The 288,358-nt window shown below is 37.1% G+C and overlaps 23 protein-coding genes, 2 long non-coding RNA genes and 6 pseudogenes across 31 annotated transcripts; 15 read left to right on the forward strand and 16 right to left on the reverse strand.

Annotated features, from left to right (window-relative positions):
* Positions 1–4,991: 4,991 nt before the first annotated feature.
* LOC141598616 (equilibrative nucleotide transporter 1-like) lies at positions 4,992–8,242 on the reverse strand. The gene is made up of 2 exons (XM_074418319.1): positions 7,022–8,242; positions 4,992–5,968 (listed from the first exon to the last, which is right to left on the reverse strand). Exons 1-2 carry the CDS (start codon positions 7,527–7,529, stop codon positions 5,250–5,252), a joined length of 1,227 nt encoding a protein of 408 aa, XP_074274420.1. The 5' UTR covers positions 7,530–8,242; the 3' UTR covers positions 4,992–5,249.
* LOC141598615 (equilibrative nucleotide transporter 1-like) lies at positions 5,882–10,989 on the reverse strand. Its single transcript, XM_074418318.1, has 3 exons — positions 10,119–10,989; positions 8,269–9,144; positions 5,882–5,968 (listed from the first exon to the last, which is right to left on the reverse strand). The coding sequence occupies exons 1-2, from the start codon at positions 10,630–10,632 to the stop codon at positions 8,429–8,431; spliced, it is 1,230 nt and encodes a 409-aa protein (XP_074274419.1). The 5' UTR covers positions 10,633–10,989; the 3' UTR covers positions 5,882–5,968; positions 8,269–8,428.
* LOC141598614 (equilibrative nucleotide transporter 1-like) lies at positions 9,085–15,653 on the reverse strand. The gene is made up of 3 exons (XM_074418316.1): positions 14,996–15,653; positions 11,029–11,911; positions 9,085–9,144 (listed from the first exon to the last, which is right to left on the reverse strand). Exons 1-2 carry the CDS (start codon positions 15,507–15,509, stop codon positions 11,196–11,198), a joined length of 1,230 nt encoding a protein of 409 aa, XP_074274417.1. The 5' UTR covers positions 15,510–15,653; the 3' UTR covers positions 9,085–9,144; positions 11,029–11,195.
* Positions 15,654–17,378: 1,725 nt separating this feature from the next.
* LOC141598613 (RNA-binding motif protein 25) lies at positions 17,379–25,363 on the reverse strand. Of its 2 annotated transcripts, XM_074418315.1 has the most exons (8): positions 22,824–22,878; positions 22,553–22,731; positions 21,810–22,048; positions 21,313–21,465; positions 19,751–20,183; positions 18,968–19,642; positions 17,998–18,515; positions 17,379–17,877 (listed from the first exon to the last, which is right to left on the reverse strand). In XM_074418315.1, the coding sequence occupies exons 2-8, from the start codon at positions 22,650–22,652 to the stop codon at positions 17,626–17,628; spliced, it is 2,370 nt and encodes a 789-aa protein (XP_074274416.1). In that variant the 5' UTR covers positions 22,653–22,731; positions 22,824–22,878; the 3' UTR covers positions 17,379–17,625. The 2 variants fall into 2 exon arrangements, with proteins under 2 accessions (XP_074274416.1, XP_074274415.1); XM_074418314.1 differs by lacking the exons at positions 22,553–22,731; positions 22,824–22,878 and adding an exon at positions 24,495–25,363.
* A 727-nt stretch (positions 25,364–26,090) lies between these two features.
* On the reverse strand, positions 26,091–42,292 carry LOC141598617 (uncharacterized). Of its 2 annotated transcripts, XM_074418321.1 has the most exons (27): positions 42,034–42,292; positions 41,741–41,823; positions 39,806–39,908; positions 39,599–39,696; positions 39,318–39,448; positions 39,106–39,214; positions 36,901–37,092; positions 36,685–36,821; positions 36,188–36,419; positions 31,332–31,369; positions 31,220–31,242; positions 30,433–30,539; positions 30,181–30,232; positions 29,996–30,083; positions 29,595–29,685; positions 29,356–29,394; positions 29,164–29,231; positions 28,986–29,048; positions 28,495–28,550; positions 28,336–28,409; positions 28,096–28,188; positions 27,898–27,999; positions 27,738–27,818; positions 27,577–27,668; positions 27,429–27,444; positions 26,814–26,924; positions 26,091–26,571 (listed from the first exon to the last, which is right to left on the reverse strand). In XM_074418321.1, the coding sequence occupies exons 1-27, from the start codon at positions 42,227–42,229 to the stop codon at positions 26,449–26,451; spliced, it is 2,598 nt and encodes an 865-aa protein (XP_074274422.1). In that variant the 5' UTR covers positions 42,230–42,292; the 3' UTR covers positions 26,091–26,448. The 2 variants fall into 2 exon arrangements, with proteins under 2 accessions (XP_074274422.1, XP_074274421.1); XM_074418320.1 differs by lacking the exons at positions 36,188–36,419; positions 36,685–36,821; positions 36,901–37,092; ... (4 more) ...; positions 41,741–41,823; positions 42,034–42,292 and adding an exon at positions 32,519–32,823.
* A 773-nt stretch (positions 42,293–43,065) lies between these two features.
* LOC141598619 (uncharacterized protein At4g28440-like) lies at positions 43,066–46,135 on the reverse strand. The gene is made up of 3 exons (XM_074418322.1): positions 45,900–46,135; positions 43,976–44,209; positions 43,066–43,521 (listed from the first exon to the last, which is right to left on the reverse strand). The coding sequence occupies exons 2-3, from the start codon at positions 44,196–44,198 to the stop codon at positions 43,331–43,333; spliced, it is 414 nt and encodes a 137-aa protein (XP_074274423.1). The 5' UTR covers positions 44,199–44,209; positions 45,900–46,135; the 3' UTR covers positions 43,066–43,330.
* Positions 46,136–51,996: 5,861 nt separating this feature from the next.
* LOC141599819 (pantoate--beta-alanine ligase-like) lies at positions 51,997–52,771 on the forward strand (annotated as a pseudogene).
* Positions 52,772–57,531: 4,760 nt separating this feature from the next.
* LOC141598618 (pantoate--beta-alanine ligase-like) lies at positions 57,532–60,660 on the reverse strand (annotated as a pseudogene).
* Positions 60,661–66,633: 5,973 nt separating this feature from the next.
* Positions 66,634–67,556, forward strand: LOC141599825 (pantoate--beta-alanine ligase-like; annotated as a pseudogene).
* A 3,683-nt stretch (positions 67,557–71,239) lies between these two features.
* LOC141599849 (putative F-box protein At5g55150) lies at positions 71,240–71,866 on the forward strand. The gene has a single exon (XM_074419977.1). It carries the CDS (start codon positions 71,240–71,242, stop codon positions 71,864–71,866), a length of 627 nt encoding a protein of 208 aa, XP_074276078.1.
* A 593-nt stretch (positions 71,867–72,459) lies between these two features.
* On the reverse strand, positions 72,460–73,991 carry LOC141602325 (pantoate--beta-alanine ligase-like; annotated as a pseudogene).
* Positions 73,992–80,015: 6,024 nt separating this feature from the next.
* On the forward strand, positions 80,016–83,918 carry LOC141602326 (uncharacterized). 2 transcript variants are annotated; one of them, XR_012524408.1, is made up of 3 exons: positions 80,016–80,114; positions 81,149–81,374; positions 81,689–83,918. It is a non-coding gene; the product is annotated as an uncharacterized LOC141602326 (long non-coding RNA). The 2 variants fall into 2 exon arrangements; XR_012524409.1 differs by having other exon boundaries at positions 81,692–83,918.
* Positions 83,919–100,070: 16,152 nt separating this feature from the next.
* On the forward strand, positions 100,071–100,933 carry LOC141599851 (putative F-box protein At5g55150). Its single transcript, XM_074419980.1, has 2 exons — positions 100,071–100,290; positions 100,389–100,933. The coding sequence occupies exons 1-2, from the start codon at positions 100,071–100,073 to the stop codon at positions 100,931–100,933; spliced, it is 765 nt and encodes a 254-aa protein (XP_074276081.1).
* Positions 100,934–108,900: 7,967 nt separating this feature from the next.
* On the forward strand, positions 108,901–109,527 carry LOC141599872 (putative F-box protein At5g55150). Its single transcript, XM_074419998.1, has one exon. The coding sequence runs from the start codon at positions 108,901–108,903 to the stop codon at positions 109,525–109,527; it is 627 nt and encodes a 208-aa protein (XP_074276099.1).
* A 361-nt stretch (positions 109,528–109,888) lies between these two features.
* Positions 109,889–111,540, reverse strand: LOC141598622 (pantoate--beta-alanine ligase-like). The gene is made up of 4 exons (XM_074418324.1): positions 110,842–111,540; positions 110,552–110,664; positions 110,338–110,469; positions 109,889–110,236 (listed from the first exon to the last, which is right to left on the reverse strand). Exons 1-4 carry the CDS (start codon positions 111,410–111,412, stop codon positions 110,120–110,122), a joined length of 933 nt encoding a protein of 310 aa, XP_074274425.1. The 5' UTR covers positions 111,413–111,540; the 3' UTR covers positions 109,889–110,119.
* Positions 111,541–111,681: 141 nt separating this feature from the next.
* LOC141598624 (2-oxoadipate dioxygenase/decarboxylase, chloroplastic/amyloplastic-like) lies at positions 111,682–115,109 on the forward strand. 2 transcript variants are annotated; one of them, XR_012523604.1, is made up of 10 exons: positions 111,682–111,915; positions 112,548–112,646; positions 112,767–112,958; positions 113,039–113,165; positions 113,398–113,443; positions 113,639–113,761; positions 113,955–114,076; positions 114,582–114,682; positions 114,779–114,874; positions 114,980–115,109. XR_012523604.1 is itself a non-coding variant. In XM_074418325.1 (4 exons), exons 1-4 carry the CDS (start codon positions 113,070–113,072, stop codon positions 114,066–114,068), a joined length of 384 nt encoding a protein of 127 aa, XP_074274426.1. In that variant the 5' UTR covers positions 112,988–113,069; the 3' UTR covers positions 114,069–114,071. The 2 variants fall into 2 exon arrangements, 1 of the variants encoding a protein (XP_074274426.1); XM_074418325.1 differs by lacking the exons at positions 111,682–111,915; positions 112,548–112,646; positions 112,767–112,958; ... (1 more) ...; positions 114,779–114,874; positions 114,980–115,109 and having other exon boundaries at positions 112,988–113,165; positions 113,639–113,766; positions 113,955–114,071.
* A 62-nt stretch (positions 115,110–115,171) lies between these two features.
* On the forward strand, positions 115,172–123,624 carry LOC141598623 (branched-chain-amino-acid aminotransferase-like protein 1; annotated as a pseudogene).
* A 4,945-nt stretch (positions 123,625–128,569) lies between these two features.
* Positions 128,570–131,875, reverse strand: LOC141602327 (uncharacterized). The gene is made up of 4 exons (XR_012524410.1): positions 131,760–131,875; positions 131,593–131,660; positions 130,355–130,441; positions 128,570–128,850 (listed from the first exon to the last, which is right to left on the reverse strand). It is a non-coding gene; the product is annotated as an uncharacterized LOC141602327 (long non-coding RNA).
* Positions 131,876–147,513: 15,638 nt separating this feature from the next.
* LOC141598620 (uncharacterized) lies at positions 147,514–148,665 on the reverse strand. The gene has a single exon (XM_074418323.1). The coding sequence runs from the start codon at positions 148,494–148,496 to the stop codon at positions 147,780–147,782; it is 717 nt and encodes a 238-aa protein (XP_074274424.1). The 5' UTR covers positions 148,497–148,665; the 3' UTR covers positions 147,514–147,779.
* A 3,159-nt stretch (positions 148,666–151,824) lies between these two features.
* LOC141598625 (putative nucleoredoxin 1) lies at positions 151,825–156,258 on the forward strand. The gene is made up of 4 exons (XM_074418327.1): positions 151,825–152,119; positions 153,803–154,282; positions 154,745–155,227; positions 155,378–156,258. The coding sequence occupies exons 1-4, from the start codon at positions 152,021–152,023 to the stop codon at positions 156,029–156,031; spliced, it is 1,716 nt and encodes a 571-aa protein (XP_074274428.1). The 5' UTR covers positions 151,825–152,020; the 3' UTR covers positions 156,032–156,258.
* Positions 156,259–160,009: 3,751 nt separating this feature from the next.
* On the forward strand, positions 160,010–162,152 carry LOC141598629 (putative nucleoredoxin 1). Its single transcript, XM_074418330.1, has 2 exons — positions 160,010–160,176; positions 161,417–162,152. Exons 1-2 carry the CDS (start codon positions 160,078–160,080, stop codon positions 161,813–161,815), a joined length of 498 nt encoding a protein of 165 aa, XP_074274431.1. The 5' UTR covers positions 160,010–160,077; the 3' UTR covers positions 161,816–162,152.
* A 2,694-nt stretch (positions 162,153–164,846) lies between these two features.
* On the forward strand, positions 164,847–167,449 carry LOC141598627 (putative nucleoredoxin 1-2). The gene is made up of 2 exons (XM_074418328.1): positions 164,847–165,068; positions 166,573–167,449. The coding sequence occupies exons 1-2, from the start codon at positions 164,970–164,972 to the stop codon at positions 167,227–167,229; spliced, it is 756 nt and encodes a 251-aa protein (XP_074274429.1). The 5' UTR covers positions 164,847–164,969; the 3' UTR covers positions 167,230–167,449.
* A 13,048-nt stretch (positions 167,450–180,497) lies between these two features.
* LOC141598626 (pantoate--beta-alanine ligase-like) lies at positions 180,498–181,938 on the reverse strand (annotated as a pseudogene).
* A 207-nt stretch (positions 181,939–182,145) lies between these two features.
* Positions 182,146–192,221, forward strand: LOC141598630 (putative nucleoredoxin 1). Its single transcript, XM_074418331.1, has 5 exons — positions 182,146–182,424; positions 184,302–184,776; positions 185,809–185,813; positions 190,681–191,163; positions 191,314–192,221. Exons 1-5 carry the CDS (start codon positions 182,326–182,328, stop codon positions 191,968–191,970), a joined length of 1,719 nt encoding a protein of 572 aa, XP_074274432.1. The 5' UTR covers positions 182,146–182,325; the 3' UTR covers positions 191,971–192,221.
* A 3,250-nt stretch (positions 192,222–195,471) lies between these two features.
* On the forward strand, positions 195,472–197,953 carry LOC141598628 (putative nucleoredoxin 1-2). The gene is made up of 2 exons (XM_074418329.1): positions 195,472–195,585; positions 197,062–197,953. Exons 1-2 carry the CDS (start codon positions 195,487–195,489, stop codon positions 197,713–197,715), a joined length of 753 nt encoding a protein of 250 aa, XP_074274430.1. The 5' UTR covers positions 195,472–195,486; the 3' UTR covers positions 197,716–197,953.
* A 623-nt stretch (positions 197,954–198,576) lies between these two features.
* On the reverse strand, positions 198,577–207,010 carry LOC141598631 (pantothenate kinase 1). Of its 2 annotated transcripts, none has more exons than XM_074418333.1 (10): positions 206,701–207,010; positions 205,012–205,221; positions 204,010–204,056; positions 203,108–203,224; positions 202,192–202,311; positions 201,941–202,035; positions 201,534–201,627; positions 200,412–200,543; positions 200,037–200,149; positions 198,577–199,107 (listed from the first exon to the last, which is right to left on the reverse strand). In XM_074418333.1, the coding sequence occupies exons 1-10, from the start codon at positions 206,819–206,821 to the stop codon at positions 198,870–198,872; spliced, it is 1,287 nt and encodes a 428-aa protein (XP_074274434.1). In that variant the 5' UTR covers positions 206,822–207,010; the 3' UTR covers positions 198,577–198,869. The 2 variants fall into 2 exon arrangements, with proteins under 2 accessions (XP_074274434.1, XP_074274435.1); XM_074418334.1 differs by lacking the exon at positions 206,701–207,010 and adding an exon at positions 205,593–205,750.
* Positions 207,011–227,641: 20,631 nt separating this feature from the next.
* Positions 227,642–242,246, forward strand: LOC141598632 (type 2 DNA topoisomerase 6 subunit B-like). The gene is made up of 14 exons (XM_074418335.1): positions 227,642–227,773; positions 227,933–228,041; positions 229,102–229,185; positions 229,285–229,311; positions 230,174–230,282; positions 230,375–230,450; positions 230,653–230,673; positions 231,195–231,388; positions 231,521–231,665; positions 232,707–232,897; positions 233,032–233,161; positions 233,636–233,979; positions 234,733–234,822; positions 241,842–242,246. Exons 1-12 carry the CDS (start codon positions 227,738–227,740, stop codon positions 233,945–233,947), a joined length of 1,434 nt encoding a protein of 477 aa, XP_074274436.1. The 5' UTR covers positions 227,642–227,737; the 3' UTR covers positions 233,948–233,979; positions 234,733–234,822; positions 241,842–242,246.
* On the reverse strand, positions 240,820–243,540 carry LOC141598633 (galactinol synthase 1). The gene is made up of 4 exons (XM_074418336.1): positions 243,191–243,540; positions 241,846–242,169; positions 241,386–241,520; positions 240,820–241,178 (listed from the first exon to the last, which is right to left on the reverse strand). The coding sequence occupies exons 1-4, from the start codon at positions 243,503–243,505 to the stop codon at positions 240,975–240,977; spliced, it is 978 nt and encodes a 325-aa protein (XP_074274437.1). The 5' UTR covers positions 243,506–243,540; the 3' UTR covers positions 240,820–240,974.
* A 1,887-nt stretch (positions 243,541–245,427) lies between these two features.
* LOC141598634 (ADP-ribosylation factor 2) lies at positions 245,428–250,164 on the reverse strand. The gene is made up of 7 exons (XM_074418337.1): positions 249,974–250,164; positions 248,225–248,397; positions 247,478–247,548; positions 247,121–247,240; positions 246,779–246,897; positions 246,609–246,690; positions 245,428–245,659 (listed from the first exon to the last, which is right to left on the reverse strand). Exons 2-7 carry the CDS (start codon positions 248,370–248,372, stop codon positions 245,654–245,656), a joined length of 546 nt encoding a protein of 181 aa, XP_074274438.1. The 5' UTR covers positions 248,373–248,397; positions 249,974–250,164; the 3' UTR covers positions 245,428–245,653.
* Positions 250,165–250,685: 521 nt separating this feature from the next.
* LOC141598635 (polygalacturonase At1g48100) lies at positions 250,686–254,374 on the reverse strand. 2 transcript variants are annotated; one of them, XM_074418339.1, is made up of 7 exons: positions 253,951–254,374; positions 253,174–253,305; positions 252,690–252,917; positions 252,553–252,594; positions 252,083–252,290; positions 251,737–251,927; positions 250,686–251,310 (listed from the first exon to the last, which is right to left on the reverse strand). In XM_074418339.1, the coding sequence occupies exons 1-7, from the start codon at positions 254,269–254,271 to the stop codon at positions 250,918–250,920; spliced, it is 1,515 nt and encodes a 504-aa protein (XP_074274440.1). In that variant the 5' UTR covers positions 254,272–254,374; the 3' UTR covers positions 250,686–250,917. The 2 variants fall into 2 exon arrangements, with proteins under 2 accessions (XP_074274440.1, XP_074274439.1); XM_074418338.1 differs by having other exon boundaries at positions 252,553–252,597.
* A 24,527-nt stretch (positions 254,375–278,901) lies between these two features.
* On the forward strand, positions 278,902–280,384 carry LOC141598636 (uncharacterized). Its single transcript, XM_074418340.1, has 4 exons — positions 278,902–279,174; positions 279,424–279,529; positions 279,857–279,934; positions 280,135–280,384. The coding sequence occupies exons 1-4, from the start codon at positions 279,094–279,096 to the stop codon at positions 280,179–280,181; spliced, it is 312 nt and encodes a 103-aa protein (XP_074274441.1). The 5' UTR covers positions 278,902–279,093; the 3' UTR covers positions 280,182–280,384.
* The last annotated feature ends 7,974 nt before the right edge of the window (positions 280,385–288,358 follow it).

The following is a 288,358-nucleotide window of genomic DNA, read 5'->3' on the forward strand; positions in this document are numbered from 1 at the left end:
GTGTGGCTACTTTATCTGACCCGTGAAACCATCGGTATGATTTATGGACATTTTTTTTCCGGGACCTTGAAATCCCAAAAACCGTGTATTATAAACTTAAACTTAAGCCGTTTAGGAGGTCGTATCGCGCGGGTCCTGTTTCTTTTCCTGCCAATTTTTCTACCATGTGTCGGTTCATGAGTTACTGTATTCGATTTTCAGCCCTCAATAAGAAGTATTCATCTATTTTTAAGGTGTACCTAATCTTCACCCGAGACTCGTTTATCGAGTAGTGGAACTCTTAAATGTGTTCTGTTTCTTCTCAACATTGGTGTGGCTACTTTATCTGACCTCTGAAACCATCGGTATGATTTGTGGACATTTTTGTTCCGGAACCCTTAAATCCCGAAAACCGTGTATTATTAATTACACTTAAATTTGAGCCGTTTTGGAGGTCGTACTGGGTCCTATTTCATTTCCTGCCAGTTTTTCTACAACGTGTCAAGTGTCGGTTCATGATTTACTGTATTCGATTTGTAGCCTAAATAAGAAGTATTCATGTATTTTTAAGGTGTACATAGTTTTCATCCGAGATCGTTTATCGCGTAACGGCACTCTCAATTGTCCTCTGTTGGTTCTCAAAGTTTGTCTGGCTACTTTATCTGAGCCGTGAAACCATCGGTATGATTTACGGACGTTTTTGTTCCGGGACACTGAAATCTCGAAAACCGTGTATTTTTTATACACTTAAATTTGACTTGTTTGCAAGTTCGTAGAAGGTGATGTTTATTTCCCTCCGTGTTTTTCTACCACGTGTCACGGGTCGGTCATGAGTTACTGTATTCGATTTTCAGCCCTTGATAGGCTATCGCACAACTATACAAAGATAATATTTATACCCTAGACAACAATGAATGTAGTACTTAGGGGTTGAACCCAAAGGGGACGGGAGTTATTAATTAATTGTTATGGAGCGAAGTTTATCTTGAGTCGTTGCGGTTGATTGATTGATTATGCAAATAAAATGAAAACAACAATAAAAAGAAATTGTCTAGGGAGGTCGGGTCACACATGCTAATTACGTAAATGTTTATGTCAAGTTAGGAAGTTGATTTTGCGGTAAATGTTTAGGCTTAGAGATACCCACCTTACGGCATTAGTATCAACCATAGACCGGGTCCTAGAGAAACTCTCGTCCATGACTAGGTCGTCCTACTACACATGCTTAGTCTAATTCAATTCCGTGCCTCTCGACTTTAGAACGAATAAACAAATTTAATCGATGAATAAGGCCTTTAAACATAGATTAAACATTATGGTGCAAACATGTGATAGAAACAATTATACAATATTAACTTATCCTTATTTTGACATTTACAAATTACTTAATCATGCATGACTTCCTTTATTCCCTAGACAAAGGTAAATTATTTTAACATTGTGAAAATATAAACTAAACTAATGTTAAATGGAATGATAAATAACATAATTAAAATAAAGATAAAATTACCTTGAATGAAAATAGAAGAACAATTGCAAATGGAAATAATTTGGAATAAATTTTGAACTTGATAATAGAAATGTTGTAACAAACTAATACAAGCTAAACTAAACTAAACTAAACTTCTAATATTTAGAGAGAATTTTGGAATAAAAATATATGTGAATGGTGGTAAAAAGGTGAAGTCTACATCCTTTATATAGGAAATGAGGGAGTAAACTTTGTAGAGGAATCCAAAATGGCATCCTAAGCACACTCTTAATTTTCCTTTCAATTCTTGGTTTAATGCTCAAGGAATCCAAAGTTGGTGCTTAATGCCTTGTTTATGAGTGTGATTAAGAGCATTAAGGAGGGCATCTTAAGCATTTTGGCATCCTAAGCTCTTCTTTAGCATCCAAATTTTCCACCACGTTTTGGACTTGAATTCTTGGGCTTTGACTTTCACATTGACTTTGCTTGCATTTTCATTTTGATCCAACACTTTCTTCATGTACTTCCAACACTTAGTCCAATCTTACTCTCATACTTAGCCTTGCTTCTAGTGTTAGCCCATTTTGTAGTAGTTTAGCTCATTTAGCTCATTTTCCTACAAAACACACTTGAACACACAATTGCACTAGAAACATAATATTAGCTTAAAAACACTTTGATAAGTGCTAAATGATATGTAAAATCAAACTAATATAAGGGGTTAAAATGTATAAAATATGCACTTATCAGCCCTCAATAAGTAATATTAATCTAATTTTAAAGTGTACCTAATTTTCATCCGAGACTCCTTTATCGCGTACTGGCACCTTCAATTATCCTCTGTTGCTTCTCAAAAGTGTGGTTACTTTATCTAACCCGTGAAACCATCGGTATGATTTGTGGACATTTTTGTTCCGAGACTCTGAAATCCCGAAAACCGTGTATTATACACTTAAATTTGAGCCGTTTAGGAGGTCGTACCGGATCCTTTTTCTTTTCCTGCCAGTTTTCTACCACGTGTCAGGGGTCGGTTCATGGACTATTGTATTCAATTTTCAGCCCTAAATAAGGTATTCATTTATTTTTAAGGTGTACCTAATTTTCACCCGAGACTCATTTATCACGTACCAGCACTCTCAAATGTTCTCTGTTGCTTCTCAAAATTGGTGTGGCTACTTTATGCGAGCCATGAAACAATCGGGATGATTTATAGACATTTTTGATCTGGGACCCTGAAATCTAGAAAATCGTTTTTTATCCTCTCCCATCAAAACCAAAGGTAACACTTGCTTTTTGGCACTATTCACAGTCGTCGTACTGGGTCATATTTCTTTTCCTCCCAATATTTCTAGTACGTGTCAGGGATCGGTTCATGATTTACTATATTCAATTTTCAACCCTAAATAAGAACTAGGGTTTTTTTGATAACTGCTACCACAAGTAAACCACTTTTTTGGAACTGCTACCATAATCCTTGGTTCGGTTAAAAACCAATACCAATTAGCACCGAAGCCCAATTTTTGACTTGAAAAGACAAAAATACCCCTTCTTTAACCTTCCCCCTTTCTTACCCAGTCATAAAACACAAGTTTCAATCTAACTATTCAATTTCATCACTAATACTCTATCAAATTCCTTCATTCAAAATAAAATTCTCTTGTCATTCTCTTAATCATTTGAAGATTTCACCTACAATACCCAGATTATTTCATCTACCCATCTTTGAATCCTCATCCCTTTGTTTACCCACCGAACTAAAAACCAATCAACTTACCTTTTTTTCAATTAATTTGGGGAAATCCAAATCTAACCTGATTAAGCTTCACAAATTTGACAAATATCATATTATATAGGAGTACCTAGATTAGTAATTGTATTTGTTAAATGCTCCATTTATTTTTGTTCATCATATTCCATTGGAGTACCTTCTTCTTCAACATCAACAATGTAATTATATTTTTTTTTGCCACTCTAATTGTTCTTCAATCTTCATCATACCAACTAAATTAACTACACCATATTTAGTTGCCTTGTAATTTCTCTCTGAACATGAATCCTTCAACATAGCTACAAAGATCTGGAAAAAAACCCAGATTTTTGTCGAATAAGACATGAATGGTAACCCTAATTTGAAAACATTAAAAGTTACCACAAATTGAAGTGAAAGGTTAAGAACTTACCCCATGAAATAGATTAAAGGAGAGAGAATGAGAATTGATTAAATGAGATAGAAAAAACAAAGATGAAGATAAAAGAAAGATTAATGGAGTAGAAGATAAAAGAAGAATTGTAAGGAGGAGGGAAAGGGTAAAATAGGAAAGGAAATATGACTTAATCTAAGGATTGTAATGAATGGCTGAGATTCATTCATTTTGCCTCGTTTGTTTAATGAATTGGTATTGAATTTTAACCAAACCAAGGACTATGGTAGCAGTTTTCAAACTTTTTTTTTACCTTGGTAGTAGTTCTCAAAAAGCGCTTTACTTAAGGTAGCAGTTCTCAAAAATCCCTAAGAACTATTCATCTATTTTTAAAAGTATACCTAATTTCGTCTGAACCTCGTTTATGACGTACCGGAACCTCCAAATGTTTTCTGTTGTGTCTCAAAATTTGCATGGCTACTTTATCTGGCCCATGAAACCATCCGATTTATGAACTTTTGTTTTCCCGAACCCTGAAATCTCGAAAACCGTATATTATACACTTAAATTTGAGTCAATTCGGAGGTCGTACCGTGTAATGTTTCTTTCGCTCCCAATTTTTATACCACGTGTCAGGGGTCGCTTCATGAGTTGCTGTATTCGATTTTCTGTCTTTAATAAGAAATATTCATCTATTTTTTTAGGTGTATCTAATTTTCGTCTCAGACTCGTTTATCGTGTATCGACACTCTCAAATAGTCAAATGTCCTCTATTGCTTCCCAGAATTGGTGTGGCTAGTTTATCTGACCTAAGAAACCATCTATATGAATTACGGACATTTTTGTTCTGGGACCCTGAAATCACGAAAACCGTGTATATACACTTAAATTTGAGCCGTTTAGGAGGTCGTCCCGGGTCCTGTTTCTTTTCCTGCCAGTTTTTCTACCACGTGTCAGGGGTTGGTTCATGAGTTACTGTATTCGATTTTTAGCCCTAAATAAGAAGTATTCATCTATTTTTAAGGTGTACCTAAATTTCATCCGAGACTCGTTTATCGCATGGCGGCACCCTCAAATGTATGAAGCTCTGATACCGACTCACGTGAACTAAACTCTCACGCTCGTATTTATTAAACTACTAACTACTGAAATCGATAAATAACTACTCGACTCCATATTATGAGCCAGACTCGTGTTAATCTCATATGAGACGGTATCATGATGAGCATTTTTGGCTAGCTTGTTACGGCAGACGGCAGACGGCAGACTAATGAAAAAAGTTCAGGGAGGGCATAAGGACAATACAGGAATCTACTGAGCCCCGGAACATACCACCAGGCACCAAATTAATCGAGCTGGACACAAAAGAAAGGGTATTTTAGGAATATTTGACCGTAAACCGAGTGGCAAAGTATAGTGTAGTCTTGCATAAATGGGAACATTCAGAAATTCAGAATATTACAAGACCATTATAATTTCAAAGAACTGTACTTTACAAAGCTTTACACTGTTACAACTTACACATTACATTCCTGAATCCCAGTTTTAAGATCAGGTATACATCCAAGTTTGAGATTCATCTGTCGTCTTTTAAACTTCACGACAGTTAACGAGAATCCCAAAAACAATGAAATTAAGAATGATTGGTTCATTTGATCTCAGATTACCCAGAACCAGGATACAATTGAGCCAGAAGCCAAGCCGAGAATCAAGAACAGGACCATCAATGTTGCTGTTGTTTCTGCATGCTGAACTTGTACAGTTTTGGGAGCCAAGATAAACAATACGCTCGTAAAATAGCCATTGGTGAGCCCCAACAGACACGTCAGCAACACTACAGGGATCTCAGTTCGGAAAAAGAGGGGGCCATGCAAGCAGCCCAAATATAGAGGGTAAAATAGTAATCTAACAAAACAGGCAATGATGGACGCATTTGCATTCTCGAAAAGGTATATGGAAGTAAAACACTTGCCAACTAAATCGAAAACATTGTAGCTAGTAATCAGGAGAATGGGATACCAATCCCTTAGAACCGTGGAATGGACATCTTCGGTGATGAAACCTGGGAATATAGACAGAGTAACGACGTAGATGATTACTATTCCGGCCCCATACCATTTAATTTCTCCCATAAGTTTCCAAACCGGACCTGATAAAGAACCTTCTTTTTCTTGATTTCCGTCGTTTACAGCTTGTATCTTGAGATCATTATAGTACTTCATGACAGGAAGCTTATGCGCGATATTATGGAATACAAGACATACAACCATCAGTACAATTCCGACTATGAAGTACAGAAGCGCACTATTCCTCAAACCATGGGCATCTTGGGGATAAACAGCTTTCGTAAATATCCTTAGGAAAGAAACGAGGACACCTGCAGTGAAATAAAATGCAATTTACTTCAACTACGGTTCCTAGAACAAACAATGCTCAGCTTGAGGCATAGCTAACACAATTTTGAAAAAAAAAAACACATAATCCACGACAATTATGACAATCATGCCAAAAAAAAACACATAATCTCGGTTTAAAACTTGATCCCAAAATTGTATGAGTTGGCCTAATCTATAAATGTGTACACACAGCTCACAAGATGTGACTGAAACATAGAAGCACTGGCTAAATCGACTCATTGCGACAATCAGCAAAGCAGAACCTAAACTACACAAACATTGAATTCCTAATAATGTAGCTTCTTATCCGAAAACAGAAAACATCATTCTTCACCACAGAAGTATTTTTCTTTCAAACCTGAATCCTAAATCTTCAATAAGAAATCAATCCATAATATTCAATTTTCTACTAAAACACTTGCAACCCAAAAATAAAAACCTTTATCGCAAAACGAGAAGTTACCACAATCCCTCCTCACTTCCTCAATGGCTATTGTGAATTGCAAGCCATGAAAATCAGATGTACACAGTCTTATCCTACCCCTACCCTTACTGTTATGAATCCGCTTAATTAGAACGTCATTTTACTTCATTCCATCATAATACAAAATCAAATCAAGAGGTCAACCCTAAAACAAATACCAAGGAAAGTCAAAGGAGAGAAAACCCACAAATTCAAGGGCTCCCGCAAATTGCAGAACACACAACTGACACAAGTCAAATGTACCTAGCCTTACCCTTACGGCCTTACCCCAACCCCTGCGAAGTCGTTGAATTATCAGTCATTTCGATTTATTCCATCACAATCTAAAATTTCAAACATTAATCCATTATCTTAAACTCTCCCACAAATAGGTCAAATATACCCTTTCAATCTCAATCATTTGTTTACCAACGTTATTCACAAGACAGAGGGAGTACACAAGTGGTCCCATGCTTGTAGAAGTCAAACATTTTAATTTATTCCATCATAATTCAGAACCAAACAAAATACGAGTCCAACTCCAAAAAAAAGTCAAAGGAGAGAGAAAAACCCGAAGCAGCAGTGCCAACAAAAACAGCCTGCATATACCTATTAGGCAATTCCCCAGCGGATCCAATCAAACTCCCTTGAACAAGCGCATTGGCCAAACCCGCCAAACACACCGCTGCAACCGTCACACCAAACCCACTTTCTCCATCCAGGCCCACCAGGTCCAAGGCCGGGACCACAACCAGGCTGACAACAAACAGGCCCAGGCCCACATTAATCCGAAAATGGGACCCGGACTTTTTCCCGTAAAAAATGATTAGTAGTAGGGAAAATAATCCGGTTAAGATACAAGCGACGGAGAAGACGCGGTCAACGCTGTGAGAAGGGTAAAGGTAAGAGAAGTAGTCAACGGCGGTGATGAATGCGTTCCATGGAAGAAGGTAGCCTGTTCCCAAGGTGAAGTGGATTAGGTAGGATAAGTGGTATTTGTCTTTTGGTGGTTTTGTTATTGTGGTGGTTTTTGGTAGGAGAAGGTGTGTTGGATTGGTGGTTTCATCAGTTGTGTCCATTTTTGGAAGTACTGTTACTGGTTGGAAATGGGAATGATGATCTAATAGACTATTATTACTTGTAGAGTTATAGTTAAGACTTAAGGGTGATTATGAGACGACACAGCTCTCGAACAACTCGAGTTCAGCTTGATCAAAGCTCGGTTAAAGTTCGGCTTGTGCCAGCTCAGTTCGAGAACTTAACGAACCAAGCCGAGCTAATATTTAGCTCGGCTCGAACTCGTGTAATTAGATAAAATCTTACTCTTATTTTACTATTAAAATATATAAATATTAATACTAATGTCGTCATTTCTCATAGTCATACACTCATACCCTAATTATTTCACTTTCTGACGTCATCATTCAAAATTCTACAATGCATCTGCTTACATCCATCCCGGGATATACCCTCTGCAGCTCTGCTGCATAGATAGAGTTAGACAGAAAAGAAAGCACATTTAAGGAATAATCCACATGTTTTAATCATTTGTTTACCTTTAATCTTCTCGTAAAGAATAAAAAGGGTAAACAAATGAATAAGACGGAGTGAATATTTGACTGTAAATCCGGTGACAAGTACATATCACCAGGGGCGATACGCCAATACCCGTTGCCAAAAGTAAATTCATTAGGGCTTCGGATACCGCAAATTTGGGATCCTGATAGTGTAGTCTTGCATGAATGGAACATTCAGAAATTCAGAATAAACATTCAGAATATTACAAGATCATTAGAATTTCAAAGAACTGTACCGTACCTTTCAAAGCTAACACATTACATTCCTGCATCTCTGTTTTAGGATCGGGTATACATCCAAGTTTGAGATCCACCCATCGTCTTTTAAGCTTCAGGAGAGAATCTCGAAAACAATGAAATTAAGAATGACCAGATATTCCAAAGGGTTGGTTCATTTGATCTCAGATTACCCAGAACCAGGATACAATCGAGCCAATAGCCAAACCGAGAATCAAGAACAACACCATCAACGTTGCTGTTGTTTCTGCATGCTGAACTTGTACAGTTTTGGGAGCCAAGATAAACAATACGCTCATAAAATAGCCATTGGTGACCCCCAACAGAGATGTCAGCAACATTACAGGGATCTCTGTTCGGAAAAATAAGGGACCATGCAAGCAGCCCAAATATAGAGGGTAAAATAGTAATCTAACGAAACAGGCAATGATGGAAGCATTTGCATTCTCGAGGAGATATATGGAAGTAAAACACTTGCCAAGTAAATCGGAAACATTGAAGCCAGTAATGAGGAGAATGGGATACCAATCCCTTAAAACCGTGGAATGGACATCTTCGGTGATGAAACCTGGGAATACAGATAGAGTCATGACGTAAATGATTACTATTCCGGCTCCATACCATTTAATTTCTCCCATAAGTTTCCATATGGGACCTGATAAAGAACCTTTTTCTTGTTTTTCGTCGTTTATAGCTTGTAGCTTGAGATCATTATAGTACTTCATGACAGGAAGCCTATGCGCGACATTATGGAATACAAGACATACAACCATAAGCACAATTCCGACTATGAAGTACAGGATCGCACTATTTCTCAAACCATGGGCATCTTGGGGATAAACAGCTTTCGTAAATATCCTTAGGAAAGAAACTAGGACACCTGCAGTAAGATAATATGCAACTTATTTCGACTGCTATTCCAAAGAACAAACAGTGCAAATTAGGTCAATGATCTTAGGCAATGCATAATCTATTTTCCGGAGTTTTCCAGCTTAAATAATTTATCCCTGAAAAAAAAGTATTTTAGTTTAGCTGATGATGCTAAAAGATCAATCACAAAACAAAACCTAAACTACACAGCCATTGAATTCCTAATAATGTAGCTTCTAACCCGAAAACAGGAATCGACAAAATTAAAATCAATCCAAAACTCAATCACTGCCAAATTAAATATGACTTGTTACTCCTAGTCTCCTACTATAAACTTCAATCCAAAGATCAATCACAAAACACCACCACCATCAACATCTATGTTACCCCCAATGCCTAAACTGGCAATGGAGGTCAAATGTACACAACCCCTGCCTCGAGCCCTAGTCCCCAACCCCTACAGGCCTACATACGTGAAGTCCTTCTGTCACCAAGTCATTTTGATCTCTTCCGTCCTAATCCCAAAAAAAATAACAAATGACAAACTCAGCCAAAAACAAATAACCCAAAAAAGTCAAAGGAAAGAGGAAAACGAGTAATTCAAGGGCTCCCGCAAATCCAGGACACACAACCCCTATCTCTGTCAAGTCGTCGATTTATCAAATCACTTGGATATATTCCACCAAAATCCAAAATTTCAACATCATTACCCCCAAGTCTTAACGGCTCCCACAAATTACAGCAGAAATAAATCAAATAGGAGTATAATATGTCCGTCTCAATCATTTGTTTACCTATTTTATTCTCCGCCGGCTTGTCCGGGGTATTTTAATTAAATCAAAGGTTAACAAATTATTGAGACGGAGGAAGTATACAACTGGTCCCCCTACCGCAACAAATAATTTAACTAGCTCAATATTTAAATATATTCCATCATAATCCAGAACCAAATTAGGAGGAAAAAAAGTCAAAGGAGAGAGAGACCAGAAGCAGCACTGCCAGCAATAACAGCCTGCATATACTTATCAGGCAATTCCCCAGCGGATCCATACAAACTCCCTTGTGCCAGCGCATCCGCCACACCCGCCAAACACACCGCCGCAACTGTCACACCAAACCCACTTTCCCCACCAACCCCGCCCACTAACTCCAATCCCGGGACCACAACCAAACTGACAACAAACAGGCCCGACCCTAAATTAATCCTAAAATGGGCCCCAGACTTTTTCGAGTAAAAAATGATGAGTAGTAGGGAAAGTAATTGGGGCAACACATACGCGACAGAGAAGATGCGATCGACTCTGTGAGAAGGGTAAAGGTAAGAGAAGTAGTCGACTGCAGTGATGAATGCGTTCCATGGGAGAAGGTAGCCTGCACCTAAAGTGAAGTGTATAAGGTAGGATAAGTGGTAGGTGTCTTTTGGTGGCGGTTTTGTTATTGTGGTGGTTGTTGGGAGAAGGAGGTGTGTTAATGTGGTGGTTTCGTCGGTTGTGCCCATTTTTTTGGTAATATTATTGGTTGGATATGGAAATGATGGCAATATCTGTTACTTGCAGAGTTGTAGGTGTTGTTGAGTTTTGTAATTATTTACATTAATTATGGGGTGGTATCAATGAGACAAGTTGGATATGGTTATCTTTGGCTTCATGTAGTCCACACAAATAGAGCTGGAAAAATATCTGACTGTAAATCGAGTGTCAAAGTACACATCACCGGCGGCAATAAGAGTTGCCAAAAGTAAATTCGGGAGGGGTTCAGATAACCTAAATTTGGGATCTTGTGGTCGTGGAATACGATTACAAGAGTAAGAAGATAGTGTAGTCTTGCATAAATGGAACATTCAGAAATTCAGAATATTACAAGATCATTAGAATTTCAAAGAACTGTACCGTACCTTACAAAGCTTTACACATTACATTCCTGAGTCCCTGTTTTAGGATCAGGTATACAATCAAGTTTGAGATCCACCCATCTTCTCTTAAGCTTCACGACGGAGTTAAGGAGAATCCCAAAAACAATGAAGGAATGACCAGATGGTCCAAAGGGTTGGATAATTTGATCTCAGATTACCCAGAACCAGGATACAATCGAGCCAGAAGCCAAGCCGAGAATCAAGAACAGCACCATCAATGTTGCTGTTGTTTCTGCATGCTGAACTTGTACAGTTTTGGGAGCCAAGATAAATAATACGCTCGTAAAATAGCCATTGGTGAGCCCCAACAGACACGTCAGCAACACTACAGGGATCTCAGTTCGGAAAAATAGGGGACCATGCAAGCAGCCCAAGTATAGAGGGTAAAATAGTAATCTAACAAAACAGGCAATGATGGACGCATTTGCATTCTCGAAAAGATATATGGAAGTAAAGGACTTGCCAACTAAATCGAAAACATTGTAGCTAGTAATCAGGAGAATGGGATACCAATCCCTGAGAACCGTGGAATGGACGTCTTCGGTGATGAAACCTGGGAATATAGACAGAGTAACGACGTAGATGATTACTATTCCGGCCCCGTACCATTTAATTTCTCCCATAAGTTTCCAAATCGGACCTGATAAAGAACCTTTTTCTTGTTTTCCGTCGTTTATAGCTTGTACCTTGAGATCATTATAGTACTTCATGACAGGAAGTCTATGTGCGACATTATGGAATACAAGACATACAACCATCAGCACAATTCCGACTATGAAGTACAGAATCGCACTATTCCTCAAACCATGGGCATCTTGGGGATAAACAGCTTTCGTAAATATCCTTAGGAAAGAAACGAGGACACCTGCAGCGAAATAAAATGCAACTTACTTCAACTACAATTCCAAAGGACAAACAGTGCTCAGTTTGAGGCAAGGCTAACATAATGTGGAAAAAAACAGGTAATCCTAAATGATAATTATGTTAATCAGTCAATGCTCTTAGGCAATGCATAATCTAAGTTGCCCATGTTTGTTTTCCACATACGGAACTTAGACCAAAAGAAAAGCCAGAAAAGGTGCTCTCACTAAAATGTACCTTCTGTAACTGAGTTGAAACCATAATTTCCACTGTTTTGTTTGGCGTGTTAAGACTTTAATGGGGATGAGGGTGTTGGTCTCTACGTGGGTGACGGTCATTTTAGAGCTTTAGTTATATGTGTTTATTGGAGTGTTATGCCTCGATTGGTGTTAAACTCTGGTATTCTTTGCAGTTACGGATCTGAGGAATCATAATTTGTCTCTACCCTGTCTGCTAGCCTATATATAATAGTCATTCGTAACCCCTCCAGCTTTCATCATTAAATAACAAAACTACTGATCTCTAAAACGCATGACAGTATTTACACAAAGCATACCAGTAGTACTTTCTGAGTCCCAAACTCCCCTAACCATTAAACAATTTCCTAAACCAACATAAAAATGCTATGATCCTGATATTCATTCATGGTTTAATTTCGGTTTAAAACTTCATCCCAGAATCGCACGTGTCAGCGACTCCCCCTAATCTCGAGCATTGCACCATAAATGTGTACACTTCACAGTTCACAAGATGTCACTCAAACATATCTAGAAACACTAGCTACATTGCCTCATAACGACAATCAGCAAAGAAGCAAAACCTAAACAACGCAAACATTGAATTCCTTATAATGTAGTTTTTGATCCTAAAACAGGAATCATCATTGTTTACCACAAAAACATTTTCTTTCATACCTGAATCCTAAATCCCTCAAATTCAATTTGCTACTAAAACACTTCCAATCCAAAAAATAGAAACCTTAATCCGAAACAACTTACCACAATCCCTCACTTCCTCAGGGCTCTCGTAAATTGCAATCCAGGTAAATTGAAATCAAATGTACACTGTCTTCCCCTACCCTTAACCCTATGAATCCGCTCAATTAGCAAGTCATTTTGATTATTCCATCATGATAAAAAACCAAATCATGAAGACAGCCCTAAAACAAATAACCAAAGAAGGTCGAAGGAGGGTGAAAAACCACTAACTCAAGGGCTCTCGCAGTCGCAGATTGCGGAACACCTAAATCAAATGTAACCAGTCTTACCCTAGTCCCCTACCCCTACCAATGTGAAGCCCTTTGGTTACCGAGTCATTTTGATTTATTCCATAATAATATCAAAACAAACTCCAAGGTCAAACCGAAAACAACTAACAAAAAAGTCAAAGGAGAGAGGAAAACAACTAACTCAAGGGCTCCCGCAAATTGGAGGTGTATCCAGGCTTACCCTACCCTATGAAGTCGTAGAATAATCAAGTTGCTTCGCTTTATTGCATCGTGATCCCAAAATTTCAACCGCATTACCTAAATGCCACGAAGACTCCCACAAATAACAGCAGAATTAGGTCAAATATACTCTTTGTAAGGGGTTTAATCAAAGCTAAACAAATTATTGAGACGGACGGAATATACAAATGGTCCCCTAAAACAACAAATAATTTATTTAGTGAGATATTTTGATTTATTCCATCATAATACATAACCAAACAAATTCCAAATTCAACTCTACAATAAAAATCAAAGGAAAGAGCAAGACCAGAAGCAGCACTGCCAGCAACAACAGCCTGCATATACCTATCAGGCAATTCCCCAGCGGATCCATACAAACTCCCTTCTACCAGCGCATCTGCCGCACCCACCAAACACACCGCCGCACCCGTCACACCAAACCCACTTTCCCCACCAACCAGACCCACTAACTCCAATCCCGGGACCACAATCAAACTGACAACAAACAGGCCCGACCCCAAATTAATCCTAAAATGGGCCCCAGACTTTTTCAGGTAAAAAATGATGAATAGTAGGGAAAGTAATTCGGTTAACATATGCGTGGTGGAGAAGATGCGATCGACACTGTGAGAAGGGTAAAGGTAAGAGAAGTAGTCCACAGCAGTGATGAATGCGTTCCATGGGAGAACGTAGCCTGCACCTAAAGTGAAGTGTACAAGGTAGGATAAGCGGTAGGTGTCTTTTGGTGACGGTTTTGTTGTTGTGGTTGTGGTTGGGAGAAGGTGTGTTAGTGTGGTGGTTTCAATGGTTGAGCCCATTTATTTGGTGATATTATTGGCTAAAAAAGGAAATGATTGAAATATCTGTTACTTGCCAAATATTATCAAAACAAGACAATGCATTCAATCCACACATCCTCTATGTGTCACCAAAACAACATCATTACCACATTCCTCACTTCCTCAAGAGCTCCCGTAAACTGCAAGCGAGTAAAATCATATGTACACGGTCTTACCCTACCCCTTTCCCTAGCCTTACCCTTGTCCCTTACCCTTACCCTTACCCTTACCCCTCTGAATCCGCTCAATTAACAAGTCATTTTAATCTATTCCATCAAACACAAAACCAACACCGGAGGTCAACCCTAAACCAAATGACTCAAAAAAAAGTCAAAGGAAAGAGAAAAATCACTAACTCAAGGGCTCCCGCAAATTGCAGAACACACAAGTCAAATGTACCCCGCCTTACCCTACCCCTACCTCGGCATACTCACTTCGATTTATTCCATCATAATCCCAAAATTTCAACAACATTACCTCATTGTCGAGTCAAATATACTATTTCCGTCTCAGTCATTTATCTTTGTAAGAATACTTTAATCAAACGTAAACAAATGATGGAGACAAAGGGATTCATAAGTCATTTCACTACCTCTATAAGTCGTTAAACTACCGAGACATTTTGATTTATTCTATCATAATTGAGAACCAAACAAATTACGAGTCCAACTCCAAAATAAAAGTCATTTATCTAAGACCCATTTTGATTTATTCCATCATAATCATAACCAAACAAATTACGACTTACGAATCCAATTTAAAAAAAAAAAAAAAAAAGTCAAAGGAGAGAGAAGAAAACCAGAAGCAGCAGTGCCAGCAACAACAGCCTGCATATACCTATCAGGCAATTCCCCAGCAGATCCAATCAAACTCCCTTGAACAAGCGCGTCCGCCACACCCGCCAAACAAACCGCCGCAACCGTCACACCAAACCCACTTTCCTCACCTAACCCCACCAACTCCAACCCCGGGACCACAACCAAACATACAACAAACATACCCAAACCCAAATTAATCCGAAAGTGGGCCCCAGACTTTTTCGGATAAAAAATAATTACTAGTAGGGAGAGTAATCCGGTTAACATATAGGCGACGGAGAAAACTCGATCGACACTGTAAGAAGGGTAAAGGTAAGAGAAGTAATCGACGGCGGTGATGAATGCGTTCCATGGAAGAAGGTAACCTGCACCTAAGGTGAAGTGGATGAGGTATGATAAGTGGTATTTGTCTTTTGGTGGTGGTTTTGTTGTTGCGGTTGTTGTTGGGAGAAGAAGTTGTGTTGGTGTTGTGGATTCGTCAATGGTGGTTCCCATTTATTGGAGGTATTATTGGTTGTAATTTTTGGAGGTATTATTGGTTGCAAATGGAAATAATGATAGAATTATAGGAGGAGTATCTATTACTTGTAGTTGTAGAGTTGTGGGGTGTGTTGGGTTGTTATTTACGTTTTGTGGTGCTCGATACGGAATCTTGAAGACTAAAGAAGGGAATAGTTGAGTTCAGGTAAGCAGGGCCCAGGGGTGTTCGATTGTCCTGTATAGTGTATACGGTATACCTGGTAAACGGGTCAATTGGATCGGACCAGGTCGGTTTAATTTGGGTTTGAATTGCTCGGGTTTGCAAGAATTTGGGCCGGATTGGTTCGGTCATTTCAGATTGGTTGTTTTCTAGTTATTTCTGGATAACAATTAGTTTCCGATTATAAACATTCGAGTCGCATTAAATAAGTTTGGGTCAATACGAGATTCAGGTCAGATTCAAATCCGCAGTTCGGATCGAGTTTGGGTCTAGTTATTCAGGTCGGGTTAGCCTTATGATGGTGTCTTGGATGAGACTGGACCAACAACTGATCTTGGATTGGATTGGATTGGATTAAGACAAAAAGATGGGATGGTAGATCTTTACTGAAAATATGGGTGAAATAGACCTGATGGACAAAATTGAGTTTTATTATGCAAATTTGCGGAACGAACAATAGCCAGTGTGATTCATGTGAATTCCAATTCATGTGAGAACTTCCACTTACCTCGAGGGTTAGGAAGGTAACTTTGTAGTTTGTACATTTTTTTTTTTTTTTTTTGACAACAGTAGTTTGTACATTAGGTAGAAACTAGAGTGAGTTTTACTGGCCATGAATTCAGAAGAGTGTCCAATATATGAAAATTCCATCAATAATTGCATGAACAATTTATATTTCATATTAATAATGACAAAACAAAGAAAGGCAAAATCATTCATCATCCATCAATCTCAATCATCAATCATCAATCATCAATCAATTTAATAAAATTAAATTACCTCGTGAAATAAAATTTAAAATAGTAAATTTGTTTTATCAAGTGTAATCCATGATAATCGTATCATATCATGGAGTCAAGATCCTCTCCATTTCTTAAAAAGAAATGGAGAGGCCATTTCCTATCAACGGACCGGATTTCATCTTGTTAATATCGAACGGTTCATGATTTATGCAAGAAAATAAAGGTTTAATAAGGTGTAGAGGGGAAAATATTATTAAATGGGTTTGTGAGAGGAAATGGAGAGGATCTTAATTGCATATCATGTACCTCATTTTTTCAACACAGTCCGCGACGCAAGACCGAATTATTTGCTGGCCACATGTTAGATCATATGACATACCACATTTGAATCACCTCACATAACAGACAGAGATGCAGGAAACGTCAAAAACAAAACAACGTACTCATATTGCTTCATGCTTTGCTAAATATACCAAAATAAAACAATGCACACACACACACTATGCTTCGCCAAATATTCAAATTGCTGTAAGCAAACTAGTTGCAAACATCCGCGACCATTTCCCTGGAACAGATAGTTGTAGTACAACCAGTGTATGAAACAATCCGTCCAGAGGAATGCTACCAATCTTCTCTTTCCATCCTTCTCCGAGTTTCTACTCTCACAACTGATTAAAATAATATTTAGTTTTATTGGGATAATGTCAACTAATAAGAGACTGAAATATATGTTTGTTTAATGGTATATTAGAGGAGACGGTAGAAAAGAAGATCCAAAAGAGGAGGCCGGTAGCATTCCTCCTCCATCATGGCGCCGTTTTCTTCACTTATCAAAACATGCGAACAAAATTTTGAAAATTGTGAAAATAAATGAAGAAATGGGAAGAATAATAAATGCAACCATTAATGATTCTAAGGTTATTGAAATGAAGATATTTTGATTGAAGCCAAATGAAACAAAAAAAATACAATACGAATTATACGATTCATAAAATTTGATTTCAATTTACTAATTAAAAAAATTGAAAAATGCAAAAGTAAGACTTACTTGAAAAACTAAACAAGTTAAACTCCATAACTTGGACATCAGATTCCCTAAACTTTGTTCGGCTTTTGGCAGGGAGTTTACATTACCCGCAAGAATCATAGCAGTACAGGAGCGCGCTTATTAGGCTCCGGGTCTTGCGACCAAACCTGTTTCGACCCGTTTGACTTCAAAAATGAGCATTCTCCACATCTTCAGCACAAACATTTCCGCTTCCTCGTCTAATATTTGCTGAAGCAAATCCAGCATTTTCTCGGCTTTAACATGTTCTCGTAATTTATCAACTATGAACTCCACCAATGTGGTTTCTTCCTCCCCCAAGAACTCCGTAATTTTCTTGGAAATCCAGGGTCTCATTCTCTCATGCAGCCGATTCTGAAAGTGTATCAATCAAAACTCATTATTTTTATCTGGATTATGCTTCTAAGAACAAATTCGGGCACCTATTTTCTAGTGGAACAAAAATCATGCTCACTTTAAAAGAAGTAAACTTACCTCGTCATACACGGTCCAGTTGATGTCATAAGAGAATAAGTCATCTTTTGTTTTGGGGATCATATCGATCAATTGTTTTGCATCCAAAATCCTAGGAGCTCGAGGAGCATCATCAGCATCACGGTCACGGTCACGGTCCCGATCTCGCTCACGATGGCCTGACCTATCATGAGAACGCCGACTTCTTTCCTTTTCTACATCAGACTTGGTTTCTTTAGGATTGGCACGCTTGCCAGATTCGGAAGCTGGTGCTTGCCCCTCATCATTTGTGTTCGCAGCTTGTGTATCAGCCTCAGTTGAGTAATCAATTGGGACCAAAGGCCTCATTTTCTTGTCCTTCTGTGCATCCTCGTCCTCTTCTTCGTGGAAAACAGATGGTACAGTTGTTCGCTTCCCAGACTGCACTATACCAAATCCTAGCTTTTTAGTCGGGGCATTACTACCTCCCTTCATATCAACGGCTGAATCAGATGTCGTCATTGGCTCTTCAGTTGTACCATTTTCTAGAACGACATCACCTGTCACAAGAAAGAGAGAACATAAACACCACCAAGTGAAGGAATTTAACATTTGTCTGGATACAACTTGAAAAGAATTTTGACTTGACATATATGAAAAATGAATCCATTCATTTCCTTCCCTATTGTGCCCTCCAAAACTCCAACCCAGTTTTACTATAAAAACAAGGGAATCGGCTCGTACATTTCCCACCCCTTCCTTTTTATCGAAACCTGGCCTAACCCTTTGTTTGGATACACACTGAGGGGAAAAGAGGAGGAGGAGAAGGCAAGGAAAGGGGAGGTTAACCATTTTCATTAAAACCTTTGTTGTATAAGAAAGATTTTAGCTTCGCCTACAGGGAAAAAACCCCTTTGCTACTTCTTTAACAGAAAACAAGCCCGTCCAACTCCCCCCATCCTCCATCCAAATTCCAAACTAGACCTTAACAAACAAATAAAGATAAACTTACCAGCATTACTAGCAATAGCAGGATCAACAAGCTGAGGCTGATCCTCTTCCATATCATCTTTAGTTTCATCTGGAACAGCTTCTACCAACATAGGTGTCGCCTCATCTCCATTGGCCACAGGAACAGAAGGTGGCTCCAATGCTCGTTTCTCTTCTTCCATCTGCTGCTCGGCCTGCTCCTCCTCAGCTCTTTTCTTGGCCTCAGCAATTTCTTCTTCTTCTTTAAGTTTGTCTGCCAAATCTTCTTCTTTTTCCCTTCGTCGCCGCCTCCTTTTCTCCTCTATTTCGGATTTACGTCTCCTCTTTCTGGAATCATCATCACTTTCATCCTCTTGATCCTCAATCAACCGCCTACGTTCACGTTCTCGTTCTTTCTCTTTCTCCCTCTCGTATTTACGTTTGTATTCTCTATCTTTTTCTCTAGTCTCCCATTCCTTAACTCGTTCCTTGTAAAACCGCTCAGCCTTTTGAACTTCGATCTCTCTGTCTCTTTCTCTTCTTTGTCGGTCTCGTTCACGCTCTCTTTCTAATCTATCAAGCTCTCTCTCCTTATCTCGCCTATCACGGTCTCTTTCTCTATCTCTGCCTCGATTCTCATTCCTTCTCCTATCAGGTGAAACTGTTCCAGCTCTTGCAGATTTGGCCTCACTTGTCGTTTCATCCTCATTCTTTACATCTACAGTTATGTTGAATAGGTGAGAATAGTTGAGAGATGCTAAACATAGACATACGAGAGAAAACTAACACAATATATTATATTAGTAAAATCTATTTCAGAACTAACCATTTTTGACAGTGTCGATATCTGAATCTTTGTCCCCTGATTTTGAAGGCACTTCCATGTTGGAGTTACCTGTAGCTTCGGGCACTCTTGGAGGCGGTGGAGGTAGAGGCTTATTTTTAATGCGTTCTTCTATCATGTTTGTGAGCTTCTCTGAAGCCTCTTGGTCAGTATTACGGTCCTCATCAGTGACCAGGCCTAAGGTGGCCATATCTTTTTCTTTGTTTTCAGTTTCTTCGGCTTCTTTAGTTGGCTCTTCTTCAGCAGGTTTCTCGGATTCTTTTTTATCTTCACCTTCATCCTTTTGAACTTCTGATGCACTTTCCCCCTCTTTCTTGGCTTCTTCTGCAGCAATCTCATTTTGCTTCTTCAATTCCTCTTTCTTTTTCGTGACATAACGCTCCAAATAATCTCTTGTTGCTTGATTAACATTCAACTACACAAACGAGAATTCACATGGAAAATCAGCAACCACAGCAACAAAGACCGTAAAGATCTAACAGCACTAAATGGGTACCTAGCACCTAATGGCCGTAAAATGGTCACACTCACTACCAATGTACAAAGAGTCTGTAAAACGCACAAAAAGTCGACTGACTGATAAAAATAAGAGCAACTCTTAATAAGGTCACTACCAATGCACATTCACAAATGGTGTATATATTTATTTATTGTGCAAAAAGTGAGGACATAGACTAACATCCAAAAATAAAAGAGCCTACACATTTGGACGGTGTTTATATTACATCCCAGCCGGATACATAACATATGGGACTACCTAGTACCGTGACCATGACCGGCATTGACCGCAACTACGGCTGCATTTTTTGTCCCATTATATACTTACTATGAAACATGTTGGTTAAAGAGTTCAGGAGAGTGTTGCAATTTTCGCTGCTGCTGCTTGAATAGTATGCAACATTGTGAACAACTCAGTAAAATGTAACTCCCCAATGATAGAACATTCATTATCATTAGATCAGCGCCTATAGAGTCTCCCGCTCAAAGCGAACGTATTCAAAAAGCATCTACGACTTTAGCGATAAAAGCGCCCAGTGTCAAGGCATATTGATTTAATTGTATCACAAATCACAAATCCAAAAGAATGACGGACTCAGAAAAACCATAAATTTCAAAATCAGTGTAGTTGTAGAATTTTGTGTGTTATAAGAAAATTGCATGCACATGACAAATAGACAGCCCACGCATTCACGCAACCTTTTTAGGCTTCTATAATACTTCAATTACCAAGGACAACCTTCAGATTCATTATATACTGAAACAACCCATACAAGTAGCGATAAACATCTACAAGGCACCTAGTCAAGCAAGAAAATCTACCAAAATAACGTATATTGAAATCTGAATAAGCTAGATACAGTTCTATGGTCCTCGGGCTACTGGTGAGCCTATTTTAGTTCGGCATGTAAGATTAGTAAAACAAAAATGAGCACAAATAAAATTGCCAATAACAGAAATTATACTTGAACTTTTGTGTACGACGGCTATGACCTATACAAGGCAGAAATTCATTTAATTATGTTATGTACCAGAGGAAAACATACCACTAGTTCTTCCCCATCAACACTGCGTTTACTAAGCAAGCGTAAAGCACGAAGAACCCCCTCAGCAGATTCAAATTCGCAAAAACCGAATTTTTTAGGTGTACCATCAGACGGATCTTGTGCACGTTTCCAGCTTTTTATTGGTCCACATAGCTGAGCAGGAAAAAAAACAACGTATCAGCAGAGACGTTCAAGACTTTTAACTTGAAAAGAAGAGGAAGAGAGGAAAAGGAATACTATCTCCCACCCAAATCTTTTGTCCCCATTAAACTTTGGTGGTCAACCATTGTAAACTTCGGCTACTAATTTCTTCAAATATATTTAAAATTTGACAAGTTTGATTTAATAAAACAACTATGTTCATATGATTAAAAAGTTTTAAGACTTGTAAGACAACATCGTTTGACCACCACAAATCAACGAGGAGAATAATAGGAATGAAGGGGCTATAAGACTCCACAAAAATACGAACAAATACACTCATGCTTCGAACTTACTTCCAAGAGGGAACGAATAAAGTCATTCTCTACAGACGGAGCTATCTTCCCAACATAAACAGTTGTTTGAGGTTTCTCCACTGGGATAATGATTGGGATAATTGGCCTGATGATGGCAGGAGGCCTGATTATTAAAGGTGGTCGAGGGAACGGGGAAACCAAGCCTGGTACACCTCCTGGTCCTGGGCGTGGAAGAAACGCAGGCCGAGCAATAGGTGGAAAAGGATAGCGAACGGCTCCTGCATTATCACAAAGCAACATCTATGCAAACATATCAGAAATGGTTCATAAATAATTAAAAGGACAAATAGTTGTAGCTCATATCATTTTTAACAAGGGAACATGGCAAAAAAAAAAACTTTAGAAGCGTTGTTACCAAACATGACAAGCATAATGTCAGCAAATCAGGGCAACTAAGACCAGCTGAGTATACCTGATGAAGAATAAGCAACATAATACAAGGTCTATTATCAACAAGTAATCAAGTATGCTCACCTTGAATATCCAGCTGCAGAAGCAATAGCCTTAACAAGATTCCATGCATTCACTAAAAAAATTTCTAACAAGTATAAAGAAAATTTCACCACCCCAATACACCGAGAAATATTGATAGCATAGAAAATCCATTGTTGTGAATGTAAACTGTATTTACCGAATATGAATTGCAGAAAATAACAAAAAGCACAGACTGAGGAACAAACTGGGATGTAAAAGCAAGGTGGCAAATGAAGGGATAATGATACCTCGCCATACAAGGGCGCCAAAGAACTCGGTTGGCCTTATGATCTGCTGCAACCAACTCAAGGACCCAACAAGGAAAGAAATGCTTAAACTATCACACATTCCCTACTGAATCGACATGACAGCACAGCCATTATAAATCACAATAATGGAGCAGTGGAATACTGCTGGATTTAGCAATCTGAAACGTAGTCTTAAAATAAGATTTTGTTGATATAGTCTCTAAACTTACAAATGTAAACTGACAAGTAAGCTCTGGATATGTGCGCATACCAAACAGGAGTTGGAGTAGTCTCTAAACAATTGCAATAGGATGCCTTCACACCATTTTCACCGAATTCAATCAAGACACTGTAGGAGAAAACACCCCATTAAGTGTTACCCCGTTATCTAGTCAATATCAACTTTTTCAGTATTTTTCTCCCATCTTCCATCAACCAAACTCTTCCCAGACATGAGCTACAGAATCTTAACTAAACTTAAATGTTAGCTTTATGTTTTATGTTTTTCGAAAGTTACCTCATCTCTGAGTATTTGGAGACATACATTACAAGACACTCATCGTATTCGGTCATATGTCCTACATTTTATGGTAGCTCACGCCCGGTCACCGGTGATATAAATTAATATTCTATCAACTGAAACTGATGCAAGAATAGTGTGCGAAAAACACCATCCAATAACTAATCACAACAGTAAACATGGTTACCAAAAATAGAAGCCAACCTCACTTTGGATCCCACAAAAGCGGAAGCTTTTATAATGGAACCACCCAGTTTGAAACCCTCATTAACAGAGCATATAGATTTCCCTACAACTTAACTCCCCATTTTTTATGCACGGGATTCCCTATAGAAATGAGGATGCAGGGAAATGTTTTTAAAACACAAACTTAATTATATTAGGATTTTGGTTTGTTAGTATAAGCAGACATCTCAAACATAAGACTTTAATCGTCAAACACCATACAATAAGCTTATTGTATAATACGAGCCTCCATAACTATCTGCCTATCTCTATCCAAGTGTTGGACACGCGATACGACAGGCAACCAAAGTGAAGTGTCGTCGTGTCCGAGTAACAAAGCAAATCACTAGACTCGATCATAAAGCATTCTCATAAAGAAAGATTTGAATTTCCTAATATGGACCTACACTAGGTCGACGTGTCAAATGAATGGCAAGTCACATGTCCAAATAATATATGTTCGAAAAGCATTTGTTATCTATCCCAATATAAAAAACCTATGTAGAAGTGAAAATAAACCCTTTTGTTTTTCATTTTTCCTTTTCTATTTTTTTTCACATTTTGAGGTGTGCGTTCATCCATAAACAGTTCTAAAGGATGATTCATGTCGGCCAACCGCAAATCATTTTGGGATTAAGGCTTTGATGTTGTTGTAGAAGTGAAAATAAAGTCAACATATGACTTCAACTCATCCAAACCCTACTCATTCGAAGAAAGGTCATTCGACGACAAATGAAGGAATTGAATCTTAACAGAGCATAACCACACCATATATCGAGTCAAAACACGACCTTGGCACCATTACTGTGTTGAAAATTGAAACCCTACAACTAACTTTATCTAATCCAAAACCTTCCAAGAAACCGACAAGAAGCGAATACAAATCCATAATAAAGACAGGCAGATGGACTGCAAACAGAGGGAAAGGGAATAAGGCATGAATTCCTAGTAAAATGACTTCAATTATCATTCGCACCACAATTACGCCTCCAAACGGCCTAAATCCCAATGCTTTTAGGTATCGAAAATCAGCATTATATACTAACAGATCCGGCATCACATGAAAACAGCAAACATCCACTACCAAACTAACAATCAAGCATAAACAATCATCAAACAATAGAATATAAATATACAATACCAAAATATAATTAAAAAGAAAAAAAATGATAAAAGAGAGTGAAAGAGAGAACCCACCGTTAGGAGGCATAGTACCGGGAGGCATATAACCATTAGGCATCGGCATATAAGGCGGTGGCGGTCGCATCACCTGTTGCTGCCCCGGGTAAACTAACTGCTGTGGCTGCCCGGGATATCCAGGTTGTTGTAATTGTTGTTGCTGCGGCGGCTGCCCAGGATATCCTTGTTGCTGTTGTTGTTGCTGTTGCGGGGGCTGCCCCGGGTAGCCTTGTTGTTGTTGTTGCGGGGGCTGCCCGGGGTATCCTTGTTGTTGTGGAGGCTGCCCCGGGTATCCTTGTTGTTGCGGTGGTGGTTGCCCCGGGTATCCAGACTGTTGGGGCGGGGGCTGCCCGGGGTATCCGGGTAGTTGTTGAGGGGGTTGACCGGGATTGACGCCGGGAGGAGGGAGAGGAGTGAATTGAGGGGCGGGACGGAAAGATGGGGCGGCGGCGAAAGGGTTTATTGGAATTGGCTGCGGTTGTTGTTGCGGTGGTGGTTGGGTTTGTGGTGGTGGTGTGGAATTAGGGTTAGGGTTTAGGGGGGATTGTAGTTGAGGAGGAGGGGGAGGGGGAGTGGAGGAAGGAGGGGGTTGGTCGGCGGCGGTAGGAAGAGAGGTGGGATTGACGGGTTGGGGATCTGGTGGTGGAGGAGTGACCGGAGTTGGTGAAGGTGATGCCATCTTTATCTTTCTCTCTTGTGTTGTTGGAGGGAGAGAAGAAGAGAATAAGAGGATTTAGGAAGAACAAGAAGAGCGAGATGTGTTTTGGTTTTTTAATGGGGCTGGTCTGGTGGTTTTAAGGTTATTATCAAGGGATTTTTCGGCGGTGGACGTAATTCTTGTTTCGGACTAGGTGACTACTGACTAGCTGATGATGCGATTTGGTGTATGAAACTCGAATCACAAAATCTCATTAAAAACGGGCACAATCCGTCACAAGCTGAAGATGGATAGTGTTCCTCTCATTATATGCAAATGACACTATTTATGGGGTGCTCCATTTTCCCCCACTTGCCCTCCCACTTGCCTTATTATGAGAAGGGCACTATCCGTCTTCAGCTTGTGACGGATAGTGCCCGTCACAAGCAAGACCAACTGAACTCGAATTTACTCTACAGTCTACACGTTACTTTTTTGGTAAGTCTCTTAGGTGACGTTTCACAAGCTCTCTCAATTGCTTTTCCACCTGTTCTCCCACTTGTATTATGTGAAAGGTCACAAATATGTGACGAAAAGTCCGTCACAAATGAGAATTTATGTTACTTTTTAGTAATTTCTTCCCATACTATTTTTAAATGCTGAGAGAAAATTACTAGACTACATGATTATATACTTCAAAATTCGTCTCTACTATTCGGTATTACTTCAAAAAAAAACTTAAGATCTACAGTAATATTAAAGTTGACAAGTTTTATCATAAGACCGTCTTTGTATGAAATGTTGGAAAGTAACAATATTATATTCTCACCGAGCTACCATAGAATGTGTAACTACAGATTTAAAACTAGACGATTTATGAGGTAACAATGATGGTCAACCTTGTGGACTTGTGGTCCCACGTTGCTAGTAGTGTCTTCAGTTTCTTGCCCAGAAAATAAGCGCACAAATGCAAAGAATTGAACAACACAACATTAAGAGATCCAATAACCGAAAATTCTCAAGAAAGATCAGAGTAAAGATCACTGAGTTTACAGAAGAATTCATACACCAGCAGGCAGCAGCTAGTTTCAATATCAGCACCTTAATTGTTGTGTAAATTGCCAGCACTTAAAGAAGCAAAATTTGGCAGTTAAGCCACCAATGAAAAGCGCAGGCTGTTATGATTTACAAGTACGTAACTTGCGTGCAAAATGGTTTAGCCATCTCCTGAATACGTTGGTCAGGGTATCACAGTATGAGCTACAAAATATGTGCGTACATCTTAAGGTAGGTCAGCCATGTACAGTTGCAATCCTTTGTACAAGTCGACGATGATTATGGATCACTGTATTTCATCATTTTCTGTCGCTTGTTCTTCTCTGGTGTTGCATGTACCTGAACCTTCTTCCAGAACTCCTTTTCCTGAAAATTCTCAAATGCTTTCGAGACCGCCGACACCTGCACATATGATACCAAATATACAATTAGTACCCCAAGAGACATTACTCGTCCTAGTATAGTGCCAGACCAACCAAATGCGACTAAATCCTCACCCACATATTCACTAGCCCGATAAAAATAACCATTTCATCTCAGTCAATCTCATTATATATATGTGATTATTTTAATACATCATTGATTCATTGGTAGTATCATAGAAAGTGGCAAAGAGAGCGAGTAAGATCATTTGATTCACACACCAGTTCAGGCTTCTTAGCATACACTCGTACTATCCTGTCCTGACAGCATCCAGGCAGCAGGTGGCTGATGCGATCATCCTCTATAGCTTCGCTTACAGTGCTGTCATAGTTCTGCCATACAATAAAAAGAGTGCTAGATGATTTGAACATGCCCAATACTTTCGAAAACTGAACAAAATGGATAAAAAATTATATGCTCACTGACAGATAAATGTACTAGGACACAGTATCTCCTGACACTTAAAAGTTGAAAGTAAACTTTTTTGTACATTTTATCCAAATTTTGTCTAATGATGGCTTTAATATTTTTAATGGGGGATCGGAAAGGCGAATGGTCCGCCACTAGTTTCTAAAGCTAGTAAGTTGTTCCGTATAACAACTCGTATTAGAATTTTGCAATCTCAATAGCTCATGGTCAAATCACATATTCACATGTCAGGTATCATACTGGCAAATGACCATGCTTTTACAAAAATCGTGTGAAAAGGTAGTTTAAACTTTAAGGTTCATTAATGATGTCAACTGAAAATTAAAGGCCGAAGTAGAAGACAGGTACATTCCAATATATTCAGTATAATCAGATTAGCTAAATACTAAGGAATTGAATATTCATACCTGAAAGAATCGGATGCTGCATAGGCAAAAACAGAAGACATAAGTATCCATACAAACAGGTTCATACATAGGCAACTGTTAAGACAAACACGGGCATTATCTGACGACCAGTAACATACTGTTAAATGCGATCAGATATACGTCGTACCTTTTGAGAGGGTTATTCCTCCCTTGTGTGAGATCAATCTTGATATTGCTCACAGCTATGTCTTCTTCATTCAGAGAAATTCCACCAGAATCCTAACCACAAACTATTAGAACACACAAAATTATTATATCAGAGTAACAGTAAAGGCTTCCTCTAAGTACCTGAGAGCAAATGATCTGTTGAGGAGTCACGTTCTTGAAGTGTTCAAGTCGCTCTTTTGGGACAGTAAACTCATTGCAAAACTATATGAAGGAAACAGAAGCACTGTTAGACAACTACAAGATCACCTAACATAAGACAAATGTTCATCAGAAACATCACCTGATATAGATCTCTTCTTCTGATTCGTAGAATCAAATCTCTAGCTTCTTTGAGCTCAGGGTGAGCATCAGTTTCAATCCTCTTCAGAATAGTGTCATCCAGCTAGGAATATGAAGTGGCAAACTTAATCAGAATTTTGGGTCCAAAATTATACAAAGGGGACGATAAACGCTCTTGCTAATGTTAAGATCATAGTACCTTCCAGAATTCTGCAGGATCATTAACCGCTGAAGAAATTTGAAGATGATTATTTGCTTTCAACAATGCATCAACAACCATGAGCTCTATTGCCTGAAATGTTTTCCAATGTAGTATTGAAGTAATCGAATTTTGTCAACGTCACACTATACTATTTTAAGTAGTATTGAAGTGGTGGAAAAATTACAGTAAAAACTAGAAAAAATTAGGCAAGAGATTCAAGCGTTAATAATCAATCACCTTTACTTTTGCATGTGTGTAGACAGTTCGATGGAGATCAGCACGGCTAAGAAACAGCTTGTGTATTGTAAGATCTGGCACATTTGGGAAATAACAACTTGAGTATAAAATTACAAGGACTGCAGACTCCGAACATTATTTAATTTAACTCATACTAACATTCTTTGGTACGGTAACAGATCTCATCATCCATGACTCGTACTGTTTGCAGTAACCTGCAAGTGAGGGGAGACAGCATTCAATGTCGGGAGTCAGGACATTTTCCACTAAAGTGGGTATTTGATTTTTATATGTCAGGACTAACATCTTACCATTTGCAATAGACCAAAGAATCGCTAACTTTGGAGTACAATTGGGGCGGGGGAGTAAAATGACTCTAAGTTGGGTGCCGCTTCTTAGTCTGTACTCTGTAAATCAACCAACTCTGGAAGATATCTCTATTATGGGTCATTTGGAAATAACCTTAAGTCTCAATATACGTTTAGCACCACCCCCTCTTCCATCCTACCATTGGCACGAGCCTTTAAGTCATTGGAGTAGTTGTTGTTGACATCTATAATGACTAAGGCCTTTGAATTATGACGCTCCACACCTCCACTGGTTAGTGACTACTGACTAAGTATGTAGCAGAAGACGGATGTAATACATACCTCTCAAACTGGAAGCTGCAGCCAAGGCCACAAGCTCGAGAATCACGGACAATATAGTCAAACCTGGGAGATAACAGAAATTGAAGGATATTTAATGCCCTAAGACAAGTCAGGATTGACTAATCTGTCTTCAAACTACAAAAATAAAGAGCAGTGTAGCAACAAGAACAAGAATTACTTGTCAACATCAATCCCGTTTCGACCATTGGCGACAATATCATACAAGAACCGCTTCTCCTTCAAGCTCTACATGACAAAAGCACGCAAGCACAAAAAAAGTGAGTTCCGAAGATGTGTCAATCATCCTACATAGGTACAAGAGCAGCAAAGAAATTCTCAGAAAGTCATCTGATAGAAGCCGATTACTTACATCCCTTGAGGCATGTGCAGTGCTGGCAACTACCATTTCCTATAAACAAAAAGCCATTCAGGGATACTAATCAGAATTACTATAAAATACCCGCTGTATAAAAGCTAAGAGCCTAAGATTCAGTCATTAAAACATCGATTGGCCAGAGGAAGCAGTTCCAACTTCCAACCACTGAAAACTTGAGTGATTTAGTTTGCATAAGCATTTAAGCAGTAGAGCGAAGTTAACAATTCATGTACCTTCACTTTCTTCTGCATTGAGTCATCAATCTCTATGTGATGCTCGTCAACAATGTAATCAATCAAGCGGATTGACATGTCTTCATGAGACCTTCAAAGTGCCAAGCAAATTTTCAATAACACGGTAGTTTTTAAAACTTATTTTCAATTAATCATCTACGAAAAAAAGTTCACTGAAGGAAACAGATTAATAGGAGAAAAAACATATGGTTGTGTAGCCATGATAAGCCAATCAACAACGCTTAGCAGCATTATGAATGTTAAATACAATTCCCGAGTCATTTAATGGAGATAATAAACCACAAAAGCTGCATGTAGTTTGAAGCACATTTGTTTTGACTGAATAAGTGAGAAAAGTTCTTCATGTGTTAATGCTAATGTTTTCAAATAATACTCCGTACCATTCTGAGGACCCTTGAAGAACCTTGGGAAGGAACCCGCTCTCAAACATGTGGCTGAATGGACCATGACCAACATCATGGAGTAGTCCTTAAAAGTCAACATTCATAAACATATTACAGTGAGATAATGTATCAAAACTGCATCAAGAAAGCTGTCAACGTGACATATGAATATTGGTATTTACCAGCAAGTTTCACTGTCTGCACATCAAAGACATCAATGTCGAGTTCTGGGCCCTGTAAAAGAGAGTTTTAATAAGACATAATATTCCCCAGATATTAGACATATTCCAATCACATCATAAAATCCTAACCATTCCTTTATTAAGCTTATCATTTAACTATTCACTTATCATATCTTTACAGATTAATTTATTCATTAATTTTATCCGAATCCACTGCAAAATGAGAACGAGAAACCTCAACAGATGTCCTACTTGGTATCTTTTGAGTTGCTTGACCATTTCTTCAGCAAGATGATACACACCAAGAGAGTGCTCAAACCGAGAATGTACTGCTCCTGGGTAAACCATATGTGTCACACCTGAAAATTTCATTGTTAGTAGAGCAGCCACATGTCTCCACTTAAATACAGCAGTAAGAAATCCGCAATAAACCCTACAAAAAAAGGCCACCAAAGAAGGAACAGAAACTGACGGAATCAATCCATGATTCCACCAGACATGGGAACATTCCTAGTGCTTTATCAATTAAACAACAAAGCCTTACTTCCAAAATGTTTGCAGTTGGAAGTCCTATATCAATACTGACGACATTCTTCTACTTGCAAAAATGACTGGGCACAACATTTTCTTATAACTACTGGCCATAATAAAAACTGAGCTGATATTATAATGTAAAAGTACAAAAAGAAGTTAAAGAATGACTTAGCGAAACATTTTCTTGCTTGGTCAATAGAAGAAAACAATTATTACATAAATGGACATGATCTAGAAGAAAATTGAAGGAACTAGATACGGAGTAATATTTAAATGACAAAGCCAGCTCAGTTTAGGAAACAAGTGAACACTACAGTCACATGGTAGCATGTGCCACAATTAAACAGCAGACCAGCAAACACTTGCATACTAAACAATCTTCAAATGATACGCAAAAAACTGATGCACTTTTAATATGAGTTCGATAAAAAACGTGGACATAACAAAGGCATCAAATAACAGCTGTAAAATGTTGCCGTAGATGTGTAGAAAACAAATGACTCACCAAGCTGCTTAAGCTCACGAAGCCTGCCAAGCAAAAAGGATAAATTCAGAAGGAATTAGTTAAAATGAGACGGACATAAACGAGCGCAACAGAACAGAGAAATGTCACGTACCTTTGGAATTGCTCAGTGTCTATGAACTGCAAAGCAAGCTGAAAACCAGACATAAACCTTGTTATAACACAATGAATGTATACTGCGGCAGAAATATCGTTTAAAGAGCTTCAACATTGATGACTGATTTTAAGCCGTAGAATCAACTCAAGTTTCAATTCTAAACACATTACCATACAAGAAACCAATACTTACTCTAGCTATTAAGTAATCTTACTGCAACATTTAGTTAATCAGCTTTTAGAGAGAAAGGTCTTAACATCAATATACTATCAATACTACAACGACTTGACCTTCATGAAACAGAAAGGAATTCTAGCTCAGATTACGTCGTTTAGATTAATCAATGACGATATAAGCTTGTCACAGACGAAAAAATGTAAAACGCTACATGCTTGATAAGATGTTCATAAAGAAAATTACCTACTACAACAAACTAACAAACAATCAAATAGCTTCAAAAACCGAAACACTACTCCCAAAATAACAGCCAGAAACAAAATTACCTAATTAATGACCTAAAGTTGACCTAAAACTCTAATTTGAAGTAACTTTTTTCTAAAATCAGACAATTAATCGATATACTTCGCTGTCTCTCCTCTCCTCAGGTTACAAAAACCTACAAATAATGTATTTCAAGGATCAAATTACATCAAAAACGCGCAAAATCACATAAACAGCGAAGAAGAGCTAAAATTTGCGATTACATTTACAGTTAATATACTCTACTAAAGAAGACGGGCGGAATTACGAAACGCCTAAAATTTGCGATTACATTTACAATTATTATACTCTACAAAAGAAGATATACTAAGTTACGAAACGGCTAAACTCCGCAAAAATTGACGAAATTAACAGAATAAAGTTAACGCGTTAATTTATTAACACTTCATAATTCCGATAATTCCTCAATAATACAGCGAAGAGGAAGAACACGTTCATCCGGAACAATTAGTTCAAACTTCATCAAATTAACGAGAAAAAATAATCTAAAAACAAATAATTCACATCAAAAACACTAAAATTAACTTAAAAATTACAAATGAGCTAATTAAAACAGAGTATACAATAAATTAAAGAAAATTAACTATCTAGAACAATTAATTACTGTAACGCAACAAGAACTAAGCAAATTAATTACGAAACCGTAAAATTAAATAATATCGAAGTTGAATAACGAGTTAAACCTGGTCAAGAGGAATGAAGCCATGAACATTATCCTTAACAAGCTTAGAAGAAAGTCTGAAGTCTGCGAAACCGCGAGTTTCCGATATCGACATTGCTCCGTCTCCCATTTTTCGCTCCGTAAGAATGTAGAGAGAGAAACTGAAAGCGAGAGAGAATTTAGTTGAGTTTGAGTTGAGGAGACTAGAGAGAGAAAGTGTTACGAAACTGAAAGGTGAAATCGTGCAAGAAATGTGGAGATTGTTTTTGTTTATCTATCTAAAGCCGCCAAAAAGAAGAAAAAATGGAAAGAGAGTGAAAAATATGTTTCTTGGAAATAAACCTTAATTTTTCATGAACCGATTGAATTATCTTGAAATGATTTAATGATTATCGTTTTATAAAAATAATATTTTAATGAATGAAAATAGAAAATGTATTAATTAAAATATAAAAGTACGAGTATTAGATAAGAAATAAAGATAAATAAATGGAGAGGTTTTAAATTGGAAAATATGGATTAGTTTTGGGCTTTTGGCGAATCTCAAAAAGTTTCTTACCAAGATTCCGATGAAAATATTAAGCTTTTCTCATCACGGAATATGTTTTATTAGGTGTTTGGTAACCTCTGAAGTCGGAACCTTGTTGGAGGCAAAAAGTCTTAATGGAGACGAGCTAGTAATATCGTAAAAATAGAAAACACCGAATTTGATAGTAACTATAACCTTCTAAATTTTTGTTGTTTATCGTCGAGACTCGAGAGTAAGAGCATCCACATTGAAGAGGATGGACCATCCTCTTAGCACCCTCTCTCATCTAAGAGGATGTCCTCTTCAATGTGGAAGCATGGTTACATGTCCTCTTAGAAGGAGGAAGAGGAACACTTCCTCTATTTTTAGAGGATATGCAATCTTGGCCCTTGTCTTGCTACTATCCAATATCTAGCATGTGGCATACATTTACTTCTTTTTTTATTTTTTGGGTATAAAAAATTTGTGAGAGTAGAGGTAAGAGGATCCTCTTTGATGTGGAGTTTTTTTAAGAAGATTAAAATGAAGAGGATGAAGATAGTGGAATATGGGTGAAATTGAGGTGTCAAAATTAGAGAAGGAAAGAGAAAAAATAAGAGGATAATATCATCCTCTTGGATGTGGATGCTCTAAGCAGTCCTGCTAACCCCTCAAATATGAATCCGACAATACAAATTCTTACACCTAAAACAAGTGAAGTATAAATAAAGATTAACAAAAAGGGTTATTTATTTAACCAAAGTGGTTTGAGGGTAGTAAAGCGCGGGAGTGCCTCAAAGCGTTGTAAAATGGCAACGAATTGAGAGGTCTCGGGTTCAACTCCCTACACGGAAGTGTTGCCGCATCCACCTACCGTCAAGGGAAACCTTGATGACTTACCTGGTCCCCGAGTTTGCGCGGTATCCGGATGTTCCCTTCGATAACAAAAAAAAAGGTTTATTTAAGCATGTGAGAACATATTTGACTTGTATTCATCTTATTGATCCAAAAATGGTGGTACAGAAAAGGGGGCGTTGTTTATACGTACGGCATGTGGACTGTGGAGTAGAGAAGTGGAAGAGTCTCGTTCAGGAATAAAGGAATGGAATAATATGTTGGACAAATGAATAAATACTTTAATAATAACTGTTAAAAGTAGAATTAATAAGGAGTTAAATTACGTTAAGGATGCGTATTAATGGGAAACCAGCATAAATGCACTCAACCTTTTTGTGGATGGCATATTCGGGGTTTGGACAGTTTTGTCTGTTTGTTGAATGCTTATTAACGATTTCTTCGTTTTTTACGTGTGTGTGTTTTTTTGTTCTATGTAGTTCGGATTTGAGTCCGGTTGGATTATTAGAATGGTAAGGTTCGATCTCATGAGTTATAGGAGTGCTACATTATCAAGATTCCAATTAGAGTAAATTATTTGTTCTATTTTCGTATCTTATTTTGTACCTTATTACCTATTTTTGTGACCTATCATTTTTAATTATATATGATAAATATTCATATTACGCTCCCTCACTCAAATGTCCGTTGGGCTTGAAGAGTGGTTGCCAGGATTTGAACCCGTGACTTTCGGTCACACTGGCTCTGATACCATGATAGATGAACCAACTCAACCAAAACCTTAAGGTTATGGTTGAGGCCCAACTATTATAAATATTCCTATTAATATAAAATTACGTAAATCATAATGATTGAATGATAAAAAAAAAAAAAAAAAAAAAAATGAAGATGGCGAAACACGAAGGCAGGATGAAGAATTCGCTCTCGTACATGAGACTTTATTAGAGGTAGTATTAAATTAACCACTTAGCATGAAAGGATATCTTGCGGAGTTGCGGTCACAAATGAAATTTTGTATTTCTCCGTATAAAATAGATTTATTTCTCTTCAATATACTCAATACATTGTAAAGAATAGTCACTATTTAAATCTAATATACCGAAGAAAAAATATTAATTACAGAGATAAAAGAGAAAATTAAAAAGAAAAACATGAATATTTATTTATCAAAGTCTACCTTTTAATTCTAAAATACATTCGACCATATGTATTTGCACAAAATCTCATTGAAGACGGCGATATCCGTCACAAACTTGTGACGGATACCGTTTCCTTTCACAAAATACCCATGAGAGGTGAGTGGGGAAGCATATGGGGGTGCCCCACCTTATCCCCTCTCCCTTTTTGTGAAAGGTCTTCAGCGACGCTTTGATGTATTTGTATACAAATTATAGAATAAGATCGTTTACCGTGTGACGGTCTTGCGTGGGTTAAAGTTACTGGAACACTTTGTGCTAGCCCAATAGCAGTTTATTAAGCTTTCACATCAAATCAGTTGAGTTTTGATACACGCAACAAGTCTAGAATCGTCTGACAACAGGAACAAATAAAAAGTTGGCTTTTTACCATTTAATCAATCACTACTGAGACTGATGCGACTCTAACCATTGTTCACCCACAACTTTTCTTGTACTACAATACAGCAACAAATTGAACACAGGCGATATCGGTCACAAGTTTGTGACGGATACCGTTTCCTCTCACAAAATCCTTACGTACTTTTTATAGTTTTTTTAATCCGCTCCTTAATACCCGTATAAAAAGCAAATATGCGAAATGGAGTTGAATGGAGGAAGTACAATACAGGGTGCTTCCCTATTAAGAAATGGTCTTAAATATGCCAGAAAACCTGCTTGTGACGATCAGAAGCTTGTATTCCATGTCTCCATAACGACCATAACATCTTACAACTCATTTTCCTTTTTGACATTTTAAAATAAGGTGCGAGTCCTCGCAATTGTTTGACCGTCACAAGTAAGAACGTATTATATGGGATGTGAGAAACAAGAAACAAGACGAGCAAGGACATGTGAAAGCGTGATTAAATATCGAAAAATTTCGAGGGAGTGGAGCGACAGACTAACAGACGCGTTTTGCCAGTAGTGTTGTGTGTACGGTACTAGGGTGTACCCTAAAGTAATCGACGGTCATGCTCTTGTGATCGAAGCCTACCAGCATACGGAGTAAATGATACTAGTGTCACATTGTACTTACATATGAGACCGATCCCTCGGTGCAAAAAATACAGTTTACACACAAGTAGAATAGCATGATCCGTCAGGCATTCAATACTTTCTCGAACTGAGAAGGAACTCGAAACAATGGAACAGACAAGTCTCCGAGGTTTCCAAGTTGCCCACATGCAGCCATTTGATCATCACCCCGACTAGGCCGTAGAAGGACTGTGCAGCCTCCGGCAGCCAGAACATTTCGGAACTCGATCATCTTCTCGTCAGTTGTCGGCTTGAAGAATGACCCGCTATGAGGATTAAAGGAGATGAGATTGATCTTGCATGGAATGTCTTCAACAAGATCAATGAGTCGCTTGGCATCCTCCATGCTGAAATACCCGCAACAGGAATAAGTCGATTTAATGGATAGATACCAGATAACACTTTGAAAAGACCAGATATTTAATTAAAGGCAAAAACGGGTTGTATAAGTTAAACCTGTCGGATCATCTATCCTGGCACGTTAAAGGTCGCGGACACGTAAATCCTAACCCATCACCCGAAATTAGCAGCAATGTTACGGTTACGGTTACAAGTGAGCATACAAGAACTATATACGAAAGTAATGCTCGATATTGAACCAATGGATCTAACCTGTCATTGACCCCTGCAAGCATTACATATTCGAACAGAACTTTGTAATTATGTCTATGACGCAATTCGTCTCTCAGCGTTCCAAGCAGTACATCCAAGTTATACTTCCGATTAATTGGCATGATCCAATTTCGCACCTGAAATATTGGTTCATGGATTGTTAAGTTCTTCCATTAATAGAGTTCACTGACTAGGTTGCATTTTGCAGAAAAGTACCTCATCAGTTGTTGCATTCAGACTAACAGCAATAGAACACTTTGATTCTCGGAGGAAACGTTTCAACTGAGGGACAAGCCCACTTGTCGAAACTGTAACCTTTCGAGGGCTGAAATAAAGGCCCTGCTCATCCACCAATACGTCTGCAGCTCTCAGTACATTATCGATATTCTGAAGTGGTTCTCCCATTCCCTACAAAATCGAAAGATAATAGAATGTTGAGTCTGAAACGAACAGAACATTATGCAAGCCAAGGAAGGGAATGACCCTATGTACTTACATTATCCCATAATGAGTATCATGCAAGCAAACAACTTAAATTGATTGAATAGCTAGGAGGACAGCGTAGCTCAACTAGCAATATCTAAAGATAATTGTTAGTCATGAATGATCCATGTACATCTTCTACCCCAAAATCATTGAGTTGCTAGTGAATATTCCCTCCGTCCCGGTCAATTGTTGTCCTTTGGTTTTGGCACAAAGACCAAGGAAAGAGAAATGAGCCAATTACTAAGTGACAAGTGGAACAAATTGAGTGTAAATGATCAAATTGTTCATTAAATTCATTCTTAAAAAAATAGGGGATATTCTCATATGTACCCTTCTGTTTTTACGTTTTCTCACATATACCCCTGCTTTTCTTTTATCCCCACTTATACCCTTGTGCTTTCTCACGTGTCCCAAAGGTAACCTTACAATTCTTTTCCGTCACATATACCGTTAACACCAAACCACCTTCATCTCTTACCATCACCCTCCCCAAACTTTTCGATCAAAAAAAAAATCACCCTCCCCAATAATTCATCTCCTTTCTTCAACCATTAAATCATTTCCTATATCAATCACTTAAATCAACCCCAATTCCTAAACTCTGGCACCAACATATTGTTCCATTTCCACCATTAAACCACCCCCCACTAATATAGCAATCTCTTCATCATCACCATTTTCGACATAATTTTAAACCTTCAAACACCACAAGCTAGCTACAACCAAATTTGTTCAGCCGTGCTAGCTCCTTCTACAGCAGCTTAATTTGACTTGATGATGTCGACAATCCATTATTAAAGAGGATTTTACACTGTGGTCGGCTACGAATGTGGTGGAATCTGTGCTTGATTTTCGACATCATCTCTGGTGGTTATTGTGGTTTGAACTTGGAGTTTTATTATGATGGTGTATGAAATGGCAGGAGGTAAGGGCGTACTAGGTTTTAAATGGTTGTAGTAGGAAGTACTTGGGTTGTTTGAGGGTCGAGTTTGTGGGTTGTTTTCGTCTGGTTTAGGTTGTTGATGATGTCGGAGCTATCGATGTTGTGTTTTCTTTAATGCCGCAATTGGTTGAAGGTGGAGTGATAAGTGGCTATGGTTGATTAAACGGTTGGTGTTGTACTGTTGTGCCATGGTGAAGCGTAAGACAGAGAGCTTAAAGAAGGTAATTTGGGTTGTTTATGGGATAATCATGGTGGTGAGATTTAACTAACGGTATATGTGACGGAAAACAATTGTAAGGTTACCTTTGGGACAAGTGAGAAAGTACAGGGGTATAAGTGAGGATAAAAGAAAAGCAAGGGTATATGTGAGAAAACCTAAAACCAGAAGGGTACACATGAGAAAATCCCAAAAAATAGAGAGGACAACAACTCACTGAGACACCCCAATATGGAAAAGGACAACAAATGAGCGGGACAGAGGGAGTAATATCCAAAGTTAATTGTTAGACATAATACACAACGAAATAAGCGAGCCTAACATCAACCAAACAATATGCTGTGGAACAAAAAGTTACAGAACAACATTAACCAGTTGCCTCAACAGCTCCTATATATAGTGAGGTAAGCGGGAGCAGTTATAAGCAGTCTTACTGCTCTGTCAAAAATAAAAAAGTTGTTACAGAATACAGAAAACCCATAATAAAATTGTGTTGAAAAATTGATCTATAATCTGCTATACTCCAGATATATGAAGCACAAAGAAGTTAGTGACTAATTTTACTTCAGTTCACTATATTTCAAACCAAAAAATAGCAAGTCTTAACCAAAGTTACACAAGCAAGTATACAGGGATAACGACAATGAATCCAAAGCGTATGATCTTCCATTACCATACTCTCAGACTCGAACTACACTAGTGTAAGTATAATTTCACGAAATGGGCTTCGAAATTTAACCTGCTATTCCATCTTCATTTCAAATCAACCACTTACCATAAAAACAACGTTTGTTATTGATCCGACTTCATTTGTGAACAATCGTCGAGCAAATACGGCCTGTTCTACTATTTCAGCTGAAGTTAAGTTTCTTTTTAGTCCCATTCTGCAGTAAAGATCAGGAAAAGTGATTTGAGACAATAATCAATAGCAAAATCTAATCTTAACGAAACACTTGACTAGAAACACAGCGTATTGTATTCGCTTGCCTGCCGGTGTAGCAAAATTGACAATTCATGGCACAGCCTACTTGACTAGAAACGCAGACGGTATTTCTTCCCCGGTCACAGGGAATAATAACCGTTTCAATCACCAGTCCATCCTCCAATGTAAATAAAATCTGCAAGCTCCTGCAAGTTTCGGGATCAAGGAGAATACTTTCACGTAATGCAAAACTAAAAAGACAAGAAAGTCAAAAGTGTGATCTTAGAAGGGAAATACCAAAGGGCTGAAGTCAAACCCTAATGGAGGAGAAAGTAATTATTTTTACCTTTCTAGTTCCATCGGAAGCAGTTCGAACGTCTTTCAGGGACAATGCCCTAAATTCTGCGTGTTCACTTAACATTTTCCGCAAATCCTTGTTTAAACCTAAAAAGGAGGTGAATTCATTAAAGCGAAGGTTGAATATTTATAAAGGAAGGAGTACATTGTCCATAAATGAAGGGTTTTACGCAGCTATAGAGTACTCAGTAACAACCTTCCAAATCATCACAGCAATGCGCCCAAATGTTGTTGCCATATAGACGTTTCCAGAGCATCATGGCCTGTCCAGGCCTAAACCCATGTGATTGAACCCAATTCTGTTCAAAGCAGATATCAACATAAGAAACTACCCAACCAGTTATTAGTGATCGAGTCCTCTGCATCTTATGTATTCCTCAATCCTCATATAATTATAGAGTTAATGTGTTGATCTAACTTGTAAGATCGCCTCATATAAAATATTGAGGGTTGGAACTTCGGAGATTTAAAATTCAACTTACAACAGTGGCCTATCCTACTTTAATGACCAAGACTCCAAACACCATATCATATCGAATTGACATATAATTGGCAGTTGGCATAACCACATATGAATTATCGGGTCTATAGAGTAAAGACAGCTATAATTTTGGACAAATGGTGTTTTATATGGCTAAATGCTGCTAATCAGAAACTGTTTTCATAAAGACCCCATACCAAAAAGATACAGTAGTGACAATGAATATAAAAATGATCCCACATTCGCGAATTCTTAGCTCCAGCAGTGGAAGAACTTTAAGCATGTTTCAAGCAATCAGTCAGCATAATGAAATGAACTATAATTAAATACTCTGTAATTGATAACCACTTTAAAGATTAAAATGCCCAGCAAATGAATTCTAAGAAAAAAAAAAGTAAATTACTTGCTAACATCATCCATTCTTTGGTACGGGATTATGATGAAATATAGCAAAATGACTAACTAAACAGGTTGCCCTTCTTTTTATTACGAACTATGGGTGTGTTTGGATTGAGTGATTTGGAGAGAAAAGAAAGGGAGGGAGGGTAGGGGATTTAAAATCCCTTGTTTGGATAGCAAATAAGGGTGGAGGGAATTGAGGGGGAGAGATTTGGAGGAATCCAATTTCCCTCCTCCAAACCTAATCAAAATCTCTCCACAATAAATAAGATTTGGAGTGAAATTGTATCCAAACACCCACACCCCATTCCCCCTCCCCTTCCCTTCTCTCCCTTTCCCTTTCCTCTTTCCCCCTCCCCTCCCCTTCCCTCCACTTTTGCTATCCAAACACACTCAGGGTGTGTTTGGATTGAAGGAATTGGAGGTAAAAGAAAGGGAAGGAGAGTTGGGGATTTAATATCCCTTGTTTGGATAGCAAATAAGGGGGAAAGAAAATGGAGGGAGAGGGATATGGTGGGATCTATTTTCCCTCCTCTAAGCCTAATCAAAATCTCTGCACAATAGGCAAGATTTGAAGGAAAATTGTATCCAAACAACCACACTCCATTCCCCCTCCCCTTCCCTTCTCTCCCTTTCCCTTCTCTCCTTCCCCCTCCCCTCCCCTTCCTTTCCCTCCATTTTTGCTATCCAAACACTCCCTCAGACACAATTCATCTTGGGTCATCCGGAAACACCCTCTTTGTGTTGCTAGCACAAGATTAAGTGTTTGGATAGGAAAAAAAGGAGGGAAAGGGAGGGGAAGGAAGGGAGGGGAGAATGGAGGAGGTGATTTTCCCTCCAAATCTTGCCTATGTTGGCGGGAAAATAATTTGCCTTATAGGAGGAAAATAGAGGGATTCATTTTCTCTCCCCTCCAAATCCTTCTACCTTCATTTTGCTAACCAAACAAAGGATTTTTCATCCTTCCAATTCCCTCCCCTCCCTTTCTTTCCAAATCCCTCAATACAAACACACCCTAAGATTGCGTACAACCGACCCCATTAGCCCACAGTTTGCGGGAGCTCGAAAGGCACTGGGGTAATGTTGATGTTGTTGTACTTACTATGTCATAAGTTAATCATTATCCACACTATTACAACCAAATTCAGCTAACAAAATTACAAATAATTATAGTAACTAAACTATACAATCATTAATTTTTCAATAACTAAAAACATAATCATTATTAATTGCAAAAAATAAAAAACATACTTCAAGCTCAGAATATCTCATTCCTTTAATCAAAGTCTTTGCTTGAACATCTCCAATTGACTGAGTTTCATCCTCAGCAACTCCTGCAAAACCCATTAATTTACTTCATTCAACAAATCACTAAAACCAACCTCAAAATCATAAATAAGTACAAAATCTCAAAAGGGTATTCATAAAACAGTTAAGACAGATAAATTAGACAAATTTTTTGACCCGTTTTAAGTTAAGACTGATATGCCCGTATTAAACAAGAATTTGTATTCTATAAAATGTGTGGTAAAAGAAGAAAGTACCAGGGGTAAGTGGAAGAGAAGGTGAAAAGGCAGTAGTAGAAAAAGTGAGAGGTCGTTGATGGGGTAAAAACAATGATAACGATGGTGATGATGATGGAGTTTTAATGGTGGAGATTAATTTGGGAGGATGGATGAATGGTGGTAAGGTATGAATTCCAGTTACTATACGCTTCATCACTATGCTGCTTCTTTCCATCTTTTTTGAGAGGTGTAAATCAGATGCAGGGTTTTATCTCGAGAAATTGTGGCCTAGTTGGCTAGTTTGGTTGGTCTCGCTTAAGATGGTTGTATTGTGAAACCTGAAACGAAGTCTAATCATGGTGTTTACCGATTGACTGGGTAAATGAGTCGTTCGGGTTGGATTTGAGTCAACTAATATCTGGTCTTTTTAAGGTCGGGTCGCTTTGGGTCTTAACGGGTCATTTCGGGTGGATCACTTCGAGTCGTATCACTTCGGTCGGTCACTTTCAAGTCGAGTTTATCAGGTCACAATTTTCGGGTCTCGTGTCAGCCTTATCGAGTCCAGTTATTTGGATCCAGTCAGTTTTGTCATGGCTACTTACCGATAAGGCTGACGTATAGCTAATTAGTTACAGCCTGATTAATCAGAAAATGACTCGTACAAGGGTCTTACATAAGAATTGTGATCCCTAACATATTCATTAGGCATTAGTGCAAATGAGGAGTGAGTTGGGGATCTTCTTTTCGGATCGCCGGGCAGACAAATGGGGTAATTTTGGATTTTTTGTCCAAATTTAATTTGGACTAGGTGAGTTAAATTGTGCATATTTGTTGCTTGCGTTCTTGCCTTGGTGTAGGCAAGGGTTTCGCATCACGATTCAGCAAAAATATCAAACCGTGACATCTGTTCAGTTTTGCAAAGACTTGCATTCCAAAACGCGGTAGAAACTAAGGGTTACCGAGGGCTAGGTCTTGAAATTAAGTTCCGTCTCATAATTGTACTGTTTCATTTGGGGCGCCGCCAGGTGGGCTGAGAATCCGGAAATGGCAAAGAACTTGTTATGCAGGGAGTACGAAACAGCATATCTGTATATGTCGCAAAAACAATAACCAGAAAATATTTCGGAATTCTTACATGCCTCGAAAAAAAGACGAATCCAAGATACTTTACTCGAATCATAACACTTTAACTATTGCATAAACTAAAGCCAAGATATCTTTCACCAAGGTAAAACTAACAAGTAACAACTCAAACATCAGCCCAAGACACAAAATACATAATCTAGCTAATGCTTGACTTCTAATTTATTTCAACTTGGAAGATGGCAAGTTTTTTTTAACCTTCGACTACATTAACGAGCTCAAACTCGATCAGTGACAAGTTGTTATCTTCCTTGACTGTGAAGTCTGTGGAATCCGCTTCTTCAATACGGCCCCATTTATCAACTGCAAGCCTCATTGATCCCTTGAACATGTCGATCTTCGCATTTCGTAGCGTTACCGTAGTGCCGGCTTTCATCTTGTCCACTGTATATTGAAAACAGAACATTGGTCAGTCAATGAGTCCTGCTTTCACATTTTTAGTGAGCAGACAAAGGTTAAATGGGGCCAATTGACTAAAGCTATAGACCGTTGACACTTGATTTTAAGCATAAAACACGAGGATTTTTCAAAATGTAGCCGAGAACGAGACTTGGGTACATATTTGTTGGATTCCTTTAATGGAATCTGAGTAGCATAGCCTGCAGGAAAGACACTTGATGGAATACAAAAAAAAAAAAAAAAAAAAACGACGCATTCACGTGCTGGTCTAGCATTAAAGACCTACTCCGCATGTTCCTAGACTCCTCAATTTTGAGGCCGTACCAGCATCCAACACAACAATATGAATGTACAGACCACTAAAACATATAAGAAAATTACGGTCTTATAAGAGTAACCTGTAGTCCAAACAAATGACATGCTTAGATAAATGCTTTACCTTGATCATTACGAGCAGTGAAGACTATTATCCCCGTCTCATCCCCGACCAAACATTCAGCAATTCTTGATTGGCGAGCTTGAGACGCATCAGGGCGGCCTCTCTGCATAATTAACTTGGAGTTCACGATCTTGACGGTGAGGTTGTGGCCACTAGTACCAGGCCTTAGCTGTTCAACCTTAGTAAACACTGGCTTCCTCATTTCTGGTTTTGACTCGGCCATCTCGTAAATACCTTTATAAAGAAAAAGACCAAATACAGAATTTTAGGCGTGTGAAAAGAGAGGATTAAAAGACATAATATTCTCCGAATACGAAATCATCATACACTCCACGGAATCAAATATAAAAGTACAAAAACCTCGTGTATCCATGGTAATACATATTAACTACAACACCGCATCAGCACCGAGTTAGCAAGGTCCTAAAGGTTCCTATGACCCATTTTTTAGCACTATCAGAAGAATTTAGAGCAGTGTAAACCGAACATGTATGCGTTATAGCACACCAAAAAAAGGATCAGGCCTCAATAAACAAACACAACATCAAGTCACATGCTTAGATATAAGCTTACCAATCGAACAAGCCAAAAAGACAAAACAGATTTTAATATAGTTGCAAGCTTGTGAAATCGCTGACTAACATATATAACAATCTGAAAATGGCACTGCCTCGACTTCACAAACGACAGAAATCGGCTAAGACAAACAACCATACAAGACATAAAAAGTACAAGATAGTTACTTTGAATCTATGTTACTCCGAAACCGACACTACACTTAACTGCCGTGTCACGTGTCAGACACGTGTCGGTGTCCGACACGATACAACACTTCGACACTTCAATTTAGACCACAAAACAAGAAAATTCACCCCAAACAGCCGTGTCCGTCACGGTGACACGTGTCTGTCTGTCTGAGTAACACAACTTTGAATCACAACCAACACAAGTTTCATACTTTCATAGCAAAAGAGTCGCAAATTATAAGTACAAGATAGTCTCTTTGAATCATAACCGACACAAGTTACATACTTTCACAACAAACGGGTCACAAATTATAAGTACAAAATAGTCGCTTTGAAACACGGGTTCCATACTTTCATAGCAAAAGAGTTACGAAGGATAAGTACAAGATAGTCGCTTTGAATCACAACCAACACACATTTCATATCACTACAACAAATGGGTCACGAATGATAAGTACATCCTTTGATCCAATCATTTGTTTACCTTTTGTATTCCTTGTGAGGAGTATTTTTATCAAAGGTAAACAAATGAATCACAACTAACACACGTTTCATATCACTACAGCAAACGGGTCACAAATGATAAGTACATCCTTTAATCCAATCATTTGTTTACCTTTTGTATTCTTTGTGAGGAGTCTTTTAATCAAAGGTAAACAAATGAACGGGATGGAGGGTGTATAAGATAGTCGCTTTGAATCACAACCAACATAAGTTTCATACTTTCATAGCAAACCCGGGTCACAAATGATAAGTACAAGATAGTCGCTCGAATCATAACCCACCATAGTTACATAGCAAACAGATAATTCCTATACCAAAACAAATCTACAGCAAAATTACAACTAATGCAATAAATAGTAATACTTCAAATAACATCTGATTCTATTCTAGATCAAAAGGCGTGATAAGATATTGATGTATATACATTTTAAAATTATTTAGATCGGTTGTGAGTATCGTCTTAACTTAAGACCGTCATAAACAAGAATTTATGTACTTCATATTCCATTGAAAATCAAACACAATCAACAAAACAAAAAACATGGGCAATCATAATTCTCAATCTTAAACAAAACCCAAATACTTAAACTTAATTTCACACTGATTGAAATGATAATGATGATTAACAAACTGAATAAAAAGAGAAAAAAGGAGAAGAGAAATCTGGCACAAACCTGGGATTTGGCAGTAAGGGAAAAGGGTAAAGCGGTTCGATGAGATCTATGAGGAAGAGAAAGTGTATGTTTATGTTTGGTGTTGAAACTTGAAAAGTCAGCCGTTTTGAGTAGAAGTAGGTCCCAGATTTTAGATTTTCGGGTCGGATTAGAATTCGGAATTGGGTTGGATATTCGATTCGTGCTGCTCTAGCCTTGAGTTGGAGACCATGTATGTTTTTTTTTTTTTAACTCTCTATTAATAATGCAATTTCCTAATTTATATAGTCTTTTGGAGTAATAAATTTGTGTGATATTCTTCTAAATTTTTTTATTATGTTATTTTTAACTAGTGTAGCTCCGTGCTATAAAGACGATTTTTCTAGATGGAAATGTAAGAAAAATTAACAATTAAACTATTGGTATTTTTCTATTTTTAATTATACAAATATTTTTTATTGTGTACAAAATCGAATATCATTAAAATGAATTAGGGAGTAGTTAAGTAGAGAAATATACTAAGTACTGTAAGTAGTAGTTAGCGACGTAGGCGGAAAAAGTTTGAGATTTGTTTTTTTTTTTTAGTGAAAAAGGGATGTCAAGTGATTCTCTAAAATAATAATTATTGCATTATTGAAAAATTTAACAACTTTTAATTTATAATTTAATACTAACTTTATTTATTTTTAATGAAAAAAATAATAATTATGAATTTAATAAAAAGATTAGAGTTATAATTATTAAAACATATTTATTGAAAAGATAATTTTATGATACATATTTCCTAATTTAGGTAGATGCTTTTTGGAGGGAAAATTAAGAGAATTTTTATTCTCTTAGTAGTAGGGGGGATGGTAAATATGATATACTAGTTTAGAACCCGTGCAAAGTTGCACGGACATGTACAAATGGTATATATAAATAACTTTCAAATTTTAGTTATAAAAATGTATTGATTTGAATGTACAACATCTTATATGAATGATCTTTAATACATGAAATACACTAAAATTTGGGAGAGGCATTCATTCATAAGTTATTGAGAGACGACTCTTCCGTACCCTTTCATTTGTATTTTGTGACCCATTTGTTATTGGTCGCTACATAATAATTTTGTAACTATTTACATAATAAATGTACCCATTTTATCTTTGATCTTGATTTGTACCTATTTTATTATCTTTAGTACAACTTTTTCTTAAAATTGAAATAATCTTTTAATAAATTTATCAAGAGACCCTCCCTCATGAGACCTACTCATTGTTTGTTTCAGATTGCAGTCAGTTAGTGATGATAAGTATGCACTCTACTACGGGTCAAGCGGAAAATTGATAGACTGATGACTTTAGAAGCAATTAAGCTCGATGATGACTGATAGTTATACTCCATAATCTTGTGACAAATTTCGTTATAAACCCGTCGTGTACAATCTGCACACACACAAGAAAAAAAAACATCATTATCTAATCTTAAACATAATTTAATTGCCACGGTGCTAAACATAAGTAGTTAATCGTTCGAACTCGGATTTCTTAAACTTTACCAGTATACTTTTGTTAAGCGATCACCTCTATATGAAAGTACATAATTTTTTTTCAAAGGGAATGCAAAATAGAAAATATAAGTGATGGGGATATTCTGACAGACCGACCACCAAGTCAACATATTTAACAAGGTCAAAGATATCCACAAAGAAGTCAACAACTTAGACAAATTTAGCCGATGCGAAATTTCGGCTGTCGACTGGTCTCGGCATGGCAACCTCCAAATGGGCACATATCCGCGTACTCATATCCAAGACCCTCGCCGCCATAGGTCCATCTACCGAGGGTAGAACGGTCTTTTCACCGCTAGCCACTTGGCCACTACGTGACAAAAGGTGAAAGTCTATAAATACTCCTCAACCTTCATCGAGGAAAGGATCCACAAAAAACCTAAGAATCACTATTCATCCAGTATAATCTTCCTTATCTCTCTACAATATACATTTAGCCAAGTAACAACAACTTGTCCTTTAAGTTTACTCGACTTCAAATCGAGTGAGTTCGCTCGGTCCCAAAGCCGAGCCCTCGATCCTATTCATCGTTTCAGGAGACCGAAAGGAGGATTCAAGCGAGGACGTCATTCTACAAACACGGGTGGTACCAAGTAATCGCTCGAATTACACCCGGAACAGACGGCGCCGTCTGTGGGAAAAACGCTACTAGAAGCTAGTCACATTCATTCCCAAAAAAAAAAAACACAAAAAACCCACCCAAAAAGCTAAGAAGATGTCGAAACAGCAAGAGGTATTCGTGACCGACGAAACCGCACTCTACCAAGATGATACTTTCAACAATTCTCGAGTCGTGCGACTCCACCCACGAGTAATCCAACCGGAATTTGGGATGCCGATAATACCGAGACACCCACGCCGCCAACCAGGTCACCATCATGGGACATGTGGTTGACGTAGCAAAACCGAAAATGCTCCTGACCTAATGGTAATACGCCCGCTCACACCGTCACGCCGACAAGAGCGGCGAAACCGTCCCAGAAACCAGGGGCTTCAAAATGTGACTCCGAGAAATTTGAACGAGCACTAGGAGAAACCGACCCGACCAAGACGTTGGGGGGAGCCCAAAGTGGGCGCGGTAGACCTAAGTCCTTCCCGCACTCATGGGAGGATAGCGTCCCGCCGCACGAACGAGGCTTACCCCAAAGGAGCCGAGGAGTCCGACTCAAAGAGTCGGAGAAGAAGCCCGAGTCGAAGAAGGAGTCCTTCCCGCTACGAGGGGAGGAGCCGGACTAGGAATGCGAGGAGCCGATCGCCGCGTATCGTTCGACACACGGTCGGACACCCCTCAACGCCTACGTCCCTAGAAGTCCAGTGCCAACTAAGCTCAAATTGCCACCCATATCATACAAAGGAGATAGTGATCCAACCGACCACGCCGAGGCTTTCGAGTCTTACATGTCGGTATGGGAGCGTACCGATGAGGTCTGGTGCCGAGTTTTCCCAACAACTTTGCATGGGATGGCTCAAAATTGGTACAAGGGGCTTCCCGACGGCTCGGTATACTATTACGCCGACCTAAGGGACGCCTTTCTAGCCCAAAGATTCTTGCAATAAGAGGAGGGCCGTGAGACGTCGGACCTCCTAACTATCAAGCGAGAGGGGGCGAGTCTCTACGAAGCTATGTGAAAAGGTTCGACGGAAAGGTCCAGCAGATTCGAGAAATTAATCCCGAATCGGCGGCCTTCGCGGCGATGAAAGGCCTCCCAAGGGGAGACTTAAAGAATGAGCTCATCAAGTGCGGGCCTCGGCTTGACGCCGTTAGGAAGATGGCCGACTGTGCCATCAAGGTAGAGAATATCACAAGACTGGGTAGGCCCAGCGAGGCCGGCACTCGAAAAAGAAGAGCGCCGGAGGACAACCCGGATGAAAGACGTCGTGACAACAATGGGTCACGATCCGATGAAAGACGCTGTGACGATAATAGGTCACGGCCGATAAATCGCCAGAAACAGACTCGACGGCGCCGGGTGGAGTTCGGGAACGTACCACCGTAGGCGGTATAATGATAAAACCCCTCTCGTCGTATCGCCGCCGAGGTCTTCGCCCGAGCAAAACGAGGGCCGGAAGTGGGAAAGGCCCCCAAGCCGGGCGGAGACGGTGACACGAGCCAAGATCGTGAGTACCACGCCCACACCGGCCACCTTATCGACAACTCCGCATCGAAGAATGCCATTTAAGAGCGATTCGGAAGGGGAGCCTCGCAAGTACGTTGCCAAAGGCCAAAAGACGACGCCGATAAACGGTTCAGATAAGAAATCCGTCTTCGAACGGATAGGAGTGATCCATGTTGTCATCGGGGGCAACGAGAACGGAGGGTCCGCTCATGGGCACAAACGGCACCTGAACGAGCTATATCAGGCCATCAACTTTGTGCCCAACACAGCGATCCCCGCTTCCAACATCCCCGATATGACTATCGGAAGGAAGGACTACGAAGGAATCATCGCACCTCACAGCGACCCACTTGTAGTCAATTTGGACATATCCAACCACTTGGTCAAGAGGTGCCTGATTGACACAGGCGCCTACACGAACATCATGTTCAGTGAGTGCTTCCTCAGCCTCGGTCTGAAAGCCAAAGACTTAAGCCCCTAGTACATAGTACATAAGTTATGAGGGTAATTTGCTACATCCCCGAATAAATATCACACGCTATACATAAAAAAAAATTAAAAATTACATAAAATTTTATTCACATCATTTTGAACAAATATTGATTGATTTGGAACCTAACGTATTGTGAAATGATATAATTTGAGAACTTAATGTTGATTGTTGCATTATTCGAATAAATTTTATTTTAATTAATATGATATTTGAATTAGTCACAAAATAATTTATAAAACGTTGATCAGCATAATAAATTATCACTTATTAGTTTTAGTTAAAATTGTATGTATTTTATTTTAAAATATTGAAAATAAACCTAAAAAAATTAAATTTGAGAAAAAATAGTTTATTTTTATTTATAAGTAAAAATATTAAAGGTCATATATAAATTATGTTATTTTTCTTCAATTATAATAACTAAATTTTAAAACAAATAGCGCGTAAGCGCGGGATACTATCTAGTTTTATCCTTAAAATTAAGGGGTTTTCTAAGGCTTTGTTCTTTTGAACTTAAACCCTCCTAACTGAAATGAGCTAAACTGAATGGATCTGAACTGAACTGAAGTAAAGAGTTACTATTTGTGAAGAGAAAAGCTCCACCGAATCGAATGAAGTTCAATCAATAAAGTCAACTTAATCGAAATGTCCAAAAAAGGGTTTAAGGCACACATTGAGGGTCGATTTTCATCGACGGTGTTTTAGTAACTATCAACGACGTTTTCCATCCAAAAGACGATAATGCCCTTTGCACATTAACACTACTTTCTCTTTCAAAACATCTCTCTCAAATTCTAGTAAAAACCAATTAAATTTAAAAAAAAACAACATAAATTAGCATGACGGAACCCGAATTACCGGTGACGTAAAAAAAAAAAAAATGTTAGAATTAACCCACATCGACTAGAAAACTTAAAAAATTTAAGAAATCGGCAAATAAAGGCAATAAACACGGTTTTAAAAAAAAAATTGACCGAACCACGAACGAAATGTTGAATTTCAACATTTGTCCATGGTGCAAACCTTGCGTTTTAGCGTTTGCAATGGAGTGAATGTTGAATTTCAACTTTCGACCATGAACCAACCATAAAACCCTATGTTCAACCATGGAGGAAAGTTGTTCAACTTTCGACCATGGCATCAACATTGAATCCCAATTCCCAACGTTTGCACCATGGATGAAAGTTGAATTTCAACTTTCGTCCATGGTGTTTTTCCGCTTCCCCAATTCGACTTAATTCGACACAACCACAAAATCGACACAAAATTCACCCTATTTCGCCTACAACACCACAATTACAAACAATAATGAAATAAAAAATATACAAACTAATTAACAAAAAAAAAACTAAACCTAATTTAAAAACTAATTCAACTAAATTGGATAAAACCTAAAACAAACAATTAATTCAATGTTGGTGGCGGCGTGGTAGTCGGCTAGGTGGTGGTGGCGGTGGAAGTTGGGTGAATTTTGGAGGATTTTGAATTAGAGAGGAAAGAGTGAGATGTGGAGGGCAGTATCGTCTTTTACACTAAAAACATTAACGACAGCTTGTGACCTCTCACAAAAAAGGAGAGGGGATAAGGTGGGGCACCCCCATGTGCTTCCCAGTCACCTCTCAATGGACATTTTGTTAGAGAAAACGGTATCCGTCACAAGCTTGTGACGGATATCGCCCGTCTTCAATAAGCTTGTGACGGATATCGCCCGTCTTCAATAAGATTTTGTGTTGTGGTAATTGGCTGATAAAACCTCAACCTAATTGACTATCCCAAATTAGCAAAATGGCACCACAATATCAGTCTCTGCATTCAGCTGCCACCAACCCACCATATCTTCTCAAAATTAGAAAATGAATCCAATTCAAAAGAACATTAAAGTATGTCGCTCCTTTTTCTCATATTCCTTATTTTTGCATTCACCTACTCCATCCCAATCCTCCACCCATTTCTTCAAAGATCAAATCTTTTCCTTCAATTATTTCCTTAAATTGAAAAAAAAAATCAAAACCCAGATACCCAAATCACCATAAAGCTTAGAACTTTGTTCAACAATGGCAGCACCTCAAGAACCCTTAATAATAAGGGATAAACAAGAGATGAGAAAATGGTCAAGATCAATGAAAATCAAGGGCAAAACAATAGGTTTAGTACCAACAATGGGGTTTCTTCACAAGGGTCATATTTCTTTAATAAACGAAGCACATAAACATGCCGAATTAATTGTAGTATCAATCTATGTAAACCCAGGTCAGTTTACAACATCTGAGGATATTTCAACATACCCATCTGATTTTAATGGTGATTTGAAGAAATTAAAGTGTGTTAATGGTGGTGTTGATGTTGTTTTCAATCCTTATAATTTGTATGATTATGGAAATGGTGGAAAAAGAGAGAAAGTTGAAGGGAATGTTGTGGTGTCATGTGTGGAGGAAAGTGGAGGTGGACATGAAACTTGGGTTAGAGTTGAGAATTTGGAGAAAGGTTTGTGTGGGAAAAGTAGGCCTTTGTTTTTTAGAGGTGTTGCTATCATTGTTAGTAAGTCGTTTAACATTGTGGAACCCGATGTTCTTTGTTTTTGGTAAGAAGGATTATCAACAATGGAGGATCATTTCTAGGATGGTACGTATAATGACTCTTTCTTTTTTGTCCGTCTTGATCATTTGTTTGCCTATTATATTCAAAGTAAAGAGCCTTAAAAGGTATTTAATCATAGGTAACCAAATGATTGAGATAGAGGGAGTATTAATTATGGCTTTCTTTTTGTTTTGCCACTTTTTTCATCAAAGTTGTTCAATACAGTCCGTGACCTGACTTTTCTCGTAAAGTAATTGGGTCTGAGATAATGCGTGAAGATGATGGATTAGCAATGAGTTCTCGCAATGTCTATCTTTCCAAAGAGGATAGGCAAAAGGTTAACACTTAACCTTTATGTTTTTCAATATCCTTTCCTAATTCATCTCGGATTTGTCATATCTTCGCTTTTTGCATCGCAGGCTTTGTCTATTAGTAGATCTCTCTCCAAAGCAAAACACGCCGTGGAAGAAGGGATAATCAATTGCAAACAATTGGGGAGTCGCTTATCCGGGCATTAGAGGAAGTCGGTGGAAATGTCGATTATGCAGAGGTATTCTATTTTTTTCTAATATGCAATTCAAGGGGTTATATTAATTTCGAATCTGCTTTTTTTTTTTTTTTTTTTTTTTTTTTTGTAATGTGAATAATTTCGGAAGCAGATTGTGGACCAACATACCCTAGAAGTAGTTGAAGAGGTCAAGAACCCTATTGTTGTGTTTTGTGTTGCGGCTTGGTTTGGAAAGGCGAGATTGCTTGACAACATAGAAATCAATGTGTAGAACTAGGGCCGATTTTTCCGAATTGTATCAAAATTGCCAAGAATTAAACTCATTTATCACAAGAGGTACTTCACCTTTCATTCTATGCTTTTTTTCATGCCCAACTTTAAGGAATCGTAAGAAAGCGTAACAAATTTATACTTTGAATAGCTTGATTACAATGTCAATGTCGGAAATCGCTTTCTCTCGCTTTGGTTTTCTTGCGATTGAAATGAGATGTCTTTGTTTGTCTTTTGTAGTTTGTATGTTCACATCTTACCAAAACTATACACGCTTTTAAGCATGGGATCATTTAGATTTTGCCATAAATTATTATATGGAACTTTGTTTTGATTCATTTGTTAAGATGCTCATAACATAACCAGTTTGACAAAAATTACTGGAGAAAAACAAAACAAGGAACAAGCGAAAATTCGAATCAGATGTCTAAGAAGTAAGAAACATTATAAAAGAACTCAAATTTTGAATGATGATTATCTGGGCAAATAATTGGAAATAGTCTAATTAGGGGATTCTACCCATGAGGTAACGTAGATTTGCTAAGACACGAGGACCCCCGATAAAATTCTTCGATTTTCTGATCTAAGCTTAAATCTAGACAACCATGTCGCACCTTTTTATTTTATCGGAAGTGAGATAGTTGATTTCATAGTTATCAGTGTAGTAGATACAATTAGGCTTACAAATAGGAGGAGACGCCTCCACGGAGAAGGACGAGTTATGACCAAGGAAAAGTGCCCTATTTCCCAAACTCTTCTTTTCTCGTGGCCTCTCCTCCGTATCAACGTCTATCTCACACACCGTGAAGCAACCAAGCTCTAATGTATAAAGGCGTCATAATCTTCTAGCTCCCGCAAAACCAAAGAAAGAACACTCCGTTTGATTCTACCAAGTAAGACAAGTCCGGGGATGTGCACCGAAACTCTAAATCGCCACAAGCCTTGGCCTCACGGGAGGACTTGAATTCCCCATCGCTATAATTTTGCCATGTTGCTCCACGGCATAGAATTCTCCCTTGTAAAAAGTGATGTCAAAGAATATTGAATTATGTGTGTTGAAAGGGTCCATTCTTTATCCCCGCTTTTCCAAAAAAGCCAAATCGTGATTAACCTAAAATATCATGGCCAAAGACGTAGTCCGTATTAATTGATGGGTTTTCCGACAACACAAATTTATCATACATAAACAGGTATGATTCGCTATGCAAAGGCCACGAATACGATCTCATCGTCACGATATGGTTCGGGAATGCAGGGGGTTGAATAACTAGCTTAGTAATCGGGTTCACTAAGGTAATGTTCAAGCCTATTTGGGTGACGTAAATAAGCTAACCACGTGAAGAGTAGTACCTCCAATCACCCAAAGACGTCCACGTCTTTCTCCTAAGGGGAACAATAAACTCGGGCTCATGTTGTCGGGGTTGTCCTCCGCCCACCGTATGGTTGATGGCGTAGGCGGCTAACCGGCGTAACCATACGGTTGTAGAGGTCAGAAACCGACGTCTTGATGTGCACGGAGGTTCTGCAAGTAATAGCCATGGAATTTGGATTGATGACATTGATCTTTTTGATGATTTAGGACAATCTCAACGTTCGTGTTCCTCCCGTTTCGATCATGGGGGTATGATAGAATAATAGTAAATATGTAATTATTTACTAAATTATTTGTTGCTATATTTAAGTTATTGTATTCCTTGTATGTAGCAATTAGTCGACAATTAGTTCCTAATTGATAGCTTAGACTTTTGTATATATAGTCTTAACCTAATCAATAGAAAGGCAACGATTATCCTCTTTCAATATCAAATGGGAACAATATAGTGACCGGGAGGGAGTAGTAATTATTATAATTTCAAAGATGGCCCACCACTATGTCAATTAATCTCGGGAAAACTTTGAGAGTTTCTTATTCTTTTAGTTTAGTGGGGATTTACGAAGTCGGCCTCTAAATGATCCGATGCTTAAAAACACGTGTATAGTTTCGGTCACAAATTCGCAATAAAACAAAGCAGAGGAAGTATACTTTTTTTAGTATTGAATAAATTGGCCTGTTAGGTGCTATGCACCCACCGGATATACCATGTCATCGTACACCCTATCCAATGAGTATTGGAATTGAATAAATTCTCCATAAAAAGAGAACATAATCTTAATAAATTGGCAAAGTTAGGTGCTATACACCTATGTACCATGTCATCGTACATCCTATCCAATGAGAATATTAGAAATTGAATAAATTCTCCATGAATAAGAGAACATAATCTTAAACCCATAAATAAAAACAAAGGCATCTCATTGATTAGGGTGTATGAGATTCTTGTACATCCTAGTGGACCTTATTTTTCATGCGGTTATAGTGATGGAACTATTGGAATTTGGATTTCCATTAGTCGGTTTTTATTGATTGTGAAAACGGGTCGAATAATCATGGTGACTCGAGAAAATTATTAATGAGATTTATCTTTCATTATAAAAGGGTATATTGTGAAACTTATTATTCATAAGACCCAAGTCCCAAATTTCCTAGTTATACAAAAATACACCATCTTTTAGGAAATTTTTTATACACCTAAATACCTAAGAATTTTTCATACAACACCTACCAAAATTCATCAAATACTTGCACAATCATCTACGTACGTAATATTTCAAAATCCTAATATCCAACACCAATCATATCATATGGCTAACTGGAGTGATTTACCATTAGACATATGGAAGAAGATTGCCGAGTCAATCGAATTTCATGAAGATTTTAATGTATGTGTAGTGATTGGAAAAAAGCCATGAAAATTGCAAAAAAATCAATGTCATCAATCCAAACTCCATGGCTATTACTTGCAGAACCTCCGTGCACATCAAGACGTCGGTTTTACATCCTCTACAACCGTATGGTTCTGCCAGTTGAGCTGCCTACGCCATCAACCATACCTGGTGGGCCGGAGGACAACCCCGACAACATGAGCCTGAGTTTATTGTTCCCACCGGAGAAAGACGTGGACGTGCTGGGTGATTGGAGGTACTACTCTTCACGTGGTTAGCTTATTTACGTCACCCAAATAGGCTTGAACATTACCTTAGTGAACCCGATTACTAAGCTAGTTATTCAACCCCCTGCATTCCCGAACCATATCGTGACGATGAGATCGTATTCGTGGCCTTTGCATAGCGAATCATACCTGTTTATGTATGATAAATTTGTGTTGTCGGAAAACCCATCAACTAATACGGACTACGTGCTGGCCATGATATTTCCGGCTAATCACGATTTGGCTTTTTGGAAAAGCGGGGATAAAGAATGGACCCTGCTCAACACACATAATTCAATATTCTTTGACATCACTTTTTACAAGGGAGAATTCTATGCCGTGGAGCAACATGGCAAAATTATAGCGATGGGGAATTCAAGTCCTCCGTGAAGGCCAAGGCTTGTGGCGATTTAGAGTTTCGGTGCACATCCCTGGACTTGTCTTACTTGGTAGAATCAAACGGAGTGTTGCTGCCCGGTTTTGCGGGAGCTAGAAGATTATGACGCCTATACATTAGAGCTTGGTTGCTTCACAAATGTGTGAGATAGACGTTGATACTGGAGAGGCCACGAAAAGAAGAGTTTGGGAAATAGGGCACTTTTCCTTGGTCATAACTCGTCCTTCTCCGTGGAGGCGTCTCCTCCTATTTGTAAGCCTAATTGTATCTACTACACTGATAACTATGAAATCAACTATCTCACTTCCGATAAAATAAAAAGGTGCGACATGGTTGTCTAGATTTAAGCTTAGATCGTAAAATCGAAGAATTTTATCAGGGTCCCTCGTGTCTTAGCAAATCTACGTTACCTCTATGGGTAGAATCCCCTAATTAGACTATTTCCAATTATTTGCCCAGATAATCATCATTCAAAATTTGAGTTCTTTTATAATGTTTCTTACTTCTTAGACATACTGATTCTCAATTTCTCGCTTGTTCCTTGTTTTGTTTTTCTCATAAATTTTTGTCAAACTCAAGTTATGTTATGAGCATCTTAACAAATGAATCAAAACAAAGTTCCATATAATAATTTATGGCAAAATCTAAATGATCCCATGCTTAAAAGCGTGTATAGTTTTGGTAAGATGTGAACATACAAACTACAAAAGACAAACAAGACATCTCATTTCAATCGCAAGAAAACCAAAGCAGAAAGCGCCCGACATTGACATTGTAATCTGAAGCTATTCAAAGTATAAATTTGTTACGCTTTCTTACGATTCCTTAAAGTTGGGCATGAAAAAAAGCATAGAGCAAAGAAAGTACCTCTTGTGATAAATGAGTTTAATTCTTGGCAATTTTGATACAATTCCAGGAAAAATCACCTAGTTCTACACATTGATTTCTATGTTGTCAAGCAATCTCGCCTTTCCAAACCAAGCCGCAACACAAAACACAACCGGGTTCTTGACCTCTTCAACTACTTCTAGGGTATGTTGGTCCACAATCTGCTTCCGAAATTATTCACATTACAAAAAAAAAAAAAAAAAAAAAAAGCAGATCAAATTAATATAACCCCTTGAATTGCATATTAGAAAAAAATAGAATACCTCCGCATAATCGACATTTCCACCACTTCCTCTAATGCCTGGATAAGCGACTCCAAATCGTTTGCAATTGATTATCCCTTCTTCCACGGCGTGTTTTGCTTTGGAGAGAGATCTACTAATAGACAAAGCCTGCGATGCAAAAAGCGAAGATATGACAAATCCGAGATGAATTAGGAAAGGATATTGAAAAACATAAAGGTTAAGTGTTAACCTTTTGCCTATCCTCTTTGGAAAGATAGACATTGCGAGAACTCATTGCTAATCCATCATCTTCACGCATTATCTCAGACCCAATTACTTTAACAGAAAAGTCCAGGTCCGTGACCTGTATTGAACAACTTTGATGAAAAAAGTGGCAAAACAAAAAGAAAGCCATAATTAATACTCCCTCTATCTCAATCATTTGGTTACCTATGATTAAATACCTTTTAAGGCTCTTACACCAATATAATAGGCAAACAAATGATCAAGACGGACAAACAAAGAAAGAGTCTCATTATACGTACCATCCTAGAAATGATCCTCCATTGTTGATAATCCTTCTTACCAAAAACAAAGAACATCGGGTTCCACAATGTTAAACAACTTACTAACAACAAAAGCAACACCTCTAAAAAACAAAGGCCTACTTTTCCCACACAAACCTTTCTCCAAATTCTCAACTCTAACCCAAGTTTCATGTCCACCTCCACTTTCCTCCACACATGACACCACAACATTCCCTTCAACTTTCTCTCTTTTTCCACCATTTCCATAATCATACAAATTATAAGGATTGAAAACAACATCAACACCACCATTAACACACTTTAATTTCTTCAAATCACCATTAAAATCAGATGGGTATGTTGAAATATCCTCAGATGTTGTAAACTGACCTGGGTTTACATAGATTGATACTACAATTAATTCGGCATGTTTATGTGCTTCGTTTATTAAAGAAATATGACCCTTGTGAAGAAACCCCATTGTTGGTACTAAACCTATTGTTTTGCCCTTGATTTTCATTGATCTTGACCATTTTCTCATCTCTTGTTTATCCCTTATTATTAAGGGTTCTTGAGGTGCTGCCATTGTTGAACAAAGTTCGAAGCAAGGTCCTAAAGGTTCCTATGACCCATTTTTTAGCACTATCAGAAGAATTTAGAGCAGTGTAAACCGAACATGTATGCGTTATAGCACACCAAAAAAAGGATCAGGCCTCAATAAACAAACACAACATCAAGTCACATGCTTAGATATAAGCTTACCAATCGAACAAGCCAAAAAGACAAAACAGATTTTAATATAGTTGCAAGCTTGTGTGAAATCGCTGACTAACATATATAACAATCTGAAAATGGCACTGCCTCGACTTCACAAACGACAGAAATCGGCTAAGACAAACAACCATACAAGACATAAAAAGTACAAGATAGTTACTTTGAATCTATGTTACTCAAAACCGACACTACACTTAACTGCCGTGTCACGTGTCAGACACGTGTCGGTGTCCGACACGATACAACACTTCGACACTTCAATTTAGACCACAAAACAAGAAAATTCACCCCAAACAACCGTGTCCGTCACGGTGACACGTGTCTGTCATGTCTAGTAACACAACTTTGAATCACAACCAACACAAGTTTCATACTTTCATAGCAAAAGAGTCGCAAATTATAAGTACAAGATAGTCTCTTTGAATCATAACCGACACAAGTTACATACTTTCACAACAAACGGGTCACAAATTATAAGTACAAAATAGTCGCTTTGAAACACGGGTTCCATACTTTCATAGCAAAAGAGTTACGAAGGATAAGTACAAGATAGTCGCTTTGAATCACAACCAACACACATTTCATATCACTACAACAAATGGGTCACGAATGATAAGTACATCCTTTGATCCAATCATTTGTTTACCTTTTGTATTCCTTGTGAGGAGTATTTTTATCAAAGGTAAACAAATGAATCACAACTAACACACGTTTCATATCACTACAGCAAACGGGTCACAAATGATAAGTACATCCTTTAATCCAATCATTTGTTTACCTTTTGTATTCTTTGTGAGGAGTCTTTTAATCAAAGGTAAACAAATGAACGGGATGGAGGGTGTATAAGATAGTCGCTTTGAATCACAACCAACATAAGTTTCATACTTTCATAGCAAACCCGGGTCACAAATGATAAGTACAAGATAGTCGCTCGAATCATAACCCACCATAGTTACATAGCAAACAGATAATTCCTATACCAAAACAAATCTACAGCAAAATTACAACTAATGCAATAAATAGTAATACTTCAAATAACATCTGATTCTATTCTAGATCAAAAGGCGTGATAAGATATTGATGTATATACATTTTAAAATTATTTAGATCGGTTGTGAGTATCGTCTTAACTTAAGACCGTCATAAACAAGAATTTATGTACTTCATATTCCATTGAAAATCAAACACAATCAACAAAACAAAAAACATGGGCAATCATAATTCTCAATCTTAAACAAAACCCAAATACTTAAACTTAATTTCACACTGATTGAAATGATAATGATGATTAACAAACTGAATAAAAAGAGAAAAAAGGAGAAGAGAAATCTGGCACAAACCTGGGATTTGGCAGTAAGGGAAAAGGGTAAAGCGGTTCGATGAGATCTATGAGGAAGAGAAAGTGTATGTTTATGTTTGGTGTTGAAACTTGAAAAGTCAGCCGTTTTGAGTAGAAGTAGGTCCCAGATTTTAGATTTTCGGGTCGGATTAGAATTCGGAATTGGGTTGGATATTCGATTCGTGCTGCTCTAGCCTTGAGTTGGAGACCATGTATGTTTTTTTTTTTTTAACTCTCTATTAATAATGCAATTTCCTAATTTATATAGTCTTTTGGAGTAATAAATTTGTGTGATATTCTTCTAAATTTTTTTATTATGTTATTTTTAACTAGTGTAGCTCCCGTGCTATAGCACGATTTTTCTAGATGGAAATGTAAGAAAAATTAACAATTAAACTATTGGTATTTTTCTATTTTTAATTATACAGCATATTTTTATTGTGTACAAAATCAGAATATCATTAAAATGAATTAGGGGAGTAGTTAAGTAGAGAAATATACTAAGTACTGTAAGTAGTAGTTAGCGACGTAGGCGGAAAAAGTTTGAGATTTGTTTTTTTTTTTTTAGTGAAAAAGGGATGTCAAGTGATTCTCTAAAATAATAATTATTGCATTATTGAAAAATTTAACAACTTTTAATTTATAATTTAATACTAACTTTATTTATTTTTAATGAAAAAAATAATAATTATGAATTTAATAAAAAGATTAGAGTTATAATTATTAAAACATATTTATTGAAAAGATAATTTTATGATACATATTTCCTAATTTAGGTAGATGCTTTTTGGAGGGAAAATTAAGAGAATTTTTATTCTCTTAGTAGTAGGGGGGATGGTAAATATGATATACTAGTTTAGAACCCGTGCAAAGTTGCACGGACATGTACAAATGGTATATATAAATAACTTTCAAATTTTAGTTATAAAAATGTATTGATTTGAATGTACAACATCTTATATGAATGATCTTTAATACATGAAATACACTAAAATTTGGGAGAGACGGTCATTCAATAAGTTATTGAGAGACGACTCTTCCGTACCCTTTCATTTGTATTTTGTGACCCATTTGTTATTGGTCGCTACATAATAATTTTGTAACTATTTACATAATAAATGTACCCATTTTATCTTTGATCTTGATTTGTACCTATTTTATTATCTTTAGTACAACTTTTTCTTAAAATTGAAATAATCTTTTAATAAATTTATCAAGAGACCCTCCCTCATGAGACCTACTCATTGTTTGTTTCAGATTGCAGTCTGTTAGTGATGATAAGTATGCACTCTACTACGGGTCAAGCGGAAAATTGATAGACTGATGACTTTAGAAGCAATTAAGCTCAGACAGATGACTGATAGTTATACTCCATAATCTTGTGACAAATTTCGTTATAAACCCGTCGTGTACAATCTGCACACACACAAGAAAAAAAACATCATTATCTAATCTTAAACATAATTTAATTGCCACGGTGCTAAACATAAGTAGTTAATCGTTCGAACTCGGATTTCTTAAACTTTACCAGTATACTTTTGTTAAGCGATCACCTCTATATGAAAGTACATAATTTTTTTTCAAAGGGAATGCAAAATAGAAAATATAAGTGATGGGGCATATTCTGCACCGCTGACCAAGTCAACATATTTAACAAGGTCAAAGATATCCACAGCAAGTCAACAACTTAGACAAATGGCCGATGCGGCCCATCGGCACTGTCACTGGTCTCGGCATGGCAACCCTCCACCGGGGCACATATCCGCGTACTCATATCCAAGACCCCTCGGCCTCGCCATAGGTCCATCGGCCGAGGGTAGAACGGTCTTTTCACCTGCTAGCCACTTGGCCACTACGTGACAAAAGGTGAAAGTCTATAAATACTCCTCAACCTTCATTGAGGAAAGGATCCACAAAAAAACCTAAGAATCACTATTCATCTGGTATAATCTTCCTTATCTCTCTACAATATACATTTAGCCAAGTAACAACAACTTGTCCTTTAAGTTTACTGACTTCAGCGTCGGAGTGAGTTCGCTCGGTCCAAAGCCGAGCCCTCAGTCTATTCATCGTTTCAGGAGACCGAAAGGAGGATTCAAGCGAGGACGTCATTCTACAAACACGGGTGGTACCAAGTAACTGCTCTGGAATTACACCCGGAACAGACGGCGCCGTCTGTGGGAAAAACGCTACTAGAAGCTAGTCACATTCATTCCCAAAAAAAAAAAAACACAAAAAACCTACCCAAAAAGCTAAGAAGATGTCGAAACAGCAAGAGGTATTCGTGACCGACGAAACCGCACTCTACCAAGATGATACTTTCAACAATTCTGGAGTCGTGCAGCCCTCCACCGGCGGAGTAATCCAACCGGAATTTGGGATGCCGATAATACCAGACACCCACGCCACCAACCAGGTCACCATCATGGGACATGTGGTTGACGTAGCAAAACTGAAAATGCTCCTGGACCTAATTGGTAATACGCCTGCTCACACTGTCACGCCGACAAGAGCGGCGAAAACCGTCCAGGAAACCAGGGCCCGAAATGTGACTCCGAGAAATTTGAACGGAGCACTAGGAGAAACTGACCCAGTCAAGACGTTGGGGGAGCCCAAAGTGGGCGCGGTAGACCTTAGTCCTTCCCGCGCTCATGGGAGGATAGCGTCCCCGCTGCACGAACGAGGCTTACCCCAAAGGAGCCAGAGGAGTCCGACTCAGCAGAGTCGGAGAAGAAGCCCGAGTCGAAGAAGGAGTCCTTCCCGCTACGAGGGGAGGAGCCGGACTAGGAATGCGAGGAGCCGATCGCCGCGTATCGTTCGACACACGGTCAGACAGCCCCTCAACGCCTACGTCCTAGAAGTCCAGGTGCCAACTAAGCTCAAATTGCCACCCATATCATACAAAGGAGATAGTGATCCAACCGACCACGCCGAGGCTTTCGAGTCTTACATGTCGGTATGGGAGCAGCCCGATGAGGTCTGGTGCCGAGTTTTCCCAACAACTTTGCATGGGATGGCTCAAAATTGGTACAAGGGGCTTCCCGACGGCTCGGTATACTATTACGCCGACCTAAGGGACGCCTTTCTAGCCCAGTACTCTTGCAATAAGAGGAGGGCCGTGGAGACGTCGGACCTCCTAACTATCAAGCAGGAGGGGGCGAGTCTCTACGAAGCTATGTGAAAAGGTTCGACGGAAAGGTCCAGCAGATTCGAGAAATTAATCCCGAACTGGCGGCCTTCGCGCTGATGAAAGGCCTCCCAAGGGGAGACTTAAAGAATGAGCTCATCAAGTGCGGAGGCCTGGGCTTGGACGCCGCTAGGAAGATGGCCGACCAGGCCATCAAGGTAGAGGACTATCACAAGACTGGGTAGGCCCCGGCGAGGCCGGGCACTCGAAAAAGAGAGCGCGGAGGACAACCCGGATGAAAGACGTCGTGACAACAATGGGTCACGATCCGATGAAAGACGCCGTGACGATAATAGGTCACGGCCTGATAAATCTGCCAGGAAACAGGACTCGACGGGCGCCGGGTGGAGTTCGGGAACGTACCACCAGAGGCGGTATAATGATAAAACCCCTCTCGTCGTATCAGCCGCCGAGGTCTTCGCCGTGAGCAAAAACGAGGGCCGAAGTGGGAAAGGCCCCCCCAAGCCGAAGGAGAGGTGACACGAGCCAAGATCGTGAGTACCACGGCCACACCGGTCACCTTATCGACAACTCCGATCGAAGAATGCCATTGAAGAGCTGATCCGGAAGGGGAGCCTCGGCAAGTACGTTGCCAAAGGCCAAAAGACCGACGCCGGTTCGGATAAGAAATCCGTCTTCGAACGGATAGGAGTGATCCATGTTGTCATCGGGGCAACGAGAACGGAGGGTCCGCTCATGGGCACAAACGGCACCTGAACGAGCTATATCGGGCCATCAACTTTGTGCCCAACACAAATGATCCCCGCTTCCAACATCCCCGATATGACTATCGGAAGGAAGGACTACGAAGGAATCATCGCACCTCAAATGACCCACTTGTAGTCAATTTGGACATATCCAACCACTTGGTCAAGAGGTGCCGATTGACACGGCGCCTACACGAACATCATGTTCAGTGAGTGCTTCCTCAGCCTCGGTCTGAAAGCCAAAGACTTAAGCCCCTAGTACATAGTACATAAGTTATGAGGGTAATTTGCTACATCCCCGAATAAATATCACACGCTATACATAAAAAAAAATTAAAAATTACATAAAATTTTATTCACATCATTTTGAACAAATATTGATTGATTTGGAACCTAACGTATTGTGAAATGATATAATTTGAGAACTTAATGTTGATTGTTGCATTATTCGAATAAATTTTATTTTAATTAATATGATATTTGAATTAGTCACAAAATAATTTATAAAACGTTGATCAGCATAATAAATTATCACTTATTAGTTTTAGTTAAAATTGTATGTATTTTATTTTAAAATATTGAAAATAAACCTAAAAAAATTAAATTTGAGAAAAAATAGTTTATTTTTATTTATAAGTAAAAATATTAAAGGTCATATATAAATTATGTTATTTTTCTTCAATTATAATAACTAAATTTTAAAACAGGCCGCGCGAAGCGCGGGATACTATCTAGTTTTATCCTTAAAATTAAGGGGTTTTCTAAGGCTTTGTTCTTTTGAACTTAAACCCTCCTAACTGAAATGAGCTAAACTGAATGGATCTGAACTGAACTGAAGTAAAGAGTTACTATTCGTGAAGAGAAAAGCTCCACCGAATCAATGAAGTCGAAATTTGAATAAAGTCGAACTTAATCGAAATGTCCAAAAAAAGGGTTTAAGGCACACATTGAGGGCTGATTTTCATCGACGGTGTTTTAGTAACTATCAACGACGTTTTCCATCCAAAAGACGATAATGCCCTTTGCACATTAACACTACTTTCTCTTTCAAAACATCTCTCTCAAATTCTAGTAAAAACCAATTAAATTTAAAAAAAAACAACATAAATTAGCATGACGGAACCCGAATTACCGGTACGTAAAAAAAAAAAATGTTAGAATTAACCCACATCGACTAGAAAACTTAAAAAATTTAAGAAATCGGCAAATAAATGCAATAAACACGGTTTAAAAAAAAATTGACCGAACCACGAACGAAATGTTGAATTTCAACATTTGTCCATGGTGCAAACCTTGCGTTTTAGCGTTTGCAATGGAGTGAATGTTGAATTTCAACTTTCGACCATGAACCAACCATAAAACCCTATGTTCAACCATGGAGGAAAGTTGTTCAACTTTCGACCATGGCATCAACATTGAATCCCAATTCCCAACGTTTGCACCATGGATGAAAGTTGAATTTCAACTTTCGTCCATGGTGTTTTTCCGCTTCCCCAATTCGACTTAATTCGACACAACCACAAAATCGACACAAAATTCACCCTATTTCGCCTACAACACCACAATTACAAACAATAATGAAATAAAAAATATACAAACTAATTAACAAAAAAAAACTAAACCTAATTTAAAAACTAATTCAACTAAATTGGATAAAACCTAAAACAAACAATTAATTCAATGTTGGTGGCGGCGTGGTAGTCGGCTAGGTGGTGGTGGCGGTGGAAGTTGGGTGAATTTTGGAGGATTTTGAATTAGAGAGGAAAGAGTGAGATGTGGAGGGCAGTATCGTCTTTTACACTAAAAACATTAACGACAGCTTGTGACCTCTCACAAAAAAGGAGAGGGGATAAGGTGGGGCACCCCCATGTGCTTCCCAGTCACCTCTCAATGGACATTTTGTTAGAGAAAACGGTATCCGTCACAAGCTTGTGACGGATATCGCCCGTCTTCAATAAGCTTGTGACGGATATCGCCCGTCTTCAATAAGATTTTGTGTTGTGGTAATTGGCTGATAAAACCTCAACCTAATTGACTATCCCAAATTAGCAAAATGGCACCACAATATCGCCGTCTAGATTCAAATTTGCCACCAACCCACCATATCTTCTCAAAATTAGAAAATGAATCCAATTCAAAAGAACATTAAAGTATGTCGCTCCTTTTTCTCATATTCCTTATTTTTGCATTCACCTACTCCATCCCAATCCTCCACCCATTATTTCTTCAAAGATCAAATCTTTTCCTTCAATTATTTCCTTAAATTGAAAAAAAAAATCAAAACCCAGATACCCAAATCACCATAAAGCTTAGAACTTTGTTCAACAATGGCAGCACCTCAAGAACCCTTAATAATAAGGGATAAACAAGAGATGAGAAAATGGTCAAGATCAATGAAAATCAAGGGCAAAACAATAGGTTTAGTACCAACAATGGGGTTTCTTCACAAGGGTCATATTTCTTTAATAAACGAAGCACATAAACATGCCGAATTAATTGTAGTATCAATCTATGTAAACCCAGTGCCGCTTTACAACATCCGAGGATATTTCAACATACCCATCTGATTTTAATGGTGATTTGAAGAAATTAAAGTGTGTTAATGGTGGTGTTGATGTTGTTTTCAATCCTTATAATTTGTATGATTATGGAAATGGTGGAAAAAGAGAGAAAGTTGAAGGGAATGTTGTGGTGTCATGTGTGGAGGAAAGTGGAGGTGGACATGAAACTTGGGTTAGAGTTGAGAATTTGGAGAAAGGTTTGTGTGGGAAAAGTAGGCCTTTGTTTTTTAGAGGTGTTGCTACTCGTTGTTAGTAAGTCGCTTAACATTGTGGAACCCGATGTTGCTTGTTTTTGGTAAGAAGGATTATCAACAATGGAGGATCATTTCTAGGATGGTACGTATAACGAGACTCTTTCTTTGTTTGTCCGTCTTGATCATTTGTTTGCCTATTATATTCAGTGTAAGAGCCTTAAAAGGTATTTAATCATAGGTAACCAAATGATTGAGATAGAGGGAGTATTAATTATGGCTTTCTTTTTGTTTTGCCACTTTTTTCATCAAAGTTGTTCAATACAGTCCGTGACTGACTTTTCTCTGTTAAAGTAATTGGGTCTGAGATAATGCGTGAAGATGATGGATTAGCAATGAGTTCTCGCAATGTCTATCTTTCCAAAGAGGATAGGCAAAAGGTTAACACTTAACCTTTATGTTTTTCAATATCCTTTCCTAATTCATCTCGGATTTGTCATATCTTCGCTTTTTGCATCGCAGGCTTTGTCTATTAGTAGATCTCTCTCCAAAGCAAAACACGCCGTGGAAGAAGGGATAATCAATTGCAAACAGATTGCGGAGTCGCTTATCCAGGCATTAGAGGAAGTCGGTGGAAATGTCGATTATGCGAGGTATTCTATTTTTTTCTAATATGCAATTCAAGGGTTATATTAATTTCACCGCTTTTTTTTTTTTTTTTTTTTTTTTTAATGTGAATAATTTCGGAAGCAGATTGTGGACCAACATACCCTAGAAGTAGTTGAAGAGGTCAAGAAACCGGTTGTGTTTTGTGTTGCGGCTTGGTTTGGAAAGGCGAGATTGCTTGACAACATAGAAATCAATGTGTAGAACTAGGGCTGATTTTTCCGAATTGTATCAAAATTGCCAAGAATTAAACTCATTTATCACAAGAGGTACTTCATCACTGCTTGCTCTATGCTTTTTTCATGCCCAACTTTAAGGAATCGTAAGAAAGCGTAACAAATTTATACTTTGAATAGCTTCAGATTACAATGTCAATGTCTTAAATCGCTTTCTCTCGCTTTGGTTTTCTTGCGATTGAAATGAGATGTCTTTGTTTGTCTTTTGTAGTTTGTATGTTCACATCTTACCAAAACTATACACGCTTTTAAGCATGGGATCATTTAGATTTTGCCATAAATTATTATATGGAACTTTGTTTTGATTCATTTGTTAAGATGCTCATAACATAACCAGTTTGACAAAAATTACTGCAGAAAAACAAAACAAGGAACAAGCGTAAATTCCAGAATCAGTATGTCTAAGAAGTAAGAAACATTATAAAAGAACTCAAATTTTGAATGATGATTATCTGGGCAAATAATTGGAAATAGTCTAATTAGGGGATTCTACCCATAGAGGTAACGTAGATTTGCTAAGACACGAGGGACCCTGATAAAATTCTTCGATTTTCTGATCTAAGCTTAAATCTAGACAACCATGTCGCACCTTTTTATTTTATCGGAAGTGAGATAGTTGATTTCATAGTTATCAGTGTAGTAGATACAATTAGGCTTACAAATAGGAGGAGACGCCTCCACGGAGAAGGACGAGTTATGACCAAGGAAAAGTGCCCTATTTCCCAAACTCTTCTTTTCTGTGGCCTCTCCGGTATCAACGTCTATCTCACACACTGTGAAGCAACCAAGCTCTAATGTATAGGCGTCATAATCTTCTAGCTCCCGCAAAACCAGCAAAGAACACTGTTTGATTCTACCAAGTAAGACAAGTCCGGGGATGTGCACTTTGAAACTCTAAATCTGCCACAAGCCTTGGCCTTGCCGGAGGACTTGAATTCCCCATCGCTATAATTTTGCCATGTTGCTCCACGGCATAGAATTCTCCCTTGTAAAAAGTGATGTCAAAGAATATTGAATTATGTGTGTTGAGCAGGGTCCATTCTTTATCCCCGCTTTTCCAAAAAGCCAAATCGTGATTAGCCGGAAATATCATGGCCAGCACGTAGTCCGTATTAGTTGATGGGTTTTCCGACAACACAAATTTATCATACATAAACAGGTATGATTCGCTATGCAAAGGCCACGAATACGATCTCATCGTCACGATATGGTTCGGGAATGCAGGGGGTTGAATAACTAGCTTAGTAATCGGGTTCACTAAGGTAATGTTCAAGCCTATTTGGGTGACGTAAATAAGCTAACCACGTGAAGAGTAGTACCTCCAATCACCCAGCACGTCCACGTCTTTCTCCGGTGGGAACAATAAACTCAGGCTCATGTTGTCGGGGTTGTCCTCCGGCCCACCAGGTATGGTTGATGGCGTAGGCAACTCAACTGGCAGAACCATACGGTTGTAGAGGCTGTAAAACCGACGTCTTGATGTGCACGGAGGTTCTGCAAGTAATAGCCATGGAATTTGGATTGATGACATTGATCTTTTTGATGATTTCCGGGACAATCTCAACGTTCGTGTTCCTCCCGTTTCGACTGCGGGGGTATGATAGAATAATAGTAAATATGTAATTATTTACTAAATTATTTGTTGCTATATTTAAGTTATTGTATTCCTTGTATGTAGCAATTAGTCAGCAATTAGTTCCTAATTGATAGCTTAGACTTTTGTATATATAGTCTTAACCTAATCAATAGAAAGGCAACGATTATCCTCTTTCAATATCAAATGGGAACAATATAGTGACTGGGAGGGAGTAGTAATTATTATAATTTCAGCATGGCCCACCACTATGTCAATTAACTGGGCGGGAAAACTTTGAGAGTTTCTTATTCTTTTAGTTTAGTGGGGATTTACGAAGTCGGCCTCTAAATGATCTGATGCTTAAAAACACGTGTATAGTTTCGGTCACAAATTCGCAATAAAACAAAGCAGAGGAAGTATACTGTTTAGTATTGAATAAATTGGCCTGTTAGGTGCTATGCACCCACCGGATATACCATGTCATCGTACACCCTATCCAATGAGTATTGGAATTGAATAAATTCTCCATAAAAAAGAGAACATAATCTTAATAAATTGGCAGGTTAGGTGCTATACACCGGGTGTACCATGTCATCGTACATCCTATCCAATGAGAATATTAGAAATTGAATAAATTCTCCATGAATAAGAGAACATAATCTTAAACCCATAAATAAAAACAAAGGCATCTCATTGATTAGGGTGTATGAGATTCTTGTACATCCGGTGGACCTTATTTTTCATGCAGTTATAGCTGATGGAACTATTGGAATTTGGATTTCCATTAGTCGGTTTTTATTGATTGTGAAAACGGGTCGAATAATCATGGTGACTCGAGAAAATTATTAATGAGATTTATCTTTCATTATAAAAGGGTATATTGTGAAACTTATTATTCATAAGACCCAAGTCCCAAATTTCCTAGTTATACAAAATACACCATCTTTTAGGAAATTTTTTATACACCGGGTGTACCTAAGAATTTTTCATACAACACCTACCAAAATTCATCAAATACTTGCACAATCATCTACGTACGTAATATTTCAAAATCCTAATATCCAACACCAATCATATCATATGGCTAATCGGAGTGATTTACCATTAGACATATGGAAGAAGATTGCCGAGTCAATCGAATTTCATGAAGATTTTAATGTATGTGTAGTGATTGGAAAAAAGCCATGAAAATTGCAAAAAGATCAATGTCATCAATCCAAACTCCATGGCTATTACTTGCAGAACCTCCGTGCACATCAAGACGCTCGGTTTACACCTCTACAACCGTATGGTTCTCGCCGGTTGAGCCGCCTTACGCCATCAACCATACCTGGTGGGCCGGAGGACAACCCCGACAACATGAGCCTGAGTTTATTGTTCCCACCGGAGAAAGACGTGGACGTGCTGGGTGATTGGAGGTACTACTCTTCACGTGGTTAGCTTATTTACGTCACCCAAATAGGCTTGAACATTACCTTAGTGAACCCGATTACTAAGCAAGTTATTCAACCCCCTGCCTTCCCGAACCATATCGTGACGATGAGATCGTATTCGTGGCCTTTGCATAGCGAATCATACCTGTTTATGTATGATAAATTTGTGTTGTCGGAAAACCCATCAACTAATACGGACTACGTGCTGGCCATGATATTTCCGGCTAATCACGATTTGGCTTTTTGGAAAAGCGGGGATAAAGAATGGACCCTGCTCAACACACATAATTCAATATTCTTTGACATCACTTTTTACAAGGGAGAATTCTATGCCGTGGAGCAACATGGCAAAATTATAGCGATGGGGAATTCAAGTCCTCCGGCAAGGCCAAGGCTTGTAGCAGATTTAGAGTTTCAGTGCACATCCCCAGACTTGTCTTACTTGGTAGAATCAAACGGAGTGTTGCTGCTGGTTTTGCGGGAGCTAGAAGATTATGACGCCTATACATTAGAGCTTGGTTGCTTCACAGTGTGTGAGATAGACGTTGATACCGGAGAGGCCACAGAAAAGAAGAGTTTGGGAAATAGGGCACTTTTCCTTGGTCATAACTCGTCCTTCTCCGTGGAGGCGTCTCCTCCTATTTGTAAGCCTAATTGTATCTACTACACTGATAACTATGAAATCAACTATCTCACTTCCGATAAAATAAAAAGGTGCGACATGGTTGTCTAGATTTAAGCTTAGATCAGAAAATCGAAGAATTTTATCAGGGTCCCTCGTGTCTTAGCAAATCTACGTTACCTCTATGGGTAGAATCCCCTAATTAGACTATTTCCAATTATTTGCCCAGATAATCATCATTCAAAATTTGAGTTCTTTTATAATGTTTCTTACTTCTTAGACATACAGATTCTGAATTTCTGCTTGTTCCTTGTTTTGTTTTTCTGCAGTAATTTTTGTCAAACTGGTTATGTTATGAGCATCTTAACAAATGAATCAAAACAAAGTTCCATATAATAATTTATGGCAAAATCTAAATGATCCCATGCTTAAAAGCGTGTATAGTTTTGGTAAGATGTGAACATACAAACTACAAAAGACAAACAAGACATCTCATTTCAATCGCAAGAAAACCAAAGCGAGAGAAAGGCTTAGACATTGACATTGTAATCTGAAGCTATTCAAAGTATAAATTTGTTACGCTTTCTTACGATTCCTTAAAGTTGGGCATGAAAAAAAGCATAGAGCAAAGCGAAGAAGTACCTCTTGTGATAAATGAGTTTAATTCTTGGCAATTTTGATACAATTCCGAAAAATCACCTAGTTCTACACATTGATTTCTATGTTGTCAAGCAATCTCGCCTTTCCAAACCAAGCCGCAACACAAAACACAACCGGGTTCTTGACCTCTTCAACTACTTCTAGGGTATGTTGGTCCACAATCTGCTTCCGAAATTATTCACATTACAAAAAAAAAAAAAAAAAAAAAAAGCAGACTGAAATTAATATAACCCCTTGAATTGCATATTAGAAAAAAATAGAATACCTCTGCATAATCGACATTTCCACCACTTCCTCTAATGCCTGGATAAGCGACTCCCGCAATCGGTTTGCAATTGATTATCCCTTCTTCCACGGCGTGTTTTGCTTTGGAGAGAGATCTACTAATAGACAAAGCCTGCGATGCAAAAAGCGAAGATATGACAAATCCGAGATGAATTAGGAAAGGATATTGAAAAACATAAAGGTTAAGTGTTAACCTTTTGCCTATCCTCTTTGGAAAGATAGACATTGCGAGAACTCATTGCTAATCCATCATCTTCACGCATTATCTCGGACCCAATTACTTTAACAAAAGTCCAGTCACGGACTGTATTGAACAACTTTGATGAAAAAAGTGGCAAAACAAAAAGAAAGCCATAATTAATACTCCCTCTATCTCAATCATTTGGTTACCTATGATTAAATACCTTTTAAGGCTCTTACACTTAATATAATAGGCAAACAAATGATCAAGACGGAAAAACAAAGAAAGAGTCTCGTTATACGTGCCATCCTAGAAATGATCCTCCATTGTTGATAATCCTTCTTACCAAAAACAAAGAACATCGGGTTCCACAATGTTAAACAACTTACTAACAACAAAAGAGTAACAACACCTCTAAAAAACAAAGGCCTACTTTTCCCACACAAACCTTTCTCCAAATTCTCAACTCTAACCCAAGTTTCATGTCCACCTCCACTTTCCTCCACACATGACACCACAACATTCCCTTCAACTTTCTCTCTTTTTCCACCATTTCCATAATCATACAAATTATAAGGATTGAAAACAACATCAACACCACCATTAACACACTTTAATTTCTTCAAATCACCATTAAAATCAGATGGGTATGTTGAAATATCCTCGGATGTTGTAAACGACCTGGTTTACATAGATTGATACTACAATTAATTCGGCATGTTTATGTGCTTCGTTTATTAAAGAAATATGACCCTTGTGAAGAAACCCCATTGTTGGTACTAAACCTATTGTTTTGCCCTTGATTTTCATTGATCTTGACCATTTTCTCATCTCTTGTTTATCCCTTATTATTAAGGGTTCTTGAGGTGCTGCCATTGTTGAACAAAGTTCTAAGCTTTATGGTGATTTGGGTATCTGGGTTTTGATTTTTTTTTTCAATTTAAGGAAATAATTGAAGGAAAAGATTTGATCTTTGAAGAAATAATGGGTGGAGGATTGGGATGGAGTAGGTGAATGCAAAAATAAGGAATATGAGAAAAAGGAGCGACATACTTTAATGTTCTTTTGAATTGGATTCATTTTCTAATTTTGAGAAGATATGGTGGGTTGGTGGCAGCTGAATGCAGAGACTGATATTGCGGTGCCATTTTGCTAATTTGGGATAGTCAATTAGGTTGAGGTTTTATCAGCCAATTACCACAACACAAAATCTTATTGAAGACGGGCGATATCCGTCACAAGTTTATTGAAGACGGGCGATATCCGTCACAAATTGTGACGGATACCGTTTTCTCTAACAAAATGTCCATTGAGAGGTGACTGGGAAGCACATGGGGGTGCCCCACCTTATCCCCTCTCCTTTTTTGTGAGAGGTCACAAGCTGTCGTTAATGTTTTTAGTGTAAAAGACAATACTGCCCTCCACATCTCACTCTTTCCTCTCTAATTCAAAATCCTCCAAAATTCACCCAACTTCCACCGCCACCACCACCTAGCCGACTACCACGCCGCCACCAACATTGAATTAATTGTTTGTTTTAGGTTTTATCCAATTTAGTTGAATTAGTTTTTAAATTAGGTTTAGTTTTTTTTTGTTAATTAGTTTGTATATTTTTTATTTCATTATTGTTTGTAATTGTGGTGTTGTAGGCGAAATAGGGTGAATTTTGTGTCGATTTTGTGGTTGTGTCGAATTAAGTCGAATTGGGGAAGCGGAAAAACACCATGGACGAAAGTTGAAATTCAACTTTCATCCATGGTGCAAACGTTGGGAATTGGGATTCAATGTTGATGCCATGGTCGAAAGTTGAACAACTTTCCTCCATGGTTGAACATAGGGTTTTATGGTTGGTTCATGGTCGAAAGTTGAAATTCAACATTCACTCCATTGCAAACGCTAAAACGCAAGGTTTGCACCATGGACAAATGTTGAAATTCAACATTTCGTTCGTGGTTCGGTCAATTTTTTTTTAAACCGTGTTTATTGCATTTATTTGCCGATTTCTTAAATTTTTTAAGTTTTCTAGTCGATGTGGGTTAATTCTAACATTTTTTTTTTACGTACCGGTAATTCGGGTTCCGTCATGCTAATTTATGTTGTTTTTTTTAAAATTTAATTGGTTTTTACTAGAATTTGAGAGAGATGTTTTGAAAGAGAAAGTAGTGTTAATGTGCAAAGGGCATTATCGTCTTTTGGATGGAAAACGTCGTTGATAGTTACTAAAACACCGTCGATGAAAATCAGCCCTCAATGTGTGCCTTAAACCCTTTTTTGGACATTTCGGTTAAGTTCAGCTTTATTCAGTTCAGCTTCATTCAGTTCAGTGGAGCTTTTCTCTTCACAAATAGTAACTCTTTACTTCAGTTCAGTTCAGATCCATTCAGTTTAGCTCATTTCAGTTAGGAGGGTTTAAGTTCAAAAGAACAAAGCCTTAGAAAACCCCTTAATTTTAAGGATAAAACTAGATAGTATCCCGCGCTTTTGCTTTAAAATTTAGTTATTATAATTGAAGAAAAATAACATAATTTATATATGACCTTTAATATTTTTACTTATAAATAAAAATAAACTAATTTTTCTCAAATTTAATTTGTTTAGGTTTATTTTCAATATTTTAAAATAAAAAACATACAATTTTAACTAAAACTAATAAGTGATAATTTATTATGCTGATCAACGTTTTATAAATTATTTTGTGACTAATTCAAATATCATATTAATTAAAATAAAATTTATTCGAATAATGCAACAATCAACATTAAGTTCTCAAATTATATCATTTCACAATACGTTAGGTTCCAAATCAATCAATATTTGTTCAAAATGATGTGAATAAAATTTTATGTAATTTTTAATTTTTTTTTATGTATAGCGTGTGATATTTATTCGGGGATGTAGCAAATTACCCTCATAACTTAGCGTGTGATATTTCGTTTTAAACCCGTGAAATTCACGGGCCTGTTTTAAAATTTTAAAATCGAGACATTTGAATCATATTTAAGATATAATAGTTTATTTTACTTCGTGCATATTTAATTATTTAATAGAACTAATTCACTATCATAGATTGTGGCCCTTTTATAAATCACTAAAACTTAGGAGAGACGGTTTCTCACTAAGTTATTGAGATTTCAGAGACCAATCTTTCGTACCCTTTTATTTGTATTTCATACCCTTTTTATTGTTGATCGTGACATAGTAATTTCGTACCTATTTACATAATAAATGTAAAGTGTGTATTTATAAATAGAATTCATATTAAATGTAAAGTGTGTATTGAAGTAATCTTTACACCTTAACATAAAAGTCACCAAGCTATTGCACTGTTCATTTAAACAGTATAAAACGCACTATTGGGCGTCGTTTTGGCGTTGGACTTTTCTTGAGGTTGGGCCTTGGTTTAACGCTGCATCTCACTTTGGGCCTTCATTTGTCATCCTCAATTATATTCGTTTCCTCTCACTTCATCTTTTGTTCTCAAACCGATCATGCCCCTCAAGCTTTCACCCATATCAAGATCGACGATCGCCATTGATGGCACACCTATTACTTCCTTCCTTCCTTAACAAACCCTTATATGTGAATCAATCTCTGGAAGCCTCTGAGGTTTTAGAAGCGACGGGATTTGATTCAAGCCATGATCAACAACATTAATTTGAGGGCAAGGCGACAGCGAAGAATTGCTTATCTCGTGGCGCCACTATCAAGATATTCCATAGGTGTTACACTTGAAGGTATCATATCTATATTAACTCAAAATTACGACATTACCTTCACTTGTCCTCCTATTTTTTCACTTTTCCATACAAATATTGATTTGATTCATATCTCAAATGCTTCTCCTTTGATTAAAGTGTGGATTGTTGTCTTTAACTTGATTGACCCATTTTTGTTTGTTTGAGGTCTTGTTTTTCGGATTTTATTTCGACTTGTTGTTCAAATGAAGTGGGTATCATCTTAGTTTTCTGGTAATTAAACCTTCAATGTTTGAGTTTAATTAAGATCGGTTATGTTTATTTGTATATGGTCACAATGTGAAGATGTTAAGAGGGGAAAAGAGTAATGAACTATTTCAATACCATTGTCTGTTGTTTCTGTTGGTAATTAAATCCAAATTGAATGGTGGATTGCAGAAACCCGAATAAAAAACAAAGACAAATTTACAGATAAGCTATCAACTATCTTTCGCAGGTTTCCTATAATTTAGGTGATCCTCCTTTCAATAACTTAATCTGGATAATTTAATTTAGCTTTTTTTGGGCGTGTTGACCACCTATTGTGTTCAAAACTTGCCATTTTGCCACCTGTTATGTAGTTTTAAGCAACTGCGTCACAAGTTCAAAACAACTTGTAAATAACATCTTTGTAGAATTGAATTGTTGATGGAGATGTCTTGAGATCAGATTTTTATCATATAATGTAAATAAATAAACGGTGACGAAGTGAGATAAATCAGAGTTGAATAGATTAGAGTCACAAGTAGAGAATGGTTGAGGTTCTTCGGCCTACCTTTCTTTGATCCGTAAACTCAAACTTAGGTGTTAGGTTAAGGTTTTAAAGCATGATTTGCTCTACTCTTGGGGATGAAGGTAATATACTTGAATCATTTTGGCAAACACTCACTTATTACCTCCGTTACTTGTTTTCCACCTCCTACCTCAATTATTTTCCCCTCCTTAAAACTTCCTGGATCACATATGCAATCTCTTTTCACCTTTATCTCCACTTTCATCCGCTAATCAGAAAATCAGATCTCTAATTTTCAATGCAACAATTTACACCATAAGCATATGTACAGTGGAATTAACCTTTTACTCATGTTTGTTTTTATCGTTTCTTAGGGCTTCGGATAATCATCTGCACTTTGGGGTTTTCAATCTTTCCTATTCAATCATCAACAGTCTTGGCCTCTACTTTTCAGCAAGTTGGATCGATATATAGTGGATTGAGATTAAGATTAGGGTTTTTATGGGTTTGTTTGATTTTGCCTGCTAAGATCATTTTAGTAATTTCGGAAGACTGTCTTGTCATATGTCACCCGTTTGGGGTAAATTATTTCTCTCAAACAAGAGTGCATATCTGAACTTATGTCCTATATTTTGCTATTTCTGTGTGTTGATAGAAAAAATTATGTTACCACACATGGTCATGAGGTCTTTTATGTCGAGCGAAGCGTTCCCAGATTGTCTTTATGAGCGTGAAGTTTGGGAGAATGTTGTCGAAGCTGAAGCGGGGGCACAATAGTTGGTTTCTCCCAGTTTGTCAAGGTAAATATCACTTTAAATTGGTCATCATCTCTTTTTTATACAATAGCAATTAAGACTAAGTTCTAAATAATTTGGGTTCGTGTAAAATGAATCTTTGTTTGGAACCGTGAATAAGAAGTAATGCCCTAAAAACAATTACACTTAAAAAAATGGAAACAATAATGAAATTGGTTAAGACTTAAGATAGACAAATATAAAGAGTGACCAGAACAGAAAAAAAATGATGAAAGTATAAATGTGTCAAAACTATTTGAACGATAATTATTCTGAGAACCTAATGAGAAAGCTATTTCCTCATATTAGTGAAAAGTAACTTTCATTTGCACTTTTTGCCAGGAAAAAGATGCAAATATGAAGTGTTTTAATTTCCAGATTCACTCGCTTGTTCAATTGAGTTATAAGGGGGGTGATGTATACAAATTAGGAGGCTGAAGGAAAGAGGCTAAGAAATCCCTTAGACTCTATAACCGAAGGGACTGGTCTTGACAGTTTAACCCAGAATTTCGTGATAACCAAGCTACACAGGTGCTCTCCGAGGAATAAACAAGGAAGCTGTTGAAGTGTTGAGATGTGGAGGTTAGTACTTGGCTTATTACATTAATTATTTCTAATTATGCAGAATTCCCCCAGCAATAGTTTACGCATCTTCATTTTTTACCGTCTGATCCAGTTGTTTTCGTGTCTTTTAGACATGTATAAGGTGGCAGAGTGAATTTTTGGACTCTCTAGAACTCACTTACATGTGCTTAAATTTAAAAACTGATTCATAAGGAATGTAAACTATTGTCTTGGTCATAGAGAGTAATAAGTATTCTTCTTAGTTCCTTTATGCCTAAGAATTACCTCTTCCGTTTTTGAACCTTTACTTTTGCTAGGCATCTTTTGAAGAGGGATGTGTTTTTCTTATGTGCCTCTTCATCATTTAATTGTGTAGGAGCTGCGAGGGTGGCTTCAAAGCCCTTGTTTTGGGCCATACAATTGTGACAATTTTATATGCAACAATGTAATAAGACACCTTAGCATATTTTACAAAACCGAGTAGAGGGAGGAGAAGGGACAGAGAAAAGAAGGGAAGGGACACAAAAAGGAAAGGAGGAAAAGGGATGAAGGAGTGTGGAAGGGAAAGATAAGGAGGAGGAGAAGGACGAAGAGGGGAGAATGAGAATGCTGAGAATCCCAATGTAGTATTCGACTCAGTCATATGATCATATCAGAAACGTGACCGTGTAGCCAAAGGTGTATAAGTCACTTTCTCCATTTTAAGTTTATAGTATGGATTATCAGATCAAAAAAAGAGGCAGAGGGAGAAGGAGATGACGAGGGAGGGAGGGATGGAGGAAGATGACTTTAACATTTTTTTTTCTTATCGTCGTAGAAAATTCCTCTTGTAATGGCTAGGTGACGTCATGCTGCCTCAATGGGGAAACAAGGAAATGAATTAGAAGTGCGGCACGGAATTGTTCAATCTCTATTGATTTTAATAATCATTATGCTATCTCATATTGTAGCTGTATGTACTCATGTGTGACGTCTTGACGAGGTACTTGTTATTTTAAGGTGATTGGAGTAGTGTAGGTCTATAGGGCTTTAGTATTTTACACGTCCAAAAAATGAAATTTCTATCATGTTATCTTCTTGTTTTTATTATATTGTAGATAATCATTTATATTTAAGCGAACTGGAGGAATTGGGTTTTTTATGTTTTAAATCGAGTCGGATTATTATTGAGAAGTTCTGTCTTGAAATTACTGTCTTTGTTTAATTTGATAGCTACTCCTTCTAGCATAAATTTGTTTGGCTTGTTTTAGGTTTTAAAAGATGCACTGAATTATTTTTGCTTGTCAATTTAATGATGTTCAAACATGGCAGGTTCAAAATATGGAGAATTCGATATTCAAACATAGCAGGTAGAAAAGCAAGGGGGTGTTTTCGCATGGTTTTACAAAATTCAAATGAACCAAGGCAGGTATAATAAATTTCTACAGTATGATGTATCTTTTTTCCATGGTAGTCTAAGGCACAATAGAAGCTGATGTTGTGTAATGTGTGGATTACATCACTGAGCATCGTACGCAACAAACATTAATACTGTGATGTGGGAACTTCATAAGCATGGTCTTCACACTTCAATAATGATTTCAGCAATTCTTTGAATTGTCTTTGTTTAATCCTCAGTAGCAATGAGTTAACATTAATCCTAGCTTGCTACGAGGCCTTTATAATCATCAGAATAAGACAGTTTAAGGTATTTGTAAAAGGACATATGATGATTACGATTGAAATAGTAATAAAGGAACAAAAAATATATAATGATCTATGCCATTTGTTTTTGGTTTTGAAATGTATTTTAAAGTTGAGACCAAAATCGTATTTCCTGAGTTAGACGAAAGGGATTCGGATGTACGCAGCCTGAACCTTTAAAGTTTTTGAAAAAGAACATGTGATAAATAAGCCCTCTTGTAGTTTGCTCATGTTATCATATTCACAAAGAAAGAAAAGGTAATAATTCTCTATGCCATTTCTTTTTGCTTTGAAATTGAATATTTAAAAGTTGGTGATGAAATTTGTATTTTCAGAGTTAGTTGTATGGGATTCTGATGTACGTGGCCTTCCCCTTCGAGGTGTTTGGAAAAAAAAATGTGACGACTATGATTGAATTGGTAATAAATAGAAAAAAAAAGATATAATGATCTATGCTATTTTGTTTTTGGCTCTGAAAGTATTATAAAGTTGGCAGCATATATACAAATTTAGAAATATTCCTTAAGAGCTCACACCAATAAGTGCATTGTTATAAGTCAAAAGTGTTGCAGGGGTTCTGATCTATGTTATTCTTCATGTAATTTCAGTTTTGATGGTTCATGCCATGTCCTTTTGATGTTTTTCATTGAAGTTGTGATGTTCTTTGGATTATACCGTGTGGTTGTAAACTAGCGCCATTGTTAACGAGTGTATTTGGATGTGCATCAGTATGAACTAATTTCTCGTATTTAATTGCAGGGGCACTCGAGAAAGCATGCCTTCCAGCTTGATTAGAGACTCGGAAGCCATTGCAACTCCCGGCTCAACTACACTGCGTACATGCTCAGGCGTGATGTGTCTGTCGTATGCAAAGCGCAAATCCAACAACTCCGGAGATGGAAGAGTTCTTTGCTGGCTTCGACCTTCAACAGCAAGAATAGTTTTGATGGAACTTTCGGTAAAAAAAAGGGGGAAACATAATCAGGTGTTCATCTAATTTCCATTGGTTTACATTCGATTTCTGTCTATTGGTTTACATTTAACTTCTGGTTTAAAGTATTTCTTACTCGAGTTTGGATAAATTCCTGGAATCAAATTGGGTTTAGATTTGATTAGCCATAAATATGTAGTTCTAAGCAAACAGCAATATAGGTGCATGGTTTCTAATTTTGGTTAGCCAAAAATGTAATTTTCTTAGTACAGCTGCGTTTGGATGCAATCATAAATCATAATGACAGACTTCAATTTGAGTGTAGTTGAACTAACTGAACACTAATGACATGGTTTCTAATTTTAAAGCAGACCAAAACCCTCCGTTAAACACAGTGGCACCAATCACCGCAGTCAACAGTGAGTGGATTCCCGAAGAATGAAGGACCTCGTGGCAGCGGTCATGAGATGACGGCGTCGGTTCCCGGGACGGAAACGTACATAGATATATCAGATATATCCAAATACCATAGTATGCTTTCTATTTATTGGCAGACATACAGTTGTTTGGTGACTGGGTTTATGGTGTCGCCATGGGCTCCTGACATGACAAGGTATGTCTTTGGTTGATTAAGTTAAGCAACTCCTAATGCATCTGCTTTTTATAGCGTTCTCACTGACGCCATATGGTATTTTGGTCAAGTAAATATGACTCCCTTTACTTTCAGTTGTTTCCGTTGACTTTAATAATGAAAAGTGGAGAAAGTAATGCATATTTTTGCACACGATATTTGGGTTGATAGATCTTCATTATTATAGACTATACTCAATTTCATTTTCTTTTCGTAGCATTTTCAGAATTTGAGTTGGCAGAAAATTATGAATTGTTAACTAAGTTTTACTCTACTTTGTGATGCATGCTTAAACTGAATAGGGGAGCTCAGCTGGTAGTATCTGAAGGAAAGAATAGAATGCGTGAGAAAATATGTGGTCCACATCTTCCTCTGATTTGCGCTTGATGTCAGTTGGGGCTGTTGGCCTGCTGGGTCCATTGTCCATGATTGGTTGCTTAACACCTGCTCTATCGTCTTAGAAGGTGGTCATGATGGCTGCCTAAGTTAATGAGGTACCTAGACTACCTACACTTGACAGAACTTTCAGGCCTCCTAATATTTGGTGGTAAGCATAAAAAGTTCCCTTTGTATTGTGTGATTGTGTTAGACCTGTCAGTATTTTAACTGGAAAGGGATAATATAGATGAGTAATAGGGATACCATCAGCGAAGATGGCTTTTTGACACACCTCAAAATTTAAACGGTTCGTGTAGTTTTATTGTATTTTACATTTTTTATTTTATCCTTTGTGAGGGGTGTTTTAATTAAAGGTAAATAAATGATTGGGACGGAGGTCGTACGTATCTTTAAATTGTTCAGATTATGTTTAGTCAATTTTGAGATAATTTTATAAAGGTAAAATGTTCTGCTGGGTTATTGCCATTTTCAGAATTGTGCAGTAGTAATGTCGCTTTATATTTAATATCCCGATTGCCTATTTAGGAGGCAGCTGCCGTTGCCCCTCTTCGACCACTGGCTTTTCTAAAGTTCAAGGTTTTTGATGATCCGATGATTTCGGCTGCTGATAAAGTTACTATTCATTGAGGTTTTTGCATTTATGGATGATGGATTATGTAACTTAATTGGGAGTAGGATTTGGTGTTTTTTTTTAATCAAGTTTGAATCTTTAGATTTGGTCAGTTAATATTCTAATTTTGAAGTTTCTCTTTATCCAGTCACCATATACCAGCAGTCTAGCATAACATTAGTTACACATTATATCAATAGTTACACATCGTATGCTTCTGATATATCTTTTGTTGAATAGGATCTGAAATTTGAACCCCAAACATATGGCGTCTAAAGCGGACAGAGTTGGATCGTCAGGGCCTCTCAAAAATACCCTTAGTAGAAGAATTTGATGTTCCTAAAATCAGTTACCGGCAGTGCCCTTTAAGTGTAGTTCTATCGGAAGTGTTGAATACACCCCATCAGCTTTCACGGCATGGATGTCGATTCAACACCACAACAGTCTCCAAAGTTCTACCTATATGGTTGCTGATATAGCTCCAAATTTTATCGAGGCAAAGCAAAGCCTAGCCTTGCTGAGAAGGCTATACAATATTTAACCCATCTACAACATTGAAGTTATTGATGCAAACAATGATCCTAAGAAAAACGAGTCTGATGCAATATTGTGTGACTATAATCTGAAGAAGTGTCTGAGCTTGGAAAGAAACATGCCAACTAAGGCCATGTAATTGCACCACGTTTGAAATTTAATTAGCTTGGGCTACTTATCGTGTGTAATCATCGATATCTAGATCGTGCCTCTTTTATAACTACGTAAGCTGGATTTTGTGAATTGTGGTTAATTTTATGAAAACCCTCTTTATAACTTTGTAAGAATTATGGATTTATGGTATCTTAATTATTCGTACTTTTGTTAATTTAATAATTATTCACTATTTAAGTTCTCAAATCCGAAATCAATTATATCGGTTTTTATATCTTGGGGTATCGCACGCACCGCGTGCGATACAACAACTAGTGCCTTATAAATATCATTAGCACGAATCCACTCACTTTTAACTATAAAGAAGAAAAATATTCATATTCATATAAGGAGTTTAGTTTGATTCATGATCAATGTAAAAACTATATACTCTGTATTTAACTCTTATATACTTATATTAAAGTTCTAGCTTGAACATCTTATTTTAATTTGAAGCTCGAAAATTTTTTTTTTTTGAAAGTTGAGTTAAAAGCTTCAGATTTATTTCATTTGCTATATGAGAGTACATGCATAATGATAAACTTAACTTACCGAGTAATACTAAACTACTAATATTGTAAAACTCGTAACTAATAGAATACGAAGTAAGTAATAACTACTCTAATAAGAAAAAAAAAGGAAAAAAGAAGTACAATAGCAAATAGTAGCAAAATAGCTATCACTCACTCAACACAAATTGGTAAATAATAAAAAAGATGGAGCTTTTCACAGTTCACACCCGTCCTTCAACCATCTCTAATAAAGTAATAATGGACAAATAAACTCACACTCTCACAGGCTCACAGCTCCGTACCCCGTCATCTATTATCTTGAATTTTTATTTTCAAAACTTCTATTAGAATAGCTCAACGATAGTACCGTCTCTTTCCCTAAATTTTCATTACAGATATAGGAATAAATTCATTTTACCTTCTTCTCCAAAGTTGGGTGACGGTAATTTCTCTTTCTCCAATTTTAAATTCAGAAAACCTGGTTATATCTACATCGGATAAATTGTCATTTACGACGAATATTAGCAAATGCAAGTCCCACCGATTATCAACTATGGCGCATGATTGTTGCTCCATTGATCGCTCCTAGTAATGGTACCTTGATTTTCATTTTGCTCCCCGCTATAGTGATTATAATATAGTGATTATAATATAGTGATTAGGGTAATTTAAATGGTTTTCTACAGTGCATTATTTGGAAACAAATAGGACGTAAATCTCTCTTCTATATCTATCTTTATCTTTATAATATGGAAAAGGATAATCCGAAAATCACGTTACCTGATTTATACATTAGAAGAATAAAACATAAAAATTACGTTTCTATATTGAAGTCAAATATTTAAGATTCTCTACCCACTTACTTGTTTATGGTTAGCTAAAGTTTAGGAATTTTCCATGATTTTCGCAACAATTAAGTCTCAAAATTGCAACATTCTTGACCAATATATATCCCGTATTCCTTCATATGCCGTTAATTTTTTTTTTTTTTTTTTTTTTTTTTTTTTTTTTTTTTTGTCAAAGTTTGTAGTGTCTCTAATTTACTGCCATATCAGATTGTGAAAAAAAGTTGAGATGCCAAGTCAGCGATTTGGCTTTTGCATTAGAGAAATATATGATATATGATGATAGGGTTTTTATTAGGATCATTAGAGTGCTATATATATGGTCTTCTTGTAATCGTTATGGACACTACTCAATAATACAACTATCGTTTATGAACATCTCCCCCTCCTTGTGAAACTTATCACAATTTGCTTAGGATTGGATCGGGTTAGATTTATAAGCTCTAATTTTAAGTACTCTAGTGAATAATGTTGTTTCTTATCAAATAATGTTGCTTCTTATTGACAACCCCACATTTCATTCTCATGAAACCCGTATTTTGACTCTTAACCACCCCAGAACGTTTGTATACTACAAGCACAAGCATAATATACTCTCGTATGACGAGCATTTATAATTAGCACCTACCAAATTATATTATGTATAAGATAAGATGGAAAGATTCAGAACAATACGGAAAGAGGTAATAATTAGGTCACTCGGATTGATATAGGTCAGGTCAAAACGGGTTGGGTCTTATCCGGTTCGGGTAATGTCGAGTCAGTGACGAGTTCGGTTCAGCTCATGTCGGGTCATCTTCGGGTAGGGTCATCATGTGGCAAGTCGGGTTGGATCATTAGCGGGTCAATGTCGGGTCAGGTTATCAACATATATTTTATCTTATATATTTAGGTTTAGACGGTAAAATTGGGAAGGCATAATGCCACAACAAAATTACTAATGCCAGCCGTTTTTTGTGAGACGGTAACATTCTCTTAGATTTGCCTTGTATTGGTGTGACATTAACAAAAAGGATTGTGGCATTATCGATCCCCTAATTTTATGTTTAAATAATTGGTAGGTATATTAATTGTAGTATTAAGTGAAAATAATTAAGATAAATGTCAATTTGGTATTGTTTAAACCATTATTAAGTTAGTTCATTATCTGATCATCTATCGGGTTGAGAAAATATTGGGTGATAAGTCAGGTGGGGTTGGAAAAAATAAGGTTGTTATCGGTTATCGGGTCGGGTGAGTTTGGTTTCGGTTCACCCAATTTTCGAGTTGTATCAGATCGGGTTTCAGGCGGGTCAGATTCCTCAAATCGGTCAACTTTAATTTTACCAGTTCTAAATACGAGTCACCGTCTAAATCAAAGCGGGTGTAATCACTCTAGTGTGAGCTAGGTAGCACCAAAACGGACACGGACACGGACACGACACGGACACGTGATACGGCATCCCATGAAATTTAGGATACGGGGCACGCTATTTAAATTTAATAAAAAAACATATTTTATGGTTATAAATAAGTATGATTTTATTTTTGTAATGTATTTGATTCTAAATTTAATGTATTTGATACTAAATTTAGGTAACTGAAGGTAAAATTTAACCTTAACTATAACTAATTCTCATTTTTCACCCAAATCAATCTCTGTTGACAATTTATTAGTCGTCTAACCTATAACATTTTTAGTCGTGTGTCCGACGAGTGTCGAGTGTCCGAGTGTCCGACACGGTGCCTGACACGGGACGGCTAGTTAGGAGGAGTGTCCGTGCTACCTAGAGTGTGAGTTGTGGTCCAACATATAGCATAGCTAGTTAAAAGCATCTTTTATACATAATTATACGCACACTAAAACTTGGGAGAGACGGTCTCTCACTAAGTTATTGAGAGACCAATTTTTCGTACCCTTTTATTTGTATTTCGTATCCCTTTTATTGTTGATCGTGACATAGTAATTTCGTACCTATTTACATAATAAATGTACCTACTCTTATACGCAATACTTAAGGAGGAAAAAAATGTGATCATGGAGAAATATTAATCAACAGAATTTAAAATTCTACCATGCAAAGTATCATGTCTTTATCATACTTTATTATCAAGATATGAAACTTCTTAAATGAATAATTATTAACCCATCTGACATTAAAATTCAAAACACATTTCCTTTGAAAACATTTTGAAATAGATGGTGATGTATGATAACAACTCTTCTTAAATTCACTTCTTGTCAAAATTACATTTATATCAAACAGAGTTTTGGGAAAGCCCAAAACTCGACCGAACTGGTATTCACTCGACCCGAATCGTACCCGATTCGAAATAACACAAATCGATTAAAGTGGCTAACCGAAATGAGCCCAATCAAAATAGATCTAAAACCGAAGTTATGGTCAACCTGATTTAAAAAAAAAAACGTGATTTACCCGATCCGAAACTGAATCAAATAACCAGTTGATCATGTCTAATTCACTGCTAGATCGTAAGACACAAGCTACTTTGAGTCAGTTTCCATTAAAACGCACTGACAACTACGAGTAACAATTAATTAAATTTTACCCCTTCTGCAATTTTGCATAGACGCATAGTAGAAGTGTAGAACCAAGGAAAACGACTAGCATTAAGTAAATGTGTAATAGGCAATTTTTCTACAAACGAGGTGACTCTTTTCTTTACTAAGCAGAGCTCTAGGATGTGCATATGCGTTGTTATAGCAATCAATATATTTAGGGAAGATTATTCATCTAGTGGAAGTACTACTTGTAAATTATTCTAATTTGTATATATTTTTTAAAACCAAACTCGTGTTCAGAGAGAGCTAGTATGTGGAGTATTTAGTTTAAAACTCACATGTTTGTGAGTGTGTGCAAATTACTCTCAAGTTTTAATATGTGCAAATTAATGTCATATGTTTTGCTAAATGTGCAAATAGACCCGAATACGATATTCCAACGACCTTTCACCGGGAAACTACCAAATCCCATGCCGGAAAAATTATGAAAATCCAATTATCGGAAAACATAATTATTTCGTGAAGGTTCAGATGGTGATATCTTTCATTTCGTTGGGCAGTATTCACACAATAACCGAGCTTAAACGTAATATGTGATATCTCAATTGCAGTTATAACGCACTGCAATTAGAGCTGGCAAGTCTGACCCGACCCGAACCCGAGCAAACCCGACCCGACCCGAACCCGAAAATATTGTGACCCGAAACTGACCCGACCCGACCCGATGACGACCCGTAACCCGACACGACCCGATTATCTGTGACCCGACCCAGACCCGACCCGATATTGACCCTGCGGGTTAATATCCGTATACTACCCTTAAATTGTAGGACTATAACGTAAATTTAAACATGCAATTTATAGTCATAAAACGATAAAAACAATAGAAACGATAAGGAATTAAAATTCAACCTCGGGTCCTTTAAATGCGGCGTAAAAGAACAAATCTAAGCGATTTCCTCCTAATCGTTGCACCCAAGACTTTGTCCGAGATATGCCCTTGTGCTAGAACAGTGTTCTCCGATTGCCTTGCAATATAGGGAGAACTGTTGTGAGTTTTGTCGAGATGTGAGATCTCGGTTTCTACAGAGAAGAATACTCTTTCGAAACCCTAATTTTCTCTCAAATGATGATTAGGTTTAACAGAAGGAGGAGGTCTCCTTTTGTTCTCCTATTCGGCCGAGAACCGTGACCCACACAGGGAAGTGGGCTTCCACTTCCTCTTGGTTTTAACTCGAGGTCCGGTTCGTTAATTACTAAAATGTATATGACGGGTTTGTATTATAAATCATGTTATCGGTTATCGGAAATTAAGGCATCGCTAATAATACGGGTTAGTTTGAATTATTAATACGTGTCCGACAAAACGATTGTATAATTATTTTAATATACATTTAATTAAATATAAATCACGTATATTTAATTTCACGAATTAATCAAGTTAATTCGCCTTAGCTCATGATATTTAATCCGTATTAAATATAATATCTCAACATCACGTATTTGACTAATTACTTAGTCAAATAACTCGGACTAACTGGTTAGTCAATTTTGGCATCTACATGACAGTATTTTCATACCGTCACATCTCTCGAACGTATCCTATAGGTGTGACTTTTAGGGACCAGTTGATCACCGCCATCCGTATGACAATAACGTCAAACTTATCTAGCAAGCCAACCGTTATTGATAAACGTGGATCAACGGATAATAATACCAAAGTATGCCCTTTGATCCTTTTAGAGGTTTATAAGTCCTTGCACTAATCACAAGACACCAACCCCAACAAGCTCCCACTTGTCCGCACAAGTGTATGTGCAATGACGTTATCCGCACTAACTGGAGGACACAAGCTTCAACAAACTCCCACTTGTCCGAACAAGTGTAGGTGCGATAACCGATTCTCATATTCATTTAAAATTTCTCCCACTCAATGTAAAACAATTTGCGGATCTGGATCCACAAAGGTCGTATTTTACAATCGATCCGTATCTAGAGTGGTTTCCCCGACTAGAGAGTAACTTAACCGATAAAACGAATCCGTATCCGAGCATGGCCATGCATTTCGATTCTGACTCCTCGAGTGGCCCCGAGAAATATCGAGTACCTGATAAAGGCTGAATATTTCCTTCAACTCGACTCTTCCGATCTAAGCACGAATGAAATGACCTAAAAAAAATCTACTTGGCCCCCTGTTACGGATGACCGTGAGAAAGAAACCAAAGTCACCCAAAATCTGCCGTAGTCTCAAGAGACAATCGATAGTCAAAAGAATCGACTCTTAGGATCACCATGGAAGTCCTATCCACGACCCGGCAACGAATGTTATAAAACATTTAGGACTCCACGTCGATGTCACAATTGTGTCCTACGAAATATCCGTATAAATCGCCTCTCGTGATTGGTCACCAACCTGTTGACTTATGGCTCGTTGAACCCACCATCAACCAACGTCACAGAATAATTTCCGAGTTATCACTCATGTGGGCAATTAAGGACTAACAAGATATGATGTTTGTTCAGTTCACTTTGTGGTGTTCAAAATTGTCGTACAATTCCACATGAAAAACAAAATATGTATATATAAAATATCAAAACGATGATGTCGTATAGAGTACAAAAGAGGATGAATCTGATCCATAAAAGAGTACTACAACTCAGGAACACGTTTGATTCCCATGGAATTAACGTGCCCTTCATGCTTATCTTGTCGTAATGCTTTAGTGAGAGGATCTCGCTATGTTATCATCTCAGAGCAATCTTTTCTATCACTACTTCCTTTTGCTCCACGTAATCCCGGATTAGATGAGCTTTCCGTTGTACATGTCTAGATTTGTTGCTAGACTTTGGCTCCTTAGCTTGGAAGATGGCACCACTATTGTCGCAATAGATGGTGATCGGGTCATTCGAACTAGGCACTACAGAGAGCCCATGTAAGAATTGACGATCCATATCGCTTCCTTTGTTGCTTCGACGGCATAGTACTCGGACTCAATCGTAGAATCTGCTGTAACAGTTTGTTTCGAACTCTTCCAAATCGCAGCACCATTAAGAGTAAAAACGAATCCAGACCGAGATTTCGAGTCATCTCGATCCGTTTGGAAGCTAGCATCTGCGAATCGGTTGCGCATAGCTTTTGAGAGCCTCCATAAGTCAATGCCCAATCTTTAGTCCTCCGGAGGTACTTAAGAATGTTCTTGACAGCCAACCAATGTGTTTCACCTGGTTCTTTGTTGGAATCGACTTGTCATACTCAATGCATATGCCACGTCTGGACGTGTGCATATCATGGCATACATGATTGATCCTATAGCCGAAGCATAAGGAATCCGTGTCATGCGCTCTTTCTCTTCCGGTGTCTCCGGTGCCTCGAGACTTGCTCAAATGCACCCCTGGAGCCATAGGAAGGAACCCCTTCTTGGAGTTAGTCATACTGAATCTCTCTAGGACTTTGTCTATGTAAGACTCCCGATCGAGAGATAACATCCGTCGTGATCTATCTCGATAGATACGGATGCCTAGAATTCTCTCGTGCCTCTCCCGCATCTTTCATCCGGAAATGGTTCTTCAACCATACTTTCACCGGTTAAGAGAGGTATGTCATTCCCAATCGTGAGTATGTCGTCAACATACAATATTAGGAAGACAATCTTGCTCCCACTCGACTTGATATATAGACATGGTTCCTCGACCGATCGAGTAAATCCATTGTCTTTTATCACTTGGTCGAAGCGATGATTCCAACTCCTTGATGCTTGCTTAAGTCCATAAATGGAACGCTTAAGCTTGCACACTTTCTTAGGATGTACTGGATCGATGAAACCTTCGGGTTGTACCATGTACAACTCTTCCTCCAAAAAGCCGTTTAAGAAGGCGGTTTTCACATCCATTTGCCAGATTTCATAGTCATGAAAAGCGGCAATCGCTAAGATAATCCGAATGGAACGCAAAGATAACTACGGGTGCAAAAATCTCATCGTAGTGCAAACCTGGCACTTGGGTGAAACCTTTAGCAACTAGTCGTGCTTTGTAGATATCTTGCGACCTTCCAGAATGCTTTATTTTGTAAAGCCATTTGCATTGAAGGGGACGAACCTTAGCAGGTAAGTCAACAAGATCCCACACGTTGTTCTCATACATGGAGTCCATTTCGGATTGCATGGCCTCAAGCCATAGCTTTGAGTCAGAACTTGTCATGGCACCTTTATAGGTTGCGGGTTCACTACTCGTTAAGAGTAGAATGTCATCTATGTCATGTTCCTCGACCATACCAATGTATCTGTCCGGAGGAATAGAGACTCTTCCCGACCTCCTAGGTTCCTCAGGAATATTCACCGCAGCCGGGATTGAAGGAATTGGTTCCTCCAATGGTTGCTCGGTGTTTGGTTCTGGAATCTCCGACAGGTCGAAGGTTCTATCACTCTTTGCATTCTCGAGAAATTCCTTCTCTAAGAATGTCGCACTAGCCGCAACAAAAACACGTTGTTCGGTTGGCGAATAAAAGTAATGACCACGTGATCCTTTAGGATAACCTATAAAGTATGTCTTGACCGATCGCGGGCCGAGCTTATCCTCGTGTCTCCACTTGACATAAGCCTCGCAGCCCCAAACCCGTATAAAGGACAAGTTAGGGACCGTTCCCTTCCATAGTTCATATGGAGTCTTGTCAACAGCTTTAGACGGACTTCGGTTAAGTATTAGAGTGGCTGACATAAGAGCATAACCCCACAATGAATCAGGTAAAACCGTGTGACTCATCATGGATCGAACCATATCAAGTAAAGTTCGATTTCTCCGTTCGGACACACCGTTCAGCTGAGGTGTTCCAGGTGGAGTCAACTGTAGGGCAATCCCACAGTCCTTTAGGTGTTGATCAAACTCGTGAGAAAGATACTCGCCACCACGATCTGAACGCAGTGTTTTAATCTTTCTACCTAATAGGTTCTGCACCCTATTCTGGTATTCCTTAAATTTCTCAAAGGATTCACTTTTGTGCTTCATTAAGTAGACATAGCCATATCTACTCAAATCGTCCGTGAAAGTGATGAAATACCTATAGCCTTCTCGTGCGGTGATTGACATAGGACCACATACATCCGTGTGTATGAGCCCTAATAGGTCAGCAGCGCGCATTCCAACACCTTTGAAGGAAATCCGAGTCATCTTACCGATGAGACATGATTCACACGTGCCAAATGATTGAAAATCAAAGGCCGAGATAGCTCCATGTTTGATGAGTCAATTTTTTCGCGTTTCTCATTAATGTGTCCCATACGGCGATTACCATAGATACGTTTGATCTTTGTCACCAACCTTTAACTTTTTATTCATTACGTGTAATATTTCATTGGTCTGATCTAAAACATAAATTCCATTCATGGAAACCGCTATGTAAATCATATCGTGTAATGAGAAAATGCAAGCATTATTTTCTATTACAAATGAAAAACCAAGTTTATCAAGCGCAGAAACAAAAATAATGTTTTTAGAAAGACTGGGTACATAATAGCAATCATATAATGATAACTCAAATCCGCTAGGAAGCTGGATCACATATGTCCCCTTGAGATGGCAACTACTCTTGCTCCATTCCCAACACGCAGTCCACCTCACCCTTTACGAGGGGTTCGATGTTTCGGAGCCCCCGCACATGATTACACAGATGAGAACCACAACCAGTATCAAGTACCCAAGTTCCGTATCTTGCGTGGTTAATCTCAATCATATGAATAAAAGTAGAAGAGAGAGAAGACATACCAACAGGTTTAACACGACCCGCCTTTAAGTCCTCATGATAAACAGGACATGTGCGTCTCCAATGCCCGGTCTTGTGGCAATGATGGCATTCCATGTTTTCACTCTTGCTCTTTGTCATGCCCGATGAGTTACTCGCCTCACCAGGACCACTCTTCCCCGAACCCGACTTCTTAAACTTCGCCTTACCTCATCGTTAGGTTTGCTCACGAGCTTTGCCCTTACCTTTCCCTTTGTTTGACACAACGAGAACATCCTGTTTCGAGCTCCCACTACACTTCATGTCCTTCTCGGTCTGTACGAGGAGGGAGTGCCATTCATGGGGAGTTTTCTTCAAATCATTCATATAGTAATTCGCTCTGAATTGCGAATAACCATCGTGGAGTGAGTGAAGAATACGGTCGATAACAATATTCTCGCCGATGTTACGCTTAAAGGTCTCCGGTTTCTCGACATTCTCAATCATGCTGAGAATGTGTGGGCTAACCGGTTGGCCCTTCTCGAGTCTCGCATCAAAGAAGCGAGTGGTATGCTCATAGGTCACGATTCTCGGTGCTTTCGAGAATTCCTTAGTGAGCGTGGTGAAAATCTTGTTTGCACCTTGGGCTATGAAGCGTTTATGCAAATTGGGTTCCATTGCAAAAATAAGTACGTTCTTTACCGCACTGACTTCTAAAGCGAAATCGTTATACTTGTTGATTTCGTTAATTCCAAATGTGGGACCTGGGTTTAACGGCATGGGCTCAAGCAGATATCTCGAGCTTTCCGTCGAGCGGCAAGATTCCGTAATCTTTGCCTCCCGATCCGCGAAGTTGGATCCGTCATTCTTGATCCGAGTGGACTGATTCATCGACTCATGAAGATCCTAAGCCCGGACTCACGGTCCAATGTGGCACTTGGCATTGGGTTATCACTTGAACCACCATTTGTTGTTTAGCGATTTAAAACGTGATCTACACTGAAAAGAAAGAAAAACAAAACGAAATAAGCAACTCATCGAGGTGATTTAAGTCTATTTTAAAATTCATTTTAAACATGTAGACTCTCGCACTTGCATAATTGATCTCCCTCAAGAATGATACAAGTGATCCCAAGACTCAATTTCAGTAAATTGATAAGCCAACTGTTTAGCTAATTCTTTCGTAAGAACTCTTGGTCGATAGATTTCCGTAAATCCTATCTATAGTCCACCATGATCACGGGATCGTACGAGTGACCATAGTGTTGAGATAAAATAGGTCAATCGGTTCCAACTTACCCGACGTAGAAGGGGTCATAGTATGCCTACCGACGAAGAAGGGACTCATTGGAGTTTGACCTATAAAGACCGTTCTCAATTTTGGTTTATACGAGGAAGATCCCATCAATCAAAATTATAATTCATTTTAAGTGAACGAATAACTAGCGTCTGTCGTGAATGAATTTATTTGGATGATGGCTTAAAACGTGTGACATGAGAATGTCAATGAAAACTAACTCGTGACCTCTATATGTGTCAGTTTTCATGCAATAATTAGGTGGTTTGGTTTTTTTAGGCGGAAAATGATGCAAATTATCGTTGCGAAAAATAAATAAAGGAATGCAAAAACGTAAATAAAATTCCTAGTGTGGCCTATCCTAGTAAAAGAACATAATACAACTTTGGAATCCACCGTTGGACCCGAAAAGCTTGTCTTGATGTTCCATCTTGATCCAAGTAGCGGGAGTGAGCATCCGGTCTCCATCTTTGGTCTTCTCAAAAATTACAATTTAAAATTACAAATATAAACCTATTTACATTCTAATTAAAACTGTAATTACAAGTGAAAAATCCAAAACGGAGATACAAGATCTCAAAATACAACCAAGACCGTGTTCCATCATTACGGTAACACGTTCTACTAAGGCCACACTAAGTTACAATCGCTTGTAAAATTAAATACGTAATAAAAGGCATTCATGGCATTCAACAATTAACGATAAATAAATATGCATCAACTAAAAACAAATTTATTCGTGACATAATTCCGTAATTATGTTAAATTTATCCAAACCACCTTTTAATGATTAAAATTCGTGCGATAAAACCGCTTTTATCATTTAATTTTAATCTATTATAATCCGTTAAATTAAATACAATTTAAAATAACTTAAAGGTACGTGTGTGAACCGTTTCACAATCATAGCGAGTGTACTATATTCGGATATAGTACATATTTAAGCCAAAAGAAAATTTAAATCAAAAGAAACAAATTTTCAAAGCTATTAAAGACGAAATCCCTCGATCCAGGAACATAAGTGCTCGATCGAGGATTAGGGGCTTCGATCGATCAACTCGCAAGTCGATCGAGAGGTATGCTAATCAGGAGGTGCTCGATCGACTAAACCGGTGGTCGATCGAGTACCAGATCAAAAACTACTCGATCGAGTACGAGGACAACTCGATCGAGCAGCAGGGTTTAGAAATGGGGTCGATCGAGTACAACAGGGACTCGATCGAGAAAAGGTTTTTGACACAGGGTCGATCGAGTACAACAGGGACTCGATCGAGCAAAAACAAGCAGAAAAAACACTCGATCGATTGAAACTTTATTCGATCAAGTACAAAAATTTCTGAAAAATCCCAAACCCTCGTGAAAACTGATTTTCGAGACAAAATCAATTGAAATTTCGATCAAAACGCATCAAAACAAATTTGATAATTGACAAAACATGACATATTGTTATAATCTCCGTATAAAACAACAATATGCAAAAACCAAATCGAAAAAGCATGAAATTACCGTGTAATACATGACACGGTTTAAAAAAAATTTCTGCCGTGTATACATGGCACGGAATTCGAAGCACAAAACATCGTATCAAAAACGTTTTATGAAAAACACATATATAAAATTTACGTGGCCTCGCTCTGATACCACTTGCGGGTTAATATCCGTATACTACCCTTAAATTGTAGGACTATAACGTAAATTTAAACATGCAATTTATAGTCATAAAACGATAAAAACAATAGAAACGATAAGGAATTAAAATTCAACCTCGGGTCCTTTAAATGCGGCGTAAAGAACAGAAATCTAAGCAGATTTCCTCCTAATCGTTGCACCCAAGACTTTGTCCGAGATATGCCCTTGTGCTAGAACAGTGTTCTCCGATTGCCTTGCAATATAGGGAGAACTGTTGTGAGTTTTGTCGAGATGTGAGATCTCGGTTTCTACAGAGAAGAATACTCTTTCGAAACCCTAATTTTCTCTCAAATGATGATTAGGTTTAACAGAAGGAGGAGGTCTCCTTTTGTTCTCCTATTCGGCCGAGAACCGTGACCCACACAGGGAAGTGGGCTTCCACTTCCTCTTGGTTTTAACTCGAGGTCCGGTTCGTTAATTACTAAAATGTATATGACGGGTTTGTATTATAAATCATTATCGGTTATCGGAAATTAAGGCATCGCTAATAATACGGGTTAGCTGAATTATTAATACGTGTCCGACAAAACAGTATTGTATAATTATTTTAATATACATTTAATTAAATATAAATCACGTATATTTAATTTCACGAATTAACTGGTTAATTCGCCTTAGCTCATGATATTTAATCCGTATTAAATATAATATCTCAACATCACGTATTTGACTAATTACTTAGTCAAATAACTCGGACTAACTGGTTAGTCAATTTTGGCATCTACATGACAGTATTTTCATACCGTCACATCTCTCGAACGTATCCTATAGGTGTGACTTTTAGGGACCAGTTGATCACCGCCATCTGTATGACAATAACGTCAAACTTATCTAGCAAGCCAACCGTTATTGATAAACGTGGATCAACTGATAATAATACCAAAGTATGCCCTTTGATCCTTTTAGAGGTTTATAAGTCCTTGCACTAACTGTTAAGGACACCAACCCCAACAGACCCGACCCGATATTGACCCGATTAAATTGATGACTCGACAATTATTAAGCTTAATTTTGATCAAAATGAAAGTGATTTTGTGTTTAGATTGATATGTTTGACTCAGTAATGGATTAATTAAACCAAATAATAGGTTAAAAACTAAATTTAATGGTAAAAAATTATAGTAATGCGATTAAGTTACCGGACCCGATAATGACCCGACCCAAACCCGACCCGACCCGATACACCAGTTGACCCGAATGACCCGACCCGATAACGACCCGACCCGACTCGACCCGAAAGGGTATGCTGACCCGATATGACCCGAACCCGATATGACCCGACCCGACGTGACCCGACCCAAACCCGACCCGACTGACCCGATTGCCACCTCTAACTGCAATCACTGTGTTACTTGACTTATCCATGAGATGTACTTCGTATCCAATATCGTCGAATACTCGAATGGGAAGAAGTACTTGATTATTTCCCTTCTATGATGGTGCAACTAAACTATAGCTGATAAGCAACTATTATTCAGATCGTTTAAACATTAACATTCTTAAATAAACATGAAAACTGCGTGTTAGTTCAAATAATCAAATGTATACAACTTATAGACGATATTTTGGTCAAAATTTTTAAATTGCTATTTTTCCCAATAAAATCCTCCACGAAACAAATGGAAATATCACCTCAAGTTTTCAAACTTCATTGTAAAGGGGTGAGCACTCCTGCTATAACTCCTTTAGTACTCCACCATTTTTGTGATTATGGTTACGTTTAGAAAGATACACTATCACATTATAGAAATGGCAACCGGTGATTTGGGTCATATATATTAGGAAGTAAGACTCATACCAAGTTTTGGTAAAACAAAACAATTATGTTGGATCAATTTCACATCAGAACACTTTCAGGCGATTTAAATGGAGCTCTCGAGTCTCGAGCCCAATAAGAGAAGAGAGAAACTTTTTATGGCTTATCTACACAAGAGAATTGTCTCCACTTATGCCTAGATAAAACTTATAAATTGACTCCTCCAATGTGTGCTTTTTACCTTGAAAATGACTACAATTCACTCATGCAAAACAACCCTACAATTCTCCCTTATGCATTCCTCTCCCCTCTATAATTTATCACCTAATAATGCCTAGTTGTTTTCAAGTCTTTTTTTTTGGTGCAATGTTGTTTGAGTATTAGCATTACTATTTTCAATGGCCTCATAAAAAATTGCAATCTTACCATCTTAGTGTAAGATCGCACTTGTTTTCAATTGTCAAACTTCGAAACTTGTAGCAATTGTATTACTTCCTCCACTTTTTTATATATGACGTTTTGCATTTACGAGGTAAACCTTTGACTTTAATATTTAAAAAATATATTTGTTCAAAAAATCTAAAAATGGTACCATTAAATTCCTTACGAAAAACTCTTTCATATGAGTATACATATCATAATATTTAGTCTTATATTTTAAGAGATATTGAAGAGAGAAGGGAGTATCTCGAAATGTGAGAAAGTCATATATAAAAAAATAGAGGGAGTATGTTTTAAGTGCATCACAGATAATGTGTTAAGAGCAAAAGTGAGATATGTAATCTCAACTGTGTTAATAGAGAAATCAGAAATTTTGAAGCCAATAGTAGGCTACAGCTCGCAAATCATCTACAACTTGATCAGCACTAAGTTTATTTTTTGTCAGATCATCATTTTTGGCTAATTGAGCAACGGTCGATCGCAACTCATAAATCATCTCGAGTCTATTTCCAATAAAACAAAACAATTAAGTTGGATCAAGTTCAGTTCACAACATCTTCATGCGACTTGAATTGGACTTTTGAATTCAAAAAGAGGACAAACAATTTCAGGGCCAATTTGCACAAGAGTGTCGTCTACAGAGTAGCAAATTTTAAGCAATCCGACTAATACATTACAGTATTAGCTTTAATTCACCTTGTGTTTTTATAAAACGATATGACCAAAAATTTGGATTTAATATTTTCCATGATCATTTTTGGGTAAATGGGTTTTAGACGAGAGATTAGGTTGAGTTGGACGAGAGTACTTCGCTATCACTCTAACAAGTGAATTCAAATAGCAAATTTCAAATTACATGAGATTATATACAGCCTTATTTTAGTTTTGGAGTAGTTCATATTATTTGTGCTGGAGTTTCTTTTAAACAATTCACTAAGGGCTTAATGCAACTGTGATTAAAAGGTGGAGAAAAAAGAACATACATCTGATGTACTCCCTCATATTTACTTGTTTTTGAACATATGTGTATTTTTTCTGAGTTTATGACTCAAACTTTACTTGTTTTTGAGTATTTGTGTTTTTTTTTCTGAGTTTATTATAACTATTATCCTAGTCAAGAAAACAAACTTTCATACCACACCCTTTTATATCGCATTATAGAAGCGGCAATTGTCAGAAGATATTACGGTATATTGTATATATCGTAATCGGAATAATATTATTAATATGGAAATAAGCTATATTTATGCTAATAATATTAGAACATATATATGATACGATTATCATGTTTAGATCTTTAGACTAGCATAAATGCGAATATGCGATATGATTTTAATTGTTTGAGACACGAGCAATAATAATACAACGTTTTTTTCTAACATGTAAAAAACCGATTACTAATTAATGAATTTACCTTTCTCTTAAAAAAAAAGAATTATAAAGAAGAAAAGATAATTTTGGTAATCAAAGGTGCACGCAGTGTCGCTAACTTATCTCCCTGTGTATTTAGGTGAAATTGTAAAATTTGTAATAATGATTAAAAGATTACGTTTCCAAAATCGAATTCAGTCGATAACCATATTGAATAAATTTTCCAAAACATTCAACGTATGAACTGTTTAAATACGCCATTGTTGACTATTAATTTGCTTGAACAATCAATCAATATGGCTAACTGGAGTGAACTAATACCATTGGACATATGGAAGAAGATTGCCGAGTCGATACAATTTCATGAAGATTTTAATGTATTTGGGAGAGTGTGTAGTGATTGGAGAAAAGCCATGAAAATTGCAAACAGATCGAAGTCATCAATCCAAACTCCATGGCTATTACTTGCAGAACCTCCATGCACATCGACACGTCGGTTTTACAGCCTCTACAACCGTAAGGTTCTGCCGATTGAGCGCCTAAGCCATCAACCACATCCGGTCGGGCCGAGGACGACACTGACAACATGACCCTGAGTCTCTTGTTTCCACCAGACAAAGACGAGGACGGACTGGGTGATTGGAGGTACTACTCTTCACGTGGTTGGCTTATTTCCGTCACCCAATTAGGCTTGAACATTACCCTAGTGAACCCGATTACTAAGCAAGTTGTTCAACCCCCGCCCTTCCCGGATCATATCTTTGGAAGTAGAACGAGATCATGGCAATGGCAACCTAATTCATACCTGTTTATGTATGATAAATTTGTGTTGTCAGAAGACCCATCAACTACTAAAGACTACGTGCTTGCCATGAAATTCTCGGCCAGCGTTGATTTGGCTTTCTGGAAAAGCGGGGATAAACAATGGAACATGCTCAACACACATTCATCGTCATTTCTCGGACATCACTTTTCACAAAGGAGAATTCTATGCCGTGGAGCAATTTGGAAAAATTATAGCCGTCGGAAACTCAAGTCCCCCATCAACGCCAAGGCTCGTGGCAAATTTAATGTTCCAATGCACGTCCCCTCACTTGTCTTACTTGGTAGAATCAGCCGGAACATTGCTGCTGATATTTCGGGAATTAGAAGATCTTGAAAACAAAACATTGGAGCTAAAGTGGTTCAAAGTGTGGGAGATAAATGTTGATACCGGGGAGGCCAAAGAAACAACGAGTTTGGGAAATAGAGCAGTTTTCCTTGGTCATAACTCGTCCTTCTCTGTCGAAGCGTGTCCTCCTATTTGTAGGCCTAATTGTATCTACTACACTGATAACTATGATCACAACTACCGCTTCTCCAATACCATAAATAGGTGCGACATGGGTGTCTATGATATAAGCTTAGATCGTAAAATCGAAGAATTTTATCAAGGTCCCTCGTGTCTTAGAAAATCTACCTTACCACTATGGGTAGAATCCCCTAATTAGACTATTCAAACATGAGTTCGTTTATAATACAGATTCTGAGTTCCTGCTTGACCCTTTATTTTTCTAAAATCCCGAGTAATTTTTTTTCATACTAATTTTGTTATATGAGGATATATGAACAAAGGAATCAAAACAAAGTTGTACGAGTATTTAAGAACTAGTTGAGATCCCGTGCTAAAGCATGGCATTTGAGAGCTAAAGCAAGGTACTTGTGAGCTTGACTTATATAGCGGGAATTTAAGATATTTATATAAATGAGTTGTACTTGTAATAAGTTTTAATGTACTGGTTATAATGTTAGTGATATTTTCAAAAAAAAAAGTGTACCATTTAAAAGACTTCTAGATTAAATTATTTTTGTGCTTATTAATTTTAATTATTAAAAATAATGAAAGCCGACTATTATTCAAAAACATAATCTAATATAAGGTCATCACTACTTATAAGGGATATAAGCATTGAGTTAAAAAAGAAATGTAAGTATATTGTAATGCGGAAAATTTCTGGTATTACGTAAACACCACATCACTATAATGACGCGGTGTTACAAACCAATAAAAAATGGCTCAAATTGCCATCCTAAAATATAGTAGCAAAGTCAACCGCATTTTAAGAAAGAAATAAATCCAGCACATTAAATGTGATTCTATATACTCAGCATGTGTACTGTATATTACGTACAATATCAAAATTATATACTCCCTCCTATTCTGCCTATAGTTCTCCTTTCATTATAATACTCCTCACATATATTAGAGAAAGGGGAACTATAGGCAGAATTGGAGGGAGTATGTAGTATATTGTAATATGATTCTATAAATTATATTAATAATTATTTGTAATTTTTTTCAATTTTTTTTTGAAGAAGTTATTTGTTGATGTATAATTTATATACTCAGCATAGAATAAAAATTGTATAGAATATTCATTCTTTTTCTAGACTAGCCTGTCTAATAGCTTTAAGCCCTACCCAGGAAAGAGTATCCCGTTCGGGTGCTTGCTTTCCATAAATTCTGGTGCTTGCTTTCTCTCAATTTCCTTGCTTGCTTTCAATTTCCTTGCTTGCTTTCTAGGGTGGTTACCCTGTTCCATTTCTAGCTGTGTTCCATACAATACAATCAATACAATCTATACTAACCAATTTGATAGTCTTAAGAAAATATAGTCATCTAATTCTGACAGTCTGGGATCTCAGTAGTTGGGTTAGCCCAACCTTTCGTTTGAAACCCACTTTCTTTTATTAGTCAATTATTAATCAATCAATTGATCCACTTTATTTTGTACCCAATTACAATGTAGTGTAGAAGATTGTATAGAATAACATGGGATCCCACTTCATTTTGTTAGTTAATTATACACCCTCCCAGTCACTATAATGTTCCCTCTTTTCCGAAACGGATTATTCAACTAATTTTCTCCTTTCTATTTTTAAAAACTTTTACTCTTATTTTATTCATTCCTCTCTCCTATCACCAAACCTCACACAACTTTTTTACTCCTATTTTATTACTTTCCTTTATGTTTTGGCTTCACAATTCTTTATTTAACTACTAATCATTCATCCCTCTCTCCTATCACCAACCCACACAACTCTTTTACTCTTATTTTAATATTTTTCCTTAAGTATTGTGCTCAAGTTATTGTGTTCCTTGTATGTAGCAATTAGTCAGCAATTAGTTCCTAATTGATAGCTTAGACTTTTGTATATATAGTCTTAACCTAATCAATAGAAAGGCAACGATTATCCTCTTTCATGGTATCAGCCTTCTAGATCTTGCTTCCGCTCAATTTCTTCTTCTCTCATCAATCGTTCAAACCCGACCTCACGTCACTCAAATGGCCCCCGATGGAAAGAGTACTTTTCATCCTGCTCTTGCCGTCAACAACATCACCAACCATATTCCGATCAAACTTGGAATGGATAATGACCAATATCCTTTATGGGTGGCGTTGTTTACGAATCACGCGAAGTCAAATCGTGTGCTTCATCATATTATCCAGCCGAAGTCAGGCGCCCCCAAAGCCCCTTCGACGGATGACGAGAAAGATCTATGGGAAACCCTAGACGCGACGGTCCTCCAGTGGATTTATTCCACTGTCACTACTGAACTCCTCGAGACTATTATTGAGGCTGAATCCACGGCTATGGAAGCGTGGAATCGCCTTGCTAATATTTTCCAGGACAACAAAAATTCTCGAGCCGTGACACTCGAACAGGAATTCTCGCATATTAACATGGGCGACTTTTCCTCGGCTTCAGCGTACTGTCAACGCTTGAAGTCCTTGGCAGATCAGTTAAAAAATGTTGGATCTCCGGTCTCCAATAGCCGCTTGGTTCTACAACTCGTTTCTGGTCTCACCGAGGCATATCGACACGTAGGCACTCTCATACGCCAACGTGACCCTTTGCCCGAATTCTACAGTGCTAGGTCGATGCTAACGCTTGAAGAAGCCTGTCTTGCGAAACAGGCTGCTTCCAACTCCACGGCTCTCTATGCTCGGGGTAATGGTGATAGCGATTATGGGCGATCGAATTCTAAGCATGGTGGAAATCAGCAAGGGAAAGGGAACAAGGGTGGAAAGAAGAAGGGACAAGGTAAAGGTGGTAATGGGAAAGGAAACAAGACGACACAAAGTGGTGCTTAGTCGGGCTCTGCTGCGTCTGTTCCTGCTGCCGCTGGATGGACTGGTGCATATGGACCATGGCAGTGGCCTCCCTCCTCTTGGGGCTACCCACCGTGTCCATATCCATCGAGCCCATGGGTTCGTAATTTTGGACGCCCGTCTTCACAGGGTGTACTTGGACCCCGTCCTGCTCAAGGTTATACTGCTGATGGTAATGTTCCTACGCAAACAGATATTGAGGCTGCAATGATGACATTGGGATTCACTCCACCCGAACCATGGGTTATGGATACTGGAGCAACTTCTCACATGACATCGGATCAAGGTAAACTCACGTCTTTTGTTAATACGAGCATTAATAATGGTATCATTGTCGGTAATGGACACTCCATTCCAATTAAAGGTTTCGGTAATACCCATCTACCCGAACCCAATCCCCCCTTAGCCCTTAATAACGTCCTGTATTCCCCCACCCTAGTCAAAAATTTAATTTCAGTACGGAAATTTACCCGTGATAACTCGGTCACTGTTGAATTTGATCCATTTGGCTTTTGTGTGAAGGATATGCGGACGGGAACTCGTCTAATGAGGTGTAATAGTCGAGGCAACCTCTATCCAGTGTCAGCCGATTCCACGTCCCATTTTGCTGCCTTAGCGTCTTCTTTATGGCACAACCGTCTCGGTCAGCCTGGAGCTCCTGTTTTTTCGTCTATTCGTCAAAATAAATTAATTGATTGTTCTCCAAACAATAGCAATTCTGTTTGTCAGTCGTGTCCTTTGGGAAAGCATGTTCGGTTACCTTTTGTTGCTTCTCAAACTAGAACTTTTATGCCATTTGATATATTACATTGCGATCTTTGGACGTCCCCTGTTCTTAGCTCGTCGGGTCATAAATATTATTTGTTAATTTTGGATGATTATTGCAATTATTTATGGACATTTCCAATAGCTCATAAAAATGATGTTAATTCCATATTAATACAATTTCATTCACAAATACAAACACAATTTGAGCGTAAAATTAAATCGATACAATGTGATAACGGAACGGAGTTTATTAATAATATTTTTCGAAAATTTTGTCCTGAGCAAGGGCTGGTTTTTCGCCTCTCTTGTCCTCACACATCTTCTCAAAACGGCAAAGCCGAAAGAAAAATTCGTTCCGTTAACAATGTTGTTCGAACCATTCTGTTTCACGCGTCTATCCCGGTCAAACATTGGCATCATGTTTTAGCCATGGCAACCTACCTCATGAACATCATCCCAAGCAAACCTCTAGCATACAAAATTCTCACCCAAATTCTATATAATAGGATTCCCACATATGGTCATCTTCGAGTTTTCGGTTGCTTATGTTTTCCGCTTGTTCCGTCAACACAAATTCATAAACTCCAACCACGAACTCTTCCTTGTGTCTTTCTTGGTTACCCATCAAATCATCGCGGTTATAAGTGTCTCGATATGTCCACAAATAAAATCATTATTAGTCGACATGTTATCTTTGATGAAACGGTCTTCCCTTTCGCTAAAGTTCATTGTCCCGACGCTAATACTTACAGATGCTTTGATGACGAGTTGTCTCCGTATGTCCTTCGACATTTGACCTCAACCAACCAACCCACTGACCCAAACCACCCGCCCTCTCCCACAATAGCCCAGCCCACGACAGACGTTGCCCAACCCGCTACAACGTCTGCCCAGCCTACGGTTTCCCCTGCCACAGCGTCAACCCAGCCCATGACCCCTGTCTCCAGCCCTGAAACCGTCCATGTTGTGTCCCCTGACCCTACCATTGTGGTCCAACCCGCACCCGCTCCTCGAGCCACTACGGCCCAGCCTACGGTCAAAGCTACTACTCGAGCTGACCACGGCATTTACAAACCAAACCCCAAATATTTTAAATCCAACGACGACAAAAATTTGAGTCACACCACTGTCATTTCCCCTGTTCCCCGTAACCCAGTGACAGCCCTTTGTGACCCTAATTGGAAATCGGCAATGGACGATGAATTTAATGCTCTTATTTCTAATAAAACGTGGGTTTTGGTTCCGCGTCCTTCTCATGCTAATATTATCCGTTCCATGTGGATTTTTCGTCACAAATTTAACTCTGATGGTTCTTTTGAAAGGTATAAAGCTCGTCTTGTAGGTGATGGCAAACTCAACAAGTTGGAGTTGATTGCGGTGAAACATTTAGCCCAGTTGTGAAACCGGCTACAATTCGCACTGTATTATGTCTTGCTCTTTCCAAGTGTTGGCCGATTAATCAACTTGACGTCAAAAATGCTTTTCTACATGGAAATCTTAATGAAACGGTTTATATGTATCAATCGGTTGGCTATCGGGATAAAAGTCGGCCTGATCATGTGTGCTTACTTCAAAAGTCGCTTTATGGTCTCAAACAAGCACCTCGTGCTTGGTATACTCGGTTTGCGGATTACATTGCTAAAATCGGGTTCACACATAGCAAGGTCGATCACTCATTATTTATTTTTCGGCAAGGTACCTTTATTGCTTATCTACTTTTATATGTCGATGATATTATTTTGACTTGCTCGTCCGAAGCTCTTCGTGCATCTATTATGAGTAATCTGCATCGGGAATTTGCTATGAAAGATCTTGGTCCACTAAGTTATTTTTTGGGTGTTTCGGTCCAACGACATGGTGATAGTATGTTCCTTTCGCAAAAGAAGTATGCCGACGAGATTGTTGAAAAAGCTGGTATGTCCTCTTGTAAACCCGCTGCCACACCCGTTGATACTAAACCAAAGCTCAGTGCGAATGCTGCGTCGACTCCCTTTCATGATCCGACACTCTATCGTAGCTTAGCCGGTGCACTCCGGTACCTTATGTTCACTCGACCCGATATATCTTACGCCGTCCAGCAAGTATGTCTTTTCATGCATAATCCTATGGACGCACATATGAATGCACTCAAACGAGTGGTTCGTTTCATTCGTAGGACAGCTGATCACGGCCTATGGCTTCATAAGTCTCCCCCGTCTCGGTTAATAGCCTATACGGACGCCGACTGGGGAGGCTGTCCAGATACACGTCGGTCTACGTCCGGGTACTGCGTTTTTCTCGGAGACAACCTTATTTCTTGGGCCTCGAAAAGGCAGCCCACTCTCTCGCGCTCTAGTGCAGAAGCGGAGTATCGAGGTGTTGCTAATGTTGTGGCCGAATCTTGTTGGCTTTGAAATCTGTTGGTCGAACTTCATGTACCTATGCCCAAAGCGACGTTTGGTTTATTGTGATAATGTCAGTGCCATTTACTTGTCGGGTAATCCGGTTCAGCATCAACGGACTAAGCATATTGAAATGGACATTCATTTCGTCCGTGAAAAAGTTAAACGCGGAGAAGTTCGTGTTCGACATATCCCGTCTCGCCATCAGATTGCAGATATATTTACTAAAGGTCTTCCCTTGGTACTCTTTGATGATTTCCGGGACAATCTCAACGTTCGTGTTCCTCCCGTTTCGACTGCGGGGGTATGATAGAATAATAGTAAATATGTAATTATTTACTAAATTATTTGTTGCTATATTTAAGTTATTGTATTCCTTGTATGTAGCAATTAGTCAGCAATTAGTTCCTAATTGATAGCTTAGACTTTTGTATATATAGTCTTAACCTAATCAATAGAAAGGCAACGATTATCCTCTTTCAATATCAAATGGGAACAATATAGTGACTGGGAGGGAGTAGTAATTATTATAATTTCAGCATGGCCCACCACTATGTCAATTAACTGGGCAGGAAAACTTTGAGAGTTTCTTATTCTTTTAGTTTAGTGGGGATTTACGAAGTCGGCCTCTAAATGATCTGATGCTTAAAAACACGTGTATAGTTTCGGTCACAAATTCGCAATAAAACAAAGCGAGGAAGTATCTTTGTTTAGTATTGAATAAATTGGCCTGTTAGGTGCTATGCACCCACCGGATATACCATGTCATCGTACACCCTATCCAATGAGTATTGGAATTGAATAAATTCTCCATAAAAAAGAGAACATAATCTTAATAAATTGGCAGGTTAGGTGTTATACACCGGGTGTACCATGTCATCGTACATCCTATCCAATGAGAATATTAGAAATTGAATAAATTCTCCATGAATAAGAGAACATAATCTTAAACCCATAAATAAAAACAAAGGCATCTCATTGATTAGGGTGTATGAGATTCTTGTACATCCGGTGGACCTTATTTTTCATGCAGTTATAGCTGATGAAACTATTGGAATTTGGATTTCCATTAGTCGGTTTTTATTGATTGTGAAAACGGGTCGAATAATCATGGTGACTCGAGAAAATTATTAATGAGATTTATCTTTCATTATAAAAGGGTATATTGTGAAACTTATTATTCATAAGACCCAAGTCCCAAATTTCCTAGTTATACAAAATACACCATCTTTTAGGAAAGTTTTTATACACCGGGTGTACCTAAGAATTTTTCATACAACACCTACCAAAATTCATCAAATACTTGCACAATCATCTACGTACGTAATATTTCAAAATCCTAATATCCAACACCAATCATATCATATGGCTAACTGGAGTGATTTACCATTAGACATATGGAAGAAGATTGCCGAGTCAATCGAATTTCATGAAGATTTTAATGTATGTGTAGTGATTGGAAAAAAGCCATGAAAATTGCAAAAAGATCAATGTCATCAATCCAAACTCCATGGCTATTACTTGCAGAACCTCCGTGCACATCAAGACGTCGGTTTTACAGCCTCTACAACCGTATGGTTCTGCCAGTTGAGCTGCCTACGCCATCAACCATACCTGGTGGGCCGGAGGACAACCCCGACAACATGAGCCTGAGTTTATTGTTCCCACCGGAGAAAGACGTGGACGTGCTGGGTGATTGGAGGTACTACTCTTCACGTGGTTAGCTTATTTACGTCACCCAAATAGGCTTGAACATTACCTTAGTGAACCCGATTACTAAGCAAGTTATTCAACCCCCTGCCTTCCCGAACCATATCGTGACGATGAGATCGTATTCGTGGCCTTTGCATAGCGAATCATACCTGTTTATGTATGATAAATTTGTGTTGTCGGAAAACCCATCAACTAATACGGACTACGTGCTGGCCATGATATTTCCGGCTAATCACGATTTGGCTTTTTGGAAAAGCGGGGATAAAGAATGGACCCTGCTCAACACACATAATTCAATATTCTTTGACATCACTTTTTACAAGGGAGAATTCTATGCCGTGGAGCAACATGGCAAAATTATAGCGATGGGGAATTCAAGTCCTCCGGCAAGGCCAAGGCTTGTGGCAGATTTAGAGTTTCAGTGCACATCCCCAGACTTGTCTTACTTGGTAGAATCAAACGGAGTGTTGTTGCTGGTTTTGCGGGAGCTAGAAGATTATGACGCCTATACATTAGAGCTTGGTTGCTTCACAGTGTGTGAGATAGACGTTGATACCGGAGAGGCCACAGAAAAGAAGAGTTTGGGAAATAGGGCACTTTTCCTTGGTCATAACTCGTCCTTCTCCGTGGAGGCGTCTCCTCCTATTTGTAAGCCTAATTGTATCTACTACACTGATAACTATGAAATCAACTATCTCATTTCCGATAAAATAAAAAGGTGCGACATGGTTGTCTAGATTTAAGCTTAGATCAGAAAATCGAAGAATTTTATCAGGGTCCCTCGTGTCTTAGCAAATCTACGTTACCTCTATGGGTAGAATCCCCTAATTAGACTATTTCCAATTATTTGCCCAGATAATCATCATTCAAAATTTGAGTTCTTTTATAATGTTTCTTACTTCTTAGACATACAGTTTCAATTTCTCGCTTGTTCCTTGTTTTGTTTTTCTGCAGTAATTTTTGTCAAACTGGTTATGTTATGAGCATCTTAACAAATGAATCAAAACAAAGTTCCATATAATAATTTATGGCAAAATCTAAATGATCCCATGCTTAAAAGCGTGTATAGTTTTGGTAAGATGTGAACATACAAACTACAAAAGACAAACAGCACATCTCATTTCAATCGCAAGAAAACCAAAGCGAAAGCGATTTCCGACATTGACATTGTAATCTGAAGCTATTCAAAGTATAAATTTGTTACGCTTTCTTACGATTCCTTAAAGTTGGGCATGAAAAAAAGCATAGAGCAGCAGTGAAGTACCTCTTGTGATAAATGAGTTTAATTCTTGGCAATTTTGATACAATTCCAGAAAAATCACCCTAGTTCTACACATTGATTTCTATGTTGTCAAGCAATCTCGCCTTTCCAAACCAAGCCGCAACACAAAACACAACCGGGTTCTTGACCTCTTCAACTACTTCTAGGGTATGTTGGTCCACAATCTGCTTCCAAATTATTCACATTACAAAAAAAAAAAAAAAAAAAAAAAAAAGATCAAATTAATATAACCCCTTGAATTGCATATTAGAAAAAAATAGAATACCTCTGCATAATCGACATTTCCACCAGCTTCCTCTAATGCCTGGATAAGCGACTCCCGCAACTGTTTGCAATTGATTATCCCTTCTTCCACGGCGTGTTTTGCTTTGGAGAGAGATCTACTAATAGACAAAGCCTGCGATGCAAAAAGCGAAGATATGACAAATCCGAGATGAATTTGGAAAGGATATTGAAAAACATAAAGGTTAAGTGTTAACCTTTTGCCTATCCTCTTTGGAAAGATAGACATTGCGAGAACTCATTGCTAATCCATCATCTTCACGCATTATCTCGGACCCAATTACTTTAACGAAAAAAGTCCGGTCACGGACTGTATTGAACAACTTTGATGAAAAAAGTGGCAAAACAAAAAGAAAGCCATAATTAATACTCCCTCTATCTCAATCATTTGGTTACCTATGATTAAATACCTTTTAAGGCTCTTACACTGAATATAATAGGCAAACAAATGATCAAGACGGAAAAACAAAGAAAGAGTCTCGTATACGTACCATCCTAGAAATGATCCTCCATTGTTGATAATCCTTCTTACCAAAAACAGCAACATCAGGTTCCACAATGTTAAACAGCTTACTAACAACAGTAGCAACACCTCTAAAAAACAAAGGCCTACTTTTCCCACACAAACCTTTCTCCAAATTCTCAACTCTAACCCAAGTTTCATGTCCACCTCCACTTTCCTCCACACATGACACCACAACATTCCCTTCAACTTTCTCTCTTTTTCCACCATTTCCATAATCATACAAATTATAAGGATTGAAAACAACATCAACACCACCATTAACACACTTTAATTTCTTCAAATCACCATTAAAATCAGATGGGTATGTTGAAATATCCTCAGATGTTGTAAACTGACCTGGGTTTACATAGATTGATACTACAATTAATTCGGCATGTTTATGTGCTTCGTTTATTAAAGAAATATGACCCTTGTGAAGAAACCCCATTGTTGGTACTAAACCTATTGTTTTGCCCTTGATTTTCATTGATCTTGACCATTTTCTCATCTCTTGTTTATCCCTTATTATTAAGGGTTCTTGAGGTGCTGCCATTGTTGAACAAAGTTCTAAGCTTTATGGTGATTTGGGTATCTGGGTTTTGATTTTTTTTTTCAATTTAAGGAAATAATTGAAGGAAAAGATTTGATCTTTGAAGAAATAATGGGTGGAGGATTGGGATGGAGTAGGTGAATGCAAAAATAAGGAATCCCTAACCTTTAAAAAGAACAGTCTGGCCTCAAGTGCATCCTCCACCGTTGGATCCTTCTTCAAGATCTCGTCCCTCCATTTATCCTAAAATCACAGCCACAATCTCACCTTTTCCCTCAGCCATTTCACTCCACCACTTATTCTCATCCCTCTCTTGTTTCTCTCACTGCGATTGAGTTCCGTCGGCAAAACCTAGGTATGGGCTGTTGATCTGAATTTCTATTCGCTTTTGATGATTTCAAAGCTATTTCGTTCCGTTCTCGTTTCACTGCCTTGATTGATGGAACTTCGACCCTAGCTTTCACGGGTTTGGATTTTGCGTTTCGAGGTGGTTTGGTTTTGCTCAGGTAATATTCTCGACATCCAGTTTTGAACTAATTTTCGTAATTGATGGTTGGAAATCCGAGAATTTGATACTAAACTTAGCAGTGTTGTTCTTGTATATAAGGTGCTCGACGAAATGTCTCATTGAAATCGCTTTCTTTTTTCGCATGATTTTATATTTGCCCTTAGTGTAACTTAATTTCTCCGCTCACTTGAATTCACTTCGTTTGCTTTTGGACCAATGTTTTAAGTGAACAAATAATTTAGAGAAGAGTATTGCCCGCACTCGCATTGGAGTGCTTTGTGGGTTAAATTGCCGAAAGTGAACTGTAGTGAATTAATTTGAACGCACAGGCAAATGGAGTGAATCCAAATGAATAGAGGAAGTGGTTATCTTTTATAGCCAGTGGGGTAGACACTTGTTTTATGGAAATGTTGAGCATGTGTACAATTTATATTCCCTCCGTCATAATCATTTGTTTATCTATTATATTATTTGTGAGAGGTATTTAATCAAAGGTAAACAAATGATTGCGACAAAGGGAGTAAGTATTATTGGTTTGAGTTCGATTTTGGTTTAGTGGGATTTTATATGTTTTCGGAATGTTTTATTTTAGTTGAATTTGTCTGATGATACTTATCTTTGGATTTGTAGCATTATGGAAAAGAGATAATAGCGAAACAGCTTGAAGTTGATCAGGAACACCCAGATGTGCATAACTTGTTTCTAGCTGTCTACAAGAACTTTGTTGAGGTATTTGTACCTCGCATATGGGGAAGGAGGGGTTGACTTGTGCCTGTGAGTGGTGAGATGCTGAGTGGATAACTTTATACTGCTAAATTCGTATTCACAATTTGGCCATTGTGGCGGCAGGCAGTTGATGCTGCAGACAACGGAATCAACCAATACAATTCAGATCTCTTGCCAAAATACATAATCAATACGTACTTATCATCTAGAGTGGGAAGACTAAATCTTAATTGGACAGATCCTGATCAATCATCTGAACGAGAAAATGACGCCTTTCAGAAGGCCATAACTTTGACCGGAACCGAGTTTTTGGAGGTGAGTTCGAGAACTGATTAATTAAATGACTTTCTCATTTTGCCAATATCCTTTCTACTATATGGTTAGTAGTATCATAGGCTTTTTCCTTTCCCTAACTAATTTATAACGATGAGAAATTCTGTTATGGAGTGTCTCGCAGCAAGGCATGATGTCGATTCCAGTGGACAAATCATGGTCCTCAAGAAATCTTGTCCTTTAAGTGAGGTCGTTCAGTGTCCCATTATATTTTAAAGATATTATTATACAGAACTACACCCCTACTTTCTGTTAAGCAATAAAACTGGACAATAAAAGTCCGTGCCTGAGGGCCTCAATTGCTGTAAGGTGCATCTGTCAATTTATGGACTCACTGTGCAGTAAAGTGTTAGACCCTTGCACTGAAGTACAATCTTATATATTTGTGAGATTCTAATTTTTGTTTTGCATTTTGTAACAGTGGAAGCTTCATATATTTGAGTTTGAGGAGGAAATGAAGGTCCAAGGTAATATGCAATGTTATCGTTGAGATCTGTACTGGTAGATTTCTTGTGATGTGTGCATTCTAACCCTTATTTACGGTTAACTCATCATGAAAATCGTGTCGAGAATTGCACCAAGTGACTACTGCACAATAAAATGAGGTGTTGCCAATTTAATAATTGAGTTGCTCTTTTTAATCATAATATTATCTTCTGCAGTTCGCAAAGTGAGAATGGGACTGGATCCACCAACTGGTTGGAGTTTTACATCCTTAAATCTCAAGGGTCCTTTGCCAAGGGTGTTCATTTCTGAGCTCATTGAAGACCAGATGAGTTCAGAAGGTCAGGTGAATTTTTGGCTTTGTTAAGAATATTCGTAATTTTATTGTAATTGGTACTGTTGGACTACTGAGAAACACGCTGTAGGGATACCTCATGGCTGAGATATCTGATCTGTCAATTTTTTTGTTGCGACAAACCACTACCTGCTACTTTTAAATATGTTTTTCTTACTGTTTTCCGTATGTAAACACAGGACATAATCTGGAAGCACGCTGAAATGTCGAGTCAAGGAAACAAGTATGGAGCTCTTGCCAGTACACCCGAGCTATTAACAAGGGAGAAACCCTTGCATTCAGAATTTCAGTGACAGGCCAGGTAATAACAACAGTATTATTGCAGGATGTTGTGCGGCTTGATCTTAGCATGTAGTAAGGGCATAGATGGTAGTGCGGGGAAGGTTGGTGAGAGGTAAATAGATGTTTAATGTTACGTTTAGGGTTAATTAAGATAATAAGCTCATTTATGAAATATAAGTTGGGTTAAGAGGACGACACAATTTCCCGATAAGGAAGGTGAGAACAACAATGTGAAATGTCTCTCATCTATGCAGACTCGGTACACACAGGATGAGAGAATAGGAATTTAGTCTGAATCATGAGAGAAATAATGAAGTCATTTAGAGATGATGTTCTGGATCTATTTACATATGCTTTCTTGCTTGTCGTGTTTAATTCTTTCCCTTTTACTTGTGGTGACTTTAGTTTTATTGTTTCCATTACCGCTTATCTTTTGCACCTTCTCTTCCTCTAAGCGACTGCTCAAAGGCTATCTGGCAGCCCTTCTAAACTTAATTTATGACAATTTTTTATTTACCTTTCAGGTATCTAGGCTGCCTACTAACCAGCTTCCAGCATCTCCACGCATTTCCTGGGTTTGTATTTACTAACCCTGAATGCTGCACATGGCACAGCAGACCTAGAGGTTACTACCGATTCTTGTTGCTGTTCGCCATCTATTTACGTATGTTTTCTTGCTTATCGTATTATAACACTTCGCTTTTACTTGTGGTGTCTTAAGTTTGCTGCCAGTATGCACTCATTGGATACGTGGACAGGGCCATGGGTAGTGCTGTGGGTCAGGGCCTTGGGGATGGAATTTATGCGCCACGTTCAGGTTTCTGCTGATTCTCGTTGCTATTCTTAATCTGTTGACAAATGTTAGCTTGCTTGTAGTATTTAATTAAACCCACCTGGGCTGACTTGTGGTTCTTCATTATAGGTCTTCCTATCCGGAAATGGTCTCTCTGTGTTGCTAACACATGAGTAAGTCAGCATAAATTTGAGTCTCCAACCCTCCCTTTCCCTTTCATATGCGGCAACCTTCGAGGCATTGGAGTAACATCGTCGTTGTTTCTGTTGCAATTGTTGTCACCGTTCATTAGTATTCATGATTTTAGGCAAAGAAATAATGCCCTCATAATAGTAGTCTACTTTTGGTCTCAGCACATGGCTAAACAACGCCTTCCTGGCTTGTCAAGCGAATTGGAGGAGAGGGGAAAGCACATCATAGTGATACGAAATCCACTGGACATTCTGGTAAGTATGCTCCTAAGAGTCGTAAACTTCTGGATTTTGGTTAGTCGTTAGGTCTTTTAATAATTCATATATCTAATAAAATTATCAGTGAGGACCATGTGAAGTGGACAAAATATTCTGATGAAGAAATCAAATCCTTATAATCATATTATCTGTTTTTTGAACTTGTTTGCTAGCCATCATTCAATGAGGTTGCGCCCCCGACTTTTCTCGAGGTTGGTTTAGCTACATTGGTCACCATATACAGTGAGCTACATGATCTGGGAAATCCACCAGCGATCGTTGATGCTGGAGAACTTCAACGAGATCCACAGGTTAAGGCAAACTTCTACATCAGTTTTTATCTTGAGATGTTTGTTGAATGTGAATTTGTGGGTTCACTTTTTTTCGGTGCTTAGCTAGCTAAATTGTAAGATACGGGAAATACAAACATGTTCCAATGTGAAGTTTGTACTGGCTTCCTTGACATTTCACAGCGTCTATACATTCAATGGGATATGGGATATCAGTTGTCTGCAAGTCATGTTATCTTTTACCAGTTTCTTGTTTCCATTAGTAATTAAATTGCTGATATGGCCTGGACCATGCATAGTGAAAAGTGTTTTTTGTTCTATCGATCCTGTTTTTGTGTTTACCGTAACTAGAACTCTATGCTGCAAATTTGTGTATTTTTCTTGTTTTTAGTAATTTTTACGCACGAAGACTGATAAATATTTCTTCTTTCCGTTGTGTGGTTGTAGGGAACTTTACATGGTCTTTGTGAGGATCTGAATACCCCCTTCCAGCCTGCTATGCTCAAGTAAGGAATTTGCACGAATAACATTGCTTTCTCTGTTCACAACTTCTCAACACTGTGATAATTTATGAAGAATGAAAGATCATTCCATCATTGTGTAATGCATGGATACATTTATCTCTTTCGGCATTGTGTATGTTTTTGTTTGTCATGCATGCCTAATAAAACTGATAAGATATAGACGGAATTTGGTATTGAAGATTCAGTCTGTGCTTAAGAGTCATTGATACTCAGCTTAATACATCTGGCTTATTAGCCTGACTGCCACAAGGGACTGAGTAATTAACTAATAAGTGTTACTTGGCCACTTAAATGCTCTTGGCTGCATTTTCGCAGAGTTCCTTAAAATAAAACTCCCTCCGTCCCAATCATTTGTTTACTGTTTTTATTCTTTGTGAGGGGTATTTTAATCAAAGGTAAATAAATGATTGGGACAAAGGAAGTAGTTTTCAATTGACTCAGAAGTCCAGTTGCAGCTATAGTTAAGATTTTAAATGTATTTCTTCTTCTGCAGATGGGAAGCTGGTCCAGAACCCATAGATGGGTGTATGGGCTCCATGGTGGTATGGAAGTGTCCATAAATCAACAGGTTTTAAAACAGAACTCAAATATCCCAAGGTTTGGTCTTCTGTTTTCTTTCAGTTTGTGTTTAATTCATTGATACTAATCTTAACAATTGGGTATGATGAGTAGGTGCTTCCTTATGGGAAGGTTCACGCTGTATCATTCAAAAAATATTTTTTACTTTTTAAGTTGTTCACGCTATATCTTGGTAACTGTCTTCTACTGTAAAAAAAATGATTATAATAAAATTTCAAGAATATATTTGGGCTATATGCCTATATCCCCCATGTGGCTGAATGTTAAAATGCTATTGAATTAGTGCGTTCTGATTCGTGTTTTCCTTTAACTGTGGCAATGGTTTGATTTTCAGTGCCTTTTCCTTTTGATAATTCTATTCTATTTTCATGTCTCAGCCCTTTCCACCTTCGTACTATGACTTGTTGGAACAATGTTTACCATTTTATGCCTTTCTTAAGCGTCGTGTTCAACGATCATTTTCTCCTTTGAGTCCATGCTTACCCTCTCCCGGTCTTTCTGTGCCAGCAAATGAGAAGTTGCTTGCATGGGTAGGGGATGCGATTTTACCGCGTGAAAGTGCAAAGGTAACTACAATATTGAGAAGCTATATATCTGGGGTTCTTTTACTTTGTTTCTTATTTTTGTTGAGAGTGTCTTGATTTATTTTTCTTATATTGGTTATTGCTTATGCACTAACCACATGAATCTTTGTTGCCTTTTTTTTGTACTGGTGCCCGTTCAAGGTTTCAGTTTTTGATTCAGTGGTACAAGGGGGTGATTCAGTCTGGGTAGGACTCAGAATCTACAAAGGAAAAATATTTAAGCTTGAGGAGCATCTGGACAGGTCAGTGAAAATTGGAGCCAAATACAATTTTCGTTGGCTCTTGATTATGTTGTGTAGTAATAAAATAAAAGGGCTCACTAAATTGATTGTGCTTTTTTTGGGTCAACTAGCAGCAGTCATTCTGTGCAATGTTCAACGCAATTTACATTATGGGTCATCCTGAAACAACATGCTCTAGATGTTATTACATTGTTAAAACTGCGTACATCCAACCCCCTCATTATCTTGTCGTTCGTGGGTAGCACTTGCGACAATGGTGTAATGTTGTAGTTTCTTCCTGTGACGGCTTTTTAAGTGAGAGATCTCTATTTTTTAAAGTCTAAATAAAAGAGTTTCTTGTGAATGACGTGATCATGATTGGCACGCATTATTTCTAACTCAATATGGGTTGTAAACTTGTAATGTTGATACCTTATTTTGGACCAAATATGGCTTCTGCTAATTATTTGATTTAGCAAAAGCTTTGGCGTTCAACGATATTCCAACTCGCAAGGAAGTGATTATGGCTGTATATTGAATGATTTTCACCTACAGAGCCATATTATTAGCTCTTACATATACATATCCTCAATGCAGGGTGAAGGAAGCTATAGTTACCACTCTAATAAGGAATGACATGTTCGATAATGCACATATTCATCTAAGTCTAACTCATGGGAAGAAGGTAATTTTCTTTTCTACGTCCTCTTCGTAGACTTTTAAATCTAGAAATTTCTGGAGAGAGTTATGTGGAGTTGTACTTCATGATAATATCAACTATTGTTTTATTGTTATTCTGATTGATGTTGGAGCTTTTGCTTTGAACTTCTGCATTTGATAGAAATATTGAATCTAAAACAACTAGCTTTTATTTCGAGCTCTCTAATGCTTAATTTAAGGTGAGATGGAAGCGAACACTCACTGGCTGGACCATTCTGGGGCCAAGCCTTCCAAAGTAGGTTGGGTCCAAGGAGTAGGGGAAAATAGTACCCAAAAAATATCTTTTTAGTGATCCCTGAGCTTAGTTTAAACTCTTGTTAGATGATACTGTTATTAGATATGCTCCCCTATATAGCAGTCATATACATTGAAATGTGCTTTCTAACAAATTATTTTTATATTATGCATGTTTTTTCTGGAATGAGTCCTGCATTCAATCTTTATGGCTGCACCTTGATTGGTGATTCTACATGGCTTTTAATCTTCTTCATAACATTGATATTTTTTGTAATTATATTTGCAAAAGCTAATTCAAAAGTAATGGATGAGATGAAATAACTAGGATGTTAAATACTAAAAGGAATGCAGGCAGTAGTTTGTGGTTAGGAACTTGTTTCTTCGATCATGGCAGATGTTCAGATGGGCTTCGAATTGTGCGAACTACATGTTGTACCATAATGAGAGGGCTTGGTTCCTTGCTGTGTCATGTCTAATCTTCCAAAACATTGTAGAATAGGCAAGGGTTTTCATTCATCTACTAAAAGATCTGCTCAGTCTCCATGAATGTCAGCTAAAGTTACGGATAATTGGAGATGACGGAGCTCATGAACAAATACCCGCTTATACTTAGTGTTAATTTATAGTTTTAGTTTATGATGGAGTTTTTAAATTAATGCCAATTTTAAGGAAACGTGTGGCTTAATACTCGCTTATAGTCGGTGTCAGTATGGATAATGGTTGTACTATGAACATACATACTTTGGAATTTGGACTGAGGCTGAATAACGCTGAATAAATTTGGTATATTGAGCTGTGGTTTGTAATTGTGCACCTGTTTATAGCGTCAATTAAGAATGTGGCTATTTGGGTTTGCCGGGTTACTTGGGTATAACTTTTTCTTATAGTTAGTCTATGTTTATGGGTTTGTCCGGGTTGTATCCAGAAGGAGATAGGGGGAAGAGGGGTAGTCAGAGTATAAAAGGGAGGAGTATAAGTAAGAGGAAAAATGGATGTGGAGGAAGGGAAGTATGGGGAGATGGAGGAAGGAGGAGGATACGGAGGGGAAGGGGAAAGGGAAAGAGAAAGGGAAAGAGGACAAGGAGAATGGAGAGGAGGGGCGCCAGTGGATAGGAATTGGGGAAAGAGAAGGAGGACGAGTTGTATATTGTCGCTTGATTACTCTCTTTATGTTCTATTGCTAAATTAAGAAAAAAGAGTGCATTGTGATGATCAATTGAGTGATGTCTTAGCCATGGGTACATTGCCTTTTCCGTCTCCATGATAACAAGACTGATGTGTATCTGTGTCGATATAGGTTAATTAATACTCCGATTTTTTAATTTTATCATGTCTTTACTGAATTTTGTGATTTTAGGAGTGTTTGATTTTTGTGGTGATCTGAGGTCTTCAGGTATCACAGAAATCTGTCCGCAAAAATGGTTATGACTTTTTTTTGTTGGTTCAAATCGGACCAGTTTCTACCTAATTGAGGTTTCTACTCCTGTTTTTACTGGATGATGGTTGATATTGCCATGATAAATGATAGTAGTTGATGAACATATCTACCCCCATCGTTGCACCTGTAACTTTAATGCATAACCTAGATGCTCAAGATGTAAATTTGGTTTGGTATTCTATCATGAGTGTATAGTTTAATTGAAACTGTATTGAATGACACGTTGAGAGAGTGTTACAGTTATTTGTGCTATTTGCTACTCCTCAGGTACACGATTGGTGCGTTCCTCAGGACATGGTACGGTGTTGTCAACAATTCTTGGTGGAGTTACTTGTATGGTTAGTAATCAATTTTTTTAAAGTTTATTGTATATTTGTGTTACTGATATTCACTGGCATGTGACTTTTTAAATGTTTAAAATTGCTCTGCTTCTTCCCATAATGTACCATCTAATTCATTTATTAGAGGCGGTGTTTTTATCCTTTTCAGTTCTTTTAAAAAAAAATATCATTCTTCTTGTTAGCGGACACATCAGCTCTGGTAAGTTCACCCATGTTGGTCATTTCAGGTGTACTATGGAAACGATGAGTACATTGCTTTTGCTTTAACTGGCGATTAATGTTCTTACATGGATATAGCTCTTTTTAAAAAAAAATTGAAATCTCTTCTTCCTTTAGTAGAGGAAGGGAGACATAGGGAGTAGGGAGGGAGGAGATCCCTATGTGGTTTTCTGCGGATTGGAGACTAAAAAACAAAACCTTATATTTTACTGGCAAACTAACTTTTGTGATACTGATGCTGATGAGGGATATGACCCGACAGTTATCTTGGATGTTTTCATACTGTAGTGAGTAAAATAAATGTTTAATCGAGTGTTTTCAGTTTGAAATCTATGGTCGAATTTGAACGACATTTGAAATATCTTTCGATAATTTATTTTGATTAATGTTTCGGAAGGAGCGGGAAGGTTAAACGAAGTAGGTCGACATTGATAGTGAGGTTGACGACTTGGCGATTTAAATTAGGTATCTCCAAATTACGGTTTATTTAAAACTTGTAAAGGCTCACCAGATCTTAAATTCACATTTTCATCCAAATTTTTAGATTGTAATTTTTTTGGCTGGCTCATGCATGTTTCCAGTGTAAAAAATGAATTCAATTGCTTAAGGTTGTTTTTTTTATTGTTAAAGTTTAATTAGAAGGAAAAAAAGGGGATGTGTATTATGGATAGTTCATTGTCTTTAGGAAAAACACCATCAAATTGTTATTATATTCGATAAATTTCTTGATATTTATTGTTGGAAATGATAATAAACAATAAAGAAGAGAACTAGCTGATAAAATTAAATGTCAATGTAGAATGAGATCATATCGTGGAAAACTGCAAGGGGCAATAGAGTAATTAAAATTTTTAATTAAATCTTCGGTGACGCCTCACCTTAGGACAGGTTTATTTTGTAGCGTGGACAAAGGTTGTGAGTTTGGGCATCCTTTACTTATTTTCTACACCTGATTCACATGGTCACTAATGTTTCAGGTTTTAGTATTTATTCTGTGAATTATTTTTAATTTGTTTCTTAGAGAAGTTGCTCATTTAGATTAAGAAATGAACTAACCTCATTTCTATAGTATTGTTCGACTTGGTTCTTGTAGGAGAGAGTACGCAGAAACAAGTGAAGACCGTTTTCTTGGATGTAGATCGCGACAGGATCTAGGGAAAAGGAATAAGGGGTAGGGGAAGGCGGGACTAAGGTGTGTAGGGGAAGGGAGGGAGAAGTAGGAGTAGAGTAAGGCATAAGGGGAAAGGATAAGGGAGAGTAGGGGAAGGAAAAAAGGGCCGGAATGAGGAGGGAAAGATAGGGGATTGGGGTGGTGGTGGTGGTGGTGAAGAGAAGGACATGATGGATTCTTTCTTATTGGGTACTTCCTTCAGTATTTGTAGAAATTCACTGATTCTTATAACGGACTAAAGGAGTAGAGGATTATGAGGGGCATGAGGAGGGGAGGGGGAAGGAGGAGTAGCAAGAGGGGTAAAGGCATGAAGGGGAGGAGGATAGGTTAAGAGAAATGTCTTTAAATAATAACTCTTATAATGTTTGACAGTCAGACATTTGTTTGTTATTTACATTTCTTTTTTTTACTACATTCTTTGTTTGTTGTTATCCACAATCAAGTATTGTGAGACCTAAAACGGTTCAGTCCTGTGTATTTTATTGTGCTATTTCCTACTGTTATTCCAGGTAGTTGATTCGACTTCCTACATAGTGTGACCAGTTTTTATTGGTATATCAAGAAGGGAGTTGAATGTGCGACCAACTGTTTTCTTCTTCTTCTTCTTCATAAAATGCTCGCTTCGGTCAGATGAACTTCAGAAGTTAAGTAATATGGTTCTGGGCAAGATGGTTTCAAGTCAAATCAACTACACAGATTCAAAGGTTAGTTACCCCTTTCTCTTTGGATTTTGTGTTGTGCTTGTATGCTCATCTTCTTGGTTCTCGTCTACGGGGTTTATAACGCTTTCGACAATGTTTCTTTTTCATATTTTGACGGTGAGATTTGGTTTACAGTTCAAATGTGTGTAATTCATTTAACCAACTATGATGGTGACATTATATTAGGAACTTTGAAAGGAAAATAGCATAGATGATATTTTCAAATCATTGCGATTGCTTTCTGAAATGGTTTTCACAGGTAGTTTACTACCTATATAGGGGCTCTGAAATGTAAATTTCAATACCACGATGAACTAGAGAACATGGCATGAAAGATAACTTGTGGTCAGTTTGATGGGATTTAGGTACTCTGATATTTGAATTTTGCCTTACCCTGATTATCAATATTGTCGTTGATGAGGGGTAGGAAGTGCTATCGCTATGATTTTTGGCTTACACTTAATTAAATATTCTGAGATAACCCGGTAAATGAAGAGCACTTTATATCAATTCCATCGTTAGTTTTATTGGCCAACATTAAATGTTGGAAGTCTGGTTCTGGCTTCCGAAGGTGATTGAGAGTCGTGTTGAATTCAACATTAGGCTTGTTAGAGATTGATGGTGAGTCGGATTCATGGCAAGTCAGACATTTTATGATGAGTGACGGCAATTCCATGTATTCATAATTTCTCTTGTTTCCTTTCATTTGATTAGGGTAGGCTTGATCCGGCCTTGGACGGTGGTTAGAGACGGAGATTTAAACCCCTGATATAGTTGGTGCATTTGAAGTTGGGAAAAGCGAAATTTTTATAATTATAACTTGTCGGATGAAGTATGATGCATATCTGCGAAAGTGGCCGCACTGACAACCGTTATTTCAATAGCCAGCATTTCTCGAGAATCATCAACACGTCCAGTCGTCCGCCCTTCATTCGATGAAGTGTTTTGGAATTTACGTGCAAGTCAACTTCAAGAACCATCATAGGGGAGCTTTATAATATTCTATGTACATGTGTAAGTGTAACCAATTATAAAGTAAAAAGCCTAATAAGAATAAAATCCAAGGGGATTTTTTTGTTGATACATCTAAAGTGCCGGTTAATTTACAGTGTAGGAAAAAAAACATGATTGTACTGTGCCACCCCGACTAGGGTTTATGGTAGTTACGGATACATGTCCCGTAGTTAAGTGTTAAACTTATAATAGCACAGTTTGAAACACACATCATGCAATTATTCGATAGTGCACAAGTGTAATTGTTTTTGAAGAAACAAGAATATGAAGAAAGCTGATTTGGAAATCTTTGATATTAGTTGAATTTTGTCAAAGTTTTGTTCTTTCTTCGTTAATTGGCTTCACACTAATCGTTTTAAGCTGCTGTTTAATGATTTTTAAAATATATCAAATTGACCTATTTGAAAGGAGAAACGATAATTGCAAAAGAAGAAAGTTATTTTCATAGGTATGACACTGCAAACTTGTTATAGAATGAGGAAGCTTTTGCATCCAATCAGAGCGGTTTATGGAAGGCTCTTAGCAATGCTTTTTAAACTTGTCGTTATTTAAAAGTTTATTAGGAGTAATTAACAACGATTATAGGCCAACAAATAGAAAGACGGAACGCATAATGGCACCATATACATCGTAAACTGTACAGGCAGTGCAACCATAAACTATGCCATTTTTGTTCAGGATAAAAGACGATATCCAATTTTATTGCGATGCTTACGTATGCGGTCACTCAAACGGTTTTTCAGAACATCATGGATTCTTTTTCATTGGGTACTTCCTTGAGTAGTTGTATAAATCCATTGATTCTTGTAGCGGACTAGAGGAGTTGAGGATTATGAGGGGCATGAGGAGCGGAGGGGGAAGGAGTAGTAGCAAGAGGGGTAAAGGCATGAGGGAGAGGAGGATAGGTTCCAAGAAATGTCTTTGAGTAATAAATCTTATAATGTTAGACAGTCAGACCTTTGTTTGTTATTTACATTTCTTTTTTTGTTATATTCTTTGTTTGCTATTATCCCCAATTAACTATTGTAAAACCTAGAACGGTTCAGTACTGTATATTTTATTGTGTTATTTCTTACTGGTATTCCAGGTAGTTGGTTCGACTTTCTACACAGTGCGACCAACTTTTATTGGTATATCAACAAGGGAGTTGAATGTGCGACAAACTGCTTTCTTCTTCATAAAATGCTCGCTTCGGTCAGATGCACTTACGTAGTTAAGTAATATGGTTCTGGGCAAGATGGCTTCAAGTCAAATCAACTACACGGATTCAAAGGTTAGTTACCCCATTCTCTTTGGATTTTGTGTTGTGCTTGTGTGCTCATCTTCTTGGTTCTCGTCTAAGGGGTTTATAACGCTTTCGACAATATTTATTTTTCATATTTTGACGGTGAAGATTTGGTATACAGTTCAAGTGTGTACTTCGTTTAACGAACTATGATGGAGACAGTTTATTACGAACTTTGGAAGGAAAATAGCATAGTTGATATTTTCAAATTAGACTGCTTTCTGAAATGGTTTTCACGGGTAGTAGTTTACTCCCTATATAGGGGTTCTAAAATGTAAATTTCAATACGAGGATGAAGTAGAGAACATGGCATGGAAGATAACTTGTGGTCAATTTGATGGGATTTAGGTACTCTGATATTTGGATTTTGCCTTAACCTGATTATCAATATTGTCGTTGATGAGGGGTAGGAACTGATATTGCCATGATTTTTGGCTTACACTTAATTGGATGTTCAGAGATAGCCCGGTAAATTAAGAGCACTTTATATCAATTCCATCGTTAGTTTTCTTGGCCAACATTAAATATTGGAAGCCCGATTCTGCTTTCCGGAGGTGATTGAGAGTAGTGTTGAATTCAGTATTAGGCTTGTTAGAGATTGATGGTAAGTCGGATTCATGGTAAGTCGGACATTTTCTGATGAGTGACGACAATGCCATGTATAATTTCTCTTGTTGCCTTTCATTTGATTGGGAGCGGATTTAAAGTCAGCTAGAGTAGGCTTGATCTGGCCTTGGATGGTGGTTAGAAACGGAGATTTAAACCCGTGATATAGTTGGTGCATTTGAAGTTGGGAATAGTGGAGTTGTAACCTAAAGCGTGCATGCATAGGGTAGACTCCCTGCCTTATGCCAGCCTAACAAGGAAGCCTAATGGTCAAACCTAAATTTTATCTGCGACTAACCATTAATACATTCATTCAATGCAGGCTAAACGGGCCTACCTCGAAGACATTGAAAACAAATTTAAGACATAAGTTGTACCTTCAAGTCATGCCTCTCTAGAACTCAAGAGTTGAAGTGGATGCTCCAAAAAATCTCTCTAATCTAAACAACAAATATGCCAGGACTATTTTGACGAATTTTGAAGCAGATCTGTTGCCAGTACACACTTTCAACTATAAGCAAAAAACGTTTTGGGTTAGGTACCCTTGAGGCAGTTCCCCGAGTATCTTCAGTAGCGGGAAAAGCAAACAGATCAAATCAGATTGTATCGGAAGATTAGTAACATAGATAGCCCTACTTTTTGGGCTATAAGCATCTAGCGTGCCAACTAACTTATGCTTTACTAATTGTATATATTCCTACCATTGTCCCAACTGAATCCTACCAATATGGTTTGATACTACGATTATCATGCCTTTTCGGTACTTGTACGTGCTATTAGCTATACTATAACATTTACCCTGCCCAAATTAGTTGTGTACGACCGTCATTCAATCTGTTCAATGGTAAAGGCCAACTACGTCAACTAATTCACCAGACAATCTAAAGCAAAGCACACATTAACTAAAACCAATTATTGTGGAAATCATAACAAATGTTCGTCAAATTGGGGCTCCGCGCCCGGTAGGGCGCGGCGCAGCGACTAGTATGAGAAAAAGGAGCGACATACTTTAATGTTCTTTTGAATTGGATTCATTTTCTAATTTTGAGAAGATATGGTGGGTTGGTGGCAGCTGAATGCAGAGACTGATATTGTGGTGCCATTTTGCTAATTTGGGATAGTCAATTAGGTTGAGGTTTTATCAGCCAATTACCACAACACAAAATCTTATTGAAGACGGGCGATATCCGTCACAAGTTTATTAAAGACGGGCGATATCCGTCACAAGCTTGTGACGGATACCGTTTTCTCTAACAAAATGTCCATTGAGAGGTGACTGGGAAGCACATGGGGGTGCCCCACCTTATCCCCTCTCCTTTTTTGTGAGAGGTCACAAGCTGTCGTTAATGTTTTTAGTGTAAAAGACGATACTGCCCTCCACATCTCACTCTTTCCTCTCTAATTCAAAATCCTCCAAAATTCACCCAACTTCCACCGCCACCACCACCTAGCCGACTACCACGCCACCACCAACATTGAATTAATTGTTTGTTTTAGGTTTTATCCAATTTAGTTGAATTAGTTTTTAAATTAGGTTTAGTTTTTTTTTGTTAATTAGTTTGTATATTTTTTATTTCATTATTGTTTGTAATTGTGGTGTTGTAGGCGAAATAGGGTGAATTTTGTGTCGATTTTGTGGTTGTGTCGAATTAAGTCGAATTGGGGAAGCGGAAAAACACCATGGACGAAAGTTGAAATTCAACTTTCATCCATGGTGCAAACGTTGGGAATTGGGATTCAATGTTGATGCCATGGTCGAAAGTTGAACAACTTTCCTCCATGGTTGAACATAGGGTTTTATGGTTGGTTCATGGTCGAAAGTTGAAATTCAACATTCACTCCATTGCAAACGCTAAAACGCAAGGTTTGCACCATGGACAAATGTTGAAATTCAACATTTCGTTCGTGGTTCGGTCAATTTTTTTTTAAACCGTGTTTATTGCATTTATTTGCCGATTTCTTAAATTTTTTAAGTTTTCTAGTCGATGTGGGTTAATTCTAACATTTTTTTTTTTACGTACCGGTAATTCGGGTTCCGTCATGCTAATTTATGTTGTTTTTTTTAAAATTTAATTGGTTTTTACTAGAATTTGAGAGAGATGTTTTGAAAGAGAAAGTAGTGTTAATGTGCAAAGGGCATTATCGTCTTTTGGATGGAAAACGTCGTTGATAGTTACTAAAACACCGTCGATGAAAATCAGCCCTCAATGTGTGCCTTAAACCCTTTTTTTGGACATTTCAGTTAAGTTCAGCTTTATTCAGTTCAGCTTCATTCAGTTCAGTGGAGCTTTTCTCTTCACAAATAGTAACTCTTTACTTCAGTTCAGTTCAGATCCATTCAGTTTAGCTCATTTCAGTTAGGAGGGTTTAAGTTCAAAAGAACAAAGCCTTAGAAAACCCCTTAATTTTAAGGATAAAACTAGATAGTATCCCGCGCTTCGCTCGGCCTGTTTTAAAATTTAGTTATTATAATTGAAGAAAAATAACATAATTTATATATGACCTTTAATATTTTTACTTATAAATAAAAATAAACTATTTTTTCTCAAATTTAATTTTTTTAGGTTTATTTTCAATATTTTAAAATAAAATACATACAATTTTAACTAAAACTAATAAGTGATAATTTATTATGCTGATCAACGTTTTATAAATTATTTTGTGACTAATTCAAATATCATATTAATTAAAATAAAATTTATTCGAATAATGCAACAATCAACATTAAGTTCTCAAATTATATCATTTCACAATACGTTAGGTTCCAAATCAATCAATATTTGTTCAAAATGATGTGAATAAAATTTTATGTAATTTTTAATTTTTTTTTATGTATAGCGTGTGATATTTATTCGGGGATGTAGCAAATTACCCTCATAACTTAGCGTGTGATATTTCGTTTTAAACCCGTGAAATTCACGGGCCTGTTTTAAAATTTTAAAATCGAGACATTTGAATCATATTTAAGATATAATAGTTTATTTTACTTCGTGCATATTTAATTTTTTAATAGAACTAATTCACTATCATAGATTGTGGCCCTTTTATAAATCACTAAAACTTAGGAGAGACGGTTTCTCACTAAGTTATTGAGATTTCAGAGACCAATCTTTCGTACCCTTTTATTTGTATTTCATACCCTTTTTATTGTTGATCGTGACATAGTAATTTCGTACCTATTTACATAATAAATGTAAAGTGTGTATTTATAAATAGAATTCATATTAAATGTAAAGTGTGTATTGAAGTAATGCCTTATAAATATCATTAGCACGAATCCACTCACTTTTAACTATAAAGAAGAAAAATATTCATATTCATGCCTTGTAATTGGTTCAACTAATTAAAACCTGTCATTTTTAAAACTTTTCTAAACCATTCACAAACATTTCCAGAAGGAGGATGCCAACACCTGCAAATGCTAACAGACTAATTTACATAACTATGCTAAAGCTGCGAGAATAAAGTGATACAAACCAAAGAAAAAGAGGGAGACATATGTCCTTAAAATGTATGTGACATAAAAAGGGTTTAAGGGTCACAATGAAATAAAACCAGTCTAGGTCCCAAGGTTACTTTGCTCGCTAGCTCGTCCATGTACCCCATATATGCATCACCTACCTGTCATTCGCATTTTATACAAATACGAAAGCCACAGTCAGTGGGGAGTAACTCCGAGTTCTCCCAGCCACGAAATGTCATAATTAATATAACATGTAAACATAAGAATATGAATACGAATCACACAATGCCTTAGCATATAGATGCTAGACAATCGTGCTTATCATGTGAACAACGATATAACAACACATAGTCCTAGCATGTGAAAACTAGACCGACTCATACTACACTATCATGTGAATCACATAACATCCAGGAATCCAAACTCTATCAACCATAGCCGGCTTGCATCTCACCTTCTATGATTCATAGAATCACCATACAAGAAAGGGCAATATATCAAAGACAGGCATAAGTTCTTAGCACCGTCAATAGTCACTTTGTAACTCGAGTCTATACCACGAGGTAGGGAAGGTAATCGAACCGGTATCTTGGCTCAGCGGTTACTATTAAGAAAACATGGCCAAGAGACAACACAACCCTAGCCTAAAATCTGCGCAGACCTAGACATGCGGATACACACCACCGCACCCAAGACCCACAACATTTTTTTAAAACAAGATGAAGTGAGTACCCTAAGGACACCACCGAAGGGTTGGCTAGTACTTAAGCTGACCCCATACTATCAAAATAAGTACCTGAGGTCATGCCCCAACTTGGATATAAATCCACTAGTCAGGAACACAAAGGCTATCAAGCAGTGAACATATACTCGTCAGAGACTATAAAGACCTATCTATGATGAAGGCCGAAGTACTCACCTAGGACCTAGTCCCAGCTAGTCCCAGCTTGAATACTTTAGCCCACACCACACAAGACTCACCACACAAGTCAAGTAAGACACCCACTTAACCTTAAGAGGGCAAAAAGTCCTACTTACCAACATAAAATCTAATATTCTATCATGTGAAAGGCTATATGAATGTCTATTCAGCAGATAAACCAACAGAATCCTCAATACAAATTTCCAATTCTAACAATATTAACCAAATTAAAGGCTTCAGGGAATCTAGGGCCGTTTCTACAATATAAGAAGCTACTTAAATTAACTAACTACACATGTGAAATAAAAATATAATAAATGGCCTAAAACAAGAAAAATGCCGATTATCCAATTCATATAAAATTTCATCCAAAGCATCCAACAGCCAACATGTGAAATGATAATTACAAATATCAAGGCATAACATAAAACATCCAATCTCACCTCAAAGACAAACCCTCGACCCGAGTCCCGCGACGGGTCATCGGTCAAATCGAGGCTGACTGGTTTAAACCTAGCTTGACCAAACTCGTTCGGTCAATCTGGCCCAGCTCAGAGTCTTGGCCTACTTTGGCCCAAATTACAAAATTTATCGCAATATTATTCTCATGCTATTTCCAATTTTTATCATGTGAAAAACGAAAGTAAAACATTATCAATCACCTAAACACTTATCAAACAACAAACACAACATCAACTACTAATGTGACATTAATTCGTCGAGTAACTCGGAATAGTTACCTTAAGCTAGCAAAGAGACAAGCAATAAACTTGAGAAAGCTTCTAAAACCCAAAATTACTCTTCATCTTCAACCACATATGAGCCACCTAAAATAATTATGTGAAAGGACGATATTAACGAATTATCGTTATATAAAATAAGAGACGGTTATTTAATTATATTTTAAATAAACCAAACTAGCGTCAAAACAATTATAGATACGGCCCAAACTCGCGACTTCGCCAGGCCACTGCCTAGGCCACGGCCAGGCCACGGCCCGGGGCCACGGCCAAAGCCACAACTAGCTACGCTAGGTCGCTTTGCCAAAGCTAAAGAGGGCCACGGCCAGCCAACATAAAAGTCACTCTCGTCCCAAAAATTAATTCAATCTCAACTCTCTACCCCATCTCTCTCATTACTCCGTCCTATAATATAATACTCCATAGTAAACAGATTTCCATCTCAATTTCAATATCGATATTGTCAAAGGTTCTTTAGCTCAACACTTAAAGTAAACACTCTAAGCTACTCACCCACTAGCCAAGGCCGAAGGAACGATAATAAAAATACAATACTCGTTAAACCAAAATATAAGATGAAGGCTCAGATTGATCAATGCAAACGTCCGAATATTATATATATCCAAGATAAGAGTAAACTCAATCTTAAGCTCAAATTTACACTATACCGTTTATCTTAAATGATAACTTTTGTTATCTAATAGCTACCAAATCAAAGTCCTTTGTATAGACGAATATCAAATCACCTTCTTTCACTTAACAAACCATATTCCAATCTCTGCACAACATACCTAACCCACCATGTTACCTTATCAACCTTACAACCGTACTGTCAAAATAAGCACCATCATATATAATTCCATGTACCATGAATCATGCATCCTTTTGAGCACCGACTGTCAAATTGAAAGAAGACCTCAGAACTATCTTAACATTGATATTCCAATTGAATTACCACTTTTAATTATTAATCCAGACTTGTTTTAAGCCAACAAACTATCCAATTATACCAAATCCTTTCAAACTTAGCCGCTCGACAAGTAAAACTGAATCAACCCATCTCCCCGATAAAAATATTAATTAACTTATACAAATTATTAACTATTAACAATCAATAATAATCCATCCCAAATAAATATTTGGTCACCGAAAATAGAAATAATTTAATAACAGTTAGCACGCTATTCATTTAACCTCGAACAATAATAATAATATTAGGATTGGTAAAATCGTATTACCTTAAACGCCCCTTATTCATCGAATAAATGGTCCACAAGGCACGAGCCTCACCCCGGGTCTTCGAATCCTTCATAAAAGGGCAAGAAAAAGGAATAAAGAAGCTAAAAGACGACACTTTTATAAGACGGCGAAAGACGAAACCACTACAAAAAGGAGACTTTCTTACCTTAAAAGGAGGAGGAAGGAAAGGGGAAGAGAATGGTACAAAAATTATCGAATTTGGTTGAGAATGGAGGCGGGATCTGAGGTTTTAAGGTCTGTAAAAAAAAATGGTGTACGGTTGAATGTAGACCTGGCAAAATCAACCCGGCCCGATTGACCCGACCCGAAAAGGTTGACCCGAGACCCGAAATCGACCCGAACTGCCGCACCCGAATGACACCCGAAGTCCGAATTGACCCGACCCGACCCGAAAATGACCCGAGCTTTCATGGACCCGTAACAGACCCGACCCGAAATGCCCGACCCGAAACCACTCAACCCGAAAATGACCCGACAAAATATAACTCTAATTGACCCCAAAAGTCTTGAAATGCCTTTTTCTCTCTTAATTATTGACCCAAAAATGACATAACCCAAAATAACCCGACCCGCTTGACCCGAAATAGACCCGACAAACAAACCCGAAACAGACCCGGAATCCGAAATGACCCGGCCCGACCCGAGCTAACCCGAAAATTTGAGAAACCCGAAATGGCCCGACCCGAAATGGCCTGACCCGAACCCGACCCGGTAATCCGATTTGCCAGGTCTGGTTGAATGTTGTTGTTGCTGCTGGTTGAATTTCAACGAAAAAAAGAAAGGGAGAATGAAAGGGGGTGGGGACGTAAGCAGAATAACAACACTAAATAATAATGAAATAAAGAGTGACGAGCTTGCTTGCCTGCTAATTATACGTACGTTTCTTCATCGTTAAGTAATTTCGCTCGTTTTTAAAACCGCCTCGAGTTAATAAAATTGGTTTTTAGTAAAAGTTTCGGTAATAAAACGGAATTAATAATAAATAAATTTAATGAGTGAAAATAAAATAAACTCAGCTAGTTAACGTAAATAATACAATATCAGCTTGAATCGGAATTATTAGCGATTTTTACAAAACTAACGGATATTAATAAAAATTGCTATTTTAGTGAAATAAGCTCAAAATAGCTAATTGGACGGTTTTGTTCCCAAAATCCATCTCGGGTTCACTTAAAACAACTTTCATAAGGATTCGTAAAGAAACGGAAATTATTAAATAAATAAACTCGAACTAACTTTAAATAAACTTATTAATGATTATTAAAATTAACGTATCGAATTATGATGAAATTAATTAATTAGCTAAGTATATATATATAAATCGTTAAATGATGTAATTAAATTCAAAATAGCAATTAAAAGAATTTTATCCAACTTAATAAAATACGGGGTGTTACACTCTAGACTGCCTCGGCCAAGCCGAGGCGGAAGCAAAAGAGACGCTCAATTAATAACGTAAGAGAATAACTCAGACGAAGACGAGAAAAGACCTCGGCCAAGCCAGCGGCAAAGTGAAAACGCTAAGTACAGTTGAGACGCTCAACTATTAGCACAAGAAAAGAAATGAGGTAAAGACCTCGGCCAAGCCGGAGGCAGAAGAAACGAACTCTTATTAAAAATAATAACAGGTTACAAGCGAGGAGAATGCAGACGACGGCCGTCGCCATAGGGGTAAGCCAAAACACAACCTACCAAAGTTGTACAACTACAGGGAAAAGAAAAGCAAAAAGTTACAAATATGTCATTTGGAGCGCCAAAAGATGGCAGGGAGGAAGGGCTTAATAATTGGCTCCCGAGCAGCTGAAGCTATCCGAAACACCGGGTGAGCCTGGTGACAACCGCCCGTCTCCCTATGTCTGTTGCTACTTGCCATCAGCAGCGGTAGCAGCATCTTCTTCGATGGACAACCCAGCAGTTTCCCTAGCAGCCAAAGCTTCAGCAGCCTCAGCTTCAGCCTCAGCTGCCCTCATTCTCTCGGCTTCCTCCTTGGCCGTCTTAGCCTTCTCAGCAAGGGCTGCTGCCTCCGCGGCCGCCTCTTTCTCTATCTTCACCCTCACCGCCTCCTTGGCCTTCTCCTCCACGGCCTTCTCCTTAGCTTCGAGCTTGTCGTCAAACAGCTCGTTAAATTTGCCCCACGGAAAGGAACCATCAAGAGGGAAGAGCTCCCCAATCACTTCCCTGGCAGCTTCTTCGGCCAGATCCCGGAATTCGGCGCACATATTAGGGAGCATGACGGTTTGGAGCATCTCAATGTCCTCCTCCTTTTGTCTGATGATGGCCTCCTTACTCCGAATCACCTTCCCCTAAATCTGAAACCGGTCCCTGAATTCATTCCTCTACTGGAAATAAAGGTCGGCGTGCCTCTGAACAAGGTCACACTTCGCCAGTAGCTTTGCAACTTCGGCCGCAGCAGCCTCGGCCTTGGCTCTCTCAGCAAGGACCTCCTTTTCAGCGTCCTCCCTGAGTTTTCTCTCAGCCAAGAGCGCTTTCTCAGCGTCCCCCCTAAGCCTCTGCTCATTGAGGAGGTCCAGCTTCGCCTTCACGGCCACCTTCTTAGTGGCATTAAGCTCAAAAGCGGATTGAGCCACGACCTTCTCCTGCTCCATAATACGAGCACCGGTCAGCTCGTTCCACCTTGCCAGCCTCTCGATCAACCTCGCGCTTTCCGCTACAAGCTGGGAAGGGGAAGCCTTCTGGGATGAAGAGTCAGTGGTGACGTTTCGATCACCAGCCTGCAGTCGGGAAAGGGAAGCCTTCTGGGATGAAGAGTCAGTGGTGACGTTTCGATCACCAGCCTGCAGTCGGGAAAGGGAAGCCTTCGGGGATGAAGAGTCAATGGTGACGTTATGATCACCAGCCTGCGCGGGGTTCTCCTCCACTTGCTGCTCAATAAGAGCGGCGGCCGACAGCGGATGATCTACAAAGTTTAAAGAAAGCATCAGTATCAACATACATAGACATACCGGAGAGCCTGTCATCAGCAGCGCCTAATGAGCCGGCTAAATCTGAGCCACGGGAAAGATCAGTACCGTGCTTGGCCTTCTTGGCCGAAGGACGCATTTCCTCGCCAGCAGCAGAAGTAACGGCAGCGGTAGAGGCTGTCTCCTTTCTTTTACGCAAAAGGGGAGACCCCTCCTCATCGGAGTCATCCCCATTGGTGATATCAACGATCTCCACCATCTCCTTCTGAACAGGGGGGATGGGAGGTGGAGCTGATGTCGACGCCATTGCCGCCAAAGGCTTTGTTTTTCGCGTATGACGCGGCATGTTACCAACAACTTTCGCCTGGGCCTCCACCACATTCAAGCTTTTCAGCTGTTGATCCATGAGGTCATTCGGCGACGTCCTGCGGTCATGGGTTAGAGCCTTGGGATGCAAGTTAGCAACGGTTTTATCTTTGTGCAGCCCCATTCTCCGGAGGATATCCTCAGATAGGTCCGGTCCAAAGTGGTATGCGGAGGAAACAAAGCAAGAGTTAAGTAGAAGAAATAAATCGAAGTTCGAGAAACAGGAACATTGAGAGCGGTGATAGGCCTCACACCGACCCCACTCACCCTGTGCTAGGGCCGGTATGAGGCCGACATGGCAGAGCGGCTCATCCTGAAGGATGATCTGCGTTGGGGGAATCCATCTTTTCGGCACCCCACTCTTGTCCGCCTCAAAAAGCCTCATTGCCAGCTTCTCATCCTCTTTAAGAGGGACCTTGCTGGCATCCATCTTGAGCTTTTTCCGGGTGACCCATCTGTCATGCTCCGCCTTAGTCTCACACCGCAAATTAACTTGATGATGAAAGGAGCGGGGCAGCGGATAGTCATCCGGCACCTTAACGTACACCCATCGATCTTTCCAGTCCTTGCAAGAAGTAAGTTTGTCAACAGAGACATAACCCTGCTCCATTTGCACACTGTACCATCCGACGCGGCCATAGATTGATGGCCGGAGATGATGAAGCCGACGGAACAAATTCACCGTTGGGGCCTCTCCCTTGAAGAGACAAAGCCAGACAAAGCCGATGTAACACCCCCTCATACCAGGGTACCTTACCAAGGACTACCCTAGCATGAAAGGCTGTTACCATCTCGGTTTCCCGAGGTTAGTATATCAAAGTTACAATTTCCAAACAACATTTATCAAAGTATATAAGTTAAAGATTACATTATCTCAGACTAACTCACAATGAACATACAAGGTCTCAATACAAATGAAATCCAAGACATCTAAACTCATAACAACGGAAGCTAGACTTGACGTGGTGACTCCCCATGACTGTCCCATAGCTAAACATCTGCATTACCTCACAATCTGCTCACCATCCCGAATGGATCACCGCAGGTTTTACAAAACAACAACACGGGTCGATACTACTCAATCAATATAAGACAACAACAATACAACCAAATGATCATCGATTTCACACAAGAACCGACTACACACCGAAGTGTGTAGCCCCCGCATTACCCATCGCAACAGGTAATCCACGCCGCCGATGGGTGACCGCAGCCCATCCCCACCTAGTCCGGCTCATCAACGAGCGACTAACAATCCCTGTCCCTTAATGTGCACATCCCCTCCCGTGGCGGGTTCCACGGAGGGCGAACTAGGGTGTGAAGCCACTCCCGCAAGTGACTCCACCACAATCACAATCACATGACATCACAGCCATCTCAATCCGCTCATACCAACATCGTCACAACAATCTCCATACTCCGATGATCAGCAGATAACAACAATTACAACAAGCACAATCTCAAATCAATTGACAGTAAACTGAGTAGGAAAACCCTACCTTTTCGCAATCCGCTACGCTGCAATCAATCATACAAATGCACAACTAGTAACACATCATCACCTACAACAGCGATAATCAACAATCAACGACATATGATGACCAAAACCCTAAATCCCCAAATTAACCAAATTAGGGTTTGTTAACTTATAAGAATGACAATAGATGAACAAGTACAAGACACTTACTACGGCGATTGACACGGAATGAGATGCTAGAACCCACAATCGACAACCTTTGACTTGGAATTGATGAAGATGATTAGAGGAGAATGAACGTAGTTTATGTTTTTGGGGAGAAATGATTTTTAGAAACTGACGAACGATTATGTATAACCTCTAATCATTTTAACCAAAACCGCAGAAACATTACTTCGCCAGACCGGGTACTCGGTCGAGTAAGTGTATACTCGGTCGAGTGTCCCATACTCGGTCGAGTGTTCACTTTACTCGGTCGAGTGTTCCTCGGCAGAACCAAAACAATACACAACCTCAGCACTACTCGGCCGAGTAGGTTCTACTCGGTCGAGTAGTCACCAAGGAAAATCCGTAGTGTTACAATCTTCCCCCCTTAAAAAGAACTTCGTCCCGAAGTTCACACTCTACTATAAAATAAAGCACAACACTACGCCACAAGGCTACACCAACCACATATAACAACACCAAGGAACTATACAAGTCACCACAAAATCATTACCCCGACTCAAAGCAAACATCGAACAAAACAACCACGACCGCGAAGTTCCCACCCAACCTATAAAACATGGACACTTAACACCAACTCCACAAACAACATGGCTCACGATATCGTCTCAACTATAGCATAGGCTCTCAATACTGACTCCATAACATTACCCAATAACCACAATATGATGTTGTCAACCTTGTATCACTTCCATAACACTCAATAGCACTCAATCCACAAAAGAAGATCAATCATCAAAACGGAATGTTACATTCTATCATCCTTAAAGCGAACTTCGTCCTCGAAGTTTACTCAAACACATAAACATCATCTTCCAACTGTCAAAACTATTGGACTCATAATCATTGTCATTCAACTGTCAACACTGTTGAAATATTCTCTCATTGCTAAACATCGAACTACTACAAGCACGATCATGACCTTAATAAAATCAACACAAATATCCGTCCTTTAAGCTACACCAACACTCTACTTCCAATTATACTACTATATGCACAACCATCAAAACGCTCTTTGCCGCATCCTACTCCTCTTAGGACACATGTTACGTCCTCGTAACTCACTAATACTAGATCCTTAGCTATACTTCTCATTATCTTCATCACCACCACATGAGAAAAAAATACCTGCCTACAATCTAACACTTACTATTCCTATATCCAAGGCTCTCTTACTTAAACAGTTCTCATACCTCAACTCATTCTGCACTCCATTTAACCAATACCACACAATCCTGATCATGACAAACGCTCTAACTCTTCCACATTACCGCAACACAACATACCTCTCTATATAAACTCTATAAAACTCTTATCGCCAAAAGAATAACTCACGATCCACAGTTGTTACGTACACTCACACTAGATCCTCAAGTTCCTTTCTTTCATTACCGCAAGACTCATACATAACTTAACACGACACTAATTACCCCACACTCTACACTCACTTTCGCAACAAAGGATTGTGAATCACCTGCATATATCAGATCATTACCACACATGTTCCATGAATCGCTTGTCATTACCATGTCTACCAAAGCCTTATCTAGAACAAGATCAAAATTACTGTAACAACCTATTACAACTGTGTCCCATCAACAGAATATCACTATACCATGATAACAATGAAAACATATACAACTCTCTTTCATATCGTACTCTACCCCCATTCCCAAACTTAACCTGGTAAGAAACATCAACAAACAAAACAACAGTCTACATGTCTAACCGAAACTCACAAGAAACAATAGTGACACAAAACAACAATCTGTGCATAACTGGTCTGTACTTTCGAAACTCAAATCGTAACCACCCCGTATACTCCACCACAACCGGTGACGGCATCGCAACACCGCCACCAACAGCCGCACCACAGTGCGAAAATACCCGCATCACAACAGTAAGTACCGTGCCCGGATCACCACCCGAGGCACCACAACCACACCGATAGACATCACAACATACACAATCCCATAAACACTGACTCAATATAACATCTTGGACAACAAACTTACTCAAAACTGCTTTACCAGATCACAACACCATACATAATACGGAATAAATAGACAAGAATCTCATGCATACCATCCATACTTTTCATGGAATAAACCTATATCATGAATACCCATGCAAGTATAACCACCCAAACTATCATTTCATTTTTTTTTTTTTTTTGATCATCATTCCATTAAGTTACCGTATCCAACATATATTACAAACATTCATATAACAACTTTATGACTATCACACCATACCGCATCTCGTGAGGTCACAACCTCACACCAACATTTACATACTCCTAAGACCCATAATCACATCCAAATAACCAATCCTGATTACGTAAGTTACCACCTGTTAATAGTTACCTCTCACCCGAGCTTAACTCGTACACCCCTCATATCATATTCTCCCATCCGCATAACCATCACCCCCTGCCAAATGTAACCATACCATTAATACTCAACTACTACAACCGCCTCATATAACCACATCTTATACTCTCTCACAACCATACATATCTATCTGGTCTCTACAAAATCAACCTCATTAGATCAACTAGCTTCCCTAAAGTAACATCATCCTCAACCGCTAGTGACAATACTATGGCACCAACATCCTTCATGTGACTACTCTCTTACTATCACTTCTTAATATCACAATCCGTTTTCTCTCTTTGGTTATCATCCCAAATAACGATCATCCAATCCATCAACAAGCTTTACCTCAACACTATTCCCAATTCTATCCTTTATCATATCGTTACCTAACTCTCCACCAAAATCTCAGATCGTGCAAACACTCTACAAGCTCCTTATTCCCTTAATACCTCGAAACTCACAGCTAACATGTCGTCCTACTCTCTTATATAATCATTAACTCACACCCTCTAGTGAGACTATCGTACATTTCCATAATTTCTTACCTTCATGCTCCTTAACTCCGGTCAACATTCTCTCAACTTACTTCCATCCTTATTTCCCCCTTTTTACTCAATAATACTAATTAATAACTCATCTCCTTTCTCTTCCTACCTAACTCCATAGCTCCACAACTCTAATTCCCTTAATTCATATCAATATCTTATCATTCTTCTTATCATTTATCCTCTCTTATCTTGCTTCACACTCACCCTTGTCACCATCAAGTCCACGCACTAACAGTTACTCTTCAATTAGTCGTATCTCCCTTTCTCATCTCTAGAAACCAAAATTCACTTCATACCGTTTGTCCAAAGAATTACACACCAGGCTCACCCCTTGATATTCCAACTTCCCAAACTTAGCCACTATCTACAAATCCACATCGCGATATAACTTCCTTTAAGTTCATTACATACCCCTCTTCTCTATCCCTCTCCAACATCCTTTCATTTCATATATCCTTACGCAACACAATACTAACCGTCTCCCTCCATAAGTCCTTACACATCCCAATATGCCACTAATCGTATCCTTAATATCAATCTTTCATTCTCACGTTTCTTTAAACTTACATCACTTTTGCCCGTATATACTTACTTTTATATTACACAACACACAACTATATCACTCGCCATATCTCACAAAACATGCTATTTACCTCGACTAGCTCATCATCCTTCCCTTTTCTTTTTCCACTATTTCTCACAACCACATTAACACATGTCTTCCTTATCCAACACTTATCTCTCATAACCCGGCTTTCTCCCTATCATAACATTTGGTAACTTACGTATCATGACCGTCGCATATAAAAGAATACTTTAAGACCCAAAACATACATGTATACATACCTTACGACTCAAAACAATGTAAAAACATAGCCACCGGCTCAAAACAAAGGTAAGAACATAGCCACCGACTCAAAATGGCCGCCCAGTGAGGTACTCGGTCGAGTACAAGGTACTCGGTCGAGTAACTATATTACTCGGTCGAGTTTTCGACTCCAGAAGCAACTCAATTGCCGCAGAAGGATTACTCGGTCGAGTATTGGGAATACTCGGCCGAGTAGACCTTACTCGGTCGAGTATAAGACTACTCGGCCGAGTTCACGACTCCAGACGCTAAACAGTATTATCACAGAAAGATTACTCGGCCGAATATGGAACACTCGGTCGAGTATAAAAGACACTCGGCCGAGTAGGGACTACTCGGTCGAGTATAGGCGCAGTTCTCAGCACCGTCCAGTTTTCGTAAAATAGTCATATCTCACTCGTTACTTGGTCAATCTGGGTGTGTGACCTATCGTTAGAATCGTAAGAGGACAAGCTATCACCTCAACTTGGAATCACAGCAATATATTTTCTAGAACTCTACTTATGACAGTTTTAAGACAACCCTTCCAAAATCGGTTTGTATACAAATCAAAATTTCTTTTCAAAACAACTTTAACATGCATAAAACAAACAATAACGACCCAATGCTTCTAAAAAAACAGTACATAGTTGAACATTTATCATATTCACATTAAAGTTAAACGCCACATTTACATATACAGACGCATGACCTTAATCACATGCTTCTACCAACAATCAAGCATTAAAATCATCGTATTCATATGCACATGTATTAAACAGGTAACATGATCACATTCTTCATGCTCAATATCAACCAGATACAATTTCACAATTCACTTTTCATCTTTTACCATGTTTCAACACTTAACATGCCAACACATTCCATGCTCAAAGTTTAGCATCAACAAATCATCGATATATTTTTCGACAACCATCACATTCCACTTCTTTCATCATTTCATCCAACCATGGACAAGATTCCAACTATAGGTATCAACACACATGACTCAACATACAGCAATTTCCCCCCATGTGACCGGCTTGAGATCGTAAGGGCCTTAATGCGACTTCGGGACGTCTCCCAAGTCTTTGCGGCAGCTCCAAACAACTCTCCCCGGGTTCATTTTATTTAGACTCCCTAAGTTCATTGGGTTCATTTGTTTTAGGTGCCGGAATCGTCGGCTCTGATACCACTTTGTAACACCCCCTCATACCAGGGTACCTTACCAAGGACTACCCTAGCATGAAAGGCTGTTACCATCTCGGTTTCCCGAGGTTAGTATATCAAAGTTACAATTTCCAAACAACATTTATCAAAGTATATAAGTTAAAGATTACATTATCTCAGACTAACTCACAATGAACATACAAGGTCTCAATACAAATGAAATCCAAGACATCTAAACTCATAACAACGGAAGCTAGACTTGACGTGGTGACTCCCCATGACTGTCCCATAGCTAAACATCTGCATTACCTGTCACAATCTGCTCACCATCCCCGAATGGATCACCGCAGGTTTTACAAAACAACAACACGGGGTCAGTACTACTCAATCAATATAAGACAACAACAATACAACCAACATCATCGATTTCACACGATGGCGACTACACACCGGTGTGTAGCCCCGCCAGATTACCCATCGCAAGTAATCCACGCCGCCAGTGGGTGACCGCAGCCCATCCCCACCTAGTCCAGCTCATCAACGAGCGACTAACAATCCCTGTCCCTTAATGTGCACATCCCCTCCCGTGGCGGGTTCCACGGAGGGCGAACTAGGGTGTGAAGCCACTCCCGCAAGTGACTCCACCACAATCACAATCACATGACATCACAGCCATCTCAATCCGCTCATACCAACATCGTCACAACAATCTCCATACTCCGATGATCAGCAGATAACAACAATTACAACAAGCACAATCTCAAATCAATTGACAGTAAACTGAGTAGGGAAAACCCTACCTTTTCGCAATCCGCTACGCTGCAATCAATCATACAAATGCACAACTAGTAACACACCATCACCTACAACAGCGATAATCAACAATCAACGACATATGATGACCAAAACCCTAAATCCCCAAATTAACCAAATTAGGGTTTGTTAACTTATAAGAATGACAATAGATGAACAAGTACAAGACACTTACTACGGCGATTGACACGGAATGAGATGCTAGAACCCACAATCGACAACCTTTGACTTGGAATTGATGAAGATGATTAGAGGAGAATGAACGTAGTTTATGTTTTTGGGGAGAAATGATTTTTAGAAACTGACGAACGATTATGTATAACCTCTAATCATTTTAACCAAAACCGCAGAAACATTACTTCGCCAGACCGGGTACTCGGTCGAGTAAGTGTATACTCGGCCGAGTGTCCCATACTCGGTCGAGTGTTCACTTTACTCGGCCGAGTGTTCCTCGGCAGAACCAAAACAATACACAACCTCAGCACTACTCGGCCGAGTAGGTTCTACTCGGTCGAGTAGTCACCAAGGAAAATCCGTAGTGTTACAGCCGACAATGGTCCTCATAGCCAACGGGTGCAGTTGGGCAACGGCAACGTTCATGGCCCTAATGATGGCCATAACGTACTCATTCAGCGGAAACCGCAGCCCGTACTCCAAGTGCCGCATGTATACGCCGGTGTGGCCCGGTGGAGGGCAACAGACGGCCTGACCCTCCTCAGGGATAACAATTTTGTATCCCCTGCCAAAGAAGAAATGACCCTCGAAAAATGTCTCGCCGGAACAACTGGCGAATTTATGGGTCCAAGCACGGTCAAGGCGGACCTTACAGGCGTCACCGTAATCCATAACGTACTGCCTCGCCTCATTAGGACGAGCCTTTTCAGCATCATCACCAAAATCGTCTGCGTCATCATCGACATCATCGTCATCCTCCCATTCCTCCAAAATTTGAGGATCAACTTCAGGAGAAGGAGACCTAGGGCCCCTAGGCCTTATCAGGAGGGCGTCTAGCTTCTCCTCCTCATCAAGACGCGACGGGGAACCCCCCGCCGCCGGTTTACTTGTCCCGGCATCAGCAGAAGACATTTTTACAGCAAAAATTTACAAAGTTAAAAAATTGGAAAGTTTGCTTGTTACCTTGAAGAAAAACACTCGCCGGAGTAACAACTCTGAAAATCAGAAGACAAAGAAACCCTTGAAAGTTTAGAGAGAAGAAAATTTTGGAGAGAATGAAATTTGTGGCCAATTTCACGGAATAACTGCCCTATTTATAGGAAAAAGCCCATAAAGAAGGACCAATCAGGGCACAGCCCATGAAGCGTCAGCCAATCAACGAACAGACACGTGTCGGACATGCAACCACGGGATGTCAATCGTTGCAACAGTTGAACGTCAATCAATGCAACAGTGACCAAGCGTCTTCAACACGCCCATTCACATCTCTCCGCCTATTCACCTTCCTCAACAAATTCCCAAGCATCCGTTCTCCGCCTGCCACATGATCAACCAAGCTAGATAGCGCCGGCCGGGGGCAATCAAAAACAACCGGCACTCTCAACCCTGGTCTCGGCCAGCGTCATTTTCTTTTCCACATCGGATGCCCTTTACACATCCATGTGGAGGGGGGATATGGTACGGCCTAAGAAAAACCAGGCCGAGGAAGAAGAAGCCGATGCAGAAAATTTTTTACAGATTACTTGCGCAGAATATACGCATACATCGGAGCCCATACCACGGCATAGACTACGCTGGGGGCAAAGTGATGGGGCATATTCTGCACCGCTGACCAAGTCAACATATTTAACAAGGTCAAAGATATCCACAGCAAGTCAACAACTTAGACAGCCTAGCCGTCGACCCATCGGCTGTCGGCTGGTCTCGGCATGGCAACCCGGTAAATGGGCACATATCCGCGTACTCATATCCAAGACCCCTCGGCCGGCCTGCCATAGGTCCATCGGCCGAGGGTAGAACGGTCTTTTCACCTGCTAGCCACTTGGCCACTACGTGACAAAAGGTGAAAGTCTATAAATACTCCTCAACCTTCATTGAGGAAAGGATCCACAAAAAAACCTAAGAATCACTATTCATCTGGTATAATCTTCCTTATCTCTCTACAATATACATTTAGCCAAGTAACAACAACTTGTCCTTTAAGTTTACTGACTTGAGCGTCGGAGTGAGTTCGCTCGGTCCAAAGCCGAGCCCTCAGTCTGTTCATCGTTTCAGGAGACCGAAAGGAGGATTCAAGCGAGGACGTCATTCTACAAGCACGGGTGGTACCAAGTAACTGCTCTGGAATTACACCCGGAACAATAAGGAAATCAAATGCACTTGAAACACTTGAGTTAATTACCTGCTTAGTATAAAAATTAGTGATTCGCAGTTAGGCAAATCCCTAATATTTAACCTTCCCGGGCTCCGCTTGAATAGTTCGATTGGTTTTACATTCTTTTGTGGCGCCTCATTGAGTAATGCTATAGTTTAAGTAGTCCTGAATCCTTGGTGACTTCACCGTATAGCCTTCCTTGTGGACTTCCTCTATTTTTCAGTAACATTTTCAATGACCAGCTACATTAAACAATAAATCCAGAAAACAATAAAAATGATCAAACACTCATAAATGTATACTCTCTCTGTTTTTCAGTAACATTTTCAATGACCGCCTACATTAAATAATAAATCCAGAAAACATAAAAATGATCACACTCGTAAATGTATACTCCCTCTGTGCCATCATCCCACCATAAAATTGTACAAATAAATATTTATAAGTCTTATTGTTGTACAACATGCTATGGTGGATTAGTTGGTAGAGGTATGATACAAGCAGAAGGAACGTGTAATGTCTCAGGATCAAATCCCACTATGGTCTCTTTTTATCGATTGAACAAATTAATTTGCCATTTTATTTTACTTTTTACGACATTATTTTAAAGAAAAAAGTTTTAAAATATTGAAATGTTTTTTAAAATAAAAATAATGCATCGAAAAAAATTTCGGTGCCTCCCTTATACAAAATTCCTACGTCCGCCCCTGCTCCGTCTCAGTCATTTATTTACCTCTTCTTTTTAATATTTGTGAGGATATTTTAATCAAGATAAACAAATAATTGAGACGAAGAAGTAATATTCATACAGAGAAATGAGAATGGAAGAATGAGACGTGTTCCACATAAGCAGCCAGTATACCATGAACCGTTTCATCATTTTTCATATTCATGTCCACTGCTTAACAAAGATCAATATTTCAAGAATGATTCAGATTCATCGCAATATAAAACATGTCACCGAAATATTGAATTCATTGATTCAACAATGGTATATTAATATAAATATGAAACCCAAAAATCTACTATGGAGTAGTAGATTACCATTTTACCAAAACCTTGTAGTCTATAAAAAAAAAAAACTCCACACTTTTAATGGTGCTCTAAACCCGTAGGATGTCCAAACAAATGATTTAGACATGGTGTACAACAATTGAGAAATTTATTAGATTAACACATGAATTGAATTTATATAAGCGAATAATCAAAATTCAATAAATCAAATTTGGTTACAAATTGGGGTCGGCTATAAAAGATTAAAAGTTGAGCATTCTAACCTAGTTAAAATCATGAATTTGTTGTTGAGAGATTGCATAAATCCCACAGAATCATAGGGGCGAAAAAGAATCGAGGAAGAGGATACGTGAAGAGGACGATAGGTTGATGATTCCGTTTGTGCAAATAATTAGAGATGTGCATGTCAAAGTAAAGAGATGGAGATTGATAATGGTTTTGGACTAAGAAAGATGATGAATGGGAGAAGTGTATAAGGGACTGAGGGTTAAGAGAATGACGCCATCGTAAAATGCGGTGGTTAAACAATTTAGGGTGAATGACAGCAGAGTAAACATCATAAATAATTAGGGTTAAGCAAAGTGAATGGTGAGCGGGAAAATTTTCATTGAGAAAGTGACACGTGTACAAATTAATGTATAGTGGTTCCTCTATTATACTTTTATATAGAATAGATGAAATAATAATGATTATGATTTCATGATGGAAAAGCTTACAAAAAAATCTTAACGATACAAAATCTTTTTAAAGAAATTTTCCGATCGTTGCAAGTATCAAGCAAAGTTAACTTCATCGTGTCGGGTTAGTTGTACTTGAAAGTTTTTCCTTACATATTTGTCTCCCTTAAATGAGCAATCAAATAAACGTTCACTTTAACTTATTTTAAATGATTAGTGAAATCGTTTGGAAGATTCGGGTTGTTGGTGAAGATTTCCAGGTCATAACCATGGTAAAACGAGTCTGATTGGATCAGGTTTACGGGTCGAGTCATGTGTAAGTATAGGTGGCCAAAATGACAGGCTGGCCCACCGAATGATGGGCTACCTTTTGGTTGCCCCCCCTGCCCGTGTTATAGCCCGACATCGCTCGTCCCTACACAAAGGCCGACCTCAGGCCCAATGACGTCAATTTGGCACGCCTTACTCCTCGGAGGAGCAAAAAAACAGAACTTTGGTTTGGCCCATTGGCTCGACACGACTCAACCCCCTCAGGAGTGAATACGATCCCTTATGCGAGCCCACCGCCAATCCACACGGGCCTCTTTCTGTGAGCCCGACTCGACTTGTATCACCTCATCCAAATTGCCACCTCTAGGTCAAAGTAGACTAGATATGAAATAGAAAGAAGAAACTGAGATAGCCACATTAGGTGCTGTTTTAAGTAAAATCCATCATTGTAATATACTTCCTCCATTTTTCTAAGTTTGCCCCATTTCATTAAAATATACCTCACATTTCATTATTTTATGGGGTAAACATAGGAAATTGGAGGGAGTAGTTCTAAGACCCGAGTGGATGTAAAAGGGTAATACCAAGACTCGTTACCATCCCGTCATGTTAGCGCATATCATTAACCATATAAAAAATCTCCTGTTAAGAACATCCCATTGACACCCAAACAAAAAAAAAAACAATACCTTACCAAATACTGTATATACATATTTACAAGATTACATTTGGTACACTCCCAAGTCCCAATTCAAATGTTTACAACCAACAAATAAACATAAAACAAGTTCCCTCCCACCCTCCCCATCTCCAATTTTACAACAAATGAGAAGCCATGTAACAAACTTAATGAATGAATTTCAATAACATGAACATTCATGGTCATGCACTCATGCCATTCCCATTAGCAAAAAAAAAAAAACTCCATCAAATTCCTTCACTTTTCTACCTTCAAATCTACAACAAATGAAGTCATGACTTAAGCCTTTCTACTAAGAACCATTGCTCGAGGTTCAAGAAGAACCGGGGTATTCATTCATTCCATTACATTGTTCATTTCTCAAAATATACAACGAGAATTTAAAAAAAAAAAACGTATATAACCAAATGAAACAGATAAAGAAATGAAATCAATAAGGATGAACATTCCTAGTCATCCCATTTCCATTAGTAAAAAACCCAACCAAATCTTGCCTATATGGCAAATAAGACTTATTCCCACCTCCACCACCACCACCACCAACTTTCCCTTTCTTCTTCCCATACAATTCCTCAAACACCTCCGCCACCGTCGTCGTCTCCGTCTTCTCCTTCTCCTTCCCTTTCCCTTTCTCCCCACCCGCATTCGTCGAAAACGACATAATCCTTCCAAAATTAACCCCTCTTTTCTTCTTCTTTCCTTCTTCTGTCGCCGCTTCCGCTTGCTTTCCATTCAAAAACACAAATGTATCCTTTCCATCACTATTACTCCTCACTAACAAATCCTTCATCCGCCATAGCTTCGAAAACCCTGTCGAATTACACTTCTTCCTCATTTCCGGCGAAGTCAACGCCGACGTTGACCACTCACAATACTCTCCCTCCGCCGCCGCAACAAACACCTTACTCGCCGGAGGTTCAAACGATGTCGTTTCAGTGTCTTCCGCTGTGTACGGAAATAACGGTCGGATTTGACCGTTGAGAAACGCTTTTTCAGCTGATACTGGCGATTGAATCTCTTCTCCGACGAACGAAAACTCGAAATCTCCATTATTGTCGTAATCTTCATCATTTGGGGATAAATCTAGGGTTAGGGTTTCGGCGAGATTATCGGCGATTGCCGATAATTGAGGTTGATTTTGGTCCATAAGATATGGACTATGTAATTAAACTAATTGATTGATTAATAATTGGGATTTTTTGTATGGAATTGGATTTGGGAAGTGAGTAAAATTGGGGAAATTATTAGGGATTGTATGGACTGAATCTGTGTAGTAGTGATGCGTTAAAACGACGTGGGGTCCTACGTGATTTTACGCGTTTTACTACCTCTTCAATTCAATTTTCATTTCTCAAGGTAGTTGGGACTTGGGGTAGTAGACCAGTAGAGTAGTCGGCTAACTGAAAGCGGTTAATCTTGTTTGCGATGGTAGTATTCGTTTTAACACAAAATAGAATCGAAAATATTTAGATTTGTTTTATCATTAAAATGGATGGTGTCATCTTAAACAGTAATTTATGTGTTGGAGAATAAAAAATAAAAATCGAAAAAAAGTTACCCGGTATTTCTCATTTTTCGGGGTTATGACATTCCTTAAATTGTTTTAAACATTATTGTACTTAGACCCTACTCCCTCTCATCCAAACTAAAGGTAACATTTGCTTTTTGGCACTATTTATGACCGTAGGAAATTTTTTATATTATTTTTAATCTATAAGACAAAATAAGTCATGTGAGATTTTGTTTGATTTATCTTCATTAATGCTATAAGAATATCAAAATTTTATAATTTTTAAAAACGTATAACTAAAGATATTCACATTGAAAGCAAGTGTTACCTTTGGTTTGGATGAGAGGGAGTATTAGTAATACTCAATCACGACCTTCTGTCATTTTGTTTTGTTATATTGCTCTCGTTGTGCAGGAAATTTCCTTATTCACCCTTACTCAGTGCTTAATTCATATATGTATTGCTTAAGGAGTACCTTAGACACATCATTTGGCTTTATGTTAAAATTATGGATGTAAAGAGTTTAGAGAATCCTAACAGGATAATACTATGTAATTGCATCTTTTCACAACTGTAAGAAAAAAAATACACTAACAACCCCCCAGGCCCCACCGAAAATACTCCAAGACTTCATCGATGGTGTCATATCGAGCAACAACTTTGAGAACATGCATTAGGCCTAAGACCATCAACAAAGTCCAAAACTCCAAATCAATCCCTAAACATTCGTAACGATTACCAAATGTGATGGATAACTCGATATTGTGGGAAGAGCTTATTTGGGTCGATGGACGACATGTGCTTCTATCGAGTTTTAAGGGGAATTAGGTCTAATGGGTCATAGATGCAGGTTGAGGCTGAACAATAATTTAAGATTTTTTCAAGATTAAGTTTATCGTATAATTTAGTGGCTATATTGTTGGGTTGATGGCCTTGAAATAAACTTGTTAAAAGCCGACCCAATTCGACAGCCAACTTGTTAACAAGTACGGAGTACAAAGTACAAATTTTGGTGTAATATTCATAAAATGAATTTATTTGGTGAACCTCTCATATAATGTAAATGCTCTTAGATATCAACTAGTTTAATTGGTAAAATCGTAATAATGTTACTCAACACAAGTTCAAATCCTGTAAATAACATATTCTCTTTGGGCCAAATGACCAAATTGGTAAAAAAACTAGGGGTTAAGTGACAAATTGGTAAAAAAAACTAAGCAAAGTGACATATTGGTAAAAAAAGTTGATGGCAAGCGACAAATTGGTAAAAAAACATTTCCGAGGATAATTTAACCGAAAATAAAACACGGTAATATTACAAAAATTTTTTAATTAACGTGAATTTTGTTTTCCAAATAAGTAAACGTTTTTTTATCAAATATTTTTATGTAAAAGCAACTTTTATCATTGTTTGTCAAGGTGTGCGTTTATTCGGCAAAAAACATGAAATATAATCATTATTTTTTTCCTTTTTCCTTGTGTTGAATTTTCTTATGTTGAAAAATATGAAATGATAAATTTTTTAACCCTTGAAAAACTACAATTATGGTGAAATTAAGTTTTTTTTTAGTTGGAAGACAAGATAATTGCGTAAATGGGGTTGAACTGAAAATGTTTACTATGAGTATAATATAATGGACATATGTTCGTTGTTTCTTTTCCAAACTTGGTACGAAGTCACTAAATGTTAGATTGAATTTTTATTACTCTATAGTTGTTAAATCACAGGCGACTTACTATTACAAAGATATATACACTCCATAAAACGTAATAAGCCCGTGATTGAACGATTTTGTCCAATTTTGTTAAATAAAGATTAGGCGATTTTATGACATTACATAACAAGTTTTAAAGTTTTGGGCCAAATTTAAACTGGAGGTATTTGGAGGAGAAACCCAGCATTTCACACCGGCAAATTAAAAATTTTTCCATTCCTCCTTGCCAATCCGCCATGTACTTCCTCTTTGTCTAGCCAAACAAACTATTAGACTTTGGAAAGCCAAACATGACCCGAAAGTTAACTCTAAAGTTGATCTGATTCGAAAGAGAATTTAAAAAAAAATGTCAAAATGAGGTTATAAATCAACCTAAGTATTTAGCGAAATGGAATTTACGGAGGAATTAGAATAAGAAATAGGAGATGGACCCATTCAGAAAGTTTTATAAGACGGTTTTATAGTAGGAACAATCCGGTAATAAGTTAGTCTAAATAATGTTTTATTTTTCGTCAAATTGTCCTCCGAAATGTTTATTTTACCAATTTTCCGTCAAATTGTGCTAGGAAATGTTTTTTTACCAATTTGTCGCTTGCAATCAACTTTTTTTACCAATATGTCACTTTGCTAAGTTTTTTTTACCAATTTGTCACTTAACTCCTACTTTTTTTACCAATTTGGTCATTTGGCCATTCTCTTTGTGTCTTGCATTACACCTAAAAACAACATAAAACATCCTTACGCAGAATTAGGGGTGTGTGCAGGGTCAGACCATGGCAGACTGGGCCAGGCTAGGGGCCGAGCCAAGTTGCAGCCAAGGCACGACACAAGTGAGGGACCGGGCTGGGTTGGTTTCTCACTCCACTTAGCAGCGGGACAGGGCGAGCCGGTTTGGTCCCCTTTGCCTTTTATTTTCTTTTAGTGTTAGACCGCCCGGGTCTATGTAATGTGAGCATTAGCCCGACCAACTGTAATGACCGCGCTGTGCCGAGCTGGCCCACAGACAACCGGGCTATTTGATCTTGGCCCACAAGACCGGGATGGGCCGCATTGGCCAGCTACAATGCACACCCCTCCACAGAATTACCAAAATAACCGTTTGCTCCATAATAATCTTATGCATTTAATTCTAGAAAGTACGGAGTACTAATTTAAAATTTGGAATCATCATACGAAGATGCTAACCGCGTAATGGGTACACATTGACTAGACTTTAAATAATGTCCGTCTACTACTCGTCGAGTCGTCCATTATTTCTTCACCATTAAGGACACATTTCTTAGACAATTATACCCCTCTTGTCTTGGTCTTTTTTAGTCTCCTTTCATTCTCACCAACTATATATACACTCACATTATTACGTCCCTTGTGCTAGTTGTGTAACACTAATTCTCCAAAGAATAATTCCTTGAAACTCTTTCTATTTCACAAAAAAGGTGTTAATCAATGGCTGATGAAAATTCAATTAACAATGAAAGTCATGATTTGAATGCTCTTTTTTCTTCTGAGGGTAGGGATTTTCTCATCCGTAACAATGGTGATAAGGTAATTTACTTGATTACTCTTTTCGTCCCGATTATTTGTTTACGGTTTATCATTCTTATTATTTTAATTAAAAGTAAATAAATGGTTGGAACCGACTATAATGTTGACGGGTTTAAGCCTTTTGATTTCTTGGATGGTCTGATTTTTAGGAATAATCACCCGTCTTTTTCCATCTGGATCATTTATTTATCTTTGGGTAAAAATAGGTAAACCAATGAATGAGACGGGGATGGTATTCTTTTTACCATCATTCAGTAACAATTCAGTATCAGATTAAAGATAAATGATCGATTGTAATTGGTGGGTATTGGGGTTTAGGGATTGTTTTTCCAATTATAGGATTAATGCAATTTGTGGAACAATTGGTCCATTGTGAGGCGGTTTTACATTAATATTCATATTGTGTAAGTCGAGTCTGAAAAGATGGATAACCCTACTAGTTTGACAATTAGTCCCACTATAGACGGATATATCCGTCTCAAGTGGAAGACGGGTCAAATATGATTAAAGTGGTGACATTTTTGGGCCCACCATGCAATTTGTTACCTGTCTTATGCTTAAAGTGGGTGTATATTTGGCCCGTCTATAACTATAGATGGATATTTGTGCTAGTCTGAATAGAAAATAGAAACTGAAAAAACGGTTACGAAAGACGGTCTTAAGCAGGAATTTGTGTATGGTCAAATCATGGGCACCTGAGTTGTTCTTGTTGTGTTGACTGTTGGACTATTAGAATTAGATGATCTGATTTGAGGTGATTGCAGTCCTTGGATTGACAATGATTCAGCTCAAATCAATTGGAATCAATGATAAATTTTGTGCTCTAGGCTGGGCGCCTAGCAATTAATCTCACTTTAGACGGGTATATCCGTCTAAAGTGTAGACAGGTCAAATATGTCACCACTTACATAATAAGACAAAGTGATGACATCCCATTTGTTGTCCGTCTTATTATGAAGGTGGTGTGATATTTGACCCATCTACAACTTTAGTCGGATAGTGTCCGTCTAAAGTGAGAATTTGTGGGCGCCTAGGGCTGTAATTGATTTGAGCCGACTAGTTGAACTCTCAACATCTGTTTGGTCAAGGGTAGGATTGAACTCCGGCTTGTAGTATATTATACTAGCTGAGCGCGCGCCCTTGGTTTAAGAACTCCTAGATTTATGACTTATGAGCTGTTTCGAGACTGAGCTATGTTATACGAGCCAAGATCAGAATCTGATCAGCTCAATGACCCTTTGACTTTTATTGTGATGAAATGAACCAAAATGGACTGGTAACTACTTGCTAGCTACAAGTTTTTGATGTCTAGTGCTGGAGCAGGTCATCCCTAGCCTTTGGTCGGTTTGGGGGAGTATGAGTTATTTGCCTTATTTCAATACAGCTTTGAATATGAATAAAGATATCGCTGAAGTTTATTTGCTTTCTGCAAGACAACGGGAATTTCAGTTACAGTAGTATAGAAGTTAGAACTATAAACACAAAACGTATATAACCAACTGCGGAGCAATTAAATGAGGAATACATATAGTCGATATAGATCTTAATTTTTTTCAGTGTGTGTCTCATATACATAGAGATTTGGGTTGATCTCACTTGTCAGACGGTCTTTTTCAAAACTTATTGCAGTATAACTGTCGGTATATCATGCAAAGTTTCATTTAGTTCTGTTGGTCATTGTAGGTTGAAATCAAAGCTCTCAGTGGGAAAATTGTGGGTTTGTATTTTTCCGCCTCGTGGTGCCCTCCTTGTCGTGGCTTCACCCCAAAATTGATTGAAACCTACAAAGAGCTGTCCTCAAAAGGGGACTTTGAAGTTGTCTTTGTTTCAGCAGATAGAGATGAAGAATCTTTCAATGGCTACTTTTCAAAGATGCCCTGGCTTGCAATTCCGTTCTCTGATTCAACCGTGAAAGATGGCCTCGATGCAAAATTCAATGTGATGGGGATTCCTCATCTTGTGATTCTTAACGGAGAAGGGAAAGTCCTGACTGATGCAGGGGTGGAATTGGTCATGGAACATCAGGCTGAGGCGTACCCATTTACCCCGGAAAGAATTAATCAATTGAAGGAGGAAGAAGAGGCAGCAAAGAGAAACCAAAATTTGAAGTCTCTTTTGGTTTCTAGCACCCGAGATTATTTGGTTTCAAGTGATGGAAACAAGGTAACTATATATATATGTCATCGTACGCACCTGGCTTATGATCGTCTTATACGGACCAATCTTATGCTTTGTTTTCGGGTTAATAATCAACTCACAAATTTTGGATTTTGGAAACATTTTTCTATTCCGATTTTTTCTCTCATTATGAACATCAACTCTTCTACAGCTTACAGGCATAATTTTCCAGGAAAAAAACTTAGGTTAATTTTGAATTTTGTCAGATAAATCGTCTCTAAGCTTTGATGAGGAATTTTAATTAAGCTGGGCATATATGATAAATGTCGTGTCACGTATCTCTTTAGCGAGATACAGTTTTTTCTTTTTTCTTTCTAGATATTGGATATGCTCGAGTTCGTTTTGATTTACCCTTGTTAATTAATACATTATAGCGTCTAGCTGTTTATTAGTAGTAAATAATTCGGGATAATTACTAATTTGCTGCTCGTATCTGGATTATTCCAGACTTCTGTTGCCAATCTTGAAGGAAATACTGTCGGCCTCTACTTCTATGTTGGCGCCGATGAAGACTGCGTGGAGTTCACACCAAAACTAGTGAATGTTTACAACAAGGTAAAAGAAAATGGCGAGAAATTTGAGGTGGTGTTGATCTACTTGGATGAGAGGGATGAAGATGGATTTAAAGAGGAGCTTTCCAAAATGCCATGGCTTGCTTTGCCGTTCAAGGACATTAAGATTGAAAAGCTTGCCCGTTACTTTGAACTCCGCAGTATCCCCACCCTGGTCATAATTGGCCCAGATGGAAAGACTCAGAATCTTGATGTGGTAGAACTAATACAGGAGCATGGCGTCACTGCTTATCCTTTCACTCCGAATAAGCTTGCTGAGCTGGCAGAGATCGAAAAAGCCAAACTCGAGTCACAAACTCTCGAATCCATTCTGGTTTCAGGAGAAAAGGACTATGTCATTGACAAAACTGGCTCTAAGGTGATGCCCTTTCTCTTTCTCTCTTATAGAATCTGCAAATGCTTGCCGACCTTTTTTTGAAAAACTGAAATATTCATATACGACGGCTATGTAGCAAATTATCCAAATAACTCTTTCTGTTCTAAAACGATGTCTGTCATATATTCTCAGGTGCCCGTGTCTCAGCTTGTTGGAAAACACGTGCTTATTTATTTCTCCGCTCATTGGTGTCCTCCATGTCGTGGTTTTACACCAAAGCTTGTTGAGACATACAATGAAATGAAGGCAAAGGGAAACGCAATTGAGGTCATTTTTGCGTCCAGCGATCAAGATCAATCCTCATTTGATGAATATTACTCTGAGATGCCATGGTTAGCCCTACCATTTGGCGATGAGAGGAAGGCGTTATTATCCCGTAAATTCAAAGTGAAGGGCATCCCATGCCTTGTGGCTATTGGACCCGAAGGTAAAACTATTACAACTGAAACCCGACACCTTATAGATACTCATGGTTCAGATGCATTTCCATTCACCGAAGATCACATAGAGGATTTGAAGCAGAAACTCGAGGATATTGCAAAGGGGTGGCCTGAGAAAGTGAAACACGAACTCCATGAACACGAGTTGGTGAAGGTGCGTAGAAATGGCTACTATTGTGACGAGTGTACTACTCCTGGGAATGGCTGGTCTTTCTGGTGTGAGGAGTGTGATTATGATCTTGACCCGAAATGTGCTTTGGCAAACTCTAAGGAAGTGGAAGAAGATGCCAAAGGCGAGACCAAGGAAGGCTATATCTGTGAAGGTGACGTTTGTCGTAAAATTTAAAAATGAAATGTCTAAGATGGAGTTTGTTGTGCTATGAAAACATGTCTTTGAGTCTGGAGTGATACCCTATTGGTATAGTATGATTTATGAATGTGTGACTGCTTGTAATCTTCGTCGCGAATAAGATGGTCTAATGGAAGGCTGTGTGTGTTCTATTGAAATATGTTGTTAATATGAGTATGGATTACCTTTTTATATGGAAATCAGCATATTTTCGTCCGGATTAATCCAGATTCAATTTGAGTTTTGATTACGTGCTTATTTTTACCTTGTACCTGTAAATCTTGATCTGTGTTTTGTACGAGTCGGTCTCACCATATGCGTTTATTCTAAATCCCTGTGTTTTATTCTATGTTTTTGATGATTAGAGAAACAACCTTTTGAGACATGGGATACTAAATTTCCTAATGGAATAATTAATACTCCATATAACCACTTTCGATCGATTTACAGTTCAAATCATTTTACATTTAGGGCTCTACATTACACTCATTCGATTCGATTTGTTCCAGTCTTTCTTCTAAAAAGAAAAAAAACAATTCACAAATTATCGAATAAAACTGTTTTATATATAGAGTATAAAAACAAATCTTCTTTTGATTACCCATTTAGTTCTTTCTTTCTCATTCTCACTGGATTACTGAGAGACTGTCTCCTACAAGAATTGACGTTTAGATATAAAGTGATCTAACATTTCAAAACTTGTTAAAACAACATTAGCCGTTAAGATCTAGACGGGGATAATTCATAAAGGTGGAGAATTGTACTCCCTCCTATTCATTTTAACTCTCCCCCTTTCCTTTTTCATCTATTCATATAACTCTCCCATTTCCTTATTTAGTAAAATTTTATACTTATTTTAATCAGCTTACCCCACAACAATACCTCCACAATACTCATACTTTATCTTATTTTAATCACCTTACCCCACAACAATACTTATTTTAATCATCTTATCCCACAATAATACCTTCCCTCTCTCCAATTACCTTACAACACCACAATACTTTACAATAAAATAACTCTCCCCTTAATTTGCGGCCCTTTTGAAAGGGGAGAGTTAAAATGAATAGAAGGGAGTATTATTGATTGATTGTGATTGTGATTGTGATTCAATACATTGGATAAACTCTAGACGAAGCCGACCTTAATGGACCTAATATCCTAATATTAGCCATTAAGCCTTAGAAAAAAAAACTTATTAAAACCACAAAATCTCATTTGTGACGGCACGTATCCGTCACTTTAGAGTGACGGATACCATTTTCCCTCACAAATGACCCAAATAGAGGAGAGAGGGAAGCACATGGGGGTGCCCCACCTTGTCCCCCTATCCGTTTTGTGAGTGCCATTATCCGTCACTTGCTCCGACCCGTCTTCAGTAAGACTAATTGAAAACCACAGCATGTGTTGTGATTTATGCTCTATTCTTTCGTCTAAGGAGAGAAATTTCCTCAACCGCAACATTGGTGATCAGGTAACCAACCTTTCTTCTATATACACCTAGAGCTGGCAAGTCTGACCCGACCCGAACCCGAGCAAAACCGACCCGACCCGAACCCGAAAATATCGTGACCCGAAACCGACCCGACCCGATCCGATGACGACCCGTAACCCGACACGACCCGATTATCAGCGACCCGAACCCGACCCAGATCCGACCCGATATTGATCCGACCCGATACTAACCCGATTAAGTTGATGACCCGATAATTATTAAGCTTAATTTTGATCAAAATTTAAGTGATTTTGCGTTTAGATTGATATGTTTGACTTAGTAATGAATTAATTAAACCAAAGAATAGGTTAAAAAATAAATTTATGGTAAAAAATTATAGTAATGCGATTAAGTTACCGGACCCGACAATGACCCGACCCAAACCCGACCCGACCCAATACATCATTCGACCCGAAATGACCCGACCCGATAACGACCCGAACTCGACCCGACTCGACCCGAAAGGGTATCTTTGACCGATATGACCCGAACCCGATATGACCCGACCCGACGTGACCCGACCCAAACCCGACCCGACTGACCCGATTGCCACCTCTATATACACCCCGCACCCCCCCCCCCCCCCCATTTGTTTACCTTTTGTTCTTGGCACAAAAGACAAGGAGAAAGGAGGGACCATTACAAATGAATGAGACACCCTAAAATGAAATAGGTAAACAAAGGACCGGGACGGAGGAAAAGTATAAGCTATTTCTTCATGTGTTTTTGATGGGGGTTGTGATTTTCTCTATAAAGTTACCATTTTTAGTGATTTTTACTTAGTGGGTATTTGCAGCTTTGATCATATGTTAGGTACAAATTCTTGTGTGAGGCGGCCTTACAGTAAAACTTTGTAAGATGGATTTATTTGGTAACTAAATTTTCAGTTAATCGGGTCATGATATTTGTAGATGTATGTGTTATACACAATGTTCGTGTAAAATCGCCTTACTTTCTCACGAGGGTTTATCTTGAATGATCAAATTTGAGATCAAGCCCTTCTAGATACTCCTTATGTCCCAGTCATTTGTTGTCCTTTTTTATTTTGAGATGTCTCAGTTAATTGTTGTCCTTTTTATTTTAAGAATGAATTTGATGAGCAATTTGATTATTCACACTCAATTTATTCCACTTGTAATTTAGTAATTGACCTATTCCTCTTTCCTTGGTCTTTGTGCCAAAAACAAAGGATAACAATTGACTGAGAAAGGAGTATAATCTTTTTCTTCAATAAAAATTCGTGATATTGTGATTATTTTGTAAAGTTATGATTTTTAATAAATTATCCTTAGTGGGTATTTGCAAATTGAGGATCTTTTGATGATGATCATGCATGTAATTCCTTGAGAAATTATCAATTTGATTGTTTAAGGTTACTGATGGAAGGAATGTGGGATTATATGTTGTTGGATATATCTATTTTTGATTAAATCCATTGAAATGGAGTGAGTATATCGTATGCGTTTAAGCTAGGGAAAGGTTGCGGACATCTTAACTTCACTAAACCACCTAGCAGTATCGCGAAATTGATTAATACTGAACTAGTGATCTTTTGTTATCATTGTAGTACTAGGTACTGAAAGTCTGAAACTGAATTGTGTGAATATGTTAATATTTCACATGGCGGTTGTAGGTGAAAATAGAGAGTCTTAATGAAAAATTCGGTGTTGTGGGAATTCCTGTTCTTATATTTTTTTGATAAAGATGGGAAACTTTTGACTGATGAATGATGAAGGAGTGAAGTTGATCAGTTAAGGCGTAAACATTTACACCGGAGAGAGTCAATCAGCTCAAAGAGGAGGAAGAGGCGGCGAAAAAAAAAAAAAAAAAAAAAAAAAAAAAAAAAAAAAAAAAGTTAGAAGTCTCTTTTGGTCTGATTTCAAGCAGCGGGAAAAAGGTAACTTGCTAATTACCTTCCATATTACTCCGTATGTCTCATTGTAAACTACTAGCTTGTGGCTTAGTTCTACAATTTATTCGTAAGAAAAAAGGTTCGATTATTTCTACCCTGTTAGATGCAGATGATCATTTTAGAACTAATCAATCCTGCTTCTGTATTACACCCTCCATTACACGAGAATCTTTTGCATTCACATGAAGATGCTCGTACTAAAAAAACAAGACTACTGTGTTTTATTGTATTGACTTAACCAGAGTTGGCTGGTGTGAGTGGTAAGGACTTTCATCTGTTAAACAAGTGGTCAGGGGTTCGATTCCTTACTCTTGTGAATGAAAAAGGTCAACCATTGACTTGTCTTAGCTCTCGGTAGGGATACTCGGTCAATACCAAAAAAAAAATATACATTGACTTAGACTTCAAATAATGGCCGTTGAGTCGTTCCTTATTTCTTCTCGATTAAGGACACACTTCTTTATACAATTATATCCCTTTGTCTTAGTCTTTTTCTAATCTCCATTCAATGTCATAATTAATATACACTTGCAATATTATTATACTATTATGTCCTTTATAACACTAATTCACCAAAGAACTTAACCAAAAAAAAAAAACTAATTCACCAAAGAATAAATCCTAAAGTGTTAATCAATGGCTGATGAAAATTCAACTAACAATGAATGTCATGATTTGAATGCTCTTTTTTCTTCCGAGGGTAGCGATTTTCTCATCCGTAACAATGGTGACAAGGTGATTTACTTTCACATATTTGGTCAACTTATTATTATTACACCCCTCCGTCTTGATCGTTTATTTATTTTCTGTAAGAGGTATTTTATTCAAAGGTAAATAAACGATTGGACCGAGGGGTATGTTTTAATATAGATGGGTTTAAGACTTTTGTTTTCTCGGATGGTCTGGTTTTTAGTACGTGTGATTTTGCATCTTTTTGCCAGGAAAACTCACCCGTCCATCTCGATCATTTGCTCAACTTTGATTAGAATATCTTCAAAGAAAAATAAAAAAAAAAGTAAACAAATGAACGGAAAGAGTATTTTATTTTACCAGCCTTCAGTAATTCAGTATCAAATTAAAGTTCAATGGTCCATTGTAAATTTGTAATTGGTGGGGTATAGGGTTTTGAGGGATTGTATTTTCCAATTTCAGGGCTAATGCAATACACAAATTCTTATTCTTATTTCAGACCGCCATATCCGTCTGAAATTATCCGTCTGAAATTGTCAGACGGATACCATTTCATCTCACAAAAAACTCATTTAGGGTGTGAGTGGGAAAGCACATGGGGGTGTCCCACCACCCATGTGCTTCTCACTTGTGAGAGGTCTTATTGCGGTCTGAAATAAGGCGGTCTGAAACAAGACGGACGGAATGCAATATGTTGAACAATTGGTCCGTTGTGAGGCTGTTTTACATTAATATCGTCTAAGACGGGTCCTAAAGAAGATAACTAATAACATACTTGATACTTCGTATTAGTTTAATTGACTTGGTCTTCCTAATGTAAAACAGATCAAATACTACCTATATAGATAGATGACACATTTTATTGTTTAAGACGTATGTCCCTGTTAAACAATAATTTTATGAAATTGAAGACGGAAACTGGAAAAAAAAAAACGGTTACAAAAGGCGGCCTTTCACACGAATTTGTGTATGGTCTAATCTGTTGGGAGTATTAGATGCTTTTGATTTGAAGTGATTGCAGTCAGATGTACAATTGAGAATGATAAAAGAAAGCTCTAAGGTGATGCTCTAATGGTTTTCTTCTCATGTAAAATCTTGGATTGCTTTCCTCACCTTCTTTCAGAAATCGCAAATACTCGTCATATAAGCCAGTTAGTTATTTAACCCCCAAAACCCAAAATTATTCCTAGTAGACTACCAGAATTAATGATATAGTTGTGTATGTTTAAATGAATGTTTTTACAAGAGACATCCTGTTCTAAATCAATGTCTCATATATTCTCAGGTGCCCGTGTCGCAGCTTGTTGGAAAACACGTGCTTATTTATTTCTCCGCTCATTGGTGTCCTCCATGTCGTGGTTTTACACCAAAGCTTGTCGAGACATACCATGAAATGAAGACAAAGGGATACGCAATTGAGGTCATTTTTGTGTCTAGTGATCGAGACCAATCCTCATTTGATGAATATTACTCTGAGATGCCATGGTTAGCCCTACCATTTGGCGATGAGAGGAAGGCGTTATTATCCCGTAAATTCAAAGTGAGGGGTATCCCATGCCTTGTGGCTATTGGACCCGAAGGTAAAATTATTACAACTGAAACCCGACACCTTATAGATACTCATGGTTCAGATGCATTCCCATTCACCGAAGATCACATAGAGGACTTGAAACAGAAACTCTAAGGAAGTGGAAGAAGAAGACGCCAAAGGCGAGACCAAGGAAGGCTATATCTGTGAAGGTGACGTTTGTCGTAAAATTTAAAAATGAAATGTCTAAGATGGAGTTTATTATGCTATGGAAACATGTCTTTGAGTCTGGAGTGATACCCTATTGGTATATTACGATTTATGAATGTGTGACTATGCTTGTATTCTTCGTCGCGAATAAAATGGTCTAATGGAAGGCTCTGTGTGTGTTCTATTGAAATATGTTGTCCCTTGTCTATAGGAGTATGGATTACCTTTTTACATGAACATCAGCATATTTTCGTCCGGATTAATCCAGATTCAATTCGAGTTTTGATTACGTGCTTATTTTTACCTTGTACCCGTAAATCTTGATCTGTGTTTTGTACGAGTCGGTCTTGAGTTTATTCTAAATCCCTGTGCTTTATTCTATGTTTTGATGATTAGAGAGACAACCTTTTGAGACATGGGATACCAAATTTTCTAATGGAATAATTAATACTCCATATAACCACTTTCGATCGATTTACAGTTCAAATCATTTTACATTTAGGGCTCTACATTACACTAATTCGATTCGATTTGTTCAAGTCTTTCTTTTAAAAAGAAAAAAATAATTCACAAATTATCGAATAAAACTGTTTTATATATGGAGTATAAAACCAAATCTTCTTTTGATTACCCATTTAGTTCTTTCTTTCTCATTCTCACTGAATTACTGAGAGACCGTCTTCTACAAGAATTGACGTTTAGATATAAAGTGATCTAACATTTCAACACTTGTTAAAACAAGCCATTAAGCCTTAGAAAAAAACTTATTAAAACAGCATGTGTTATGATTTATGCTCTATTCTTTCGTCTAAGGAGAGAAATTTCCTCATCCGCAACATTGGTGATCAGGTAACCAACCTTCCTTCTATATATTCTCGTCTCCACTCATTTGTTTACCTTTTGTTTTTGGCACAAAAGACAAGGAGAAAGGAGGGGACCATTACAAATGAATGAGACACCCTAAAATGAAATAGGTAAACAAAGGAGCAGGACGGAGGAAAAGTATAAGCTATTTCTTCATGTGTTTTTGATGGGGGTTGTGTTTTCTCTATAAAGTTACCATTTTTAGTGATTTTTACTTAGTGGGTATTTGCAGCTTTGATCATATGTTAGGGACAAATTCTTGTGTGAGGCGGCCTTACACTAAAAGTTTGTAAGATGGATTTATTTGGTAACTAAATTTTCAGTTAATCGGGTCATGATATTTGTAGATGTATGTGTTATACACAATGTTCGTGTAAAACCGCCTTTCTTTCTCACGAGGGCTTATCTTGAATGATCAAATTTGAAATGGATTTTGGACTGTTAAAACTTAAAAGTCTTACTCCCTATGTCCCGGTCATTTGTTGTCCTTTTTTATTTTGGGATGCTCAGTCAATTGTTGTCCTTTTTATTTTAACAATAAACTTGATGAGCAATTTGATCATTTACACTCAATTTATTCTACTTGTTATTTAGTAATTGACCCCTTCCTCTTTCCTTGATCTTTGTATCCAAAACCAAAGATAACAATTAACTGGGACGGAAGGAGTATAACTTTTTTCTTCAATAATAAAAATTCGTGATATTTGTGATTATTTTGTAAAGTTATGATTTTTAATAAATTATCCTTAGTGGGTATTTGCAAATTGAGGAGGACCTTTTGGTGATGATCATGCATGTAATTCCATGAGAAATTATCAATTTGATTGTTTAAGGTTACTGATGGAAGGAATGTGGTATTATATGTTGTTGGATATATCTATTTGTGATTAAATCCATTGAAATGGAGTGAGTATATCGTACTGTATGCGTTTAAGCTAGGGAAAGGTTGCGGACATCTTGACTTCACTAAACCACCTAGCATTATTATCGCGAAATTGATTAATACTGAACTAGTGATCTTTTGTTATCATTGTAGTACTAGGTACTGAAACTGAATTGTGTGAATATGTTAATATAATATGTTAATATTTCACATGGCGGTTGTAGGTGAAAATAGAGAGTCTTGATGAAAAATTCGGTGTTGTGGGAATTCCTGTTCTTATATTTTTTTGATAAAGATAGGAAACTTTTGACTGATGAGTGATGAAGGAGTGAAGTTGATCAGTTAAGGCGTAAACATTTACACCGGAGAGAGTCAATCAGCTCAAAGAGGAGGAAGAGGCGGCCAAAAAAAAAAAAAAAAAAAAAAAATCAAAGTTAGAAGTCTCTTTTGGTTTCTGGCACCAGTGATTGATTATCTGATTTCCAGCAGCGGGAAAAAGGTAACTTGCTAATTATCTTCCATATTACTCCGTATGTCTCATTGTAAACTGCTAGCTTGTGGCTTAGTTCTACAATTTATTCGTAAGAATAAAGGAATTTTTTGGCAAAGTGGAGTTAATTAGCAAAATATTAGGAAATTGGGTTTCTTTGAAACAATTTTGCCCCAATGATGTCCACGTTATCACTTTCATTTTTTTTTTCCCAATTTTTAGGCAAAGTCGCTAAGTTTCTTAGCGGCTGTGTCTTCTTGTCATTTTTCAGATGATAGATGCCATAAATAATAAGTTTATGAAAAATAGAGAAATAGGGAAGCCGCTAACTTTCTTAGCGGCTTCGGTGGTTGTTCATTTCTAAAATAGGCTGCCATCAGTGTTTGAAGGTGACGATTTTTGAAAAAAAAAAAAAAAAAAGTGAATAGTGAAGCCGCTAGGTTTCTTAGCGGCTTTACTATAAAAAATAAAAACAAGTGGTCAGAGTTTCGATTTCTGACTTTTGCGAATGAAAAAGCCAAACTTGGGAGGGGTCAACCTATTAAATTGCATTCTGTACCCTGAAGGAGATTGCCTAAGCTGTCGGTATGGAATACTCCTGGTCAATACCGAAAAAAATATACATTGACTTAGACTTCAAACAATGGCCGTTGAGTCGTTCCTTATTTCTTCACGATTAAGGACACACTTCTTTATACAATTATATCCCTTTGTCTTAGTCTTTTTCTAATCTCCATTCAATGTCATAATTAATATACACTTGCAATATTATTATAATATTATGTCCTTTATAACACTAATTCACCAAAGAATAAATCCTCAGAAACTCTTATACATTTGCAAAAAAAAAAAAGTGTTAATCAATGGCTGATGAAAATTCAACTAACAATGAATGTCATGATTTGAATGCTCTTTTTTCTTCCGAGGGTAGCGATTTTCTCATCCGTAACAATGGTGACAAGGTGATTTACTTTCACATATTTGGTCAACTTATTATTATTACACCCCTCTGTCTTGATCGTTTATTTATTTTCCGTAAAGTGTATTTTATTCAAAGGTAAATAAACGATTGGACGGAGGGGTATGTTTTAATATAGATGGGTTTAAGACTTTTGTTTTCTCGGATGGTCTGGTTTTTAGTACATGTGTGATTTTGCATCTTTTTGCCAGGAAAACTCACCGGTCCATCTCGATCATTTGCTCAACTTTGATTAGAATATCTTCAAAGAAAATAAAAAAAAAAGTAAACAAATGAACGGAAAGAGTTTTATTTTACCAGCCTTCAGTAATAATTCAGTATCAAATTAAAGTTCAATGGTCCATAGTAAATTTGTACTTCTTGGTGGGGTATTGGGTTTTGAGCAATTCATGGATTATACAACCAGTGATACGGTATAGAATCCGAGCTTTCTAATAAAGTATCGAGCTTTATGTTAAAGAATATGAGCTTTATTAAAAAGTATCTGAACTCATCCATTCACACATTAAAAATATGAACTTTGAATTAGCTCACCTTAGTTGTACAATGCTCTATATATAACTGGATTTGTAATCCTATTTATGGGTTTTGAGGGATTGTATTTTCCAATTTTAGGGCTGATGCAATATGTTGAACAATTGGTCCGTTGTGAGGCTGTTTTACATTAATATCGTCTAAGACGGGTCCTAAAGAAGATAAATAATAACATAATCCGTATTAGTTGGTTAATTGACTTTGTCTTCCTAATGTAAAACGGATCAAATACTACGGATATAGATAGATGACACATTTTATTGTTTAAGACGTATATGTCCCTCTTAAGCAATTATTTTACAAAAGGCGGCCTTACACACGAATTTGTATATGGTCTAATCACGGGCACCCGAGTTGTTCTTGTTGTGATGACTGTTGGGAGTATTAGATGCTTTTGATTTGAAGTGATTGCAGTCAGATGTACAATTGAGAATGATAAAAGAAAGCTCTAAGGTGATGCTCTAATGGTTTTCTTTGATAGATGAACCATCTCAACCAAAACCTTCAGGTGATGGTTGAGGCCCAACTATTATAATTATTCCTATTACGCTCCCTCACTCAAATGCCCATTGGCCTTGAAGAGTGGTTAGTTGTGCACCGGCTCCCCGTACCGTGTGCTGGAACTCCACTTCAAGAGTTTTTGAGGGGATTAACCCGTGACCTTCGGTCAGAGTGGCTCTGATACCATGATAGATGAACCATCTCAACCAAACCAAGGTGATGGTTGAGGCCCAACTATTATAATTATTCCTATTATTCTTCTCTTGTATAAAATCTTCGATTGCTTTCGTCACCTTCTTTCGGAAATCGCAAATACTCCTATAAGCCAGTTATTTAACCCCAAAATTATTCCTAGTAGACTACCAGAATTAATGATATAGTTGTGTATGTTAAAATGAATGTTTTTACAAGAGACATCCTGTTCTAAATCAATGTCTGTCATATATTCTCAGGTGCCCGTGTCTCAGCTAGTTGGAAAACACGTGCTTATTTATTTCTCCGCTCATTGGTGTCCTCCATGTCGTGGTTTTACACCAAAGCTTGTCGAGACATACAATGAAATGAAGGCAAAGGGATACGCAATTGAGGTCATTTTTGTGTCTAGTGATCGAGACCAATCCTCATTTGATGAATATTACTCTGAGATGCCATGGTTAGCCCTACCATTCGGCGATGAGAGGAAAGCGCTCTTATCCCGTAAATTCAAAGTGAAGGGCATCCCATGCCTTGTGGCTATTGGACCCGAAGGTAAAACTATTACAACTGAAACCCGACACCTTATAGATACTCATGGTTCAGATGCATTTCCATTCACCGAAGATCACATAGAGGATTTGAAACAGAAACTCGAGGATATTGCAAAGGGGTGGCCTGAGAAAGTGAAACACGAACTCCATGAACACGAGTTGGTGAAGGTGCGTAGAAATGGCTACTATTGTGACGAGTGTACTACTCCGGGGAATGGCTGGTCTTTCTGGTGTGAGGAGTGTGATTACGATCTTGACCCGAAATGTGCTTTGGCAAACTCTAAGGAAGTGGAAGAAGAAGATGCCAAAGGCGAGACCAAGGAAGGCTATATCTGCGAAGGTGACGTTTGTCGTAAAATTTAAAAACATGTCTTTGAGTCTGGAGTGATACCCTATTGGTATATGATTTATGAATGTGTGGCTATGCTTGTAATCTTCGTCGCGAATAAAATGGTCTAATGGAAGGCTCTGTGTGTGTTCTATTGAAATATGTTGTCTATATGAGTATGGACTATGGACTACCTTTTTTATATGGACATCAGCATATTTTCATCCGGATTAATCCAGATTCGAGTTTGATTAAGTGCTTATTTTTACCGTGTATTCTCGTAAATCTTGATCTGTGTTTGGTACGAGTCGGTCTCTCACTCTCACCATTAGAGACTATTCTAAATCTCTGTATTTTATTTAATGTTTTAATGATTAGAGAGCGAACGTTTTGAGACATGAGATGCTAATTCCTAATGGAAAATTATTTACGATTTAAATCATTTTACTTTTAGGGCTCTATATTAGTTGGTTACATATAGGGATGTCAGCGGGGCGGGTACAAGTGGGTACCGCCACGCATCCGCCCCAACTGGGGTGGGGATGGGTAGAGCTTTGGCGGGTGGTGGGGCGGGTGCGGGTACGAAAATTGTACCCGCCATGGGTCATGGGGCGGGGATGGTTTTTGTATCTTACCCACCTAATACCCGCCTACCCGCCAATCATTAAAAAAACTAGTAGGATTATGATAATTTTATAAATCTTATTTAGTTATAATTAAGATATAATGTTAATAATAACAACTATTTTATAAAGTTTTTTACTGACTTATTTGGTGAAAAATTAAAATTATAAAGATAAATTAAAAAAAAATAGAAATTAATAATGATTAAACCAACTTTTACGAAAAAATTTATAGAATAAAATTATGGTGTAACGTGTTAATGGGTAAGCGGGGCGGGTACGGTTTTATATTTCCACCCGTTGGGGCGGGGATGGTTTTGGAAACTTGTACCCGCCACGGGTGGTGGGGCGGGGATGGTACGAGTTTTTCTTGGTGGGTACGGGTACGGGGGAGCCTATATCCACCACCGCCCCGCCCCAATGACATCCCTAGTTACATATTTATTTATCGGTTTTTCTAACGTGCGACCTAAAGACACACATTAATAACCTGTATGCAAAAGATTCACAAGAAATTCTCATGAGTAAACTCATTGTTACCAAATTAATGAGAATATCTTGTTAATCTTTTCGCATCATTTTAGAAAAATCGTTTTATTATTACCAAAAATAAACAAATACTTTCATATATAAAATGATCGTCTTATACTCGGGTCTCGGGAGAGACCATAGTCAACAGTCTCATCAGTCATGACACACATTATCGATATGGAGGCCACTGAATGAGAAACGAAATCGGCCCGACTACGATACAAATCGATACATGCGTCGTCCCCCAAGGTTACACAACACTTCTAAAAATTGTGTACTTAACTATTAGGAGTTGAAACTCATATGGTATGCTCAAAATTAGCTCAAAATTAACATAGAAAAGTAGTAATATTTTCCTAGATTAAATTACAAGGTGAAAGATACAGCTTCATTTATATACAAGGTGTACAAATACAAGAAGATTGGTGTCATTGTCTGTTACCTTGACCCGGGTTGAACGGGTCGGATCTTCACAAATGGCATGTTACAATTGGTTTGGTGACAAGAATAATTGACATACTTTCCTCCAAACTTCAGGCCTTTAATCTAGAATACATAATATTTTCCTAGATTAAATTACAAGGTATATGAAAATTTGATTGGCCTCCATCACTTTATAGTTGTTGGCGGCTTGGCGCCAAGACCACTATCACTGTCTGTCAGCTCATCACGAAAGGGGCTGTCAACTTTCTGGACCGTCTGAGGACGAGGAGATATTATGGGTGATTGTTCGGTCAGATGGTGGGCCGTCAAGTCGCCGAGTCCATGCTTCTCATAACTCTTGAATGCACCCAAAGCTCCCAGAAAACCTTCATGCCTCAAAAACATGGCCTTTGCTTCCCCTTTTGACCTATATAAACCGGAATTTAGAAATTAAAGCAAAATGACCCGATGTGTAAGACAGACCGACACAAAATTCATCGTTCTTTATAAAACCGGCCAATGCGGTCAGTTGGCTTGATATTCCAGCAATATTGAACCCAAAGACCAGAAAATGACTTAACAAAAATCGAACATTTGCACATGTCAGCAGCTACATCGCGAACTTTGACTCCCTTTGCACCAGAAAGGGAGTCGAAAACTCAAATAAAAGGGAAAAACAATATTGCTCAATTTTCGTGCAGCTTTAATATGCAGTTTAAAGATTTTATTAGCATCTTTAGAAAGATCCACAATAGTAAAATTAGTTCTTCTTCTTTTACCTTACCTTTACAATAAGATTTTCAAGCTACATTATTTTTAAGTAAAACTATAGACAAATTGTAGTTTCTACTTGTATTGTGGCTTAGAAATTAATTGTACTTCATGCCTATTTCCATGTGTTTTATTTTAGTTGGTAGATTTTTTGGTAGGACCATTTAAGCTACTAGCTCCAATGGGTAGCTAAGAAATTCTCTAAACCTAATTGAATGGAATTGCTCAATGGTTAAGCAAGTAAAATTTTTTTTTTGCGCGTTCGTCTTTTAAACCATTGGAGATGCTCTTAGTAGTCCACGCATTTAACGGAATCCAGCAGATTAACGACCTATGAGAAGAAAAGTGATTTATTATCCTTCATCTAGATACCCTGGAGTTGAAATAGAAATTGTTAAAAAAAAGGAAATCACGGAAACTAATTGGCAGTAAAATAATTGTCGATGAAATAGCAGATGTCCCTCATTTTATGACCCGACATTATTAATATGGAAATAAGCTATATTTATGCTAATAATATTAGAACATATATATGATACGATTATCATGTTTAGATCTTTAGACTAGTATAAATGCGAATATGCGATATGATTTTAATTGTTTGAGACACGAGCAATAATAATACAACGTTTTTTTCTAACATGTAAAAAACCGATTACTAATTAATGAATTTACCTTTCTCTTAAAAAAAAAGAATTATAAAGAAGAAAAGATAATTTTGGTAATCAAAGGTGCACGCAGTGTCGCTAACTTATCTCCCTGTGTATTTAGGTGAAATAGTAAAATTTGTAATAATGATTAAAAGATTACGTTTCCAAAATCGAATTCAGTCGATAACCATATTGAATAAATTTTCCAAAACATTCAACGTATGAACTGTTTAAATACGCCATTGTTGACTATTAATTTGCTTGAACAATCAATCAATATGGCTAACTGGAGTGAACTAATACCATTGGACATATGGAAGAAGATTGCCGAGTCGATACAATTTCATGAAGATTTTAATGTATTTGGGAGAGTGTGTAGTGATTGGAGAAAAGCCATGAAAATTGCAAACAGATCAAGTCATCAATCCAAACTCCATGGCTATTACTTGCGTAACCTCCATGCACATCGACACGTCGGTTTTACTGACCTCTACAACCGTAAGGTTCGCCGATTGAGCCGCCTAAGCCATCAACCACATCCGTCGCCGAGGACGACATCGACAACATGACCACGAGTCTCTTGTTTCCACCGACAAAGACGAGGACGGACCGGTGATTGGAGGTACTACTCTTCACGTGGTTGGCTTATTTCCGTCACCCAATTAGGCTTGAACATTACCCTAGTGAACCCGATTACTAAGCAAGTTGTTCAACCCCCGCCCTTCCCGGATCATATCTTTGGAAGTAGAACGAGATCATGGCAATGGCAACCTAATTCATACCTGTTTATGTATGATAAATTTGTGTTGTCAGAAGACCCATCAACTACTAAAGACTACGTGCTTGCCATGAAATTCCCGGCCAGCGTTGATTTGGCTTTCTGGAAAAGCGGGGATAAACAATGGAACATGCTCAACACACATTCTCGTCATTTCTGGACATCACTTTTCACAAAGGAGAATTCTATGCCGTGGAGCAATTTGGAAAAATTATAGCGGTCGGAAACTCAAGTCCCCCATCAACGCCAAGGCTCGTGGCAAATTTAATGTTCCAATGCACGTCCCTCACTTGTCTTACTTGGTAGAATCAGTAGGAACATTGTGCGATATTTCGGGAATTAGAAGATCTTGAAAACAAAACATTGGAGCTAAAGTGGTTCAAAGTGTGGGAGATAAATGTTGATACCGGGGAGGCCAAAGAAACAACGAGTTTGGGAAATAGAGCAGTTTTCCTTGGTCATAACTCGTCCTTCTCTGTCGAAGCGTGTCCTCCTATTTGTAGGCCTAATTGTATCTACTACACTGATAACTATGATCACAACTACCGCTTCTCCAATACCATAAATAGGTGCGACATGGGTGTCTATGATATAAGCTTAGATCGTAAAATCGAAGAATTTTATCAAGGTCCCTCGTGTCTTAGCAAATCTACCTTACCACTATGGGTAGAATCCCCTAATTAGACTATTCAAACATGAGTTCGTTTATAATACAGATTCTGAGTTCCTGCTTGACCCTTTATTTTTCTAAAATCCCGAGTAATTTTTTTTCATACTAATTTTGTTATATGAGGATATATGAACAAAGGAATCAAGACAAAGTTGTACGAGTATTTAAGAACTAGTTGAGATCCCGTGCTAAAGCATGGCATTTGAGAGCTAAAGCAAGGTACTTGTGAGCTTGACTTATATAGCGGGAATTTAAGATATTTATATAAATGAGTTGTACTTGTAATAAGTTTTAATGTACTGGTTATAATGTTAGTGATATTTTCAAAAAAAAAAAAGTGTACCATTTAAAAGACTTCTAGATTAAATTATTTTTGTGCTTATTAATTTTAATTATTAAAAATAATGAAAGCCGACTATTATTCAAAAACATAATCTAATATAAGGTCATCACTACTTATAAGGGATATAAGCATTGAGTTAAAAAAGAAATGTAAGTATATTGTAATGCGGAAAATTTCTGGTATTACGTAAACACCACATCACTATAATGACGCGGTGTTACAAACCAATAAAAAATGGCTCAAATTGCCATCCTAAAATATAGTAGCAAAGTCAACCGCATTTTAAGAAAGAAATAAATCCAGCACATTAAATGTGATTCTATATACTCAGCATGTGTACTGTATATTACGTACAATATCAAAATTATATACTCCCTCCTATTCTGCCTATAGTTCTCCTTTCATTATAATACTCCTCACATATATTAGAGAAAGGGGAACTATAAAGCAATGGAGGGAGTATGTAGTATATTGTAATATGATTCTATAAATTATATTAATAATTATTTGTAATTTTTTTCAATTTTTTTTTGAAGAAGTTATTTGTTGATGTATAATTTATATACTCAGCATAGAATAAAAATTGTATAGAATATTCATTCTTTTTCTAGACTAGCCTGTCTAATAGCTTTAAGCCCTACCCAGGAAAGAGTATCCCGTTCGGGTGCTTGCTTTCCATAAATTCTGGTGCTTGCTTTCTCTCAATTTCCTTGCTTGCTTTCAATTTCCTTGCTTGCTTTCTAGGGTGGTTACCCTGTTCCATTTCTAGCTGTGTTCCATACAATACAATCAATACAATCTATACTAACCAATTTGATAGTCTTAAGAAAATATAGTCATCTAATTCGATACCGATCTCGTAGTTGGGTTAGCCCAACCTTTCGTTTGAAACCCACTTTCTTTTATTAGTCAATTATTAATCAATCAATTGATCCACTTTATTTTGTACCCAATTACAATGTAGTGTAGAAGATTGTATAGAATAACATGGGATCCCACTTCATTTTGTTAGTTAATTATACATCCTCCCAAATCACTATAATGTTCCTCTTTTCCTAAACGGATTATTCAACTAATTTTCTCCTTTCTATTTTTAAAAACTTTTACTCTTATTTTATTCATTCCTCTCTCCTATCACCAAACCTCACACAACTTTTTTACTCCTATTTTATTACTTTCCTTTATGTTTTGGCCTCACAATTCTTTATTTAACTACTAATCATTCATCCCTCTCTCCTATCACCAACCCACACAACTCTTTTACTCTTATTTTAATATTTTTCCTTAAGTATTGTGCTCAAGTTATTGTGTTCCTTGTATGTAGCAATTAGTCGAGAATTAGTTCCTAATTGATAGCTTAGACTTTTGTATATATAGTCTTAACCTAATCAATAGAAAGGCAACGATTATCCTCTTTCATGGTATCAGCCTTCTAGATCTTGCTTCCGCTCAATTTCTTCTTCTCTCATCAATCGTTCAAACCCGACCTCACGTCACTCAAATGGCCCCCGATGGAAAGAGTACTTTTCATCCTCGCTCTTGCAACAACAACATCACCAACCATATTCCGATCAAACTTGGAATGGATAATGACCAATATCCTTTATGGGTGGCGTTGTTTACGAATCACGCCAAGTCAAATCGTGTGCTTCATCATATTATCCACCAAGTCGCGCGCCCCCAAAGCCCCTTCGACGGATGACGAAAAGATCTATGGGAAACCCTAGACGCGACGGTCCTCCAAAGGTGGATTTATTCCACTGTCACTCTCAACTCCTCGAGACTATTATTGAGGCTGAATCCACGGCTATGGAAGCGTGGAATCGCCTTGCTAATATTTTCCAGGACAACAAAAATTCTCGAGCCGTGACACTCGAACAGAATTCTCGCATATTAACATGGGCGACTTTTCCTCGGCCAGCATCATCGTCAACGCTTGAAGTCCTTGCGATCGTTAAAAATGTTGGATCTCCTGGTCTCCAATAGCCGCTTGGTTCTACAACTCGTTTACGGTCTCACCGAGGCATATCGACACGTAGGCACTCTCATACGCCAACGTGACCCTTTGCCCGAATTCTACGATCTAGGTCGATGCTAACGCTTGAAGAAGCCTGTCTTGCGAAACAGTGCTTCCCAACTCCCGACTCTCTATGCTCGGGGTAATGGTGATAGCGATTATGGGCGATCGAATTCTAAGCATGGTGGAAATCAGCAAGGGAAAGGGAACAAGGGTGGAAAGAAGAAGGGACAAGGTAAAGGTGGTAATGGGAAAGGAAACAAGACGACACAAAGTGGTGCTTAGTCGGGCTCTGCTGCGTCTGCTGCGTCTGTTCCTGCTGCCGCTGGATGGACTGGTGCATATGGACCATGGCAGTGGCCTCCCTCCTCTTGGGGCTACCCACCGTGTCCATATCCATCGAGCCCATGGGTTCGTAATTTTGGACGCCCGTCTTCTTCGAGGGTGTACTTGGACCCCGTCCCGCTCAAGGTTATACTGCGATGGTAATGTTCCTCGCAAAAGATATTGAGGCTGCAATGATGACATTGGGATTCACTCCACCCGAACCATGGGTTATGGATACTGGAGCAACTTCTCACATGACATCGGATCAAGGTAAACTCACGTCTTTTGTTAATACGAGCATTAATAATGGTATCATTGTCGGTAATGGACACTCCATTCCAATTAAAGGTTTCGGTAATACCCATCTACCCGAACCCAATCCCCCCTTAGCCCTTAATAACGTCCTGTATTCCCCACCCTAGTCAAAAATTTAATTTCAAAGATTTTAAATTTACCCGTGATAACTCCTGGTCCACCGTTGAATTTGATCCATTTGGCTTTTGTGTGAAGGATATGCGGACGGGAACTCGTCTAATGAGGTGTAATAGTCGAGGCAACCTCTATCCAGTGTCAGCCGATTCCACGTCCCATTTTGCTGCCTTAGCGTCTTCTTTATGGCACAACCGTCTCGGTCAGCCTGGAGCTCCTGTTTTTTCGTCTATTCGTCAAAATAAATTAATTGATTGTTCTCCAAACAATAGCAATTCTGTTTGTCAGTCGTGTCCTTTGGGAAAGCATGTTCGGTTACCTTTTGTTGCTTCTCAAACTAGAACTTTTATGCCATTTGATATATTACATTGCGATCTTTGGACGTCCCCTGTTCTTAGCTCGTCGGGTCATAAATATTATTTGTTAATTTTGGATGATTATTGCAATTATTTATGGACATTTCCAATAGCTCATAAAAATGATGTTAATTCCATATTAATACAATTTCATTCACAAATACAAACACAATTTGAGCGTAAAATTAAATCGATACAATGTGATAACGGAACGGAGTTTATTAATAATATTTTTCGAAAATTTTGTCCTGAGCAAGGGCTGGTTTTTCGCCTCTCTTGTCCTCACACATCTTCTCAAAACGGCAAAGCCGAAAGAAAAATTCGTTCCGTTAACAATGTTGTTCGAACCATTCTGTTTCACGCGTCTATCCCGGTCAAACATTGGCATCATGTTTTAGCCATGGCAACCTACCTCATGAACATCATCCCAAGCAAACCTCTAGCATACAAAATTCTCACCCAAATTCTATATAATAGGATTCCCACATATGGTCATCTTCGAGTTTTCGGTTGCTTATGTTTTCCGCTTGTTCCGTCAACACAAATTCATAAACTCCAACCACGAACTCTTCCTTGTGTCTTTCTTGGTTACCCATCAAATCATCGCGGTTATAAGTGTCTCGATATGTCCACAAATAAAATCATTATTAGTCGACATGTTATCTTTGATGAAACGGTCTTCCCTTTCGCTAAAGTTCATTGTCCCGACGCTAATACTTACAGATGCTTTGATGACGAGTTGTCTCCGTATGTCCTTCGACATTTGACCTCAACCAACCAACCCACTGACCCAAACCACCCACCCTCTCCCACAATAGCCCAGCCCACGACAGACGTTGCCCAACCCGCTACAACGTCTGCCCAGCCTACGGTTTCCCCTGCCACAGCGTCAACCCAGCCCATGACCCCTGTCTCCAGCCCTGAAACCGTCCATGTTGTGTCCCCTGACCCTACCATTGTGGTCCAACCCGCACCCGCTCCTCGAGCCACTACGGCCCAGCCTACGGTCAAAGCTACTACTCGAGCTGACCACGGCATTTACAAACCAAACCCCAAATATTTTAAATCCAACGACGACAAAAATTTGAGTCACACCACTGTCATTTCCCCTGTTCCCCGTAACCCAGTGACAGCCCTTTGTGACCCTAATTGGAAATCGGCAATGGACGATGAATTTAATGCTCTTATTTCTAATAAAACGTGGGTTTTGGTTCCGCGTCCTTCTCATGCTAATATTATCCGTTCCATGTGGATTTTTCGTCACAAATTTAACTCTGATGGTTCTTTTGAAAGGTATAAAGCTCGTCTTGTAGGTGATGGCAAACTCAACAAGTTGGAGTTGATTGCGGTGAAACATTTAGCCCAGTTGTGAAACCGGCTACAATTCGCACTGTATTATGTCTTGCTCTTTCCAAGTGTTGGCCGATTAATCAACTTGACGTCAAAAATGCTTTTCTACATGGAAATCTTAATGAAACGGTTTATATGTATCAATCGGTTGGCTATCGGGATAAAAGTCGGCCTGATCATGTGTGCTTACTTCAAAAGTCGCTTTATGGTCTCAAACAAGCACCTCGTGCTTGGTATACTCGGTTTGCGGATTACATTGCTAAAATCGGGTTCACACATAGCAAGGTCGATCACTCATTATTTATTTTTCGGCAAGGTACCTTTATTGCTTATCTACTTTTATATGTCGATGATATTATTTTGACTTGCTCGTCCGAAGCTCTTCGTGCATCTATTATGAGTAATCTGCATCGGGAATTTGCTATGAAAGATCTTGGTCCACTAAGTTATTTCTTGGGTGTTTCGGTCCAACGACATGGTGATAGTATGTTCCTTTCGCAAAAGAAGTATGCCGACGAGATTGTTAAAAAAGCTGGTATGTCCTCTTGTAAACCCGCTGCCACATCCGTTGATACTAAACCAAAGCTCAGTGCGAATGCTGCGTCGACTCCCTTTCATGATCCGACACTCTATCGTAGCTTAGCCGGTGCACTCCGGTACCTTATGTTCACCCGACCCGATATATCTTACGCCGTCCAGCAAGTATGTCTTTTCATGCATAATCCTATGGACGCACATATGAATGCACTCAAACGAGTGGTTCGTTTCATTCGTAGGACAGCTGATCACGGCCTATGGCTTCATAAGTCTCCCCCGTCTCGGTTAATAGCCTATACGGACGCCGACTGGGGAGGCTGTCCAGATACACGTCGGTCTACGTCCGGGTACTGCGTTTTTCTCGGAGACAACCTTATTTCTTGGGCCTCGAAAAGGCAGCCCACTCTCTCGCGCTCTAGTGCAGAAGCGGAGTATCGAGGTGTTGCTAATGTTGTGGCCGAATCTTGTTGGCTTTGAAATCTGTTGGTCGAACTTCATGTACCCATGCCCAAAGCGACGTTTGGTTTATTGTGATAATGTCAGTGCCATTTACTTGTCGGGTAATCCGGTTCAGCATCAACGGACTAAGCATATTGAAATGGACATTCATTTCGTCCGTGAAAAAGTTAAACGCGGAGAAGTTCGTGTTCGACATATCCCGTCTCGCCATCAGATTGCAGATATATTTACTAAAGGTCTTCCCTTGGTACTCTTTGATGATTTCCGGGACAATCTCAACGTTCGTGTTCCTCCCGTTTCGACTGCGGGGGTATGATAGAATAATAGTAAATATGTAATTATTTACTAAATTATTTGTTGCTATATTTAAGTTATTGTATTCCTTGTATGTAGCAATTAGTCAAATAATTAGTTCCTAATTGATAGCTTAGACTTTTGTATATATAGTCTTAACCTAATCAATAGAAAGGCAACGATTATCCTCTTTCAATATCAAATGGGAACAATATAGTGACTGGGAGGGAGTAGTAATTATTATAATTTCAGCATGGCCCACCACTATGTCAATTAATCAAGGAAAACTTTGAGAGTTTCTTATTCTTTTAGTTTAGTGGGGATTTACGAAGTCGGCCTCTAAATGATCTGATGCTTAAAAACACGTGTATAGTTTCGGTCACAAATTCGCAATAAAACAAAGCAGAGGAAGTATACTGTTTAGTATTGAATAAATTGGCCTGTTAGGTGCTATGCACCCACCGGATATACCATGTCATCGTACACCCTATCCAATGAGTATTGGAATTGAATAAATTCTCCATAAAAAAGAGAACATAATCTTAATAAATTGGCAGGTTAGGTGCTATACACCGGGTGTACCATGTCATCGTACATCCTATCCAATGAGAATATTAGAAATTGAATAAATTCTCCATGAATAAGAGAACATAATCTTAAACCCATAAATAAAAACAAAGGCATCTCATTGATTAGGGTGTATGAGATTCTTGTACATCCTATGGGACCTTATTTTTCATGCGATTATAGGCATGGAACTATTGGAATTTGGATTTCCATTAGTCGGTTTTTATTGATTGTGAAAACGGGTCGAATAATCATGGTGACTCGAGAAAATTATTAATGAGATTTATCTTTCATTATAAAAGGGTATATTGTGAAACTTATTATTCATAAGACCCAAGTCCCAAATTTCCTAGTTATACAAAATACACCATCTTTTAGGAAATTTTTTATACACCGGGTGTACCTAAGAATTTTTCATACAACACCTACCAAAATTCATCAAATACTTGCACAATCATCTACGTACGTAATATTTCAAAATCCTAATATCCAACACCAATCATATCATATGGCTAACTGGAGTGATTTACCATTAGACATATGGAAGAAGATTGCCGAGTCAATCGAATTTCATGAAGATTTTAATGTATGTGTAGTGATTGGAAAAAAGCCATGAAAATTGCAAAAAGATCAATGTCATCAATCCAAACTCCATGGCTATTACTTGCGTAACCTCCGTGCACATCAAGACGCTGGCGGTTTCTGCCTCTACAACCGTATGGTTACGCGATTGAGCCGCCTCGCCATCAACCATACCTGGTGGGCCGGAGGACAACCCCGACAACATGAGCCTGAGTTTATTGTTCCCACCGGAGAAAGACGTGGACGTGCTGGGTGATTGGAGGTACTACTCTTCACGTGGTTAGCTTATTTACGTCACCCAAATAGGCTTGAACATTACCTTAGTGAACCCGATTACTAAGCAAGTTATTCAACCCCCTGCCTTCCCGAACCATATCGTGACGATGAGATCGTATTCGTGGCCTTTGCATAGCGAATCATACCTGTTTATGTATGATAAATTTGTGTTGTCGGAAAACCCATCAACTAATACGGACTACGTCTTTGGCCATGATATTTCCGGCTAATCACGATTTGGCTTTTTGGAAAAGCGGGGATAAAGAATGGACCCTGCTCAACACACATAATTCAATATTCTTTGACATCACTTTTTACAAGGGAGAATTCTATGCCGTGGAGCAACATGGCAAAATTATAGCGATGGGGAATTCAAGTCCTCCCGCAAGGCCAAGGCTTGTGGCGATTTAGAGTTTCAGGTGCACATCCCGGACTTGTCTTACTTGGTAGAATCAAACGGAGTGTTGTTGCTTTGGTTTTTATGAGCTAGAAGATTATGACGCCTATACATTAGAGCTTGGTTGCTTCACGATTGTGTGAGATAGACGTTGATACCGGGGAGGCCACAGAAAAGAAGAGTTTGGGAAATAGGGCACTTTTCCTTGGTCATAACTCGTCCTTCTCCGTGGAGGCGTCTCCTCCTATTTGTAAGCCTAATTGTATCTACTACACTGATAACTATGAAATCAACTATCTCACTTCCGATAAAATAAAAAGGTGCGACATGGTTGTCTAGATTTAAGCTTAGATCAGAAAATCGAAGAATTTTATCAGGGTCCCTCGTGTCTTAGCAAATCTACGTTACCTCTATGGGTAGAATCCCCTAATTAGACTATTTCCAATTATTTGCCCAGATAATCATCATTCAAAATTTGAGTTCTTTTATAATGTTTCTTACTTCTTAGACATACAGATTCTGAATTTCTGCTTGTTCCTTGTTTTGTTTTTCTGCAGTAATTTTTGTCAAACTGGTTATGTTATGAGCATCTTAACAAATGAATCAAAACAAAGTTCCATATAATAATTTATGGCAAAATCTAAATGATCCCATGCTTAAAAGCGTGTATAGTTTTGGTAAGATGTGAACATACAAACTACAAAAGACAAACAACACATCTCATTTCAATCGCAAGAAAACCAAAGCAGAGAAAGCAGTTTCCGACATTGACATTGTAATCTGAAGCTATTCAAAGTATAAATTTGTTACGTTTTCTTACGATTCCTTAAAGTTGGGCATGAAAAAAAGCATAGAGCAAAGAAAGTGAAGTACCTCTTGTGATAAATGAGTTTAATTCTTGGCAATTTTGATACAATTCCGGAAAAATCACCCTAGTTCTACACATTGATTTCTATGTTGTCAAGCAATCTCGCATTTCCAAACCAAGCCGCAACACAAAACACAACCGGGTTCTTGACCTCTTCAACTACTTCTAGGGTATGTTGGTCCACAATCTGCTTCCAAATTATTCACATTACAAAAAAAAAAAAAAAAAGCAGATCAAATTAATATAACCCCTTGAATTGCATATTAGAAAAAAATAGAATACCTCTGCATAATCGACATTTCCACCACTTCCTCTCTAATGCCTGGATAAGCGACTCCCGCAAATCGTTTGCAATTGATTATCCCTTCTTCCACGGCGTGTTTTGCTTTGGAGAGAGATCTACTAATAGACAAAGCCTGCGATGCAAAAAGCGAAGATATGACAAATCCGAGATGAATTAGGAAAGGATATTGAAAAACATAAAGGTTAAGTGTTAACCTTTTGCCTATCCTCTTTGGAAAGATAGACATTGCGAGAACTCATTGTTAATCCATCATCTTCACGCATTATCTCAGACCCAATTACTTTAACAGAAAAGTCCAGGTCACGGACCTGTATTGAACAACTTTGATGAAAAAAGTGGCAAAACAAAAAGAAAGCCATAATTAATACTCCTCTATCTCAATCATTTGCTTCCTATGATTAAATACCTTTTAAGGCTCTTACACTCAATATAATAAAGAAAACAAACGATCGAAGACGGAAAAACAAAGAAAGAGTCTGTTATACGTACCATCCTAGAAATGATCCTCCATTGTTGATAATCCTTCTTACCAAAAACAGCAACATCAGGTTCCACAATGTTAAACAGCTTACTAACAACAGTAGCAACACCTCTAAAAAACAAAGGCCTACTTTTCCCACACAAACCTTTCTCCAAATTCTCAACTCTAACCCAAGTTTCATGTCCACCTCCACTTTCCTCCACACATGACACCACAACATTCCCTTCAACTTTCTCTCTTTTTCCACCATTTCCATAATCATACAAATTATAAGGATTGAAAACAACATCAACACCACCATTAACACACTTTAATTTCTTCAAATCACCATTAAAATCAGATGGGTATGTTGAAATATCCTCAGATGTTGTAAACTGACCTGGGTTTACATAGATTGATACTACAATTAATTCGGCATGTTTATGTGCTTCGTTTATTAAAGAAATATGACCCTTGTGAAGAAACCCCATTGTTGGTACTAAACCTATTGTTTTGCCCTTGATTTTCATTGATCTTGACCATTTTCTCATCTCTTGTTTATCCCTTATTATTAAGGGTTCTTGAGGTGCTGCCATTGTTGAACAAAGTTCTAAGCTTTATGGTGATTTGGGTATCTGGGTTTTGATTTTTTTTTTCAATTTAAGGAAATAATTGAAGGAAAAGATTTGATCTTTGAAGAAATAATGGGTGGAGGATTGGGATGGAGTAGGTGAATGCAAAAATAAGGAATCCCTAACCTTTAATAACCGTTTGCTCCATAAATAATCTTGTGCATTTAATTCTAGGAAGTACTAATTTAAAATTTGGAATCATCATACGAAGATGCTAACCGTGTAATGGGTACACATTGACTAGACTTTAAATAATGTCCGTCTACTACTCGTCGAGTCGTCCATTATTTCTTCACCATTAAGGAGTAAGGACACATTTCTTTACAATTATACCCCTCTTGTCTTGGTCTTTTTTAGTCTCCTTTCATTCTCACCAACTATATATACACTCACATTATTACGTCCCTTGTGCTAGTTGTGTAACACTAATTCTCCAAAGAATAATTCCTTGAAACTCTTTCTATTTTCACAAAAAAGGTGTGAATCAATGGCTGATGAAATTTCAATTAACAATGAATGTCATGATTTGAATGCTCTTTTTTCTTCTGAGGGTCGAGATTTCCTCATCCGTAACAATGGTGATAAGGTACACTCTCTTCGTCCCGATTATTTATTTACAGTTTATCATTCTTACTTCCTCCATTCAACTCTACTCTACCACTTTCCTTTTTCACGTTTGCCAACGCGTGTTTTACGCGCTAAATATCGTTAGCTACTTATTTGCAAAAAATATAAAAGTTAGATATTTTTAATGTACTAGACGAATCAAATAAGATCCCACATGAATATATTTTCACTTACGTATCGAGAGAAAATTGAAACTGAGTACTCACTCGTGAATAGTGTTAAAAAATGAAATAGGTAGAGTGGAGTTGAATGGAGGTAGTATTATTTTAATTAAAGGTAAATAAATGGTTAGAACGGACTTTAATATTGACGGGTTTAAGCCTTTTGATTTCTTGGATGGTCTGATTTTTAGGATTAATCACCCGTCCTTTTCCATCTCGATCATTTATTTATCTTTGGGTAAAATAGGTAAAAATAGGTAAATAAATGAATGAGACGGGATGGTATTCTTTTTACCATCATTCAGTAACAATTCAGTATCAGATTAAAGATAGATGATCGATTGTAATTGGTGGGTATTGGGGTTTAGGGATTGTTTTTCCAATTATAGGGTTAATGCAATTTGTGGAACAATTGGTCCATTGTGAGGCGGTTTTACATTAATATTCGTATTGTGTAAGTCGAGTCTGAAAAGATGGATAACCCTACTAGTTTGACAATTAGTCCCACTATAGACGGATATACCAGTCTAAAGTCTAAAGTGGAAGACGGGTCAAATATGATTAAAGTGGTGACATTTTTGGGCCCACCATGCAATTTGTTACTTGTTTTATGCTTTAAGTGGGTGAATATTTGGCCCGTCTATAACTATAGATGGATATTTGTGCTAGTCTGAATAGAAAATAGAAACTGAAAAAACGGTTACGAAAGACGGTCTTAAGCAGGAATTTGGGTATGGTCTAATCATGGGCACCTGAGTTGTTCTTGTTGTGTTGACTGTTGGACTATTAGAATTAGATGATCTGATTTGAGGTGATTGCAGTCCTTGGATTAACAATGATTCAGCTCAAATCAATTGGAATCAATGATAAATGTTGTGCTCTAGGCTGGGCGCCTAGCAATTAATCTCACTTTAGACGGGTATATCTGTCTAAAGTGTAGACGAGTCAAATATGTCACGACTTACATAATAAGACAAAGTGGTGACATCCCATTTGTTGTCTGTCTTATTATGAAAGTGGTGTGATATTTGACCCATCTAGAACTTTAGACGGATAGTGTCCATTTAAAGTGAGAATTTGTGGGTGCCTAGGGCTGTAATTGATTTGAGCCGACTAGTTGAACTCTCAACATCTGTTTGGTCAAGGGTAGGATTGAACTCCGGCTTGTAGTATATCATACGAGCTGAGCACGCGCTCTTGGCGCAAATCAATTGATTCGAGACTGAGCTATGTTATATGAGCCATGATCAGAATCTGAACAGCTCAATGACCCTTTGACTTTTATTGTGATGAAATGAACCAAAATGGACTGGTAACTACTTGCTAGCTACAAGTTTTTGATGTCTAGTGCTGGAGTAGGTCATCCCTAGCCTTTGGCCGGTTTGGTGGAGTATGAGTTATTTGCCTTATTTCAATACAGCTTTGAGTATGAATAAAGATATCGGTGAAGTTTATTTGCTTCCTGTAAGACAACGGCATAAACACAAAACATATATAACCAACTGCGGAGCAATTAAACGAGGAATACATATAGATCTTAATTTTTCTCTGTGTGTCTCATATACATAGAGATTTGGGTTGATCTCACTTGTGAGACGGTCTTTTTCAAAACTTATTGCAGTATAACTATCGGTATATCATGCAAAGTTTCATTTAGTTCTGCTGGTGATTGTAGGTTGAAATCAAAGCTCTGAGTGGGAAAATTGTGGGTTTGTATTTCTCTGCCTCATGGTGTCCACCTTGCCGTGGCTTCACCCCGAAATTAATCGAGACCTACAAAGAGCTCTCCTCAAAAGGGGACTTTGAAGTCGTCTTTGTTTCAGCAGATAGAGATGAAGAATCTTTCAATGGCTACTTTTCAAAGATGCCATGGCTTGCAATTCCGTTCTCTGATTCAACCGTGAAAGATGGCCTCGATGCAAAATTCAATGTGATGGGGATTCCTCATCTTGTGATTCTTAACGGAGAAGGGAAAGTCCTGACTAATGCAGGGGTGGAATTGGTCATGGAACATCAGGCTGAGGCGTACCCATTTACCCCGGAAAGAATTAATCAATTGAAGGAGGAAGAAGAGGCAGCAAAGAGAAACCAAAATTTGAAGTCTCTTTTGGTTTCTAGCACCCGAGATTATTTGGTTTCAAGTGATGGATGTTGTATTTTGAATACAAATTGTACAACCAACAAGGCACAAATCATAACGGAAATGAAACGATACAAAAGACAGCTTATAATGCCCAATCGAATCGTGCTAAACGCACTTTCCTTAGAGTATTTCGACCCTATAGCCTTTGGGTTGCACGAAATCTCTGTAGGATAAGACGATTCCTTTGTCTTAAGGCAAGAACAAAGAATAAATAAACCATAAGAGTTTTTGTTTTACTTTATTTTTGGTCAAAACCAGAAAATGCAATTGATCATATCCGTCCGTTTTTACACCTTCTGTATTTATATCAATGCATGAAGTATGTTCACACATGTTTGACAAAGTGGATAAACATGTTCCTTTTGGTATTGTAAACCAATGAGAACAAAGTACAACTGCCAATGTCTGACAATTATTTCCCACGCGAAACCATACAACCCCGATAGGGGTTAACATCCCCGATCGGGGACGCAGCCAATTTACTTATTCTTATTTTTGGTTTCTCGAATTTCGCTAAGTATTTGATATTAATATCCCCGAGTATATAACCCCAATAGGGGATGCCATATACCTCGTATATACTTACCGAACATGATAAACTTATTTATCATTACCTTATCCATTACATACATGAACTCGATATACGATTATATGAGCATACACTCCGTATTCCCGACTCACATTATATCCATTACGAGCTCAAAACCGATTTTGACATAAGAAACCCGAATGCACTTAAATGCCTTGTGATCAATATCACCAACATTCCTCCCCCATTTAAGTGTATCCCTTGTTTCCAATTAAAACAACAAAGCAACAAATCTATGCATAAATGAAAGTGTCCCAAGGATTGAACTTCCACATTAGTACATTACACATTCCAAATATTCGAGAATTAAGGTGTCCCACGGATTGAACCTTTCAACTCATATTGAATACATGAAGATAATATACACATAGACTCAAACAAACTCTCAAAGTTACAAACTTGACACTATTGACCGCCTTGTGTCCATATCCTTTCATGAGAGTATAGGAGGCCAAGTCCAAGCCTCTTGAAGCGGCTACACTTCACGCTCACATAGGTGAATCTTTCATCGTGCACCCGCAAAATGCACTTTATCAAAGATTACATTAAGAAGTCTTATAACTTCAACCTCTTGTCATGCAGGTCATGCACATACCTTTCGGGATTATAATACATGTGTTTCAATCTTTCATAATAAGCCTTCCACATTGAACTTAGCCTCTAAAATTTGTTAGAGGGAAGTTGGGTATCTCATCACAAAGATCTAGATGGACTTTAAACCTATCCCGATATCCGACTTGTTAACCAAGTCCCTAGTAGATCCTTTACGCAAAATGATCCACTAGATATAAGATCTTATAAAACAACCAAGATCACTTTATTTATGATAGTAAATAAATCCGTGTTCTTATAATAATCCGGTGTCGCTATCACCGTAAACACATGACCAAAAACTTAGTCAAATCACCATCACTACCATAAACACAAGTGACATTGGCCACAAATTTAAAATAAACTCGTAGATCACTTTACCTAGCCACTTAGCCTCTTTATCAGGAAGCTATAGCTAATTGATACTACAAAATGCAACTCCAATGTCAATTAAAACACGTATAGCAAATTCGCTCCTTAGAAGCCCATAAACCAATGGTACCTCCCCAAGCAAGAATACATTACCGTCGTAAAAAAGAACCATCTACATTGGCAATTCAATTTGCATATACTACTCCTTCTAAACCAAAGGAAAATACCGACATAGGACAAACCATAATCCATGGCTTTTTTACATACTTTCACACTGCCAAAGATGAGTACTAATTTAACTAGTATACCACTCAACTTTAAACCGCATAAATAATCAAGCACTTGTGAAAATCCCCGAGTCATGACACCACTTTCACCATTAGATAAAAGCATCATACTCGACCCATAAGAGTATTAACCGGAGATTACTAATTATACTCTCACCCTTTATCCTAATACCAAGGATCATATTTCCGTCCCCATGTCCTTCATAGAAGAACATGATAACAAAACCACCTTTACAGGGCAAAATCATCTTTGGTTTACCAAAGATCAACTTGTCATTTACCATGCAACGAATAACAATTCCATAACCAGACTTGTCAATAGTTGTCACATTCAATGCTATTGATTTACCTCTTACATGGCTAAATCGCCATGACTCCATAATCTCACCATGGTTATCACAAACCATCATTTTCGAGATTATTATATGGTAAAATCAATTACATCAGCAACCTTTAAATGCTTTACCCAAGACATTAACATGTTGAACAATCATTACAAAACAGTTAGCACACTAACAATATTACTAAATAACTGATCAAATATCCATTGATCAAAACATCATTACCCATAAATATTCTATTACAAGTTCCTCTGAAATTAGTATACAATGTGAGACAACTTGAATATTCATGACACTACAAGAGTGAGTTTTTAACTTCTCTTAGAACAAACCAAGCTACCCGAGGAACCAAATACCGGCCCTCAATACCGCTCTAAAACAATCAATACACCAATAGTTGATTTGTATCAAGCTACATATGTGTACCCATATGTTACCGCTCAATATCCATAATTCCGTTTATTATATTCAAGAGACAAAATACAGTCATTCTCACTCAATAGCTCATTTTCACACATTATATAACACCATATAATAAAAACATATGAAATCAATACTAGCATAATTACTAGAAAACAAGCAACAAGCATAGTGAAAACACTACAAAAAACCATATGAATAAATTATCAATCATCAAATATAAAATGTTACTCAGCTAAAACATAGCCAAAACACATGATAACTCATAATCAAATTTAACATGATTATTAAAATATTTGATGATCAAACAACATTAATAAACCATTAATTATTCTAATATTCATGTGAGCATAAAGTTATTGCAGATTAAAAACACAACAAGAACCATGATCAGATTTAAACCAATTGATCAAACAAACATATACAACATGACATACACTATTCATGTTCAAAAATCAACTTTTATCAAAGTTTGAAACTAATACCCATCTCATTGAACATTCCCTAAAATTACAAGGACCACAACAATGAGATGAAAATGGACATAATATATGTCCCTTTGCATGGGTGATTCTCCTACTTCTCCTTTTACCAACCTAGGGTGTCCCAAATAACCATGAACCTAACTTGACACCATCCAAAATCAATGCACTTGCTAATGAACCACACAAACCGTATTATACCGCTTCATTTTGCATTACCGTGTATCTTACCAAGGAGAATTCATTAGAAACAATTCACACCCACCTTGTACATTCAATAGTACACCACTATTGTTATTGTACAATCATAATTCATAAAATTGATAATACTCAACTATTGTACCATCACTTGAATAACAAAAGAAACAAGAGATTACCTCTTAATCATGTCATATAATAATAGACATAAGAAGACAACCACTTAATATTACACCATATTAAGATTTAAATCACTTATTAAATATGTTCAATGTCGAAAATAAAATCTAATGACCCAAGATATAAATATTCATACAAGACCATACTAGCAATCTAGCATGTTAAAAGAGTATATAGTCATGTTATAAAATAACAATAACGACTATTATGATCATACCATAACAAGTATCATAATCATCCATTTATGACCAATGGACAATTAACAAGATCAAAAACATAGAATATGGATCTTAAAACCAAAAATCCACAAACAAATAGTATAACCACTACTATTAACAATGTCATTATTATAAAATTAAAATATCTAAAATTATAAATATCATTTTACATGCAAGACACCATACCAACATGGTAAATTCATGCATATTATTCACTAAAATAACCTTTTGTGTACCAAATACCATGGTTAATCAAAAGAAAACCACACTGACATAACTATGCATAGACATGGACAACATCTTTAGCATATACGAAACACAATCAGATCAATTAGTTTAATTGATCATCAAAACAATTGTCAATGAACAACAAACACAGTCAACATGATATATATATTACATTATATCAATCAAAACTTGACACTTATGTTCATCTGACAAAACTTGTCCAACAAACATCATGACAAAACTTTGTCCAACAAACACTTATGTTCATCTGACAAAGCATATATCATCGTTAATCAAAAATCACATAGTAATTTGAGAAGATAAATTCCATGGTGGACATGGCGCTGATCAAAACGGATAGTAAAACAACTGAATATCGCACCATATACAAGATTAACATGACATAAAGAAAACCGCCATCATGATGCATAATTAATTCTAATGGAGCAATTGAACATTTTCCAAGAAATATCATTTTCAGAAGATATTAATTACAACCACATCATTGTCACATACTTGACCGTAAGCAATATCAAATACGGAGTAAAATATAGATAAAAACAAGTTCTTTTACTTACCTGTCATGGTATCCACATTATTGATCTCGCAAATACATATATGTAAATTACGCAAAATCAAACCGTTTCGCTCCACAAACCCATGTGTATAATCAAAGAATATGCCGTCTTCAAAGCGTATCAAAATCCAGATTTGGACACCGTCTCAAGTACCGTTACGATCATTATCATGAAACGAAAATACTCTAAGAATGTTGTATTTTGAATACAAATTGTACAACCAACAAGGCACAAATCATAACGGAAATGAAACGATACAAAAGACAGCTTATAATGCCCAATCGAATCGTGCTAAACGCACTTTCCTTAGAGTATTTCGACCCTATAGCCTTTGGGTTGCACGAAATCTCTGTAGGATAAGACGATTCCTTTGTCTTAAGGCAAGAACAAAGAATAAATAAACCATAAGAGTTTTTGTTTTACTTTATTTTTGGTCAAAACCAGAAAATGCAATTGATCATATCCGTCCGTTTTTACACCTTCTGTATTTATATCAATGCATGAAGTATGTTCACACATGTTTGACAAAGTGGATAAACATGTTCCTTTTGGTATTGTAAACCAATGAGAACAAAGTACAACTGCCAATGTCTGACAATTATTTCCCACGCGAAACCATACAACCCCGATAGGGGTTAACATCCCCGATCGGGGACGCAGCCAATTTACTTATTCTTATTTTTGGTTTCTCGAATTTCGCTAAGTATTTGATATTAATATCCCCGAGTATATAACCCCAATAGGGGATGCCATATACCTCGTATATACTTACCGAACATGATAAACTTATTTATCATTACCTTATCCATTACATACATGAACTCGATATACGATTATATGAGCATACACTCCGTATTCCCGACTCACATTATATCCATTACGAGCTCAAAACCGATTTTGACATAAGAAACCCGAATGCACTTAAATGCCTTGTGATCAATATCACCAACAATGGAAACAAGGTAACTATATATATATGTCATCGTACGCACCTGGCTTATGATCGATATCTTATACGGACCAATCTTATGCTTTGTTTTCGGGTTAATAATCAACTCACAAATTTTGGATTTTGGAAACATTTTTCTATTCCGATTTTTTCTCTCATTATAAACATCAACTCTTCTACAGCTTACAGGCATAATTTTCCAGGAAAAAAACTTAGGTTAATTTTGAATTTTGTCAGATAAATCGTCTCTAAGCTTTGATGAGGAATTTTAATTAAGCTGGGCATATATGATCAATGTCTTGTCACGTATCTCTTTAGCGAGATACAGTTTTTTCTTTTTTCTTTCTAGATATTGGATATGCTCGAGTTCGTTTTGATTTACCCTTGTTAATTAATACATTATAGCGTCTAGCTGTTTATTAGTAGTAAATAATTCGGGATAATTACTAATTTGCTGCTCGTATCTGGATTATTCCAGACTTCTGTTGCCAATCTTGAAGGAAATACTGTCGGCCTCTACTTCTATGTTGGCGCCGATGAAGACTGCGTGGAGTTCACACCAAAACTAGTGAATGTTTACAACAAGGTAAAAGAAAATGGCGAGAAATTTGAGGTGGTGTTGATCTACTTGGATGAGAGGGATGAAGATGGATTTAAAGAGGAGCTTTCCAAAATGCCATGGCTTGCTTTGCCGTTCAAGGACATTAAGATTGAAAAGCTTGCCCGTTACTTTGAACTCCGCAGTATCCCCACCCTGGTCATAATTGGCCCAGATGGAAAGACTCAGAATCTTGATGTGGTAGAACTAATACAGGAGCATGGCGTCACTGCTTATCCTTTCACTCCGAATAAGCTTGCTGAGCTGGCAGAGATCGAAAAAGCCAAACTCGAGTCACAAACTCTCGAATCCATTCTGGTTTCAGGAGAAAAGGACTATGTCATTGACAAAACTGGCTCTAAGGTGATGCCCTTTCTCTTTCTCTCTTATAGAATCTGCAAATGCTTGCCGACCTTTTTTTGAAAAACTGAAATATTCATATACGACGGCTATGTAGCAAATTATCCAAATAACTCTTTCTGTTCTAAAACGATGTCTGTCATATATTCTCAGGTGCCCGTGTCTCAGCTTGTTGGAAAACACGTGCTTATTTATTTCTCCGCTCATTGGTGTCCTCCATGTCGTGGTTTTACACCAAAGCTTGTCGAGACATACAATGAAATGAAGGCAAAGGGAAACGCAATTGAGGTCATTTTTGCGTCCAGCGATCAAGATCAATCCTCATTTGATGAATACTACTCTGAGATGCCATGGTTAGCCCTACCATTTGGCGATGAGAGGAAGGCGCTCTTATCCCGTAAATTCAAAGTAAGGGGCATCCCATGCCTTGTGGCTATTGGACCCGAAGGTAAAACTATTACAACTGAAACCCGACACCTTATAGATACTCATGGTTCAGATGCATTTCCATTCACCGAAGATCACATAGAGGATTTGAAGCAGAAACTCGAGGATATTGCAAAGGGGTGGCCTGAGAAAGTGAAACACGAACTCCATGAACACGAGTTGGTGAAGGTGCGTAGAAATGGCTACTATTGTGACGAGTGTACTACTCCTGGGAATGGCTGGTCTTTCTGGTGTGAGGAGTGTGATTACGATCTTGACCCAAAATGTGCTTTGGCAAACTCTAAGGAAGTGGAAGAAGAAGACGCCAAAGGCGAGACCAAGGAAGGCTATATCTGCGAAGGTGACGTTTGTCGTAAAATTTAAAAATGAAATGTCTAAGATGGAGTTTGTTGTGCTATGAAAACATGTCTTTGAGTCTGGAGTGATACCCTATTGGTATAGTATGATTTATGAATGTGTGGCTATCCTTGTAATCGTCGTCACGAATAAAATGGTCTAATGGAAGGCTGTGTGTGTGTTCTATTGAAATATGTTGTCAATATGAGTATGGATTACCTTTTTATATGGAAATCAGCATATTTTCGTCCGGATTAATCCAGATTCAATTTGAGTTTTGATTACGTGCTTATTTTTACCTTGTACCTGTAAATCTTGATCTGTGTTTTGTACGAGTCGGTCTCACCATATGTGTTTATTCTAAATCCCTGTGTTTTATTCTATGTTTTTGATGATTAGAGAAACAACCTTTTGAGACATGGGATACTAAATTTCCTAATGGAATAATTAATACTCCATATAACCACTTTCGATCGATTTACAGTTCAAATCATTTTACATTTAGGGCTCTACATTACACTCATTCGATTCGATTTGTTCCAGTCTTTCTTCTAAAAAGAAAAAAAACAATTCACAAATTATCGAATAAAACTGTTTTATATATGGAGTATATAAAACAGTTTTAAAAACAAATCTTCTTTTGATTACCCATTTAGTTCTTTCTTTCTCATTCTCACTGGATTACTGAGAGACTGTATCCTACAAGAATTGACGTTTAGATATAAAGTGATCTAACATTTCAAAACTTGTTAAAACAACATTAGCCGTTAAGATCTAGACGGGGATAATTCATAAAGGTGGAGAATTGTACTCCCTCCTATTCATTTTAACTCTTCCCCTTTCCTTTTTCATCTATTCATATAACTCTCTCATTTCCTTATTTAGTAAAATTTTATACTTATTTTAATCAGTTTACCCCACAACAATACCTCCACAATACTCATACTTTATCTTATTTTAATCACCTTACCCCACAACAATACTTATTTTAATCATCTTATCCCACAATAATACCTTCCCTCTCTCCAATTACCTTACAACACCACAATACTTTACAATAAAATAACTCTCCCCTTAATTTGCGGCCCTTTTGAAAGGGGAGAGTTAAAATGAATAGAAGGGAGTATTATTGATTGATTGTGATTGTGATTGTGATTCAATACATTGGATAAACTCTAGACGAAGCCGACCTTAATGGACCTAATATCCTAATATTAGCCATTAAGCCTTAGAAAAAAAAAACTTATTAAAACAGCATGTGTTGTGATTTATGCTCTATTCTTTCGTCTAAGGAGAGAAATTTCCTCAACCGCAACATTGGTGATCAGGTAACCAACCTTTCTTCTATATATACCCACCCACATTTGTTTACCTTTTGTTCTTGGCACAAAAGACAAGGAGAAAGGAGGGACCATTACAAATAAATGAGACACCCTAAAATGAAATAGGTAAACAAAGGACCGGGACGGAGGAAAAGTATAAGCTATTTCTTCATGTGTTTTTGATGGGGGTTGTGTTTTTTCTATAAAGTTACCATTTTTAGTGATTTTTACTTAGTGGGTATTTGCAGCTTTGATCATATGTTAGGGACAAATTCTTGTGTGAGGCGGCCTTACAGTAAAAGTTTGTAAGATGGATTTTTTTGGTAACTAAATTTTCAGTTAATCGGGTCATGATATTTGTAGATGTATGTGTTATACACAATGTTCGTGTAAAACCGCTTTACTTTCTCACGAGGGTTTATCTTGAATGATCAAATTTGAAATGGATTTTGGACTGTTAAAACTTAAAAGTCTTACTTCCTATGTTCCGGTTATTTGTTGTCCTTTATTTATTTATTTTGGGATCCTCAGTCAATTGTTGTCCTTTTTATTTTAACAATAAACTTGATGAGCAATTTGATCATTTACGCTCAATTTATTCTACTTGTTATTTAGTAATTGGCCCCTTCTTCCTTCCTTGATCTTTGTGTCCAAAACCAAAGGATAACAATTAACTGGGAAGGAAGGAGTATAACTTTTTTCTTCAATAATAACAATTCGTGATATTTGTGATTATTTTGTAAAGTTCTAATTTTTAATAAATTATCCTTAGTGGGTATTTGCAAATTGAGGAGGACCTTTTGGTGATGATCATGCATGTAATTCCATGAGAAATTATCAATTTTATTGTTTAAGGTTACTGATGGAAGGAATGTGGGATTATATGTTGTTGGATATATCTATTTGTGATTAAATCCATTGAAATGGAGTGAGTATATCGTATGCGTTTAAGCTAGGGAAAGGTTGCAGACATCTTGACTTCACTAAACCACCTAGCAGTATCGCGAAATTGATTAATACTGAACTAGTGATATTTTGTTATCATTGTAGTACTAGGTACTGAAACTGAACTGTGTGAATATGTTAATATTTCACATGGCGGTTATAGGTGAAAATAGAGAGTCTTAATGAAAAATTCGGTGTTGTGGGAATTCCTGTTCTTATATTTTTTTGATAAAGATGGGAAACTTTTGACTGATGAGTGATGAAGGAGTGAAGTTGATCAGTTAAGGCGTAAACATTTACACAGGAGAGAGTCAATCAGCTCAAAGAGGAGAAAGAGGCGACGGAAAAAAAAAAAAAAATCAAAGTAAGAAGTCTTGTTTGGTTTCTGGCACCAGTGATTATCTGATTTCCAGCAGCGGGAAAAAGGTAACTTGCTAATTACCTTCCCTATTACTCCGTATGTCTCATTGTAAACTGCTACAGTAGCTTGTGGCATTTTTTTTTTTTTTTTTTTTTTGACGAGGGGGTTGAGTCCTCCCGGGCCATGCATTCCCGCACCACCACATAGACCATGTAAGCCACCCCCTTCGGGGGGGCTGCAGTGGCCAAGTGATCATCGCCCCAGCTGGTAGTCGAACCTGGGACCTCTCAACTCCTACATTTCTGCAAGTTTCAAGATTTAACCCAGCTACCACTGGACTAACACCACTTGGTTTAGCTTGTGGCTTAGTTTTACAGTTTATTCGTAAGAAAAAAGGTTCGATTATTTCTACCCTGTTAGATGCAGATGATCCGTAATAATCTTTTGCATTCAATTCTAGAAAGTACTAATTTGATTTTTGGAGTCATCACATGAAGATGCTCGTACTAAAAAAACAAGACTACTGTGTTTTAGTGTATTGACTTAACCAGAATTGGCTGGTGTGAGTGGTAAAGAATCTCATCTATTAAACAAGTGGTCAGAGGTTCGATTCCTTACTCCTGTGAATGAAAAAGTCAACGACGGATACTCAGTCAATACCAAAAAAAAATATACATTGACTTAGACTTCAAATAATGGCTGTTGAGTCGTTCCTTATTTCTTCTCGATTAAGGACACACTTCTTTATACAATTATATCCCTTTGTCTTAGTCTTTTTCTAATCTCCATTCAATGTCATAATTAATATACACTTGCAATATTATTATAATATTATGTCCTTTATAACACTAATTCACCCAAGAATAAATCCTCAGAAACTCTTATACATTTGCAAAAAAAAAAAAGTGTTAATCAATGGCTGATGAAAATTCAACTAACAATGAATGTCATGATTTGAATGCTCTTTTTTCTTCCGAGGGTAGCGATTTTCTCATCCGTAACAATGGTGACAAGGTGATTTACTTTCACATATTTGGTCAACTTATTATTATTACACCCCTCCGTCTTGATCGTTTATTTATTCAAAGGTAAATAAATGATAGGACGGATCGGAGGGGTATGTTTTATTTAATATACTCCGATGGGTTTAAAACTTTTGTTTTCTCCGATGGTCTGGTTTTTAGTACGTGTGATTTTGCATCTTTTTGCCAGGAAAACTCACCCGTCCATCTCGATCATTTGCTCAACTTTGATTAGAATATCTTCAAAGAAAATAAAAAAAAAAGTAAACAAATGAACGGAAAGAGTTTTATTTTACCAGCCTTCAGTAATAATTCAGTATCAAATTAAAGTTCAATGGTCCATAGTAAATTTGTACTTCTTGGTGGGGTATTGGGTTTTGAGCAATTCATGGATTATACAACCAGTGATACGGTATAGAATCCGAGCTTTCTAATAAAGTATCGAGCTTTATGTTAAAGAATATGAGCTTTATTAAAAAGTATCTGAACTCATCCATTCACACATTAAAAATATGAACTTTGAATTAGCTCACCTTAGTTGTACAATGCTCTATATATAACTGGATTTGTAATCCTATTTATGGGTTTTGAGGGATTGTATTTTCCAATTTTAGGGCTGATGCAATATGTTGAACAATTGGTCCGTTGTGAGGCTGTTTTACATTAATATCGTCTAAGACGGGTCCTAAAGAAGATAAATAATAACATAATCCGTATTAGTTGGTTAATTGACTTTGTCTTCCTAATGTAAAACGGATCAAATACTACGGATATAGATAGATGACACATTTTATTGTTTAAGACGTATATGTCCCTCTTAAGCAATTATTTTACAAAAGGCGGCCTTACACACGAATTTGTATATGGTCTAATCACGGGCACCCGAGTTGTTCTTGTTGTGATGACTGTTGGGAGTATTAGATGCTTTTGATTTGAAGTGATTGCAGTCAGATGTACAATTGAGAATGATAAAAGAAAGCTCTAAGGTGATGCTCTAATGGTTTTCTTTGATAGATGAACCATCTCAACCAAAACCTTCAGGTGATGGTTGAGGCCCAACTATTATAATTATTCCTATTACGCTCCCTCACTCAAATGCCCATTGGCCTTGAAGAGTGGTTAGTTGTGCACCGGCTCCCCGTACCGTGTGCTGGAACTCCACTTCAAGAGTTTTTGAGGGGATTAACCCGTGACCTTCGGTCAGAGTGGCTCTGATACCATGATAGATGAACCATCTCAACCAAACCAAGGTGATGGTTGAGGCCCAACTATTATAATTATTCCTATTATTCTTCTCTTGTATAAAATCTTCGATTGCTTTCGTCACCTTCTTTCGGAAATCGCAAATACTCCTATAAGCCAGTTATTTAACCCCAAAATTATTCCTAGTAGACTACCAGAATTAATGATATAGTTGTGTATGTTAAAATGAATGTTTTCTAAATCAATGTCTGTCATATATTCTCAGGTGCCCGTGTCGCAGCTTGTTGGAAAACACGTGCTTATTTATTTCTCCGCTCATTGGTGTCCTCCATGTCGTGGTTTTACACCAAAGCTTGTCGAGACATACAATGAAATGAAGGCAAAGGGATACGCAATTGAGGTCATTTTTGTGTCTAGTGATCGAGACCAATCCTCATTTGATGAATATTACTCTGAGATGCCATGGTTAGCCCTACCATTCGGCGATGAGAGGAAAGCGCTCTTATCCCGTAAATTCAAAGTGAAGGGCATCCCATGCCTTGTGGCTATTGGACCCGAAGGTAAAACTATTACAACTGAAACCCGACACCTTATAGATACTCATGGTTCAGATGCATTTCCATTCACCGAAGATCACATAGAGGATTTGAAACAGAAACTCGAGGATATTGCAAAGGGGTGGCCTGAGAAAGTGAAACACGAACTCCATGAACACGAGTTGGTGAAGGTGCGTAGAAATGGCTACTATTGTGACGAGTGTACTACTCCTGGGAATGGCTGGTCTTTCTGGTGTGAGGAGTGTGATTATGATCTTGACCCGAAATGTGCTTTGGCAAACTCTAAGGAAGTGGAAGAAGATGCCAAAGGCGAGACCAAGGAAGGCTATATCTGTGAAGGTGACGTTTGTCGTAAAATTTAAAAATGAAATGTCTAAGATGGAGTTTGTTGTGCTATGAAAACATGTCTTTGAGTCTGGAGTGATACCCTATTGGTATATGATTTATGAATGTGTGGCTATGATTGTAATCGTCGTCGCGAATAAAATGGTCTAATGGAAGGCTGTGTGTTTGTGTTCTATTGAAATATGTTGTCTATATGAGTATGGACTATGGACTACCTTTTTTATATGGACATCAGCATATTTTCATCCGGATTAATCCAGATTCGAGTTTGATTATGTGCTTATTTTTACCATGTATTCTCGTAAATCTTGATCTGTGTTTGGTGACTATTCTACATCTCTGTATTTTTACTTCCTCATGGAACAATTATTTACGATTCTATTTGTTGGTTACACATTTAATTATCGATTTTTCTAACGCACACATTAATAACCTGAATGCAAAAGATTCACAAGATATTCTTATGAGATATTCAAGTGTCAACTCATTGTTACCATAATTAATGAAAATATTTCGTTAATCTTTTCGCATACGACACATGTAGAAAAATCGTTTATTATTACCAAAAATAAACGAATACTTTCATATATAAAATGATCGTCTTATACTCCGGTCTCCGGAGAGACCATAATCATCAGTCATCACACACATAATCATCAGTCATCACATACATTATCAGTTATGTTGGAAATATAGGGTCACTATAGGAGCAAAGATATATTGAGAGAATATATGTTATTATGTCATGGTATGGAGGCCACTGTGAGAAACAAAATCGCCCCGACTACGGTACAAATCGATATAAGCGTCGTTCCCAAAGGTTATACAACACTCCAAAAAGTTGTGTCCCAACTATTAGGAGTTGTACTCATATGATATGCTCAAAATTAACATAGAGAAGTAGTAATATTTTCCTAGATTAAATTACAAGGTGAAAGATCCAGCTTCATTTATGTACAAGGTGTACAAATACAAGAAGATTGGTGTCATTGTCTGTTACCTTGACCCGGGTTGAACGGGTCGGATCTTCACAAATGGCATGTTACAATTGGTTTGGTGACAAGAATAATTGACACACTTTCCTCCAAACTTCAGGCCTTTAATCTAGAATACATAATATTTTCCTAGATTAAATTACAAGGTATATGAAAACTTGATTGGCCTCAATCACTCACTTTATTGTTGGCGGCTTGGCGCCAAGACCACTATCACTGTCTGTCAGCTCATCACGAAAGGGGCTGTCAACTTTTTGGACCGTCTGAGGACGAGGAGATATTATGGGTGATTGTTCGGTCAGATGGTGGGCCGTCAAGTCGCCGAGTCCATGCTTCTCATAACTCTTGAATGCACCCAAAGCTCCCAGAAAACCTTCATGCCTCAAAAACATGGCCTTTGCTTCCCCTTTTGACCTATATAACCAGAATTTAGAAATTAAAGCAAAATGACCTGACGTGTAAGACAGACCGACACAAGATTCATCGTTCTTTATAAAACCGGCCAATGCGGTCAGTTGGCTTGATATTCCAGCAATATTGAACCCAAAGACCAGAAAACGCCGAACAAAAATCGAACATTTGCACATGTCAGCAGCTACATCGCGAACTTTGACTCCCTTTGCACCAGAAAGGAAGTCGAAAACTCAAATAAAAGGGAAAAACAATATTGCTCAATTTTCGTGCAGCTTTAATATGCAGTTTAAAGATTTTATTAGCATGCTTTAGTAGTCCACGCATTTAACGGAATCCAACAGATTAACGACCCATAAGAAGAAAAGTGATTTATTATCCTTCATCTAGAATATTCTAGATACCCTCGAGTTGAAATAGAAATTGTTAAAAGGAGAGAGAATCACAGAAACTAATTGGCACTTTGGCAGTAAAATACTCGTCGATGAAATAGCAAATCCCTCATTTTATGAACCGACATTACGAAGCCTTTGGAACTGTAACAGATCTGCCCACGCTATACCAGATACTTAATCTAGCTTGATCCTTCGCCTGTTTGCATCCCTTTGATGCCAAATTTTAACAACCATTTTTCGTATCAGCTTTTGATGCCAAATCATTCAGTGAAAAATGAAGATAAAAAGAAACAACATGCCCAAGGCTTCCTGCCTATTGCTAGGTATCGACGTATCCGGGGGTCGTATGCACATTATGAACACAGAGACTGTTTCTTGATGATCTCATGCAAATTGTGTCTGTTGAATACTACTCCAACGTAATTATCACTGATAACATAATTAGTAACACGCGGTTTCAAATGCTTCAACAATACCATCATATTTAAAGAATAAAGAATAGATTTGGAGAGAACAGAAAAGCATATCAAGAGTTACCAGAACTGGACTGCAACAGAAATTGTGTCCATGGTATATTCATGACTTCGTATGAAAAATCCTCCAAAGATAATTCTTTTGAGCCCATACAAAAGTGCATTCAGGTAAGCAATCTGGTATGCAAGTTAGAAAGGGAAAGAACATTAATAACATACCTTTGCAAATTATGACAAGCAAAATAAGAGAAAACAAAGAGATGGCTGATAGCATCTCAGAAAAGAAAAAAGGTGGAAGTACAAACAGAACGACTCGGATTGAGATTTAATACCCTACCCATTTCACTGAGAAGGTCACAAATACCTTATCCTTAAGTAAAGAATTGTAGTAACATGGATTACATATTAACCATGGTGCCGAATGCCTAGCTAAGCTTACCTGCCCAATATTGTTTGAAATAAGTCTCAACAGGGATCTTGCAACATCCTCAGGGTTGTAATCCTCCAGCTCTTTATTTTCGGAAATTGGCTTTCCGAAACTGGATGCTATTGCTGTTGCTGACAGCCCAATCTGTCAATAGCAAAAACAAAATCATTTTGCATTTAGCCACTGGAAGTGGGAAAATTTCAACAGACACCGCCTTTAAAAACCTGTTTTTGTGAACTACTCCCTTTTATGCTCATTTTTGTCATCACCTTCAGATCTATTTTTATGTCTTAACACTCTCCAAATACACTTTCCGGCCAAAAAAAATCAACTTTATGGCATTGACCACCAGAAGCTCTTTCAAAAATTCTTTTCTCTTACTTCTCTCTCTGATTTCCATCCAACTGTTTTGCTTCCCCACTCATTTTAGATCTTTTTTTTTTTTTTAATTTTAGGATCAGCAGCCACGGGATTCAACTAAAATTTAAGAAGGTAGGATCTATCACATGCAGATACTACTTACAACGTCATAAAAGAACTATCTTAGATCCATGACTCAAAATTTCCAAAATTCAACGAAAATAGCCACCATAAATGTCAAGTGGCACTAGAGTAGACTCTAACAAGGCACAAGGCTCAGACAATACAACAACATTACCCCAATGTCTCAAGGGCTCCGGCAAAGGCTTGGCAAAGGGGTCCGGATATACATAGCCTTACCAAGTATTTGCAACATAAAGAGGTTGTTTCCATATGACACATTAAAAATTGCATTATACATTGTATCAAATGAATGCTACTTTACAATAATGGCTTGAACAAAACATCTTAAAATTAATAGATATGCGACTCGGACCGACCTCCGAAAACTTTCAAAAGTACGAGAGAAGGCACAATCTAAGTTGGCCAATTGAAGGGACGGAAAATTGGGTGCAGATAAACTAGTTTTTTTCAACGAATCATATTACTTCTCAAAACAAGCAAAATAGGCGAGTGTTCACAACTTATGGCGATATATGACTGAAACATAAATGAAGGATCAAATATATCAGAAATATCTCTAACTTATTGAAGGAAAACAAAATAGCCACGACATGAAATATAACACACCATGTATCTTATATATGTACATACCTTTGCATAGTCTGAACCACCATAAATGTCACCAACAAGCATATCAATTACTCTGTTATTTCCGCGCTGACTCAGCTCCAGCAACTCATCAAAACTAGGTATTTAAAGAGATCATTAGGCTAGAATCACAGGTAAAAAAAGAAGCAGTACCCTATGAAGATTATAGTTTTCAAGAGAGACATATAAGAGTAGAATTTTTTAAAAAAACTGAAGTATTATAATCCTTCTAAATCTCTCCCTAGACAAATGTGCAGATAGGTTAACGGACTAAGCTTCACAATAACATCATGATCTATGAATTGAAAATCTATAGCCACTCTTGTTTCCTTCTCAGATGTGGACTAAGCAAAAAAGACTAAATTACTGCGAAGCTTCTCAATTGTTCCATTCGGTTATGTCAATGTTACCTTTGGCATTTTGTGAGGAGCCTTCCTAAACCCCAAAACGTGCCACCACCAACACTTGTTCCACTAACACGTTCAAACTTTCCATCACCGTCCACCTACAAAAGGTAGCACACACAACACTTAAGAACTAGGAAGAGAACATAGAAACATAAACCATAACAAAAAAAAAAACACTTCTCTGAGTACCATAAACATAGTTTATACAATATAGAGATTACAGCGGTATTTGAAATGGAAAATATTGTTTTAACCTTAATCATACTAACTCCGGAGCCAATGTTGACAAGAAGATAAGGAAACAGATCACTGGAGTCAATTTGAACAAATTCTTTCTGACCATCAACATATGTGAAAGCTTCGCGGGGTACTGCCTGCTCAAAGTACAGCACAAGAATTTTTTAACATTGATACTAAGATATACAAGGTAAAAAAAATTAATGCAGTTAAACTTAAAATACTGCATGGTTTGACAGATAATTATGAAATCCAACAGCAACTGCATCCCTACAGTTGTTTTTTCTTCTTTTAAGGGATATTGCTGCTGTTTCTGTAGAGATCTTTATCACAGTTGGAGATCTCTTGAACGGATAATTTATGCTATGTTGAAGATTACATTAATAGAGGTTGTTTTGGATGATCCGTTATAAAAAAAATAAAAATAAAAATAAGAAAAGCGCATTGAAGATTACATTAAGAATTGCTGGCTTGCTGCTTCACAATATAAAAAGCACGGGCAACTCAGTAAGCCTTTTTGAATATTCCATCATATTCAAAAGCCGAAGACGTTTGGATATGGAAATTATACTATCAATGTTTTCTCTTTATGATTACGAAAAAAGTTTGTATAGAGCTAGAATTGCAAATGAGGTTATAGCAAGCTAGCTTTGCATAGGGAGGTAGGGAATCCAGACATTTGCCATAACCCAATGAATAGTAGCCGACTTATTTATTTACCAAAGTGGAGGCTTCCACACATTATTCGGGTGATATCGCACAATCAAGGTTCCACACACAAGATGAACATGGTCCAGAGAGGTTGAGAAATCAGAAATACCTTCACACTCTCAAAGTTTTATCCCTTTTCATCACACCAAACACAGCAGCAAAAAAGAAAGAAGAGACAAACAAAGCAAATGCGTGAACGGGACAAAATAGCACAATCCTCACCTTCAGTAGAAAATTAGCTCCAGCCACAAGACAGTCCATCTCGTCCTCCTTGTCAAACCTAATCCCAAACTTCTCTCTAAATAAATCAGCAAATTTGAAAGCCCCACCACCAGTTGCCTGTCAGCTAAACACAACTAGTTAAAATATTTTCGTAAAACAATATCAGCATTCTGCAATACCATGAGCAAGGAAAAAGAAAATCTAAAACACAACATTGTATATGCTCTTATTTTTGAAGCACTTATTCCCTACATTTTGGTTGGTGGATACATGTTACAATATATAGTGGGTGAAGATGCATTTTTTTTGAAAAAGAGTTGGGAGAAAGCAGTGAGAATAACGAAAGGGAGAAATGGCTCTCCGTCCCAACTTCCACTCAAAGAGCTCATATTGGAGATTATTATGCCGGGCACCAGTATCCCCGCCCTTCATCCTTCCAAGGCCACAACCCACAGGCATCCAATCCGAACCAACCAAACCAAAACAACAGCAACAATACCTCAGTCCCTGAAGGCCTTAACAATTGGTGGCATAAGGGTCGAATGTACACAGTTTTACCCCTTAAAACAAAGAGGTTGTTCTAGTCGACCTATAGTGAACTTGTGGTGAGAAGCGATAGTCATTTAGGAATACAAACATGCAGAAAGGCAATGTCTTACAAATACATTGTAGGAGCTAACATTTTTATAACATAGACCAAATGTCATGTAAAGGGGCTCGTGGAGTTCAATAAGCACAAGAAATTTAACTCATGTGGATTTTCTAACATTACAAGAGCTTAGTTGCATAAACATGAAGACTATAGTAAGTATAAGGCGAGATCAGAGGAGCTAAAAGAAAATTGGAATGGGGGTACCAAAGAAAGGTAAAGGAAAGAATGGCATTGACAATCACAAAATTACCTTGATTAATATGTCTTTGCTGCCTGACATATTCTGCCCCCTGTTACCTAAATATGAATGACACGTTAGAAGTTGATTACAAGAAAGAAAGACACTGTATCATGCATAAAGAAAAACACAAGTTAATTTGAGGCATTAATTATTTCTCTTTTAAACGAAAATCATTTTAATACATATTCCAGTGTGAGAGGAGATTTTAGACTGTGAGTGGAACACGGTCTCAAATGAGAAACCTGTAGGTCCATATGTCCGTACACGGACTTCGCATCACACAACGTACACGGACTTCGCATCACACAACATACTTGAAAATAGGTAACTGAGTAGACCTCCTTTCAGTGGAAATAATCATTGTTCAATCAGAGCAGGGAAGCCTTTCTAAAGACTGGATCCGAAGCATACAGAGATGCTCAATAGTAACTACTAGCATAAGGATCGCTTTATAGCCTACAAGGAGAATCATGATAGCAGTTAAAGCATAAAGATGCATAGAGGGATAACCGCACGGTTGACATAGCATTTGCATGTACAGGTCTGTTATATTTTGATGGTTCATTTAGTGGAGCAAATGACTCACTTTCCTTTGGTTCCCAATCATGATGAAATAAAAATTAATGGCCAGTAAACTGGATGCGCTTTTCTTTAGTTTGAAGTAGCAGTCATTTGCAATACTGGAAGCAATTTCCATTATGGGGTCATTTAAAAATAAATCTTTTTACGTAGTAAGCATAAGGCAGCAAGTTGCGTACATTCAACTCCTTAACTTAAGCCATTGGCGGGAGTCTTTGAGGCATTGAGATAAGGTTGATTATCACTAAGATAAATGACTTCTTAGTCACAACAACAGCTGCGTGTAGCAATACATAGGCTAACTCAATCAATGTTCTTAGCTGCTGGGAAGATTTACCAATTTTTCTACATTCTAGCCTCCACGTCGTCAAATTGAAGAAAAACAACCAAATAACTAAGAGACATAGACTAGAAGAAAAGATAGTATCATACAGCTGCCAATAAGTTGCTTGGACTCAATGAAGTCTACACACTCATTTATCTTGCAAGTTTCAAACATCGCAAAATGGAGCTTGCAGTTCAGAACAGGATAATTGTTACAACTAGCTGGAATCATAACCTTCTCCACTTCAACTGCGTTTCCTGCATGGACTTCCGAACCATTCTCCTCTCTAGAGAAATACACCAACTTAATTAAAGAGCCTGCAACATTGCACAAGACATTGCATGTAACTATCTTGTAGCCGAGGATAAACATCTGCCACAGTGATTCACTTTAAAGTCTAAACTTTAACTCGAAAAATTAACCCTAACAACAACAAAGGCATTAACCTAATGCATCGAGGTTCCCAGAAGCCCACAAAATCACAAATGGTGGGACAATAGGGTAAACCATAGATAGCCTTACTCCTGTGTTGTAGAGAGAGAGACTGTTTTTGAATGACCCATTAATGAAAATTCACCTATAACTCTACAAGTGGGTAGTATTTTCCATAAATCTAGAGGTTAAAATCTAAGGAAAACAAAAAAAAGGGAGTCATGTTTTGGGTTATGGTGCACTGAGTATAATGTACCTAGGAAAGTTTGCAACTTCGCAATAAGTCGATCAATACACAGATATAAGCAAATTCTCAGGCAACAAGACCACATGGAATCAAAAAACATCGCTACTAACTGCATCAAGGGGCCGTTTTTGGTTATGTTGCACCGGAGGTACCTACGAAAGTTTGCATTAACTCAATCTATACACTCAAATATTAGCAAATTCTCAGCCACCAAAACCAAATGGATTCAAAAAACATCACTACTAACTGCATTCCAAGGGACTAATTGTTTTTTGGTTAGGGTGGAAGTTTGCATTGACTCGATTTATACACACAGCAACAACAACAACAACAACAACATTACCCCAGTGCCTCAATGGCTCCTGCAAATTGCGAGGTAAGGGGGATTAGATGTACGCAGCCTTACCCTTGTGTTAGAAACACAAAGAGGCTGTTTCCGAATGACCCAAGATGAAAATTGCGTCGAGAAGTGCATCAAAGGACTGCTACTTCACAAGAGAAAGAAGTGCAGCCACTTTAGTAAGCCATTTTGCTTTACTCCATCATAATCCAGAACCAAAGAGTAGTGAGTCTTTGGCTCCATTGGAAATATGGAGAACACTCGATTTATACACACAGATATTAGCAAATTCTCAGGGAACACGATCCAGTTGATTCTAACTACATTTTGATGGAGAAATAAGCATAGATCACCAACTCGGCGAAGCTTGATGATAACAGTAAAAGCACAAATGCAAACTTGCAATCACACAGCTTCTTTACTTCAAACAAAACATCTCACTCAACTGTCGTCTACGTCCTAATCAGTAATCACCAAACTTGCAAAATTAATCATTTACTTTGCAAATTGCAAGTAACTGATGATTTAAACCAATTAAAACAAAATATTCAACAAACAAATCATTACAAACAAAAATATCATTATCTGAGCATTTTCCATCACATTCAAGCTAAACTCAGAGGTTACCCCTACACACAAAAGGTAGCGACTACGGGTTCCCTGGTCATCCAAACAAACAAAAAAAAAAGCTATGCTATACTAAACCACCAATTACCCACCACAAAAAACAGCATAATACTAATTAAAAGTTAATTACAATAATTAATTAATAATTACCTCCAATATCAATAGCAAGAGGAGAAATATGATCATAATAATCAAAAGATATAGACTCATCCTTATTATTAACCTCCAATTTTTCACCAAATTCCTTATCTTTATTAACCTGATCCTCCATTGTTTACCCTTAATCCAAAAAATAATTATTATATACTATGCTAATTATGGGTAAACCTTGAAATTTATAAGAAATTTTGGAAATGGTGGGTGAAAATTATTGCCCAATATTTGATTTTTTTAATATATCCAATTAGGAATTAATTTCCCACCAACCCACCAAAAAATAATTCAATAAGGAGTATAAAATAAAAAAATAAGATCAATGAATAGGAACTAGTTTTAAACCCGTGAAAAATTGCACGGGTATGTATTTGGGCCAATATTAATATTTTTGGATGTATATTTATTTTTGCATTTCTATTATACTTATCTAGTTGGTCTAAATCTACGATCTACATAACTTATGTTTAAATTTATTAAAACACGCGTGTTCACATACACCTTATAAGGAAATAACGTAATCTACTCTTGTAAATAAAAAGTGCATACATAAAAAACATTACATCCGGTTAAAAGAAATATAATCTAATATAATCCACTTTAACATATGTATGTAATTCATTTGCGTTTTATGTTCGATCCCGTATATAAATGTTATTCCTTCTTGAAATTATGTAATTTTATTATTATGTAATTTTGGTTTACAAATTATGTAATTCAACTTCAGTTACTCGCATTTGTAATTCATTCTGCGTATATGTTATTAATTTTATTTACACGGAATGTATAAAATTATTTCATAATATTAATTCATAGAATTTTTTCATAATATTATTTTATAGAATTTGTTGTAAGACGGAATTTATCGCATGTTTGAAAAGACGGAAATCTGAAAAAATAAATACATTGCACACTCATGGGTCCCACCATAACATGAATTTCCAAAAATAAAAAAAAACTTGCATTAATGACGTGGCGCGCTGAGGATTGAGTATTGTCTTTTGTATTAATATAGATAAGATTATATTGATTGTAAATTGCGAATTTTTTGTCTGTTTTTTTGGATAATTAGAATTCGGATTCTTTTAATTTTAGTGAATTGACCCATTTGACTATTTATTGAGAAGTTGGTTTGATACATCCGAATATCCGATGCGGGTTTAGATTGGTTCATGTACTTTTTTTTTTTTTTTTTTTGGGTATTGATAGTCACGTATTGTGTCGGTCTAAGAGGGCGATTTTATCACCCTCATGTCTTTTAATATGGGTCTTTTGGTACACTTTTCCTAACAATTGGCAATCGGTTATATGGTGGTAACTTGTGCATTTTTACTCGGTCGGGCACTCAATCCTTATGCATGGAACCCGAGTGGCATTAAAGCACCTTTCAAAGGTCAAGGCAAAGCACAAAAGGATCACTTGTAACCCGGAAATCAATTGGGAGAAGTAAGAATGAAGACTAGAAGAAATGAAGGCTATTGTAGAGGTCTAGCTCGTGGGAAAAAGAAGTTCAGATTTGCGAGATCGCGCGCGACTGCGCAAACAGTCTTGTGTGCGCCAAAAATGCGCAGCATGAACAAAGGCTTTATGCAGCTGCGCACCTGCGCATCCCCTCGCTTTACGGGTTTTTCTAATCTTCTTCGTGGGCTTGTTAAGTGGAAATCTTTCTAGGTTTTCGTGAAGGCCTATAAATACCCGAGAGTTTGAAGACCTGGAGATCACCTACCATCATATCATCTCTTTTAATCTCATTTTTAGGGTTAATCTTGTAGTAATTTAGAAGACTATTTTGATGCCAAGTTGTAATCTTTCTTCATTTCTTTGGGTTTTGAAGACTATGGAAGGCTAAATCCTTCCCTTCTTGATGTAATTTGATCAAAGTATCCAACTTTGGTGATTGTAAGACTCTTAAACCTCTCTTAATTTATCTAATGTTCTTTTCTAGTGCTTTATTTCTTATGTTGAGTGGATGAATGTTTGGGTTGGCCATCCTTGCATGTTATTTACTTAATTAGTGCAAATCCTAATGAAATGGTTTAATTTAGTTGGGATTGTTGAAGCAAGTTTGTTGTTTGTTGATTTGGTTTAAAGGATTCATGCAACAAATAGAAAAGCTCATGTCTTTTACTCATTTGTATGATTTAATCTTATGAGGAATTGATCCTAGCTTCATCTCTTGGTTAAATTCTTAATGCTCATGCTTAGTCTCCTTTCATGGTTTAATGAATTGTTGCTTAAGTTTGAAGGGTATTTGTAGATGGTTTAATTTACATGTACCAATATCTTGAGATGATAGTATTGGGTAGAAAATTGTAAGAGAGGAATAAAAGAGTCAAGCATCATCATTGTTGGGTTACTAAGAGAGAATTACATCAAGTATTCCCCTTAATATTGAATCTTGCATACTAGTTGTTTGTGGAATTGTCTCAATAGGAAGATTTCCAATTTCTACTCTTATTTCCATGTTTGTTTCTCAAAACCAATCCCTCTCCATATATGTTCCCTACTTGTTGACCTTTGTTAATATCCATTGTTTGTGATTATTGTTTTTGTTAAGTTAATATCGCCATTAGGATCCTAATTAGTAGTAGAGACCCGCTTAGTAGTCATTAGTTTACATTTCAAGTTTTAGTCTTACCCCCTTCTCTTGGGTTCGACCCTTTACTCCCACTTTACTATTGTTTTTATTGAAAGTTAGTAGAGTCAAAGTTTAGGCTATAAATTGTTAATTTGGTAGTTAATTCTAGTATTTTAACGACCTAGTCTTTTGATTACCAAATTTTGGCGCCGTTGCCGGGGAAGGGCAACATAGCTAGAACTTGAGTTTGTGAATTTATGTTTAGTTGTTTTATTACTCCTCTTGTTGTTCGAAGTAATAGGAAGTTCTAATTTGTTTGCTTAGTGCGAAGGTATATGTTTGGTTCCCCACAACACGGTGAATCGACTCCCGTGGAAGAAGACGCTTTTGGGGCCTATTCTTGGCTATTCACTAACCCTTGGTACCGAAGGGCCCAAAGAGACCATATAGTGGAAGAACCACCCTTAGAAACCCCTATTGAAGAAGACCCTATTGACGTGGAGCCAATTGAAGTGGAATACCCTTCAATGGCGAATGATACTAGAACTATTAGGGAGCTCCGGGCAAGAAATTATGATACTCAACCTCTTTGCATTGCCTACCCACCCATGGGGGCTAATGCCAACTTTGAATTGAAGGGCTATTTCATTCACAACCTCCCAAAGTTTCATGGACATGCGGGGGATGATCCAAATCGCCATCTTTCCGAATTCCATATGATGTGTGAGGGTGCAATTCCAAATGGTGTCACGGAAGATCAATTTAAGTTGAGAGCTTTCCCATTTTCACTTCAAGATGCGGCAAAAGATTGGTTGTTTTACCTTCAACCGGGTACAATCCGTACTTGGAAGGACATGAAGGCGGCTTTTCTTGAGAAATACTACCCCGACTCAAGACATAACCATGCAAAGAAAGCCATCACTTCTCCGGAGCAAGATGCAAGTGAGAGCTTATATGAGTATTGGGAGAGATTCAAGAAGCTAGTTGCTCAATGTCCTTACCATGGCCTTAGTGGTGATGACCTTTTGGTCAACTTTTGTGATGGCCTTACCGTACAATACCAAATCATGGTTAATTCCGCTACGGGTGGTGGAGTTGACAACTATTCCGTGGCGGAGGCAAATGAGATCATAGAAAAGTTGGCCGCTAGCACAAGGAACTATGGAAGAAGCCGAGTGTCAAAGAATATTAACTCCATTGAGACATCCTCTCCTTCCTCCCACAAGCTTGAGAAAACCGTGGATGATCTCACAAAAATGGTTGCTCAACTAGTGGGGAACAATCAAGGAGGAGCACAAGGATCTAATGTGGAGTGTAATTTTTGTCAAGGGCCACACCCAATGGAAACTTGTCCCATCATGGAAGAGCAAAGAATAAGCAAGGAGAATGTGAGTGCCATGATGCACGGTCAATACAACTCTAGGAACCCCAATGGGGGAGGGTATTATAAGTATGATCCGAGCGGCAATACTTACAACATTGGGACAAGGGACCATCCAAACCTTAGTTGGGGAGGGGATACCTCCAAGAGCTTCCAAAATGGTCAATTCAACCACTTGAAGAACTCCAACTCTCAAGGACAAAACTCCAATTACCAAAGAAACAACAATCATCAACAATCCAAGGGAGGATCCTTCCAATTTGGAAACCAAGGGAATTTCCAAGGTAACCACAAGAACTTCCAACAAGGAGGGGGCTCTTCCTCCCAAGGAAATGAAGATTTGTCTACAAATGAGATGTTTAAGATGCTCATGAAAGGGCAAGCCGAAAATACCAAGAGATTTGACAAAATGGATGCGGACAAAATTTCAAGTGATGCTAGAGTGAAGAACCTTGAGATCCAACTTGGCCAACTTGCACAAGAAATGGCCAAGAACAATCAAAGGAACTCTAACTCAATTCCATCTACAACATTTCCACCAAAGGAAAATGCAAGCTCCATGACTTTGAGAAAGGGGAGAACCCTAGAATCTCCCCCGAAGAAGAAGAGGAAGGCCAAGTCACATGAGAGGGTCATTGACATTGAAGAACAAATTGAAGAAGAGCTAGTGGTTGAGAAAGAGAAAGAGACACCCTCTAGAGCTAGTGGGGAAGAGGAGAAGACTTCCTTGAAGAATGACAAAGGAAAGAGTGAAAGCAACAAAACCAAGGATCATGTTGAGGAGATCGAGAGAGAATATGTTGTGGAGGTACCTTTTCCTAGTGCTCTCACACATTCTAAAAGTGTCGCAAGAGATGAGGATCTCTATGAAACTTTTAGGAAGTGTGAAGTAAATATCCCTTTGCTAAATCTTTTGAAAGGTGTGCCTAGGTATGCAAAGTTTCTCAAGGAACTTTGCACACCTAGGAGAAGCCCGAGGAAGGGAACCCAAAGAGTAAGGGTAAGTGAACATGTTTCCGCAATTTTTAAAAAATCACTTCCCAAAAAGTGTGGAGACCCGGGAATGTTCACCATACCATGCTCTATTGGGGACAAACGTTTCACTCATGCTATGTTAGACCTTGGTGCATCAATCAATGTTATGCCATATGCCCTCTATGAGACTTTGGGACTTCCACCATTGAACAAAACCGATGTAGTGATCCAACTTGCGGATCGCTCCAACATATACCCAAAGGGGATGGTGGAGGATGTGTTGGTAGAGGTAGATCACTTAACCTTCCCGGCCGATTTCTATGTTCTTGACATGGAAGCCGACTCGAGGGCCACTCCAATCCTTTTGGGGAGGCCTTTCATGAAGACCTCTAAAACCAAGATTGATGTGTCTAATGGGAACTTCACTATGGAATTTGATGGCAAGGAACTCACGTACAACATCTATGATGCTATGAAACAACCTAGTGATTCACATTCATGTTATTTCTTAGACATCATTGAACCAATTACCTCTCAAGTTTATATGTTGTGTCATAGGGACCCACTTGAGGTGGCCCTCACTAACAATGTCGAGAAGGAAGGGTTGCGTTTTTTGTTGTCTAATGATGTGCAGGAAAGTGTAGAAGAATTGGAAAAGGAAGAACCACTTGAAGAATCAAAAGCTGAAAAAGAAGTGAAAGAAATTGAAGAAGGAATGTCGAGACCATGCGCAGCCTGCGCATCCACAATGCGCAGCCTGCGCAATCCTGCGCAGACCCTATGCGCAGCCTGCGCAATTCCCAGCCCATCCGAGTCATGTTTTTCTTCCTACTCTTACGACAACCCGTCCCATTTTCTATCCTTAGAGGCCTCCCTTGAAAGGCCCCTTCCATCCATCATTAAGCCACCCACCCCCAACCTCAAACCACTCCCCAACAATTTGAAATACATCTTTCTTGGGGCAAATGACACTCTACCCCTCATAATTTCAAACCAACTTGAGGGTGAACAAGAGAGGAGGTTGGTGGATGTTTTGCAAAAGTATAAAGGAGCATTTGGATGGAGCATCGCGGATATAAAGGGGATAAGCCCAAGCACTTGCATGCACAAAATTCGATTGGAAAAGGATGCAAAACCCGTCCGACAACCACAACGGAGGCTTAATCCACCTATGATGGAAGTTGTCAAGGAAGAGATCATCAAACTCCTTCAAATGGGTATTATCTTTCCAATTAGTGACTCCCAATGGGTAAGTCCTACTCAAGTTGTGCCAAAGAAGGGAGGGGTGACGGTAGTCAAAAACACTCAAGGGGCATTGATCCCCACCCGTTTGCAAACGGGATGGAGGGTGTGTATTGATTATCGCCGCCTCAACCAAGTCACTTGGAAGGACCATTTCCCCTTACCCTTTCTAGATCAAATGCTAGAGAGGTTAGGTGGGAAAGAGTACTATTGTTTTTTGGATGGATATTCCGGGTATTTTCAAATCCCCATTCACCCGGAGGATCAATCCAAAACAACTTTTACTTGCCCATTCGGTACTTATGCTTACCGCCGCATGCCTTTTGGATTGTGCAATGCCCCCGGCACTTTCCAACGATGCATGATGAGCATTTTCTCGGACTATGTGGAGCGCATTTTGGAAGTCTTCATGGATGACTTCACCATCCATGGGGACTCATTTGACTCGTGTCTAGACCACCTCGCTATGGTCCTATCACGGTGCATAGACTCTCACCTCATTTTAAATTCTGAAAAGTGTCACTTAATGGTGAGTAGTGGAATCGTGTTAGGACACATAGTGTCGAAAAGAGGGATTGAGGTGGATACGGCAAAGGTGGATGTGATTAAAACCTTACCGTATCCATCTAATACTCGAGACGTGAGGTCGTTCTTGGGCCACGCGGGTTTTTATCGAAGGTTTATTAAAGATTTCTCCAAAATCGCTAACCCCTTGTGCAAACTTTTGCACAAGGATATGGAGTTCGTGTTTGATGATCATTGTAGGGAAGCATTTGACTTGTTAAAGGAAAGACTTGTATCGGCCCCAATCATTCAAGCACCCAAGTGGGATCGGCCTTTTGAGATCATGACCGATGCAAGCGATTTTGCCATTGGAGCCGTATTGGGACAAAAGGATGACAAAGCTTCATATGTGATTCAATATGCTTCATCTCTCTTGAATGATGCTCAACGAAACTACACCGTCACCGAGAAGGAATTCTTGGCGGTGGTTTATGCTCTAGAGAAGTTCCGCTCATACTTACTAGGAGTCAAGGTGATTGTCTATACCGATCACAAATCCATCACTCAACTTGTGAGCAAGAAGGACTCCAAACCAAGATTAACGAGGTGGGTTCTCCTACTTAGTGAGTTTGACATAGAGATAAGAGAGAAAAAGGGATTGGCAAATGTGGTGGCCGACCACCTAAGTCGACTACAACTTAATGATCAACAAATGCAACGAATGGGGGTAGTCGATGGGAGTTTGCCTCATGAATCTCTTTATAGTTTGAGGATGACGGAGCCATGGTATGCCAACTTGGTAAACTACATGGTCACCAAGAAGTTTCCCACCTCTCTTTCATCTAGTCAAAGGAACAAGATCAAGTCCGATTCTCGGTTCTATATATGGGATGAGCCATATTTGTGGAAAATGTGCCAAGACCAAGTCATCCGCCGTTGTGTGCCGGATGTAGAAATCCCGTCCATCCTAAAGCATTGCCATGAGTACGCTTGTGGGGGTCACTTTGGGCCGCAAAGAACGGCACGTAAAATCCTTGAGTGCGGTTTCTATTGGCCCAAGTTGTTTAAAGATGCTCATATCTTCGTTACTACTTGTGATAGATGCCAACGATTCGGCAACATATCACGTAGGAACGAAATGCCCCAACAACCGATGCTCTACTTGGAAATTTTTGATGTTTGGGGAATAGACTTCATGGGGCCATTCCCTAACTCCTATGGATACATCGACATCCTCTTGGCGGTCGACTACGTGTCTAAGTGGGTGGAAGCCATCCCCACAAAATGTGATGATGCAAAGACGGTGCAAGCATTTTTCAAAAGCAATATATTTTCAAGATTCGGCTTCCCAAAAGCCATTGTGAGTGATAGGGGGACTCATTTTTGTAACAAGGTGATCTCAACCTTGCTTCAAAAATATGGTGTGCTTCACAAAGTTTCTACGGCATATCACCCCCAAACAAATGGCCAAGCGGAAGTTTCTAACCGGGAGGTTAAACACATCTTGGAAAGAACGGTCAATCCCGACCGCAAGGATTGGAGCAAGAGGCTTGAAGATGCTCTATGGGCTTATAGAACGGCCTATAAGACCCCAATCGACATGTCCCCATATAGGCTAATTTATGGGAAGGGATGCCACCTTCCCGTAGAGGTGGAGCACAAGGCCTATTGGGCAATTAAAGCTTTTAATCAAAATGTCGATGAGGCGGGATTGCACCGAAAGCTTCAAATACAAGAATTGGAAGAGCTTAGGCACAATGCCTATGACAATGCTAGCATCTACAAGGAAAAGGCTCGGTCTTGGCATGACAAGATGGTCACAAGACGAGTTTTCAAAGAGGGAGAAGATGTGTTGGTTTTTCAAAGTCGCCTCAAGAATTTTCCCGGCAAGTTGAGGTCAAAGTGGTTTGGACCCTACAAAGTCAAGAAGGTTTTTCCCCACGGAGCGGTGGAGGTTGAAGACCCGACCTCGGGGAAGGTGATAAAGGTAAATGGGCATAGGTTGAAGAAGTACTACAAAGGAATCGAACTACAAGGTGAAGAGGATCTTCTTTTAGAAGATCCAATTTATAAAGATTGATTCTCCAACTTTGACTAAGTCGAGCCATCGACGTTAAATAACGGCAAATTTGTAAATATTCTATCCCAATTTCATTGCTTTCTTAGAGTAGTTTATTTCCGCAATTTAATTCCGCAAATTTATTTACTCGTATGTTAATTTCCGTTGAATTAATACCATTTGCATTTGACATGTAAAAAGGCATTTGAGGTTTGTTTAATGATATAGTGATTTGCAAAAACCCTCTTGGAAGGCGTGCCCAAGCGGAGATGAGAGTCGGGTTTGATGAACAAAGTTATAGGAAGAGACCAAGGAAAAGAGAACAAGAAGAAATGGGAAAATTTTTGGCTAAGGAGTGAATTTGGAATTAAAAGAACAAGAACCAAAATCGCTGAAACATCTGCAGCTGCGCAAAAGGCATGCGCAGGTGCGCAAAATTGCGCAGGAGGGAACAGTAATTGCGCAGCCTGCGCAGGTCTGCTATCTCGGTTCTTCTCTTCTCTTAGCCCGTGCTTCCTCCTCATAACTTACTCCATTATTTTTGTCGACAAAACCAAACCCCTTCTCTCATTCACTAAAAATCCTACCAAAATCACCCCATATCAACAACAAACCTCCTTCTCATCACCAATTTCTTCACCAAATTCGTCCTTGACATCAAAAACACCATCAAATCTCCAATTTTCTGCCAAAAATCCCCAAATCTCCCTAACCCTAGAATTTTTCCGGTGTGAATTGAAGCTTGTTCAAGTGGATTTCTGGGTTTTAAAGGGGTTTTTATGCAACATTCAAGCAAGATTGAGGATTTTTTTTTCGGGGAGGTATAACAACTTTCTTCACTATCCTTGTCTTATTTTTTTTTCAATTCAATTTCGTTTGAGTAGTTGAGTTGTTTCTTGCTTGTAATTGCTTGTTTGGGGATTGTTGGTAATCATTTTCTGTTAGGGGAGGCAAATATTCAACAAAATTACCTTAGATACACAATTTGGTGCTAGTGCACACAAGGTGTTTGTTGAATTGCCCCTTAGAAAATTTTTCAGATTTTTGGTTGTTGTAAGTGGTTGTTTTTGAAAATTTTTACAAAGAAAGCAAGATGGTTTTTGGTCTTGGAAAAGGGAAGTCTAAGAAGAAGGGGGAAGCCTCAAACCAACCTCCACCAAATGCACCACTCAAACCTTTTAAGGGGGATGAAGGGTTGCCCAACAACATTAAGACCTACTTTAGGTTCCTTGAGAGTAAGCCCCTCCCAATTTCCAAATTCCTTCACCCGGAAACCTTGAGGGATATGGGAATCCTTGACCACACCCTTGCCTTCCTCACTAAGGTGGGGTTAGAGAGGTACCTTACCCTTCAACCTCGCACCTACTCCGCTTACACCTTAGAATTCCTCTCGACCATCGAAATCACGGGGGAAAGAGGGAATGAAAGGGTGAACTTTAGGTTGAACAAAACTTGGCACACCATAACCTTTGAGCGGGTAAGGGAAATTTTGAGGATCACCAAACCACCCTCCCCAATAAACCTACTGGGTACGGCCTTGGATGATTCTTGGTTTGGGCTCACAAGGAAAACACCCCGGACAAACAATGACAAAATAGCCTCAATCACAAACCCTCCCATCCGGATTCTCACCCGAATGATTTCATGCTTTTTCTTTACGATGGGGGAGCCTACCAAGCTCAATGATGGGGTCCGTGAGTGTTTGTGGGCGATGTTGCCCGAGGGGGAGGGAGTGCCGGATTGGGCAAGGCTTTTTGTGGTGGGTGCAACTAAGCAACGTGAAAAGAAAGGAAGTATAAATTGTGGAGGTTTGGTCACTCTTTTTGTGGCTAGTTTGGTTGGGGAAATTCCGGACGAACAACCTCATGTGTGGGGAAATCACCTCTACAATGAAGCGGGGTTGGTGGAGTGTCACATGATTCATTCTTTGGACACGGTTCCATGGAGTTGTCATTGGTTGGGGGAGGGGGGTGCACCTTACATGAAACTTCCCTTGAATGGCCCCCTCCCGAGTGGACCACGAGTCCGCGATTTCTTTTGTCCTCCCGAGGGCAACCTCCCTAACCCACCGCCGCAAAGAGTGAGGAAAAGAAGAGCCGTTGAGACTTCCCGAGGTCCCCAACGAGAAGAGGAAAGGGAGATTGAGAATATTGAGAGGGGATACCATGAGACCCCACATATTCCTTCGACCTACCAATCGCCTCAAGACACTCCTATGTTTGAGGCCGAGGGTTCTTCAAGTCCACCATTACCACCTTGGCAACACAAAATGTTTAAGTACTTTGAGGACACCCGGGGAACTTTGGAGGCAATTAGTGGGAGAGTTGATAGCTCTTATGCTTGGCAACAACAACAAGCGCCACGGCTTGAGAGTTTGGATCAATGGAGGGTTGCTAGTATGGAGCATCAAAAGTTGAGTGCGGAGGCCGAAAGAGCCCAAATGAAGATGCTCCAAGACATGGCTAAGAGGCAAGATGAAGCTTATGCTTGGCAACAACAACAAGCCAAGTACATGGAGGAGCAACAAGCCATGTGGAAGGCCCAAAATGAATGGAGAGAGCAAGCGACTCAACAATTCGGGGTGCAAAATGAGAGGCACCACCAATATGTTGAAGACTCCTATGAAGATGCTCAAGCTCACGAGGATTCTTTTGGACTTATCCGTGGCCTTTTCGGCATGACCCTCCATCAAAATGACCCCTCCTACCAACCGACCATTGCCGAGCCACAAGTTGAGGAGGCCTATGAGAGGGCAAAGAGAATGAGGGAAAGAAGAGAAAGAAGAAAGAACCGGGGGGCATATGAGCAAGGCGAAGGCTCGGGCCCCTCCAACTAAATTTTTGAAGAAGTTGGCACTCCCTCACATTGAGGACAATGTGACATTTAAGTGTGGGGGAGTGAGAATTGTAACATATGTAAATTGTTTTTCAATCAAATGCAAATGCAAAAAAAAAAAAAAAAAAAAAAAAAAAAAAAACGAAAATCCCGGCTAGGTGAAAACCCACAAGGGTGGGCGCCTAGGCAAGATTGGGAAGGTGGCCGAGGACGGGATGAAAACCCTAAGGGCATTCCGGTAAAATGAAGAAATGAGTTGCGAGCCACCATGAGAGGAAAGGAAAAGCTAAGGTGAAAACCCGAAAGGGCACCTTAGGCAAAATGAGGGATTTTCACCAAAAAAATTGAAAAATTGAAAATTGTAACACCAAAAAGATGGAGGGATAAGAAGGGAGTGATAAGGAGGGTCTTGGAAGGAGGCTAGAATAGGATTTAATTTCTTTTTGAGTCACAAAACTTGTCCCAAATCGGTGGATTTTTGCTTTGGCTACTTTGGTTGTTGATTTATTTCGGAGTGTGGCCAACCAAGTAGCATGATCATACCTTGCTTGGAGTAATAAGGGGGTGATATAAGTGGTGAATTAGGAAGTTTTAGGAGTTGCTTAGGCCACTTTGCTTACACCTTGGGATAAGGTGAGAGTGGCCATCTCTTGTGGTGATATAAGAAGGGTGGAGTTGAGTAATGAGTCGGAGTTGGGGGTATGTTGTGTCTTTGTAAGAGGGAGTAATAAGGAGGGGGAGTGAGAGAAGAGAGTTTGTGAAACTTTGAGTCATGTCTTTTCTTTTTAATTGGTGGATGTGTTTTGAGGGAGACATAAGAAGGAAGAGGAAAGGGAAGAGTGGTCATACTCTCCTACGCTCTCTAATAGACTTCATGGTTGCTTGTTGCGGGTTTTGCTCGGGACTAGCAAAAGTCTAAGTGTGGGGGAGTTTGATAGTCACGTATTGTGTCGGTCTAAGAGGGCGATTTTATCACCCTCATGTCTTTTAATATGGGTCTTTTGGTACACTTTTCCTAACAATTGGCAATCGGTTATATGGTGGTAACTTGTGCATTTTTACTCGGTCGGGCACTCAATCCTTATGCATGGAACCCGAGTGGCATTAAAGCACCTTTCAAAGGTCAAGGCAAAGCACAAAAGGATCACTTGTAACCCGGAAATCAATTGGGAGAAGTAAGAATGAAGACTAGAAGAAATGAAGGCTATTGTAGAGAGGTCTAGCTCGTGGGAAAAAGAAGTTCGATTTGCGAGATCGTGCGCGACTGCGCAAAACAGTGCGCGGTGCGCCAAAATGCGAGGCATGAACAAGTGCTTGCGCACTGCGCGACTGCGCATCCCTGCTTTACGGGTTTTTCTAATCTTCTTCGTGGGCTTGTTAAGTGGAAATCTTTCTAGGTTTTCGTGAAGGCCTATAAATACCCGAGAGTTTGAAGACCTGGAGATCACCTACCATCATATCATCTCTTTTAATCTCATTTTTAGGGTTAATCTTGTAGTAATTTAGAAGACTATTTTGATGCCAAGTTGTAATCTTTCTTCATTTCTTTGGGTTTTGAAGACTATGGAAGGCTAAATCCTTCCCTTCTTGATGTAATTTGATCAAAGTATCCAACTTTGGTGATTGTAAGACTCTTAAACCTCTCTTAATTTATCTAATGTTCTTTTCTAGTGCTTTATTTCTTATGTTGAGTGGATGAATGTTTGGATTGGCCATCCTTGCATGTTATTTACTTAATTAGTGCAAATCCTAATGAAATGGTTTAATTTAGTTGGGATTGTTGAAGCAAGTTTGTTGTTTGTTGATTTGGTTTAAAGGATTCATGCAACAAATAGAAAAGCTCATGTCTTTTACTCATTTGTATGGTTTAATCTTATGAGGAATTGATCCTAGCTTCATCTCTTGGTTAAATTCTTAATGCTCATGCTTAGTCTCCTTTCATGGTTTAATGAATTGTTGCTTAAGTTTGAAGGGTATTTGTAGATGGTTTAATTTACATGTACCAATATCTTGAGATGATAGTATTGGGTAGAAAATTGTAAGAGAGGAATAAAAGAGTCAAGCATCATCATTGTTGGGTTACTAAGAGAGAATTACATCAAGTATTCCCCTTAATATTGAATCTTGCATACTAGTTGTTTGTGGAATTGTCTCAATAGGAAGATTTCCAATTTCTACTCTTATTTCCATGTTTGTTTCTCAAAACCAATCCCTCTCCATATATGTTCCCTACTTGTTGACCTTTGTTAATATCCATTGTTTGTGATTATTGTTTTTGTTAAGTTAATATCGCCATTAGGATCCTAATTAGTAGTAGAGACCCGCTTAGTAGTCATTAGTTTACATTTCAAGTTTTAGTCTTACCCCCTTCTCTTGGGTTCGACCCTTTACTCCCACTTTACTATTGTTTTTATTGAAAGTTAGTAGAGTCAAAGTTTAGGCTATAAATTGTTAATTTGGTAGTTAATTCTAGTATTTTAACGACCTAGTCTTTTTTTTTTTTTGGGTATACACGTCAATAATAACAAAAAATGTTTTTATCGCCCGTGCTCTTATAAAGAGATAAATGGCTTTAATTGAGATAAAAAATTTTATTTTATTTTGATAAGGTAAGAAAACTAGGTTGATCTTATAAGGTAGGACCAACTTTTCGAATGATTGAGGCAAATTGAAACCACCGGCTTTCAAACCACCTCGAAAGAATTGGACATGAATGACCAATAGAACCTTGTTAGTTTCACGAAAACAATATTTAATTATCACTTCATCGAAAAAATAAAGGTCTAATTTCACATCCTTGATAATACTAGAGGATTCCCAAGGAATTTGTCAAGTACTACGAAGTTAGTTAATAACACATAAATTATCACCCTCCACAATTAACTTTGAAATTCCTAAGTGTTTAGCGGCTAAAATACCTTCTTTTAAAACGAGAGTTTACGCAACAAGAATACTATTAGATCCGCACTTTTTTGCTCCTAACAAAACGGCTTTAATTGAGATAAATGATTTTGGTTGAAATTGAGATAATTTTATTTATGAAATGGGATGATGTGTGTTTGAAATAACTTTTTAAAGGAGTGTTGTACATTTGAGGTTTTTAGTGTTTATGTGCGATGAATGTTATTTCCTCTGTCTCGGTCATTTGTTGTCCTTTTTAATTTAGGGTGTCTCGGTTAATTGTTGTCCTTTCTATTTTAGGATTGCATACGATGAGCAATTTGATCATTAACACTAAATTTAATCCACTTGTCATCTTATAATTGGACCTCTTCTCTTTTCTTAGTCTTTGTACCAAAATCAAACGATAACAGTTGACAGGGACGAAGGGAGTAATTGTCTAGGTCTTAAAATCCGCTTAAGGAAGCTAAAGGGTTGTATACTTATGTGAATATGTGATGAATTGCTTCACAGGTCGTAAAGTGGATTTAGAAGTCAAAGTAAACTCCTTCCCTGACATGTTAAACTGCTCTTTACGACGGAATAAGGTTGTAAATTTGCTCGTTTTATGACGAAATAACGTTGTAAATTTGACTTCGTGTAGTAGTGAACTGGTGATCAGTTGATTCTATCTCAAAGTTGACTAATACTACGGAGTATGTCTTATGGAAATGCCCTTTACGACATAGTATGTTGCAAAGTGTCCTATATATGTGCAACCATTTTCTTCAATGAGATGATGAGTTGAGACGGAGTTTGTCATAAGCTCTTATTCGTGACAGATAATGAACTGTTTTGCGATGGTGGCAGCGACATAATGGACTTTTTGTACGGTGATTATTGATAGAAACAAGCAGTGAGACTATTACTAGCATTTTTACTTTTTAAGCTTGATATTTATTTATGTTTGGAACAAATGAGGGGATTAATCCCGAAATAAAGCTCTCTTTTATTTGTACAAACGAGGGGATTATTTTCAATCCAACCTCATTTTAATAATACTTAGTATATTTTCTTTTTAACCTTTTAAAATTTATAAAAAGACCCACTTCCGGATCATCGTTCCTATTTGATTATTTATTACTTTACGTTTATTGTGTTAAAGTGTTAGACGAAGGATTAATTACACTTAAATGAACCGTGGATTATTCATTTAAGCAAATTCATTAAACAATAGTTACCAAATTAAATATTCCATATTAGGTTTTTTTTGTTATGTCTAATTTAATGCTAGAGTTGCATGTCATATAAATAAAGACAATACTCGTATCTTAAACTAGTAAAATTGAAAAGATAAAAATAACATTATACCATGGATTACTATAACTTATTATCTTCTTATCATGTATTGATAACAATAATGATAATCACAACCTTTAGTCTTATGGTTGAAGGCCAATTCTATCTAAGGAACGAAATCGGACGTCAGCCGCCAATACAATATCGATGCCAAAGTGGAGAAACTGATACCCATCTCAAACAGTTGAAACCGGGTCAAGTTCAAGAAATCGAGGTTTACGAGCCAATATGGTCTTGGTTCGGATTATCGACGTTGTATTTTTGCCATTTTTACTTTGCTGGGATGAAGGATAAAGTTTTTGACGTATATACAAACGAATGATATCGAGAAAAGGTACATTACATAGATAACGTTTTCCACATTATTTATGATGAAAGATGCTATAGTTCTCACGTAGAATGGATCATTAGAGATGATGGATTTTACCGACGTTGTGTATTTCATGGTCCTGACGTCCCGGGGTGTGCTATACTTAAGATTGGTCCGACAAAATTGGAGAAGATTCATAATTGGTAGTTACCATCCTTGGTCCTTTATCATTTTATTATATACTAGGAGAATAATTAGAAAGTTGTAATATTTTCTCTCTAAAATGTATTCCCTTAAATAAGGCCGCAAATGAAATTATATATTCTTTAAATAAATTTTCATCCTTTCATTAACATACAATTTCTTCATGAAACTATAATTTGTTTAATCAAACTCGCTCTAACTTATAATCTTTTAATTAAATTAAATAAAATTAGTATAAACGCATCAATAAATACTAGTATCAATCAATATCGTATACATATAATCCGGAAATTATGATTTTTCAATGTAATTAAATAAATCTATACAAATTATATAGTTTTTAATCGATAACACTGTGTGATAGACTCGACCAAAGAACTTCAATGATGTAAATGTTATATAAATTTAGATTACATAAACTTCAATGATGTAAATGTTATACTCTAAATTTAGAGAATGTTTATTTTAAAGAAAATCACCATAATTAACGCTACTTAAACAAATATCAATGTAATTAAATAAATTTATATAAATTTTTTGTTGAAATACCGGGATATGGTGATTTTCCTTGGAATAAACATGCACCACTTATGATATTAATTAGTATAAAAATGTTAATTATTTAACATACACAAATATAATACGGAGTAAAAGTTTGTTATATTTTGGAAACTATTAAAAGGTAAATAAATCAAGTTAGATTTCCAAAAAATATAATATTACATAATTATTTCTATTTGATTTAATACATATATATGTAATATATTTATGTAAATATATAAGACTTTTAAACTTGCATGCCTAAATAGTAAAAGTAATTATGTTATTAGTGAAAAGAGTTGTAATAACATTAGATGAGTGATATGATAGTAATCACTCATTTGAATTGTCAAAGTAACAATAATGGTAGCTAGCGGGAGTTGTGAAAATAATAAAAGTAACAACGGAAGTAGTGAAATTATCAATTTTAAAGCGGCATTAGTGAAAATAATAATAATTACGGCAGGAGTAGCGAAAGTAACGGTAGTAATAACGAATGTAATAAAAGTAATGATTCTAACAACAAAAGAAAGTCTATATGAACAATTAGCTAACCAATCGATTTAAGTAAAATATTAATAGCGAGAGTAGTGAATTTGTCTCATAATTTTAAGATATGTCATAGACAAATATATTAATGATAAATTTATGAGTTATGCAATTTTAAAGTAGTTTTATTTAGTTGAAAGTAAATTTTAATGCTAAATAGAGGTAGCCGGGCAGGGCCGGACACCAATACTAGTATATATATAATCCGGAAACCAGTGGATTTCAATGTAAGTAGCTAGATAAATCTATACAATTTACCATATACTCCTTCCATACCACACCAATGGTAACATTGAGAATATTGGCACTATTCATGATCGTAGGGAATATTCGATATTATTCTATCTATAAGACAAAATATAGTCATGTGAGATCTTGTTTGATTTAACGTCATGAATGCTATAAAAATATCAAATTTTTATAAATTTTAATAATGTGTAACTAAATATATTCACGTTGCAAAACGTGTTTCGACAAGTGCCAAAAAGTCAATGTTACCATTAGTGTGGTTTGAGGGAGTAGTTTATTAGATGTACAAAAAAAATTTGAAAAAGGAAAAACTATGTAAAGGGGAATAAATCAAGGCTGTTTCAAAAAATACAATATTACATAATATGTATATTTTATAAAATTAGACAGAATCAACTAATTTAAAAATTAAATTTGATAGGATAATTACAGTAACATTGGATGTAACAGATATGATAATAATCACTCACATGAGTAATAAAAGTAACAATAATAACAACGGTAGTGAAAGTAGTAGTAACAAGTAACAACAACGAGAGTAGTAAAATTAACATTATTAAACGCGGAAGTAGTGAAAGAAACGATAATGACGGTATGAGTAGTGAAAGTAACAATACTCGAAACAAATGTAATAAAAGTAACAGTAGGAACATGGGAAAAAGTATGAAAAATTAACTAACAATTCGATTGAAGAAAATAAATTTATTTATTAAAATATGAGTTCGATAAAATTAACGGGAATGGATATAACCGTACAAAAATGCTCGAGTAGTCAAAGAAACAACAATAACAGGAAGAGTAATAATATTAGCCGCGGAAGTAGTGTATCTGTCTCATAATTTTTGGATAATTTTTACATTTTAGTATAAATGATAAACGTATGAGTTAAGCAAGTCAACTCTAATTTTATTTCATAAAATTAATCAAAGTTGGATGATGCTAATTCCTACATATTTTGTTTTTTTAAAGAGAGGGAACAACATAGCAATCCAATTATCTATCTACTAAAAGATTATGAAGAACTCTAAATTTCCCCCTAAAATACTTTAGGTCTTTTGGTTACCTGCTAACTAACATATAAACTTTAACAGTCCGTCTTGCTTAAGACCGCCTTATTTCAGACCGTAATAAGACCTCTCACAAGTGAGAAGCACATGGGTGGTGGGACACCCCCATGTGCTTTCCCACTCACACTCTAAATGGGTTTTTTGTGAGAGAAAATGGTATTCGTCTGACCATTTCAGACGGATATGGCGGTTTGAAATAAGAATTTGTGAAACTTTAATTCATGTCATCATGTGAATTGCAAATCGAATCGAATAGGTTATTTGGTTACCCCAGTTTTTATGAATTGGAACTTCCCAAAAAATTTAATTTCTCGATGATGGAGGAAGTTGCTTAACTAGCTCTTCTAAATAGTCTCTGAAAAACTAATTGCAATTATACAAACTTTTATTCAAGACCGTTTTCAGTTAAGACAACATTACAACTTTTATAAATAATGCCAAACTTAACAAGGAATTATTATAGAAGGTCTTAACTTTAGACTGTTTTAAGCAAGACTTACTGCTACAATTATTATACTCCTATGTTTTATGATTTGATGACTTTCAGTCTGTCACCAATCGTGGATCTTCTTCAATTGCGTTGGAGGTGGTGGTGATCCAAGGCACGGAGAATAAATAGACGTAGTTTCCACATTATAAAATACACAACGTCTATAAAATCCATCTTTTCGAACAATCCATTCTACGAATGAGTTATAGCAACCTGGGTTCTGTAACCTATAATAATTACGTATACGACAGTTGCTCGACATCTTTTGTGTATATACGTCAAAAACTTTGTCCTTGTTCCCAAAGTAAAAATGACAAAAATACAAATTTCTTGACCACGGAAGGTCCCAATCGTCGAACTTATAATCGATAACATGACCAGGATACAAATCCATGATCCCAGAATCGTATCCCGCATCTTGTAATCGATATTTTATTGTTCGTCCAACTTCGTTCCTTATATAGAAATGTTTATTGAAACATTCTACCATAACATTAGCGGTTGTGATTATCAATATTGTTACCAAGATGTAGATGGAAGAAGATAAGTTATGGTAACCCATGGCTTAATGTTATTTAATTTTTAAGTTAAACTAATCTTGTTAAGAATATATATTACTCGTGTGTATATATAGTACATAAAAGATAAAATTGAAGTTAACAAAAATATTATTAAGAAATTGTTAACTGTTGTTTAATCAATGTCTCGTGTAAACGTTTCTTAATGTAATTAAATCTTCATTTAATAAACTATATAAATTAAGCATGATAATATGTAAAAACTCATGAACGTATATTAAGCTTTGATAAATGTAACAAAGCCAGCAAATGTCTAGAATGTTACTTTTATTACTGTCATTGGTGCATGGTGATCGTTTTTGGAATTTTGGATAATAAGAGCAACTCCAATGTACATCTAAAATTCGATGTAACTTGATTTGACACATCGGTTTTTCAAGCTACGCTGCTTTTCGACTATGTACCACTCCAACGACGGACTACAACGTCTTGTAGCTTGTATGAGTCCACATTCTTATTTTCAATCAATGAGATAATTTAGCTTTTATTTTTTTTAAGCAAGCCATGTAGCTTGACAAAACTACAATGCTTGAAAGTTATACATAAATTTTCAACAACTCCAATGGTAAGCTACATGTAAATAATTTTGCAAATATTGCAAGCAGGTCCATAGCAACAAACCATTGGAGATGCTCTAATAATAAGTCTTAGTAAAATATTGTTTGTCCTTGCATTAAGATACAATAAAACTTTGTTTTATTTTACAGTATAGTAGGAACTCTAGGAAGTGGCTTGACATTAAAGTTTAACGTAAATTAATTTGAGAAAAGTTAAATTGAGTATATACAGTAATTTATATTTCATATGAAAAAAAATAAAAATTCGTTTTTGGATTCCGTGGTTAGGAGTTTTTGTATGTCAATTTTTTTTGACCGAACAAACTTGAGACCATCTCTTTGGTCACGAGTCAGAAACTCGACAATTTTTTTCTAAATTGTAGTTCTCGGAAAGATGATCGATTTGAAAAAAAAAAATCGGCGCTTTATCAACTAGTGAAAATGATTCAAGACTTTTTAAAGTTTTTCGGATAAAAAAATTGGCTATTTCATGCAAAATATTAAACTATACCGCGTAAATTTCGGAAAATATAATGACATTTTCATGATTCACTTGACCGCGTTTTTTTTTCCCCAATCAATCGTCTTAAAAATATCGAACGCTTTTTGAACTCGCACCGAGCCGTTGTATATGAAAGGGCGCGAAAAATCCCCCAATTTGCTCAGCACATGCAACAATGGAGGTCACTTCGCTGAAAAATCTCTGCAAAAAGGTTTGTACTCCCAACACATTCTTCAACGATGTAAATTATCAATAAAAATCAATCTAATTTCAACATAATCACATAATTTCTGTATTACTTTCCCTCAAAAAACATTCGTATTCATCGATTAATTTTACTTTGTTTCGCTAATTAAACAATTATCGTCAGTTGATTTCACTAGCGATTCAAAGATGTCGTTCTTCCGGTGATCCTTGTCGGCTTTCCGTTATCATCCGACGTCGTATCGGTGCCGATATCATCGTCAATCAAATTTCAAGTACTTCATCTTTTCATTTTTTTTTGAATTTCATGCATTGTAGTGTTATACTCCGTACCTCGTATTGATACAAGTTTTTATGATCGCTAAGTGTTTGTTGAAATGTTCATGTGAATGATATTTAGTATAATCATGAGATATTGAGTAATTTTTAGTGTGATAGATTGTTAGATTAATCATCTTGTTGATGCGATTGTTTTATGATTATAACTGCGAAACATGAGCTATCTTTAATTCAGCGTTTTATATTTGAAAGTAGATTTGTAGTGAAGTTTGTGATAATTGATTTCCGCGGTTGATATTAGGTTTAGGAATTTGTTAATTCGGCAAAAAAAGGATACTATTGAAGTTAGGTTATCGTTGCTGACTGAAGCAACTAGCAAGCTCTGTTACTCCGATACTTCACTTAGTTGACGTATTCCGTATCCGATACGTATTTTGTCGGATACGATACGACACTTTGATACTTCATTTTAGACCAAAATATTGAAAATTTCGCACAAAATAGCCGTATCAGATACTCCGATACGTATTTTGTCGGATACGAGTAGATGAGTCTGAGCAGTTTTTTCTGATTGCACAATTTCATTTTCGGACGTAGATTTGCGTAAAGTTTGTGCGATAGTTGATTTTGTGATTGATTTTAGGCATGTAAGTATAGTCATGACTCATGAGGCGCCTTTTTAATTTTTAGTGTGATACAATTGTTCTGGAGTATGTGTGAAGGACTGAATGACGTGATTGTAACTGCGAAACGTGAGCTATCTTTGATTCACAGTTTTATAATAGGAGGTAGATTTGTAGTGAAGTTTGTGCGATAATTGATTCCTGCGATTGTTCTTAGGTTTAAGAATTTGTTAATTCAGCGAAAAATGGATAGTATTGATGTTAAGTTATCGTAATTGGACTGAAGCAAGTACACAATTTTATTTTCGGACGTACATTTGCAGTGAAGTTTGTGAGATAGACTAATTCTATGATTGATTTTAGGCTAGTGAATTTGGTGAAAAATGGCCATTGTATTGGAATGAAGCGTGTATACAATTTCGTTTGAATGCAGTTTCTGATACTGGTGTTGGAAGCAGCTTAAAGGAGTTCCAGGACCTGAAATACACTCATAACAGGCTTTCTGCTGTAGAATGGGGTTAGTCTGAGTAGCGTTAGTGGTAGTGCGGTTATGTAATTGTTCATTTGTTCACGAGTGCTTACATTTGCTTTTTATTTGGCTTGTGTTATGATGCAGATGGCATGCTCTCAATCACGACCACTAGTAAGTTGGACTGATCTTAAGATAATTTCGAACCTATTTTTATACTAATGTTTGGTAAATAATTGCATGTTCCGTGCATGGTGTAGTGGAGATCAATTTTTTTTGTCTTGCTGTCCTGGCTTTAGCACGAGCTATGGTGTCGAAAACAAATTCTTCGGAAATATGTAGTAGCTTTTGTGTTTGTGTTGGTGTTGTACACTTTGTTGTAGTAAATGTTGTATTCTTGCATACATTGTCTGTGAATGGAACTCTGCTGTAGGTTCATTGCCTCTCCTCACCACTTTGCAATGCGATTTTGAAGTCTACATGTATTCTCCCTGGCATATGAAAATTTGCAAGAAAGTACATAAGCACGGAATGAACATTGTATGAGAATGAAACAAATTTTGAGCTGCTATTTGTAATACATGCTGCAGTGTTAAACAAAATGAACTCTGTGGACTTCTTCATTACCGGTTAACAAATTTATTGGATATTGGCATTTCTTATGCCACTCAATTTTCAGCTGAGCCTTTTGTCTGTCATCCACCATCTCTTTCTACGCTCTTGTGGCGTAAGTGCACCACGCCCTCGTCACTCCGCATCTCACATGCATCGGAGGCTTTCAGGAGATGTTAGCTACTCGCACAACGTCGATAAGGAGACTTGCGTCCACTTTTTCGTACTCCACCAACTTGATGTTTCTATCCGACATGGTCTTGTGCTAGTTTTTAATAATTGTATCGTAGTGATGGTTACTTGCATGTGTAATATGGGCGTTGTTTGCCCGAAATTTATGTAGGTATACCTTTTTTTTACTGCTGCCAAGAAAAAAAAATAAAAATTCAGCTGATAGTTTCATCACTATTTGTTTGTATTATAGGCATTGGAGATGCTGCCATTTTTCATTATGACCTTAACCTGAAAGAAAGCTCTCCTAGCAGAAGGCTGACTAAGCTCCCCTCGAGTTCAAAGAAGAATGCCATATTTAGGTGCTGTTATCCACTAAAAATCCATTTCTGAATTCCGAGTATTTGGTGGCTTGGTAATGTTAATGCTTACCCTGCTTTCTGTTTTGTCTCAGTGGAACTGAAGTGTCTTTGTCCACAGCTGAAGACATTGAAATATTATGTGCAGATATTACCGCCTATCTAAAAAAGGTAGCACTGTTATTTATCTAAACTGAGATTGTAGTCGTCTTCTACTTCTTAAATGTACAATACATGTCACTTTAGCTCCTGAGTTTCCGGTTTTATACTTTTATCCAGTGGGTGTATTTGTGTCATGATCTACTGAATTACACATGATGCACTTTTATTTTGCATTTTTTCCTAATCAGGATTACTTTGACTTCTGCTGCAGATGTTGATTCTGAAAATATGTGTAAGTTTATCTCCTGTCTGTTTTTCATGCAATGCCATAAGGTAACGACTTTCATGTTGTGCAAACTAACTGTAAATGCCTTTGTCTTTTATTTTATTTGGGTATTCAAATCAATTCACTACATTTCCTAAAATTTCAATCGAGAAGGAAATACAGTGAACTCAAGTGAAAGGAGAAATTAGTAATTTGGCTGAATGCCTAAATATTTTTGCTATTCCTTGAAATGACGATCACTGCCAATTGATGATTTGATTCTATTGGATTTGTGTTAATTGCCGCTTCCTAGCCCTAGTTATATACGACAGTTTTTACAACCTTTTCCTGTTTTCTGTTTAATAATGATTGAATTATCTTATCTATTAATTAAAATTTGAAATGGTTATAAACCTCTTTCAGCCAGAGATGATATTTCATTGGAAAGTTTTTTCTTTAAAATGGTGCTAGGCTAGCTAGAAAAAGTATATCTGGAAGTCCGCTTTCATGCTGAACCACTTGCTTTTGGTTTTGTCATGTTACACCAGAACATTGCAATAGAGTTGGTTGGTGAATTTGGTGATCAACAAGGTCTAAGAAGTGAAAATGTTGCTTTTTCCACGGAGTTGACATTACCTTCCTCAGACTCACCAAACCTTGAACGTTTAACATCAGGGCTTGAGGAACATGTCTTAAAACACGGGGATGGTAGTGAAAAATGCCAGTCTTGCTTTTTGGACAGGTAAACAAACACACATAAATTACTGATAAGCTGCACTTGCATGTTATTCTCTGTTTATTTTTTAAAATCCTGAAATTTATCTTCGTACTTGTTTCTGGTTCAAAGTTGAATTTTGCATTTCTCTTTGTTCAGAGACAGCGTAAAGGTGGGCTGTGGTCGAGCATGTGTAAAAGAAAACCTGAACGATACACTGGTTGTGGAAGCTGTAATGATGATCAGTGAGTCATCAAAACCTTCAAGCCCATCATGCTTGAAGGCTTTTGAGCCAAAAACGGAGGTGAGATTTCTTCTGAATGATGTTCTGTCAAACATACTTAAAATCGAATTTTTTTCTAAAATAGCGCTTAGCATTAAAGAAATTAACAAAATGGGTCTTTGTTGAAACTTATTACCCAAAATGGGTCCACGTCATACCCGAAGCTAGGCTCGTATTTAAGTCGCTTCCCCGCTAAGCGACTACATCCCGTGTGAATATAAATTGCAGTGGCTATAAATACCAGCCCAAGTCGCTCTGTGGGTCAGCGATTTGAGGCCCAAGTCGCTCGGTGGGCTAGCGGCTTGGCCCAACAATGGTATTTTTACCAAAATAAAAAACAAGAAAATGACCCTATTCAGAGTCGAACCCCAGGTGTCGAGAAATTATCAGTACTCCACTACTCCTAACCGCTATACTACGTGAAATATAATTACTAAAATAAGCGGTGATATTAATATGAATTCTAAATTCTAACCGCTGCCTTAGTTAATTAATATCAATGTTTTAGCGCGTTTATTTATCAAAACAGTACAATTGGTGTAGTGGGAAGGAGGGTAGGTATGTTGTGTAGCATGATCAGGGTTCGAACCCTCCCAGTAACAAAATTTGTTTTTTTTTTCTATATATAAAAAATACTGTTAGTCACTTAGTCGCTCGGTGGGTGGGCGACTTCATCTAAAGTCGCTTACCGACTGAGCGACTTATTTCCGAAGCAGTTTTTCACATATCCCAATCCTACGTAGACCCATTTTCGGTAATAAGTTTCAACTTTGCCCTACTTTGATAATGTCTTTTGTTTAAAGCACCATTTTAGAAAAAAATTCCTTAAAATCTGTACTGAGATTGAATCAACACGGCCTTGATCAAAGTAGGCGAATTGTTCATTTTAAATTAGTTGTCAAAGTTGACATCACTTGACAACCGAAATCAAAATGGGGAAAAATAAAGATGGAGGGAGTTTTTAATTTTGTAGAACCCGTTTTAGATTGCTGTGTAATCATACATGCATGACTGAATGTTTGCAACTTAATTATCTAACACAAACTCTGTAAATATTGCTAGATTTTATACTACAGAGATTTTTCTCCATGCTCAATCGACCAGTCAACTCTCAAAGCCTTAAGAAGCATCAAATGGACGAATTATGGTCTGTCTTTAAAAAGTATCACAGATGACGAGACTGCTATAGTTGAATGGGAGAACTTTCCTGCAAATACACATATCGACATTGCCCTTCACTGCTACAATAATCAATATCCACCAGATATTTACTTATATTGCAGTTCAGTTTTACGATTGAGTAGTGTCAATCAGAAGTTACATTCTTCTTTCTCAGCTACGTATACTATTGTTTGCTGTATATTGATATTCCTTGACTGGCTTGCACGGTTGTCATACCACCATTAAAGCAGAGACCTAAAGTTGAAACTAAGCTCATGAAGGAAGCCATCCGTCTGGCATTGGATGATTTGAAGGAAAGGTTTAGTGGAGCTCTTCTAAGTGCCCATGCTGTCAAGGTACGTCTTTTGAAAATCCTTCTGTTGCTATATAAATTTCTTTGTCTGATAAAGAAGCCAGAGATGCTATAATCTGTGAACAAGAATCTCGTTCATCTATCAAACTAATGTAAAGAAAACAATCTCAAAGTGTCTCATAAAAGCAGTTGAGCTCAAAGAAATTAACGGCAACAGCTATAAGGTCTTTCACTTATTTCTCGTCTAAAGCAATTTAGAAGATTTGTTTATCTCAACAAATATGGGAATGACTCGTTAAACTGTTGTACTTTTTTATCCTCAAGTCTTTGTTCACCCTTTAATTTCGCGTATGCCCTAACTTATGCTTGTATTAACCTTTCAATTTGATAAAAACACTATTTGAATTGAATCGGGTTCTAGGCCACAAACCAAATTAGGAAATTTTATTGGCATGTGTAATCACAGTTTTATGATATGTACAGTATCTGATTCATCTGTCTTTTATTTGGTTGTCAGATCAATACATATGCACCTGATCTTGCAAGAAGCATCACTGGCCTAATATTGTCATCTAATGATCCTAACTTTCAAGGCGAATGTCTAAGGCTACTCGGCATGCAAATGGGAAATATTGAAGGTGAGTCGGTGGAAGAATGCATTAAACAAAAGATTTTGTCTGCAATAGATATCAGTGACAGAAGGCCTCCAAGCCTGAAACACAATGAGGACATACCGTTTCTTTTCGGAGTTGAACATGATGATGAACCGGAAAACATGTGGCATGATTATGAAGGAGAGGAAGAAGGGTGCACTATGATAGATTTCTAATCATCAATTTCATCAGCAAATTACTTGTCCTTGTAAGTAATCGATCAACTTCTTTTTATGCTATTAGACTAAGGCACCACAATATCTATCTGATATTTTTGCGATTTCCTTAGTTTACTCTCTCTGGTGTCTCGACTACAAAATTGAAGGCTCGATAAGCTATTGCGGTGCTTGCTTAATGCTTAAGCAGTACAAAGAACAACCCTGCATTTTATAATGCTTTACTTGTATGATTGTATCTATGGTACTAATCTTGGGTAGCGACACCAGTCACACCTATCGTAATGATCAAGCGCCCATGGCATAACCATCTCCGACATCAAAATCCTAACCGGTTTTAATATATTGCTTTGATGGCAATAACATTACATTAGTGCCTCAAGAGCCCTCGTAAATACTAAATAGGGGTTGATGGGCTCTGAACGCAGTCTTACCTGGTATTAATAAAACGAATAGTGATTATTTCCAAGTGAGACCATAATAATAATGTCAAGAGTTGCAATTAAGAAAAAGAACCGCAATCATTTTGGTAATGAGTTTACTCAATTGCACTACTATTATGAAGGAGAGGAAGAAGGGTGCACTATGATGGATTTCTAATCATCAATTCTGTCAGAAAATTACTTGTTCTTGTAAAACTAGATTTGATGCGATCTCATCTTCAAACTTGATTTGATGCGATCTCTTCTTCAACTCACATTGTGCCACCTAAGTAGCTCTTTTACTGGTTGATATTTGTTTTTTCTTTTGTTAATCACTACTTTCTCTGTGCCTTTCGTAATCAGTGATAATTGCACTGAAGATAAAAGTAAATGCTGCAAGGGAAAGAGCACATTTAACCAATTGAAGCCTTGATGCCTCCAAATCATTTGGCTGTAAGTACTATTACTATAATTTTTATCTTATCATTGAATGCTTTAGTAGGGCACTTATTGCTTAATAGTCATTAATTTTGTCCGTAGTAGTTTTTTTTTTGGCATTTTATTTGACATTTAGGTGATGTTTAATTGAGTTTAGTGTCCACTAATTACACCATAGTGCTTAGATGGAAACTCACATGATTCTTTAGATGAAACTTGACAATCATGTTATATGAATTTGCGGTTGAGGGACGCTTATGATAAATTTCCTTTAGGTCCGGTTCTTTCTGGCTTAATTTTAGCTCATTTCTGTTCAGCTTAGCTCAAATTAACTCTTATTTCAGCTCCATTTAGTTCATCTAATGAGTTCAGTTCAGCTCATCTTCATTCAATTAAGTTCATCTCCATTCAGTTTAGCTCAACTCTATTAGATGACCCTTTTTCGTCAAGCTTAAGACGGAGAATTGTGACCCATTTACAATTAAATGAGACTCTTTTTCGATAAAAAGTTACTTAAACAACAATTTTAGCTATAACACTAGCTACAACATTTTATTACAAAAGTGGCGACAATTTTCCCGCCTTAAACTTAAGACGGAAATGATCAGTCTTAGATGAGAATTTGTGCTTATGCTATTAAATATGGAATGTGACACCATATTAATACTAATAGAGTTTTGAAGGTAAAACTTCAATTGCATTTTGAGAGATGACCAATTGTGGATCAGGACTAAGGCCCTGTTTTTTTGGACTTAAAGTCACTTAATATAAGTTCACTTCAGATCCTATAAGTTCAGTTAAGTTAAGTTCAGATCCTATAAGTTTAGTTCAGATTCTATAAGTTGATTCGATTCGGATCCTATAAGTTCGATTCGGATCTTATAAGTTGATTCGAGATCTTATAAGTTCGATTCGAGATCCTATACCTCACTTAATTTAAGTTAAGTTCGATCCTATAAGTTCGATTCGATTCGATTAGATCCTATAAGTTCGATTCGAGATCCTATAAGTTCGATTCGATTCGAATCCTATAAGTTGATTCGATTCGAGATCCAATAAGTTAAGTTGAGATCCTATAAGTTAAGTTAAGTTCGATTCGAGATCCTATAAGTTCGATTCGATTCGATTGAATCGAGATAAGTTTGATCCAAAAGAAGCAGGACCTAAGGCCCATTCTTTTGGACTTAAAGTCACTTAATATAAGTTCACTTGATCCTATAAGTTCGATTCGATTCGAATCCTATAAGTTCGATTGATTTTATAAGTTCGATTCGATTCGAATCCTATAAGTTCGATTCGATTCGAATCTTATAAGTTGATTCGAATCCTATAAGTTGATTCGATTCGAGATCCTATAAGTTCGATTCGATCCTATACCTCACTTAATTTAAGTTCGATTCGATCCTATAAGTTCGATTCGATTCGAGATCCTATAAGTTCGATTCGATTCTATAAGTTCGATTCGATTCGAGATCCTATAAGTTCAGTTTTTAAGACTCTCGGAACTATACCGCTCCCTTTCACATCAATCTCGTCACTTTTGTTGCTTACTATTATAGGGCTCGATTGAGATTGATGTAATCTTGGCCTACTTTCATATTTGACTTTTGGTTCTTCTTATTTAACTTTTCTCCTTTTATTGCAGTCATGAATCGCCTTTTTGAAAGAAAATACTATGAAATTCAGTCAGGTTATGTTAAAAAATCGCGGGTTTGTTTAAAAAATCTCATTTGGATCAGGAACTGCTGGAATGCGAGGAAGACTGATGCGTGGCTGGTCCCTTACTCTTCCAATACATCACATAAACATCTTGTTGTTGCATCGAAACATATAAATGTTTACTAATCACATCGAGAATTCTTTGCAGATGAAGAGATGCCAGCTCCTCAGAAAGATCAATATCGGTCGTTGGGATTTTCGTTACTAAGTAATTTTCCCTAATAAAATCACAAAATCAGTCTCCAATAAGTTCAGTTCAGATCTTATAAGTTAAGTTCAGTTCAGTTCAGATCCTATAAGTTCAGTTCAGTTCAGATCAGATCAGATAAGTTTCAGTCCAAAAGAACAGAGCCTAAAACTAATTTTTGTAATACCGTGGCCACAGCTATTTATAGCTTCCAAATATTGTTGAATGCAAATAATATTGCCTTCAAATAAATAAAATACAGTCACGTTAATCTCAAAAGCAAGATTGTAAACAATAGTTTTTACAAATTATAATTAATTACTCTAATATAAACTGTAGAATCATTTACATGAAACATTGATTAAACAACAGTTAACAATTTCTTAATTGTTTTTTTTTTGTTAACTTAAATTTGCATCTCTTATTATATACTCAAATGAAAATTATACAACATTAAGCCATGGGTTATCATAACTTCTCTTCTTCCATCTACATCTTGGTAACAATTTTGATAATCACAACCTCTAATGTTATGGTACAAGGTCAAGTTTGGACTTGGGCCACTAAAAGTATCTATATAAGAAACGAAGTTCAGTAAGTGGATTATACATCTGATGTAGTATATCAGATGTTATAGTTTTTGAGCATTAATATAAAGTTTTTGAGTATTAATCTAAAATTTTTGAGTTTTATTTTAAAGTTTTTGAGTTATTTACTTAAACTTTAATCTCAAAAAATTACATTATAACTCAAAAAAATTACATATAAGCTCAAAAAGATTTGATTTTTGACATCATAAAACTAAAATGTAATTTATAAACTCTATAATACTCGAAAAAAATACACAAAAACTCAAAAAGTCATTAAATATGATGTAGTACATCCGATGTACAATCTTTTTTCTCAACGAAGTTGGACAAACAATAAAATATCGATTACAAGATGCAAATTACAATTCTACCCTCGTCGAATTGCATGCCGGTCAAGTTGTCGACCGCAAGTTCCAGGATTTTAACTTTCCGTGGGCGACTACTTTATATTTTTGCCATTTTACTATGGGAGGAACCACAGAGTTTTTGACGTATATACACGAGATGTGGGATAATTGTTTTTTTTTTTTTTGCAGCCGACAAGAAAGGTTTACAATAACTAATGGCCCATAGCGCTTTTAGCAAGACTATGGGCCCTCTTATTTAGACTTCTAGGTAAAAAACTAATACTTAAACAGTGGAAGAAAGATGCGAGTTGGGAGTAATCATCCAGAATTCTTGTGATAAGATGCTGCCCTTTTTCAACACCTGCAATTTGACCAACCAGTTGAAGACAGTCGGAAGAGATGTCCAGATGAAGCAAACCCTCTGACAAAGCCCAATCCATCACCAATTTAACCCCAGGCTTTCCGCTTGAAGTGGTGACTCAACCATGATTTTCCTTCGACCTTGAAAAGGTAATCCCGCGGTTGAGCTAGTCGTCCAACCAACCCACCCTGCCACCGGACATCATAGGATGAGCACCAACTTGCATCAACCTTCAATTTTACCATTTGACATGAGCCTTGTCCGCCAACCAAGAAGAAAGGCTTACCTTCACGCAACATTTGTTTTCCCCCCTTGTCTTCCATGACTAAAACCGGGTGTGTCCCCCCTTCAGTCTGACGCTCGACTCAGCGCTCGAGGCTGTTGCCACTGTTTGTGACCATAGCCTAAAGAAAACATTGGGGATAAACATTTCACATTGGAAAATTATATTATTTTGTAGAATCCAAATGCTCTAGATTGTTGCTAAGAATTGTATAATTCTAGATTCCCCTTCCTCGAGATTACCAAGGTAGACAATCCAATTAATAATCCATCATCGAGCTTCACAATCGAATCCTGACTAGCGTTTATCCCAAGAAGCGTTTCAGCTAGGGGTGTTCACCGGTCCAAAACTGGATCGAACCGGACCGGACGAACCCGCGGACCGGATAACCACATATCCCAAGACCGCGGACCGGACCGGTTAGAAGGGGACCCGGACCGGACCGGAACCCTTTAGGTCCGGTTTTTTTCGGGTTTGGACCGGACCGGTACAAATTTATAAGGCAAATTTATTTTTATTTTTAATGTGACCGGACCGGACCGAACCGAAAACCGTCACCATATTTTTGGGACCGGAGACCGGACCGGTATGTATCCGTCTGACCGGACCGGACCGCCGGTCCGGGTCGGTCGGTTTGCCGGCCCGGACCACTTTTTGTTCACCCCTAGTACTTCCAGCCCAAATCCTCTTGGTAACGCAGCAATCTCTGAAGAGATGTTCCAGAGATTCCACCTCATCTTTTGAACATAGACAACATGTGGATTCCACAGATAAATTTCTTCTAGTATACTCCTCCCCCACTGGAAGGGACCGCGCAATAATCTTCCATAGTAAGACTTTCCATGCACCCGGACTAGAGAGCCTCCATAGACGACGTCTACAAAAAAGTTTACTTATAGAGTTCATTCTGAATGCGTCCCTCTATGTCCCTTTGGTTCCCATGTACCTTTCAAACCCGCTACCGTAACCACTCTTGACTGTGTAATCACTAGTACTTGTAAAAATAAGAGTAGCTATGTGCACTATTATACATAATGTCAAATTCAAGTTGAAATCCCCATTTATACATTTCTTAACACACATTTCGTTTTTCAAGGCAACAACCACATTTTTTTTGTTCAAGCAAATCATCAAAGAACTGCAGGTAGTACAATTTGAACCACTATTTACAATGGTTCTTGATCATTGGTGACGGAGAATAATGGTACGGTAAAGGCCCGATTAGAGACTTACATGTTAAATTTGCGCCACTTTGCTAACTGATTTTTTATCCAAGTATAATCAGGGTGGGGAAAGGACTTTTCGAGGTTTTTTTGGAGCATGTAGGGGATTTTCGTAGGGTAATATATTTGACCACACACACAATAATAAAGACAAGAATAACAGGGACACAAATATAACGAGGTTCACCAAATTGGCTACGTCCTTACTGCGGTTGCACTAGAATTTTATTGATCACACTCAGAGATTACAATAAGAGTAATATACACAAGAGACTTAAGACTGCTCTTATTATTACACTTATAACTACTTATAAGGATTTGAGGGATGCATATTCCGTTGCTTGAACTTCTCTTTTATAGGCAAATGATCATACCCATCATTCTGCTTTTCCTGTACAAGTACTGCATTTTCCACATGCTAGTATTCATAAGCCAACAATGATAGACTTTGCATGTCCAAGCAATAAATGCTCTCAAACACTATTCACAGTAGACAAATATAATTAACTTTGTACACAACTCCAAAACATGGAGGACTCAGTACAACGGAGCATAATTCAACATTTTATTATTTAGGTAATTAACTCATTGGTGGCTTCGTATTCGAAAGCGAATAATGGGACACTATTTTTTGTACCCAACTCCAATATTTAGCCAGCAATATTTCATACTTAGTATTTGGACAGTTTAGTGTAGTAACATTTTGTTTCCTTTGTTAAAATTAGTGTGGTCGCGGTTGTGTTGTTAGATTTGTTAGTATGGAAGAGAGATGCATATATCACCTTTGAATGTTGATCGCACTTGAATACTTGATAAGAATTAAAAACAAAATTTTAGTGTGAAATCATTTTATAAGTTTAAGAAAAAATGGCACTCTAAGTTGTAAAAAATTATAAATAATTATTAAAAATAAAATGACTATACATAAATAGGTACGAAATTCACAATGATATGTTGAGACTTGAGAGTATCATAATTAGCTTCTCAAAATTGTATCACTTTGTGAAGATTTCCTCAAAAAATAATGACATCGAACAATTCTTTTGCCGTATATACACAAAAGATGTCGGACAATTGTAGAATACAAAATTTTTACAGTTCACGGGCTTATAACCCAAGTTGTTTTAAGTCGAGCATAGAGTGGAGCTTTCGAAAGATGGATTTTATAGACGTTGTGTATTCTTTGAAGACGGACCACGGACTGCTTATTCTTGCTTGCAATGGGAGAAGATCTACAGTTGGTGAAAGTCATCAAATCATCAAACATATAATACTTGCAGTTTTATTAATAACTTGTCTCTGTGACGGAGAAAATGTGAAAATTTTATTACAAATAGCAATCATCGACAAATTGACATTATAATACATACTTAAGGCTAGAAAAAGTGATCTGAATTACAAAGGTAACTAATAAAGTAATAAGCACACAGTAGCAGGATTATATTATAGTCCAAAGCTTAGGCAGCACTTGGTGCAGAAATGTAGGACACTTTAAGTTCCGGCATGGAAGCCATGCTATGAGGTCTCGCATAGTCCTCTCCTTCTGCGATGAAATCGAGTGATTTGTCATTGTAGATGTCCTTCCATTTTTGTACTAGCATCTTGATGTCTTCCCTTTCCATGTTAGCCTCTTTGCCTGTGTACCTCCATGGTTTTGATCCCTGTTTTTGCCCCCCAAAAAAAAACCCGGAACATTTATAATGGACTATGGTAAAAACAGCTGAGAATCGGTTTTTCTAGGATGTACCCCTGTGTGTATTAGATGTTTTTTGAAAATCGAGATGGAAAGACATAGGGATACACCGTAGAAAATCCCATGGAGAAAAAAAAATATATTGATGATTCAATATATGAGGGAGAGTACTTACTGCAGCACAGTAGTGAACCACCTTAACTTTGTCCAGCTCGATATTCTCAGGATGGCGCCATAGCATTGCTAGAACCAGGTTGTATATAGGTGGGATCGGTTTGTAAACATCCCGAAAGAACTTATTGAGGAAATCCTATCGCATAACCACGAAAACATTTGTTTACATTTGCTTAAAGTATCTCTTACAAAGAATGAAAAAGGTAAACAAATGGCTGGGATGGGGAAGTAATGTAAACCATCACAAGACCGTCTCAGATGAAAAAGGTAAACAAATGACTCGGGACAAATAGTTACTTCATTCGTCCCAATCATTTGTTTACATTTGTTTAAAGTATCTCTTACAGAGAATTTTTGTGAGAATTTCGTAAACTAATATGGTCTGATAATAATTAAAAGCACATTAATATAATAATTAAAACCTAAGTCGTGAGTAGTTGAGGTAAGACTTGTGTAGGTACCTGTTCAGCAAAGGGAGTTGGAGAAGAGGTCTGAAGCTTCTGAAGGAGTTGTTCATAAGTGAAGCGACTTGGCTCAAAGACGAACATTCCAGCATTGAAGTAAAGAGGAGGAGGAGGACCCATCACAGCAGTAGGCCATTTAACCTTGTCAGGGCATTGTTGACAGTAACCGATTTGATACTGCGGTGTATGTTTCCATGTCTTCTCACAGAAGCAATCCTTTACTGCATACAAATATCCTTCTGGCATTTCAAACAGATGATCTATGTTCTCCAACACTTGAATGTCTCCATCCAGGTATATCATCTTGCTGTATTCTACCAACTGCACGGAACAATTATATATACGAGTATAAAATATGAACAATAATAAGGACAAACAATATAATGATTTGAGGTAAATGTGTTGCTGAGATTAAATACATGTGGGATATTCAAACGACAAACGACAAATAGTGAAAACGGAGGTATTTTAGAGACGGCGAGAGTACAAAAAAGACTGGATGGATTTCGGTATGCTGTATATGTAAATGCCTAAATGGTATGTGTAATGTGTGGACTGGTTTTATCATTTGTTTAACTTTGATTAAAATACCTCTAATATAAATGATTAGGAGTTTAGGACAGAAGGAGTACATTGTACCACTTAGACCCTGTTCTTTTGGACTGAAACTTACAGGATCTGAACTGAACTGAACTTATAAGATCCGAACTGAACCGAACTGAACTTATAGGATCTGAACTGAACTTAAATTAAGTGACGTATAGGATCTGAACTGAACTTATATGATCTGAACTGAACTTATAGGATCTGATCTGAACTGAACTGAACTTATGGGATCTGAAGTGAACTTAAATTAAATGACTTTAAGTTCAAAAGAACATAGCCTTAGTGGAAACAGAAGTATTTTTCTTAGAGCATGCATAACTTTTCGAATATTTTTAGGAAGGATACTATACTTTACATGAGAAAAATGAAGTATTTGGTTTTGGACCATCAAAGTGACAAATGACTGGTATGGAAAGAGTAGTGCAAGTCGTCTTAGGTTACTCGTTAGCTTATTTGTTTGTGCATAATTTTGATGATGGAAATTTTAATATTTAAAGCATAAAGTGTGTTTTATGTATCAAAACGATGGAAATTTCAGTACTGAATTTAAGTAACACCCACTCAGAATGATAAGGTATCACACATTCATTTACTGAATTTCAGTACCACCGTCTCACATACAGAATGAGAACCTCATGTTATATTTACGTTTACGTTTACGTTTACGTTTACGTTTACGTTGTACCATTCTCTAACATGCATGGTTATGTTAAACTAGGTATCTAAGTAAACTTACGTTCCAAATACGAAGTTTGGAGTAGTTGATAACATAATAAGCCATTGCAAATTGAACTTGATTCTCAGGTGGATAAACTGGCTCGATTTCTCGAACCCTACAACCCTGAGATCTTAATATCTCACGGTGTTCCACGGGCACGTCCGGTAAGATCACAACCACTAGAGGGTATAAGCTCTTAACCTTACGTAAGCCCTTCGCGAGTCCGACTACACCTTTAATGTAGTCACCATTACCAGCTAAGAAAGTCACATATGCTCTACTTGAGTCCTTCTCAAGGGCTGTGACTTTCCCATTGCTAGTAAATCGGTCCATTTTTGGAATTTTTCTATGTTTATTTGATTGTTGTTTGGTGCAAAATTTAGAAACCTATGCCTAGTTATTTATAGGCCATGATGAAAAGAACAAAATTGAAATGCAAGCGAAATGAGACTGAAATGCGTACTATTGTCACCAGGGATGGCAGTGGGTCGGGACCCAACCTAGACTCTAAGGGTCGGACCCTAATGGGTCGGGTATGGGTCTAATTTTTTTAGACCCAATGGGTATGGATCGGGTATGGGTCTTAAGAAATATTTCGGGTTCGGGTTCGGGTCTAAGTTATGAGACCCATACCTGACCCTTAGACCCTTTATTAAAGAAAAAAAATCAAAATCATAACTTTTTTGAATTCATACTGGCAGACTGTAGAAACCCAACTAAAGTCTCTTTCTCTTCCCTCATCCCATAAAGTGATAAAACCCAACCAAACTCTTCTGACAATACCACCACTCCACCACTGACACAAGAAAACCACCACCACACCACTGATACGCGACTGATAACCACCTCTCTAATAGGCGGCGACCGACAACCACCATTAACGACAGATTAATAAACTCATAATGTTAGAGTAGTATGATTTTTTTTTTTTAATATTATAGACCCCATAGCCGTTAATATTGTTACTAAAGTGGCTGAAACTCGGACCCGCGAGTAGACCCAGACCCTACCCTTACCCATAGGGTCCGGGTATGGGTCCTTAAATTTTAGACCCTTGCGGGTCCGAGTCGGGTACGGGTCCAAAGGGAAAATCTCGGGTCCGGGTCCGGGTCTGGGTCTAGACGGACCCTACCCATTGCCATCCCTAATTGTCACTATCAGTAGACCAGGTAAAACTGACTCGACCCGAATGACTTGGCCTGAAAAACCCGACCTGAATCCGCATCTGAATAGAGGACCCTAAACCCATATTGACCGACCTTATTTAACCCGACCCAACTGTTTATTATCGCAAACTGACTGTTATCCCCCAAATAACTTAAAACAACCCACCTGAAATAATCCAACCCAACCCGACTCGGCCCAAATACTTTCAACCTCGAACAACTTGAACCCGAATTGACCGACCTGAATCCAACCTAATTGAATTACAGTTATGAGGTAAACAAGTAATATCATAAGAAAAACACAAAAAAAATTAAATTTTTAAAACTAGAATCTTGTAATCAGTTAGTCTTACTGAAGACGGGTCGGAGCAAATGACGGGTAATGCCACTCACAAAACGGATAGGGGGACAAGGTGAGGGCACCCGCTTCCCTCTCTCCTCTATTTGGGTCATTTGTGAGAGGAAATGGTCTTCTTCAATGAGATTTTGTCTTGTAATATATAAATTTCATCGGGGACAAGCGGCCCTAGTCGCCTCTCACTCATTAGTAGAGTATCTTAGAACATACTTGGTACTCCGTACTCAACTTTATGTGATTGCAAATACTATGAGTTACTCTTGTTCGTTGTTAGTGCGGAGTACCTTTTTATTGGGCTCACTCGTTGTCGGCATCATGAGCAATACCTTCACAATCTTATATAAAAATCTTACCCACAAATTTCGTAAGCTTACGATCAGGAGCAATCGAATATCAAACGTTTTGCATTAGATTTTTTTACCACCACTAAAGTAGCACTCCGTAAACAAGTGTAGCGAACTAACACAAGCGAGGGAGGAAATAAACAAACCGGCGGGAGAAAACCCTCAGTACACAGATTTTAGCGTGTTTTTCATCTCGGGCGACTTATTTTAAGACTGCTGTTGTCATAGATGAAAGAGAATTTCGAAAGTTTCAAAAAAAGTACTCTGTATATAACTACAAGTGAATCCATGCAGGAGAAAATGTAGAGACATTAACATATGGTCTCATTGTTCCGATAAAGTAGACGCTCAGAAGTACCTTTGGCTACGACTAAAGTTAAGGCACAATTAAAAACCCGAAGAATCTTGGGAGTTCAAACAAAAGCACAAACAATATTGTAATGTGACGTATTTCCCATAAGAGGAAGTTCTAAGCAGAAAGCTCAACTTCATCGTCGCAAAAATATTACAATTGCAAACTGGAGTATTCTATGTAAGCATGGCTAAAAAAGAAAGCAGGTAGATAAAGTTCATTCCTGCATCCAGATTGTTAATCCACGGCAAACGCTGATTCTTAAGCCTGCAAGGTATTGACAAGAATCAAATATTATTGACCGAATATTCAGCAGAAGTAAAAAAAAAAAACAGCTAAAACTACTCTTGCGGGATTTATTTAGGACGAAGAATTGGAATTGCAATATTCGGCAAAATATGAGGAGAATTTTGAAAAGAATGTTGCATTTCCAATGAATAGGAGGAAGTATGACGATTAAATAGAGTTTCGTAGGTTCTGCAAGCGTAAGGAAGTATAATCTATGTTACTCCAACCCGGCTTGAAAAGGGTCGGACACGGGTGCGTATCCAAGTGTCGGACATGGCTATTTTAAGAAAAATTGTCAAGTTTTTGGTCTAAAATGAAGTATTCGAGTGTCATACCAGTGTCCAAGGATGTCCAAGGATCGAGTGTCGGACACGGGTACGTGAGCTCATATGAAGTGTCGAAGTAACATAAGAGTATAATACAAGAATTTAATGTTGATAAGTGATGATAACCGCCCCCTTAAAGATCAGAAACATTAGCGGGTCAATTATAACCCTTACTACTCTAACCAAAGTGGCTTGAGTGTAGTGGAGTGCGGGAGTGCCTCAAAGCGTTGCAATGGCAACGAATTGAGAGGTCCCGGGTTCGACTCCCTACACGGGAGTGCTGCGGTTACCTGTCATTCTAAAGGATGTCTTACATGGCACACGTGGTTTGCAGGGTATTGCATGTGCCCGGGGGATTCAACCCCTCGTCACCAAAAAAAAAGAAAAAGAATATGAAGTCTAATTGACCATGACTCATAAAGAATATGAGCTCCATGTCATGTACTCCGTATTTGACACTGACTATCCGTCATGACTCATGACGCAACACTCCAGGTATTTAATTTCAGTCTCGAAACATGAAACTTTTTCACTAACAGCCGAGTCTGAGTAATGTAGCTCACATCAAGTTTCTAACAGTTAATATGATTTCAGACATTTACCTTGTTTGCAATGTTGTTGGAGAGCCAATCCAATCCTTCGTACAGACCTTCTCCAGACGTAGCGCAAGTGCTCTGAATATACCTAAATACACACGGAAAAGCAACTTAGACCTTTGGCTATTTATCAGTAGAAGCATTCAGTATTGCATGTACAATTCTGAAAGCCATACCAGTGACGCTGTCGAAGAGAGTGCAAGCCAAGCTTATCAGTAATTTCAGCGGCATTCATAGCATTTGGAAGATCCTGTTTGTTAGCAAACACTAGCAAAACTGCATCGCGCAACTCATCCTGAAGCAATACGGTGAAAGCTTAGTCTATTTACACATCCAACAAGTTTGAAAACGCTGACGGTGTTTATAAAAAAGAAAACAACAGAAATGTTAACGACATCAAACAGGATGTATAGCAGATACCCAGATGAAAGCTGAAAATAAAAATCTGAGACGACAAATTAGCTCTAAACATCTAACTAAACTAACACGTTATAAAAGCTATTGGAGATGGCACATACCTCATTCAACATCCTGTGCAACTCATCCCTAGCCTCAACAACACGGTCTCTATCATTACTGTCCACCACGAAGATGAGACCTTGTGTGTTTTGGAAGTAGTGTCTCCACAATGGACGGATCTGTAACAGATTTGGGTTGAATGATTAACTGCTTTCTATACTAAGAAGAATAAAAAAAATGAGAACTTTTCAACGAATGATTAACTGCTTTCTATAGGCCAAAATGATTCATGAAATGATACTTACGCAAGCACTTAAAAAACGTGAAAGCCTCTTGCATAAAAATCACATCACCAAATATACACACAACACAAGTAATTGATTGATACGAAAGTAAACAGAGCATAGTAAACAAACCTTGTCCTGACCCCCGACATCCCACACTGTGAAGCTGATGTTCTTGTATTCAACAGTTTCCACGTTGAATCCTGGAAAGATAGACAGCTTTTTAGCACACAATTGATTAATATACAAGAGCATGCTTTACATGTACCACACTCACGACATAGACTAGCTTCATGAAGCTATCTCAACAATTTTTGTTACACACGGAATAAATAGATCAATATATCCTAATGCAATTCTCTGATCATACATCACGCAGTGGTGCTCATACAATTACATGGACATTTATAGGATTGTTGCAGCAGCCAGCAGCAGGGTTCAGGATATATTGAATTAAAAGAAATCTAACTCTGCAAATGACAATACTATCGACCAATCACATTAAAATATGGCCTCCAAAGCAAGGCAAATACAAGGCACAAAATTATGATTTCTCAACAAATTCTGTTGCAAATTGGTCGGAAGTCTACAAATTGAAATGACCAGCAACTCACAAAATTATTTCCGAATAAACAGGTGACATGTTTAAACGATTTCTGCTAATAAGCAGAATTTCAAGAGAGAAGATTGAGACACAAATGTTACATGTTTGACCTAGGAAACACAGAAATTTAAACACATATGTCAATCACGTACGATAGACATGCATGATTAATCTTGAGAGAAATTGAAACTTAGAGGAAATATACAGCCACAGATACAGAGGAACAAGTGAAAACTCGAAATGATGTGAATGTAAGGCAGAGGAGCACAACATACCAATGGTTGGAATAGTAGTGACGATCTCACCAAGCTTGAGCTTGTAGAGGATGGTGGTCTTACCAGCAGCATCGAGACCCACCATCAGAATTCTCATTTCCTTCTTGGCGAAAAGACGGCTGAACAACTTGGTGAAAGTAAGCCCCATTTTTTCTCTCTAAATACAAAAAACCCTGAGCACACAACAAGAAAACATATATTAATGAAGCAGTAAGCCAAATTATGATCATCTAAGTTGATCATCAAAAATGCATAAACCAAATACCAAATTAAAAATACTACTGCGATCAAGCTGAGATTTAACACAAAAGACGAAAACAATGCAGTATTCACTTCAGGTATCTAAATTTGGCAGCATACAGCTGAAAATTCGAAATGATATATTAAATCACACAAACCAATAGTTCTCCGGATTATAATTCCAACATTTCAATCATCACACAATATCATTAATCCCCGAACCGCTATATCACGGAGCTATCAGATCCAAACAATTCAATCTAACAACAAATATGATGGTCATCTAGTTTCCGTAATTACACACACAGGATTCTCCAACATTACATAAATATGAAACACAAATTTCTTATACAAATGAGTTCAATGCAAATTCTTGACACAATGTTGTTGTATACTCGAATGTATAGACAATATGAGCTAAACCCAGACATAAAACAACTGAAACCATCAAGTGTCTACCAGCTGAGCTATTTTTTTACGGATCCTAACAAAGTAATAATACATATCATTAAAAATCAAGAGAACATCGAAATTCCGCAATTTCAAAACCTAGAAAAAAAAAATCTAAGTACAGAACTTCAAAAACAAACACAAATGCAAATTTCAATACAAATGAGTTTAATGCAAAATTTTGACACAATCTGATAATGATGATGAACACACTCGAAATGTATAAAGTATAAACCTAAACTAAACAACTGAAATCATCAAGCAACTACCAGCTCAGCTAAGATCTAAGCAATACAGATTAATAAAAATCCAGAGATCATCAAAATTCCACAAATTCAATACCAAGAACAAAACCATAAACATGCAAAATAAAAACGCACAAATGTAACAAATGTACAAACATAAACCTAAACCTAAACAACTGAAAACATCCAAATTATCAAGCAACTACAAGCCAAACTATTTTTTTCAGATCTAAGCAAACAGATCATTAAAATTCCAGAGATCCTCAAAATTCCGCATACGGCACAAGTAATTAACTTCAATCAGAAGTATAATAAGCAAATTTCTTTAGAAAATGAATTCAATGCGAATTCGTGACACAATCTGATGATGATGCTACACGAATACTTGAAAATTGTACTGCGTATAAACCTAAACCTAAAATAACTAAAATCATCGAAATGATGAAGCAACTAACAGCTGAGCTAAACTGTTTTCAAATCTAAGCAACGCAGATCATTAAAACACCAGCGATCATCTTAATTCCGCAATTTCGAAACCTAAAACAAAACCTCGAACATGCGATTATACAAAAAATGCGCAAATTATCAAACTATTATCACAAATCTGAATCTACGAACGTAAAACGGATAACAAGAATGAGATCAACGCGAATCATAAGCTCAAATAGAAATTGCGATCACCTAAAAATCGCGAACAATTAACAGTAAATTCGTGTAAATTGGAGAATGCGATACAAAATGTATGATGATATGAACAAGATCAAGATCGGAGTAAGCGAAAGAGGAATGTAGATTTGCGAGTTTCGAAACGAACCTTTGAATAGCAGACGGAAATTGAGAGAGAAGAGAGGAAAAGTGCGAGCGAACAGCGAAGGGAATGTAGCGTAGAATATAAGTAGAGGAAGAGGAATAGAAATTGGGGAGAGTTTAAAATACGGACACTCTTTTTAAAAAGTTGTTTTGTGATATTTTTTCTTTTTTTTTTTTTCGATACAGAAAGTAAACGGCCGATCCTCTAAAGTAAGATCAACATATTTCATCTTTTTAGGTCTAAAATATGCAAAAATTGGGGGATGAAATGAAATTAATTATTGAAAATTGAGAAATAAATTGTCTTTTTACGATCCTAAAATGAATTAAAGGCGTTGAATTATTTAGAGAGAGGGTTTGATTTGCATAAAAGGTTTCGGTATGAAATGAGGAATTAATTAGGGTGCTATGAGTTTGGAACTCGATTGCTGATACCTTGTGTTTGTTCCAATTCTAGAATGAGGAATCAAATTTTGGTGTCGGTTTATTTTATTGATTTTTTTTTTTTTGTTTTCTTCTAATTTGCTTTTTTACTATCTAACTTTGACCATAATTTCCGCATATAAATGTTACTCTTCTTTGTGCAATGCATATTATGTCTAGAAGAACATTTCTTTTGTTTGGTCGTTCATGTTTGCTGTTGTGAAGGCCTTATTTGCATTTACAATCACAAAAATCTCATTTGTTACCGGTATATCCAATCCCGAACTCATGTCGACTCATAAGTCATACATAACATTGCAATGCACATTATTCATCAAACATCTCTGTCGGACTTCATGTAATATACATAGGACAATAACGTAACCTACTATAGCCTTACTATGTACTCCCTCCTTCCCGATCATTTGTTATCAAATGTTAATAAATGATTGCGACGGAGAATATATATTTTGTATAATCTATTGAAAAAGGGTCAGAACACAATATTAGACTGAACCCTATTCTTCAACATACATCAGTATCGGTCTGAACCCTATTCTTCAATGGCTTTCCTACTTGTAAACAACCGATAGGTGGTATTATCGGAGTGGTGAGTCCACCAAACGATTGCCAGCAGAAGGGATCATATAACCGATAGAGTCCTTGCAGCGGGCTTAGTTGTATGGTATTTAGAGTAATGTCTGTGCAAGGTAGGTCGTCGCTGCAGGCCAAATGGACTGGCTTTACTGTGTATGTTCCTTTGATATTTTGGTATGTGACGCCTGATACCGCTACAGCTGCTGTTTCATTCCTGCATTGGCTTTTGTCACAGTAATACTGGTCGATCACAATCGGAAGCTGGACTTGGTTCATTTGAATGTTCGAAAACAGAATTCCTTGCACCGATCCTGAACCACCCTGTACAGTCAAATAGTTGGAACCATTTAATTAAATATCCTCAACCAGTCCGGAAACAGTCACTCCTAGGCGAGAAAAAGGATTACGCATCATCGGATGTATTACCTCATACCCTTCTAGTTTTTGAGTTTATATGTATTTTTTTTTTTAGCATTTAAAATTTATAAGGTCTATAATAATTTTTTAATGACAAAACTCAAAATTAACTGAATTTATAAGTATTTTGAACATTGTTGTATTTTTTTGCTTAATGTTTAAATGAATGAGCTCAAAAACTTTACTAAAAACTCGTATTTTTTAAAATAAAACTCAAAAATTTATCATAAAACTCAAAAAGTACAAAATTCAGATGTACTACCAGGCTGCGTTAATTTCTGCATTAACGCTAATTGTGTGATAAATGATAATTTCAGGTGATATGTATACCTGCCACGTCTTTATACGGACTCCTGTCATCGTGCCATGCATACTGACATCTCTGACGGTGACATTCGAGACACAGGCTCTAGTATTGAACCTCCCCAGACTGCCAATGCTAATGCCATGTCCCGGTCCGCAGTTTACATTGTGGACATAGACATTTGAACATCCACTTTGTATGGAAATACAGTCATCCCCTGCACAGAATTTATCCTGTTAAATTCTGAAAAACAAACGTAAACAATTGACTAGGGCAGATAAAGTATAAAAATAAGGTACACGAGTTACATTAACAGAATATATCATGTTACATTCTGAAACGTAAACAATTGACTAGGACGGAAAAATTTACCACAGCCGAGGCTTGAAGAGTGAATGAGCACGTTCTGAGAATTCTGTAGATGGATTCCATCAGTATTAGGACTGTCACCGGGTGATGAAATTGTTATTGAATAAACCGTTACACCAACGCAATTGTCGAATTTGAGATGACATTGAGGACTGTTCTGAATTGTTATGCCTGTTACTGTCACATTGATGCTGCCATAGAACCTTACTGCCTGCATAATACGAGAGATTTTCAGTTACGTCACTCAATTTTATTACAAATTTATCGTAAAATAAAACAAGTGTATTATTACCGCATTAAATTATATTTGTTTTATTATTCACTCAATTTTTAATTTATATTATATAATCGCATATATACCCTATCTGTCGCAGTTTAATAGTTTACACTTGTTTTATTTTGCGATAAATTTGTAATAAAATAAACAAATTTATCGCAAAATAAAACCAGGGAGATCCAAACCCGATTATTACCGTTGGTTTGATACTTGACATTCCGCTCAGCTGACTTCCAGCCTGCTGTATACAAAGATTGTCAGTCTGAAACCGACTCAAATGACCCGTTTACCAGGTACAGGAAAAATTGAAGAGTGAACAGTGAAGAGAATTACAGGTATCGGAGGATGTTTCAGTATCGTGTCATTTAATGGAATGATCATTTGTGTTTCATCATCCCCGGGCGCTTCATATGACGCGTCATTCCACCAGACCGAGCCACTTCCGTCAATGGTGCCCTTCCCCTGAATGGTAAGTCCTACTAATTTTGTGAAATCCATCCACCACATTAAATCAGAACTCCAAGCTTCAGCATTTGTTGGAGCAACTATTGTCCCATCAACCTGCAGAGGGGGCAAACGATAAATTTCTTACGGTCAGTCGTGGGGCCAGGATTAATGAAATGTACAATTGTCGATAAGTCGATAACGTACAGTCAGTGGTGGAGCCAGGATTCCCCGTTAAGGGGGGCGATAAATTTCTTCAGGAAAATTTGAAAATTTTTGAGAACTTTGGATTTTTCAAATTTCAGCGGGACGGGCGCCTCAGTGGCCCCCCTCGCTCCACCACTGCGTACAATTGAGTTGTTAAGAAAATTACCTGGAAAATAATGTCTTTTTGGCAATAAGGACCAGAAAATGAAATGGGTCCCACAAGAAATTGATATCCATATGGAATTAACATTGTTGATGACTGCACTTTACAAGCTTGTTCCCATGCATCTTGGAATGCCTGTATCACGAAATTACATGAGTATTTTTATGCTATATCTTTTAACCACAACTTTTATGGTTGGTTCTTGTTTCGTCGTCTCTTGTTATATCGTCATACAGTGTGCAACGACCTTAAAATTATATTATTTATTTCATCTAATGATTGTAACAAATGAATTACACAAGTCTTTAAAATGTCGTTGTACGTTATACAATGGGCTTAATTGAGAATTTTTGGTGAATATTATTGTTCTTGGATACCGGACCAAATTATTGTCGTGTCTTGTGTATGATGTCTACATGACACGGTACTCCGACATTTTATTAAGTCAAAAACTCGACTTTTCTTTTGTGAAATACCTCGACCCCTGCATTCGAGTAATGACGGAGCCAAGATTTATGATTAGGGGGCGAACAGATAATGTCATTAAGGAAACTCTTAAAAATTTTGACAATTTGAACTAAAACTTTCGATTTTTCATTGTTCAGCGGGGGCGAGCGTCCCTGTTAGGCCTCCTGAATCCGCCATTACATCCAAGTCTAAGTATTAAAGTCTAAGAAAGTTGTTTGGTGGGACAAGTATACATTGTACGCCATACAACAGTCTTATTCGAGTTTTGACGCAAAAAAAAATACTCATTATTATGAGGTTAGTTAAGCTTACCTGAGTGTCATCAGTAGTACCATCACCCACTGCTCCATAATTTAGTACACTAAAAACACTTTCACCTGTTGGTATTTCAGGTGTAGGAACTTCCACAATTGGTACATTATATGGTGGTGACTTCGCTTTCGGAGACGATGGTGGTGTCACCACTACTACTGGTGTAGGAGTTGGTTTCGACGACGGAGGTGCTTTGTGATATGGTCTCTTATGTTTATAATGCTTGTTTACTCTTGCATTACATATATTAATATTCAATGAACAAACTAATACTACAATTAGAAATAGTAATGTGATATTTTTTAAGTGAAAATTCCACATTTTGTGAAATAAATAAATAAACAAATAAATGCTTTATATGAGAGTTTTGGGGAAATAGAGAAAAGGAGAAGCAGAGCAGCTTTTTTTTTTTTTGGTTTCTGATAAGTAGAAGTAGAGATAGTTGAGGTTTAAATAAGGAAATTATGTGGGTACGTATATCGGATATACTGTATCATCGTACATTCTATTTTTAGCAGAATTGCAGACCCCTAATTTAACTCGAATATATAATATACCTCCAGTTGTATAATGAGCATTGTACAATCACTATACATTTATCCAAGCTTATGTTTAATATTTTTGAGCTTTTTAATATTTTTTTTTTTTTTTTTTTTTTTTAATGGCTAAGTGCGTGAGTTCAGAAATTTTCCAGCATAGCTCAGATTCTTTAAAACAAAACTCGAAAACTTTAATATAGAATTCGGATTCTAAACTATACAATTTGTGGTATAGTATATTAATTATCAAAGATATATTTGACACGATATAGATAATTAGCACTAATATAATTCTATCACAATATTATCATATTGTGAATTCTATTATTATAACGATTTCAAATTCCTTACAAGATATACAGCGACACAATGTATATGTAATACGTAGTTACGTATGTATAACGGTATAAGTAGTAATTTGTGATAGTGTAAATAAAGCCAATATTATTCCATAATAATGGAAGCCATATTTGTATTCTTCCTTCATTCTATATGCTTCACTACTTTATGAAACTAACATTATTCTTTTCATTAAATTTTTGTAAGTTTGATGGCAGATAATATTGTTAGATAGTCCTTTAAATTGTTGACATGTGTCCCTTTTATTTTTTCACGTGACCTTGCAAGTCTTCTAGTTCTTCGTCCTACACATAAGTCAATCCAATCTCGTGATCAATCCCTAACTTTGTAAACTTAATTTGGTGAAGTGTGAGTGTGTGACTATATAGTTTAGTACTCCGTTTATGACCCGTATAAAATTGCATAGGTATATACAGATAATATTACATAAATAAATTTTAAATTTTATAGATAATTAAGACATTGAATAATTTTGAATGTACATCCTATATAAAAGTTTAATCACTAAAACTTAGGAGAGACACTCTCTCACTAAATTATTGAGAAACCAATCTTTCGTACCCTTTTATTTATATTTCGTACCCTTTTATTGTTGATCGTGATATAGTAATTTCGTACTTATTTACATAATAAATGTACACATTTTATCATTAATCATGATTTGTACCTATTTTATTACCTTTAGTACCACTTTTTCTTAAAATTGTACAATAACCTCTCAATAAAGTCTCTCAGAAGGCCTACTCAAGTTTAATACTATTATATGTGGAATATGTGTTGCGAACACAACCCCTAACCTGTAATGAATATACATAGAATCGATTTTTCAGTAGTTTTTTTCCAATATTTATAATAGAACATAAATGTGACGATTTGAGTCCACAATGTAAAAATAGTCTATGTTATGAAGATTTTCGTCTATAATAGGATTATGAGCCCGATGTACGCAATAATGCCCGTTTTTCTAAGTCTTCAATAAGTTTCGATTGTAATTTGTAATAAACAAAATCTTATTTGAGACGATGGCCACAAGCTTGTGCTGACTGCTGATATACCCAATTTAAATAATGTTAAAATGGAATAATTTGTGAGACGTCACGAGCTTGTAACCGTCACAAACAAAATTTGCTGTTTATAATAGTTCCGAAGAGATCACATGCAAGTTGGGACTACATTCACGGACAGGAATTTTTTTTGTACTTTAGACAACTTAGTCTTCTCAACAAACAGCAATAATATAGGGACAGTATATTCATGGTAAAGTCCTCTTTTCTTTTACTCATGTAAACTTTCTTAAATTGAACTGTTTTTGACTTTTTTGTAAACAATTTCTATACAATTGACTTCTCCTTAAAGCAATGACAAATAAATGTGCCCTACCACGTTATTATTGTACCTTTTCTTAAATCAAGAAAATGGATTTTCCAGCAAAATGACCTTTCTTGAAATCATTTGAGAACAAATTTAGGGTTGTTTAATACAAGTAGTAATTTACTAGATAAAAATGTCCATGTTTGAGTTATATCTTGGACAAAAATTAAAGTTTTTCTACTACACGAGACCTCAAACGATAGTCCTCTCAAATTTATTTAGCGGCTTTGAATATACTGCAGACCGGTTCTAATATTCAGTAAGAAGTATTCAACAAGGACACGTGTTTAAGAGTTGGAACTATCTTATGAAAGCCCGCATATTTAATTATGCTTAAAATGATGAGTCCGAGTATCATACTGATGTTTAGGTTACGAATATTATACAAAGTAATATAAAGCGCCAGAGTAATATATAAATGATTCGTTGAAAATAATAAGTTTCATGGTGGTGCAAATAGTATTAAGAGTCAGACTCGATTATTAAAAGATAAGTTACACGTACATGCGAGATAACATGAAGAATCAAAGCAATATAAGATATGCAAATTATTTATTCACCTAAGAATAAGAAAGGTAAACAAATGAATAAAATCGGGAGAATCGGAAATAATGTTTCACATGGCCAAGACATGTTACGTTGTATTTTGTAGGAACTAGTGGCTTGGTTTGGTGCCTTAGGTTGAAGGGCTACTCATGTAAATATTAGCCCATCTATTGGGACTGTTCCCTTGGAACGAAGGACCTACTTCTACGTCACAAAAAAAAAAAATGGCCATCTGGAAGATTAGTTATAACGATTAATTTGATTCAAAATAAAATCATATTAAAAAAAAAAAAAAAAAAAAAAGACCGGGATGGCTCCGATACTTATCAAGTCGATCATCATTTAACTCAAGTCGGTATGATTTTACCCATATTTTCGTATGTTATATATTCTAGATATTTTATTCACGCCCGTCTATCTAAAACAAAGTGTTATTGTTGCAAGTAAAAAATTAGTTGCCAAGTAGTGTCACGTGTGGACATGTGGTGCACGCTCATCTGTTTTAAGCTTTGTTACCTTAACGCGCCTATTAAAACGAAGGTTATATTATTGTACAAAATGCATAAACGAAATGCAAAATGCAAACTCCACGTAACTCATTTGTTTGAACTTCATTTTTCATAGGAGGTCCATTGTTTTGTTAAAAGATTACGATTACGATTGAGAGCGAAAGTTTGAGAGTGAAATGTTGTTTATTTTCTCATTTATCCGATACTCAATATATATAACATAATACATTGAATATACATTCAATGTACGGAAGACTTTCTTCGTGTTTATTATTGTAAATATAGACTTGAGGATGGAGGGAGAGTGAATCACGGACGTGAGATTTTCACCTTGACTTCATTGTTTATACGTAGTAAGTAGTACTCCCTCCGTCCCGGTCATTTGTTGTCCTTTGGTTTTGGCACAAAGACCAAGGAAAGAGGAGAGGGCCAATAGCTAAATGACATGTGGAACAAATTGAGTGTGAATGATCAATTTACTCATCAAGTTCATTCTTAAAATAGAAAGGACAACAAATGACTGAGACACCCCAAAATGGAAAAGGACAACAAATAACCGGGACGGAGGGAGTATCATTTTTTGAGTTTTATTTTCTGTAAATTACTAGTTTTAAACCCGTGCAAAATTGCACGGGTATGTATTTAGGACGGTATAAATATTTTTTGATGAATATTTTATTTTTACATTTCTATTGTAATTATTTAATAGTTCTATATCAGTGATCTACATGTTTAATATAGATCAGTGATCTAACTGGAAATGAACATTCTCGACGTTTGTTGAAGAGTAAATTTACTCGGTGGACTATCATTGTCACCTACCATTTTCGATGTGCGCGGCTAGTAGTTAAGTTGCCGAGTTTTTAACTGCAAGTAAATACTCCGTCATGATTTTTTTTTTCAAATATATCGTACTATCTAGTTTTAAAAAATTATGCTTATAATTTATTCGCATTATATGTAATTCAATCCCATAATTAAATATAAATCCTTCTCGTAATTATGTAATTTTTTGTTATTCATTTTTTTTGTAAAATTATGTAAATTCTATAATTTTTAATTAGTTTCATTTATTCCGATTTGTAATTCATACCGCTTATATGCCATTAATTTCATTTATTCGGAATGTATAAAATTATTTCATAGTATTATTTCATAGTATTTGTTCTAAGACGGAATTATTGTCGCATGTTTGTATTGACGGAATTATGAAGAAATAAATTAATTTTGCACTAATTTGGTCCCCACCATAACATGAATTTCCAAAAAAAAAAGGTTGTATTAATGACGTGGCACGTCCTGGATTGAGTATTGTCTTCTGAATTAATAAAGATAAGATTAGCATGTCAACTTCTTGATGATGTTGTCTTTTATTTAATTAATTGTTAACAAAAAGTTTAAAATATTAAAAAATGAGATAGCGTAACTCAATTAACCGATTTCGTAGATCTCTTAACATGAATTATGAGGTGTAGATTTGTTCAGTTGATATTGCCTTGCTTGTAAGTTACATAATTTTTTTTGTTAGTCAAAGATGCGACAAATTGTACATTGTGCATAAATCACATTGATCTTGAGCTGCATGTTCTAAAATTTTTATCAAGATCTCAAATCTATTAATCTTACGTATCTTATTGTGAGAAAATGACAAAGATTAAAATGTGATTATTGAAAAAAATTTGCCAGCATTACACACAAAAAAAGTTTGTGATTCTTAAATTTTGTAATTGTCATGTACTATACAAAGCGGACTCTTTTGTTCTTATTTATGTTATTAAAAACGCTAAAAAAAAAAAGAACTTTTCGTGTATTTGTCAAAGCGGATTCTTTTGTTGTTTTATTTATTGAAAAAAAGAAGTGTTGTTTTTTGTCGACGAAAACCGTCGTTTAAAAATTAATGTTCTTGGCTTTTTTTTTTTTTTTAATGTGACCTAAATACCTAATTAATGAGCCGTCTTTTTGTGGGATAGTAGCTCGTGAACTTTTGGGACCCTTTTGGAAGCTGAATGATTTTCCAAAGATGATTGGAGGAGGATACTTCCCTTTTCCCTACTACTCTTCCCACGTTATTACCACTATCGTAATTTCATTTGAAACTGTCTTAAGTTTATAATAGTTCTTTAACATTATTTGGTGTAGTATACAATAAAATTTATAAACAGATAGAGTACTTAAGCTTGTATTGATTTTAAGTAATACTTACCAACAATAAACGAACATATGCGATTACTAATCTCGCTTTTGGTTGAAAAAAAAATCTCCCTTTTTTTTAAATAGGGGGTTAAAATTTCAATTTAACACAAAATACGTTGAAAATGCATTTATAATCTACAAGATCCGTGCCAATAGTTTTAATGTCCTCCCTAATTTTTAATAACTCATTCATGTAAATATGTACTCCGTAATACGGGTTTTTCTAATGTGTTCTCTAAGGACACACATTAATAACCTAAATGTAATGAGATTCGCAATATTATTCATTAATAATGATAACATGAGAATATCGTGTGAGTCTTACCATAATTAGGTTATTAAGGTATGCAAGCAGTTATGTTACACGTTGGAAAAACCGTAAGAAAATGTCTCCCAAAATGCGATAACATTTAGTTTTCCTTTTCTAAAAAAATAAAACAAAACAAAATAAAGAACAATTACTTTCCTTAATTGATTAACTTTATGTCTTTATATTAGTTAATGGCCATGTCCTTATTATAAAGGACATGCATTTGTTTGACACATGCAAATAATAACATGTTGGACCTTTAGTCCTTATTAATTGTTTTGATAATGACAGTAATGATTTGTATGTGGACTTAATATATAAACATATGCGTGTAATTGTGTGCTTAAGTCTTTATTTAGAAAGGAACAATTACAATGACGCAAGCTTGAAGTTTGGACCAAGGAGGTACAACTTCAAATACACTTGATCGATGTATTCAAGCAAGATCAAGATCAAACAACAACCACGAGACTCAAGATGAGAGACTTGTGAAGAGACGATTCGTGTACTGAAGATCTACTGAAGATTAGATAGTATAGGTCGTCATTCGGTAATGGTTTTACTTTGTTTGATTTAAAGGTTAGTGAAGTTATGACCTAATAGACATAACTTCATTGCTAGACAAAAATGATGCGTTAATTTTTGGAAAATATATTTTTAATGGTTTTTAAAAATAAGAGAGTATTTATTTGGTTGGAATTAATTAATTAGAATTTAAGTTAAATAAACTATTGGTTTGTAACACGATATTTATATCGTCATGCAACCTAGGGCTTTAACTAAATTCTATCTCGATTTGTTGCGGGCTAAAGAAGCAAGTAATGGACCGTTGGAGGCCTAGAGGCCGGCCAAACCCTAGAGGCCGAAACCCTAGGTGGGCCGAACCCCTAGGAGGCCGAAACCCTAGGTGGCCGAATCCCTAGGAGGCCAAACTCCTTCCTCTTGTTTCTTTCTTGTTCTTCAAGTCATTTGTTTCCAGAACATTCCTATGCCCTAATTCCAGAACATTCCAAACCCTAATTTACTCTACTATAAATACTCTCATACATTCAACATTAATTGTTGACACACACATCTACATAATTCAAGAGAGAAAAATATTTTTAAGCAAAAATCATTTGAGCTTTAATTCTTATTTTCATATTTGCTTATACAAAAATCACGCATCAAATTTGTCAATCACTCGAAGAAAAATCGTTATTGGATATTAAATACACAAGGTTAGTATACTCACTCGCATAACGTGAGATTAGTATTTATCGTTGTATTTTTCTTATTAACGTAAGAGCAACCTAGAGTATTTAGCGATACTCAATCTGAGTTATAATCATATAGTTGATTATACGAGTGGATTGGTAATTTTTGTAATCCGGAGAAAGGTACTAAAAATTATTAATCGAGAATAGTGGACGTAGGTTTCGACTTGTGAAACTGAACCACTTCAAAAATCTCGTGTGTCTCTCTTTCTCTCTCTCTTTATTATTGTTATTTCGATTTTGTGTTTATTGTTAATAATTTAATTAGTTGATTTTAATCAATAAAATCAAGTAATTAATTTATATCATATATTTCTAAAAAGCGGTCATCGTTTTTAATACTCAATTCACCCCCCTCTTTTCGTATTCGATCAATAGACTCCACAATTGGTATCGAGCCTCGTGCTCTTGATCGCCTAACGACTAGAGTTGATCGATTTTTTTGTAGTCTATTTATCGTTTTTCCGCTGCATTTATTTTTTATCAAATGGATTCCAAACACCTAAAGTGTCCTATATTCAATGGGAAGAACTATGGTCTATGGAAAAATATGATGACCCACTTCATTAAGGGAAACGACTGGGAGTGTTGGTTGATTATCAAGAATGGTCCGAATAAGATCTTACTTGCAACCAGTAATGGCACTACCGTCGAAAAGAAAGAAGAAGACTATATTGAGGCGGATTATAAAAAGGTTGAGAAGAATTCAAAAGCAATAAGCTTATTGCAAAACGGTATGATTGCCACTCAATTGATCGTTTCTCAACCAGTTCATCCGCGAGGAAATATGGGATGGTCTAGAATTAGCCTATGAGGGAACCACTGTTGTCAAAAAGCAACGTATGGCATTGCTAATGCGAAAATACGAGCTGTTTGCCATGGAGCAAAACGAGTCAGTTGATAGCATGTCCTCTCGCTTTTCTAGTATCATCAATGAACTAAAGAATTTAGGAAAAACTTTTGACTCAGGAAATTGCTAGAAAAATACTCGTAAGTATGTCTCGAGATGGAGACATAAAGTATCTATCATAGAAGAATGTAAGGACCTAACTTCATTATCCTATCAGGAGCTACTCGGAACCTTAATGGCTCACGAGATTACTCTTAATCAGGATGAGGAGGAAGTTGGCACAAGCAAAAAGATGGCCTTACAAGCTGAGTCTAGCAAAGTTGATGATTCTTCAGATATTGAAGAAGAAACTAGTTTGTTTGTTAAACGTCTTAGGAAAAACCCCTTCTTTCAAAATCAAAATAAGACCAATAACAAATCAAAGCAAACTCCCAAGAAAAATTTTGAGTCAAAAGGGTCTTTCTCTAATCGTGGATGCTTCAAGTGTGGTGATGATAATCACATGATCAAAGATTGCCCTACATGGAAGAAAATTAAAGACAAAAATCAACGTGACAAAACAAAGAAGGAGTTCAAGCAAGTCTTGATGGCATATTGTTGGGGAGACTTGGACTTTGAAGATGGCGAATCCGAAGATGAAGAAGAAACTGCCAACGTTTGTCTAAGTAACGTCAGTCTTGACCTATTCTCCGAAAGCGACAATGAAAGCAATCTTTGAGAGATGTCTTGTTGGAAATTGATTGATTCGAGAGGATGATGAGGTAAATTATCTTGACCTTAAAAAGCGTGTTAGGAAACTTTCTAAAGAAAATTTGCTTAAGTGTTGTGAACATACCCTTGATCACTGTCATGAACAAAGTCTAGAGTTAAAAGACCTTAGGGAACAGATTTTAGATATTCTTTGAGGAAAACCAACTTCTTAAAGCCAACGCCAAAAAGCTCAAATCTAAAGTTATGGCTACTCCAGCTGCAACTTCAGACATGACAAATGTTGAGAAGAAAGCTCTTGAATCAAAAGTTAAAGCTAGTGATGCTATAACTTCAGAGCTCAAACTTAACATTAAGAATCTCCAAGCTAAAGTTACGGCTAGTGATGCCATAACTTCAGAGCTTAAACTCAACATTAAGCATCTTCAAGCTAAAGTTACAGCTAGTGATGCTATAACCTCTGAGTTGAAGAAAGTCAATGAGATCTTAAAAGATGAGCTTAATGGCAAAGATAGTGTGGTTTCCGAACACAAGAGAGAAATTGTATTTCTCACTAAGCAATTAGAAGAAACTAGTAATAGCATGTCCAAACTTAAGGAACAACATGAAATTGAGAAACATGTCTTAAATGAACGTTTTGATAAATTTCGTGATAACTTTGAGAAAGGTAGCTCTTCCAAGGATTCAAAAGAAGATCATTCAAAATGTGAAAAAGAAATTGAGTCCTTGAAAGAATTACTTTTACATGCTCGAAAAGTTCATGATAAATGGGAAGGAAGCACAAAGGTTCTAAACTTCCTTACTGAACAATCTGACAATAACATGAAGATGGGACTTGGTCATGAATGCTATAGCCGTAGAGACCATGATAAATGCAAATCCAATCCTTCTGAAAATGATTTCAGAAAAAGGAAATATGTCAATCTTCCAGAATACTTGATTTGCAATTACTGTGGCTCTACTGGACATATACAAGTCAATTGTGTCAAACTTGCTTGGGATAAGAAAAAGAATGTCGAAACTGCTAAGACTTGTGATTTCATAGTAGAAGATGATGTCTCTACTATAGATGAACCCAACGACAATGAAGAACGCAATAATGAGTTTAGGTGGACTTATGATATGGCTTTTGATTACTCATCTATTCCTTCAAAATCAACCAAAATGAATGAGAATCGAAAGCATACATTCAAGCCCAAAGTTCAAAACCCTAAACCTAGAGCGTCTCATGAAGGTACTAGACCTAGAGCTACTTTTGTTAGAGCAAAACCTAAAGTACCTTATATTCCGATTGTTAGACAACCCAATGTCAAAGCCAAAAGAATAATAAGACAAGTATGGGTTAGAAAGGATCAAATATATAGAATTACTAACCATAAAGGACCCAACTTAGCTTGGGTACCTAAAAGTTGTATTTGATTCATTTGCAGGTAGAAGTGAAAGAAAATAATCTATGGTATCTCGACAAAGGATGCTCGAGACACATGACAGGAGAGACAAAATCTTTTTCTTTCACTAGAGCCCTTCTTTGGTGGCAAGGTTACCTTTGGAGATAACAAGAAGGGTACGATTATTGGAGTAGGAAAAATCGGAATTTCAGCCTCTCATTCAATTGATAAAGTATATCTGGTAAGTGGTCTTAAACATAATTTACTTAGTATTTCTCAATTATGTGACAAAGGAAATAGAGTTGTCTTTCATGCCGATGTTTGTCGTATCATAATTGAAGGTACTAGTAATGTTTTACTTGAGGGTCACCGTATGAGGAATGTGTATATGATTGACTTAAATGTTGTCAATACAAATTCCTTTGCGTGTATGAAAGTAACTTTCGATGAGTCTTGCTTGTGGCACAAGAGGTTTGCACACGTTAGTCCAACTATTTTAAAGAAACTTAAGTCTATGGATTTAGTTGAAGGCTTGCCCTCAATTAATTTCGAGCAAGAGACAATGTGTGACTCATGTGCCCGTTGCAAACATGTTAGATCCTCTTTTAAACCTAAGAGAATAGTTAGCACTAAACGACCACTTGAGATGGTACACATGGATTTATGTGGACCTATGAGAGTTAGAAGCCGTGGTGGATCAAAGTATGTATTTGTTCTAGTCGATGATTACTCAAGGTACGTCTGGCCAATCTTTCTTCCTTCTAAAGATGAAACTTTCGATGAGTTTGTGGTATTAATGAAGCTTGCCCAAAATAGATATGATAATAAGCTTATTTCGATTCGGACGGATCACGGCACGGAATTTGACAATCAATCATTTATAGAATATTGTCGGGAAAATGGTGTGGGGCATAACTTCTCCGCACCACGTACCCCACAACAAAATGGTGTCGTGGAACGTATGAATCGAACCCTAGAGGATATGGCTCGTACTATGCTTTTGTGTAGTGGCCTTCCTAGAAGCTTTTGGGCAGAAGCTGTTAGTACCGCATGCTATGTGCATAATAGAGCTATGATCCGACCTATTTTGAAAAAGACTCCCTATGAACTTTTAAGAGGGAGAAAACCCAATATATCACATCTCCGTTGCTTCGGGAGCAAATGTTTTGTTCATAATAATGGAAAAGAAAATTTAGGAAAATTTGACCCCGAAGTGATGAAGTTGTTTTTTTGGGATATTCGGATCATAGTAAAGCTTACAAAGTGTTCAACAAAAGAACCTTGCGCATAGAAGAAAGTGTTCATGTTCGCTTTGACGAAGATAATGTGCTTGATAAAGCTGAACAGGAAGAAGAGGATCCAGATGAGCCCGATTTCTTTTTAGCAAGAAATGAGCCTCTAAATGAAGAAGAAGATATTCAAGGTATCAATGATGAACTAGAGAATTCTGCAAACAATCCTAAGAGAAGTGATGAGTCCATAGTTAATGATACTATCGACCCTTCCTTGGATAAAGAAAGAGATCTTGAAGTTATACCTAATGATGTTGTAACTTCCGATCCAAATCATGATATGACTAATGAAGTTAGTGATGCTTCTAAAGAAAATCCCGAGTCCAACTCAGGGGGAACAAATCATGATTCTTCGTCTGCAGATGAAGCTAGTCCATCAAATGATAATGAGCCTAGAGTTCTCAAAAAGTGGAAACATCAAAGCTCCCACCCTTTGGACAAAATCCTAGGGGATCTAGAGCAAGGCATTAAAACTAGAAGGTCCTTGAATAATTTCTGCTCGTTCTTTTCGTTTCTATCAACCATTGAACCTACCAATATTAAAGAAGCCCTTGCTGAACCTGATTGGATAACCGCTATGCAAGAAGAGCTTCAACAATTCGAACGCAATAAGGTATGGCACTTGGTGCCACGACCTAGTGATCGAACTGTTATTGGTACTAGATGGGTGTTTAGAAACAAATTGGACGATCTGAGACTTATTACAAGAAACAAGGCACGACTAGTTGTCCAAGGCTACAATCAACAGGAAGGGATCGATTATGACGAGACCTTTGCACCTGTAGCGAGACTTGAGGCTATACGTCTCATTATTGCATTTGCCGCTCATAAGGGAATGAAACTATTCCAAATGGACGTTAAGACAAAGATTTCTTAATGGTTATTTGGAGGAAGAAGTCTATGTAGAACAACCTCCTGGATTTTTAGATAGCAAGTTTCAAAACCATGTCTATAAATTAGACAAAGCTTTATATGGTTTGAAACAAGCTCCAAGGGCATGGTATGACAGATTATCCAAGTTTTTGTTACAAAATAATTTTACAAGAGGATCTGTCGATAAAACCTTGTTCCTAAAATCCGAGGGTTCAAATTTACTTGTTGTACAAATTTATGTAGACGATATTATATTCGGTTCTACTAATGAAAAATTGTGCAAGTATTTTTACGATCTAATGACTTCTGAGTTTGAAATGAGCATGATGGGAGAACTGAAGTACTTTTTAGGCTTACAAATTCAACAAACAAAGGATGGTATAAAGATACACCAACAGAAATATATCAAGGAACTAATCCGAAAGTTCGATATGGAAAATGCAAAATCATACGATACACCTATGGTACCAGAAAAGAAGATGACTATAGATGAACATGGTAAGTGTGTCGATGAGACTACATATCGAGGTATGATTGGTTCACTTTTATATTTAACTCAAGTCGTCCGATATAATGTTTAGTGTATGTGTCGTGCTTTCGATTTCAATCGTGCCCTAAAGAATCACATATGATTGCGGTTAAACGTATCTTGAGATATTTAATTGGTACATCTAATTTATATTTATGGTATCCACTTGAGTGTAATTTCGATCTAGTAGGATATTCGGATGCGATTATGTTGGATGTTCTTTAGATAGGAAAAGCACTTCTGGGTATGCAACGTTTGTTGGACCTTGTATTATCACATGGGGATCAAAGAAGCAAAATTCGATTCTGATGTCTCTCTTTGAAAGCCGAGTATGTATCTCAGGATCTGGTATGTTCTCAATTACTTTGGTTAAAGCAACAACTATGTGATTATGGTATTAATGTAGGTCGTATGCCTATTATGTGTGACAATACGAGTGCTATAGTAATTTCTAAGAACCCCTTGACCAAAGACTCGAGGACCAAACATATAGATATTCGACACCATTTTCTACGGGATCATGTAGAGAAAGGCAACATTTCACTTGAATTTTGTAGTACCGAAAGGCAATGGGCTGATATCTTGACTAAGGCATTAGCTAGAAAACGCTTTGAGTTATTGAGACTTGAGATTGGTTTAATTAGTGATAATTAAATCCGTCATAATTATGTCCGGGAACCCGAATGATCAGCTAGGAAGATAAGATTGTACGATTGTGTCCGTATATTTTTGTTGCAAGTTTAATTGTGTTAAATAATATTTATTTTACGTATTATATCTTGCTTATGTGTATGGTAATATTTTATATTCTGCAAAATCACATTTCCTTACAAAAATCGACAAAATCTACAATAAATTGCCTTAATATAATAAAGATAATTCTATCTTATTATATTCCTCCACAAATCCTACCTAAACTCCATCAAAGATTTTCTTTCCTAATCTTATATCAAATAGGAGATAATGCCAAAAAAAAAAAAAAAAAAAAAAAAAAAAAAAAAAAAAAAAAAAAAAAAAAAAAAAAGGCATTAAAGAAATAAGGAAATTGGTATTATTCTCTATCTATTAAGGAAACCTAATCTTACCTTAACTCAAATTCCTTATACTATATATACCCCTTTAATCTCACCATAATTCTCATCAAATATAATTCTCTAAACCCTAATTACCTTCTATCTTTTATTTTCATAATGACTAATCAACCTACAACTCGTTTTCAATCAAAGAAACATGTTGTCATTAGAAAGAAGGTAAGCCAATCACCACCTCGCACACGCTCCACCTCACCGGCCGACCACCTCCGTTCCCCACGGTCCAATGCCGACCAACCGGCCAACCTCACCAAGCGTCGGAAATTGTTTAAAGGTAAGGGGAAGATGGTTTCGGAAATTGAGGTATGTTCTAAGACTGAGAACTATAAACTTCAAGATGGTTCTTCACGTATTCTTTACGCACAGCATATGGATGATTACACCAACAATGGACTTAATAATCTTAGACTAACTCAAGGTGAAAGAAGAGATGTCAATCAAGTTGCTCAATATCGCATTCACGCAGGACGAGTATATTCGATTGATTGGTTAAAGAAATACAAAGCACTTGGGTTTTTCAGAAATTTTCTCAAGGATCAAGGATGGGAAAATATTGTTCTTTGTAAGTGGTCCTCTGTCTTTCCTATTGAGGTATATCAATTTTATGCTTCTGTTCATCTTAAGGAAGGAAATTTATTTGTTGTGGTCAATGAGACTTCCATAAAAGTCTCACCTGGTGATTTCTGCGACTTGGCTCAAGTTCTGAAGGAGGAACCGAGATCAATCAAGCGTAGAATGGGGAGGTTTGTTACCGAAAAAGGTTGATAGTGAAACGGTATTTCAAACAAGATGCTACTTCGAGACTATCCTAGTGCAGTTGTCACCTAAATTGAGGTTCTTTTTGAACTTTCTTTGGAGTACTATTGTCCCTAGAAAAGAAGGTAGAGATAAGTTCGGGGCACATGAGATGATTATAATGAAGGCTTGGCTCGAAGGAGAAAAGGTTAGTCTACCCTTGCTTGTGTTTCATAAAATTATACAAGCTAGTGTGACGGCTAAGATGGAAGATTTTGCTTCTACTTTAAGTTTGCCTTATGGGAATTGGATCTCACGAATTTTAGAGAAGAAAGGAGTTATTGGGAAGCAGAGTTATGGAGTTATCACTCATGACGAGATGAGCGATCTTTATCTATCTTATATGAAGCTCGTTATTAATGGCAACGAATTAGGTTTTGAGACAAAAGGAGAAAAAGGAGAAAAAGAAGGAAAAAGCTATGTGAATTTTGATATGTTGGATTCAAAGATGGATTCAAACTTTACTTCTATTCTTGGACGGATTAATGAACAAGACAAGAAATTGGAAGAATTGTTTGACCTACTTACAAAGCAAAGGAGAATTGATACTAGTGGACCAAGTGAAGTTAGCAACGCTCACATCAAAACCGTGTTGTCACGGTTTGATACTCGGCTCGAAGGTGTTTCGAAGGCCGCCGTGCGAACTCACTCTGAGTCTGTTCAAATAAAGGAAGGTATGGCTAGTTTGGTTAAATTTGGTGATGATCTTTTGCAATCTGGGAAGGAGATGAGGTCTGAGATGCAAACAATATATGAAGCAGTTAAAGCAATGACTTTGAGGATTGGTAACTTTGATACTCGATTAACTGCTCAAGCTGCACTTCTAGACCATTGTCATGCGCGACTCGAGGACTTGGAATACCGCACCCGACCACGGTCCAACCCGCCAAGCCCACGCTACCCTTGATCAATTTGCCCTAATCCATTCACCTTAGTCTTATCTTTTAAATCCTTGCTCACAATAAAAATCCATTCTTATGGATATTAGCTTTTTAATTCCGCATTATTCCTTGTGTGATTCCAGTTTATATTATTATTATGCTAATTAAGAACTAGATTGCGTTTAATATAATATGATTTTCATGATTATTTCTTGTTTCATAATATATTATTCTGGTCGTTTTATGTTTGTTCTTATCTTTTCAATGATGCCAAGAGGGGGAATTGTTTTTATGATTTGCGACCGTCTCAGGTTAATTCTCTCATGGCGTTCTATAGTTATAACTTTGAAGAGATCATTAGTTTCTACGCTCAACTGTTCTATAATTTGGGAAGTATTATGTTGAGGGGGAACTAGACTTAGACACAAATCATAGGAGACTTGTCATCATCAAAAAGGGGGAATTTGTTGGACCTTTAGTCCTTATTAATTGTTTTGATAATGACAGTAATGATTTGTATGTGGACTTAATATATAAACATATGCGTGTAATTGTGTGCTTAAGTCTTTATTTAGAAAGGAACAATTACAATGACGCAAGCTTGAAGTTTGGACCAAGGAGGTACAACTTCAAATACACTTGATCGATGTATTCAAGCAAGATCAAGATCAAACAACAACCACGAGACTCAAGATGAGAGACTTGTGAAGAGACGATTCGTGTACTGAAGATCTACTGAAGATTAGATAGTATAGGTCGTCATTCGGTAATGGTTTTACTTTGTTTGATTTAAAGGTTAGTGAAGTTATGACCTAATAGACATAACTTCATTGCTAGACAAAAATGATGCGTTAATTTTTGGAAAATATATTTTTAATGGTTTTTAAAAATAAGAGAGTATTTATTTGGTTGGAATTAATTAATTAGAATTTAAGTTAAATAAACTATTGGTTTGTAACACGATATTTATATCGTCATGCAACCTAGGGCTTTAACTAAATTCTATCTCGATTTGTTGCGGGCTAAAGAAGCAAGTAATGGACCGTTGGAGGCCTAGAGGCCGGCCAAACCCTAGAGGCCGAAACCCTAGGTGGGCCGAACCCCTAGGAGGCCGAAACCCTAGGGTGGCCGAATCCCTAGGGAGGCCAAACTCCTTCCTCTTGTTTCTTTCTTGTTCTTCAAGTCATTTGTTTCCAGAACATTCCTATGCCCTAATTCCAGAACATTCCAAACCCTAATTTACTCTACTATAAATACTCTCATACATTCAACATTAATTGTTGACACACACATCTACATAATTCAAGAGAGAAAAATATTTTTAAGCAAAAATCATTTGAGCTTTAATTCTTATTTTCATATTTGCTTATACAAAAATCACGCATCAAATTTGTCAATCACTCGAAGAAAAATCGTTATTGGATATTAAATACACAAGGTTAGTATACTCACTCGCATAACGTGAGATTAGTATTTATCGTTGTATTTTTCTTATTAACGTAAGAGCAACCTAGAGTATTTAGCGATACTCAATCTGAGTTATAATCATATAGTTGATTATACGAGTGGATTGGTAATTTTTGTAATCCGGAGAAAGGTACTAAAAATTATTAATCGAGAATAGTGGACGTAGGTTTCGACTTGTGAAACTGAACCACTTCAAAATCCTGTGTGTCTCTCTTTCTCTCTCTCTTTATTATTGTTATTTCGATTTTGTGTTTATTGTTAATAATTTAATTAGTTGATTTTAATCAATAAAATCAAGTAATTAATTTATATCATATATTTCGAAAAAGCGGTCATCGTTTTTAATACTCAATTCACCCCCCCTCTTTCGTATTCGATCAATAGACTCCACATAACATTTATTTCATTTTGGAAGGCACAAGAAACGCCATATGGTAGATGTGAGGTGCTTATTTTCTTCAATATCATCTATATTTGGTATTGTGAAGAGCAATTGTTATGTGCTTAAAAACTAAGGGAAGGTGATCTACAACTCTAGGCCACCATCAAACCCTAACGTGTGATTGTTATGTGACAACGAGAGTGTTTGTTGTAGCCTTGTGCACCATACTTTTATGTTGGTTTTAGGTGGTGTTTTTGTCTAATTTTTTTTGGAAGAAATAAGTATGGAGTTAAGGGATCGATAAAGGACACTAGTCAAGAGGTGGTCGTCTAGCTGTTTTCTTGGAGGCGATTTATTGCTAAGGCCTGTTTTTTGGAGTTAAAGCTAATTTCTTTAAATTCAGTTCATCTCATCCGAAAAATTAAGATTACATAAATTTAATTCAAATCTTATAAGTTTTGTTCAGATATTTTTAAGTTCAATTCACGCTCATTTCCCTATAAGTTTAGATCATATAAAATTCAATTTAGAATATTTCAAACCCTATAAGCTCGGTTAAAAAAAAATCCTATGAGTTCAATTGAAATTATATAAGTTAGGTTAGATCTTATAAGTACAATTTATAAAAGTTCAGCAAAATTAAGTCCAAAATAACAAGGTCTAAGTTCATAAGAAACCATTTTATTATTTAAAGTAAAAAGGGTAGCAAAAGTAATAATATGGGTACCTATAATATAAAATGGTTTACTAATAAAAATTATCACTGTATGTCTGTATACGATAAAAAGAGTACACTGGCTATGAAAACATGTATCAAATTAAAGAGTTACTTTGAGTCACGATCATTAATAAAAAAAGTACAAAAAACACGTAAATAGGTATGAAAAAAGTGATCTCTCATAACATAACTTAGCGATAGTAATATAGTAAGTGAAAGAGTGTGATTATGTTACCTGTGACGTGTTTAAAACGAAAAAAAAATGAGATAACAATATGTAATGATACTCGTTTTGTGTATCACTCGAGGTATAATGGTAAATTACACACATGCTATTATTTCCCTCCCTTAATCATTGACCTTCAAAGTCATTACAATTTACAATAATAAAGAGTATTTTAGGAACTTAAGATTTTATAATTAGTGAAAACGGTTTTTTAAGTGTGCTCTCAAGACGTTAAAAACCTACTTGGCGAAAGATTCACAAGACTAATTTGTTGATTGCGATTAAAGAATGTTCACCCTTCTATATCTCAACATAAAATCTTATAATTTTGCAACATTTTATATCAGGTCATCTTTTATTAGGCATATATATCTTACCATAAAATCGTTTTATACGAGAGTTATTAAACACTAACTTCATAAAGCCATGGACCGGTCTAGCAAAGAGTACCATGCATTCAGATTGGGCCTAAATGCCCCATGGTTGTCCATTAATATATCTGTCCACCAAAGGATCCCCCAGCTGTTCAGCCTGCCCAAAGTATGAAATACTGATATGAGCTATGAAAATAAATAAACGGAAATTTCCCATAGTACCCCTTAATTTTGTTAGATTTCCCATGGTACCCCTGCTTTTAAGAATTCGCTCATGGTATCCTTGAGGTTTCATCTTTATGCCCGTGGTACCCTTAATGTAACGGTCGTTAACGGAGTGTTAACTTTTGATGACGTGGCAATAATTATTAAATTAAAAATTAATACAAAATATGAAATAAAAATAAAAGTTTGAGTATTTCCCATAGTACCCCTGTACTTTATACATTTTTCCCCAGATATCCCTGTTACAATAAAAGAAGCATCATGTTCTGTCATTACAACTCACCACCCAAAAAATTAATAAGGTTATGGAATTAAGAGAAGAGATTATATTGAAAATGAATCTGGGCTTACTTGGCTTTGTTAACTCAGTAGAAGAAGTTCAGCAATGTCCATCATGGCTATGTAAATTAAAAGAAGATTTGATAAATAATGTTAATGATGACATGAAAGCAAAGATGAAAATTTTGTTCAATCTCTTGTATTTTAACATAAAAAGTAACACTGATTAGGTACATGTTGATGTTGAGTAAGAGTAAATTGAGATGACACACTAAATGATAGCAAAATGACCATAACCTTGTTAATTTTTTGGGCGATGAATTGTAATTGTAGAACATGATGCTTCTTTTGTTGTAAAAAAAGGATATCAGGGGGAAAATGTATAAAGTACAGGGGTACCATGGGAAATGCTCAAACTTTTATTTTATTTCATATTTTTTTATTAATTTTTAATTTAATAATTATTGCCACGTCATCAAAAGTTAACGCTCCGTTAACGGCCGTTACATTAAGGGGTACCACAAGCACAAAAATGGAACTTCAAGGGTACCATGGGCGAATTCTTAAAAGCAGGGGTACCATGGGAAATCTGACAAAATTAAGGGGTACCATGGGAAATTTCCGATAAATAAATACTAATGGTTATCAGTCGGTCGCTCTGAGTTAGGATCCTCTTCGTTTTTTTTCTCTTTTTATCCTCTCTACGTCTACTTAATTAAAGACTTGAATCAAATTTTAAACAAGTTTAATTTATAAACACTTGATTAGGTAATAGACTATTTATTTCCTCGGGGACAATAAAATACTATATTACACATTATTTCATGTAAAAACCGAAAACCATTTGTAAAATATACACTTAAAATGAAATTATTTATTAAAAATAAGGTAATGATAAATCCACTACTGTTTTTACTAATATCACTCAAATTATGAGAGTAAATATTAAGATATCCATATAAATATATAATTAGCTTGTATTTAAGTGACATTAAACAAATATATAGTGACGTTATTAGCGCCCTAAAAATACTAAAATAGTATTCCACCGACAAATAAAGTATACTTACGATTCTTTGTGTTAAGCCATAAAGTTATTACTGTACTATTCAAATGTTTCCCCATTTCATTTGAGTTGTGATTGTCAACGCCTATTTTACTATTCCTTACAACGTGATGAGACACCTGTACTGTATCTCTTATTCTTTGTTAGAATCCTTTATTAAAAGTAAATAATTAAAAGTAAATAAATAATTGAGCTAAATAACCTACTCGTATTATTTAGGTTATACCAAAACTACCTTAAAACAAAGACAAATGTCAACCAGTTCTAGTGTTAATATTGTTGTGAACTTGTGATACTCGAGTATCAATATTATCCTTATGACTTATGAGTATCGACCTTCTAGTGTTGATTTGCGTCCTAGTCAACTACGAGTATTTACTTTCATTTTTTATCAGGGGCGGCCGGTGAATTCGGGAGGCCCTGTTCCGATTCTTAGGTTGAGGCCCCATAACAATTAATTGTCATTTACTTGAGACCCTAAACGAAAACTATTAAAAATATAAATTTGAGAAAAAAGGAAAGGTTAACATATATGAAAAAAAAGGGTTTTTTTGTCAAACACAACCTTTAAAAAACTTTTTTTTCCAAACACAACCTTTAAAAAAAAAGTTTGTGAAACACAACCTTTAATAATTTTTTTTTTGTTAAACACGACATTTTGGCTAGAATTTGAACACTTGCAATAGAGTGACTTTAAGTCGATATTTGAGGTTGCAAACGAGGTCGATTTGAGGTGTTCTTATACTCTTTGGAAAGGTGGGACTACAAACTTTCCAGGCGTTACCAATACGGTGGTGATAGGCGGCCTTATGTGGGGTCTATTGGTGTGTAAAGTAAGGTTGGTCAAGGAGTGAATTGGAGGTAAAAACAAATAAGAAAAAAACCAATTCACTCCTTAATCAGCCTTACTTTACACACCAATAGACCTCATATAAGGCCATCTATCACCACCGTATTGATAACGCTTGGAAAGCTTGTACTCCCACCTTTCCAACGAGGTTAAAAACACCTCAAACCGACCTCGTTTACTATCTCAAACCTCGACTGTAAGTCACCCCATTGCAAGTGTTCAAATTCTAACCAAAATGTCGTGTTTAACAAAAAAAATTTTATTAAAGGTTGTGTTTCACAAACTTTTTTTTTAAAGGTGGTGTTTGGAAAAAAAAGTTTTTTAAAGGTTGTGTTTGACAAAAAACCCAAAAAAAAATTGCTATGATTTATTTTAGGCATATACTTAAAACACAGGTTATATAAATAAGACCGTTTCATAATTCATATCATGAGACGATTCACTTTTATAAAATATACAGTACTTCATATTTGTTTATTTGTAATAAATATCTTGTCTTTTATAGAATAAAAATGTCTCACACAATAATTAATAATTTAATATAAATATAAAGAGTAATATAAATAAAAGAAATTAAAAGATGGAGATATAACAAAAGAACCGAGAACTGAGAAAGGTAAAAAAATATACTTTTCTGTGATCCACTTAAATAAATAAATAAATTTAAAAAAAAAAAACTGCCTATTGATGGGAAATGGGGATGCACGTGTGTTTTGGGTAAACAAATATGCTGTGAAGTGTAGAGTAGTGACTTTACAGGAGTAGTCCACAAGGAGGAAAAAAGCCAAAATCATTTTCATTTAATGTTATGAATTGAGCTTAGATTTTGGGGCCCTATTTTCCCTTGGGCCCCTGTGCTGTGAACCTAATTGCACAACCTTTGGGCCTCCCCTGTTTTTTATAAGTGATGCTCCATAGTTTAATCAAAGCTAGCTAGTAAACAAATGACTGAGAGGAAAGGAGTAATTTATAATCGTCTCAAGTGTCAACCATATAAATCACTTTAGTGTTCTCAATTTTAATCCACAAGGCATCTGCGTGTGTGTACTGTGTAATCAATCAACAAGTTGATAATCCAAATTCCAAAAATGACTAATATTCGCGACATACATCATTAAAAAGCATGTTATTCATCATATATGCGCATGCATGATGCATACTTGCTTTGTATAATTGCAACGTTCTTTGTCTAGATGATTAAATATTTTCTTGTTGACGTACTTTGCCTTTAAGTACTTATGAGTATTTTTATATACATGATTTTTTTATCAATTACATTAATAGATACCGTATAGTCCGTATTTACAAGAAAACCAGTACTTAAATTTAGGGTTTATGTTAGTCTCGACCTTTCCCAAATTTTGGATAAATAACAATTATTCATTAAAATAATTTAACTTAAAACCCGCATTAATGTAAAAAATTTAAATAATACTCAAGTTATAAAGAATATAAATAATAAATAAATGATTAAAACGGAGGGAGTAATACACTAAAATTTGTGAGGACTGTGCTATAACAACTAGGGCAAAATTGCAACATATATAAAGTGTGTGGAGATCGATATTCAATTGCATATAAGTCACGGCATGGCATGTATTCTCTCGAATGGTCAAGATCATCAGGCTCATTAAAATCACAAATTTACATACAGGTGACCACGTAGTCACATAAATTAGGTTGTGAATTTTTTCGTATAAAATACATACATACACATGATAGACGAACGTACGTGTATAGCTTAATGTACCATGAAATAAAATAGTTGTTATTAGGTTAAAAGGTGTGATTCATATGCTCCGATATGAACCAGTGGCGGAGCCAGGATTTTAAGTCAGCGGGAGCGAAAATTTTCAGCGGGGACGAAAAGGAAAAAATTCAAAAATTTTAACTAAAAATTTCGAAATTTTCAACCCCCCGCTCCACCACTGCCGATGTCACCGTAATATAAATGATCTAACTTGTTGAGTAATCTAATTTGAGATTCAAATCAGTTTTAATTAAATTGATTTGAGTTGATTCATTGTTGAGTTGAACTCGGTTGAACTTAATATTGACTTGACCTAATTAAGCAATTTAAAACGACTTTATTATTTATAAATGGCTATTTTTGAAATGTATGTGTGTGTGTCATTAGTATATCTACAATAAATAAGCACAAATATGTAATAGTCATAACAAAAATGCAGATCCATAACTCGTAGCTTAAAGAAATCTCGATTCAACCAAACATAAACTCGATAATAACACATTTACTCTGGTTACAAAGTAAAATTGTGAGTTGTTAGTTGTGACACGAAGGAACCAAGAGAATATCGATTATTAGGGTTAAAAGGTGTGATTTATAATTTATATGCTTGAGTCACACACTCACACCTTAATCTTTATGATTTAAATGTCAAGTAATTTAAGAGCATGTTTGGCCTGAATTCTCAAAAATGAGTTTTTGGTTTTTGAGCCTAATTTTTTAAAAGTGTTTTTCAAAAACAGAAGCGCCAAATTGATGCTTCTATCTTTATGGGTAAAAAAATTGATTTTTAGCTTTTGATAATTTTTTTTTTAACTTTTAAAAAATGATGTGTTTTTGCCAAAACGTGTTTTTAAGGCCAAAAACACTTTTACAAGTTAGGTCAAACACACACTAATTAGATATTCAAACTAGTTTCAATTTAATTGATTTAAAGACAACTCAATATTGACCCGGCCTAAGCAATTCAGTAATTCAAAACGACTTTATTCAAATGACTACTTTGAAATGTGCGTATCTGCATCATTAATATCTACAATAAGCACAAATCTACAATAATCATTCATTAATATCTACAATAAGCACAAATCTACAATAATCATGACCAAATAAAAATACAAATCCATAACTCGTAGCTCAACAATAACCCGATGCAACCAATTACTTAAACTCGATAATAAGACATGACAATTTCTCATTTGTGACGGATAGTAGCCCTCTTACAATATGCATGTGGAAGGGCAAATGGGGCGCTCCATATTCGTCTCACTTGCCCTCCTACTTGCATTTGTGTGAGAAGTTTGTGACGAATAGTAACAGTCAAAAACAGGACACTTTGATAAGACATTTAGTCATTTACTATGGTTACAAAGTAACATTATGAGTTGTGACCAAGAGGGGACCAATAGAAACAAATACTAGTATAAGTATGGAAAATAATTAAGTGGGTCCAAAAATAATGTAGAGCCAAAAACGGTGCACCATATGATTGGGCAATGGTTGTATGGTGAGCCACGAAAGACTTGTCTTCATCTCCAATAATCTATGAAAAACACACACAAAATAAATGAATGAACATAATGAATGAATGAAAAAGGCTTAAACGTACAATTTGATTGCCTATTCTTATCCCTTGAAAGATGAGGTGAATCTCTTATTTGGATTTCTAGTGCTTTTTTGGCCCTTCACTTAGATATCTTTGGATAAAACAATTTCCCATTTCTTATTTTGAATCATGTGTACTATCTATTACTTAACCCTAGTCTTATTTATCGAGATTTGATTCAGGTCGGACCACTAAGACGGTAAAGGTCTCTCTCATGATATGAGTTTTAACATTGTTGTATTTCTAAGGCTTAAACACAAGACTACCTTTGATTAAGATAGAACAAACTCTTATCAGTTGTATACCATTCGGTTTTATCCGAATTTGAGGCAGGTATTAGAACCATGCATTAGAACGGTAAAGCTAACAATGCTGCATTCGATACCAAGACTTAAACTGAAGACCTCTGATTAAGTTAGAACAACCTAGCTCGTACCACTTGATGTAAGTGTTTATGGCTGGATGCTTAACCTTGACCTTATTACAACTTCTATATAAAGCCCTACAAATATCTTTCTTCTATATTCTCTTCACTCTTTGTTCCTCTATTATAATATTTGCACTTTTTGAACTTAAATTATTAGGGGAAAAAAATTAAAATTGAAAATATATACTTGGAATTTATTATTTCTTCAACAAAATTTCAAAGAAAAATTATTATTATTCTTTGTTCATTTTGTCCACTTTTGTAATTAATTAAGGAGTAGAAGAAATGGGTGACTTTAGCCATCAACATGTACACCATAATCTTCAACCTTGTTTGCATTGTCATCCACATAGCTACATTAGAATGGTGAGTCCCTTTTCCTTAATTCTCTACTCTTATATAACTATATTGACGATTATGTAATAATTAAAAGACCTAGTTTTCGACTAATATTATGGTACGACGGCCTTAAAGTTATAATTTGTGTTTTGTTTCTTGATTGTTAAAATACCCTGCATCCCTTTTTTTTTTTATTATTTGTGAGACGTACTTTAGTTAAATGTAAACAAATGACTGGTAGGAAAGGAGTATACTTATACTTTGTTAATCGTACAGGTCCAACATCTGATAGAAAGGTGTTTGCTTCTTCGAATGGACCGTGATGAGTGCATCAAGGCTTTAGAGGATCATGCAAAAATACGACCTTTAGTCACCCTTACAGGTTAATTATCTCTTAATTCTAGTTTAATACGGAGTATATATAATAATTATCGCTTTATTTATCTCGGTTAAGTATATTTGCATGGCATGCACGTACAGCCATTACTTGGAAATATTCGTCTTTTTACTATTATTGTTATTACTCCCTCCGATTCAACAAATAGTTTACACTTCTATTTTTTATGAAGAGTATTTTACCGGTAAACAATATGTTGAGTTGGAGGAAGTATAACGTACGTACATAGCCTCGTAAATTATTAGAAATATACTTACAACTTTATAAATTCGAATTCCTTAGGATTGTATTTGATGTCCATATTTTTTACAGTTTGGCGGGAGCTATTAAGAGAGAATAGAGGTTTCTTCCGAGCATATTTCCATCATGGTTATTCAAGGCCGATTATGAGTAAGCAATAACATTATCAGAAGTCGACTACTCTCTTCGTCTAATTATCTCAATCATTTGTTTATATTTAATTAAATCTTTACCGCAAATTAAAAATGTAAATAATTGATTGGGATGAAGAGAGTCAAAGTCTTAAGGTTTGTATGCTATATGTGAAACATATATAACTAATGGTGTCAATTTCATTTTCTTTTCTGTAGGGAGTCGTGTTCATCAACCACGAAGATTCACAAGGAGGCGGTACTAGGGATGATTATGAATAAGATTGGCGATGCATAGCATATTTATACAGAACCGTCAAATGAATTTATTAAGAGATTATTTTTAAGTGTTAAGTAGCAAGGCTTTAATTATAAGAAAACCATATTATAGATTGGATTTATTTCGTAACTAAGGAAAAATAAAAGCTTAAGGCTTCTTATTTCAATAGTAGGTGGTTGACTTATGTGTACGTATATTTTAGCGGACATATTCAGGGGCGGTTTTAGAATTTCCCTATTTTAAATGTGCACTAGTTTTAGGCCCGTGCAAAAATATGCACGGGTATATTTAATGTAATAATAAAATAACACAATATGATGTATATTTTATAATTATGCCTGCGCGGATAGAATTTACAGGATTTAATATTTAAAAACTTGAATAAATAAGGTACTAAAAAATTTATCATTTGAAAAAATTAAATAGTTTTGAAACTCTTGCATTTACATATAGAAGAACTTTATTTTCAAACTAAAATCAGAAATATTAGAAGAATTAATGAAATGAAGTACATATATACCGTAAACACAGAAAATTCAAAGAAGGGGAGGAATGTCAATGGCAGTTTTGAAACTCTTGCATTTACAGGATTTAATATTTAAAAACTTGAATAAATAAGGTACTAAAAAATTTATCATTTGAAAAAATTAAATAGTTTTGAAACTCTTGCATTTACATATAGAAGAACTTTATTTTCAAACTAAAATCAGAAATATTAGAAGAATTAATGAAATGAAAAAAATAATGTACATATATACCGTAAACACAGAAAATTCAAATGAAAAAAACAATGTACATATATACCGTAAACACAAAAAATAATGTACATATATTTTAACATGGACGAACATAAAAATAAACGACAATATTAGATTTGTCAAAATATGACCCGATTTTTTAGGGTCAAACACCCATAAATCTTGACCCGCGATCCAAATTGACCCTGAATCCGAAATGACCAGTTAAAATTACGAAATTGAATTTGTTCACAATAGTAATTGAAGCCCAAAAATTTCATATTTTGTTTTTTGTACTAAATCTCATAGATTTAATGATTTTTTAAATTTTAAAATTTTTAAATATTTTTTGTTATATTCATTTAGTAATTTTACATATCTATTTAATTTTTTTATCTTGTTGTTTAGCACATAAAAATATGCTAGATTTCCCTTTTTTTATGCATGTACTATGTTTTAGTTTATGATTTGATGTAAATTAAAACATTTTAATATATGCATAGCGAAATTCCAAAAAGGGGAATGAGAGATTTAAATAACTGAAAGTGAATGTGGGGAATAGATTTGAGGAGAGAGACTAATTAATTGTCATATAAATCATGGCGGGGTCCACATGTAAAATATATCCCTAAATTAAGCAACCAATGAGAAGTCACGAAAAAACCTAGCTTTTATACTAGGTAGATTGGGTAAATGTGACACCCTCACATACCAATGTGTCGTACCAGGACCACCCTAACATGAGAGATTGTCACCATCTCGGTTTTTCGAGATTAGTGTATCAAAATTACCATTCCAAAACAACATTTATTAAAGTATAAAGAGTTAGCGATTACATTAACTCAAACCAACTCAAAAGAAAAGTATAAGGATCTCAATACAACTGAAATCAAAGATAGCCAAACTCGTAATAAATGGAAGCTAGACTCGAAATGATGATTCCCCCTGACTGTCCCATAGTTAAAGAACTGCATCATCTGTCACAATCTATTCACCATCCCCGAATGGATCACCACAGATTTTATAAAACAACAACGGGCCGGGGTCAGTTACTGAATAATCAAAGTAAGACAAGTACAAAAGGCAACCAGCTGATCATTATCCACCTCCGGTCTCCCGATCTCACACAGTAACCGACTACACACCGAAGTGTGTAGCCCTGCCAGATTACCTATCGCAACAGGTAATCCTCGCCGCCAGTGGGGGACCGCAGCCAATCCCCACCTAAGCCTCGCTCATCAACGAGCGATATCCCTGTCCCTTAATGTGCGCATCTCTTCCAATGACGGGTTCCACGGAGGGCGAACTAGGGTGTGAAGCCACTCCCGCAAGTGACTCCACCACAATCATCACAACACCAACACCATACCAACACCAACACCAACACTCCCACAAAGTTCAGCAGACAATCAATCGTACACAATTCCGTACAATCTCAAATCAATTAATCAAGAATTGAGTAGGGAAACTCTACCTTTTCGCAATCTAAGCATACACAAGCAATCAATAGCAATTCCCCATGACACTGTCACCTACACACAATAATCACATAATTCCAATTACCACATGTCAAAACCCCTTTCCTCCAAATCACAAATTAGGGCAAAATCTTAAAAGACAAATTAATGAAACTTATGAAATCAGAGGCTTACCGACACAATTGACGCAAGGAAAGATGAACTAGACTCACGAAAGATCCACACAATTGAGAAAGAGATTTGGAGAGAATTAGAGTTACGTTGAAGTGTTTAGTTTTTGTGAAAATGATTAGAAACTGTTAATCCACGATTATATAACTCTAATCCTTTCTAAATCAAACCGCGGAAATAACACCCGTCATACCGGATACTCGGTCGAGTATTCCTGGGCAGTTAAATTTCCAGAAACACACGACATACCTACTCGGCCGAGTAAGCCATATTCGGCCGAGTACAGACTTAGGAAAACCCGTAGTATTACAGTAAATCTTCGAAAATACGCCATAATGTACTGAATACCGATCATTTACATAGGGAGCGGGTGCGGGCGCACAATTAATGGAACACTATAAAAGTAGAAAAAGACAGGAGGATTACAACCGATTTATGCATGAAAGAAAATAAACAAAGTTTTAACCAAACACTGCCAATCAAACCTTACTATATATAAACTTCTCATTTAATTTTGACACAAAAATTAATAAAACACATCATCACAGCATATAAATAACTTTGGACCATACAAATACATTATCCCACCATATAATTAAATTTGTACCGCACAAACAATTGTTGGGAAATTAGCGCCAATCTCCCACACGCAACGGAAGCAACCAATCGACAAGTAAACCGTAAAAGTAAATAAATGTAAGCAATAATAAGATGAGACGATATTTTAGGGTCAAACTCAGGTCAAAATCTTCCAAACCGGAAGTAAAACCCACTAGCCAAATTGACTAGAATCCACTATAAAAATAGAACCATTACAACGTAACCGTCTCGAATTAAATATCAATTCGAAACCCAAAATAAAATAATATAACAACCTCTAGACCTCCAGTAATATTAGCCAATGCCACTAATATCACCCCTAGAGTAACCTCCTAAATTATTATATTATAACACCCGTTATACTGTCTCTCACCCTCAAACCCGACTTACTATTTTCTACCAAGCTAAGTCACCTTGTTTGATATTTGTTGTGAGATATATTTTCCAAAGAAATTGCATCATTTATATAACATGTAAAGTGACGTTATAACTTAATACTATAATGTCACTTCACGTAATCACAATAAATGAATTAATAATAATTCATATGTTTTCACGTAATTGTGAAACACACATGAATCCATATTCATTTCCACCTAATGTTACATATTGTCATCAATACATGTAACACTTAGATAATTATAACCTTCTTTGTGTTGGATAAGTTGCATTTACGCAACAACAATTACCAAAAAAAAGGAAATAAGGAAGTTATTGTGAATAGACGGAAAAGGAAATAAGAAAGTTTATATTAAATAGAAAAGAGTATATAAGAAAGGGTGGAAGAAATAAGTTGCATATAAAAAAAGGTTATTTCACACTACAAAAAAAACGTCTCGATGCGACGGACACGCTGCGACGGAATAATAATCCGTAGCAGTTTTTGACTTCCTGTTTGACTTAGTGACCACGTGGCCTTCAATGAACAGTGGTATGCGACGGAACATCCGTCGCAAGTCACTGGTTTGCGACGGGTATTTGCGACGCATGCATCCGTCGCAGGTATTTGTCAGCGACGGAATTCCCGTCGCAGATCCAAAATTTGCGACGAAATAGAGCGACGGATAAAATCCGTCGCAAGTCCGTCGCAAGATCTATTTTTGCGACGGGATTGACATATTGGCGACGGAGTTTTCCGTCGCTATGGAACTTTTTTTTTGTAGTGTCATAACAATAATCTATCCTATTGGTGGTCTGCAATAATCACTCCATCTAATCCCAATTAAATCAACCTAAACATCATACCTTCTAATAAGGAATCAACTCATATTTTGTGATGTTTATGTGTATCAAATAAATGAAGTTCTTGATTCACCACTTGAAAATATTACACATAAACTTCACATATACCATCTAGGTTGTCCAAAAACTATTAAATATTTCAACATAAACTTCGAAAAATATCAGCTGGTTCATTATAATGCTTATATTGGATTTAATTGGGATTTTTGATAGGATAGAGTGATTATTACAGACCACCAATATGATAGATTATTGTTATGAAATAACCCTATAAAAAAGGTTTATGATAAATACTGCCCTAAATGCTATATTTAAGAGCTAAATATATTCATAAAATAAAATAAAATTAGGTATTTAATTATAACAGGATTACAATTGATGTAATTAATACATAGTTAAAGTTTTTCTTTCCTTTTTTTGGTACCTTTGGTGTATTTTATATATCATTCTCCATAGAAAAAAAAAAGAGAAAGATTGATTGAAAGAGAAAGAGCGACATTGTTAAACAAAGGGGGTATCAAGCATATCTGAAAGGTCGTCATCAGGTTAGGTTTTCTTTTTAAATTTAATCCAGTTAATTAATTGGGTTAAGATGTTTTTCCCCTCTTGTTCTAAAACCATAAGTCGAACTGTTTCACATATTCAAAATATAGAAAAAACTAGTAAAAATGAAAAAACTTGTGATGAAGAATCCGAAGAAACCTACTTTTCCTGGGAGGATCAACATAGAAAAACTTATGGTGATGGCCCTGATGGGAACAAACGATATATTAACTATATGCTTAGAAGAAGGAAATGTGCAATTGTTAATATTGGCTCTGGTGCTTCTGTTGTTGTCCTTTCTCATCATCTTTACGGTGCTACTGTAAGTTTTATCCTCGTTAACTCCAAATTGTTTACTTTTTTTATATTCTGCATGCCATTTACGCAGTGAGTCTTCTACATGATAGACTCGCGGTGAGGTCGGTCCAATGATTCAGAACTATCTGAAAGTCATCATTCATTCAGAACTTAATCAGACTGTCTTACTACATATAACCCAAAAATCTACTCTTTAAAGATAATAGTTCAGAATGCACAATGTCTAGACTCTAGTTATACTTCAGCCCAATGAGGGTTCCTCATGATCCACTCATCAAATGAGTAAGCATCAGCCTTGATTTCGGAACTTAATCAGACTGTCTTACTACATATAACCCAAAAATCTACTCTTTAAAGATAATAGTTCATAATGCACAATCTCTAGTTATACTTCAACACAATCACTTAATGGTTAATGAGGGTTCCTCATTATGATCCACTCATCAAATGGGTAATCATCAGCCTTGATTTGATCCTTAAGCCCAAGAATGATTATGTTTCATCTCTAGTGGTATGGAGACATATCTCCCAAAGGAACCAGCAGTTCTCCGCCTCGAAAAACTTGAATGACAGCTTACCCTTCCTGCTTTCGATTGGATAATAGTTGTGTGTGAGTTTGATTAAAGAACGTGCTCGAATCGCCCACCAGTCCTCGGGTACTTCTTCAACCTGAAGATCACTCATATTGCGGTCTACAAAAGACAAAAAACTGAGTTAAAAAATAAAAAGAACGTTAAAATAAACGTTAAAAAAGGGTGAATACAATCCAAATAGAATAGTTGTAACGCGACTTACATATGTAATCAATTAACTCATCCATAGCATAGGTGCGATAAGCCCGAATTCCAAAACTCCGGTAATCGTTTTCCGTTAAAAAACTTATATCCGGGGCTATTTTTGTTAGATTTTGAATAAATTCCTCCGGAAAAGTTCTAGTGACTCTGCCTTCACTTTTGAGAGGGTTCTCAGAGATCATGTACTCAATGCAAAACAAGAGATGTTCTTGTTTCTGATGGATTCAACATTTCCGTAAGTAACTTGCCTTGTTCCACGCATTGATGTGCATACTCTCCGGCATAGTATGTTGTTGTCACCTTACATTCTGAGCGACGAAAATGTATGCCTTCAGAGATTGATAATCAATAACATTTTCGAGGCAAAAATTTACCGATTGTTAAGTGGGTTCTGGTATATAGTACATTATTTTTAGGTGATACATATATTAGCGCAATACATTCATATTTATCACGGTTTAATAGAATTTTGCCACAATTTATTACTATTTGTCACAAATAATTCAAATTTATTAGAATTTTGCCACGATTTCTATTTGTCACAATTATTATTCTTTTTTTTTGGTCATTTTCCATTTTTTTTATTCTTCATTTTTTTCCTTTTATTATAAATCCCCTAGGTATAAAAGCTAAGTTTTTTAAAGCCTTTCTATTGGCTCTCTGAATTTAGGAAAAAAAAAAATTTCTTATAATGATAGTGGGACCCAATTATCACCATAATTTTTATTTCTACGTAGAAACTGCAAAGTGAAACAATTAGAGTATAGGTTTTATTTGTCATTAAATTAGTCATGTATTTATTTAGTTTATAATATTTCTACACCATGTACTTTTATAAAATATTTATTTCGATGATTTGTTTATCTGTCCAAATTTACAAAAATCTTATCTATATTAATACAAAAGACAATACTCAATCCTCAGCGCGGCACGTCATTAATGCAACCTTTTTTTTTCTTCTGGAAATTCATGTTATGGTGGGACCCGTTAATGTGCAATGTATTTATTTCTTCAGATTTCCGTCATTTCAAACATGCGATAAATTCCGTGTTGCAACAAATTATATGAAATAATATTATGAAAAAATTCTATGAATTAATATTATGAAATAATTTTGTACATTCCGCGTAAATAAAATTAATAACATATACGCAAAATGAATTACAAATGGGAGTAAATAAAATTGAATTACATAATTTTTAAAACAAAATTAAATAATAATAAAATTACATAATTACGAGAAGGAGTTATATTTATATACGGGATAGAATATTAAACGCAAATGAATTACATACATAATTTTTTTAAACTACATGGTACAATAATTTTTGTTTAAAAAATAAATCTTGACGGAGTATTTACTTGGAGTATAAAATATTCATGTATTTTGGTTAATATTATTGTACCATGCAGCAATAACATCACAACATAATTTTTTAAAACTACATGGTACACAAATTTTTGTTTAAAAAATCAATCATGTCGGAGTATTTACTTGGAATATAAAACTCGGCAATTTAATTATGAGCCGCGCACACCGAAAATGGTAGGTGACAATGATAGGCAACCGAGTTAATTTAGTCTTCAACTAGCATTTAAAGCAAATTTTAATTTTTTTTACTTTAAAAAAACAAATAAATTGTAATTTAATTTACAAGTGATTAATTTTTTTTTTTAATTTTTTTTTAATAAATAATTCACAATTGTTGTAATAAATATCTTATCTTTATTAATTTAGAAGACAATACTCAATGGAGATTAAGCCACGTCATTTGTACAACTTTTTTTTTTTGGAAATTCAGGTTATGGTGGGTCCCATTGGTGTGCAAAGAATTTATTTATTCAAATCGTCTGCCAATACAAACATGCGACAATTTTCGTCTTAGAAATTTTTTTATGAAATAATTACATCCAATCGGAATAAATGAAATTAATTGCATGTAGTCGGAATGAATTACATAATTACATAATTAATAATTAGATTATAATTATATTACTATAATAGAAATGCAAATGAAAAAATTCATCAAAAAAACATTCATATCGACCTAAATACATACCTGTGCAATTTTACACGGGTTTAAAACTAGTACATATTAAAAGATTAATAAAATAATGATAATTTTTTAATAACATTAATGATTCGAAAATAAAATAAATTTGGAACGATTTTTGTAAGACACTATAATAGAAATATATGTGAATGCAGATAAGGCAAACCATCACATGGGTAATCTGAAGAGGGAATAAATACAAAAGGCACGAAATTGAGGTAAAATT

The sequence above is a fragment of the Silene latifolia genome, chromosome 9 (genome assembly GCF_048544455.1).
Source record: "Silene latifolia isolate original U9 population chromosome 9, ASM4854445v1, whole genome shotgun sequence".
Classification (NCBI taxonomy): Eukaryota; Viridiplantae; Streptophyta; class Magnoliopsida; order Caryophyllales; family Caryophyllaceae; genus Silene; species Silene latifolia.

Bases quoted from the DNA above. Each gene is read 5' to 3' on its own strand.
- LOC141598631 (XM_074418333.1), bottom strand. From the start codon at position 206,821: ATGGAGGATCAGGTTAATAAAGATAAGGAATTTGGTGAAAAATTGGAG. The intron at 205,222-206,700 runs GTAATTATTAAT...GCAATGTTGCAG, and splicing joins TCTTGCTATTGATATTGGAG to GCTCTTTAATTAAGTTGGTG. The intron at 201,628-201,940 runs GTAACATTGACA...TTAAATACCTAG, and splicing joins CTCCTCACAAAATGCCAAAG to TTTTGATGAGTTGCTGGAGC.
- LOC141598629 (XM_074418330.1), top strand. From the start codon at position 160,078: ATGGCTGATGAAAATTCAACTAACAATGAATGTCATGATTTGAATGCT. The intron at 160,177-161,416 runs GTGATTTACTTT...ATATATTCTCAG, and splicing joins TCCGTAACAATGGTGACAAG to GTGCCCGTGTCGCAGCTTGT.
- LOC141598620 (XM_074418323.1), bottom strand. From the start codon at position 148,496: ATGGACCAAAATCAACCTCAATTATCGGCAATCGCCGATAATCTCGCC.
- LOC141598619 (XM_074418322.1), bottom strand. From the start codon at position 44,198: ATGGCCGAGTCAAAACCAGAAATGAGGAAGCCAGTGTTTACTAAGGTT. The intron at 43,522-43,975 runs GTAAAGCATTTA...TTCAATATACAG, and splicing joins CACTGCTCGTAATGATCAAG to TGGACAAGATGAAAGCCGGC.
- LOC141598613 (XM_074418314.1), bottom strand. From the start codon at position 25,155: ATGGCATCACCTTCACCAACTCCGGTCACTCCTCCACCACCAGATCCC. The intron at 19,643-19,750 runs GTTAGTTCTGAA...ACATAACTGTAG, and splicing joins TATCGACACTGTCAAAAATG to ATGTAAAGAATGAGGATGAA. The intron at 17,878-17,997 runs GTAAGTTTACTT...ATACACTTTCAG, and splicing joins ACTGGACCGTGTATGACGAG to AATCGGCTGCATGAGAGAAT.
- LOC141598630 (XM_074418331.1), top strand. From the start codon at position 182,326: ATGGCTGATGAAATTTCAATTAACAATGAATGTCATGATTTGAATGCT. The intron at 182,425-184,301 runs GTACACTCTCTT...TGGTGATTGTAG, and splicing joins TCCGTAACAATGGTGATAAG to GTTGAAATCAAAGCTCTGAG. The intron at 191,164-191,313 runs GTGATGCCCTTT...ATATATTCTCAG, and splicing joins TTGACAAAACTGGCTCTAAG to GTGCCCGTGTCTCAGCTTGT.
- LOC141599849 (XM_074419977.1), top strand. From the start codon at position 71,240: ATGAGATCGTATTCGTGGCCTTTGCATAGCGAATCATACCTGTTTATG.
- LOC141599851 (XM_074419980.1), top strand. From the start codon at position 100,071: ATGGCTAACTGGAGTGAACTAATACCATTGGACATATGGAAGAAGATT. The intron at 100,291-100,388 runs GTAAGGTTCTGC...TGTTTCCACCAG, and splicing joins GTTTTACAGCCTCTACAACC to ACAAAGACGAGGACGGACTG.
- LOC141598622 (XM_074418324.1), bottom strand. From the start codon at position 111,412: ATGGCAGCACCTCAAGAACCCTTAATAATAAGGGATAAACAAGAGATG. The intron at 110,470-110,551 runs GTTAACACTTAA...TTTGCATCGCAG, and splicing joins CCAAAGAGGATAGGCAAAAG to GCTTTGTCTATTAGTAGATC. The intron at 110,237-110,337 runs GTATTCTATTTT...ATTTGGAAGCAG, and splicing joins GAAATGTCGATTATGCAGAG to ATTGTGGACCAACATACCCT.
- LOC141598636 (XM_074418340.1), top strand. From the start codon at position 279,094: ATGGGTGACTTTAGCCATCAACATGTACACCATAATCTTCAACCTTGT. The intron at 279,175-279,423 runs GTGAGTCCCTTT...TTAATCGTACAG, and splicing joins CACATAGCTACATTAGAATG to GTCCAACATCTGATAGAAAG. The intron at 279,935-280,134 runs GTAAGCAATAAC...TCTTTTCTGTAG, and splicing joins TTATTCAAGGCCGATTATGA to GGAGTCGTGTTCATCAACCA.
- LOC141598616 (XM_074418319.1), bottom strand. From the start codon at position 7,529: ATGGACACAACTGATGAAACCACCAATCCAACACACCTTCTCCTACCA. The intron at 5,969-7,021 runs GTTTTTCTCTCT...ATTTCACTGCAG, and splicing joins TGTTGGCACTGCTGCTTCGG to GTGTCCTCGTTTCTTTCCTA.
- LOC141598625 (XM_074418327.1), top strand. From the start codon at position 152,021: ATGGCTGATGAAAATTCAATTAACAATGAAAGTCATGATTTGAATGCT. The intron at 154,283-154,744 runs GTAACTATATAT...GGATTATTCCAG, and splicing joins TTTCAAGTGATGGAAACAAG to ACTTCTGTTGCCAATCTTGA. The intron at 155,228-155,377 runs GTGATGCCCTTT...ATATATTCTCAG, and splicing joins TTGACAAAACTGGCTCTAAG to GTGCCCGTGTCTCAGCTTGT.
- LOC141598635 (XM_074418338.1), bottom strand. From the start codon at position 254,271: ATGTGGAATTTTCACTTAAAAAATATCACATTACTATTTCTAATTGTA. The intron at 253,306-253,950 runs GTAAGCTTAACT...TTCGTGATACAG, and splicing joins GTACTACTGATGACACTCAG to GCATTCCAAGATGCATGGGA. The intron at 251,928-252,082 runs GTAAATTTTTCC...AATTCTGTGCAG, and splicing joins CTCTTCAAGCCTCGGCTGTG to GGGATGACTGTATTTCCATA.
- LOC141598624 (XM_074418325.1), top strand. From the start codon at position 113,070: ATGAGAAATTCTGTTATGGAGTGTCTCGCAGCAAGGCATGATGTCGAT. The intron at 113,166-113,397 runs GTCGTTCAGTGT...ATTTTGTAACAG, and splicing joins AATCTTGTCCTTTAAGTGAG to TGGAAGCTTCATATATTTGA. The intron at 113,444-113,638 runs GTAATATGCAAT...TATCTTCTGCAG, and splicing joins GGAGGAAATGAAGGTCCAAG to TTCGCAAAGTGAGAATGGGA.
- LOC141598634 (XM_074418337.1), bottom strand. From the start codon at position 248,372: ATGGGGCTTACTTTCACCAAGTTGTTCAGCCGTCTTTTCGCCAAGAAG. The intron at 247,549-248,224 runs GTATGTTGTGCT...CTATCTTTCCAG, and splicing joins CACTACTATTCCAACCATTG to GATTCAACGTGGAAACTGTT. The intron at 246,898-247,120 runs GTATGTGCCATC...GTATTGCTTCAG, and splicing joins TGCACAGGATGTTGAATGAG to GATGAGTTGCGCGATGCAGT.
- LOC141598633 (XM_074418336.1), bottom strand. From the start codon at position 243,505: ATGGACCGATTTACTAGCAATGGGAAAGTCACAGCCCTTGAGAAGGAC. The intron at 241,521-241,845 runs GTACCTACACAA...GTTATGCGATAG, and splicing joins CAACTCCCTTTGCTGAACAG to GATTTCCTCAATAAGTTCTT. The intron at 241,179-241,385 runs GTAAGTACTCTC...GGGCAAAAACAG, and splicing joins TGGTTCACTACTGTGCTGCA to GGATCAAAACCATGGAGGTA.
- LOC141598632 (XM_074418335.1), top strand. From the start codon at position 227,738: ATGGAGGTCACTTCGCTGAAAAATCTCTGCAAAAAG. The intron at 227,774-227,932 runs GTTTGTACTCCC...AATTATCGTCAG, and splicing joins TGAAAAATCTCTGCAAAAAG to TTGATTTCACTAGCGATTCA. The intron at 233,162-233,635 runs GTACGTCTTTTG...TTTGGTTGTCAG, and splicing joins TAAGTGCCCATGCTGTCAAG to ATCAATACATATGCACCTGA.
- LOC141598627 (XM_074418328.1), top strand. From the start codon at position 164,970: ATGGCTGATGAAAATTCAACTAACAATGAATGTCATGATTTGAATGCT. The intron at 165,069-166,572 runs GTGATTTACTTT...ATATATTCTCAG, and splicing joins TCCGTAACAATGGTGACAAG to GTGCCCGTGTCTCAGCTAGT.
- LOC141598617 (XM_074418321.1), bottom strand. From the start codon at position 42,229: ATGGAAAGAAGCAGCATAGTGATGAAGCGTATAGTAACTGGAATTCAT. The intron at 30,084-30,180 runs GTAAATACCAAT...TTGACTTTTAAG, and splicing joins GCAGACAGTGAAACTTGCTG to GACTACTCCATGATGTTGGT. The intron at 27,819-27,897 runs GTGATGTTTCTG...TCCTTCATATAG, and splicing joins GAAGAAGAGATCTATATCAG to TTTTGCAATGAGTTTACTGT.
- LOC141599872 (XM_074419998.1), top strand. From the start codon at position 108,901: ATGAGATCGTATTCGTGGCCTTTGCATAGCGAATCATACCTGTTTATG.
- LOC141598628 (XM_074418329.1), top strand. From the start codon at position 195,487: ATGGCTGATGAAAATTCAACTAACAATGAATGTCATGATTTGAATGCT. The intron at 195,586-197,061 runs GTGATTTACTTT...ATATATTCTCAG, and splicing joins TCCGTAACAATGGTGACAAG to GTGCCCGTGTCGCAGCTTGT.
- LOC141598615 (XM_074418318.1), bottom strand. From the start codon at position 10,632: ATGGGCACAACCGACGAAACCACCACATTAACACACCTCCTTCTCCCA. The intron at 9,145-10,118 runs GTCTCTCTCTCC...ATCTTACTGCAG, and splicing joins TGCTGGCAGTGCTGCTTCTG to GTGTCCTAGTTTCTTTCCTA.
- LOC141598614 (XM_074418316.1), bottom strand. From the start codon at position 15,509: ATGGGAACCACCATTGACGAATCCACAACACCAACACAACTTCTTCTC. The intron at 11,912-14,995 runs GTTTTCTTCTCT...ATTTCGCTGCAG, and splicing joins TGCTGGCACTGCTGCTTCTG to GTGTCCTCGTTTCTTTCCTA.